We start from the raw sequence: 238,070 nt of genomic DNA, 5'->3' as shown, positions 1-238,070 counted from the left end.
ACCTTGCAAAATATTCAGCGTATACAGTATACAACTGAACATGATATCCTCTCTGTCTACCTTTCCTATGCACACACAACCATAATTTGACATTCATGCTGTTCACTTTTACTGTCAGAATAACGAGATGGACACATGTAAGTCCATTCAAAGAGAATTCTCAGTATTTATTCTTGTAAATCAATCCATTACAAACATGAATGAAACATTCACCTGAGTGAACTACACATTGTACATGTACACTGTATATTCCACTGCTGCTTGCATTGTACACTCACAGGGAACCTGAATGGAACAGAATATCATTGAAACAAAATACAATACCTTTCTTGCTATTCTATCAGGTTAACAAAAAAAAAAAAAAAAAAAAATCAGTTGAGTATTTTTGAGAATTTGATGCTCAAAAATTTTGCAATTATTGAAAATGGGTGGAGTGCTATCCAGATGACAACCACTCCATTTTTGCTGTGTTTTTATTTCTTATTTTGTAATATACTAGTACACTAAATTGTTCCAGTGTATGAGATTGCTTTGTACATATGGAAATTAGTTTGTGTGTGTGTGTGTGCATGTGTGTGTGGGAGAGTGACATTCATGGCATTTGCTCGAGTTATCATGAATGAAAATGCCTATGTTAATTCATACGAGTAACATGTGTATCTGCCATGGCATTATTAACACCTGGTATTTGCTACCATGTGTACTGATGTGGTTTTAAATGCAGTAGCTCAGCAGGAATGGGGAGCTACAACTGAAATGAGAACACAGGGCTAGAATAGCATTCTTGGACTGGTTATCGTTGCCTCAGAAATTATGTGATCATCATAACCTCAACTAGCTCTTTTCCCATGACATTTTGAGAAAAAAAGTGTACTCGCTAGCCTATTATCTGTTTGTATACAGATGATTCCAATATCCAATTCACCATTTGGGCTTGTGACTTAAACATTGCTCACGGTGGATCAAATAATATTACAGCCACTCACTGCTGTTTTTTGAAGACAGATCAATCATGCCACAGTATATGCAAGGCAAACATCATAAATGGGGCTTTGAGCTGGTGGGAAGGGCTGGATTTTCAGGTTTCCCACATACCTGTAATTTTGACATGTATCAAGGAGCCTCAGGTGGACAAAAGAACCTAACGTCTCCATAGTATGCATAGCTACAATGTACCAACTGTTACAAAAAATATGTAATTATTTGAATTCCTGACACAGAACACAAAAATGCAAAAATACAATGGATCCTAAAATCTTACAAATTCACAGTGGGATCATCATCATTTGATACATGGGACACAGGCACATAGATTGAACATAAAAATACAGCATGAAACATTGTCAAAGGAAAGAGATGATCAAATGTGATGCCAGACTGCATTATGTACATGGACATACACATGCTCATGTAGTACTGCTTATTATGGAATGGGTCTCGGAATCCCTGCAATCTGACTGGTTATCAGCCAAATGCAGGCAGACAATTTATTTTACTGATGCATGAACAATGCTATTAAAATGATATCACTATTGCGCAATCAACATTAACATTTTGCAACACACTTTTACAACAAGGCAACTGCGCGAGGAGTTCCCTGATTTTTAGCTGTTAATAGAGAATTGACGCTACTATATTAGCACTAAGAAATCAATAAAATCAAGATTTTCCAAACTTGAGAGCTTTGCAAGAATGAAAAATATTGAACTGATGGACATTATGAACAAAAACTTGATTTGTTGTGAAGATCATTCTATGAATCGCTGTGGAAGTGAGATGGTACCCATTGTATACACTTGCTTTGGGATCAAGCATCACTGCCTCAATTACTGTAACATACTTACACACTTGCAAGAATGCACTTTTCTCGAAAAGTGTTGAGATGTTCCAAGAAGTTTTAGTTATGTTGAAGCAAAAAGGATCCAGGAAATACATTTATCAAGCAAAAGAATGCCACTTCTCAGGCTAGTATGGAAAAGATACAGACTTCTGCCAAGTTGGATTGCCACAGTCCTGCTGGACTACAGAACAAGGTATTTGTTGACATAATGACATACTTTTGTAATAGAGGGAGAGAGAATCTTTGCCACTTCAGAGCTTTTGATTTCTCTGTGTGGATGAAGATGGAATGTGTTATCTTAAAAGATGAAAATGTGATAATCTAAGAGAAACCAAAGAGAAAATGATGAAGCTACTGGAGGTTTTGTGTTTGTGTTCATTTTTCATTGTGTGACTGCTGCATTAATTTACCACATCATCACAGTGATGTCAGGAGTGGGATGCGGCCTGGAATTGCACATCGTTAAGTCGCTAGGTGCAACCAGTGTCATCGACAGACAGGGAGGAACAGCCTTAACCCTCGGCAGAATTTGAGAGACTGTACCTAATTTGTATTATTTTGTTGCAATAATCTTGTATGATTCATGTATATGTACTGTGATCATTGAAAATTTTATTGCCGTGTATGTAAATGTTGATTGTGTATTTGTAGTATTCGCAGTACCAACTAAATTAATTTTGAATTAGATACCAGGGAGACAGAAAATACACGAATTCCAAAAAAGTTGCATCGGCAGACAATAGCGCCTCGACTGGTGCTGATATGATAATGCAGTTCTTCAAACAGATTGTAGGTCTAATAGGAAGTCCCACTGGCTGGCTTTCCAGTTTCAGGGACCTCCTCACCCATCTTGAGAACCCATTCTGGCAGAACAGTTTTTAAGAGTTCGAGGAGGCAACCGGATCATCGAACCTTCCAGATGAGAGAAAAGCTCGCATCCTCATGGACTACCACAAAGGCCCAACTAGGGAAGAGATAAAATGTGTCTAGCAGAGACAGCTAGACTCAAGTAAGACAGAATCAAGGTAGCACTGAAGCTGCGCTTTGGACAAGACGGGACGTTCCAGTCCCTGAGCAGTGCCTTCCATAGTCGGAAGCAGAAGGATGCTGAACCACTGTCAGAATTCAGTCGTTCACTTCTGAGGATGTTCAGCAGGATGGAAGCAGCAGCTAGCAAAACAAGGAGAAGTGGAAGCCCTGCAGAAACTCAAGAGACAATTAAGGCTCTGTGTGACCAGTTTGTTCAAGGGGCGAGAGAACTCCCAGAGCGCAGGAAGCTGCATCAGATCCAGCTTGCTACTGAGTCTAAAGGCTTCGATGCAATGAGGAAGGAGGCCCTCCTCCTAGTCCAGGAGGAAGAACTGGCCGCAATGTGGGCAATTTGAGAATTTTAAAAGCTGCTAAAAAGCACTGCTAGGAACTCCCTCAGCTTAAATAAGATGGTACACGTGTAACACTGCACGCAAGTGACGGCAATGGAACTGAGGTATCAGATAGCGATCGGTATGGCAAATCTTCCTATGAGGTATTAGATGGAACAGAAATGCCCAAAGCAGATGTTTCAGCACCTAACGTTGGTGACATTTGGCTAAGGCATTTGCCAAGTAGGTTGCTAGGCACAGCATTTCCCATTCTGCTCTCCTTGACCTTATGCATGTCCTTTGAAAAGAACATCCCGATGTTATTACAATTTGCGATCCACATGTATACCAATTCAGTACGAAAGCTAAAAAATTGTAAAAATTACTTTTGCAAGAAGCTGGATGACGACTACACCATTGCTGTTCTGATTGTACTTATAGGAAACCAGTCTGACTTCCAAACGGCCAAGAAAGTGCAACTCCGTGATGCAGAGAGCCAGTCAACAGAGAGCAGTTTTGCTGTACCACTTATCCCACCAGATGTCCCTGAAGACCCAGAAGCTCATGATGCTGATTTTGATAATGATGATTTTGAGGAACCAGATGACAAGTTGCAAGATCCAACATACACACCGAGCCCAGAGGAAGACAGGCCACAAACACAGTAAGTTTTGACTCTCATCAGGCTTGCTCTCTTGCAACCCAAATTAATTGTAAGGTATATAAAGTGTAGTATTTGACATGATTCACAACATTGTGTGGTTGAACACAGGTAAATTGGCGAGTCTAAATTTCCATGATATGTATTGCGGTGTGAGTGAACACAAGTGATCTGGTCATGGTCAGTCTACATTTCTATGATAATTATGTTGTGGCATCATCAGTTGTATACTAACACTCTCTTTAGCTTTCAGCTAAGACAATCAAATTTGAATCATGGATGTGTAACCTAAAGATGTAGGTCAAGATCAAGTATGGGCCAGGACTGACAAGGGTCAAAAGTCAAAAGGTCAACAGCCTTGTCATAAATTGCTCTGTTCTCACCACATTTTTAGCTACAGCAACCAAATTTAGTTTGCATATGGGTTGGTTAAGCAAAGGTTAAACCATAACTAAAAGTTAAAAGATGAACATGTTTTACAAATTGTAAGGTGCAGGCAAAACATTCCACACTTGCCTTGTTTTTCTATGTTTTCAGCAGTGAAGGTGGTTAGAATTGGAAAAATGTAAAGAGATACATGTATAAAGTCTTATAAATTTATATGACAATCTTCCATGCAGGTCACCACCTACACGTATCATTGAAGAGGAAAAATTCATTGTGTTCGAGAGCAACCTTATTTCCCTCTTTTCAGTGTGTGTGTCATGCCAGTCCAAGGACATTTTGATCGAAACGTTTAGTAGGAAATGTGGGCATGTACTGGAATGGCAGAGCCAGCCGAAGATCAGGAAGGCCTTCAAGCACATGAACTTAAATGCCGTTTCTATGAGTGCCTTCCCAGAGCACCAGAGGGATTACCTGCAGCCAGCCATCATTCAAGTTCATGCTGCAGAGGAGGCAGAATCTTGGCCCAGGTGAAGGAGATGAAACTGGTACTTGGAAGAGATGGCCGGGCAGATTCTCCCTGCCACGGTTCTTATACCCTCATGGACATGAGCACAAAGAAGATTGTGGATGTACAGCTAGTTTCCATTAATGTCGATGGCTTACCATTGTTCAAAGCATCTGATATTCAATTCTGGCCAATTTTGGGACTCATTGAACAGAAAACTAAGAAACCATTCATAATTGGTCTATTCTATGGCAAAGGCAAGCCACTGTCTGTCAAACAATTCTTCCAGGGGTTCATTGATGAGATCAGCCACATAAAGCACCAATTGGTTTACCTTGATGGCCATAAGAATTACGTGGAGATTACAGCTTGTGTATGTGACACACCAGCCAGAGCTTTCGTGAAAGGTGTCAAGGGTCATGCTTGTGGTACTCAGGATGTGACAAATGTACACGAGGTGTATGTGAATGAAGAGGAGGATGTGGCATGTCACAATGGACCATCACCGTTATCTACCATAGGGATGGAATGGTCAACCAGTTCCCAGTAGATTACATGCACCTCGTTTCCCTAGGAGTCACACAAAAATTGATGTGGATGTGGGTGAAAGGTCCAATGAAGACAGGGCTTGGGCAGCAAAATATTGCTGACATCTCAAACAGCCTGTCAGCAATGAAAAATCAAGTACCAGTGGACTTTGCACGGAATCATAGATCCTTACAAGAGTTTGACAGTTGGAGAGCTACAGAATTCTGTCAGTTCCTACTCTATTCTGGACCTCTAGTTCTCAAAGATATTGTAGTGGGGAGTGACTTCGGACTGACTAGGACTGAATCAGACCGACCAGACGACCAACGGACTGTCATCGGCACCCGAGGGGAGAGAAAACTTTTGAGAACGAACCAGCAACCAAACATCCAGAAGTTCCTGTTGGTTTCCAGAGCCATATTCCTCTAGGAAGCGGAAACACCTGAATACAAATAGCAGTAAGTATTCCGGTATTAGTTCTCTCCCTTATAGGCAGTTATGGAATATCAACACCGTCTATAAAATTCTGGCAGATGTCCTGTACACAAATTTCATACTCCTTTCAGCAGTATGTCCATTTTGTTGAATCCTTCCCTGTGTTCAGTGTACACAGAGTATGCTGAAGATCAGTTGCCACTAATTTCAGTTGATTGTATGGCAAAAAGTGAGTGTCGCACAATGTTTATGGCATCTTTCATTTCACAGATGTACGTCTACATGGTCCACTGGATGAGGTTTTAGCATTCCTATTTGAGAATTTTTTGGGAAAAATCAAAAGATTATTGATTTTGTCTATAAAGATTGGTACCTATGACCACCTAAACTTTCAAAAAGACAAAAGACAAAGGCCTCAGATATGGACATAGCAAGGATTTCTACAAGCTATCAGTACACACCATTGAGAACAAGAATCATGTCACAGGCAAACCATAGTTTGAATGACTTCAAACTGCAACCAGGTGAAGCTTCAGGAAAGAAATCTCCAAGAGATGAGATGTCATCACTAATCTTTGATAGAATAGTTGGACTTCTATTAACACTTCCATGATAAAAGCATTCTCACCTGGTGAACCTCCCGAGACATCAAATGCTGTGCACCTAGGGGTCTTGAATGAACATGCAGATAACATTGAAGCAGCCCTGCATACCCTCGCAAAACCACATATCGAAATGGAAGTTGGAACATAATGGAGGCACTTGATTGTTGTTGGAGATGCCAAGACATATGCACATCTGTGCAAAATAAAGCAAGACTATATGAAAAAGAAATGGAGTGAATAGTGGATAGAGCCATTTCCTGGAGATTGGCACATCTTAAAGAACCTTCAGCCATTGATCATATCAAAAGTAACTGGCATGCACTTTTTTTTTTTGGTAAGTTAAGTATATTAATGGATACAGTTTATGCAGTGTGTTGCAGGATTACACCTATTTTTATTATTTTGAATGTAATTTGTTAAATTATGTAATGATATTGTAAAATGGGAAGAGTTATTGAAAGCACAACTAGATAACATTGATTTTTATATGCGCTATAAAAGCTTTTTTATTACTTATTACTAATATCATTGTCATTATTACTATTATTATAATCATTATTATTATTACGCAGGCCTTTAAGATCTGGCAAAGGAGCATCACAAGAGTGCAACACTCTCCTCATTACCTCTCTGTTCAAATTTTCACTGGGCTCACCGCTTTCTCATGAATGCCTGGGAAGCAATCTTCCAGCGTCAATTACAGTGTAAATACTCTTTGTCAAGTCAATCCCTCTTCAGATGAACCAGCTTCTTGCACACAAAAGATGCAGGCCTCAGCTAGCTTCCAAGCTGGGATCAGAAGATGAGACCTACAAATTTCTGGTGGGAATTCACCAACAGAGACATGATGGCCTACAATCAACTCTATCTTGCCATACGTACAGGGAACTGGAATTTAAGGGTTGCAGCACTCAAGAATATAGCACCACTATTTCACGCCTTTGATCGTCCAATGTATCTGAAGTTGAGTCACATGCATCTCCACGGCTTTCTCAACATGCCCACTTCACTCATCAGCCATCTCAAAGAAGCTAATTTCACTGTCAGCCTACATTCAACTCTTGCCATACGAACAGGGAACTGGAATCTAAGGGTTGCAGCACTCAAGAATATAGCACCACTATTTCATGCCTTTGATCATCCAATGTATCTGAAGTTGAGTCACATGCATCTCCAGGGCCTTCTCAACATGCCCACTTCACTCATCAGCCATCTCAAAGAAGCTGATTTCACTGTCAGCCTACATTCAACTCTTGCCATACGAACAGGGAACTGGAATCTAAGGGTTGCAGCACTTAAGAATATAGCACCACTATTTCACGCCTTTGATCGTCCAATGTATCTGAAGTTGAGTCACATGCATCTCCACGGCCTTCTCAACATGCCCACTTCACTCATCAGCCATCTCAAAGAAGCTGATTTCACTGTCAGCCTACATTCAACTCTTGCCATACGAACAGGGAACTGGAATCTAAGGGTTGCAGCACTCAAGAATATGGCACCACTATTTCATGCCTTTGATCGTCCAATGTATCTGAAGTTGAGTCGCATGCATCTGCACAGCCTTCTCAACATGCCCACTTCACTCATCAGTCATCTTAAAGAAGCTGATTTCACTGTCAGCCTACATTCAACTCTTGCCATACGAACAGGGAACTGGAATTTAAGGGTTGCAGCACTCAAGAATATGGCACCACTATTTCATGCTTTTGATCGTCCAATGTATCTGAAGTTGAGTCGCGTGCATCTGCACAAACCCTCTCAACATGCCCACTTCACTCATCAGTCATCTTAAAGAAGCTGATTTCACTGTCAGCCTACATTCAACTCTTGCCATACGAACAGGGAACTGGAATCTAAGGGTTGCAGCACTAAAGAATATGGCACCACTATTTCATGCCTTTGACCGTCCAATGTATCTGAAGTTGAGTCGCGTGCATCTGCACAAACCCTCTCAACATGCCCACTTCACTCATCAGTCATCTTAAAGAAGCTGATTTCACTGTCAGCCTACATTCAACTCTTGCCATACGAACAGGGAACTGGAATTTAAGGGTTGCAGCACTCAAGAATATGGCACCACTATTTCATGCTTTTGATCGTCCAATGTATCTGAAGTTGAGTCGCGTGCATCTGCACAAACCCTCTCAACATGCCCACTTCACTCATCAGTCATCTTAAAGAAGCTGATTTCACTGTCAGCCTACATTCAACTCTTGCCATACGAACAGGGAACTGGAATCTAAGGGTTGCAGCACTAAAGAATATGGCACCACTATTTCATGCCTTTGACCGTCCAATGTATCTGAAGTTGAGTCGCGTGCATCTGCACAAACCCTCTCAACATGCCCACTTCACTCATCAGCCATCTCAAAGAAGCTGATTTCACTGTCAGCATCAATGGTAGAGCAGGAAAAATCTTGGGAGCTGACGAAGGCCATGAAATCCTCATCAATCATAATGCTATAATGGCATTACATGTGGCAGATCCAAGACTGACAGACCAGCTAGCTCTGTACTTGACGTATCGTGCCACGGGACAGCAAAATCTCTGAACTCAACGGTTTCTCCCATCCCCATAGACAAGCAGTAATCAAATAATGTGATGTTATCAATGTCATAATTATGTCAACACTTTATTGGGCCCATTTAATATAGATACAGAATATACTTTACACCATGACAATGAAGTTGCCCATCCATCTAGCATACATCCATCTAGCATGTCTTCTATACCCTTCTGTTGAGAGAAAGATGCCTATGCCTTGAACAGGGAAATCCTGTACAACTACCTCATGCATGGACATGCCAAGTGCGTAAGCCACACTTACTGTGAGACATAAATACTGTGGAGCTACTATTCCCTGCTACAGTAACTCTATGGCAACTCATCGTATCTCACTTCTATTATCGGGAGATATCAGTTCCAACTGATAGACCGGCTAGTTCTGTACTTGCGGTACTGCACCACGGGACAGCAAAACCTCTGAACTCAACAGTTTCTGCCATCCGCAAGTACACACAATACACAACACTCCAGAAGACAAGCAAAAATGGAATTGCACACTGACACCCTGCAGGACACTGTTGTAGCAATGAAAGAAACAAAAATTGCAAGTTTACACATCCTTGTTGATCTCCATCCTGCAGACAGGGTGTACAGAAGAGATATCAGTTTGTAACTAATGATAATCACTGTTCTTTATACAAACCTATTACGATATTTCACATGCTGTTTCTACAAAGTTTTTATGTGTATAATATATTGGTAATAAATTAACATGGCGTGAACACATTGGTGCTGTCTGCAACCGCTTAGCGAAATGTGTTGGTGTGCTGTATCGTCTTAGACATTTTCCAAAATGCGTATTGATTATAATATATAATGCTTTGATATTTTCTCATATCAATTACTGTAATGTAGTGGGTCTAATTTTTCCAATTGTTTTATGAAAAGTTTATTTATACTACAGAAAAAAGCAGTCTGATTAATTTCAAATGCCCCTTTTTATGCCCATACATTGCCAATTTTCTGTGAATTACAATTATTGAACATATATGAAATTAATATGTGGAACACAGCCATGTATCTATGTACCACAGGTTTGCTGCCTGTAGTTATGTTAAGAAAATTTAAGTAAAATAATAGTATTCATGATTATCATATGCGAAACTATGGTCATTTTCACCTTCCTTTGGTCCAAACAAATGCTTATAGAAACACAATCTTTTTTTAAAGGTCCAATCCTTTGGAAGAGTTTATCGCTCCTTCTTCAAAATATCCCATTCCTTAATGGTTTTAAACATGCATAAAGATCATCTTAAGAGTTTGTATTCTACCTGTTACTGATTTGTTTGAAGGCTACTTTGGTAACTTTATCTACTTCTTTTATGATCGTACAGTTGTGTTTGTGTTTTGTGTCCTTTTTAATGTAGTATTTTATATTTACGGGGTTAACGTGTCAGAAGACTTTTGAAGTTTTTTTTTTTTTGTTGATCCCCAGTTTCACATGAAACAAGTTTTTTGTAAGTTTGTAGTTGTATGTGTCTTTGTTTTTTCATGTATTTTATGATGAATGAAAATAAATTGAACTAACTGTACTACGTAGGCCCGCTTTTGCAGGGGGAAGGCGAAGTTTGTCAGAGTACTTTGATGAGCTTCATCGGGTCATGGAAAAGTATAGTCCACTCAACAAGCCTCAAAACGTGTTCCAACGTTGACGAGACAAACATCAATGTGGAACACAAACCTCCAAAGGTTGCCAGTGCAGCCCACAAATCACCCCGTTAGGCAAGCTCTATCACATCAAAGAGAATAGCCACTACAACAGTTCTAGCTTGTGGAAACGCTGTAGGAAGGGCTTTGCCGCCACACACTGTCTATTCAAAGGCAAGAATAACAAGCCAGAGCTCCTTAATGGATTGCTACTTGGTTTTAAGACAATGATGTCTGAAACTGGTTAGAGCAATGGAGAAGTCTTTTGAAATTTTCTCAAAGACCACTTCCTGCCTTCACTTTCCCGAAGAGAAGCCGATGAATACGTCATGCTCCTGTACGATGGCCATGCATCCCACACCAGTACTCCAGTGATCGACTTTGCGACGGCCAATTGAATTGTTCTCTTTGTGCTCCCGGCACATACCTCACACATCACTCAGCCACTTGATGTCTTGTTCAAAAAGCTGAGTTATTTGTGGTTACGATGGTCTTTGTTTTAGCCCAATTTAGCCACATAACAGATTGGGGGCATGTCTGGAGAGTTCAGCAGAGATTCTGCAGACTTTTGATAGGTGATTCAGTCATAGATTGTAAGTATGGTGTCAGTGTTGGACATTTTGACATTACAAAACACATGAGAATGGTCCTTGATGTACAGGAGGGTGATGTAGACAGATACTTTCTACATTTTGAGCAGGTAGCAGAGAGCAGCGAGTGGCAAAAGAAAAAAAAAGCCTCTGAGAGGAAAGGCATGCCATGGTAATGCTGCTTTGGTGTGTGAAGAAGCTCAACAGTGTGAAACAGTGAACAAGGCAATTTTAAATGCATACTCATTGGTTCCTGAAGCACAGACACATAAAAAAAATCATGTCAAAAAACAACCATTCAGGAAACGAAAAGTGAATTTAAAGAAATTGCATTTGATGGTTGGCTGCAATCAGCTGGCACGGTAAGCGTTGAGGATTTGTGTGAACTCATGCTGTTGGAAGAGTTCAAGAGGTTGCTGCCTCATGAGGTGTGTTCACATTTTGTGGAGCAAAAAGTGAGTCTTTTTTTCGGTACATATTGTAGTGAAATCAGACAATCACATACGTTGGCATAGGGACCAGGTAATTGGGCAAGCACATGAAGCCTCAGTTATCCAGCCCCCCAATAGTGATATGTCAGACAATATGCAGGTCCATCAAGTTAACGTTACCGAGGACAACATCCCCCCTCATTTGCAAGGCTTGTGGGAAAGGTCTTCGGTACAACTTGAACCTGAAGAACAAAAGGTACTTGGGGATTTACTTCTTGAATTTGAATGCGTTTTTGCCAAAGACGAATTTGACCTAGGGAACTTCACCGAGGTTACCCACTCTATCGATACGGGTAGTGCAACCCCCATCAAGCAGAAGATGAGGCGCACACCCATGAATTTCATTCAAGAGGAACGAGCACTTCTAAACAAGATGTTGTCGGCCGGAGTGATCAAGCCCTCAGTGTCCGAATGGGCATCCCCCCCAGTGCTGATAAGGAAGCGAGATGGTGGCGTCTGATGGTGTATCGCCTATCGTAGACTTAACAAAGTCACAAAAAAGGACGTATACCCCCTTCCTTGCATTGATGAGTGTTTGGAAACTCTGGCTGAAAACTCTTGGTTCTCCAAACTCGACGCCAATTCTGTGTATTGGCAGGTAAGTGTCCGAAAAGAAGACCGGGAGAAAACAGCCTTTCTCACAAAGCATGGGCTAAACGAGTTTGTGCGCATGGGCTTTGGCTTATGCAATGCTCCCGCGACCTTCTCCAGGGCAATGAGCCTCGTCCTCAGAGGGCTGAATTGGGACATCGCTTTGGCATTTCTGGATGACGTAGTGGTGCTCGGTAACTCTTTTGAGAACCATGTCAACAATCTCAGACTGGTCCTAGAACGATTCAGGGACTTTAAGCTCAAACTAAAGCCCAAGAAGTGTTCCTTTTTCCAACGTCGTGTGGAGTTTCTTGGCAGGGAGGTGGACGCTAACGGCCTGTACCTCAAAGACGAGCACATCCAGGCCGTCTTGGACTGGCCAACACCTAAATGCAGTAAAGAGGTGGAACAGTTCCTCGGTTTGGTCAACTATCACCGCGTCTTCCTGAAAAACTATGCCGAGGTAGTAGGGCCGCTGTATGGCCTCACCGGCAAACGGGAGTTTCGCTGGGGAGCTGACCACCAGGCCGCCTTTGATCAGGTAAAAGAATTACTGACCACTGCCCCTGTCCTTGCACTGCCCAAGTCTGTAGACCCCTTCATCCTGGATACAGATGCATCTGGCACAGCTATAGGTGCTGAACTCATTAAAGTCCAGGAGGGACAAGAGAGAGTGATTGCTTATGGCAGTTGCTCCCTGTCCCCGGAGCACCTCCGAGGTGTGGAAGATCAAACGGGCGTCCATGTCATCAGCCGGCACCTTATCCAACGAAGCTGCCCTGGGGATCAACGGATTCACCTCCACTCTTTTAGTGGAGATAGTCTCCAGGTCAGGGCCTGGACAGCCCGATTTCCCCACTGCTATTTTGGGGTGTCGGGGCTTGTCCGGTCCCTGGCAGATCCCCAGCGGACGGCAGTGAGGGAGATCCCCCTAGACCGTCTCCTGTTGGAAACCGATGCGCCCCACCTCGCCCCTCACCCCGGCATGCGTTACAACATGCCACGCTTCCTGGGTGACGTGGGCAGGCTGGTGGCAGACATCCGGGGGCTCCCTCTGGCCCGGCTGATGGCGGTGACAACCGTCAATGCACAGCGCCTGAACGGGTATTAATAGTATAGCGTTAGTTTGTAATGATCTATAATGTAAGGTACAAGGGAAAATCACCCGTGAAAACTGTAGAGTGAGATTTGAATAGGATAATGTTCTAAGGAAAAGGGAAAGTTCCCCCTTTTGTATGATAAGGCTAAGAAAAGGAAAAGTTATCTTTCAGAGATAATGATTATTCGCTGTGTTGTTTTTTTTTAGCTAATGTTTAATAATAGGTAATTTATATATTTCTCTGGAGGTGGGATGGTAATATTTACACGGGTACCCGTCATGGTCGGTTGGAGGCTTAGGCTAACACCATATATAATTTTCAGAACATACCTCCCAAAGGTCTCTGGGTTGTGGGCTTCGTGTGGGCTTAGCCGGAAGCCCTTTCATGTATTTGAGGGGACTAGGCCTGTTTTCAGGCTGAGAAGTCTGCTCGACGTACCGAGCCGGACTGTCCAGAGAATACGCTCCAAAGTGGAAGGTCACTTCACGGTCGGCCCTGTGGACGCCCCCCTAGATGACTAAGGGCAGACATGGAAAATGTTAGCCTTTACGGTTGGGACATTGAATTATAAATTTGGTTACAGTATGTGTTATTAGTGAAAGTCATTAGTGACAGAGTTGGATTTTGTCCTAAATGTTGATAAGCCATTGGCTTTGGGTGAACGCCGCTTAGAATATATATTATATAAACCCGGCAATTTGAATTTAAGAATTATACTGCATGTAAATGCAGGTTAGGTTGGGGTATAGGTTAAATACACCAATGGGGAAATTGAAATTTGTAATGAGTGTTATGGAACTCATGTGGATATATGTTTATATGGGTTTCTTTATAAAGAAATCGGATGATAACATAGTTATATTGAAAGATTTTTGAGTAAATGATATTGTTAAGATATTGGAGATCAAGAATAGAAGGATCTCTCTGAAATGACGCACGTGGGTACGTTATTTCACATATTGATCAGTAAGTGGAAAGTTGATGGGAAAATTTTGGAGATTATATTAAATAACTTGGAGGATTTTTTAAAGAAAACAGCAGCTGGATTTTAGAGCTGGAAAAAGTGGGTCTTAGCTTTGTTGGCCGGGGGGTGTGTAGTGAAATATAATAATGTATCCCCACGCGCGGGCGCGTGTACGTGCCCGTATATTAGCAGACGATCCACGGATGAACGACCCCGAGGTGTCAAGGGACGCCCGGACAGATTGACCAGACAGACCGACGGATGACACTAGGAAAGAGAGACGACCCCCAATTGCAGCTAGACTACTGACCGCCAACTCGCCACCAGGCTGATACCTGACAAGCCAAGACAAGAGGTGAGTCGGCAATACCGGCTATTTCACAACAATATGAACTGCTTTCTGGGCAAGAGTTTTGATTGTCTCTAGTTGCTGTAGGTTTCAAGGATGTTAGAAGCAATTTAGAGCATTCCTTGAGTTTATGGCAGATGCTGACTTGATTACTTGTATTTTTTCAGGTTTTTTTAGGTACTGAAATCTCAGTTTTGTCCTGTTGAGTCTCTTCAGTCTTTGAGTGCAAACTTTCACTCTTGTGTGCCGAGAGAGGGTGAATCTTTAGCCGATTTCAGCAGGAATCTTATGAGATACTATGCTCGTATGGAGCAAGTAGCACCCACTGAGGAGGAAAGGAAGGCTCTTCACGCATTGCGTGACACCTCTTTGAAGGAAGGTTTTGTAAGAGGGGCTAGGAAAGCAGGAGTAAGAAGAGAGCTTTGTCAGTGATAGCGTCGGTGGCGTCCTTATGAATAGGGACGCATCACCGCAATATTTTTACAGTACGTGAAGTAGTTCTGTCTGGTAACAGTGACGTAGCTGGTTTTATGTTTTTTCAACAGATCAAGAGCCGGAGGTGTATGAAAATTAGTTCAGTCGTATATCGTAAACAGTAATTTTGGGAAGACTGTAGAAGACGAAGATTGAAAGTCTTAGCGATGCAATGCGCATTGATTTGTCAGTGTTGCGGCCTAGCTGGTGGCGTGGTACAGAGCACATGCCCTTGTATTGGTCGGGCTGGGGCTTGGGGATCCATTCCAACTCGTGCTTGTCTACAGAGTAACAATATATCAGACAGTTCTGCAGTGTAGAGTTCGTAGTCAGCATTTGGTGCTTCGACACTTTAATTCTTCAGAATTGTGGTATGTATTTTTGATTTAAGATATTATAATTTGTTCTCTAATATTGATGATGAATCTGAAGTTAAATGAAAGTGTTACGATGGATTTATTTTATGACAAAATTCATTGTTGTTTAATTAATGTAACCATAAATTTGTGTGTGTGATATATGCATAGCGACATGTTAGACTCGGAAAGGTTGATGGTATGAGATAAGCCAAAATTATGAAAGATTAATTGAAGATATTGTGATTTGTCTCTGTTGATTTTAAAGTCTTAGTATGAGACAGCTTCAATCAAAATGATACAGAAATTGTTAATTGTAAGTCTAAATATGTACGGAGGAGTAATTGAAATGTTAAGTTTTTACATTTTTGCAGTCTTTAATTTATGATGCACATGAAGTTGATGTAACAGTTGTCGTACTTTTTGTCGAGGAAACCGTGATATGTTAATTTTGGTTTTGTTGATTTGAAAATATGAAATTAGAGTAAGTAATTTTGAATTTGTCTCTTATTTAACAGTAATTCCTTCATTGGAATTGATTCCAGTGATTTGTCGGTCCACGTGACGAGTTGGTGTTGTGCCTGGGTAAGCTGTAGTTCTGTTTTGAACTAAGTGTGGTTTAAGTTGAAGACCCTTGCATTTGTAATGTTCATTATATTATTTAAGGATGAAATGTATTACTTTGATTGAGATTTTGACTGAGGCTTATCGTTCTTCAGGCAATAACGATGATGACCTCTATTGTCTGCCATCCTTTAGGTTTGACTGTGATGCAAACATTAGGGGATAAGGGTGGTAAGACAGGCCGACTACGAGGGATGTTGAGCATCAGTACTTAAATTTCAACTTAATTCTAAATCTGGTATCCATCTTACTTATTTTGTAATTATAATTTGATAGATTTATTTTGAGATACATAATGCCCATTTGTAACAATTTGATTTGTTTATTCTGTACTTATGAACTGATATTAGATTTATTTTAACATATGTAATGTTTATTTTGTAGCATATTGCCTGAAAAGTATACTTAATTTGCTTTATTTATTTACATGAATTCTCTATACGACTGAACAGTGTAATGCTTATTACAGGATATAGGCATTTTGATGACAGTGTCATTCATTGTAACTTCCGGCATTTAATTTGATTTAATTGTAATAAGAAAGAAGTTAAATATGATGAATTAATGTCATTATTTGATTGTATATTCATGATTGTCCTTATTGTATCTTGCAGGTTTTTTTCCGTTCCTCGTTTACACTAAATAAAAAACATGGAACGTACTTCTGTGTGTCCACTGCTCATTATTTGAGTGACCACCAACAACCTACGACAATACTGTATATTTTTTTTTTTTGTTGCAACTGATTGACAAATTGCCCTACATCGACGTAAATAAGCACTGAATTGATCAGTGTTTTAGTAGTAGCCATGATAAAAAATCATGGGCGTACATACTCGAGCAGGATTCGAACCTACGACCTCCTGATCACCGGACAGGCGTCATCTCCACTAGACCACCGAGCTTTCGCCCGACAGCAAGTGTATTTTTTATCATGGCTACTACTAAAACACTGATCAATTCAGTGCTTATTTACGTCGATGTAGGGCAATTTGTCAATCAGTTGCAATGAAAACTTCTCGACGGAAGAATTTCATGAATTTGAATACTGTATATTGTTCTGACTGTCGGACATTAATAGCAGTCAGTTTTCATTGGTTTCAGGGCCACATAACAGAATATAAAATTTGTTTTTTCTTGCTCTGGATGCTCTGGATATATACAGTTCCAGAGGGCAACCACCGTGGATGACTCCGGGTGGATCGTGTGTCTGCAGGAGTACCTCCTAGACCATGTAGCTTGTGAGGAGTTGATCCTCAGATTTCCAGCCCCGGAGGGAGTGAGAAATGTGGAGGCTCTGGGACAGTTCATTCCGGAGAAGCTGTACTTCGACCTACACGTGTACCAACACCTTGGTGGGACGCATCATCTGCTCCACATCTACCTGGAGTGTTAGCGCTCCATCCCTCTTTTCGGATGCGTGCATCTCGGAGGTCCCCCGCCCAAGACCCATCTGGTGCTGTCCAACATGTGTCAAACCAGGTCGAGGGCAAACTGAGGTAAAAGTTCAGGAGGAGGTTCCAGCTCCTCATGAGAGGGATGTCACAACTGATGGGTTGGGGGACTTATCAGACATTTCTGTTGAGGAAAAGGAAACACTGATGGAAGAGGATCCCCAGGCAGAGGGGTAGACACTCCCTACTGGGGAGACACTCATCCGGGCAAGGGGGGGGGGGGGAAACAGGAAGCCTCCCATTGCATTGGACATACCAACGCCAACGGTGCATCCACGTCCCTTATCTCCCCTCCCACAGCGTAAGCCTTGGGAACGAAAAGTGAGGGAACAGGGATAATCACCTGTTCGGGGGTCTGGAAAGGAATTTCCTTGAAGAATACCACAGCCCTCCTGACCAGTCAAGAAGGGGGCATCCTCAATCATATAAGCGTTACGGTCCCCCGTACACTGCGTCCATTTACCTGCTCTCGTGTGTGCTCACAAAGATCAGCCACCGGAGAGCTGGAGACGGTGTATGAAATGTCGCTTGAACTGAAGCAGCCATCGCATTCATTTCAGTTAGTTCCATTGTCAATCCAGGGAAACAACCACGATAAGGCATTGAGTGTATCGGTTTTGACCCGTTTGTCCTTGTATTTGTAAAGGATAGTTGAGTTTATTTTCCTTATACGTGTTTCGGATCTTAGTTAGGCCATAATTTTGTCATAATTTAGGTTTATCAACACTTTTCTTTCTTGCCTTCATGGCAGATGAAGGTGAACAGTTTGAAGTTAAAGTAGGCCTAGTGGGAAAACTGAATTTTTTGCTTTAATTGATTGAAGCCTTATAAGGCCGATATCATTTCCCTACCTGAACTGGTGAATATCTTAGTCGACTTTTTATACTGGGATTAATTGTTAGGTATTTTTTGGACGGCATAGGGTAGTATGATTTTTTTAATCTTCAAACAACACATATGAGTTTTTAGTTTCCACTAACATTTTTTTTTTTTTTTTTTCGGTTCCCTAGTATTCTAGGAGAACTGGTTGGCTAGGAGTAGTTAGAAATGAATAGGGTTATTTTATGTTTGATAGTGTTTTGTAGTCACTAGTTTTTTTTACTTGTTTTCCTTCTGTCTGTTCCTCCTTTGTTATCTTATAACAGGGTGGAGCAGGTGGGAGGCATCCGTTTTTGTTTTTGTCTTTTGTTTTTAAGCGACAGGAAAGAAATTCTTTTTTTTTCTTTTTTTTATAGTTTTAGTGTGGGTTAGCTTCAATTGCACCTCTCTATCACGTCCAGGGGGTGTATTTTAGATATATTTAGTGTTCTGTCTGTCCTGGTTTTGTGACCCACAGACTGTCTTTTATTTGAGTGGCATTATAGGATTAGGTTAGAATAGTTTATTTAGGGATAACCACTCTTTTATTGTGGACCTTTTACTTTTCTAGGTGAGGACTGAAAGTGGATAAGTGCATTTTTATTTCTGTTTTCACATTCTATTTTTTCCTCTGGATAAACTTTTTCACATTTTCTGTCGTAGGCCTTGAATAATGATAATATTCAACTCCGTACCATGATAAAGTAAATGCCGGATGTTTGCTTTTACGTTCGAAAGTAAATAACAATAACATTCAGCTCTGGAAGATGCTAAAGTCAGGCATGTGAAATTTCCGCGTTTTCACGATTTTCCACGTTTTTAAAATCATTTTCACACATTTTTTTTCACTTTCCGCGTTTTTTACTCTCTTGGAAACGAAAAGCACAGTCTAGTCTCGTGCCATGCTTTTTGAGCTGCTCATTGCGTGAGCGATTATTATTCATATGTTAAAAGTCTGGCGATGTGTAAAAACGTCTGGCAATAGAGACTATCCGATCCGGTATGATCTGGTTTTACGTCACGCTGCAGCGCAGTGCAACGTGGTGGGGCTGCAGTGCGTGTATAGCGGCCCAGCGGGCTAGCAATCCAGTGGCGCGGGGAAGCTCTGTTCTGGGGGCGATAGCCCTGGCTAGCTAAACGGTTGTTGTTCGAATGTATCGCGCGGCGTTGTTCAAGTTACCTCAGCTCAGCTCTGTGTCTTCAACTCCGAGTTCGTTTGGATATAACTTATTTTTTTTGCGCGTTTCCAACACAGTTATGAATTGTTTCTTTACTGATGTGAACTTCACAAGAGGAACTAAAGTTGAATCATGGCTTCTACTTCAAAGGACACAAATTATGTGGAGCGGGGATTGCGTGACGATAAGGCATCAATTGATAAGAAAGACTCTCTCGTGAAAAACTCCTGGAAGTGGGAATGGCTCGACTTTGTTCACAAGGAAACTGGACAAAAATTGTCGGATTGTATCAGAGTGATAAAGAAACCTGGCTTTTGTGTCTGTATATTGTGTGACAAGGAAATAAAATATGCAGCACGGGGTCGTGTCGCACTAGTGGATCATGTTGGACATCGCTCACACACAGATATTCTGAAGCTGAGAAAATCGAACACATTGTTCCCAGGTAAGTTTAGCGGAATTAATTTAGATTTTAACTTAAAATCAAGCAAAACAAAACTTAGAATAATCAGCATGTACACATATGTTTGTGTCGGCTTATAATAATCAATATTACAAGCCTCACAATACTACTTACTCATGTACTAGTAACAGTTAGGCCTGCCCCTGTACTTAAAATTTTTTGTGTGTACTCTGTGCTGTGGCTTTTTACGCTACGTTAGGATCAATTGCAAATTTCAAGTACAGGCCAGCCTAGTAAGACTTGAACTGATGTACATTCAAATGACATGTTTTACATGTCATGTGAATGTCCTCAGTGATTTTGCTGGCCAGCGCCGAGAGGGGGGCTATGCTGCCCAAATCTTAATTTAGTAAAGACACACATGGGTGTGTGTGGATGTGTGTGTGTGTGTGTGCCTGTGTACCTTAAATTAACATTGTTTGAAAACTTTTTTTTCTTAAATCCACGTCTCTGGTAAAAATACAACTTGAAGGAAGAAAAATTAATACAATTTTCAGGTTTACAAAATACAGTTTTTAAATCCTAGACTAGAGGTTGGCAGGTCTGCTTAGGGTAGGCTATATCCCCATAAACAACTGGGCATTCTCAACTGACATACATGTAGTCTACAGAGATCATAGATTTCCAAATGCTCATTACTGCATGTATGTTTTTTGTTTTGTTTTCTTTTCTTTTTTCCAGGGAGTTGAGTTTGATTTTCTTTCTTTCTTTTTCTCTTTCAGGTGCAAAGCCTCCATTGTCAAGCCAGAATACCATATATGTGACAGTGCACCTCAAAACGAACATAAAGTCGCACACACTGATTTTGCGTGAGGACTGAAAATAAGTGAAATAGGTCAACCTAGCTGAACTTGACTTTTTCATATTTTCTGAAAGAGCGGGTCTTCATTTGCATTATGCTAAAATTTGGTATCATAAAACGGGCAGGAAAGTGTTTTTTTTAGCAGTTTATCTCGAACATTTTTGGTAGAATAGTGTGATTAGGTGTGTCTTTAGAATCCCTTTTTCATTTCTGAAAAACCTTGTCCACACTCTTCACTTTCAACTCTAATAACTTTTGAAAGGATAGTGCTACGGCTTTGAAAGTTGGCACTAATTATGTACAGAATGTGTTAATGAGGCATGCTTAATTTCAGTTTAATCTGATAATCCCTTGATTGTTGTTACCCTGGTAGCTTACTTCCTGTTTTTTGTCCCATTCATCGCACAGCCAGCACGGTTTGGTAAAGATTAAGCGCTTGAATAGACACTGTACTTCAGAGCCTCTTTTCTCAGTTCGCACTTTTCCTGAGTTTGTGCTTTCTTTCCAATATTTAGATAGGTTAGGAGAGTCCATTTGATTTGAGTTATACATCATTTTAAAGCTTAAAGTCTGCTCTTTCAGAATATAGTCTTAACTAAAAATTCATGTCTGGCGACTTTTTGTTTGTTTTGAGGTGCAGGGTCACATATGGAATACATCCCTTTTTTAAGGCAAAAGTACCAGAAGAATCAGCACCAAAAAGTTCTATCCCTGACCCATTAGTTTCTGTTTCAGACAGAGTTTCAACAGCTGAAGCAACAGTTTTGGGATTTGCTGCTGAAAACTCCCTTCCCTTCACGATGGTGCCGAGAATTGTGGAATTGTCCAAGCAATTGTCAAAAGATAGAGCAGCACTAGATGCATTATCTGTGGATCGCACCTCGGCTTCCTACAAAACAAATTACGGTGTAGCTAAAACATTTATGGAGGAATTGGTTGAAGATCTTCAATCAACACACTTCTCGCTAAACATTGATGAAGCCACCAGTCAAATGAACAAAAGGGTTGTTTCGGTTTTAGTGTGCTATTTCAATCCCAGGGGTAAGGGTAGAGGTAATACAGTGTAGTTGTGAGGCACCTTGCATCATTCTCGGTTATCAAAGTGAATGGTGAAACATTGTATGATGAAATTGTTGATCTGTTTGAAAAATTCCAAATTCCTTGGGAAATCTCCTTTCAATTCTGATGGATTCATGCAATGTCATAAGGGGATCGAAAAGTGGGTTGGAAACACGTATCCGGCAAAACAAAGCCCCACATCTCTTGGATGTGGATGGAGACAGCTGTCACCATGCACACAACTCAGCCAAGGAATTCTGTGCGCATTTTGATAACTATCTGGAACAGATGGCAACAGATTTGTTTACAGACTTCAAATGGTCAGCGGATCTGTGTGAAAACTTACAGTGGATATGCCAGGCATTAGATATCAAATACACCAAGCCAGAGAGGTATGTGAGCCACAGATGGTTATCTATCTACGATGTAACCTGTGACATTATTCGTATGTGGGATGCTTTACCGTTATTTTACTATTCCTTTCTACCAACTTCAGAAAAAGACACATACAAGAATGTAGTCGATGAGATATACCAGCAATATGAAATTGACAGTGCATCAAGAAATGGAATAAAAAAACTACAGAAACAAATGGTAGTCAAAAACATGACCACAGATGGAAAAAACCGAAAGAAGAGGATATATCAGAAACTATTCTTCTTCAGGGAGAAGACCCGAATAATGATGAAGATTTATGGAAGATTTATGAATCAGTCCTACCAATGCTGAAAAAGTATGTTATGCTCTTCCAAACAAGCCAACCGTTGATCCATAAACTGAATGACAAGCAACAAGAATTGTTACTTGATTTCCTTTCATGCTTCATAAGACCTGAAGTTCTCAAGGATATTACCAGTGCTTCACTAGTTACTCTGAACTTGGATGATACAAGTAATCACTTGCCTGACAAGAATGTTCATCTTGTAAGCAGCATAACAGAAGGATTACCATCTGATCTAGCAAATAGACTGATAGGTCAGCTCAAGGAAGCATACATAAAATGTGGGAAAAAGTTGCAAACCAAAATGCCAGTTAACAATAGGCTGCTAAAGTGTATCTCTGCTATTGACCCCATGTCTATCGGTCACACAATAACACTGCAACACCTTATGCGATTGCCAGAACTAGTGAACAATGTGTTTGTTGATGAGGACCAGATCACACAGTATGAAAACAAGGTTAGCAAAATCCAACATCAAGCTCAGCTTATTCCAAAGGAGGAAATAAGGGCAGATACATTCTGGGCAAACCTCCTACAAGGAGGGGACTATCCCAATCTAAGCAAGATGGCACTAGTTCTCCTATCATGTTTCCATGGCCCAGAAGTGGAAAGTTCATTCAGTGTAATGGGAACAGTCCTTGACAAGACTAAGGGGCAGATGTATGTATCAACATTCTCCTCTGTACAAACAATAAAATACCACCTGAAGAGTGAGAAGAAAACAGCCTGCAGCTACTTCAATAGGAAAGATCATCTGCATGACCTTGTTAAACAAAGACTGTGTAAAAATATGAAGCATGCTTACAAGGAATATCAACAGGAGAAGGACAGGGAAAAGGAAGCAATGGAAAAAAGAAGAAAACATGTTGGGATTGCCAGACCCTCTGCATGTGCCCCAACTTCAAAGATCCAGTCCAAGAAAAAAACTGCTTGAAGCTGCAACAAAGTTGAAGGAGAAACACAACAAGAAGGTGTTAAAGAGATTAGCTGACAAGAAAAGCAAGAGGGGCAAGTAGTCTGTGAGTACGAAAATTAAAAACTGAATTAAATTGGAACTATGAGCGTGAGTGTTTGATACGTAATACAAAAATATTTGTGTGTATTTGTGTTGGGGTGAAAATTTATGGGTGTGTCAATTATTTGTGTTTTTCAAGAAAACTAGAAATGTCGCTACAGCGACTGGTTATACCCCCGCCAAACAACATTTCATAAGCTTTGGTCAAAAAACTGAGGAAGTAGTTAAATCTGCAAGATCTTTCCTTGATCTTCTGCCATTAATATGCCGTTACCATGGCAACGTACTTTTGGGTACTGTCGAAAAATGCGTCTTGCACATCTACAACCAAAGGCACACATCTGTACCAAGTTTCATGGAAATTGGGCAAAAACTGAGGAAGTAGTTTGCAACACAAAATTTTCCATCATTTTGGCTCATAATATGTGAGCTGTTACCATGGCAACATACTTTTTGTCACTGTCAAGAAATGTGTCATGCTGACCTATATCCTCAGACAAACATTCAATATGAATTCCATGAGAATTGGAAGAACACTGATGAAGCAGTTTTGCCATGAAGCATTTTGCCCTATATTTTACCAATAACATGCCGTTACCATGGCAACGCACTTTTTGCCACTGCGGAAATATGTGTCTTGCACATTAACATATTCAGATGAACATCTGTACCTAATTTCATAAAAATTGATCAAAAACTGTGGGAGGAGTTCGCGACGCAAGATTTGTACCCATTTTTGCCCATAATATGCCGTTACCATGGCAACGTACTTTTGGGTACTGTCAAAAAATACGTCTTGCACATCTACAACCCAGGGCACACATCTGTGCCAAGTTTTATGGGAATCGGTTGAAAACTGAGGAAGTAGTTCGCGACGCAAGATTTGCAACGGACCGACCGCCCGCCCGACCGCCCGCTGATTCCTATATACCCCCTTCAAACTTCGTTTGGCGGGGGTATAATTATACAAAATGTAATTATTATAATTCATTATCTATCAAATTATAACACACCTACCCAGATACAATTAATCCCAAGCCTGAATTTCCTCTCTTGGTATGCACCAAATTGCACGATTTCAAGTTAAAAACTGCAAAGCTCCCTACCACGGGAGGGGGTCACACCCCCCCCCCCAACGATTTCAAGTTAAAAAACTGCAAAGCTCCCTACCGTGGGAGGGGTACCCCCCCGCTTGGTCGCTCCGCTCCCTCGCAATGTTGATAACTTACCTCTTTTTTTTTTTACCTCACTCACATGCCTGAAGAAGTAACTTTTACAGAAAAATATATTTAATTAGATCACATTTCTCTTTTCTCTTTTTTGTGGTCGTACGGGTGTCAAGGATACGAATCAAACAGGTGGAGAAAAGATTATCCGAGGAGTAGTGTTGAGTGCTGTCCTGTACATGCCAGCTCGATCAATGTTTCAGGAATTCACACAGTTCAATGGTGTGAGGAGTTGTTCCTTTTGCAAAGCTCCTGGAGAAACTGTGAAAACTGATGGTGGTGGCCATACTCGTATTTACCCATATAATACCCAATCACAGTCTGGCCATCACAGTCTTCGAACTCATGAAGAAACCAAGGAATCTGAAGTTTTGGAAGGCATCAGAGTACCGTTCGTTTCTACTTTTTTTATGCAATTCCTTGTCTTTATGGTATTCTTTCAGAAGAGTATTTTCAACATTTTTTGCTTCTGAATGAAGCTAGCTTCATACTTCTTTCCCAATCTAATATCTGATGAATGTCTTCAAAAGGCAGGTAGATTATTGAAGCATTTTTGCTTACGAGCTTTGTATGGAAAACGGTATCAAACAGCAAATGTGCATGGCCTATTACATTATGCTCATACCATCAAAAGTGTATGCTCTTGGGCCATTATGGGCAAACTCTTGTTTTAACTACGAAGATTTTATCTGGGATTTCAGTTTTTTATTTCATGGCACCAGAAACATAGCTTCAAAGATGATTTCAACTGTGTGTCTGCAGCAGATCATTCCAACATTTGAAAGTTATCTTGTGAGTGGATCTACTATCCATGAATACTACCTGAAGTTTACACAGCGTGACTGAGTTGGAAAAATTGTTGAAAATTGTTGATCTGCCGATCCATATTTGACTGCGGTGAAAGGTTGGAGGGTACAGAAGTTATATAAATTTATTAAACCTATTTCATTGGAAGAGTTCTACAGATGGAAAGCTACAGAGTTCTGTCAGTTCCTACTCTATTCTGAACCTCTAGTTCTCAAAGATATTGTAGTGGGGACCGACTTCGGACTGACTCAAACTGAATCAGATCGACCTGACGACCAACGTACTGTCTTCACCATCCGAGGGAAGAGAAAACTTTTGAGAACGAACCAGCAACTAAACATCCAGAAGTTCCTCTTGGTTTCTGGAGCCATATTTCTCTAAAAAGCTGAGACACATGAAAACGAATAGCAGTAAGTATTCCGGTATTAATTCTCTCCCTGGATAGGCGGTCATGGAATATCAACAATGTCTATAAAATTCTGACTGATGTCCTGTACAAAAATTTCATACTCCTTTCAGCAATATGTCCATTTTGTTGAATCCTTCCCCGTGTTCAGAGTACATGTACACAGAGTATGCTGAAGATCTGTTGCCACTAATTTCAGATGATTGTATGGCTAATGGGTGTCGCACAATGTTTATGGCATCTTTTATTTAACAAATGTTGTATGTCTGCATTGTCCACTGGATGAGGTTTTAGCATTCCTATATGAGAATTTTCTAGGGAAAAGCAAAAGATTCTTTGTTTTTGTCTTTAAAGATTGGTATCTCTAACCATCTAAACTTTCAAAAAGACAAAGGCGTCAGATATGGACATAGCAAGGACTTCTACAGGCTACCAGTATGCACCATTAAGGAAAAATAATCATGGCACAGATAAACCATAGTTTGAATAACTTCAAACTGCAACCAGGTGAAGCTTTGGGAAAGAAATCTCCAAGAGATGAGATGACCTCACTAATCTTCGATGGAATAGTAGGAACGTCTACGAACACTTCAACGAAAGAAGAATTCTCACCTGGTGAACCTCCTGAGACATCAAATGCTGTGCACCTAGGGGTCTTGAATGAACATGCAGACAATATTGAAACAGTCCTGCATACTCTTGAAAAACCCACAAATTGAAATGGAAGTCGGAACATAATGGAGGCACTTGATTGTTGTTGGAGATGCCAAGACATGTATGCACATCTGTGCAAAGATTATGGGAAAGAAATGGAGTGGATACAGCCATTTCCTGGAGACTGGCACATCTTAAAGAACCTTCAGCCAGTGATCATAAAAGTATACTGGCATGCACTTCTTTTTGGTAAGTTAAGTATATTAACATATACAGTTTATCCAGTGTGTTGCAGGATTACACCTATTTGTATTATTTTGAATGTAATTTGTTAAACTATGTGACAATATTGTACAATGGTAAGACTTACTGTAAAGAGCATCTAGGGAACACTGATTTGTTATATGTTATACGTGCTATAAAAGCTTTATTATTATTGTCATGAAAGGTCGTGGTGTACCCGAGAGATCATACATGGCAGCCATATTGGTGACATGAAATTTGCAGCAGCCATTTTGTTGTCGGGGAACAACTTTGCCAAGATCAGGCTTCTTGGCAAGTTTGCAAGCATCAAAGTGCCATCAAGAAGTACATTTCATGCAATGCAGCGGAAGTACTTTGCACCTGCGATAGAAGACCATTGGGAGAAGGTGCAGGCAGCAAGCGTGAACAAACACAGTGCATCCCCAATTGTTGTGTGTGGTAAGCTGTACTCCACATACTTATTTGTATGAGTGCATTTCAGTGTATTGTAGTCATTACGTACAATTTTAGGCTTGTCTACAATAACATGGAATTGACTGTACATGTATTCTTTTATTCCCATTAATCAAAGTCTTGATTACACCATATTTTTGTTCACACAGTGCCACTTACTCGTATTATGCCTATTTGAAGATTCTTTCTCTTCTTAGACACTAGTAATGCATGCAGTCATCTTGTGTACGACCAAATTTCAAATCTTGACTACATTGTACATGTGAGCTGGTATGAATTGGTTACCCATACTCACTAAGCCAGTTTCGGGGTTAGCTCATTGGCACATATGGATACAAATGACCTTTATTCTTTCTCAGTTTATTAGGCATTCCACTACTTCCAAGTGACAGAAAGCATGAGATTTCCCAACGTATCAATTTATGGAATTCACCACTCATACATGTTCAAACAAAGGATTAACTTGTGTGAACCAGGTTACCAGAATGATCCTTCCACTGGCATTTTGGAAAGCATCCATTTCACTATTTTGCATCGAATGTATTTACAATCTCTTTCTACCGGTATTCATATTGTCAGATACCACTTTTGTTGTCAGGTGAATGTGCTGACAATCATCACTTATACGGGTTGTTCAAATAGTCATTACATCACAGATGCTTATCTCAGTGAATGTAACAACCAACATGCTCTGCTGGTACATATAACCTTTTTCTGCTTATGCTCATAGTGAAACCCTGAACTGGCTTATTCGTGGACCATAAAGCTTTTGTACGTGTGCTGCGTTGTTGGCCAAAAATCAAATAGAAAATAATTGCATTGAATTTCCATTTCTTTTTATAACTATGCCATGAGAAAATTACCTAGGGACCACAGTGGACCTCAGGTTAAAAAAAGAAAAGAAAAAAAGCTAAGAAGCACAGGCTAAAGTAGATTAAACATGATAAGTTGACTTCGGGAGATTAAACATGATAAGTTGACTGTGGGGAGTGCTGCACCTCAAAAATAATGCCAGTTGAAATTATTTCAACAGATTAATGTAATAATGACTGGATTTGTATCTTTCAGTATCAATATGGTGTATCTGATGCAATATTTTCTTGACTTTACTTGCATTTTCTAGGAGATGCCTGTAATGACTCCCTAGGGCATAGTGCCCAATACTGCACATATACGTTTATCGAACACAACAGTCACAATGTACTGCATGTTGGCTTTGTCGAAAAGAGGGAGGTGGATATGAAAAGTCCGAACATGGAGGCAACTGCCTTCAAGGCTGGGCTGGCCAAAATGGAGAAGGATGGGCTGGCAGTTTCTGAGGTGGTGACTGATGCACATCCATCGATCAGCAAGTATATGAGTATGCTTGTTTGTTTCTTTTTTTTCTTTTTCTGTAACTGTTCGGTTCAACACGCTCTGTCTCATTACTCATTGATATCAATACGCACTTTTAACACCGACTAATTTGTTCAGAAATATGTCACGGAAATGACGAAGATGTCTGTAACATGCTGATATGTGTCAGTACAAACCTCTGCCATTCATTCAGTGATGTAGACTGTATAGATTATAGCATGCTGACTAAAGCACTTTGATGTAAATCTGGCCCCTCAGTATTTCAACCTCTATATTTTGTATGCATTTCGTTTTAGTTAGAACGGCCTGAAATAATAGTAAGAAAAACTTCTCAAGTATACTTTGATAACATTATATTATTTGATTTACGTTATAATCATGGCACAGATAAACCATAGTTTGAATGACTTCAAACTGCAACCAGGTGAAGCTTTGGGAAAGAAATCTCCAAGAGATGAGATGACCTCACTAATCTTCGATAGAATAGTGGGAACGTCTACTAACACTTCCACGAAAGAAGAATTCTCACCTGGTGAACCTCCTGAGACATCAACTGCTGTGCACCTAGGGGTCTTGAATGAACATGCAGACAATATTGAAACAGTCCTGCATACTCTTGAAAAACCCACAAATTGAAATGGAAGTCGGAACATAATGGAGGCACTTGATTGTTGTTGGAGATGCCAAGACATGTATGCACATCTGTGCAAAGATTATGGGAAAGAAATGGAGTGGATACAGCCATTTCCTGGAGACTGGCACATCTTAAAGAACCTTCAGCATTGATCATAAAAGTATACTGGCATGCACTTCTTTTTGGTAAGTTAAGTATATGAACATATACAGTTTATCCAGTGTGTTGCAGGATTACACCTATTTGTATTATTTTGAATGTAATTTGTTAAATTATGTGACAATATTGTACAATGGTAAGACTTATTGTAAAGAGCATCAAGGGAACACTAATTTGTTATATGTTATACGTGCTATAAAAGCTTTATTATTATTGTCATAAAAGGTCGTGGTGTACCCGAGAGATCATACATGGCAGCCATATTGGTGACATGAAATTTGCAGCAGCCATTTTGTTGTCGGGGAACAACTTTGCCAAGATCAAGCTTCTTGGCCAGTTTGCAAGCATCAAAGTGCCATCAAGAAGTACATTTCATGCAATGCAGCGGAAGTACTTCGCACCTGCGATAGAAGACCATTGGGAGAAGGTGCAGGCAGCAAGCGTGAACAAACACAGTGCATCCCCAATTGTTGTGTGTGGTAAGCTGTACTCCACATACTTATTTGTATGAGTGCATTTCAGTGTATTGTAGTCATTATGTACAATTTTAGGCTTGTCTACAAGAACATGGAATTGACTGTACATGTATTCTTTTATTCCCATTAATCAAAGTCTTGATTATACCATATTTTTGTTCACACAGTATGCCTATTTGAAGTTTCTTTCTCTTCTTAGACACTAGTAATGCATGCAGTCATCCTGTGTACGACCAAATTTCAAATCTTGACTACATTGTACATGTGAGCTGGTATAAATTGGTTACCCATACTCACTAAGCCAGTTTCGGGGTTAGCTCATTGGCACATATGGATACAAATGACCTTTATTCTTTCTCAGTTTATTAGGCATTCCACTACTTTCAAGTGACAGAAAGCATGAGCTTTCCCAACGTAACAATTTATGGAATTCACCACTCATACATGTTCAAACAAAGGATTAACTTGTGTGAACCAGGTTACCAGAATGATCCTTCCACTGGCATTTTGGAAAGCATCCATTTCACTATTTTGCATCGAATGTATTTACAATCTCTTTCTACCGGTATTCATATTGTCAGATACCACTTTTGTTGTCAAGTGAATGTGCTGACAATCATCACTTATACGGGTTGTTCAAATAGTCATTATATCACAGATGCTTATCTCAGTGAATGTAAAAACCAACATGCTCTGCTGGTACATATAACCTTTTTCTGCTTATGCTCATAGTGAAACCCTGAACTGGCTTATTCGTGGACCATAAAGCTTTTGTAGGTGTGCTGCGTTGTCGGTCAAAAATCAAATAGAAAATAATTGCATTGAATTTCCATTTCTTTTTATAACTATGCCTTGAGAAAATTACCTAGGGACCACAGTGGACCTCAGGTTAAAAAAAGAAAAGAAAAAAAAAGCTAAGAAGCACAGGCTAAAGTAGATTAAACATGATAAGTTGACTTCGGGAGATTAAACATGATAAGTTGACTTTGGGGAGTGCTGCACTTCAAAAATAACGCCAGTTGAAATTATTTCAACAGATTAATGTAATAATGACTGGATTTGTATCTTTCAGTATCAATATGGTGTATCTGTTCCAATATTTTCTTGACTTTACTTGCATTTTCTAGGAGATGCCTGTAATGACTCTCCAGGGCATAGTGCCCAATATTGCACATACGTTTATCGAACACAACAGTCACGACGTACTGCATGTTGGCTTTGTCGACAAGAGGGAGGTGGATATGAAAAGTCCGAACATGGAGGCAACTGCCTTCAAGGCTGGGCTGGCCAAAATGGAGAAGGATGGGCTGACAGTTTCTGAGGTGGTGACTGATGCACATCCATCGATCAGCAAGTATATGAGTATGCTTGTTTGTTTCTTTTTTTTTTCTTTTTCCGTAACTGTGTGGTTCAACACGCTCTGTCTCATTACTCCTTGATATCAATACGCACTTTTAACACCGACTAATTTGTTCAGAAATATGTCACGGAAATGACGAAGATGTCTGTAACATGCTGATATGTGTCCGTACAAATCTCTGCCATTCATTCAGTGATGTAGACTGTATAGATTATAGCATGCTGACTAAAGAACTTTGATGTAAATCTGGCCCCTCAGTATTTCAACCTCTATATTTTGTATGCATTTCGTTTTAGTTAGAACGGCCTGAAATAATAGTAAGAAAAACTTCTCAAGTATATTTTGATAACATTATATTATTTGATTTACGTTATAATCATGGCACAGATAAACCATAGTTTGAATGACTTCAAACTGCAACCAGGTGAAGCTTTGGGAAAGAAATCTCCAAGAGATGAGATGACCTCACTAATCTTCGATAGAATAGTGGGAACGTCTACGAACACTTCCACGAAAGAAGAATTCTCACCTGGTGAACCTCCTGAGACATCAACTGCTGTGCACCTAGGGGTCTTGAATGAACATGCAGACAATATTGAAACAGTCCTGCATACTCTTGAAAAACCCACAAATTGAAATGGAAGTCGGAACATAATGGAGGCACTTGATTGTTGTTGGAGATGCCAAGACATGTATGCACATCTGTGCAAAGATTATGGGAAAGAAATGGAGTGGATACAGCCATTTCCTGGAGACTGGCACATCTTAAAGAACCTTCAGCCATTGATCATAAAAGTATACTGGCATGCACTTCTTTTTGGTAAGTTAAGTATATGAACATATACAGTTTATCCAGTGTGTTGCAGGATTACACCTATTTGTATTATTTTGAATGTAATTTGTTAAATTATGTGACAATATTGTACAATGGTAAGACTTATTGTAAAGATCATCTAGGGAACACTAATTTGTTATATGTTATACGTGCTATAAAAGCTTTATTATTATTGTCATAAAAGGTCGTGGTGTACCCAAGAGATCATACATGGCAGCCATATTGGTGACGTGAAATTTGCAGCAGCCATTTTGTTGTCGGGGAACAACTTTGCCAAGATCAAGCTTCTTGGCCAGTTTGCAAGCATCAAAGTGCCATCAAGAAGTACATTTCATGCAATGCAGCGGAAGTACTTCGCACCTGCGATAGAAGACCATTGGGAGAAGGTGCAGGCAGCAAGCGTGAACAAACACAGTGCATCCCCAATTGTTGTGTGTGGTAAGCTGTACTCCACATACTTATTTGTATGAGTGCATTTCAGTGTATTGTAGTCATTATGTACAATTTTAGGCTTGTCTACAAGAACATGGAATTGACTGTACATGTATTCTTTTATTCCCATTAATCAAAGTCTTGATTATACCATATTTTTGTTCACACAGTATGCCTATTTGAAGTTTCTTTCTCTTCTTAGACACTAGTAATGCATGCAGTCATCCTGTGTACGACCAAATTTCAAATCTTGACTACATTGTACATGTGAGCTGGTATAAATTGGTTACCCATACTCACTAAGCCAGTTTCGGGGTTAGCTCATTGGCACATATGGATACAAATGACCTTTATTCTTTCTCAGTTTATTAGGCATTCCACTACTTTCAAGTGACAGAAAGCATGAGCTTTCCCAACGTAACAATTTATGGAATTCACCACTCATACATGTTCAAACAAAGGATTAACTTGTGTGAACCAGGTTACCAGAATGATCCTTCCACTGGCATTTTGGAAAGCATCCATTTCACTATTTTGCATCGAATGTATTTACAATCTCTTTCTACCGGTATTCATATTGTCAGATACCACTTTTGTTGTCAAGTGAATGTGCTGACAATCATCACTTATACGGGTTGTTCAAATAGTCATTATATCACAGATGCTTATCTCAGTGAATGTAAAAACCAACATGCTCTGCTGGTACATATAACCTTTTTCTGCTTATGCTCATAGTGAAACCCTGAACTGGCTTATTCGTGGACCATAAAGCTTTTGTAGGTGTGCTGCGTTGTCGGTCAAAAATCAAATAGAAAATAATTGCATTGAATTTCCATTTCTTTTTATAACTATGCCTTGAGAAAATTACCTAGGGACCACAGTGGACCTCAGGTTAAAAAAAGAAAAGAAAAAAAAAGCTAAGAAGCACAGGCTAAAGTAGATTAAACATGATAAGTTGACTTCGGGAGATTAAACATGATAAGTTGACTTTGGGGAGTGCTGCACTTCAAAAATAATGCCAGTTGAAATTATTTCAACAGATTAATGTAATAATGACTGGATTTGTATCTTTCAGTATCAATATGGTGTATCTGTTCCAATATTTTCTTGACTTTACTTGCATTTTCTAGGAGATGCCTGTAATGACTCTCCAGGGCATAGTGCCCAATATTGCACATATACGTTTATCGAACACAACAGTCACGACGTACTGCATGTTGGCTTTGTCGACAAGAGGGAGGTGGATATGAAAAGTCCGAACATGGAGGCAACTGCCTTCAAGGCTGGGCTGGCCAAAATGGAGAAGGATGGGCTGACAGTTTCTGAGGTGGTGACTGATGCACATCCATCGATCAGCAAGTATATGAGTATACTTGTTTGTTTCTTTTTTTTCTTTTTCCGTAACTGTTTGGTTCAACACACTCTGTCTCATTACTCCTTGATATCAATACGCACTTTTAACACCGACTAATTTGTTCAGAAATATGTCATGGAAATGACGAAGATGTCTGTACAAATCTCTGCCATTCATTCAGTGATGTAGACTGTATAGATTATAGCATGATGACTAAAGCACTTTGATGTAAATCTGGCCCCTCAGTATTTTAACCTCTATATTTTGTATGCATTTCGTTTTAGAACGGCCTGAAATAATAGTAAGAAAAACTTCTCAAGTATATTTTGATAACATTATATTATTTGATTTACGTTATAATCATGGCACAGATAAACCATAGTTTGAATGACTTCAAACTGCAACCAGGTGAAGCTTTCAGAAAGAAATCTCCAAAAGATAAGATGTCCTCATTAATCTTCGACAGAATAGTGGGTACTTCTATTAACACTTCCACGAAAAAAGCATTCTCACACGGTGAATCTCTTGAGACATCAAATGCTGTGCACCTAGGGGTCTTGAATGAACATGCAGACAATATATTGAAACAGTCCTGCATACCCTCGAAAAACCACAAATCGAAATGGAAGTTGGAACATAATGGAGGCACTTGATTGCTGTTGGAGATGCCAAGACATATGCACATCTGTGCAAAATAAAACAAGATTATGGAAAAGAAATGGAGTGGATACAGCCATTTCCTGGAGACTGGCACATCTTAAAGAACCTTCAGCCAGTGATCATGACAGCATACTGGCATGCACTTTTTTGGTAACTTAAGTATAATGTATACAGTTTATGCAGTGTGTTGCAGGATTACACCTATTTTTATTATTTTGAATGTAATTTGTTAAATCATGTGATGATATTGCAAAATGGTAAGAGTTATTGTAAAGCGCATCTAGGGAACATTGATTTGTTATATGCACTACAAAAGCTTTAAAAAGCTTTTATTATTATCATTATTATTATTACTATTATCATCATTATTATTATTACTATTATTATTATTATAATCATTATTATTACTAATACTAGTATTATTATCATTGTTATTATCATTATCATTATTATCATTCTTACTACTATCATTATCATGCAGGCCTTCAAGATCTGGCAAAGAAGCATCACCAGGGTGCAACACTCTCCTCATTACCTCTCTGTTCAAATTTTCACCGGACTTATCGCTTTCTCATGAATGCCTGGGAAGCAATCTTCCAGCGTCAACTAAATACTCTTTGTCAAGTCAATCCCTCTTCAGCTGAACCAGCTTCTTGCACACAAAAGATGCAGGCCTTAGCTTCCAAGCTGGGGTCAGAAGATGAGACCTACAAATTCTGGTGGGACTTCACCAACAGAGATATGATGGCCTACATTAAACTCTAGGTCGGCATACGAACAGGGAACTGGAATTTAAGGGTTGTAGCACTCAAGAATATGGCACCACTCCAACCACGCACTGGGTGCAGAACTCCTCCAAGTGCAGGAAGGGATAGAGAAGGCGGTAGCTTATGGAAGTGTGTCCTTATCAAAGGAGCAGTGCCGGTACTGCGTGACCAGGAGGGAACTCTTGGCCGTGGTGAAATTCACAAGACAGTACAGGCAATATCTATTTCATGCTTTTCATCGTCCGATGTATCTGAAGTTGAGTCGCGTGCACCTGTACAACCTTCTCAACATGCCCACTTCACTCACTGGTCATCTCGCAGAAGCTGATTTCACTGTCAGCATCAATGGTAGAGCAGGAAAAATCTTTGGAGCTGACGAAGGCCATGAAATCCTCATCAATCATAATGTTATAATGGCATTACATGTGGCAGATCCAAGACTGACAGACCAGCTAGCTCTGTACTTGACGTATCGTGCCACGGGACAGCAAAATCTCTGAACTCAACGGTTTCTCCCATCCCCATAGACAAGCAGTAATCAAATAATGTGATGTTACCAATATCATAACGATGTCGACACTTCATCGAGCCCATTTGATATAGACACAGCGCCAGTTAATGACGTTGTGTAGGTATATCCCACTGGTGGTTAAAGTGCAACGGTGCCATCTGGTGTCTGATACAATATACACCTGATTGAAACCACTGCTGGATGAACACAAATAAACCTGTTACTATATGAATAAAGATCATCCCTTGTCCCTTTCATTATTGTGTGGTGGCTGTTGACGAGACAAACCTCAATGTGGAACACAAACCTCCAAAGGTTGCCAGTGCAGCCCACAAATCCAAGGCAAGCTCAATCACATCCCAGAGAATGGCCACCACAACAGTTCTAGCGTGTGGAAACATTGTAGGAAGGGCTTTGCCACCACACACTTGTTTTCAAAAGCAAGAATAGCAAGCCAGAACTCCTTAATGGATCGCTACCAGGTTCTAAGATAATGATGTCTGAAACTGGCTGGAGCAATGGAGAAGTTTTTCGAAATTTTCTCAAAGACCACTTCCTGCCTTCACTTTCCCGAAGAGAAGCCGATGAATACGTCATGCTCCTGTATGATGGCCATGCATCCCACACCAGTACTCCAGTGATCGACTTTGTGAGGACAAACCAAATTGTTCTCTTTGTGCTCCTGGCGCATACATTGTGCCTCACACATCACTTAGCCCCTCGATGTCTTGTTCAAAAAGCTGGGTTATTTGTGATTATGATGGTCTTGTTTTTACCCCAATTTAGCCACATAATACAGATTGGGGGCATGTCTTGAGAATTCAGCAGAGTTTTTGTAGACTTTTAAAAGGTGATTCAGTCATAGATTGTAAGTAGTGTAAATGTTGGACATTTTGACATTACAAAACATGTGAGAATGGTCCCTAATTTACATGAGGGTGATGTTTGTAGATTGATACTTTCTACATTTTGAGCAGGTAGCAGAGAGCAGCGAGTGGCAAAAGAAAAATAGCCTCTGAAAGGAAAGGCATGCCATACTAATGCTGCTTTGGTGTGTGAAGAAGCTCAACAGTATGAAACAGTGAACAAGGCAATTTTAATTGCATACTCACTGGTTCCTGAAGCACAAACACATACAAAAAAAATCATGTCAGAAAGCAAGAAAGCCCAACCATTCGGGGAATGAAAAGTGAATTTCAAGAAATAACATTTGATAGTTGGTTGCAACCAGTTGGCACGGTAAGAGTTGAGGATTTGCGTGAACACATGCTCTTGGAAGAGTTCAAGAGGTTGCTGATGGTAGAGTGTGATGGACTCCCTTATTCTATTGTACGGAACATCATAGACAATGTAAATAAATGCCCTGAGTGTAAACTATCTTTTTATGGTGTAGATGCCTTTGCCGACTCTGCCAAGCATTTCTGTTGTCTAGTGAAGGTCCGCAACCCTATCGTGAGTTTGGTTGGGTAGTACCAATCATCGGACTCTTTCATTTGGAACTTAATGCGGCGCGAAGCTTCCTTAAGTTGATTTGGGACATTTTCCTGTCCGATATAGCCTTTGTATTGGGCTTTAAGTCACATAGAGCTCAAAAGTATTGTGAGAAAGGTTCTGACCAGCACAAAACATGGAATCTGCTAGAAATCGTATATGGCGCATTTTCATTGGAACTTGTGATGCCATATGTGCGTTGGTGTAAAGCGGAAGAAAAGAACCCAACAGTTGAAAGATACTAGGAGTGGTCAGAAGAAGTGAAAAGTTCCAATTACCTGTATATACAGCAAATCACATTCACATTCCTACACGCATTCGGACAGGAGTCCATAGAAACAATGGGAAAGCCATCAATGGAGTGAAGAACAAATTTGTCCCCTTGTTCTACACACAACACCACCTCTCCCTTCACTCAAACTATGCTCCTCATTTTTTTTTCTTCCTGTTGCTTTATAGTGTGCGTCATGGGGATGGTCACGTGATAATTCAAAATTAATTTGTTTTCAAATCTGTTTTACTTATAATGTGGCAGAGTATGTCAAGTTTTAGGAATTTGGTGTAGTATGGATCATTTGATATAATACCACACACACAGTTTGACACCGTTAATTTTACCAAATGGTATGATTAAAGCCATATCTGCTGTGCTTTGCTGAACAAGTTGAGGTTTCAGCTAATTTTATGCTTATGATGTCAGGTTAACCGATGGCTGTGATAAAGTAGGATTTAACGGTGCCCCCACTTGGCATCGAACTACAAAGAAAGTGACAGTTGGGTTCGGTTTCATGCTTGCTAAACAACATGCAAGAGAATTTGGATTCAACCGATATGAAAACATACCATGTTGGCATGCCTCTGCTCACAAAGCAGCTCAAAGACGAAGAGATTATTGTACAACTGTCTATGCACAAATGTGATCACATGTATTGTAACTTGAATGACTTGCAAGAAAAGCAATAATCAGACCTTGACTAACAAGTGTGTGTATGGGGTGCCAGAAACTCTGGTTCCATGCTTGCTAAACAGCATGCAAGAGAATTTGTTCACACAAATATTCACCTGATATGAATATGTACATACCATGTCAGCATGCCTATGCTCACACTACGGAACATCATAGACAATGTAAATAAATGCCCCGAGTGTAATGAAAAGTGGAATGAAAAGTGAATTTCAAGAAATCACATTTGATAGTTGGCTGCAACCAGTTGGCACGGTAGCCTAAGCGTTGAGGCTTTGCGTGAACTCATGCTCTTGGAAGAGTTCAACAGGTTGCTGATGGTAGAGTGTGATGGACTCCCTTATTCTATTGTACGGAACATCATAGACAATGTAAATAAATGCCCCGAGTGTAAACTATCTTTTTATGGTGTAGACGCCTTTGCCGACTCTGCCAAGCATTTCTGTTGTCTAGTGAAGGCCCCGCAACCCTATCGTGAGTTTGGTTGGGTAGTACCAATCATCGGACTCTTTCATTTGGAACTTCATGCGGCGCGAGGCTTCCTTAAGTTGAATTGGGACATTTTCCTGTCCGATATAGCCTTTGTATTGGGCTTTATGTCACATAGAGCTCAAAAGTATTGTGAGAAAGGTTCTGACCAGCACACAACATGGAATTTGCTAGAAATTGTATATGGCGCATTTTCATTGGAACTTGTAATGCCATATGTGCGTTGGCGTAAAGCAGAAGAAAAGAACTCAACAGTTGAAAGATACTAGGAGTGGTCGGAAGAAGTGAAAAGTTCCAATTACCTGTATATACAGCAAATCACATTCACATTTCTACACGCATTGATGATGTTTCGGACAGGAGTCCGTAGAAACAATGGAAAAGCCATCAATGGAGCGAAGAACAAATTTGTCCCCTTGTTCTACACACAACACCACCTCTCCCTTCACTCAAAATCTGCTAGAAATTGTATATGGCGCATTTTCATGGGAACTTGTGATGCCATATGTGCGTTGGCGTAAAGCAGAAGAAAAGAACCCAACAGTTGAAAGATACTAGGAGTGGTCGGAAGAAGTGAAAAGTTCCAGTTTCCTGTATATACAGCAAATCACATTCACATTTCTACACGCATTGATGATGTTTCGGACAGGAGTCCGTAGAAACGATGGGAAAGCCATCAATGGAGTGAAGAACAAATTTGTCCCCTTGTTCTACACACAACACCACCTCTCCCTTCACTCAAACTATGCTCCTCATTTTTTTCTTTCTTCCTGTTGCTTTATAGTGTGCGTCATGGCGATGGTCACATGATAATTCAAAATTAATTGTTTTCAAATCTGTTTTACTTATAATGTGGCAGAGTATGTCAAGTTTTAGGAATTTGGTGTAGTATGGATCATTTGATATAATACCACACACACAGTTTGACACCGTTAATTTTACCAAATGGTATGATTAAAGCCATATCTGCTGTGCTTTGCTGAACAAGTTGAGGTTTCAGCTAATTTTATGCTTATGATGTCGGGTTAACCGATGGCTGTGATAAAGTAGGATTTAACGGTGCCCCCACTTGGCATCGAACTACAAAGAAAGTGACAGTTGGGTTCGGTTTCATGCTTGCTAAACAACATGCAAGAGAATTTGGATTCAACCGATATGAAAACATACCATGTTGGCATGCCTCTGCTCACAAAGCAGCTCAAAGACAAAGAGATTATTGTACAACTGTCTATGCACAAATGTGATCACATGTATTGTAACTTGAATGACTTGCAAGAAAAGCAATAATCAGACCTTGACTAACAAGTGTGTGTATGGGGTGCCAGAAACTCTGGTTCCATGCTTGCTAAACAGCATGCAAGAGAATTTGTTCACACAAATATTCACCTGATATGGATATGTACATACCATGTCAGCATGCCTATGCTCACACTACAGAACATCATAGACAATGTAAATAAATGCCCCGAGTGTAATGAAAAGTGGAATGAAAAGTGAATTTCAAGAAATCACATTTGATAGTTGGCTGCAACCAGTTGGCACGGTAGCATAAGCGTTGAGGCTTTGCGTGAACTCATGCTCTTGGAAGAGTTCAACAGGTTGCTGATGGTAGAGTGTGATGGACTCCCTTATTCTATTGTACGGAACATCATAGACAATGTAAATAAATGCCCCGAGTGTAAACTATCTTTTTATGGTGTAGACGCCTTTGCCGACTCTGCCAAGCATTTCTGTTGTCTAGTGAAGGTCCCGCAACCCTATCGTGAGTTTGGTTGGGTAGTACCAATCATCGGACTCTTTCATTTGGAACTTCATGCGGCGCGAGGCTTCCTTAAGTTGAATTGGGACATTTTCCTGTCCGATATAGCCTTTGTATTGGGCTTTATGTCACATAGAGCTCAAAAGTATTGTGAGAAAGGTTCTGACCAGCACACAACATGGAATCTGCTAGAAATTGTATATGGCGCATTTTCATTGGAACTTGTGATGCCATATGTGCGTTGGCGTAAAGCAGAAGAAAAGAACTCAACAGTTGAAAGATACTAGGAGTGGTCGGAAGAAGTGAAAAGTTCCAATTACCTGTATATACAGCAAATCACATTCACATTTCTACACGCATTGATGATGTTTCGGACAGGAGTCCGTAGAAACAATGGAAAAGCCATCAATGGAGCGAAGAACAAATTTGTCCCCTTGTTCTACACACAACACCACCTCTCCCTTCACTCAAAATCTGCTAGAAATTGTATATGGCGCATTTTCATGGGAACTTGTGATGCCATATGTGCGTTGGCGTAAAGCAGAAGAAAAGAACCCAACAGTTGAAAGATACTAGGAGTGGTCGGAAGAAGTGAAAAGTTCCAGTTACCTGTATATACAGCAAATCACATTCACATTTCTACACGCATTGATGATGTTTCGGACAGGAGTCCGTAGAAACGATGGGAAAGCCATCAATGGAGTGAAGAACAAATTTGTCCCCTTGTTCTACACACAACACCACCTCTCCCTTCACTCAAACTATGCTCCTCATTTTTTTTTTTCTTCCTGTTGCTTTATAGTGTGCGTCATGGCGATGGTCACATGATAATTCAAAATTAATTGTTTTCAAATCTGTTTTACTTATAATGTGGCAGAGTATGTCAAGTTTTAGGAATCTGGTGTAGTATGGATCATTTGATATAATACCACACACACAGTTTGACACCGTTAATTTTACCAAATGGTATGATTAAAGCCATATCTGCTGTGCTTTGCTGAACAAGTTGAGGGGTCAGCTAATTTTATGCTTATGATGTCAGGTTAACTGATCACTGTGATAAAGTAGGATTTAACGGTGCCCCCACTTGGCAGCGAACTACAAAGAAAGTGACAGTCGGGTTTGGTTTCATGCTTGCTAAACAACATGCAAGAGAATTTGGATTCAACCGATATGAAAACATACACATGTACCATGTTGGCATGCCTCTGCTCACAAAGCAGCTCAAAGACAAAGAGATTATTGTACAACTGTCTATGCACAAAGGTGATCACATGTATTGTAACTTGACTGACTTGCAAGAAAAGCAATAATCAGACCTTGACTAACAAGTGTGTGTATGCGGTGCCAGAAACTCTGGTTCCATGCTTGCTAAACAGCATGCAAGAGAATTTGTTCACACAAATATTCACCTGATATGAATATGTACATACCATGTCAGCATGCCTATGCTCACACAGAGGCTCAAAGACAAAGAGAAAATTGTACAGCTGTTGATGCACAAAAGCAATCACATGTATTGTAACTTGAATGACTCGCAAGAAAAGCTGAAATCAGACCCCGACTTACACAAGGTGCCAGAAATTAGGTATACTGAAGAGCAGGCAGTGTAGATCGTATCCGGGCAATTACCCCGAGAGGGCAATTACCCCCCGGCCAATTACTGGTTGGTGGTAAAGTTAGAGTAAAGATTAGAGTTAGGGTTAGGTTTAGGGTTAGGAGTTTGGGTTAGGGTTAGGGTTAGGTTCATCATTAGGATTACGATTAGGGGCAGGGGAAGGGTGCGGGGTAATTGCCCTGGGGGTAATTGCCCTAGACCCGTGTAGATCTGTAGTGGATGTGACTAAACACCATTTCTTTTGCTGGATGTGGGAAGACTAGCTTACTGCCTTTCTTGTAGTAAGTGAATTAGTGACAAGCAGTATGCCAGCCCCAGGTCTCCTGAATGTATGCACTTCTTACTTTATTACAGGATTGCAGGAGCTGTCTACTTCAAAAAATACTTCTCAGCATTCAGACCGACGAGATCTCCACTTGAGGTGTACAAATCTATCAGTGAAACAGACTAGAGCAAAAGACATCAACTATTTCTTGACAAAATCGGAAAGGCAACTATGGGAAAGGTGGATTTCAAGGATCGTGCTCTGCCATTATTTAAATGAGGCGCATCATCTTCTTTGGCTGCGATCATGTCGGGAAGATAACCTCCATTGCCTTTGTTGTAGACCAGATAACGGCACCTCCATGATACAATGTGATTGGTGCAATGGATGGTACCACAGTTCCTGTGCAGGAGTGACTCTACGGAGAGGCTGTGAACAAATACAGCTGTCCCCTGTGTCAACCTAGGAACTCGGGTGAATAGGTTTTCCATGGGTTAAGTACGGGAAGTATTAACTGTTTGAACACCTCCAAGAATCACACAACATTGGTACTCCCAAGAATTACCTATGCAGGAGGTGCCCCTATCAGACCAACCGGTCTAACAATCTCCACCGCCATATTCGGCTGAAACAAGAAGGAGATCAATGAGACTTCCGAGCTTGGTCGCGGCCCAGGTCTAGATCTCCAGTACGCCAGGCCGCAGGAAAGCCTGCGACAGAAGCAAGGCAGGTGATCCGGAAGACGGAAAGTCCAACTAGAATATACCCAAAGGAAGTAAAGAAAGAGGCAATGAGCCCAGCAATATCAATTACATGTTCCCCCACATTTACTCCACCAAGGCCAAGTGGAAAGCTGCTGACGCCAAATGCCACAGGAGTGCGACACGTCAGACTCAGATTCAGACTACTACGATGAGGAAGCATTTGGAAAACCCCCCAACACCTGCCTAGTCCCCAGCTCCATCCCCTCCCCCTTCCCCCATTCAAAATGACCGACAGACTGCTGAAGAGAACTCATCCCACATCCCCAAGGAGGTGGAGATTTCTTCCGGAAGGGACGTTAGAAATATTCCACCTGGAAAGATCCTGGCCACCATGCAGGGGAGGAAAACAATCCAGTACTTCTACAAAGGAAAAATCATTCGACGGGCGGAAATCCTGGAGACGTTCCCAGTTCTGCTGCCTGCCTCTTGGGACCAAGATGTGAATTGCCAACATGGATTGGAGAAACACAATTCCACGTAATAACTTTGTTTTGTTTTTGTATTATTTGCACAGGTAAAATTATCTATGGACATAATGTAAGTTTGTTCATGTAATTCCGGTTTACATAGGCCCACTTTATTATTTTTTTTTTTTTTTACTCTTCTAGTATTAAAGAGTGCTGCCAGATAGTAATTACTCTCAGGATTAGATTAATAAAATTCTTCTGAATTTGAAGAGGTCTGCTTACAAATCATTCATGTGTGATATTGTATAGAATTATATGCAATGGGAAGGGTTATTTCAGATAAGTATAATATTATATGAAATTATTGATCTATTTCTACCTTTAATCCTGACTTCAATTCTAACTAATTTTTGTATATATTTTATCCATGTGACACTTTTTGCCATTTTTGTTTTCTTAATATATCTTTCCTTTACCTACTGTTTGTTTCATTATACATCCTCTCTCTTACTATTTTCACTTGGTCCTTTCCTTTTTTTCTGTTCCTATGCGTGATAGAAATACTTAAAGTTTAATACAGAGTTATTGCGTTGGCGCATTGGTTTGTTATTGAAATATCAACTCAGGTAATATAGTGTAAGGTGCTGAAGGATTTACAGGTACGGAAAATTTGACCATATGGTATGATTAAAGCCATGTTTCTGCTGTGTTTTGCTGAACAAGTTGAGGTTTCAGCTAATTTATGCTTATGTCAGGTTAACCAAAGATATGAATTGTTTTAATGTTCGCTTCATTATTGAACATTGTTTTGTTTTTCTTCAATGTATACAAATGCAAGGTGATATGACATTTAGGCTTTTGACATGACTGAACAAGAAGGCTGAGAAGGATGAATACATTTAGTGGATTTATATTTTGAAATGGGTTAAGTTACCAAAGTGCCATTAGTTGCCACTTACATTGTATATAGAGATACTCAGTTTGCCATTCCATGAATACAACTCGTGTGTGAAAGCAAGTATTGTCTACATTTAATGAAATACTGGTACTTGACAGTGTGTAATGCCAAATGTAAATATGTTGGTTAGATGCATGCATTTGCGTAGATTTAATAGTTGGTTTTTTGTCGAATTTACGAGTTCAACTGTTCAATTTTGTTATACTAGGGAAATTGTGTTAAACAAGGACGTTTTAATCTTGGAAGGGGGGCTGTGTAACAAAATTGAGCTGCCTCAAGTCGATGCTCAACAGAGGGCATTTGATACACACCCTCAAATGTGTCTAATGTACACAAGTTCATTTAACACAAGTTTACCCAACTCAAGTTCACCTGCTCAAGTGCATGCATCCCCAGCTTTTGTCCGAATGCACTGGGGTATGTCTAGTGGAGATTGGCTGTTGTGACCAGGCCCCAAGGGGATATAAAAGGGGGTGCATGCGCTGGGAAGGGGCAACTGGATACCAAGCCACATCGGAATACCAGGAAATGAGGAAGCAGACGCAGCAGCCAAGACAGGAACTCAGAAACCAGTACCAGACGTCGTCATCAGGATTAGCAAACGCCAAACCAAGACACACTTCCGACAGATAGCAGAGGCCAGATGGAGGAACATCATCCGGCACAGCCAGAGCGACTCACTGAAGTGGAACACAGGCCTACACAATACCAGAGAATCGAAGGAAACACTCAACAGGCTACCAAGGAGAACTCAGTACTACATCAATAGGATCAGGACGAAAGCCAAGACCATCCGACAGATCATAGAGAAATCAACAGACTGCGCCTACTGCAATCAAGAAATCAGATGTCAACACACGCACGATCTCACCGAGTGTCCGCGAACTTCATCTCTACGCCAACGTCTTCTACAGCAACTACCAATCCAGGACCACGTCATCGAGAAGGAACAGCTTGCAATCAACATCATCAGGAATCAGACGATCAGGAACTATCAAGAACTTCAAGACTACAAGCCAAGATAAACACCTAAGGATCATCATAGTACTCCAGGGGACAAGATCTTCATCAGTGTCCCATCCTACAAGGGAAACCTACATCTGTCTGGGAAGGGGCAGATATAGTGCAGAGAGATAAAGTTCAGTTTTTGGAGTGCAGCTCAGTCTCCGAGTTAGAGTTTTAGCGTTCAGATCAAGCTCAGTTGTTTTATCAGTTGCTTTTAGCCTGTTCAACCCAGTTTTTTAGTTGTGGAACCGACATGAGTCTGTGTCATTAGTGATCCGTCGGGAAGTTGTCAGAGTGTTGTAAACTAGTTGACTTGTTCTTCGTGAATAAAAGACATTTTGAACGGTATGTATCCTCTTGGATAAATTGCATTTTTGTACCATTGTACATCGTATGCACTAGTTTGTGATGATGTTATCATGCTCGTGTGTGTAGTGTGATGTTGGTGGACGGATGCGGGATGCGGTGAGAAATTGAGCACTGAGCCTAGTGGTCTGTCTACTGAGGCTGGGACAGATATTAATCCTACATTAATGACACGTATTAATTAGCATATTAGTAGGGAATTTACAGAAGACAAAGTGTTGAAACTTATTATTAATCTGCATAATAAAAAGGCATGTGCAATTGATAATATCTTGAATGAGTATTTGAAAAAATGTCAAAATGAGTTAGTTTTATCAATGGTTAAGATGTTTAATACTATTTTAATGTCTGGTGTGGTTCATTCTGTCAAAAACAAACAAATCAACAAACAAGCAAATCAACTAAAAAACCTGACCAAACAAACAAATCAAAAAGTCAGCACAACAGATTATGAGACACCAGTGTAGTAAGTAATTGTTTGTGAATTTCCTTCGTTGTGAAATACCTCAGCTGAAAAAGGACTTTTTTTTCTGCTGGTCAGACTGTGATTGTTGCTGGTGTTTTTGACAAGGAGGATGCAGACTCTTCGGCTAATGGCTGTGATAAAGTAGAATTCACCAGTGCCCACTTGGTATCGAACCACAAAGAAAGTGACAGTCAGGTTTGGTTTCATGCTTGCTAAACACCATGCAAGAGAATTTGGATTCAACCGATACGAAAACATACCATGTTGGCATGCCTCTGCTAACACAGCAGCTCAAAGGCAAAGAGATTATTGTACAGCTATCAAAGCAAAGGGTAGTCAATAATGAACAAGATAAAATGACAGTGTCATGTGATGGAACCTGGCAATGCAGGGGGGTTTGTAGTAAGAACAGTATCGGCACTACCCTTTCAGGTAGAAAGTATTGAGGTCCTTAGCAACCACTGCGCTGCTTGCAAATCAGCAGCTAAGAGGATTCCCGAGGACAAACTGGATGAGTGGAACAAATTGCATGAACAGATTTGTGACAGGAATCACTCAGGATCTTCTGGAGCTATGTAACTGTGATATCTATGACTATCAAAGCCATGAGGCTTTGGATATTCATCTACTCAAAGACAAAGAGATTACTGTACAGCTGTCGATGCACAAATGCAATCACATTTATTGTAACTTGAATGACTCGCAAGAAAAGCTGACATCAAACCCTGACTTACACAAGGTGCCAGAAGCTAGGCATACTGAAGAGCAGGCAGTATCTGTAGTGGATGTGACTATACACACTTTTTCTTTTTTCTTTTTTTTTTGCTAGATGTGGGAAGACTAGCTTGTTCTCTGCCTTTCTTCTAGTATGTGAATTAGTGACAAGCAGTATGCCAGCCCCAGGTCTCCTGAATGTATGCACTTCTTACAGGCTTGCAGGGGCTGGCTACTTCAATAAATACTTCTCTGCATTCAGATCGACAAGATCTCTACTTGTGGTGTACAAATCTATCAGTGAAACAGACCAGAGCAAAAAAACATCAGCTTTTCCTGGACAAAATCAGAGAAGCAACTTTGGAAAAGGCAGATTTCAAGGATGGCGTTCTGCCATTAAATGAGACAAGTCATCTCCATTGGCTGCGATCATGTTGGGTTTCAGAACTGTGGGCACAGGCATCACATTCAACTACACCTGATCTATCCTAAAGTAGCCGTGGCTATGTTTTAAGGCATAGTGCATTGAAAGCTGCATGCAATTATCGGCACAGTCACAGATTTTAGGATGCAACTGAAGAGGGCAAAAAGAAACGCATGAACAAAATGTGGACAGACGAATAGAATTTTGGGCTTTTTCCAAAGCCATGCGCATGGAGGACAAGTCATCCGTGCCGGTCGCAAGAGAGGTTATTAAAAGATCCATTAAAAGATGATTTCTGATGGAATGATCACGTACAATGTCACGGACCTGCTCGTCATGGAGCCAAAAACAAGAGTAAATGGAGAATTTTAAGGACAAGAAATTATAAATGGCCCGTTTGCACCTACATTCAACAAAACAGAAGGGACTGATAAGCTCTCCGACAGAACAGCTAATCCGATGTTAATGCAAGTTGGGGAGACCTGCCATACGGCAAAGGTGACCCAGGAATTGCGTTCCCAGGTATTTCCGGGCTATTAGGACAAAAACTTTTTGCCAGGAAATAGTCCAGGCTTAAACCCAATAGAAAATTTGTGATCCATTATGGAGTCAAAAGTCCATTGCCCACCCTTGACAACCAAGAAGAACATGTTAAATCAAAAGATTCAAGTTGCTTGGGATTATGTGAGAGTCCAGAGACATGAGATTCTGCCTAATCTTCTGGAAGGGGACAATGTCCATGGAGAAGACGTTGTATGAAGTGCATCCAGAATCATGGTGGTGACAGTTCATAAGCAGGTTGAGTTCATTTTTTACTGAAAATCTAACAGATTGTAATTTGTTATTGTTATTATTGTTTATCCATCATTATCATTGTATAAAATTTATCCATCCGGTCGTCTTTCAATGCACGACCCTACAGATGGCATGTGGGGAAGTCTCCAAAACTTGAGCATGGAACAAACGTAGAAAATGCATAGTTTTTGCAAATTTCTAGACATATCTGGATGCATCACTTCTCTGATACATCATCAATGACTTAGAAATACATACTGGAAAACACACTAGTAAGGTTTTTGTTGTTCACACAAGAAAAATGTGCCATTGTAGCCACTATTTCTGACAACTGTTTTGTTTTGAACGTGCCACTTTTAAATCATTGTTTTATATCTAACAACAGTGATATAATGGTAAGTCAGAATAAGGTTTTTCCTCTTCAAAACCATGAAAATGATCACAAGTTATGAATTACTAGTTACGACAGTTTTGCTGCAACACTTTCCCAGCACTGTCTTGTAAGAAACATGTTCATTCGGTCGGAAAGCGAAGTCACGGCAGAATGAAAACAGGGTGTCAATTCTACCCATCTGCTGCGAGTGAAGAGCATTCCTCTGATCTTTACTACCTTCTTTTCACAGTCTGAATCCCTGTCACCTGTTTACATCCAGCTCCTGCAAAGTATATGTAGGTGGGGAGGAAGTGGCAAAGATGCAAAATGAAGTGTGAGGCAATTCCAAAACATCAGAAAAATAAAACTTGCATGAACACTCAGACACTCTTCTGACATAATATCATCAATTCTTGAATGTAGGAAAACCCTGTCTTTTCAATACACAGTCATTTTCCCTATCATTTCCTATAAAATCATGAAAATGAAACCACTGCACAGCAATTTAATTACACAGTAATATCATCACTCTACTTGATGTTGAATACAAAACCAACACACCTAGTAGAAAACAATGAAAGGCATGCAACAGTTTTCAAGATATATTTACTGTATACTAGTAAGTTTTCGTACCCCCTGAGGGCAATTACCCTTCACCTAAATACTGGTTAATGGTAAAGTTAGAGTAAAGATTAGGATAAGGGTTAGGTTTAGGGTTAGGAGTTTGGGTTAGGGTTACAATTACGTTCAGGATTAGGATTAGGATTCGGGCCACGCCCAGGGGAGGGTCAGGGGTAATTGCCCAGAGGGTAATTGCCCTAGACCCGTAATTTTTCTGTGGTGACACATGCCAATTATTGTATAGTTGGGCCCTCTAGTTTTATAGCATACAGTAATTCTATGTGCAAGCAGCATTGTAAAAGTTTCTGCGGAAAATCATGTTAAGTCCCACGGAGGGCGATGAAGAGGGGGAGGGGAGGGGAGGGGAGGGGTGGGGAGGGAGAATAATACTGACCTTCCTGATGGTAGAGTCTATCACTAAAAGGGTCTGGGCAGCAAGTGCCTTGCACTGAGGCTCAGGGTCCTTCTCAACAATGTCTGGGGGAAGATAAACAACAAACATGGATACAAACTACATGCTACTGTAGTGGTACCATACAAATACAGCTTACACAATGGTTTTGGCAAAAGGGCTACAATCAATTAGATACATAAACACCAAGAATAGATAAAATATGAAACACATATCTTTGCTGCATGCTAGTGATACTATAGAGATATAAATTTGAAACAACACATATCTTTGTCACAAAGAAATAAAACTAGTCTTGTTAAAGAGGAAAGTTTTTTTTTTAATTCAAACTGGAGAATCAGAAAGGAATTATAATCGATGGGCATGCACGATGGAAAAAAAAAAAATCTTACCTTGCAGCCAACATCGGCATTCCATGATCTCACCCTGGAAGTCTGTTGTCAGGAGATGGGAGGGGACACTCAGGGTTACCATGGAAACAGCAAACATCAGCGACTGCCTCACATATCTGATATCAAATAAATATACAAACAGTTCATTTTCAATAAAAAAAAAGACAGCGAGCACGTAATCAAAATTTGTTCAAATTGTGCATTGAGTGAATGGAACACAACAAATATCATGTGTGAATACAGTATATACAGAGAGAGATGGGAGGTCGCTGTTGAACAAAAAAATCTTAAAATGAGTGATATGATTTTCCTTACGTCCTAATTCTGATTGAGGTTTGTAGATATGACAAAGTATAAAAAAAAAAAACATGCACTCTGAGACCAGATAACCAGTCTGTTTGAGAATATCCAGTCCACAAGATAGGCATTACTTACGAGAGTCCAGTGTATCTGACAAAAAGTCCTCAATACAGAAACAAGAAGTGAAAGTCCAAGGACAAAAAAGTCACTAGCCCTATGATTTCTAGCACACATTACTCTTCCTGTTGTGACAGACAGTTACTGTCATGGCATTAAAAAACTGCCATGCTGGGAGGCCATGCTCTGGCTCTGTGAATGAAACATACTTACTGTTCTGTATGATATCTCAGAGACCAGATCACATCAAGCAGGCTGCTTGCCATCTGACGGCAAACCTGGCAAAGAAAGAAAAGATTGAAGCAATGAATATCTCCACACAGCTCAGACTCAAATCTAAACACAACTCTTGTTGCCATGGCAGCACTTCTTGCAAAGGAAACTGTTATCAAAAATATGAAAAGGAGCTGTAGTACCTTCCTCTATGAAAACAACAAACAATCCAAGAGAGAAAGAAAAACATCAATAACTTCAAAGAGAGAGGGAATATGTGACCCTGCATTACAAAACCAATAAAAATTCCCCAGACATAGATTTTTAGTTAACGAAAGATTCTGAAAAAGCAGACTCTAAGCTTTAAAATGATGTATAACTTAATTCAAATGGACTTCTCTAACCTACCTAAATACTGGAAAGAAAACACACACTCTGGAAAAGTGTAAATTGAGAAAAGAGGCTCTAAGTACAGGGTCTATTCAAGCGCTTAATCTTTCACCAAGCTGCACTAGCTGTGAGATAAAAGGGACAAAACACAGGATGTCAACCACTGGAGCAACAACAATGAAGGGAATATCAGATTAAGCTCAAATTGAGCGTGTTCTATCAACATATTCTGTCCATGATTATCGCCAACTTTCAAAGCAGTAGCATTATTCTGTCTAAAGTTATTAGACTTGAAAGTGAAGAGTGTACAAAGGATTTCAAGGAATGAAAGGGGGCCTCTAATACAAACATGATCATCCGACTCTCCCCCTAAAAAGGGTTGTACAAAAACTGCTGAAAACACACTTTCCCAGTCGTGTTATGATCCCAAACTAAAGAATAATGTAGAAGAAAGATAGCTCTTTCAGAAAATATGAAAAACTCAAGATTGATTTGGTTGACCCATTTCACCTGTTTTGAGTCCTCATGTAAAATCAAGGGGTGCGACTTTTTGTTTGTTTTGTGATGCACGGTCACATATCGAGGAACGGCCCAAGTTAGACTGACTGGGACACTAGGGTGATGACATGTTTGAACCACTGGGTTTCTTGTTCTTTGTTGTTCTTGCAATCACGCCTTCTTGTACATTTGTATTGATACTATGTTGCTTCTGTTGGTACAGTCACACACATTTTAAGATAAATTATGAAATGTATCAGAGTACTTCAGAGCACAAGAGCAAAAAAGAAAAGAACAAAAAATAAGTAACAGACAAATTAAATTACAGGTATCTTCTTGCATACAATCCTGTATTTACCGGCGCATGCTGTGCAGCGTACATGATGACTCCAAGGGTGTACATCAGCCGTCCCAACAATAGGAAATCATTGCCAAGGAGATCCATGGTGTTCAGTTTCCTGCAATAAGGAGAAACCAAGACAAACCCATCTACCCTTGCTCTTACTCCTACATCTTGTACATTCTCCATCCACATATCAAAATTGACCTTTTTTTTTTCTTTACAAGAGTGAGTTTTTGTTTATCAACACTTGCAAGCAGATCGCAATGTTCAATGTTGTATTCTTTCTATCTGATGTTGATAAACACATTTTTTTTTAATGCAAAAACAAAGTAGTAAGTTGCTTTGGCTAACATGCTCGCGAGTAGTGTACCTCCAGAAGATAGACTTCAGAACGAAATTGTGGTGCTTACCTATCATATGCCTTCATGAGTGGGAAAAAGAAATGGCCAGCAACTGGTGCAAATCTGTTGACAACGGGGCTTGCTGCTGGTTTACTTGGACCCTGGACAGAGAGAGGCGGAGTGAAAGAGACAACGTTTTCACCTTAGGCCCTTATGATAACAATGCTGAAAGCTAAGCAGTCACAAATACTGGAATCAGATTAGAGGTGTACTGTTGTCACCACTCTTGCATCTCTTTACAACTCTTCACAACATTAATTCTCTTTCATTATTTTCTCGCTTACAGACTGCTTTGGTAAGTCTCTTAAAGAGAAAGCTTGGCTCTTTAATATGTGATTGTAAGTTTCTTGTAAAACCGTAACTTGATTATGACTTTCTAGTCGAACTGTAACTTAACACATTGTAGGGCATGTAGAGGAGGTACATGCTTGTTTAATTGCATAAAACACGAGGATAAATTATGAATTTCTGACATACAATAACAAGGCATGTAACAGATACTTACTCAGCTCTTCAATCAATAATTCTATCTAAATCTTAACTAAATCTAAATCCTAACCTGCCTAGACCTGTGAAACCAGAAATCTGCTAAGGAAAAACACAAACACAACTTTATATACACTGCATAGGTCTTTTTGTAAGAGATGAGATGGTTTCCCATTCATCCCTATGTCCTTGGATCCATCACAGGCAACCTCTTGAGATCACTTGTGTGAGAAAAACATGACATGCAAGACTGCCTCATCTAATCTCAGTATCTTGAAGACTTGTGACAACGGTATTAACCCGTTGAAGACTAGTCTGAAGTATACTCGGGCAGGTGTCGATGGGAAATGCGTGTTGTAGCAAAATCAGCCCGTCCTCAACGGGTTAAAGCAGATTGCTTACCAAACTTGTCTCAAAGTGACTAATCAAGGGAAAGAAAATTGTATAACTTTTCACAATACTCTGCTCCATCATGATCACCTTTGCGAATCTCCTGGTCTTGCTCTCAATCCTCCGCTGGACGATGTTCCTCCAGTTTTCCGCATCTCCCTCCCGGTCTCCCCCTCCTCCTCCCATCGGCTCCAGGAGCTCCACCCTCCTCTCTTTGGCTGGTGGTGGGGCGGGATCCTCCGCTGGCCGGGAGAGCTCCTGTGCAGCGGCCGCCAGTACCTGGATTTGAATTGATCGAAATGTGAAAATGACCCAGACCCAGTGGTGGCTACATCACGTAGCACAGGAATACTACGAAGCCAACTTCTGCCGGGGCCTTCTCAGTCTAAGTGTAATCCAGTATTCCATGTGATGTGTATACTAAGTGGCATCAGTTTTTAATCTATAATTTCACAGAATAATCCATCTATTTTGTTCCCCAGCATTGAGATATCTCAGTATCTCTTTGAAAGAAGTGCTATCAACAGCTACAACTTACATAACATCAAAGAAATCTACCCAGTACTCCATCCCCCCTCCCTACATGAAAACCAAACAAATGAACAGCAGCAGCAACAACAGCAAACAACAACAGCAAACAACCCCCCAACTATTATGCTAACCTCAAGTATATCCATCCTCTGCCGGATGTTGTAATTTCTGTCATAGAACTCCCGGGTGAGATACTCTGTAGCCTGGTGTAAAAAACACAGAGGGTCGAGAGCAATATTGAGAACTACAGTATGTCAGTCAACAAATCAAACAAAATCACAGGTGAGAACATACATGTGTATGCTTGCATGGGTGCAACATCTTCAGTCCAGTGTCTGATACATGAACCTGGTGAGTTCTAAGCAAAATCATTAAGGACTATAAAATCTCAAAATCAAAATACCCTGGATAAAAAACATCAGGATTTAAACAGATGGCACTAGGTGTATCTGGGAACTCTCTTAAAACACACAATTTCTTTTTTAATCTAAGCATTTAGAAATGACCAGACAGTGTTACTCCTGTTAACCCTATTCATCATTAAGTCTGTTCTCATTCCTATACAATAGATCACTTCACATTTCTAAGTGATAGTGCAAATACTTTACCAACAATTGGCCTTGTATCTAGTTTTTTCAAACACAAATACAAAAAGGCAGAAGCTAGCAAACTTGCATGAATTAACAACATTTGTAAAACAAGCAAAAACATATTAATCCTTCAAGAATTAAGTACACATATGATCACCATAACTACTGATTTCCAAGTACATGAAACATGTGCACAAATTCTGGTTCTTTTCAATTTTAAGAAATGAATATGAACACATATTTCATGCCTGTTTTGAACAATGTGCTTGATCAAGTAGCAAAGTGTTTCTCCGACTGTAAGTCTACCACCCACCTCCACAGGACAGTTGACTGTTAAAGCTACCATAGCAGAATGCCTCAGGAATCTAAAGTTCTCTGTGCTGTACTGGTCTTCCAGGTGGAGCAGAATCGCCACAAACTGGCTGCACACCTGGGAAATGACAGATAAAAAATCTTGTAGCACTGTACAATTGAGAAGCTGTAGTAGCTCAGTGGATAGGACTGTGAATTATCAATCACAGTATCCATGGTTCAAGTCCCCTGGCTGCATCAGTTGTGACTCCAAGCAAAGCACTTTATCCCTAATTGTCTAGTCCTTTGGAGGGGCCTCATAGCGGTTGGTCCCACTGCTGCTTCTATATTTGCATTCAGTGCTCCCTTTGCAGTCAATAATAAAACTCAATTCTAATCTTACCTAATTGAACAATGGCATTTAGCGAAAGGAGCAACTACAGGTGTAGTAATTCTTAACTAAGAGAAGGTGAAAACAGCACCGAGTTCAGTCACCTTGAACAAAGTTCTTACCTCTGTCCTCTGTGACTCCCAGGTGGATACTGTTAAGATGAGTTACAATTGTATATTCTACATCTAAGATATCTTCAGATGGATGTTCAGATGGAGATTTATAAATATGCCTTGCATTGTGTTAGTTGAATTAATTCCAGATTCTATTTCTGGATGGCAGTTTAAAATTTACTTTCCTTAACCTGTTGAGGATGAGTCCCAGTATACTCGAGCAGGTGTCTATGGGAAATGTGTGTTGTAGCAAAATCAACCTGGTTAAACTACAGCTGTGCAAAGGATGTTGTTATGTACATCTCTGGCACAAGGAATGCTACAGAGGTTCACTGCATTTTTCAATATTATCACAGTTGAAATTCTAATACTGATTATAGCTTTGAAGCTGGTTAATTTCTTACATGCTATCCAAGTCAACAACTATTGCATCCAAACCTTACAAGTGATGAGAGTCCAATTATGAGGCAGGAGGTTATATTTTCTAATTTCTACCAAGATGACAGATTTCAGGGGGACATGGTGAGGGGTTGACTCAAACTTCTCATATCAGACTCACATTCTTCAGGTCGTCTGGCTTAGCCCTGATTAGTTTCTCTGCAACCTTCAAGCTGGCCTCAGTGAGTTCTGAATTATCCCGTGCAACCAATCCTTTCATTAAAAAAGAAGAAAAAGAAGAAATATTGATAGAAATTGTGCTAAAGAACCATTTAATTTTGGGACATACATTGTATCACACAGTTCATAAGGCACACAGCACTATGCAATAATAAAGATACACTGTGAATGAAATGTCACAGTTAACACTCTTTCATGTTGCTTTAATATCATGATGTGGAAAGACAGAAAATATTTCCATACACTAAGCATGTAAACATTTCTGAAAATTGCAAGATCCTGAGACGATACAATTTGTGACATCTATTGGCATATACAGATATAGCAATCATGGCTCTCTAAATGCACAGAAGGCATTTTGCTAGTACAAAAGAAGTCTAATGTTCATTTGATCAATACATCTTTCTGAGGTACAGTAGCATTACTGGTCACATGATGAAGGGTACTTTGCACATAATAGAACAAATGTGGACACTAGCCGGGGGGTGTTTCATAAAGCTGTTCGTAAGTGACCAACTTGATCATAAATGCACCCAGTTGTTTGTAAAGTTGTTCGTAGAGTTGTTCGTAAAGTTACGATCAACTAGGGCCATTTCATAAAGATCCGAGTTGTTCGTAAGTTCAACAAGTTGCTCGTAACTTTACGACAGGTTTGGGCTGCTCTTAAAAATAAAAAATCATAATGCCCTAGTAACCAATGACCATATTCACTCATACGCTACCCGTCGTTCCCATGATTTTCATTTAAGTAATCCAAAGCTTTTACTTGCTCAAAAGTCGATCAGACGTCACGGTCCGGATACATGGAACACTCTTCCTGAGGAGTTGAAACAGTGTGCCTCCTTGTTTTCATTCAAAGCAAACTTAAAGAAGCACATTTTATTACAGTATACTTCAAATACGAATTAAAAACAAATAACTTATATGACTAATGTTAGCAACATCGCATATCGTTCCCTCTTCCAGCAAACCAATTCTATTATTCTAGATTCAAGCCCATCTGCCCTTGTGCACTTTCAAGCACCTGCACGCACATTCACCACCATCACACATCAGAGTTTATTTTCCCCTGCTAACTTCGCAGCAGAATTTGTATTGTTACGAATCTAGTACGTCCCTACCTTTTCCTCGGGCCAGCCATTTTTCCAAGCAATGCTTATAATGGCGGCACTCTGCATAATCGCTTAACTACAATTGTTATTGTAATCCCTGCTGCATAGACATGCATACTGTATATTATATCATTGATTTCCTGTTATATCGTTGTTTATGCAAGTCAAACGACTCTGTGTTAAATTTACTTTGTATATTTCCTACATGTTCATGATTATATAACTTATGTATATTGATTTGCAGAAAATAAAAGTATGTATCAAAAAAAAAAAAAAAAAGGTTGTTCATAAGTCATTCGTAAGTGCATCATAGCAACAAAATGGTGGCTAGGAGTAGGAGGGTCTTCCTCCCCAGAGAAGATCCATTCTGGGGACTAGACGACACAAAGATCTAGAAAGCCTACAGATTTACACGACAGGGAATTAACTTTCTAGTGAACTTGCTGAGAGGCGATATTCAGCCAAGAACGAACAGGAATAGATCATTGCCAGTTCTGGTACATGTGTGCATAGCATTAATGTATTACGCTGGAGGCACTCTGCTCAGTCAAATAGCTAGATCACACAGAGTGAGCATCGCGACAGTGTCGCGATGTATCAGTAAAGTGACACTGGCCCTGGTTCAACGGAGAAGTGAGGTAGGCGGTGTCTCTTGCATCTTCTTTAATTCTAATGTTCCGTATAGAACTCTCTCCCTCTCTAATATATATAGATATATGTATGAAATTGTAGTTAACCTTTATGGGACACAGTCATTCACTGAACTGGAAAAAATGCACTACCAGTTAGTCAAATCATTCAGTCTTACTGAGTCACCGACTCTTTCTCTGAGTCTATTCTAACCACAGATGTGTATAACATAAGTAATAACCTACTAGATTTTCTAGTCTGTTGACATCCAAGGCAATAGGAGCACACATTGTGACTCTGTGCCTATTACCTATAAACTTTTTTTTTTTGGGGGGGGGGGGACTAGTGGACATGGGCAGCCATTTAAAAAAAAAAAAGGCACATTTTGTACAACAAAAATTGATGCCAAGTGCAGGAGCTGTCATTGGTTTAACATGCAGATGCCTCATCTGCACGCGATTTACACCTTTTTTTTCCCCAGTGCCTACAACGGCCACCAGCCGCCATCCCCCCCCCCCCCAAATGCAGGCACAGTAGCTCGTCCTCTACAACATACTACTGTAGTACTATTTTTGCTAAGCTGAATACCAGTAGAATCATCATGACTACGGTCTATTTGAACTTCTGTTCTTTGAGTATTGAAAGCATAAATCTAGACTCTGTCTATGTATCTTGGTTTAATACAGTCTTCTTCAGTTTTTGCAAACTTAGGCCCCAGCCCAGGCCAGGCCATGCGTAGAGTCTACTTAATTTCAATTATTAATCTATTTCAATGCCTAGTACACTGTTCAAATTATACAGCCGAATAAATGTGAACAAATGCAGCTATTACCAATTCGGTCGCGATCGCTCAGGTCTAGATGAGCGTGGCTATCTTCCTCACAGATCATACTCGTCCTGGCTGCTACCTACGCCGGCTAGCACCGGCGCGCCGCTAGGCCTCGCCTCGGGGTTTACAGCTAGCTACAGTGGACCAGTACTACACTGTCCCACCCACAAGAATTTAAGTTAGCACATTGATTTGAAGTAAGAGTGAAAAAAGCCAAAACTTAAGATAAACTCAACTTCAATTTCTATTTCCAATGCAGTTCATCAAATTCCCAACGGGAGCTGAGGCAGTGAGGAGTGTAGTTAGTGAGGCTATACAAGTTTAGGGGTTTTGTATGTCGTTCTATACAAGTTTAGGGGTTTTGTATGTCGTTCTTTAGGGGATAACGACGATGACCTCTATTGTCTGCCATCCTTTAGGTTTGACTGTGATGCAAACATTAGGGGATAAGGGTGGTAAGACAGACTGACTACAAGGGATGTTGAGCATCAGTACTTGAATTTCAATTTAATTTTGGATTCGAAATCCAATGGGGTTTCCCCGCACAGGTTCGAATCCTTGACAGGTTTATTTTGAGATACATAATGTCCATTTATAACAATTCGAGTTGCTTATTCTGTACGTATGAACTGATATTAGATTTATTTTAACATATGTAATGCCCATTTTGTAGTATATTGCCTGAAAAGTATACTTAATTTGCTTTAATTATTCACACGAATTCTTTATACAACTGAACAGTGTAATGCTTATTTTGATGACAATGTCATTCATTGTAACTTCCGGCATGTAATGTGATTTAATTGTACATGTAATAAGAAAGAAGTCAAATATGATGAATTAATGTCATTATTTGATTGTATATTCATGATGTTCCCTTCCAAGACAGCTCTCCCTTCATAGAACAACTCCCTTGATACCCAAGATAACTCCATTAGGGTCATTGATCGTTTTCTTCCATGGTAGATTAAAATGTACAGTGTATTTAGCAATTTACATTTAACTGTCTTATTTTCTAATTTTCGGTGAAAATTCATTCCAGTGACATATCTGATGAAAATGGGGAAGGACAGTCAATGTCTTCTTTCCCTAAAAGCCTTACCTAAATCCACCATTAATATGCATTTTATGACATATCATTTTTAATTTTTCAAAAATTATTTCAAATTCCTTTAAATGCAGAGCCCATGCACGGACCCGATGTTTGATTGAGATGACCTTTGGCCAGCTGAAGAACAAATTTTGCTGTTTGAAGGGCCAAGGCATGCAGATGGCTCCCAGAAGGGTCTGCGATGTTGTTGTCGCATGTGATGTGTTACACAACATTTCTAAATTCCTGAACGAACCCGAAGATGAAGTAGATGAGGAGGAGGCAGTCGCAGAAGACGATGAACAGGAAGGGGGCAATGTCGAAGAAGACGATGATGATCACGAGTACCAAGTTGGACAGATGGTCCGACTGGACATTGTCAATGACTTCTTCTCTTAATATCACTTTCTTCATCAAGAATGTTTTGAGATCTATGTACTATGGTAATTAATGGAAATCTAAGTTTCATTCAAGGGGAGGAAGGGGGGGGGGGTGTGGTGGAAAAGTACACGTCTTCCAAACACATGTAGAAATAGAAATAAACAATTTCATTATGCTCTCTCTTCTCTCTTAGCAATACTGTACTGATTTGATTGCCAACATCACTAATTTGTTTGATTTTTCTGATTTACAAGCATGTGTGATATTTCAAATGATTACTGAAATACTTTTTTAAGAGTCGTATATGGTCAATGACACCAGAACCGCCACGTGACCTTAAATATTCACATTTAAGGGAGAATTTACAAAGATATCATAATGGAGATTGAAGAGATTGAAGAATGGAGAGATTTGAATGAAGATTTTCGGACCATAATCGACAACCTTTACAAGGAAAACGACGAGCTCAGCAGCAGGGACATTCAGCATATCCTTTCCAGAGACTACCATCTAGACGTGTCTTCATCTACCATAAGGCGGTGCAAGCAAAGCCTTGGCTGGGTTCCCTGCCGAGCTAAATCATCGCAGATCATCTGTCGCAACAATCAAACAAAAAGGGAAGCGCACTGTAAGAAGCTAATGGTAGACCAGGAGTTGTTTGACGATGTTATTTTTTACGGACGAGAGTAGTGTACAGCTGCACCCAAATTCTCAGTTGTGCTTCAGAAAGAGGGGGCAGGAGAGGAAACTGAAGGGAAGGCCAAAACATCAGGGCAAATTACATGTTTGGGCCGGAATTTCGCGGAGGGGAGCAACGGACATCCTCGTATTCTCAGGCATAATGGACTCCAATTTCTACTGTGAGGAAATTCTTCGCAAGACCCTGCTCCCCTTTATAGAGGCGACGTATCCCGAACATCATCGGTTTCAACAGGATAATGATCCTAAAAACTGCTCTAAATTTACGAAGGCCTTCATGAAGGCGAACCGGATCAACTGGTGGGTCACCCCTCCGGAGAAACCTGACCTTAACCCTATTGAACTCGTGTGGCACCAGCTCAAGTTGTGGCTTCAACGAACCGCCAAGCCGCAGACTCTGCCAGAACGCAAGGAAGCAATATACGAGTTTTGGAGAACGAAGATGACTCCAGATCTATGTGGCAGGTACATCAACCACCTGTGCAGGGTCATACCTGTAGTGGTTGAAAACATGGAAAGGCATCAGGCTTTTAAGCCTTGAAACAACAGCTCTTTTTAGAATTCAAATTCTAAATTCTCAAATTCTATTTTCTCAACATGACCGTGAGTTTATAAATGCTTGATGAAGACACATGGAATGCTCAGTCCTCTCTCAGCTTTCACAGCGAATACAGTACACGTAGGCCCTATATCGCGTAGATTCATCAAGAAGAAAGGGGCGCATGTCTCCTACCACGAGGCAGAGAGTCCTTAGTCTCTCTCGAGATGATCACATCGGTGTAACTTCTATCCAACTTAAAACTAGCGGAGCAAGGCATCACCGTAAGCTGGCAGGCAATATCTGCCTTCCTGAAGCAATACTAGTTAACAGGCTCCACAGGAGTGAAGAAGCGAAATCCCCGCCGTTCGAGGCTAGAAGATTTCCGGACCATAATCGACAACCTTTACAAGGAAAACGACGAGCTCAGCAGCAGGGACATTCAGCATATCCTTTCCAGAGACTACCATCTAGACGTGTCTTCATCTACCATAAGGCGGTGCAAGCAAAGCCTTGGCTGGGTCCCCTGCCGAGCTAAATCGTCACAGATCGTCTGTCGCGACAATCAAATAAAAAGGGAAGCGCACTGTAAGAAGCTAATGGCAGACCAGGAGTCGTTTGACGATGTTATTTTTTACGGACGAGAGTAGTGTACAGCTGCACCCAAATTCTCAGTTGTGCTTCAGAAAGAGGGGGCAGGAGAGGAAACTGAAGGGAAGGCCAAAACATCGGGGCAAATTACATGTTTGGGCCGGAATTTCGCGGAGGGGAGCAACGGACATCCTCGTATTCTCAGGCATAATGGACTCCAATTTCTACTGTGAGGAAATTCTTCGCAAGACCCTGCTCCCCTTTATAGAGGCGACATATCCCGAACATCATCGGTTTCAACAGGATAATGATCCTAAAAACTGCTCGAAATTTACGAAGGCCTTCATGAAGGCGAACCGGATCAACTGGTGGGTCACCCCTCCGGAGAAACCTGACCTTAACCCTATTGAACTCGTGTGGCACCAGCTCAAGTTGTGGCTTCAACGAACCGCCAAGCCGCAGACTCTGCCAGAACGCAAGGAAGCAATATACGAGTTTTGGAGAACGAAGATGACTCCAGATCTATGTGGCAGGTACATCAACCACCTGTGCAGGGTCATACCTGTAGTGGTTGAAAAACATGGAAAGGCATCAGGCTTTTAAGCCTTGAAACAACAGCTCTTTTTAGAATTCAAATTCTAAATTCTCAAATTCTATTTTCTCAACACGACCGTGAGTTTATAAATGCTTGATGAAGACACATGGAATGCTCAGTCCTCTCTAAGCTTTCACAGCAAATACAGTACACGTAGGCCCTATATCGCGTAGATTCATCAAGAAGAAAGGGGCGCATGTCTCCTACCACGAGGCAGAGAGTCCTTAGTCTCTCTCGAGATGATCACATTGGTGTAACTTCTATCCAACTTAAAACTAGCGGAGCAAGGCATCACCGTAAGCTGGCAGGCAATATCTGCCTTCCTGAAGCAATACGAGTTAACAGGCTCCACAGGAGTGAAGAAGCGAAATCCCCGCCGTTCGAGGCTAGAAGATTTCCGGACCATAATCGACAACCTTTACAAGGAAAACGACGAGCTCAGCAGCAGGGACATTCAGCATATCCTTTCCAGAGACTACCATCTAGACGTGTCTTCATCTACCATAAGGCGGTGCAAGCAAAGCCTTGGCTGGGTCCCCTGCCGAGCTAAATCGTCACAGATCGTCTGTCGCGACAATCAAATAAAAAGGGAAGCGCACCATAATCGACAACCTTTACAAGGAAAACGACGAGCTCAGCAGCAGGGACATTCAGCATATCCTTTCCAGAGACTACCATCTAGACGTGTCTTCATCTACCGTAAGGCGGTGCAAGCAAAGCCTTGGCTGGGTAACCTGCCGAGCTAAATCGTCACAGATCGTCTGTCGCGACAATCAAATAAAAAGGGAAGCGCACTGTAAGAAGCTAATGGCAGACCAGGAGTCGTTTGACGATGTTATTTTTTACGGACGAGAGTAGTGTACAGCTGCACCCAAATTCTCAGTTGTGCTTCAGAAAGAGGGGGCAGGAGAGGAAACTGAAGGGAAGGCCAAAACATCGGGGCAAATTACATGTTTGGGCCGGAATTTCACGGAGGGGAGCAACGGACATCCTCGTATTCTCAGGCATAATGGACTCCAATTTCTACTGTGAGGAAATTCTTCGCAAGACCCTGCTCCCCTTTATAGAGGTGACGTATCCCGAACATCATCGGTTTCAACAGGATAATGATCCTAAAAACTGCTCGAAATTTACGAAGGCCTTCATGAAGGCGAACCGGATCAACTGGTGGGTCACCCCTCCGGAGAAACCTGACCTTAACCCTATTGAACTCGTGTGGCACCAGCTCAAGTTGTGGCTTCAACGAACCGCCAAGCCGCAGACTCTGCCAGAACGCAAGGAAGCAATATACGAGTTTTGGAGAACGAAGATGACTCCAGATCTATGTGGCAGGTACATCAACCACCTGTGCAGGGTCATACCTGTAGTGGTTGAAAAACATGGAAAGGCATCAGGCTTTTAAGCCTTGAAACAACAGCTCTTTTTAGAATTCAAATTCTAAATTCTCAAATTCTATTTTCTCAACACGACCGTGAGTTTATAAATGCTTGATGAAGACACATGGAATGCTCAGTCCTCTCTAAGCTTTCACAGCAAATACAGTACACGTAGGCCCTATATCGCGTAGATTCATCAAGAAGAAAGGGGCGCATGTCTCCTACCACGAGGCAGAGAGTCCTTAGTCTCTCTCGAGATGATCACATTGGTGTAACTTCTATCCAACTTAAAACTAGCGGAGCAAGGCATCACCGTAAGCTGGCAGGCAATATCTGCCTTCCTGAAGCAATACGAGTTAACAGGCTCCACAGGAGTGAAGAAGCGAAATCCCCGCCGTTCGAGGCTAGAAGATTTCCGGACCATAATCGACAACCTTTACAAGGAAAACGACGAGCTCAGCAGCAGGGACATTCAGCATATCCTTTCCAGAGACTACCATCTAGACGTGTCTTCATCTACCATAAGGCGGTGCAAGCAAAGCCTTGGCTGGGTCCCCTGCCGAGCTAAATCGTCACAGATCGTCTGTCGCGACAATCAAATAAAAAGGGAAGCGCACCATAATCGACAACCTTTACAAGGAAAACGACGAGCTCAGCAGCAGGGACATTCAGCATATCCTTTCCAGAGACTACCATCTAGACGTGTCTTCATCTACCGTAAGGCGGTGCAAGCAAAGCCTTGGCTGGGTAACCTGCCGAGCTAAATCGTCACAGATCGTCTGTCGCGACAATCAAATAAAAAGGGAAGCGCACTGTAAGAAGCTAATGGCAGACCAGGAGTCGTTTGACGATGTTATTTTTTACGGACGAGAGTAGTGTACAGCTGCACCCAAATTCTCAGTTGTGCTTCAGAAAGAGGGGGCAGGAGAGGAAACTGAAGGGAAGGCCAAAACATCGGGGCAAATTACATGTTTGGGCCGGAATTTCACGGAGGGGAGCAACGGACATCCTCGTATTCTCAGGCATAATGGACTCCAATTTCTACTGTGAGGAAATTCTTCGCAAGACCCTGCTCCCCTTTATAGAGGTGACGTATCCCGAACATCATCGGTTTCAACAGGATAATGATCCTAAAAACTGCTCGAAATTTACGAAGGCCTTCATGAAGGCGAACCGGATCAACTGGTGGGTCACCCCTCCGGAGAAACCTGACCTTAACCCTATTGAACTCGTGTGGCACCAGCTCAAGTTGTGGCTTCAACGAACCGCCAAGCCGCAGACTCTGCCAGAACGCAAGGAAGCAATATACGAGTTTTGGAGAACGAAGATGACTCCAGATCTATGTGGCAGGTACATCAACCACCTGTGCAGGGTCATACCTGTAGTGGTTGAAAACATGGAAAGGCATCAGGCTTTTAAGCCTTGAAACAACAGCTCTTTTTAGAATTCAAATTCTAAATTCTCAAATTCTATTTTCTCAACACGACCGTGAGTTTATAAATGCTTGATGAAGACACATGGAATGCTCAGTCCTCTCTAAGCTTTCACAGCGAATACAGTACACGTAGGCCCTATATCGCGTAGATTCATCAAGAAGAAAGGGGCGCATGTCTCCTACCACGAGGCAGAGAGTCCTTAGTCTCTCTCGAGATGATCACATTGGTGTAACTTCTATCCAACTTAAAACTAGCGGAGCAAGGCATCACCGTAAGCTGGCAGGCAATATCTGCCTTCCTGAAGCAATACGAGTTAACAGGCTCCACAGGAGTGAAGAAGCGAAATCCCCGCCGTTCGAGGCTAGAAGATTTCCGGACCATAATCGACAACCTTTACAAGGAAAACGACGAGCTCAGCAGCAGGGACATTCAGCATATCCTTTCCAGAGACTACCATCTAGACCTGTCTTCATCTACCGTAAGGCGGTGCAAGCAAAGCCTTGGCTGGGTCCCCTGCCGAGCTAAATCGTCGCAGATCGTCTGTCGCGACAATCAAATAAAAAGGGAAGCGCACTGTAAGAAGCTAATGGCAGACCAGGAGTCGTTTGACGATGTTATTTTTTACGGACGAGAGTAGTGTACAGCTGCACCCAAATTCTCAGTTGTGCTTCAGAAAGAGGGGACAGGAGAGGAAACTGAAGGGAAGGCCAAAACATCGGGGCAAATTACATGTTTGGGCCGGAATTTCACGGAGGGGAGCAACGGACATCCTCGTATTCTCAGGCATAATGGACTCCAATTTCTACTGTGAGGAAATTCTTCGCAAGACCCTGCTCCCCTTTATAGAGGCGACATATCCCGAACATCATCGGTTTCAACAGGATAATGATCCTAAAAACTGCTCGAAATTTACGAAGGCGTTCATGAAGGCGAACCGGATCAACTGGTGGGTCACCCCTCCGGAGAAACCTGACCTTAATCCTATTGAACTCATGTGGCACCAGCTCAAGTTGTGGCTTCAACGAACCACCAAGCCGCAGACTCTGCCAGAACGCAAGGAAGCAATATACGAGTTTTGGAGAACGAAGATGACTCCAGATCTATGTGGCAGGTACATCAACCACCTGTGCAGGGTCATACCTGTAGTGGTTGAAAAACATGGAAAGGCATCAGGCCCTTAAGCCATGAAACGACGGCTCTTTTTAGAATTCAAATTCTAAATTCTCAAATTCTATTTTCTCAACACGACCGTGAGTTTATAAATGCTTGATGAAGACACATGGAATGCTCAGTCCTCTCTAAGCTTTCACAGCGAATACAGTACACGTAGGCCTTATATCGAGTAGATTCATCAAGAAGAAAGGGGTGCATGTCTCCTACCACGAGGCAGAGAGTCCTTAGTCTCTCTCGAGATGATTACATTGGTGTAACTTCTATCCAACTTAAAACTAGCAGAGCAAGGCATCACCGTAAGCCAGCAGGCAATATCTCCCTTCCTGAAGCAAAACGAGTTAACAGGCTCCACAGGAGTGAAGAAGCGAAATCCCCGCTGTTCGAGGCTAGAAGATTTCCGGACCATAATCGACAACCTTTACAAGGAAAACGACGAGCTCAGCAGCAGGGACATTCAGCATATCCTTCCAGAGATTACCATCTAGACCTGTCTTCATCTACCATAAGGCGGTGCAAGCAAAGCCTTGGCTGGGTCCCCTGCCGAGCTAAATCGTCGCAGATCGTCTGTCGCGACAATCAAACAAAAAGGGAAGTGCACTGTAAGAAGCTAATGGCAGACCAGGAGTCGTTTAGACGATGTTATTTTTTACAGACGAGAGTAGTGTACAGCTGCACCCAAATTCTCAGCTGTGCTTCAGAAAGAGGGGGCAGGAGAGGAAACTGAAGGGAAGGCCAAAACATCGGGGCAAATTACATGTTTGGGCCGGAATTTCGCGGAGGGGAGCAATGGACATCCTCGTATTCTCAGGCATAATGGACTCCAACTTCTACTGTGAGGAAATTCTTCGCAAGACCCTGCTTCCCTTTATAGAGGCGACGTATCCCGACGTATCATCGGTTTCAACAGGATAATGATCCTAAAAACTGCTCGAAATTTACGAAGGCCTTCATGAAGGCAAACCGGATCAACTGGTGGGTCACCCCTGCGGAGAAACCTGACCTTAACCCTATTGAACTCGTGTGGCACCATGTGGCTTCAACGAACCGCCAAGCCCGAACTCTGCCAGAACGCAAGGAAGCAATATACGAGTTATTGGAGAACGAAGATGACTCCAGATATATGTGGCAGATAAATCAACCATCTGTGCAGGGTCATACCTGTAGTGATTGAAAAACATGGAAAGGCATCAGGCTTTTAAGCCTTGAAACAATGGCTCTCTTTAGAATTCAAATTCTAAATTCTCAAATTCTATTTTCTCAACACGACCGTGAGTTTATAAATGCTTAATGAAGACACATGGAATGCTCAGCCCTCTCTAAGCTTTCACAGCAAATACAGTACACGTAGGCCTTATACTGAGTATATTCTTCAAGAACAATGGGACGCATGTCTCCTACCACAGTAGAAATTGGAGTCCATTATGCCTGAGAATACGAGGATGTCCGTTGCTCCCCTCTGCGAAATTCCTGCCCAAACATGTAATTTGCCCAGATGTTTTGGCCTTCCCTTCAGTTTCCTCTCCTGCCTGCTCTTTCTGAAGCACAACTGACAATTTGGGTGCAGCTGTACACTACACTTGTCCGTAAAAATAACATCGTCAAACGACTCCTGGTCTGCCATTAGCTTCTTACAGTGCGCTTCCCTTTTTATTTGATTGTCGCGACAGACGATCTGCGACGATTTAGCTCGGCAGGGGACCCAGCCAAGGCTTTGCTTGCACCGCCTTATGGTAGATGAAGACACGTCTAGATGGTAGTCTCTGGAAAGGATATGCTGAATGTCCCTGCTGCTGAGCTCGTCGTTTTCCTTGTAAAGGTTGTCGATTATGGTACGGAAATCTTCTAGCTTTGAATGGCGGGGATTTTGCTTCTTCACTCCTGTGGAGCCCGTTAACTCGTATTGCTTCAGGAAGGCAGATATTGCCTGCCAGCTCACGGTGATGCCTTTCTCCGCTAGTTTAAGTTGGATAGAAGTTACACCAATGTGATCATCTCGGGAGAGACTAAGGACTCTCTGCCTCGTGGTAGGAGACATGCACCCCATTCTTCTTGAAGAATATACTCGATATAAGGCCTACGTGTACTGTATTCGCAGTGAAAGCTTAGAGAGGACTGAGCATTCGATGTGTCTTCATAAAGCATTTATAAACTCACGGTCGTGTTGAGAAAATAGAATTTGAGAATTTAGAATTTGAATTCTAACAAAAGACCCGCGAGTCTAGCGCTCACCTGAGTATCGCAAGTTCACCTTTCATGCAGTCACTAATCTAAATTATTCACAGCTCTACTAAAATTTGACCAGGCTTCTCAAGTAGAAGATGAAAATGTACAATAAGGGCCGAAATTTTTAAAGATTCCTTAATTTGGGGGGATTGGGGGCCCCCTGGGGCCCTCTGGGTGGGGCATGGTGCCCATTTTGATAAATTGAGATCCTGACCCCCTAGGGATGCTACCTGCCACGTTTGACGAAAATCCATCATGAGGTTTTCAGGAAGAAGATGAAAATGTACAATTCAGGCCCCCATTTGGACCTTCCCCCCCCCCCCCCCCCCCCTGCCCCCAAGAGGGGCACCCCTGGATTTGCTATGAACAAACTTGAAACTACAGTCATTAATGTACTCACTCATAGTATTATCTTAGCTCTATAACTTCTGATTCTAGAGAAGATTTTTAAAGATTCCTTCATTTTGGGGGGGTTTGGCCCCCCCCCCCCCCTGGGCTAACCCTCTAGGGATGCTACCTGCCAAGTTTGGTGAAAATTGGTCATGGGGTTCTCAAGAAGAAGATGAAAATGTATAATTTAGGCCCCATTAGGACCCCTCCCCACCCCCCTCCCCTGGGTCCCAAGGGGGGCACCCCTGATTCTGCCATGAACAAACTTGAAACTACAGTCATCAATGTACTAATTCATAGTATTAACTTAGCTCTATCACTTCTGGTTCTAGAGAAGAAGATTTTTACAGATTCCTTAATTTTGGGGGGTTTGGGCCCCCCTGGGGGCCCCCTGGGTGGGGCATGGTGCCCATTTTAACAAATTGAGTTCCTAACCCCCTAGGGATGCTACCTGCCAAGTTTGATGAAAATCGGTCTTGGGGTTTTCAAGAAGAAGATAAAAATGTGAAAAGTTTACGCACGACGGACGACGCACGACGGACGCCGGACGAAGGGCGATCGCAATAGCTCACTTGAGCTAAAAAGAGCCGTTGTTTCAAGGCTTAAAAGCCTGATGCCTTTCCATGTTTTTCAACCACTACAGGTATGTCCCTGCACAGGTGGTTGATGTATCTGCCACATATATCTGGAGTCATCTTCGTTCTCCAAAACTCGTATATTGCTTCCTTGAGTTCTGGCAGAGTCTGCGGCTTGGCGGTTCGTTGAAGCCACAACTTGAGCTGGTGCCATACGAGTTCAATAGGGTTAAGGTCGGGACTCTCCGGAGGGGTGACCCACCAGTTGATCCGGTTCGCCTTCATGAAGACCTTCGTAAATTTCGAGCAGTGTTTATTACCATTATCCTGTTGAAACCGATGATGATCGGGATACGTCGCCTCTATCAAGAGGAGCAGGGTCTTGCGAAAAATTTCCTCACAGTAGAAATTGGAGTCCATTATGCCTCAGAATACGAGGATGTCCATTGCTCCCCTCCGTGAAATTCCGGCCCAAACATGTAATTTGCCCCGATGTTTTGGCCTTCCCTTCAGTTTCCTCTCCTGCCCCCTCTTTCTGAAGCACAACTGGAATTTCGGTGCAGCTGTACACTACTCTCGTCCGTAAATACAACATCGTCAAACGACTCCTGGTCTGCCATTACCTTCTTACAGTGCGCTTCAGTTTTTGTTTGATTGTCGCGACAGACGATCTGCGACGATTTAGATCGGCAGGGGACCCAGCCAAGGCTTTGCCTGCACCGCCTTATGGTAGATGAAGACACGTCTAGATGGTAGTCTCTGGAAAGGATATGCTGAATGTCCCTGCTGCTGAGCTCGTCGTTTTCCTTGTAAAGGTTGTCGATTATGGTTGGAAATCTTCTAGCTTTGAACGGCCGGGATTTCGCTTCTTCACTCCTGTGGAGCCCGTTAACTCGTATTGCTTCAGGAAGGCAGATATTGCCTGACAGCTTATGGTGATGCCTTTCTCCACTAGTTTAAGTTGGATAGAATTTACACCAATGTGATCATCTTCAAGAAGAAAGGGGCGCATGTCTCCTACCACGAGGCAGAGAGTCCTTAGTCTCTCTCGAGATGATCACATTGGTGTAAATTCTGCCGATATAAGGCCTTCGTGTACTGTATTCGCTGTGTATTAGCCGGCAGGCAATATCTGTCTTCCTGAAGCAATACCAGTTAACGGGCTCCACAGGAGTGAAGAAGCGAAATCCCCGCCATTCGAGGCTAGAAGATTTCCGGACCATAATCGACAACCTTTACAAGGAAAACGACGAGCTCAGCAGCAGGGACATTCAGCATATCCTTTCCAGAGACTACCATCTAGACGTGTCTTCATCTACCATAAGGCGGTGCAGGCAAAGCCTTGGCTGGGTCCCCTGCCGAGCTAAATCGTCGCAGATCGTCTGTCACGACAATCAAACAAAAAGGGAAGCGCTTTGTAAAAAGCTAATGGCAGACCAGGAGTCGTTTGACGATGTTATTTTTTACAGACGAGAGTAGTGTACAGCTGCACCCAAATTCTCAGTTGTGCTTCAGAAAGAGGGGGCAGGAGAGGAAACTGAAGGGAAGGCCAAAACATTGGGGCAACTTACATGTTTGGGCCGGAACTTCGCGGAGGGGAGCAACGGACATCCTCGTATTCTCAGGCATAATGGACTCCAATTTCTACTGTGAGGAAATTCTTTGCAAGACCCTGCTCCCCTTTATAGAGGCGACGTATCCCGAACATCATCGGTTTCAACAGGATAATGATCCTAAAAACTGCTCGAAATTTATGAAGGCCTTCATGAAGGCGAATCGGATCAACTGGTGGGTCACCCCTCCGGAGAAACCCGACCTTAACCCTATTGAACTCGTGTGGCACCAGCTCCAGTTGTGGCTTCAACGAACCACCAAGCCGCAGACTCTGCCAGAACGCAAGGAAGCAATATACGAGTTTTGGACAACGAAGATGACTCTAGATCTATGTGGCAGATACATCAACCACCTGTGCAGGGTCATACCTGTAGTGGTTGAAAAACATGGAAAGGCATCAGGCCCTTAAGCCTTGAAACAATGGCTCTTTTTAGAATTCAAATTCTAAATTCTCAAATTCTATTTTCTCAACACGACCGTGAGTTTATAAATGCTTGATGAAGACACATGGAATGCTCAGTCCTCTCTAAGCTTTCACAGCGAATACAGTACACGTAGGCCTTATATCGAGTAGATTCATCAAGAAGAAAGGGGTGCATGTCTCCTACCACGAGGCAGAGAGTCCTTAGTCTCTCTCGAGATGATCACATTGGTGTAACTTCTATCCAACTTAAAACTAGCGGAGCAAGGCATCACCGTAAGCTGGCAGGCAATATCTGCCTTCCTGAAGCAATACGAGTTAACGGGCTCCACAGGAGTGAAGAAGCGAAATCCCCGCCGTTCGAGGCTAGAAGATTTCCGGACCATAATCGACAACCTTTACAAGAAAAACGACGAGCTCAGCAGCAGGGACATTCAGCATATCCTTTCCAGAGATTACCATCTAGACGTGTCTTCATCTACCATAAGGCGGTGCAAGCAAAGCCTTGGCTGGGTCCCCTGCCGAGCTAAATCGTCGCAGATTGTCTGTCGCGACAATCAAACAAAAAGGGAAGCGCACTGTAAGAAGCTAAGGGCAGACCAGGAGTCGTTTGACGATGTTATTTTTTACAGATGAGAGTAGTGTACAGCTGCACCCAAATTCTCAGCTGTGCTTCAGAAAGAGGGGGCAGGAGAGGAAACTGAAGGGAAGGCCAAAACATCTAGGCAAATTACATGTTTGGGCCGGAATTTCGGGGAGGGGAGCAATGGACATCCTCGTATTCTCAGGCATAATGGACTCCAACTTCTACTGTGAGGAAATTCTTCGCAAGACCCTGCTTCCCTTTATAGAGGCGACGTATCCCGATCATCATCGGTTTCAACAGGATAATGATCCTAAAAACTGCTCGAAATTTACGAAGGCGTTCATGAAGGGGAACCGGATCAACTGGTGGGTCACCCCTGCGGAGAAACCTGACCTTAACCCTATTGAACTCGTGTGGCACCATTTCAAGTTGTGGCTTCAACGAACAGCCAAGCCGCAGACTCTGCCAGAACGCAAGGAAGCAATATACGAGTTTTGGAGAACGAAGATGACTCCAGATCTATGTGGCAGATTCATCAACCACCTGTGCAAGGTCATACCTGTAGTGATTGAAAAACATGGAAAGGCATCAGGCTTTTAAGCCTTGAAAAAACAGCTCTTTTTAGAATTCAAATTCTAAATTCTCAAATTCTGTTTTCTCAACAAGACTGTGAGTTTATATATGCTTGATGAAGACACATGGAATGCTCAGTCCTCTCTAAGCTTTCACAGCGAATACAGTACACGTAGGCCTTATATCGAGTGTATTCCTCAAGAAGAATGGGACGAATGTCTCCTACCACGAGGCAGAGAGTCCTTAGTCTCTCTCGAGATGATCACATTGGTGTAACTTCTATACAACTTAAACTAGAGGAGCAAGGCATCACCGTAAGCTGGCAGGCAATATCTGCCTTCCTGAAGCAATACGAGTTAACGGGCTCCACAGGAGTGAAGAAGCAAAATCCCCGCCGTTCGAAGCTAGAAGATTTTGGTACCATAATCAACAACCTTTACAAGGAAAACGACGAGCTCAGCAGCAGGGACATTCAGCATATCCTTTACAGAGACTACCATCTAGACGTGTCTTCATCTACCATAAGGCGGTGAAGGCAAAGCCTTGGCTGGGTCCCCTGCTAGTTTTTCCACTAGTTTAAGTTGTATAGAAGTTACACGAATGTGATCATCTTCAAGAAGAATGGGGCGCATGTCTCCTACCACGAGGCAGAGAGTCCTTGGACTCTCTCGAGATGATCACATTGGTGTAAATTCTATCCAACTTAAACTAGCAGAGCAAGGCATCACCGTAAGCGGGCAGGCAATATCTGCCTTCTGGAAGCAATACGAGTTAACGGGCGTCTCAGGAGTGAAGAAGCGAAATCCCCGCCGTTCGAGGCTAGAAGATTTCCGTACCATAATTGACAACCTTTACAAGGAAAACGACGAGCTCAGCAGCAGGGACATTCAGCATATCCTTTCCAGAGACTACCATCTAGACGTGTCTTCATCTACCATAAGGCGGTGCAAGCAAAGCCTTGGCTGGGTCCCCTGCCGAGCTAAATCGTCGCAGATCGTCTGTCACGACAATCAAACAAAAAGGGGAGCGCACTGTAAGAAGCTAAGGGCAGACCAGGAGTTGTTTGAGGATGTTATTTTTACGGAAGAGTGTAGTGTACAGCTGCACCCAAATTCTCAGTTGTGCTTCAGAAAGAGGGGGCAGGAGAGGAAACTGAAGGGAAGGCCAAAACATCCGGGCAAATTACATGTTTGGGCAAGAATTTCGCGGAGGGGAGCAACAGACATCCTCGCATTCTCAGGCATAATGGACTCCAATTTCTACTGTGAGGAAATTCTTCGCAAGACCCTGCTCCCCTTTATATAGGCGACGTATCCCGATCATCATCGGTTTCAACAGGATAATGATCCTAAACACTGCTCGAAATTTACGAAGGCCTTCATGAAGGTGAACCGGATCAACTGGTGGGTCACCCCTCCGGAGAAACCCGACCTTAACCCTATTGAACTCGAGTGGCACCAGCTCCAGTTGTGGCTTCAACGAACCGCCAAGCCGCAGACTCTGCCAGAACTCAAGGAAGCAATATACAAGTTTTGGAGAACGAAGATGACTCCAGATCTATGTGGCAGATACATCAACCACCTGTGCAGGGTCATACCTGTAGTGGTTGAAAAACATGGAAAGGCATCAGGCTTTTAAGCCTTGAAACAACTGCTCTTTTTAGAATTCAAATTCTAAATTCTCAAATTCTATTTTCTCAACACGACCGTGAGTTTATAAATGCTTGATGAAGACACATGGAATGCTCAGTCCTCTCTAAGCTTTCACAGCGAATACAGTACACGTAGGCCTTATATCGAGTGTATTCTTCAAGAAGAATGGGACGAATGTCTCCTACCACGAGGCAGAGAGTCCTTAGTCTCTCTCAAGATGATCACATTGGTGTAACTTCTATATAACTTAAACTAGAGGAGCAATGCATCACCGTAAGCTGGCAGGCAATATCTGCCTTCCTGAAGCAATACGTGTTAACAGGCTCCACAGGAGTGAAGAAGCAAAATCCCCGCCGTTCGAAGCTAGAAGATTTCGGTACCATAATCGACAACCTTTACAAGGAAAACGACGAGCTCAGCAGCAGGGACATTCGGCATATCCTTTACAGAGACTACCATCTAGACGTGTCTTCATCTACCATAAGGCGGTGCAGGCAAAGCCTTGGCTGGGTCCCCTGCTAGTTTCTCCGCTAGTTTAAGTTGTATAGAAGTTACACGAATGTGATCATCTTCAAGGAGAATGGGGCGCATGTCTCCTACCACGAGGCAGAGAGTCCTTAGTCTCTCTCGAGATGATCATATTGGTGTAAATTCTATCCAACTTAAACTAGCAGAGCAAGGCATCACCGTAAGCCGGCAGGGAATATCTGCCTTCCTGAAGCAATACGAGTTAACGACCTTAACCCTATTGAACTCGTGTGGCACCGGCTCAAGTTGTGGCATCAACGAACCGCCAAGCCGCAGACTCTGCCAGAACTCAAGGAAGCAATATACAAGTTTTGGAAAACGAAGATGACTCCAAATCTATGTGGCAGATACATCAACCACCTGCGCAGAGTCATACTGGACTCCAATTTCTACTGTGAGGAAATTCTTCGCAAGACCCTGCTCCCCTTTATAGAGGCGACGTATCCCGATCATCATCAGTTTCAACAGGAAACACTGCTCGAAATTTACGAAGGCGTTCATGAAGGCGAACCGGATGAACTGGTGGGTCACCCCTCTGGAGAGTCCGGACCTTAACCCTATTGAACTCGTGTGGCACCAGCTCAAGTTGTGGCTTCAATGAACCGCCAAGCCGCAGACTCTGCCAGATCTCAAGGAAGCAATATACAAGTTTTGGAGAACGAAGATGACTCCAGATCTATGTGGTAGACACATCAACCACCTGCGCAGAGTCATACTGGACTCCAATTTCTACTGTGAGGAAATTCTTTGCAAGACCCTGCTCCCCTTTATAGAGGCGACGTATCCCAATCATCATCAGTTTCAACAGGGTAATGATCTGAAACACTTCTCTAAATTTACGAAGGCGTTCATGAAGGCGAACCGGATCAACTGGTGGGTCACCCCTCCATAGAGTCCCGACCTTAACCCTATTGAACTCGTGTGGCACCAGCTCAAGTTGTGGCTTCAACGAACCGCCAAGCCGCAGACTCTGCCAGAACTCAAGGAAGCAATATATGAGTTTTGGAGAACGAAGATGACTCCAGATCTATGTGGCAGATACATCAACCACCTGAGCAGAGTCATACCTGTAGTGACTGAAAAACATGGAAAGGCATCAGGCTTTTAAGCCTTGAAACGGCTCTTTTTAGAGCCACCAGAGATTCAAGAAAGAACAAAGAAATACTCTCATGATTCAACATAACATAACTTTTTTTTTTCTACTTTCTTCCCTATCTTTCCTATTCTACATTTATACAAATGGCATACTCCCTACTGCATTCATACGAAACTGTTTTTCGTATCCAAGACTAGCATGATATCATATGGATCAAGACATCTACATGTCCCTAACTACTGTACATACAATGTACATCTTGTACCCTGCCATACCACTACCAGTAGCCCTATATGGTCGAAACCCTACATAACAGCAAATTCAGCTTTATCTTTGATATTATAATTGCAAAATCTAGTTAGAAATCTATTGGGCTTATAAGTCAACATCACATCTAATGTTAGAAGCAAGCTATAAAGAGAAACAAAAACTTGAATTCACACAAGTGTAAATTTCGTTCTTCAAGTAGCTCGTTCTCTGCGTCGTGAATTGAGCGGACGCATAAATGGCCCAAGAATTGAATCGACTGTGAAAATCAAGCGATGTTTTATTGTAAGAATATTAGGCCCTGTGTACCGAGTTAAGTTTGACAAGCGACGTTGCGCATGCACAGAAATTTCTTTATGATGTTTTACGTTCATTCGATTTTATTGAGGTCTAGGCCTACTCTACTTGTAAATCAACTTTGCCACGTGTGATGCTGTCATGTTGATGGCATGCTCTTTGACGGCCACACATGATGCGTGCGCAGCATCCCATCATGAAAACACCACTCACATATATGCACTCGCGCGTCGCGAGCTGATAGATGGAGATTGCAGAGGTGCAGGCCATGCCGGGCCCATACACATCCTGCTGGTTATGCAACACGTGCCCGTGTTGAACTGAGCTGCCGCCAGCTAGCAACGGACCTCTTTTTCATAGATCTCCGATGATCCTATGATTATGTCAAGTGCTCCTTACAGATTGATTACATTTGAGATAACGCACATGCATTAAATGGGATGATAAAGAATTACAAATAGATCATTTCAAAGGATACTTTCATGACTTCACAACATTTTTGTTTCACAGCTGCACAAGCATTGCATGCCAATTTACAGTTCATAAAACAAATATCACAGCTTTAGTCTCCTGCATTTGTCGAAAGGGAATGAAAAGCTTTTTCACGATTAATCCTTCGATGATGCAATCTCAGAATGTAAATTTTATTTTATTGCCCGAAACTGAACATATTTCTTGTACTCTGTTATCACTTCGATTAATTTCTGTAAAAAGAACATACTCCCATGATATACATGTAGTCTTATTCCTTTTTTTCCCTTTTTTTTTGCAATGACGAAGTAATCACAAATTCTTCTCTTCCAGCTAATATACATGGATATGGACTGAAACATATTCATACATTCTGGAAGTGAAGGGTCATGTCCGACAGTGTACGCTTCTCGACTTCAGCAGTAGGCCTACAGATATGCAAGAAAGGTAGAGAACACAAGTCAGTGGTTTACTGTCAAAGTGTTCTTTAAATGACTTAAGAATTTAATATCATACAGGTGTAAAGAAACGCAGGAAACAACAAAAATTTGCAGGATTTTTTTTTTTCTTCAGAAAATTGAAAGTTGACGGCAAAAGTTTTAGTTCAGCATATCAAATCTCAGCATCGAAATGGTTACTGAGATTCGAACAAAATTGTGAACACATCAGAGAATAAATGGATGGTGAAATAGCGTTACATGTTAAGATGCGTACATTCTGTCTGAAACTGGCTGCGGTGAAGAAGAACACACTCGTACCGCCATGCACCGTATCCAAATTCCGTTACGAGCATATGATATTCCGCTACGTCGCATGTCCCCGAGTTCCAATGTGTTCCAGACGCTCTGTAGCGTCCGGAACAATAGAAATTAAAACTAAATAGGTCACCTCTCACGAAAAAAAAAAAAAAAAAAATCACCAACCCCCAAGGAATGACAGAAACATCAACATGAAGAACATGCATGCCAGAAAAATGAAACTCAAGCTAAAGAAATTCAGCACCGACAGGCAAAAATGACCAAGTCAGCGCCGCGAATATGTGTTTATTCATTACGTTTATGTGATTTTACGCAATTGTATGCGTTCGGAACGTTGGAAATTAAAACTAAATAGGTCACCTCACACGAAAAAAAAAAAAAAAATCACCAACCCCCAAGGAATGAAAGAAACATCAACATGAAGAACAAGCATGCCAAAAAAATGAAACTCAAGCTAAAGAAATTCAGCACCGACAGGCAGAAATGAGCAAGTCAGCGCCGTTAATACGTGTTTATTCATAACATTTTTGCGATTTAACACGGTTGTATGCATTCAGAACGATGGAAATTAAAACAAAATAGGTAACCTCACACGAAAAAAAAAAAAATCACTAACCCCCAAGGAATAAAAGAAACATCAACATGAACAAGCATGCCAAAAAAATGAAACTCAAGCTAAAGAAAATCAGCACCGACAGGCAAAAATGAGCAAGTCAGCACCGTGAATATGTGTTTATTCATTACGTTTTTGCGATTTAACGCTGTTGTATGCGTTTGAAAAATATAATTCACCTATTCACCTGAGCATAACCTCTTTTCATTATTTAATCGAAAACAACACACCCAACACATCACAAATAACACTTGTTTTCTTCTTTATGGCCACATCACATGCTCTTTCAGTCGACATTTATGCAATTATAAATAAGGTCATTATTATGCAACAAAATTGTTTTGTGGTATCAGACTATCCCTACTGCAAATATCACAGGGCTAGGGCTTTGCATCTTGAAAGCGTGGACATTTGAAATATCCTCTAAACCCAATATGTGATATTACATGGGGATTTTTATGACCATTTTTGGTGGCGTAAATTTGCCATTGAACATTTTGGGAGCAAAATTTCTTTGGTAGTGCAAGATAATATAGGTAAATGTCTATCAATACACAAAAATTGATGCCATTTCTAGGTGGGACGAAGGGTGATCCATGACCTTGAAGTTGGCACATTTTTTATTTTTGTTAACTTTGAGGGCGCCCTCCGTAAAAACGGCTGGCACGAATGCGTTGATTTTTTTCAAAATTACTGAGCAAGTCAAAGCCTTCAACAGCATAATATTGTAGTATAAAGGTGATGAAATGTGGAAGATATCAGTCTCTAAATATGCATTAAAATTGACATTAAACACCATTTTCGGAGACCTCGTGCACGTTAACAAAGTCAATTTTGCGTCACAGTCAGTTTTTCTTTCAAAGACTATGAAGTTCTCTCAATTTCCAGATAACCAGCACTGTTGCATAAAAATCCATGCTACAACAGTCAATCAAAAATGTCTAATTTTCTTTTAACTAATATTTTGGAATGCGCATTGGTTGCTATGTGAGGCTGTATCTTAGCAACCAATTGACCCTGGGGCAAAATATTTTGAGATTTTCCGTCAGACACTCTGGGGAACATTTGGTGCGATTTTAAAGAAAATCGGAGGGGGTCGGGTGACAACGTCTCTGAAAATTGGATGATTTGATGTGGATTGACCCATATTAAGAATTTAGAGAAGGTGAAAACAGCTACTCTTATTGCTCCTTCCCTCCTTTCACACTCATCCTCAGGAGCTCAATGATGGTGTTGAGCTGGCCACTGATTCTGAGCAGGTCACTGTGAATAAGGTTGGGAGAGCAGGAAACAATTTCTGTAATTGCGATTCTCAACGACCACTTCTTCTGGATTATTCACATCCATTTCTTCATCGCTGAGGTTCATCATCCTCTTGAGCATCCTCCGAATTCTGGGAATTTGTGCACTCCTGATGAGATGAGAATTTTTTGGAAAAAGAAATGAAAGACGCTTTAGCCAACATAAGAAAGTAATTCATCTTGAGAAATGTGACATTATTTCTATACCAACTCGATGAAACCTACACCACATGTGGTCAAAATTTATGCCTCTGCCAACAACCAATCAGTAACATTTACCATGTTCCTGCTCATTTATATTCTATGCCCTTTTATCAAAATACAGTCATTTCCTAATTTTTGGCAACTGATGAGACAAGCTTTGCGTAAGGATGACCTTTCATAATACAATGATTGTGGGATACCCATTCATGCAGGTCAGCAACAAAACATTCTACAAATGAGATAAGAAAGGCCATTCATGAAACAGTTCTGATCTACACCGTTGGTAAAAACAAGATAAACGAAAAAAAGAAGAGTGTATTTTCAGAAATGGGCACGGAATTGAAATTACTTCAACAAATTTAATGATATGGGTGTCCTTTTCTTTGTTGCAAGATATACTTTACCTATTGAAGCATTCTGAGTTTGATCAAAATTTCAACCTAATAAGAACCTGATATGTTGATGTCTCCAACAGAACACCAAATATTATTGTAATGTTGGATAAGGTTATTCAGTGAAAATGCCCCCCCCCCCAAAAAAAAAAAATAATAATAGTAAAGCAAATAACTAAGAACAGAATTTATATAAACATAACCAACCCCAAGTCCAGCTTCATTTTGTGAGCTTGAAAGCCCCTCTGGGGGCAATGTCTCGAGGATTTTCTCGCTCACAAAGTCGATGGGCATGGGCGGTCCTCCTCCTAAATTTGGAAGTAAGGAAATAGAATTAATACACATCACATAGTTGTCAATAGTAAAAGAAAGAAATATAAACGTGAAGTAATACAGGCAATAGCACTGCAATTGATAGCATTACATGTTCTTATCAAAGTGCATTTGCAAACATGACTAACGTAAAACATGATATTTTCGCTGCATGAAATTTTTGCAAATTGTAGCCGACGGCCTTCTGCGCAGCATGAAATTTTCGCGAATTGCCACTGGCATTGAATGCATACAGTGTAGACAAGAATTTTTGCGTGCATTTTAATTTCGCGAATCTTGGCTCTCACGAAATTTGTGAAATTAAAATGCACCCGAATATTCGTTTTACAGTATTTGAATGACGCAGGACAGTACTGTAATCAACATGTATGGCAACATCATTGTGCTTCGTATAAAAAGCTGATACAGGTAAGCCCATACCATATTTGAAGTTCACATCATCAAAAAAGTTGAAGACATGTTGATAATCACAGCATATTACATCACTGACCTTACATCTCGACGGAAGAATTTCACTAATTTGAATAATATCACATCCAGATACCTATTTTTCCACAAAAAAAATAGAAGAAATAAGAGAATGACAGATGCAACTATTATAGGAGTGAATGTCACATTACCTAGAGAAATCAATTTTTCATAAAAGAATAAGATCACAGATGCAATTGCAATACGTCTTTGTTTATTTGCATTAAAACTATTCAAATATCATACTTTTTTAATAGATAATCAATATTTTTATTTACAAATTCATAACCTGGAGTAAATAAAGTTTGACGCAACAGACATTTTTGATATATCGTGACATCCATGTATACTGCAAACCGCTACATTTTTTAAAAGCAGTCAAAAAATTATTCAACAATTTTTTTTTTTCTGAAACGACAGGGAAACTACAGCAGTGCAGGACTACCACACTCCCATATGTTGATGATGATGATGTTGTTGACAATAAAAGTTATAAATCTAATTTTCAATTTCCATCAAATCAAAGACTGAGGGATAACAAAAAACATTGATTTCAAGCTTCCACATGAAGCAAAGGACAAGGTCCTTGTGCTACGCAAATAATTACGATACATGACGTAAACAAAAAATGCAGCTAAAAAAGCCCTAAAGCCAAACAAAGGGGTATTTCAGCCTCACTAAATCAACACTATAGTGGAATATCTAGACCTGCACTATACATATGGCTGGTTTTCCCATTCAATTAATTAATCCAAAAAATTCTTGTTTTTTTTTTTATGCAAAAGGATAGATCTCGCAGCGGCATTCCAAAAAACAGTGTCGCAGCAACGTATTTCAAAACAACAAGTACAAGTGCGCGTGAGCATCGCGCACAGCACACCTAGTCATGCTCACTCGCTGATCAAAACAGCGCTGTGTTTCCGACGAGAAGAAACAGTCATCATCGGTCGGGTGACTCAACAGTAGTGACAATACGACAGCTCTATCTAGACTCTTTAGAATTAACGTCAGATTTCTAGATCTATATCTAGACTTTAGTTTAACAACAAGTTAGACATGCCATAGCCTGCCTATCTACCCCCAGGCCCAGGCTACCCCCAAACTCATAAGCTTCAAAAGACAATTATCAAAACTGGGTTTTTTATCCAATTTTAAATGGGTCCTATGCATGGGACTCCCTTAACCCTGCCACACCACACTATCTACAGTAATGACTAATGCAGGGGCGGATCTATTCTGTAAGGGGGGGGGGGTGCAACTAATGTTTCTGGTGCCACTTCCGGGTTTCATTTCATTTTTTCTTTTTATTTCTTTTGTTTTGAACAATAAATAAAGGGGGGGCGTGCACCTCTTGCGCCCCCCCCCCCCCTGGATCCACCACTGCTAATGTACAACCATGACCTACTGTAGTAGCGAGGTGTGACCTTCAAAGTAAATTCAAGGTAAATAAATTAACCCCCGGGCCTGGGGCGCGGGCGCTGGGTGGTGTATGAGGTTACTGATGTTTCGTTAGATCTAGGGTAAGGGCCAGGCCCCTACTTAAGTTATGTATTTCTAGGTGTCTATCCCCCAGATCTTACTATGTACAGTAGTCAGGACAGGTCAGGATGTGATAGCGTTGCGGGGCTATATCTTATATATCTTTTTCTTCTTCTTCTCTTTCTTTGCATCCCATATCAGAGTAAGATCTGCACAAAAAGCGACCGCGAAAAACACGAGCACGATAAATTCATCTTTAAAGAAAAACACAGCAAAAACTTGGGCATGTGGGACTAACATGATCGGCTGCCAAAGCAAACGCTGCGCTGCGTATACACAGCTCACATCACACGCACAGTGAGTCAGTCAATCGCCCCAAACTCATTACAGGGCTTCAGATTTCAGGATAACATATCTCACTACGCAACAAAAATGTCATAATTCACACAAGGAAATGAAAATAAAGCTACCTTACCTTCGAAGGGTAAGGGGTGTCTCCTTTCCCCCAGCATCTTCAACTTGTTTCTTGAATTTGTTATGAAAGACGTCCAAAATTTAGACAGTGGAATCCGGATGGGTGACATGTGCATTAACAACATCCGATATGCAGATGACACCACACTGATGGACCTTGTCTTTGAGAAACTACAAGTTTTAACAAACGAACTGGAAAAAGCCTGCAGCAGATGGGGTATGAAAATCAACCCCAGCAAATGCAAAGTCATGTCACAAGACAAACGTCACATATCCTTGAATGGAGTAAACATCGACAAAGTTGATGATTTTGTATTCTTGGGTAGCAACATTCCTACAGTGGCAAATGATGTGAATCGTCATACCAGATTAGCAGCCTGGGCATTTGGCAAACTGAGAAGTACCATATGGACAAACCAGATATCCCCAGATCACTTAAAGTGAGAATTTATAAAGCACTCATCCTCCCTATTGCCATCTATGGTGCTGAGTCGTGGACACTACGCCAAGCCGACCAGCGTCGATTGGACACCTTTGAAATGAGATGCCTACGAGTAATCCTTGGTGTGAGGCTCATTGACAAGATACGGAATGAGGAAATTAGGCAGAGGCTTCGTCTCACCAACACCATCTGTGATGAAGTAACCAAAAGGAGATTGAAGTGGTTTGGGCATGTAATTCGTATGCCGTCACATAGGATCCCATTCCAAGCCTTCAAGAATAACTTTCTCGGGAAAAGACCACCAGGACGCCCTCCTGCCCGCTGGAGAGACCAAATTGAAAGAGACTTGGGCATTCCCCTGAAAGAGGCTGAACATCAAGTCCAGGGAAGACCAAACTGGAGAAGGATCACTCGTAGGAAAGCAAAGGGACACACCGTCCTATGCAATTAAGTCAAGTACCTTCGAAGGAGACAATAAACTACAAAGTATCTCAGCGAGCTGGACTGGGAGCAGCCAGCAGACGTGCAGACATCGACAGCGAAAAATCAAGCTCACCCAGAAAAAAAATCTTGATTGATTGTCTGATTTACATATAATTTGCATATAATTTGCTTAAGAGCAGGCTCGTTCATGAACATTGAATACTTCTTTGTTAAATCAAGTCGCACTCAGCTTACGAGCAGCTTTATGAAACACAATTTGCAAGTCGCACGTAGCTTAACAGCGACTACACCAATTTAACAGCGACTGCATGAACTTACGAACAACTCTTTATGAAACACCCCCCTAGTTAGTTAACCCTTTGTGTGCTATGAGTATTAATTGGCATAGGTAACTGTAGTATTGTGCACACTGGCCACAGTCCATGATCATTTTAGCACTGTTCTGCATGGAATTTTTTTCTCTTTCCTATGAAATTGATAAAATTTTGGAATGGATTCCTTCTTCAAGCATCATACAAGAATCAACAACCTACTGTTGACACAATGCATCATGTTTTATTTATGTCAACCTCCGAGGTCTGTACAACAAAGAATGATATCTCACCATCCATGCAGTCCCTGACATAGACCGGAATCTTGACTTTCAAAATCTTGGTGTCATGTGTCATGTCGTATGGTTCAAACTCATCATCACTGCACAAAAAAAGTGAACATACGGAACAAACTTTGACTCTTCAGTGCCTACTTGGCCGACAAACTGGAAGAATGCACAAGCTTTTAACTAAAACATCTCTAAATCCCGAGGAAGCAAAAATTCTCAGAGAGGTCCTGACAAAATTTGATCATGCAAAACAGAATGTATCATGCTATCTGACCTGGCTGTGTTTGAAAGATGGGATCTGGGGGCTGTAGTAACATATATGGCATTGCATTGCACAAACTTGATGGAAATGTTGGAAGTTATGTACATGTACAATGATTATGAAATGAAGATCAGAACTTGGGACTTACATCGTGGAGGATTACTGTTATGTATTTGTTATGTACTTTTTTTTTTTTTTGGGGGGGGGGGGTGAGGGATGAAGATATTACATTCTTGAGGGCAGAATTTGATCACAAGTTGGCAAAACATCTTTTACATTGCCAAAAGACCATCATCCCTGAGTCCACACACCTTCAACTTTTCCTTTCCTTGCTGATCAAATTTACTATCTTTCTTCTTTTCTTTTTTTTGTTTTCAGATCTTGTACACTCAATTCAGTTTTTTTTTTCTGGAATCATGGCCAAATGGAAAATATCCATTACTCTGCTTGATATTCTAAAGGGTTTGAAACATGACACACATGTATGTTCATATCCTTTTATTATACCTGTCCAACTCCTCATCTTCCTCTGCAGTAACAGGAGACTGCTGTGGTCCAGATTTACCATTCACTGCATTCCCTCTGGCACTGGGGGTGTCACTTCCTTCCTTGAGTGTCACTCCGTTGATATCTCTGAAGAATAAGAGGCAAATGTCGACACAGTTAGCCCTTTGTGCACTTTAAAGTGATTTGCACAGAAAATCACCTAGTGATCTCACACTGTCAAAAGTCCCTGACAAAGAAAGGGTTGAAGTGCAATTCAACGCATTGTTCATTTTGAATTTAATAGACCATAATCAGATGATAATGATGATGATGACGATCATCATCATAATAATAACATGATAATAACTGTGAATTATACAGTGCGTAATGATCATCTACAATAATTCTCTATGCACTTCACATCAACATAACACTGTCATAAATAGCTGCATGTACCATTACATACATATGCCGCTAAATCATCCTACTCATGAATAAAGACAAACCATTACATTTCATGAAAAGAGACAAGCAATTAATGCTATGAACAGAATGGCAGATGTTTACCAAATATAGATCTGAAATAAACATGTTAAGACAAAAAATATTAAATGTATGTTTCTAAAACTATTTTCACACACTGAAAGACACACTGAAAGTCTGCAAGTCTTTGTACAATGGAACACTTCAAAAAAAGATGCAATTGAGGCTCACTCTGCTATGCCATCCAGTCCTGGATCTTCGGGAGGCTTTACGAGGGACCAGAGATGCCTGCTCTCTTCGTCTTCCTGAAACTCAAACTTCAGCTTTGGTCCATCGGGGTCCAGGGTCTTGGCCATGATCTCTGCTGCCACCATGCCCAGATGTCTGGTCCTGGGAAGGGGGCTTTCAAGGTGGGCCTGGACTCCACCCATCAGGTGAGATGTCAGATCTGGTAGAGAAAAAAAAATGAAGAAAAAAAAATACACACACATTGAAATCTGCTATAACACCATTAAAGATGAATCTTAATCAATTAAATGAAAATCAACAATTTACAAGAGAATTCTTCATAATGTAATTTTTCTAGCATAATGAAAGAGCAGTTGACCTAAATCTTTGAGGCAGCAGAGGAAATATGTGACCCGCCACAACACAGGATCGAAAAGTCACTGACGGCTGAGCAGAGAAAGTCAAGTTTGAAGTCAGATCATCAAAATCGGTCAAAACCGTCAAATTTTGAATTTCTCTTGTCGGCATAATGTTGTAGTCTCATGTTTCGTCTATCATCTGCCAAAATTCCTAAGATAAATGATCAAAGGAAAGGCAAGAAATTAGCATTTTTCTAGGCCATGATTTTCCAACTTTCAATGGAACAAACATGTGTCTGAAGATTTGGATTTAGCATCGCAGAGAAAGCACCGCAGAGAAACTCTGCCCCAAGCTACGAGGGAGTGGTCTTATTGGTTAGTGCGTGACATCCTGGTTACTGATCGGTTGTGCGTAGACCGCTGGTGCTAAGCTTGAATGAATATCGTTGAGGTTGCTATGAGCGGACCTTCCATCGTGAGGAGGTGAAAACTGTCTTACCTCCCCTTGATCACGCTTGCGTCAGAAAGAAAATTTGAAGGCACTTTTTTCGAAACGCTGATATCCTAGACCAATCAACATAGTCTGATGAAATCATTGATATCCCCGCACCCGAGTGCGTTTACGAGTCATGTCATACAATGTATATGATATTAAAGTGGAAAAGCAAGGGAATAATGTCAGGTAATTTTCAGAAAATTGACCTCCCGCGACTTTCGGATCCTTTTGTTGTAGCGGGTCACATATTATCCTAAACATAAGCCAGTAACAAGTCAAAGGAATGTGTACTTTTCATCAGAAATGAAATTTTGTGGAATTCCCTTTATATTTTCTATATACTGTTTTTCTGCAGTAACATCTTCACTATTGCAGGCTTCTCATCAAGTTAAGGCAGCTACAAAACTTTAAAAGTTCTTAACTTTTGAAAGGATTGTCCAAATTTCCTCAAATTCACTGATGTGTTCAACTGCTGCATTCACTGACAACATACCTGTCAACATTTCAAGATGAAATATCTTACTCGTGGATTGCAAAAATCTTAATTTAAATGCAAACTGAAGTTAAAAATCTTACTTTCGGTCAAATCTTCAGAAAATACACATGAAAGGTATATCTAAATATTTTTTAAAAATCTGATTTTTCTGACAGAAAATCTGATTTTGCTATTTTTAACATAAAAAATCTTACTGAATCTGATAAAATCTTACTAGTTGGAAAGTATGTGACAACTGACATCATATGCATATTTGGGAAAATTCCCCATCCCATTACAGACAGGGTACAAAGATCTTCACCTCCTTTGTTCTTCTTTCGCTCCTCTTCGCTGAGATGTCCGACACAGATGATGATGATCTTGGTCAGGTAGAGATGCTGGGCGTGTGATGTGTGCTTCACCGCTGACCGGTCTCCCCAAGTGTCCAGGACAGTCTTTAGCACCTACAGTACATCAACATCATATTTGGAACACATGACATGACCTTCCAGCTACTATATGCTTCCATACATCTAAAACTATTGTTGGATAAACCAAATTTGCAGTGGCAACACTTACTGGACTTTCACTATATCTTCAAATTAGAATTTCCAGTGCTGCACTTGTTCTAGATCTTCTTCAAGGAAAGTCAGTATCAGTTCCTGAATCTAATATTAATCATGAAGTTGGTATTTGCTACTTGAATTTCTGTGTAAGCTGAATGTAGACTAAATGAAATAAAGTAGGTAAACCATTTTTTAAAAATGAATACTTTCATTATTCCAAACTCACAGATGTACTTGTACCTTTTACATTCAAACATTTACCATATCAAAATCTTACTTTCTTAACCCTAATCAGGCTGGGCTTTTTTGGCTATGCTATATCTGGGGGGGGGGGGGGGGCGGATTCCGCCCCCCCTTCAGATCTCGCCTATGGAACGCGTGATCGCGCCGAAAATCGGCACACGCGACGCCCGCGACGTATACTATCAAAATGTATGGTTGCTTTCTCCAAAAAATTTTTCTTATATTTTATATTAATTAATTATTGTAATTTATGTATAAAATCAGTTTTGGGCTCTAAATCACTTATTAATGCTCTAATTAAGCTGATTTCTTTTTTTAAATGTTTCTTGTATCATTCTCCTGAGACATAGGATAAAAAAAAATCTGTATCGAAATTAATTTCTTATGTATTTGATTGTTTTTTGAATTTCTTATGTATTTCTTTGTTTTTCGACCTTTTGTTTTTGTTTGTTTTTTGGCCAAAATTTGTCACAGACATTTTTCGAAGCTTTATTATGCTAAAATAAATCAATTTCGTCCATTCTAAGTCAAGATATGAATTTTTATGTGAATTAATTGAAAAAACACAATTTGCATTGGATTTGTACACAAATTCACGTTTTGGAACAATTTTGGGGTTGACAAATTTTTTTCGAACGGGCGTTGCGTCAAAACGGTACGCGCGGGCGCAACAATTTTGGTCTCAAAAGTTGCGCGATACTTGAAAGAAAAAGTCATGAAACATCGCGGCGGGAGCTTATCACGCTGCAAAGATATTGCGCGAAACGTCGAGGGGGGGCGGATTCCGCCCCCCCAGCCTGATTAGGGTTAACAGGTTGAAAATATCATGAAAATTTTCTCATGCACCTCCCAGAGAGATATCACAATAATTTGGATGATAATACCTCTATATCTAGTGTATACATTTAACTACTACTTCACCTATAGATTTGGAGTTTGTACATCTCACAAGAAGAGGGAATTACAGCATTGTTTAAACAAGGAAAAGTAGAAAATACGCGGTGCGTAATATATGTCCCCGCCGGAAGTAGCATTTTGTAACAAAATGTGCAATATAGGTAAAAAATCAAGGTCAAAGGTCAAAGAAGTCAAAGGTCAAAATTCTGTGTAGAAGTTTTGAAGCCCTCACAAAGTGCCATCACATAAAGCAAATGGAATCGAAATTGGGTTAGAAATGGCGTAGGAGTAGCATTTTGTAGCCAATGTACAATATAGGTCAAAAATCAAGGTCAAAGGTCAAAGAAGACAAAGGTAAAAACTCTGTGTAAAAGTTTTGAAGCCCCCACCTAGTGCTATCACATAAAGCAAACGGAATCGAAATCTGGTTAGAAATGGCGAAGGAGTAGCATTTTGTAGCAAAATGCACAATATAGGTCAAAAATCAAGGTCAAAGGTCAAAGAAGTCAAAGGTCAAATTCTGTGTAGAAGTTTTGAAGCCCTCACCTAGTGCCATCGCATAAAGCAAACGGAATCGAAATCGGGTTAGAAATGGCGAAGGAGTAGCATTTTGTAGCAAAATGTACAATATAGGTCAAAGGTCACAACTGAAATTCTGTGTAGAAGTTTTAAAGCTCCCATGTAGTGCTATCATATAAAGCAAACAGAATCAAAATTGGCTCATAAATGACAGAGAAGTAGCAAATTGAACATTTTGATCACACACGGACGCACAAACGGACGGACGGACGCACGGACGGACGCACGGACACACACACGTACGGAGCCCGTTTCATAGTCCCCTGCTCGAACTCGTTCGGCGGGGACAACAAAAAACAAAACACTAACAATTGGCTCTAATATCTGACTTGTACATCTCACATTTCGTCAGACTACTTTAACCACTTAATTTGAAAGTGACTTGAAATCCAATCATTATACACAAAAATATCATGCGCATGTCAAGCCCAAAATTCTAAACAGTGTCCCTCTGCAAACCTCAAGTGACTCCTCTGTTTGTCAGTTTTACTACTGCTATTTAGGCTAGTTTACGTTACCTTGACAACAAGATGTCGTCTGGTAGGCGAGGAGGCGAGGTAGCCAATCAGGTTCTGCGGGACAGCATCAGCATCGTAGTGTCTTAGCAGGAGGAACTTGTTGGTGAGGAGGAAATTGATCTTCGGCTTGGTCAGGACTGCATCCCCAAGCAGCCTAGAGAGGGCGCCATACCTGAACGTTTTTCAAAAGGAATTCCAGAAATGGAGACCAACAGATGTTAGAGATCACTTGAGTCTTGTATAAGTGCAGTAACACTTTCAAAATAACTGCATCCGAGCAGGTGATCCACATCAAAGAAGTATCGCCTTTCTCACATACTCTTCAAATTGACAGAAATGATTCCTTGAGTCAAAATGGGTGTGAGCTTTCGATCCTAGCAGAATCTTCATCAGACGCAAAGTGACAAACATGTAGGGAAAGCTATCACATACAAGGACTACACATGGCAAGCACAGCCGTGGGAGGGCTAGGGACACAGAACAAAGAAAACAACAGGGGTAGGTTACAAGTCAAAGGCAGGGGCCCAACAGTCAAGGGAGGGGGATTAAAGCAAGGGGGTGAAGAGACAAAAGGCAGAGTTGGGCAAGTGATGATCCCAAGGATTATGGGGGCAACTTGTGAAGGATAAAGATGAATAGGGAGGCAACATCAAACAAGATAAGGAACAACAGAAGGATTAAAGACTAGGAAAAGAGTGAAATAGCAACAGCATGAGTTGGGGGGGGGGGGGGTGATCAAGCAGTGAGCAATAACCTGGTGTAGAAAGATGTGGCAACAAAATGACAATGAGAGTCGACCAACAAATGCAAAGTACAAAAACATATCAAGGTATACATAAAAGCAATACAAATATACAGGAGTAGACTGATATATAAACAAGCACAAAAGCAACAGGGAGAAATATATGTTTTGGATATGTATACTGTACATACATGTATGTAAATATATAGTACACCAGGTTCCCATAAGGGAATTGGCACCTCGTCTACACCCACCCTGTCCACTATCCACCTAGTCTAATGCCATCTCGTCTAAACCCACTTTGTCTACTACCAACTCGTCTACCAACCATTTTGTCTATATGCCAATTAGTCTAATTGTCATTTCGTCTACAAGCCATTTTATCTAATGTCCAATTTGTCTAAGTCACATTTCGTCTAACACCCATTATGTCTATTGACCATTTCGTCTAGTAATCATAAGGTCTATGACTAGAATAGTCTACAGCTCATTTTGTCTAATACCCAATTGGTCTACAACTCATTGTCTAATAGTCAATTAGTCTAATAACCAGTCAGTCTACTGCCAACTAGTCTACTGCCAACTGGTCTACTCCCAACTCGTCTACTCCCAATTGGTCTACACCCAATTGGTCTACTCCCAACTCGTCTACTCCCAATTGGTCTACTCCCAACTCGTCTACACCCAAGTGGTCTACTCCCAACTCGTCTACTCCCAACTAGTCTACACCCAACTTGTCTACTGCCAACTCGTCTACTCCCAACTCGTCTACTCCCAATTGGTCTACACCCAACTCGTCTACTGCCAACCCATATCTACTGCCAACTAGTCTACTGCCAACTGGTCTACTACTAGTTATATATATATATATATATATATATATATATTTTTTTTTTTTTTTTTTTTTTTTTTTTTGTTATTTAAGTTTACTTCATCCATTTTCTTTTTTCCCAATTAAATAGGTTGAACACTCTTGGTGCCCCATTTGGTTTAAATTTTTATGTTCTAATTATGACAATTTTTTAGGAAAAAAAGATAATGTCACAGTGTGAAAAACTTGCTGTGTTATTTTTGTGTTGGATGTGTAATTTATATCAGAAGCAATCATGCAGCATTTATATGTCCAAACTTCAACACTCCATCCATTCAACTTTGATACACAATCATAAGTATGGTAAAAATGAAAAGGAACACATTAGAAGTACATTATCAGTATTCTTTATTCTGTGTGCCACATACTGATGTATGTAAACGGTTAAATGCACAAAAAAGGTTGAAACATATACACAAAAATATGATTCATGCCAATATATAGCTACTACTAAGATGAATAATTTACTTGCCTGCAATGTACTCAATACACGTTTCGCGAGGAACCCTAAATAAGCATATATATGTCCAAACTTCAACACTCCATCCATTCAACTTTGATACACAATCATAAGAATAATAATCCATCCAACTACACGCCCACATCGTAACAACTAGAATAGTCTAATATTCCTCGCGAAACGTGTATTGAGTACATTGCAGGCAAGTAAATTATTCATCTTAGGAGTAGCTATATATTGGCATGAATCATATTTTTGTGTATATGTTTCAACCTTTTTTGGTGCATTTAACCGTTTACATACATCAGTACGTGCCAGACAATAAACAAGGAAAAGTAGAAATTACGCGGTGCGTAATATATGTCCCCGCCGGAAGTAGCATTTAGTAGCAAAATGTACAATATAGGTAAAAAGATCAAGGTCAAAGGTCAAAGAAGTCAAAGGTCAAAATTCTATGTAGAAGTTTTGAAGCCCTCACCTAGTGCCATCACATAAAGCAAACGGAATCGAAATCGGGTTAGAAATGGCGAAGAAGTAGCATTTTGTAGCCAATGTACAATATAGGTAAAAAATCAAGGTCAAAGGTCAAAGAAGTCAAAGGACAAAATTCTGTGTAGAAGTTTTGAAGCCCTCACCTAGTGTCATCACATAAAGCAAACGGAATCGAAATCGGGTTAGAAATGGCGAAGGAGTAGCATTTAATAGCAAAATGTACAATACAGGTCAAAAATCAAGGTCAGAGGTCAAAGAAGTCAAAGGTCAAAATTCTGTGTAGAAGTTTTGAAGCCCTCACCAAGTGCCATCACTTAAAGCAAACGGAATTGAAATCGGGTTACAAATGGCGAAGGAGTAGCATTTTGTAGCAAAATGTACAATTTAGGTCAAAAATCAAGGTCAAAGGTCAAAGAAGTCAAAGGTCAAAATTCTGTGTAGAAGTTTTGAAGCCCTCACCTAGTGCCATCATATAAAGCAAACGGAATCGAAATCGGGTTAGAAATGGCGAAGGAGTAGCATTTTGTAGCCAATGTACAATATAGGCAAAAAATCAAGGTCAAAGGTCAAAGAAGTCAAAGGTCAAAATTCTGTGTAGAAGTTTTGAAGCCCTCACCTAGTGCCATCATATAAAGCAAACGGAATCAAAATCGGGTTAGAAATGGCGAAGGAGTAGCATTTTGAAGCAAAATGTACAATATAGGTCAAAGGTCAAGGTCAAAGGTCACAACTGAAATTCTTTATAGAAGTTTCAAAGCTCCCATGTAGTGCTATCATATAAAGCAAACAGAATCAAAATCGGGTTAGAAATGGCGAAGGAGTAGCATTTTGAACATTTTGATCACACACGGACGCACGGACGGACGCACGGACGGACACACGGACGCACGGACGGACACACGGACACACACACGTACGGAGCCCGTTTCATAGTCCCCTGCTCGAACTCGTTCGGCGGGGACAAAAATACTGATAATGTACTTATAAAGTGTTCCTTTTCATTTTTACCATTCTTATGATTGTGTATCAAAGTTGAATGGATGGAGTGTTGAAGTTTGGACATATAAATGCTTATTTAGGGTTGGAGTTGGGAGTAGACCAATTGGGAGTAGACCAATTGGGAGTAGACGAGTTGGGAGTAGACCAGTTGGGAGTAGACCAGTTGGTAGTAGACCAGTTAGGAGTAGACCAATTGGGAGTAGACCAATTGGGAGTAGACCAATTGGGAGTAGACCAATTGGGAGTAGACCAATTGGGAGTAGACCAATTGGGAGTAGACCAATTAGGAGTAGACGAGTTGGGAGTAGACCAGTTGGTAGTAGACCAGTTGGGAGTAGACGAGTTGGGAGTAGACCAGATGGGTATAGACCATATTGGGTATGGACAAACTAAGGGTTGGACGATATGACAACTAGACAAAGTGAATGTAGACTGAATGACTTGTAGATGAGGTGGGAGTAGACTAACTAGTAGTAGACAAAATAGATATTAGACGACATGGCAAATAGACATTGTGAGTGTAGACGATTTGGCTATTAGATCAATTGTTTTGTAGACGAAATGCTCCTTAGACGAGTTGGGTATTAGACAATACGGGTAGTGGGCAAAGTGACTATTAGACAATATGGGTACTGGACAAAACGAGTTGTAGACCAAATGGGTATTAGACTAATCGGTAATAGACGATATGCCAGTAGACCAATTGGAAAATAGACATAGTGGCTGTAGACGAGGTTACTATAAACCCCCATAAGGAACGGTTTAAGAGATCAACTTTGCTGGTGTATAAGACAAGTATTAATGAAGCTCCATTACCAGAGTATTTGGAGGAGGGAGGTTTTATATCAATAAATATTATTTGATGGTTGTTGCTTGTTACTGATTCATATCATTACCATATCACAATAATTTGTTCACAGGAAATATGTTGTGTTTAGCTCAGAATCACGTTTTGGTCTAACTAGAATCAGGAAGCCTTCAGCATCATAGAAAAAGAACAGAAACTTACTTTCTGTGACTTTTTGTTGGTTTTGTGATGCAAGGTCACATTTTATGTCCTTCACACTGATATTCATCATTGAACTTATTCATCATTTCTTTAAATAACTAATATGTGTTGCATGTTCATTCTGATATCAAAAGCCAGCCATGAATCAAATACCGTGTAGGTTGACAGGTTTCCAAAAGAAGACTACTATGTATGCACTGAGATTCACACAACTGACATCACCAGAATCTCAACTCCAATCCTTCAAATGTTGTCTATAGTTACCATGGCAATTTCTTGAGCAATGTTTCCAGAATCACTTCTAAGCTCCGGTCCGGTGCTCCAGCCAGCAGTCTGTTGGCAATGCGGGTCCAGATGTAGTCTGACATGCTCAGTTTGACGAGATGCGGCAGCAGCACATCGAAGAGCCTCTCTGCAACCACAATCAATAAACGACAAGTTCTGAATTAATATATAAAACATATAGTCTGAGATGTAAGTGTGAATATTCCCTGTGATTATTTGTATTGTTACCAAACATTGGGTAGACAAACTGCCATCTGCTTCATTAGTCCAGGCATTGGTGAAGCTGACGTGTTACAGACAGCAGTCGCATGGGGTATGCAAAGCAAACACTTTTCAGTCTGCATCACACCATGAACTCTACATTCCAACACCAGCTACCATGGGTGCTCATGACACTGAATTCCTGCTCTATATGCAACTGGAACTTTAATACTGTGAATGCAATATATTACTGTATGCAAATCAGGAGTAATGAGACAATTTTACCTGAGGTTATACTTGCAATCAAGAAGCAAATTTACAGTGCAAGAGAAATAAAAATCATCCCTTTTTAAGCAAAAAAAAAATAGTTATTTCCCTACATTAGAGCTGCTATATACAATATATTGTACTTGAGTCATGGAAGGAAATTATTTTGCCGAGTTGTTGATTATGCGAATGTTAGTGTACTGGCAAAATTTGCAAGAATAAAAATGATGTGTGGTACATGGTGTATACAAAAGCTGGTTGTGCATTACAAGACAATCTTGCGCAAAACCTCTAGGATTACTACCCTGAGGGAACGTGGCCTATATAAAAAGCATCAATCACCTGTGTGTCCATGCAGACAGAGGCGACCTATCAGCTGGCTCACAAACTGTAGAGAACAATCGGTCGACCCTACATGAGAAGATGATGAGCAAAGAATAAACAAGTGAACATTGGCTTCGACAACAGACCGAGTCAGGGATTAGCATCACTGAAGAACACAAATTAAAGGACAAGTCCACCTTCATTAACAAAGGATTGAGAGAATGTAGCAATATTTGTAGAACACATCATTGAAAGTTTGAGGAAAATCGGACAATCCGTTCAAAAGTTATGAATTTTTGAAGTCTTTGTGCAGTCACCGCTGGATGAGAAGACTACTGCAGTGTATGATGTCACATGCGTACAACAATATAAGGAAAATATAAAGAGAATTTCACAAAATTTCATCTTTTGAAAAAAGTACACATTCCCTTGGTTTGTTACTGACATATGATATGGGTAATATTATTCCCATTGCCTTTAGAAAGAGGCAAGTCAAGCGCTCTTTTATTAAGCAAAAAAAGTGAAAATATGTTGAATTTCCTTTACATTTTCTTTATACTATTGTACGCATATGACTCACAAGCTGTAGTAGTCTCCTCATCCAGCGGTTCCAACACAAAAATTTTACAGTCGCAGTGGACGGGTGCAATTAACTCACTGTTTTCATTTTGACCTGACCTCGCTTTCCTCTTGAGTGAACACGTTTCGCACGAAAACCGCTAGGAAAGTGTCGTAGCAAAACTGCTGTAACTTTACTATTTATTCATATATTTTGATAATCCAAACGGTTATGAAAAGTAAAAACCTCATTTTAACCTGCCATTATGTTACATTTTTTAAATAACGACGATAAAATATTCCAAAATGGAGCATAACTTCACTCTCAAAACGTAAAATAATTTTGTCAAAAATCATTGCTAAAATTTCACATTTTGACTTCGTAAACAACAAAAAACTTTCAAGTATGTTACTAAGTACAATTGTATGTATTTCTTTACGGAACTCTTAACTATCACATTCGAAAAGTCATGCGTCCAGATATGTCTGGAAATAATCGAAAGAGGTACACTTTCTACCTTCGTTCCGAGCACGAAATTTCATAGTCATTCGCACACGGGAAGACAGGGTACAGTCCCACATACCCACATCTTTGTTGCTCTCACGTCACCTGTGCTTCACTGCCGTACGGCACTGCAGTAAAATTTACTCTGATCGTAACTCGTACCGGGAATTCGTAGTTGTAATGTTACTTACTAGTGCAGTAAAATCTGTGTAAAGTCCGAATAATCCAATGTCATGAATTTGCAACTGGTATCATAGCTGATCTGGAGTATATTCACATTTTGGCTACTTTCTTTTTAGTAGGCCAGTAACGTAAGTACTTGTTTTTGAGGTGGCGAAGTCTCCTGCAGCACATTGCTACATGTACTGTAATATCAACACCACCCAGCCCACGTTTATGCAGCGTAGCATGCATGTGCAGTGTACTAGGCACCCACAGCATGCAGCCACCTCGCATCTCGCGCACTGACAGTACACTGCACTGCATCGACCAATCAGCTCGCTGGATCGAAGCAGCATGGGAAAGTCCATTCATTGCGCAAGCGCAAATCAGTTTTTCTTAGAATATGACGTCATCATTCTCGTTTGCTGCTCCCGTACAATTTGAGATTTCTGACAACATACCTCATTTATTTTCACTTGTAACTTCAAAAATAGGTCTTCGGCAAAGCGAACACCACCCTGCTAACGTCCGCCCATGTCTAATGAATATGTATGTCAAGTTTCATGAATATTAAGCGGTGCGACCAGATGTGTCTGGAAATAATCGGAGGGTAGTTTTCCGAGACAGCGAAACATGAAATGTTGAATATCTTAAAAAGTTCTCAATCGTTTCTCATGATTTTTCGTATGTAGATAGAAATCATGATTTTGCATTGATGCTGAAAGTTTGAGCGATTTTGGTCAATGTATAGCGGAGATATGAGAAGGTGAAATTTTGGTGAAAATGAGAACGCCCGATTCGTACTGCCTCGATGATGGTTGAAAATTCAAAACGTTTCGTGGGTTTCGGGGGAGTTAATTATAGTCGTCCGCAGTGACTGTTTAAAAATTCATAACTTTTGCATCGATTGTCCAATTTTCCTCAAACTTTCACTAATGTGTTCTACTAATATTGCTGCATTCTCTCAATCCTTATGTTTATGAAGGTGAACTTATCCTTTAAGTGAAGTGAGAACAGCATTTGTTACTTTGATGACTAAATTACAACAAAGAGTAGCATGATACTTTCAACTACATAATGGTCCGGGTTAACTTCCCTGATCTTTCCTCTGCAGGTGGAATAATTCAAATATTTTTCCATATCATAATTTAGAAATATATATGTCTTTGAAGACAGGTTACTAGGCAATAAGACTCCTTGCTAAAAATAATGATAACTACATTACAACAATATATTATTAAAGTTCACCTAGCTGGCATCGCCGAGTATCAGCATAAATAGGTACAGTGTGTTGACCTTGCCATCTGCAGGCATTCAAAATAACAGAAAGCTCTAAGTGACGTATTGCCACAGAAATAAGTAAGAGTCTTCTATCTAATGGACATAAAGACCCCAGACAGACATCACAGTTCGTCTCATTTAATATTTTCTGTTACTGTACATAGTCATCACAGATCACAGAAAAACCAGGCCATTTCAAATCAAACCATATGTCCATTACATGTTGAACCTGAATGTAAGAAGATATTCTGTCAACTGTAGTGTTGTAGACCACTAATGTGGTCTAGCGCCCCCTGTTGTTGAAATGTACTGTGAGCACCAGAAAATGGCAGAATAAACAGCCAGAAGTGAAACGCCAGATTCGCCATGATATTTCTCTTTATTGAGTCGTCCAAGCTGGTAGTCAGTAGATTGGTTCGCCACTAACACGAATCACACAACTCTACATCAACCTTGAGATAAATCAGAGAATATGCTGCCAGTTGGAATGGGAAAAAATAAAATCTCACCTGATAAGCAATTGTGAACGTGATGCAGTGTCTGAAGGACCTCCATGGCAACCATTTGAATATACTGGTCTGGATGAAAATAGGCACTGCACACAAGGAGGAAGAAAGTCAGAATCCCCACTGTAAACACACTGAACTCAACTGCACTGGATTGATTTGGTTTAATTACACAAACATGGGGGCACGCTCACATTGGTGACCGAGTTCTTTGAGAAGCTATATCTACAGTCTACATCATGTGATTAGATCATACTATCAAGGTGCAAGTAACTGGTCATCATGATTACGTGCCATGCAACCTCTAACCAGCAATATCTCTATAAAATTTCTAGTGGCTTACATATATGATAAACACTGTTTTGGTGGTGGTGTTGTAACTGTTTTGTTTGCATAAACATATTATATATTTCTAACAAAACTTAAAACTGGGCACTGAAGCTGTACACCAAGTTTTCTTTACCTACAGACCTGCTGATGTGCACACCGAGATGCAGGGGTACAAACAGCCAAGATAGTGTCTTGTACTACAACATTATTGCTGTTCTATCATGCCAGAACATTCGGGATCTCACCAAACATGCACTCTTACAATATGATTTATTCCATATGTTGTAGTACTAGCTCAACTGAGCAAGTAGGGGAAAAAATCATACTGTGAGTAGCACCACAGAGATGCAAGAACTACGGCTAGATTCAGTAGACCACATCTGAGCAGTCTAATAAGCATTGACACTCTAAAGTTTAAATGTCCATTGAAGAGAAAATAGTTTGAATATACAGTATGTACCAGTAATGCACTTGTCAATGTAATGATGCATCCCACTACCCCCGGACATGGGTGCGTCATGGTCATTTTTTGACTGACCACACGGGGTTTTTGACGGACACCACAGTCACTTTTTTGACGGACAAAACGCTGCCAGTGACGAACACCACAGTCACTTTTTTGACGGACAACACGTTGAAAGTGACGCACACCTCGGTCACTTTTTTGACGGACATCCTCGGTACATTTGACGCACCCCCGTAAATACTGAAACGATTTTTGCATACGTTTTATTCAAGCAATTTCATTTTCTTTTGGTTGGTAAACATAATTAGTAAAAGTTTCGGCAAGTTTCCCTTACCATGGCCCTGTAAGAACCGTACCGTCATTCACCGTACATCACGCTGCTGCTACGATATTCCGTACAGTAGTATGTATTCTGTGCATGCAATCCATACATGACAATCACATGTGTGCAGATGCGCTGTGTGTGCGCGGCCATGCTAGTCCGGTGGATGCATACTGCTGCAGCTGCAGCGCAGGTACACACCATGCCACGGCATTCCCGCGAGTAACTACAGCCCAGTCGCTGTACGTAGAGATTCGCACAGTTAACAGCGTCGCGCGTCTGCTGGTCGGGCTATCCCGCGAGCAGAAAATGGCATGCGGCAGGCAGTTTCTTCTGCTGCCGCTTCTTTTACTGTCAAAAATTCGCCTTTGTCACCACAGAACATCATTTAGACGCACATTGTATTGGAATGTAAACGAACTTTCTTCGATAGCAATGTGTGTTGGTGTTGCATCGCAATATGCAATAGGCACTAAGTGTTCGACAGTAAAGGTTGAACTAAAGGCGGCCTCACACTGTGCGATTTTTACTGCGATTTACCCTTTACGATGTCGCACGACGAGAAATCGCACAGTGTGACGATGTCTGCGATACGACAACCGGCGATTTGGGGGCTATCGCAGCCATCGCAGCCCATCGCAGAACTTTGAACACGTTCAAAATTCTATGACAATCGCTTGCGACGATGATCGAAAACTTTCAGCGAAACAAGGCAGTAGAAGAAATGCTAATCAAGATTTGGCTGGATATGCTTCCTTTATTCCACAATTGCTTACTGATCTCTCTCAACATCATGACGCAGATGACTGCAATCGTGAGTAATTCTACCATGAATATGGGCTTCTCGCGTCCATCGCAGCTGTTTTGTCCATACGTAGTCCCATGTATAGAGTTTGAACGAGGGCAGATTAAACAGTCTGTGGGTCGGTTAAAATTTTGTTTGCGTACCGCCGGACCGGTACTGTATGCATAGCCTTGGACTAACTTGTTAAGTGTTAGACTTATCTAGATCTAATATTTAAATTATACTAAGCCTAGGCCCTACTGAGTATACTAGACCCATATCTAGCTCACGTATGTGGGGTCGTCATAGGCGCTTCATCGCCGTACGTAGAGCGCGGCCATTGTGCAATCCGTCGAGAGAGGGCTCACTTCAGCATTTACATTGAAAATACTTTGATTCGGTCTCCGTTCGAAACTACTCACTAACGGAAGATGATGACTCAATATCTGACGTCATTAAAAAAGTTCAGAGTGGTTATCAAACATATTAAAACTAAATTCCAGAGGAGCAACACATACACGATCTCTCACAACAAATCAGAACGTTCCTAGCTGAACATTCACTTCACAATGCTCGATATTTTAACCATGTGTCGCTAACATGCAGGAGTCGGTCCCATGGGACACACAGACAGGATCGTAATTAGCATCAGATTTCAACACATTTTCTTGACTTTTTCATATCTTAAGTTGCAATTTTTTGTGAAATGCGATCGTCTTTTTGACATCATTTAGGACATTTCTGACAATTATCTGTGGTTTCTGTTCATCCTACAGTTTTTTTGTTAATCATTTATGCCCCTTGCATTTGACCTTGTGTTACTGCTCAGGGCTATCGATTCACGCTTACGGCAAATCAAATAGATGGTCACCGCGCGCGGGCTCTGCTTCACACGCCCGACACGGGTTGTGCAGATATCATGCGGGCCCGCGGGGTAGCGGAGCGGGGCTGGGCGCGGCCGGGCCGGGCCGGGCCGGGCCGGGCGCGGGCAGGCAGAGGGAGGATGGATCAAAGGAGTGTGTCAATATTCGTTACACTACTTCCTATATTGTGCTACTGCCGTCACAAGCTTACAATCAATCAAACTTCCTTCAATTAAAAAAGACTGGATTGCACATGACACTATACAAGACTGCACAACTCTGTATGCAAGTGAAATCTACTTTGAAATAATAACTTCATTATTGCCATGCTGTTATCATTGTCATCACAATACAAGTGATATGTAGGTACCACTACCATCACTATCAAATTGAGACTGCAGAAAATTTACAGGAAAGCAGAAAATACTGGTAGCTGTCATTTGATTAATTTGTTTATCAATAGATACAGTGCAATACAATTTCATCTGGCAAAGGAGTATACCTAGTTCAAATTATTTGTTTGTTGCTGCACATTATATTGTACATACATCTCAAGAACTATGAACAGTTGAGTATGCTACAGATGTCATGTCATTTGATCCCATTGATTCTATGATTGTGTGGCAGAAGTATCTCAACAACGTATGAACAGTTGACTATGCTACAAATATCATGAATGTCATTTGAACCCATTGATTCTGTGATTGTTTGTGTGGTATAGTATCTCAACAACTTTTTACAGTTGGCTATGCTACAAATATCATGAATATGTCATTTTAACCAATTGATTCCGTGATTGTTTGTGTGTGGTAGTAGTATCTCAACAACTTATGAACAGTTGACTATGCTACAAATATCATTTGAACCCATTGACTGTGATTGTTTGTGTGGTAGTAGCTTGCTAGAAGCAACTTTTGTTCAACACTGGGTACCCCACTATTTTCCTACCCCTATATAATATAGTGAACACCATCACCTTTCATTACTTTGGTCGCTGAATAAAAAGAAAAAAAAAACTTGACCAACTTTCATTGCATTAACTGCATGGTTTTGCAGCGCGAAAATCTGTACTTTCAACAAAGAACCAGGAAATTACATCTCTCTGTGCAACACTGATAAAAAAAGTATCTTTGATGAGCATGCACTGGATGGAAAGTCAATACATCACTATAGCAGTAGCTAATACCAGTACTTTTTCAGGTCACGTCACATTATTATTGTGCATTTTGTCAAATTCATCAACAAAGATACAAAGTAAACAACCGCCGCATGCACTGTCACTTTAGACACAGATTATCACGTAACGTATCATGTCTATTTGATATAGAAATTATGTACCAGGTACTTTTTGTTTTTATTTCATTTTTGGCACATGGTATGCACCATGTATGGCAAGTATATTATTAGACATGTGTTGCAAATTGCCCGTAGCAACCTACACGTAGATCTATCAGCGTTGTTAGGGTCTAGTAGATATATTATTATCAAAATAAATACTATTACTAGTTTATATACAGGCTACACTCAATATAAGACAAGATATTGCAAAGCCAATGTGTAAATGCACGAATTAAAACCATAGGTTTGATATGTAGGCCGACTATTTTATTACTGATGATCCGATTTAAATTACGTCTAGACCTATAACAACGACAGACTGCTGTCTGACTAATGTAGCGATTGTTAGCACTCTAGCTGGCTACACATAGGAACATAGTCCTTTCTGGTCTATTTTTAATAATAAAAACTTATTGACCAATGAACCATGCAGTACAACATGCATTCTGCATGCAAACTAGCCTATAAACCAGCAAAATAGCACGACATAATGCAGCGGCCACAGGCATGCGCCAACTCCCAAAATGCACGTTCACGCATCGAACAATGGACGACGTGGGACCAAATCGCTGCGCCTACGCACAAGGGGGAATCGCGAGCGCCACACCGATAGAAATAAAATTCTGCGGCTATTTTGTCAGGAAAGAATGTAATATTTTTTCCGCTAAAGAGAAAAAATGCAATACCAAGGGCAGTCTACTTGATCGTTATAACAGAAACAATAACTTGACACGAGATCATGAATATATCACCTCAATATAATAAAAATCTGACGCTGGCAACGTAACAGGTCATATTTCAGTAGCCTACAGGGTTCACGAAACCTTATTATACCCCTAAATCGGGAGGATGGGTCAATGAGCAAAAAACTGTAGGATGGAAGCCGACTGCATGAAACAGGTAGACATGACCTCTTTCATTCAAATTTAAAAGGAATAGATACAAAAAATTGTCAAAAAATTATTATTGACATGTTATTGATAGGCTATAAATAATTTGCATAAAGTCATATTTAATGCATAAAATTAGGGTTACAAAAATGTACACTTATATGGAAATTTTATTAAGATCTTGCAACTACGAATGTAGTGTTTTGAACATATGAATATGCATGAAGTGAGGAGACCTATACTTTCCACCCTCATTCTGTTTTTATTTTTCCAGTGGCCATTCAAAAAACAGGGGTAATTAAAAATGCAGAGCTCATCAGCGACGAATTGTTCATGTTGTCAAGTTCGATTACGTCATAATCAATATGGCGACGTACGTATATGCGCGCACCCTGAATACGTGAGCTTGGCCTAAATACGTGTGTGGGCCTAGAAGTGGTTCTAGGCCTAGTCCTAGTCTGCCCTAGATCTACATTGTACATACGTGTTCCAGTCGAATTTTATAAATCGACATAAGGACCTACACGTTGTATAAACTACTAGGGCTAGGCCCCTGCTGGTCTGGACAGGCCCTAGATTTAAATCTAGACCATAATGGCTTAGTATTGCACTGCCACTGGATCGACTGACGTGGACGTGAACACTAACAGTAACAGTAAACACTTAGACTTAACGTTAGGGCCTAACGTTAGACGTGGTTTCTGTCTAACGACATAACGTTGAAAAAGAGTAACATAACTAAAAGTTAGAGATCCTAACGATTAGAGGCTTCAAATGTGAAGAGGCTTCAAATGTGAAACATTCTTCCTGCCCTGCACACACGACCATACTAACACACGGTTACAAAACGGTGGTGGAGTACAGTTAATTCTGAGTATGCCGACGGAACCGGAACAGAAACAGATCCAGCTAATTTTTTACACATTGATAGGAAAGGATATTGATAATTGAAAGTCTAGCCCATCAAGATGTAACTGATATTTAATATTAGGCCAAGTAAAAAAAGAAAGCAGTTTCTCGTCCGGGTTTTTTGAGCAAGGCGATGAGGGAGGTCCTTACTATTTGATATCTTACTATTTTTTCGAGGATTGTCAAAATGGAAGTAATATGTGTTTCTCGTCCGGTAATTTTGAGAAAGGTAATGAGAGAGGGCTTTACTATTTTCTATATCCAATTTATGAAATGACTATCACTCTGGTAGCTGTGTTATGAGAGACCAGGTACCAAGTGTATGTCTTGCCTGCACTCTGTGCTTTTTCAAACAAATAGATATATGTACCATACTTGAAATGAAACTTCATGCATGCAGAAATACATGTGCTTTTTCTTTCCACTACAGATGTCAAGGGAAAATGACCATCTTAATACTGGTATCTAGGCCTAGTGTTGTAATGGCATTTCTGATACCCGGTACCAGTGTAAGCTTGCAATTCTGATGTATTGTGCTATTAATTGAAACAGGTATAAAATATGTCTTTCAACAAAATACCAATGTACGACTGAAATAATTTCCATGATATTCAAAACACTGATTTGTTTATCATTGGTAGTGTGACTTTTTGTGTCCACACAGCTGGTATGTATATATCTGCATCTCTTCATAGTACAAATATATTGTAGAACATTCAACTGGAAACTGGCTTGTACAATTGCAGATGGATGTCAAAATGATACTTGCTGATATGGCATTATAGCATTAAACCTTTAAAGATGTTTCTTCATGTTCGACATTTTGATGAATGATTGTATACTACACTACAGGGGATACGACTCACGCCTTAGTCACGGCCGTGTCCTTGAATTTACATCGTAAAGAAAAGTACATGTATCCCGCAGAAATACGAGACAAACCAGAATCCATGGAAAAGTAATTTATTTTGTGGATACACCCATTTAATAATTCTACATTTGCTGGAAAAGCGCATTCATTTTCTCTTCAAAATAGAACAAATCCGTCATCGCCGTCAAATGCAACGTTACAGAGCAGAGTGTACGGGGGTGCCTGGTACATAGACAGTGCAGTGCAGACACGCATGCCATACGCGACCGGCCACGGTGCACTGGCACCGTACCTCGACACTGCACACACATGCACATAGTCACAATGACATGAACATGTATACAAACTCGATACAATCCTCACAAGCATTTGTACAGTACAATTCATCCGCTTAAAATATGAGAAACGGGGAAAATACGAACAATGCGCGAAATATGCGTGGAATATCAGCGATTGTTCGAAGAAAATGTTGCCGCTATCGCGTTCACGACGTACCGAGTGCGCTGTATCCATCACAGCCCAGGCCCGCGCCCGTGCGGCCGCCCGCGCCCTTCCAACTACAGTTCGACTGCTTTGTGGGTCATTCCTTCTTCTTGCCGAGCTCGCAGTATGAAATGCATGCGTTATTACATACGCACTACGGAAGCTACAGCTATACTACAGCTAAATAGAGGACGCAAGGCGTAATTAGAAATGAGACATCACGATTGGTACTGGTAGGTGAACTGTCAATTTTTTTTCGGCGGCCGAAAAATAGTAAATATCAAAAAAGTCGATGCGGCAACTGAAAATCGATGCGGGCGGGGAGCGGGCTGGGACGAAAATTATGAATTTCTTGGTATTTTCAGCGCCATTTTGAAAATAGTAAATAGTAAAAAAATCGATGCGGCGGCCAAAATCGATGCGCGCGAGGACGAGAAACTGGTTTCTTTTTTTACTTGGCCTTAGTGATAAGATCTGTAGAAATCTACATCCTTATTAAAGTCTTATACAGATTAACTAGTCTGTCTAGACCCTAAGCACTAGATCTAACAGTTAAACTAACCTGTCTAGCACTAGCAGTCGTAGCATGCACTAACGTTAGCACTACTCACAGTCAGCAGACTTCTTCTTAGTTTTAGACCCGTTCTACAACATTAAATGATAGTAATATGTTAGTCCCTTACGGTGATCTAACGTAAGGGTACTAACGTTAGATGGGTCTACATTTTTTTTTTTTTTTTTTTGCCAAAATGTGCTCATGGATTTCAAAATCATATGGTAGGCCTACTTTGGTTAAGCTAGTGATGGCTACAGAAATACAGTGTCGATTATTACTTAGGCCTAGGCACCTACTGGATCTAGATTGTCAGTAGCTGTGCTAGCCTTTCCTGCCCTTGGCTGTGGTCTAACGCTAGAACCGTAGGCTTAGACCTATTTTGTATTAAACGTTAGAGGAATTAGAACTCTAACCGTTGGCGTTTAATAGACCTACACTGTAATTGAGATCCATTGCTATAGTTACAAGCAGTATGAATCCAGATCCTAGACAAAAAATAAAGAAACTGTTCCCAAACTTCTTCTTTTTTTTTTTTTTTTTTTAAGTAGACGTAGTGTCTAGTCTCATAGAAATTAACTAAGCCAGGAGTATAGCACTCTAGATTTTTAACAGTAAGGCCAAAGTGGAGCTGAGGTAATTTAGATTGATCAGTTGTTCTTGGAGATTTGTACAGAAATTGTAGTCTAGAAACACACACACACACACACACAAAACAACTGCAATGCAGTGAAGTGACCCTCTCTACATGTAGGTTACTAGGTGATTAACATTTTATCCATGTTTGTCCGAGTTTTTATGTGATGATCGATCATGCACTCAAAACTGAAAGTTGTTACCGGTACTGTATGAGGCTGTAACATGTTCATGCTCAGGTCTGCAGACTAGTGCTACAAAGTATTTGATTATCCGGCAGTGCGTCATTTGTTAATCTGTGTCAGCCTTGTCGTTGCTGCCTCAGCAAGTCACAAACGTGCTGTGCACAGCACTTGGTAAGGCTATATAGTATACAGTACAGTACCAGTGTACATGTCATACTCTCTGTTAACTTTAATTGCCCTTTAATTTCATAACAAAGTATATCAAAATGCACTCTCAGTCTGAAATCATCAAAGACCCTGCCCCAATCTGTAGGGTGTACAAACTGTACTTGCAGTTTGATTGCAGAATGTAAAACATCATTCAAGGGCAATCATGAATTATCCAAAATTGCAGACTGTAGGAAACAATGCTGTGTGCGTCATGTGTTACACATGTATGTATATTGACATGTTGTTGTTGTTGTTGTTGTTGTTCTGTAGGGTGTAGAAACTGTACTTGCAGTTTGATTGCAGAATGTAAAACATCATTCAAGGGCAATCATGAATTATCCAAAATTGCAGACTATAGGAAACAATGCTGTGTGTGTCATGTGTTACACATGTATGTATATTGACATGTTGTTGTTGTTGACATATTGACAACAATATATTGACATACTTGTACTAAACGTACACTACATGTAATGCATAGTGTAATTTAGTTAAGCTTTCGAGCCCTTAGACCTTAGTAAATGACTGAAATGATTATGATTATGATATGGTCAGTTTTACAGTAAAGGGTGTAACTTTGATGTGGCAAGGGTCAAAAATTAAAGTTGTGTTTCCATTTTTATCTTTGCCTTTATTTTATACAGGAATGTCTATATTTTCAATATTTTGTCATTCCAGAGCTTAATTCTTAGGCTAAATATGAAAAATGAAGTGACTATTATGGAATTTTAGATAAATTTAGGTAAAAACAACAAGAATGTTTTGGTCACCCACAGCAACCAAATGAAGATAAATGGTGGAGGTAATGCAACTTTTCATTTGCTGTGAACATATATTTGAGATATCAAAACACTTTTCCCCCAACAGATATTCGCTCTTGCAATTATTTGGATGTGAACTTCAAATTTCAAGGTAAAAATGGTACCTGACAAACTATTTTTAAGTTAAAAGAATGTTCTAGAAGCAAGAGCCACTCTAAACATAGCCCTAAATTATCTCTTGGTAACAAACATTTATCAACCCAAATCCCAAAGAAATTTGATTATTTTTGACAAAGTTGAAATTTTCAGACTTGTGAGTTTCGGAGGCTTCAGTTAACAAACTAGTGTGTTTCGGAGGCTTCAAAACTGCTAACACAAAGTTCTAGTCCTGTATTCACTTAAAATAATAAAACTACAGTAAGCAACTATCACTACATGCTAGAATAAGAACAAGGCATCAATAAAATGTGAATAACAGTATACAGATGTACATTTTATGGCAGTGCATAATGTTTACCCTTCATACAAAATGTACTTATTATTACAAGGAAATTGGCTTCCACAAAAGTGAATAACAAACCGTGTACACTTTGAGCAATGCTCAGTTCGAATTTATGACATTACATGAGGCAATATGATTCTAAAGGAAACTGCAGGTTTAGCAATAAAAGTACACTGATTAGGAACATCTTTTTTTTTTGCGGCTTAAAGTTAGCAGCAACGCATGTTTCGGAGGCTTCATCATGACTGTTAACATGCAAAAATGGTCCATTTTAAGGTGATATGAAGTACATTAATGCAGCAGATTGTTTCCAAATAACTAACAATGTTGTAACATGTAAAATAGTATTTATTTGTATGCAGAAAAAAGACTTTCTAACATATATGTTAAGAGACAAAGAAAAATATTTTAAATCTTTATGCTCAGTTGTATACATACACTGTATTTGCATATCCATGACTTTGGCAATGCAGAACATGATTAGGCTACACACATGAACAGCTGTATGCATTTGTCAAACTTTTCATCATAATGCAGTAAGAATTACTTTCAATGAGTTAGAACTGTAGCTATAGACTTAATGCAAAGATTATGTTTGCTTGTTTTATAAGTGCAGTTTGTGGGATGTATATTGACATAAACCACCCATCATAATTGTTTTATATACATATGTACACAGTGTATGTGAAATCAATTTCAACTGTTGATGAGAAAGGGATAGAAAATAGACTATGTGATGGCATGACGGTTAGATTACAACATAGCATTGTAAAATATAGAAAGGGGAAAAAAGGTTTAACATTCTTTTTCATATGACCATGCCTGATATCCCCTACTATAGCTATCAAATGCAGTGATCATGGTCATAGAACAGCAATCTTAAACACCAATCAGCCATTCCATGTAAGGGTCATCATCAAACTGTCATCATCAAAATGGAGTTGGAATAATCAATATATTGGTGATATTATCATGGAGCTCAATAGAAATTGAAATGGTCAAGATCCCAGTCATCTTTTTGAATCGCCTGTTGAAAAGATAAATATACATACCCTACCCATGACTGTGTACGAATTTGAATTAAAAAAAAAAAAATGTTGACCAAATGTATAGTTCCCTATAATATATGATAGTTAGAATTTTACTTTCTTTTTCTGTGGTATACAAGTCACCCCTGTTTCATATCATTTTATTTTTCTTTTTTTTTTAATTCTTCAAAGGCTTTTTTTTTTATAGTTATTTTATAAAATTCCAGTTTGTGTGACTCCTGTGACAGCTAGGAGGCCTGTTTTTGAAGGTACGCATTGAGAAATTGCTAACAGAACTTTTACTGTTTCTAAAAATGACAACCTTTTTAGCAAAAAATTAAAAAGCAGCAAATGTGTTTAAATATCTAAGTTTTTTAGAAACCCACAAGTTTGTTTTAAATAGTATATAAACCCACAGACTACAGTTTAAACCTTTGAATTTCAAAATAGTTAGGGGCTTGTAACTTTTTCCAGAAAAGCCAGGACTAAACAGATTATAAAGATTTCAATCATTTCAATATTGTTCTTCATGAACATAACTTCTCCAGTCACCCACCCATGTAAACTACATGTACCCCATGGCAACAGGCTATTTATAAGTAGAAGTCTAGATGTCATTTATAAACAATCCTATCCCAACCATTACTGTCCATTTACTGCACTGAGAACTACATCCGCAAACATGTCATAGAGTCTCACACATGTATGCGAAGAGATGTTTCGTAACACAAGTTACATTTTGTTTAATCAAAAATAGTCAAGTGGTCACTGCCAGCATGATAAAGTATGGAAAATAGGGTATAGTATCAAGATTGTGTTGCACCTTGCATGCCTCAGATCTGACATACAGATTGATATGAAAACCTGTCTGAATGAAGTAATCAAATGTCAAAATTCCAAAACAGTACCCTGTGATCCAAGTCACACCACAGAAATGATAATCTGCAAGATGTTAGCTATTTTCAAATCCAATCACAAATTTATTGATTAATTATTTTCCTCCAAATAAGTATCGGAAATGAAAGCCAAAGAACTGTTAAGAAATGGAAAGCTGAAAAAGTCAAGATTTTAGTATGGCAAAAACAAATGCCATGTGAGTAACAATGGAATGGATATGTCAATGGGTTATAAATGGACATGTAAAAGATTGTGTTTCGAAACTATTACACTCAGATGATAGTGAGTCGAAAGTGTAAAAATCCAAAAAGTATTTTCCACCATTTGCTCTGGATCATGCATAAAAGATACAACCTTAAATTCAAAAGTAATATATTTCTTAGTTAAGTGTATGCTTCCCTCTTGAATAACCATCTATTAAAGTCCTTGAATCTTCAGGACAGGAATAGTGTTCAGTTCTTTAAAAAAAAAAGAAAAAAGTGTATTTAACACTAAATAATCAAGTAATTGTTTGGTCTTCATTATCAAAGTCTAACCAGTCAAAAGAGTGATACAAATATGGTCACAACACTTCAACTTCTCTCAAGAGTAAAAATGAGTTATCCAACTTAAGAACATTGATGTATCCACAACTACTTGCTTTGTTGCACTACTGTTGCATGATGTGGGCATGCACGCAAGCTGGAAGTCACTTTCATTACTCACAATATCTAGCCTGTTCCATTGTTTCAAAAGGAAACCTACAAAATAAATGCTTTTCATACATTTAAACAACTATCTACACCTTGCTTGAGGAATCATTAAATCTCATTCAGTCCAAACAGTTATTTGATAGACTTAGAATTACAAAATTGTAATCAAAACATTCCATTTACATGCTGTTAACATAAAATGAAGCCTCCGAAACATCTGGAAAATTAATCTGGTATGCCTTATGTTTTTATGAAAATCATGTATGTTATGTAGAAAGTGATGGGTAAATTGTGTCTTTTTTAGTTGATATACACTGTTTAAACATATTTGTGGGGCAACATCCTCATCTGCTAATATTTTATTGCTGAATGAAAAGGTGAGTTATGTGTGACACGTCTGCACTGTTTAAGAAAAATAGGTAAATCGTATAGTAAATCTATATTGGTGAGTCAACAAAGCAGCCAGAAAACTGAATGTGATTAAATATCTTTAGATATGTCATAAGCGATCATTGGGTGGGTGAACAATAAATCTAATTTGATTTTGTCCAGAGAAAATCACAAAAATGCAGTGTTAACATCCTTTTGAAGCCTCCGAAACCACTTTTTCTCTATAAAGTGTATTAGCTCAAAAAATTATTGCAGTATCATAATGTTTTTATTATTTTTGTTGTCTGTCCATGTCTGTTGATGATTTCATGGCATAATTTGGGGCAGACACTCAAAGAATTTATCAGAAATGTCAAATTAGATGTTTTTGCTGTTTCGGAGGCTTCATGCGTCTCGGAGGCTTCACGTGTTAACGGAAAATTTGTATTGTCTCCTATTTTCAGAGAGTTTGGCGGATCTTAACTATTTTTGGTCTATTAGGTTAGGGCCCCACATCCTACATTTTGACATATAGATTAGGTCGCTTCTCTTATCTATATTCATATTATTTGACTAAACACTTTGTTTCGGAGGCTTCAAAACTGCTAACGGAAATTTCACTTGATGGAATAAAATTATCACAAAATTTCAAATAGCCCTAGAATCAAGTAAACTTTGATGTAAGTCTAAAGTTTAGCTGTACCTTACTATTTTCAGCATAAAAGAAAGTAACCAAAACACATCCACTGATCATTACTGTCCATCAAAGTTTGTAAACAATTGTTAACGGAAAATGAAGCCTCCGAAACCTCAAATTTGAAGTCATAGTATTCTAAAATAAAGGGCCAGATACAAACCAAACTAATTTGGTCATTTCAATTGACCATACAACTATGCTTTTAACATAAAAAATTAGATCTCTGCAGTTGCTGTAGAAAATTATTAACATTTCAAAAATGTTATATAAATTTCAATGCAACAAAATAGTCATTTTTAGGGTACATATGTGACTGTCAAAACAAAACGCATCAATACCTGGACCTGATTATGCTACCCAAGGTGGCTACTCATAAGGTGACTCACATGGGAAAAAATCTTTGAGATCTGTAAATCTATGTGTTCAGGGTGGGCCAAAAGGCTAAAAATTGAAAGTTACACCCTTTACCGTAAAACTGACCATATATGAATTTATGAAGCACTTATGTACAGGCCTCTATGATGTTATTCTTGTCTCGCCTCCCTGGTTACATGCAAGTGCTTCTCCTATGTCCAATGATCAACAATGGTGAATAGTTGAATAAATTTGTTTATCACTATATATGTGTTTGTTAACTCTAGATTCATTCCCAAATGTTGTCCTTTTTACCCAAATGGTAAATTTAGAGTCTACTGTAATTATCATAAATGTCTAAAAACAGTTGTCCCTTTGTGTCACCCTAAACAGGTCTGAATAAAAATGAAATCTCTAAGGAATTCATACTGGAGGCTTGTCTCAATGTTGAAAAGGAAGAGCAGAAAAGGAGCAGCTGGCAACTGGTTGTCCTGCAGAAGTACATGAATCCCTCTCTTACCTGCAATTTCTGAGGACAAACATGCCAAGAGGATCACTAACCAATTTTGGAGACTGAGGTACAGTATATACAAGATAAAATAAACACTTTTTCATACTTTCCAAAATGTTTATGTGACTGCATGTGTGAGTACATCAGTTTCTTTTTCTTTTTATGGTGGCTTGACAGTTAAAAAAAAAAAAAACATTAAGTTGAGAGCAAGAAAGAAATTATTTCAAAAAGTGTAATTTAATTGTCTCTTACAGTATTTTGAAGAAAATAAAACTTTCATTCATGCTAGCCTAAAAGTGATGAATACTTTATTCATAGAATTTCAAATAAAATCATTGTAAGCAATTTCTAGAAATAAATGAAAACATCATTTCTTTGAAAGAATGAATCCATTGTAAGACATAGGGGGAATACATCCCTCTTCATCATTCTAATCCAATGTAATATGTAATCATGTTTGTGTGGGTTTTTTTTCTTTTTCTTTTTCTCCTATTTACTAGGAATTACAAGATGATAAAGACTCTACCAGCAAGAGGTCAAAGGCTGAAATGCTACACATAAGAAGCAGGAGAAGGAGAAGCAGGACCTGTCAAAGCAAAACCTAAGAAGATAAGGAGTCAAGAAGCAAAGGAAACCAAAATTTTATCAGCAGTAGGTACCCTGCTGATGCACTAATGGAAAATGTTTGCTTTACCTCTAAAATAGAGAGAGAAAGAAAAACAAAAACATGCTTGTTGCTTTTTTTATCTCTACAGACAAGTGCAACATATTTATGTACGTATTTGGGGTGTACCTGAAAATCTCAAATTTGATTTACATACTTCAAAGAACATTGTTGAGTAGACTTTATTCAAAGAATTATCATCCAGGGATACTTCTTTTTGTCAGGGGGTTCAAATCTATGATCACTGTCGAAAGGATTATTCAGGCGTAAGTTCTCCAAGTATAAAATAAAAACATGCCACGTTGTTCTTTTACTTTTTCAAGAAAATAAAATTCCACAGTCAATTCCATGGCCGAGGAACTTCATAAAAACTCAACTCGATAACTCAACTGTGGTTGTCAGTTGCTAATGTGTGTAGTTCAAGTGCTGTAAACACTGTAAGCAAATGGGCGGAAAGTTGGAGGCATCCTAAACTACAAACATTTGCTTCACAGGGAACCTTATGCATTTTTGTAACAATTAATATTTCCCCTATTTTCTCCCTTTTGCTCTCTTTTTGTGTTTGTTTAGCCCTTGTCATGTAGTTCACCTCAACACTTACACCTTGTAACTGCAAGATCGGTGTGGGATGACATTGCTGTCTCTCTGGGACTTACTGGAAACAAAATGTGACTTTTCAAAGCAGGAAAGTGGTAGCTACTACAGCAGGCAGTCCGGAAGGTGGAACATGAAGAAACTGACATATTGACTTGTTTCTTTCCTTTATGTTGGACCAGTGCAAGTTTCCATGAATTTTACATGCATTTGATGTTAACTTACAATGTTTTGATTTCTTTTTTCCCACCAAATATAAACACAGCTACTCTCGAAAAATTCAAATTTACATGCAATCACCGTGAGTCATTTTTTTTTCTGAAATACCAACAAACAGCTGAAGAATTTCAATGTGCAAGGTTTTGTCATGATTTTAAGGCGATTATGCACTGTTACTCCGACAATGCACTTTCCCTTTCTCTTTAAAATGTATCCCGCAATTTTAAATCATGTACAACAAATGTACCATGTTTTGTTTGTATCACTGAAAAACTGGAGAGGGAAAAATTCCACAAGCTTTTGTTTGATTTATGAGGACCATTACAATGTTCAGAGACAATAGCAACACTCTTTCCACTACTGTTTAGAAATGTATGTTTTGCGCAACTTTACATTAAACTCAACATGTGTGCCAAACATTGTTTTAATGGCTCGAAAACTGGGGAAGAAAGCTGTTCTTAAAGCCGTTACATAACTTTGAGGGCAATTAGTGCTGTTACCACGGCAACACACTTTGCAGTGAGCTGAACATGTAAGCAAAACTTCTTTTGAATCGATGGAAAACTTCAGAAGTTCAAGAGATGTTTTACCTTGAAGTTGTTGTATATGACTTGCACTGTTGCAAAAGTGGTAGTGACATGACATCATATTTCTTCGTCACTCACAGGACTGCGCAGAGTAAAAACACCTTAGGCCTTTGTGGAAGTGAGAGCTTATTGCAAGTTTTCTAATATTAGTTTAACTTGACCATTGAACAACTAAGTTTTGTAAACTTATTAATCACCCTAATATTTAGTAATGCCAGTCTACATCAACAAGGCTTAAATCATTGCACAATGATGGAATTGCACAGTGTGTTTTCATCGCCCTTGTCTAAGCATATTGAAATGTGAGTCTGACAATGATACATGTATTGCCAGAAATGTTTGAGCTAGAAAAATGGAGAATGGCACATGTATCATTGCAATAAGTTGTACTAGAGCTGCAAACAAGAAATCATGTTACTGAGCAATTCTGAATTTAGAGCAATGTGAATGCAGCAGCCAGCGTTCTGAGATAGCTATTTTTTCCTATGCAGTCATATATATGCTACTGCATAAATGCTGCATGGTATTTTAATCATACATATTTTAACTGCTGATCTCCCCCTCTGCACAAAATTAGGTTTGTTTGTTTGCTTGTTTTTTTTTATCATACCTCTATCTGTATCGATGGATAACATTTATTACTGGACTCAACATCTGAGAGTTTCAGTCAGCAAATTGTTATAGTTGTATTTGCTACATTGTAGGCTACAATTTGCCACTTACCCTTATCAGTCTAAGCAATTCAATGTCCATTCATTTGTATCTTCCTGATTTATTGGTAACACAATTGTATATTTCTTGCTTATAAGTCAATTCTGGAAAGTGAAATGTGTAACCAAAATTACATACGTATGTACTCTAGCCTTGAACCTTTTTTTGTTTTTCTTCCGCACATTTTAACCAGCACATCTTCTTCTTGTAAAGAATGCCTAAGGTAGGCACCAACATAATCTGGGATGGACAGAAAATGGACAATGTTGAAGATAAAATCTCCTGTAATGATATTACATTATTAAGGTATACAATTGACAAGGTTCACACACAGTTGGAATTTCAATTCAAATGACTGCTTTGTCACAGTATTTTGCAGTGTATGCAGTGTCTGATTAATCTGGATTAGGACCAGTAGCACATTTAGTGCGTCTCAAAGCAACCCTTCGGATGCTGGTATGATCATTTCAATTTGACATTTTTCAAAATACACTGTATGTTTACAGTAAGTGTTTATGTACCTTTGTACACAAACTCTAACTGTAAACATTGCTTGTAGAGTATGTTAGATTGCAGCAATTTCCTCCCTGAGGTTTGTTTGTTTGTTTGTTTGTTTTTGCAACATGATTTGGGAAATTGTAGTGGCATAGGTAGTTGTCTCATGCAAATTGTAATGGTAACTCGTTGAGCTGAACTTCTTTTAGATGTTCAAGTTGACTGAATTTATTCATTGTTTATGTGAAAAAGAAATGGAAGTTGATGTTTTTTGTCACTATGACATCCACACTGCAGTATGTATTTGAATTGTACAGCACAATTATGATATTGATTTTCCTACTAGTTTTGCATTTTTTTGCCTTTTTTTGACAGTACAATTGTATTGAACTAATTGAAGCATACAGCTGTAGTCATGATAGAGAAAGACAAATCGACAACTTGTACCATCTTATCTTTTTCTTTTTTGATGGTGGAAATAAACACTATTGAATTGACTTTAATTGTGATCAACGTGTCTATATTTTAGATTTAATTTAATGACTTGAATACATCATCATCTTTATTCTTGTCACGTTTTTATTTGTGAATCAATATATATTGTAAATAAGTGTGATTCCCTTACATCTGGATGGTAATTACCGTACATACACAAAACAAGAGTGAATTTTTCAAGGGCCAACCAGAAAAATATGTTAGCACAATATTTTATGTGTTTGAGAAACCACAATGTTAGAATTCCACTATCAAAGCCTTAGAAAAGCACTCAGAGAATACAGACCTCCACCAAGCAGTACTTTTTCACCCTTACTGTGATTTCTACGTGTACACCCATATGCCAACAAGAAGAATTTCCTAAATGGACAATAAATTAATCTGAATCTGAATCTGACTCTGAATCTGATCTACCCATTGTAATAATTACATAAATATGCATAATATGCTGTAAATGACTATTTCCAATGATCAAGAATCCTACAACCACATAACCACCTCCCCCCCCCCCCAAAAAAAAGGGGGGGGGGGGACTTTGATCCAGGCAGTGATCCAAATTAATACCAAAATATGGCATTTCTTTTTTCTATCATCATTAACTTTATTTCTTAGAATATACAGTGTTATTCGATTCATATCTAGTAATTTCTGTAGTTACTTTAGAATATAAAAAAAAGCAAGCTTGAACATACATGTACAATGTACTTTTCAAACCAACGTCGCAAAAAAAAAAAAAAAAAACAGTCACGAGTGACTTTATTCATGGTGACCGTTCTTTATGATGAACAGGTGCCATAATGTACGATGTACGCATGCGCGAGGTGTAAATCGTAGGCCACAAATCGCACAGTGTGCGGTATACATCGCAGCAACTGCGACAGATTGCAACAGGCTGCGATATCGCACATTATCGCAGCGCAGCGCAGTAAAAATCGCACAGTGTGAGTCCGCCTTTAGTTGTTACATCGCTGAACAGTCCCTGGTTTGAGATTGAGTATGCATGATTTCATGGGTTTGTTGGAGGGAAAATGTGAGGAGAAAGGGTGGCTTTTAAATTATTTGCTTGCCAGATTCTGGCAAGCATTTTTCCCTCTTATTCCAAAACGCTTCCCGACTTTGATTTTCACTTGCCGTGGGAAAGCGCTCACTGTAATTTCACTCGCGGTACGTGTATCCGCTACTGGTAGCGTGCAAAAATGCGTGCAAATTTCCATAGCCAAGTGACATACCATGACGCACCCCTCGGTTCAAAATAATGCGTGTTATTTTCCATAGCCAAGTGACGTACCATGACGCACCCCTCGGTCAAAAATTTGACGGACAAAGCTGGTAAAATGACGAACACCTGGGTCACAAATTTGACGGACCAAACGAGGAAATGACACACCCATGTCCGGGGGTAGTGGGGTGAGTCATTACATTGACAAGTGCATAACCACTGAACATTACAGCAATGACGAATAAGCAATATGTTCACAAAACAAACACAGCAGGAAATCGCTGTCTTGTATGATCAACTTAATGTGGTACTCTTTGCTATCTCGGCTTCAGATGTCTATTTGGTGAAATGGAATTTATAAGCAAATGAAATATCAGGAAAGCTCTTGGGCATAACCTTGAAAATCATATTTCTTTTAAAAAATTACGAGCAATTACAAACATCACATGAGTCCCATGAGGTTTAATGCTCACCTTTGCCCTCTTATATACCACTGCAATCTTTAAAGGACAAGTTCACCTTCATTAACATAAGGATTGAGAGAATGTAGCAATATTTGTAGAACACATCACTCAAAGTTTGAGGAAAATCGGACAATCCGTTCAAAAGTTATGAATTTTTGAAGTCTTTGTGCAGTCACCGCTGGATGAGAAGACTACTGCAGTGTATGATGTCACATGCGTACAACAATATAAGGAAAATATAAAGAGAATTTCACAACATTTCATCTTTTGAAAAAAGTACACATTCCCTTGACTCGTTACTGACATATGTTATGGGTAATATTATTTCCATTGCCTTTAGAAAGAGGCAAGTCAAGTGCTCTTTTATTATGCGAAAAAAGTGAAAATATGTTGAATTTTCTTTAAGTTTTCTTTATACTGTTGTACTCATAATCATATGACATCACAAGCCTTAGTAGTCTCCTCATCCAGCGGTTCCAACACAAAAATTTTAAAAATTCATAACTTTTGCATCGATTGTCCAATTTTCCTCAAACTTTCACTAAGGCCAAGTAAAAAAAGAAACCAGTTTCTCGTCCTCGCGCGCATCGATTTTGGCCGCCACATCGATTTTTTTACTATTTACTATTTTCAAAATGGCGCTGAAAATACCAAGAAATTCATAATTTTCGTCCCAGCCCGCTCCCCACCCGCATCGATTTTCAGTTGCCGCATCGACTTTTTTGATATTTACTATTTTTCGGCCGCCGAAAAAAAAATCGACAGTTCACCTACCAGTACCAATCGTGATGTACTAGTATACGCCTTGCGTCCTCTACTTAGCTGTAGTATAGCTGTAGCTTCCGTAGTGCGTACATGTAATAACGCATGCATTTCATACTGCGAGCTCGGCAAGAAGGAATGACGCACAAAGCAGTCGAACTGTAGTTGGAAGGGCGCGGGCGGGCGCGGGCCTGGGCTGTGATGGATACAGCGCACTGGGTACGTCGTGAACGCGATAGCAGCAACATTTCTTCGAACAATTGCTGATATTCCACGCATATTTCGCGCATTGTTCGTATTTTCCCCGTTTCTCATATTTTAAGCGGATGAATTGTACTGTACAAATGCTTGTGAGGATTGTATCGAGTTTGATGTTCATGTCATTGTGACTATGTGCATGTGTGTGCAGTGTCGAGGTACGGTGCCAGTGCACCGTGGCCGTGCCGGTCGCGTATGGCATGCGTGTCTGCACTGTCTATAGGCCATCCCCTGGCCTGTCAGCTGTCTGCACGCACGCATGAACACAGCATGCGAATGTGTAGAAGCCCGTACACTCAGCTCTGTAACGTTACATCTGACGGCGATGACGGATTTGTTCTATTTTGAAGAGAAAATGAATGCGCTTTTCCAGCAAATGTAGAATTATTAAATGGGTGTATCCACAAAATAAATAACTTTTCCACGGATTCTGGTTTGTCTCGTATTTCTGCGGGATACATGTACTTTTCTTTACGATGTAAATTCAAGGACACGGCCGTGAGTCGTATCCCCTGTCGTGTGGTATACAATATCATTCATCAAAATGTCTAGAACATGAAGAAACATCTTTAAAGGTTTAATTCTATAATGCCATATCAGCAAGTATCATTTTGACATCCATCTGCAATATTGTACAAGCCAGTTTCCAGTTGAATGTGCTACAATATATTTGTACTGTGAAGAGATGCAGATATATACATACCAGCTGTGTGGACACAAAAAGTCACAAATACCAATGATAGATAAATCAGTGTTTTGAATATCATGGAATTTATTTCAGTCGTACATTGGTATTTTGTTGAAAGACATACAGTGCACTCCCGTTATAACGAACACGGTTAAAACGAAATTTCGTTATAACGAAGTAAATCTTCTGGTCCCAAAATTATCACCATTAAAGTCTATGGTAAAAAATTCGCTTATAACGAACACGGTTATAGCGAAATTTCCGTTATAACGAAGTCTTTTCCGAGCGCCACAGACAAAGAAAAACAAAAGAAATGTGCTCCGTTATAACGAAATGCGAATTGCTTTCGAAAATTCGTAGCGGAACAAGCATTTATAGCTTCTCTGCATGGGTGAACGCTTCACACCACTGTGTGTTCGCTCTTTGTGTCATGCACAGTTTCTGAGGGGAACTTGCGTTTATTATTGTGATACAGTTATCCCATCACATTTCACATAGCTCTCCAGTGTATGATGAGTATTCAGCAAACAAAATATATGTGGTTTTCTTGTTTTCGTTATATATTGCATTTGTTCGGTTATAACGAAATTTCGTTATAACGAAAGAAAACTGCCGGTCCCGAGCATTTCGTTATAACGGGAGTGCACTGTATTTTATACCTGTTTAAATTAATAGCACAACACATCAGAATTGCAAGCTTACACTGGTACCGGGTATCAGAAATGCCATTACAACACTAGGCCTAGATACCAGTATTAAGATGGTCATTTTCCCTTGACATCTGTTGTGGAAAGAAAAAGCACATGTAATTCTGCATGCATGAAGTTTCATTTCAAGTATGGTAGTATCGATCTATTTGTTTGAAAATGCACAGAGTGCAGGCAAGACATACACTTGGGACCCGGTCTCTCATAACACAGATACCAGAGTGATAGTCATTTCATAAATTGGATATAGAAAATAGTAAAGCCCTCTCTCATTACCTTTCTCAAAATTACCGGACAAGAAACACATATTACTTCCATTTTGACAATCCTCGAAAAAATAGTAAGATATCAAATAGTAAGGACCTCCCTCATCGCCTTGCTCAAAAAACCCGGACGAGAAACTGCTTTCTTTTTTTACTTGGCCTAATGTGTTCTACTAATATAGCTGCATTCTCTCAATCCTTATGTTTATGAAGGTGAACTTGTCCTTTAAGATTGTGCTTGACTTAACCTCCATAAAAGTGTGGAGTCCTGAGGGGAGCTTAAATAGATGTTCTACTTTTCAGCTGATTAATTTCAATATCATTATTAAAGCTTGTTGGTAAATATCAGCAAGTACAATTACATCTGATAGAGCAAAAAATGTTAACCTGCATTCTGTCTTGCATTTATTGGCCATCCTGTCGGGCAAGGTGACTAGCAGGGTCATGACCTGGTCCCACTGTGTCTGAAGGGTCACCGACTTGGAGTCTCTTGAACCAGGCAGCGGCAAGACACCGCAGAGTTCAATCAGCATTTCCCGCAGCTGGTGGTGTTTGAAGAATTCCTCCAGGAGCAGGGCACATTTCTTCTGCTTGAAACTGGGACTGGAATAAGGAAATTACAGACAGGATGTAAAAGAAGACAACATGTGAGTGGAGATGTCCAATCACTAGCTGCCCTTGCCATGACTGTTTTAGGTTTGGGATGAGTACAGCACAGAACTGCTGCATCACACATTAAAAAAAAAAAAAAAAAAAAAGTGAAAGTAATCTTTCTTCAACCAGTAAGATGTTTTGTTGGTTTTTTTTCCCCAAATGAAACAATAACCAAGCAAAAGCGATTGAGAGAGAGAGAGAAAAAAAAAAAGAAAATTATCTGTACCACGAACTCCCCTTCAAATAATTTTGTGACATTCAAAACACAGCTTGAATCAGTTGAATACTTGAACAAATGTGTTACTCGACATGCTTGAGAAAGAAATTTAAAATCAACAATTGAAATCATAGACTAGTCTATTTAACGTTAGATTTCAGAGCTGAGCAATGACTTAATCATCGTTCTGACTTAAGGCAAATAAAACACTAATCTCATAGTCTCATGTTTGTACCAACTAGTACCAACCTGCTACTCTGTAATGTGGCACACAAGACAAGTAGGGCATCCTGAGGGATACCTGTCAAGAAAAACCTGTTGAACAAATCGTTGCCTTCCTGGCTTCTGCCAAATCTGCCATACCACTCCAAGCTCAGTTCATGGCACAGATATTCCAGATATTGCACGTAGTGATGCTTGCAAAACTGCTGTCTTGCGAGAGCCAATTTATCTGCAGACAGATTTAAATGGTCAAGCGGAAGAGTGCTCGAGGCGCAGCCTTCTTCATCATCGCTTCGTGTTGATGATGGAAGCAATGCTCCCACTTTGGTCAAAGCTCGACATATTTCTGTGCCATCCTTTGAAGAAGATATCACATTCTTGCTTTCTGAAACAAGGACATGCACTGTGCTTTTGATCCGAGGAATAGCTTCCATCTCTTAATATTGGTAGCCTTTTCGGCAATCGCAGTTTTCTAGTGTCTAAATTACCAACGTGTAATAAATTTCTCGGTGCACACTGTCACTGTTGCTGTAGATAGACAATTCACGAGTGCACGTGGCGTGGCAGCCAACGCTACATTGTACGTGCAGTCGTATGTGGGAACCGTACCACACCGACTGGTCGTGCCCGCGCCCCCAGACTTTACGGGGACGTGTGCGATGAAATTCTGGTGATACTGCTGGTCAATCTACGCAGAGATGTCAGTTCATCGATGAAATCTATACATCTACCAACAAATGTAGGCACATGTCATGAAGGTGAAGATGAATCTGCGCCCATGAATCCTCCAGCACAGAAGATACGACCTGAATTTTGCCCGTAGTTGACACGTTGAAAGGAAAATAAAAAATCTTAGGCAAAAACGCGAGCGAACACAGAGTTTGAAGTTGTTCTTCGCGCAGTCAATAATAATTAGCCTACTTTCAAGGCGCTGCCGCGCCCGCTGCCATCGTACGTGTGTATTTAAAAACCTGTACGTTATTTCAAAACCTGGGGCCGTACACCGAATTGGTATTCTGAGAGCTGCTATAACTACCACGACAACAAGCGTTTTGGCGGGAAAGTCTTACTTGGTGACCGGGGTGTTACGGCACATTTTGGTAAATAGTACATTTTGGTAAATTTACCAAAATGTGCAGAACATTGACGGCACATTTTGGTAGATTTCTGCTCCTCCACAATCATCATAAAAACAAATTGTAAGTGCAGTTGGTTTTTTGTCCCCACGCCACCGGATGAGTTCGGTAGCCTAAAGGCCGTGTAGTAGGCTTGCTAAGGGCGAAAAAAGGGGCGATCGCTGCATTTTATAGTACAAATGTCTTACTTGGAACAGATGTTCCCTAGGGCAAATGAAAAATTTTCATCTAAAGAGACAATCTGTATCTATGCAAATAAGCCTTAATTTGCATAATTTATGCAACATACATATAACAATTATTAAAAAATATATGTGCATCCAGCAGAAATACCTAATTTGGTAGAAGTATTCTATAGAGTATGTGGAAACAATTCCTGCAAAAATTGATTTCATACCTATGTAAATAAACATAAAATTTGCATAATTATGCAAGTTAAATGCAAATTGATTTGCAAACAATTAACACCCCCTTAAATTTCTTCCTATAGTGGATAAGACTCCCGACTCCCGAACGGAGGACCGCGAGTTCGAATCCCGCCCAGTGCTTACATCCTTGGACAAGATGTTTTTACCCACAATGTCCCTCTCGACCCAGGTGTATAAATGGGTACCTGGCAACGCTAGGGTAATAATAATAGCAGGGCCCTCTGGTAGAGCAGTGGCAACACTGAAGAGGCTACCCTGGGTAAATAAGACCTTATTATTATTATTATTATCTTACCCGTTGTAAACACTTATTTATGAAACAAAATGAGAAAGGAATTTGAATAACTGAACTATCATTACCACCTAATTTACATAATTACTAAAGAAAGTAAAGTAAAAACATTATTTTTAAAGTTTTTCTCACAGTCTAAGAACTGCATTTTATGATAAAACTACCAAAGTAGTATGCATATCCTTTAGTCAAAAGGAAATGGTTTGTAATATCAAAACACTATTTCTCTATGCAAATACCACCTTATTAGCATAATATTGCGCATATTAATACCTGAATGTACCAGATGTCAGTGGTCAAGGTCGACTTAACAAATCAGTTTATGAGATAACTCAGTCATTTAGATATCAGAATTGTAGATTCCCCAAATGTTACAACATTTGAAATGATTCAGATGACTCTGAATTATATGCAGAAATCGTTGCATTTCATCAATGTATATCGTCCACCCAGTTCAGTACAGTTTCAGATTTTCTTGGATGAGTTTTCTAATGTTCTCGATAGACAGCTTCTCTGCTCGTCTGACTTGTTGATTGCAGGTGATTTCAATATACCTGTGGACTCATCAACTTCGAATTCGAAGTTGTTCTCTGAATTATTGTCAGCCTTTAATATGATTCAACATATTAATGAGCCAACTCATAATCGAGGCCATGTATTAGATCTGCTTATAACTCATAAAGGTAACACTGTACAACTTTGTAATACCGGTGTTGTGGAAGGTATATCAGATCATTCAGCAATAATGTGTGAATTGAACCTTCCTAAACGTTGTATCAAAAAAACATTTGTTGTGACACGGAATTTGAAATCTGTAAACCCACAAGAGTTTGTTGCTGATACTCATGTTAAGTCTCTTTTATCAGCTGAACCTCAAGTTAATAATGTTGATGATGAAGTGAATTTGTATAACACCTTACTCACTGCCACCCTTGATAAGTTGGCACCTGAGAAACGAATCAAGGTCACAATACACCCCAATACGGAATGGTATACCCCAGAAATAGCTCAAGCAAAACTGCTTCGTAGACAGTTAGAAAGGAAGTCAAGGTCCACAAAACTGGAGATTCACAAGCAGATGTATCATGCACAAAGGCGATGTGTAAATGCCTTGATTAAAGATGCTAAGTTACAATATCATTCAAAAAAGGTTACGGATTGTGGGAAAGATACAAAGAAGTTGTACAAAGTTGCTAATGCTTTACTTTACCGAAAACAGCGATCTCCTTTACCAGAACACCTCACTCATGGTGATCAGGTTGAGTTAGCCAATTGTTTTAATCAATATTTCATTGATAAAATTGTGGCAATCCAACGGAGTTTCCCAACTCGTTGTGAACAGCCAAATGACATTGTATGTGAAGTCAAATCAGAATTGAGAGAGTTACAGTCTGTCACTATTAATGAGATAGAAAAGCTTATTAAGAACTCACCTAACAAATCATGTGAACTCGATCCAATCCCAACAGATTTGGTTAAGAAGTGTGGCAGAGTTTTAGCACCCGTTATCACAAGAATCATAAATGCTAGCCTGAGATTAGGTGTAGTTCCACAGGTGTGTAAAAAAGCAGTTATTCATCCAACTTTGAAAAAAGCAGGCTTAGATCAGGAGTGTTTAAAAAATTACCGTCCAATTTCAAATTTACCTTATTTAAGTAAATTGCTTGAAAAGGTTGTTTTCTCACAACTGACAATGTATCTGCAAGATAATGAATTGCTTGATTCATTTCAATCTGCGTACAAGCCTGGTCATAGTGTAGAAACACTGTTAGTCAACTTATCAGATATTGTGTTCAGAGAATTAGATAGTGGTAACATCACTGCTCTTATCATGCTTGATATGAGCTCAGCTTTTGACACAGTCGACCATGCTATTCTGATTCAACGATTGAGATATTTGGGCATCAAAGGAACTGTTCTTGATTGGTTTATATCCTACTTATGTGATCGATCTCATTATGTCAGAATTGGTGATTCTACCTCTTGTAAAACTATGACAAAGTTTGGTGTACCTCAAGGTTCTGTTGGAGGCCCGCTGCTTTTTTCTCTGTATATGCAACCAATTAGTGAAGTATTTCGCAAGCATTGTATGCTATAGTTATCATTGTTATGCGGATGATATACAACTTTATTTGTCTTTTAAACCCACTGTGTCTTCATTGTCATCCGCCATTGTAAAACTCGAAGCATGTTTGCAAGACCTGAAAATTTGGCTTACATCCAATGGCCTTAAACTAAATGATGATAAATCTGAGTTTCTGTTATTGGGATCAAAGCATATGTTAAGCAAAGTTGATTATCAGTCATGTCATGTCAACATCGGTAGCACTTGCATTACTCCGTCGAAAACAGCCCGTAATTTAGGTGTCATATTTGATCAGGAAATGTCATTTCGAAGTCATGTAACTCATATTCAGCGGAATGTTCGATATCAGTTGCGTAATTTAAGTTTCATAAGGAAATATTTGTCTAAATCTGCAGCTAAGATACTTATTCATGCTTTGATTTCTTCTCGGTTGGATTTTTCGAATTCATTGTTGTGTAATCTTTCAAAAAAAGATGTCACAAAACTTCAACGGTTGCAAAATTCTGCTGCCCGACTGTTAACTTTTACTAATAAGTTTGATTCCATGTCACCAGTTACCTCTTCAGTTAAGGGAACTGTCATCTACAGAGTCATTCAAATCCAAACTTAAAACTTATCTGTTCCTTTCATACTGAGGACTGTAATTGCTGTATGTCATTAATATTGGATTAATATTGTATTTTTAATTGATATATGTTGTATTCTTTATTTGGTATATATTTGCTTTTGTTTACCATTTTTTTTTCTTTGTTGAAATGTTTGAATATGTATATGCATGTAAATATATGATATTTTTTTCATTTTTGAAGCGCCATGAGCACTGAAAAGTGGACCTGTGCGCTATACAAGTAGCCACTATTATTATTATTATTATTATTATTATTATTATTATTTTCTTGGTATTGTTGTCCACTCATACGTCATAACCTCTAGTAGTCTCCTCGTCCAGCGGTTCCAACACCAAAACTTTAAAAATTCATAACTTTTGCATCGATTGTCCGATTTTCTTCAAACTTCCACTGATGTGTTCTACTAATGTTGCTGCTTTCACTCAATCCACATTGCTCTTGGGGTTTATCTTCCCTTTAAACATTGCGAAAATGATGCACATAGTGGATAGGTTCCTTGATTTTGTTGTAGTGGTTACTCCCCTTACGGCTCAACATCTCTCCCTTCACTTGCGTACAGTGCACTATCGTTATAACGAACACGGCTATATCGAAATTCAGGTAACAACGAAGTAAAAATTCAGGCGGCAACATTATGCACTCTATGTATCTTTATTGTTTTTGTTCGGTTATAACGGAATTTCGATAAAACGAAAGAAATCTGCCGGTCCCGAGGACTTCGTTATAACGGGAGTCCACTGTATCATCAGGTTTTTCCGTTGGCGAAACATCGTATAAACGACTTCCATTTGATTCCATCTCCGTGCATTCCTGATAAAATGGGTTTGGTGCTTGTCATGGTGATGACAAAGTTTACTATTATTACATTTATTTCTCTTTATTGCTATTCTTGCTTTAAGCATAAATCTCTAAGTCATCGCTAAAAAGTTAGACAAGGAGGAAGGAAAACTATTTGTATTTCCATTTGCAAGACTGCATTTTTCGTTGTTAAGTCTTTGACAATACATGGGATTGATGTAGAGGTCACTAACCATATAACAGTTATGAGAAAATGATTTATGTAACAATATCAGCTTCCCATTTCTTCCATTGTCAGATATTTCAACAGAATCTCACTGGTATAATGGCGAGATATTTTGTCGAAGTTTCAGTGTACCCCGGCGGGTCAGGACAGGGGTCTTTTGGCCATCTCGTGTCCATCCATTCACGAGAGGAACAGAATTTCGTCTACCAGCTCTTTATAACGAGCTCGAAGTATCAGGTAAATGCACACATTATTGATACATTACTATACTGTCGGCAATTACCAAGGAATGAATAGGGCCAGGCGGATATAGTTATGTGGTGGATATATGCAGGGCGTCTGCTAGATAAGTTTTTTTTTTTTTTTTTTTTTTTTCGGCGTTTGCCAAGTAACTCGTTTGTTTGTTCCTTATACTTTCAGTGTACATGTATTACCACAGCAATAATATAATTGTAGACATTGATCATCATTATCAAGAATAGATAGCATCTACGAAGAGCCCCAACTCAATTTGGTGTTATGAAAAATGGGCAAAAATCAAAAGTCCGAATTAAACATAATTGATATTGATGAACCTGAAATGTGTAATGGTTCTTTGTATAAGGGATCATTTCCAACAAGCCTCATTGTGTGCTTTCAATTTTATGACCTCTCCATTCAAGATATTAGGCCCTATACATTGTAACATGACAATTGTATTTTGAATTTTGTAAGTATTATGATTTGAAATGGAAATAAATGAATGAATGAAGAAATGGAAATGAATGAACCTATGACCGCAGTTCAAACTGGCATTATAGGGAACCCGTTACGACTAGTTTATTCATATCAAGTATCGATGTACATTCCGTCATGGTCAGTATAGGTCTTTGCCAGTTTTGATCCCCGTTAAATGAACACATGCGCATAAATCATGCGATAAAGAACCCCCCTCTATTTTTCTTTTGGTGACATGCCATTATGAATCCCGTTCTCTCCATAACTGACACAGCTCCTTTTTAAAACCACATTGTACCACAGGTAGACAAAAAGATGTGGATAGGGTTAAGCGACTTTCTCGAGGAAGGCAACTTCACCTGGGCCGACGGCACGAAATTTGATTACACAAACTGGTCAAATGCCGGCAGCTTCAACGGGGCCAATGCTGGGGGCCAGGACTGCGTGGTTATGAAGCTTGCAACTCTCGAGAGAAATTGGGATGACTTTCGTTGCGGGGACAACGAAAATGTCAAACACATTGTCTGCAAGTTACCTATGTGGTAGATTGCTCAAACAAATCAAAATAGTCGAGACACTGTCTGACATTGTGGTGGCTTAACCTTCACATTACGTCACTTTGCTGTCTGGTGTCCAAATGGCTGGAAAAATGTCCAATAATCTCTATGCATCGGATATGATTATGACTATGAGAAATTCTGGATGGAAATCCCGTCATTGACTGGTTTTACTTTCTCTATTTTGAATGACTTAATAATCATTTTAAACTTTGCATAGCTTTTTATTTTTTTCTTCACACAAACTCAGATACTCTATTACCATTTTTGTTTATATATGTTTTATTCAATTATCTATCTATTTATTATGACTATCATCATTACTATTATTTCTGTTTTGATAAGCTGGAAACAGTGTGAAACAGTGCCTCCAACCCTCTATACTGGACACCGGAACAGGAACGATTTCAATTCTTTGAATTTTAGTTAAGTCCGTCTTGTTTTTGTGAGTATTGGTCTTTGTTGGTATCAGACTTCAATACTGCATTGTTATAGCTTTAGATTGCATGTTAGTTTCTGAGATTAGTGGATAGATATCATGCTTGAAAACTGAAGTAGTAGCCGATGCCTTTACGAAAGAGACTCGGCGTTTTACTTGAACAGATTGACATGATGTCGCAATATTCAACGACGTCCATTCATTAAAGGTCCTGTTTACCTTTGGGAGCAGTAATTTCAAGAATGTTCAAGGTATCTCTTTTGATGCAAATGTGTATGTCAGTTGCACCACAAAATATCCTACCATATAAAATGTTTGCATTAAAGCCTAAAATATAAGGAGATATCACTATTTTTTTCTTTCATTAAACCATAACTGTATACGGTTTAATCTGGAAACATTTTTATTGTAGCTATTGTTCACATTTTGTATAATTAGCAATACTTATCATCGATTACACTGGTTCAAATTTTTACATTGAGTGTTTCTATCCCTAACTCACATTTTAGAACTATTTTGAAGCACTAATGTTCGGCTTTTCTTTCATTTTCTTCAAATGGTAAATTATGCCTTTGAAAATTACTTGGACTGATTCTGAACGAAAGTAGATAGGTAAGCTCCCAACTTGGTATTACTCTGTTGTATTTCACTGACAACGTATACATCTTGTCACAATGAATAAACAGATGCATGGAAACATGAATGACGCAAAAACAATGACTCGCGGACCAATTTTTATTTTTCATCATGTTTGCGCGATGTTTCATCTCCACACGAGATGAATGTTTTTCAGCACGGATGTTTTGAATTGATTTCATTTGATGTATTATTTCTTCGTGGTGATATGATGCAAAAACCGTAGGAAGGAGAAGAAAGAGAGGAAAGATTGGGAGCTGTGACGAAAAGATAGTGGAAAGAAGACAAAGCAAGAAAGATTGATGGGAGAGAAGAAGATATAAGAGTATAGAAGATAGAATAGGAGAGCAATGAGAAGGGATGATGAGAAAAGAAGAAGCAAGAGACACGAAGCAGCTCGAAGCAATTTTATCTTTACAGTTGTGAACTCCTTCCTATCCGGGTTCTCATACATTCAAAGATACCAGTTCTATAGTGGGCAGTGGGTATCGCAAGCTATCCCCCTTTTTTTTCATCAGCATTAATAATCAATGTTTAATCCATATGATGCAGCATGATTAAAACAGTAAAACGCACGAACACGTTCACCTTGTACTTTGACAAGGGAGGAGTAAAATGCATTAGTCGAATGTGATTCTTGTCGCTAATGCGTATAGTTTGTAATGATTTCAGCAACTATATATACACTCCGTATATCCATAACCCTGAAACTTCCATACAGTCTGTATTCATCAAAGTTATCCATTGGCTTTAAATCATGTCGCGAGGCTGCATGATATTAGACATTTAAGTAACATGTGCGTGTGTGTGTGTGTGTGTGTGTGTGTGTGTGTGTGTGTGTTATGTTGAAGAGAGATGATTGGCAGTATAAGTATACCATAGTCAAAGATATATATATTTTTTTTGTACATGTCAATACTTTCTCGTGAAGAAATGGTCAGTAAGATTGATTTATAATCGAGTTGTTTTATGTTGAAGGGAGATGACTGGCAGTATAAGTTGGTAATGGATTTGTCTTTTGAATGGCATTTGTACCGTTTTTATGTTCATGTTACACCCAGAATGGGTTGATTTATGAATGATTTGAATGAAATCAATAAAATATCATTGAAAAACAGAAAAAAGTATTAATGCTTGTGCAGGTATATCCGCAAACTCGTTAAAAATCAAAGAATAGAATACAATTATATAGATGAGACGGTGTATTTCATATTTAGCGAGATCAGAAGGGGAGGTATCAAAGTTGAATGAGTTGAATGATGTTATGAAGTATTTTAAGATGTGTAAAGAAGGAGAAAATAGGATAGCGATTTAAAGAGGAACAGTCGGAAGGCATTTGTTAAAGTGGGAAGGTTGCATGCCGAAGATGAGATGTGATTTTCTTTTTCTGTCTTGATTTTGCCGTATCTGCGAGTTATTGTTACATCGTTGTCGTTTTTTCCCTTGCTTCTACCACTTCCACATCACTTTCACATATGATTAGGATGTATTTTATTGTATGAGAAAAAAAAAAAGATGGCACTTTACAAGTCAGTCAGAGTTACTCAAGCAGGAAGGTGGGAATCTCTTCCCACCTACAGTGATTCAAGTGTGAATTATACATGAAACCTGAGGGCTGAAGGCATAGGGGGGGGGGGGGGGGGGGTGGGGGCAGGGGTGCGTGTTCAAATTGTGTGGTGTGTGTGTGTGTGTGTGTGTGTGTGTGTATTTTGTTACGACCAAAATCACTCCGAGAACGATCGCACAAAAGAAACAATCAACTAATGTTCAGGCGGTTTATTAACAGTGATATTGTGGGTACAGACTCGTAATCGGTTTTCACATCAGTACAATAATGATCAATAGAAACAATTACAAATCGGTCATGGAATCACTTACATGCATCCAAATCTTAAAGAACAAAGTCCTTACAGTTCCCTGGTAGTGTCCAGATACGATGTTCGATGCACAGATGAATGATCCGCGACGCACCGATGAATGATTCCTCCGACGTAAATCCAGAGGCGCTGGTTGCAATAACCCACGTTATAAATCCGGGGTAAAGTCCACGATAATATGTCCACGGTGAAATGTGCAAAATCCAAACGTTATGACGACCACGTCCAGTTGATGCGTTGAATGATGATTCACTTTATAATGTCCAGCAAGGAATCCAGCCCATCACAGCTTTGCCGTAATAATGTCCGTTGACACTAAGAGTCTATCTCCAATGTAGGCAAATTAATCCTCTGCAGGCAAAATGTCTCCCAGGCCTTATCTCCACAAACACAGTTTGTATAGCAGGTCAACAGGTAACACATGACTGACTATAACAAGTCGCCCTTACGAAAAAGTCCTGTGGTACTCCTGTGGTAATTACCACAGGACGGTACCACAGGACGGTACCACAGGACAGTACCACAGGAATTGTCCTGTGGTATTTTGGGACATACCACAGGACAGTACCACAGGAATTCCTGTGGTATTTTGGGACGTACCACAGGGCAGTACCACAGGAAAGTACCACAGGACCGGTACCACAGAACAGTACCACAGGACAGTACCACAGGAATTCCTGTGGTATTTTGGGACGTACCACATCGCAGTACCACAGGACTAGTACCACAGAACAGTACCACAGGAAGTGTCCTATGGTATTTTGGGACAGTACCACAGGACAGTACCACAGGTCGTTCAGAGCCAGAAGTGGCGTAACTCTCAAAGCAGAGGTGTTGGGTACTCTGCCTACCTCAGAATTTCTCCGGCTTACATACTATCTATTCACCCCTTTCTAGTACATTCTGTAATTTTCTCTAACCTGGGGCTACACACTTGACTATTCTAGCAAGTCCAAGTTCCAGGAATCCTGGATGACTCACTGCCTAACTATGTGCATAACATCATTGCCAAAATTAACTACCAATCACATTGGGCTACAGGGACAGTGCCTCACTCAGCCAAATATGTAAGCATTTCCTAGAATTTTCTGGAATGGGTTAAATCATTCTAGATTGAGTGAGCTATCTTCTAGACGTCTAATGTATTTCCTGTCACATGCATACATGTACTGTAGCTACATTTTATACCACGTAGAAAATTCTCCACTGATCTGGTCAGCCTGTATGTACTATATCTATATCATATAGAATGTTCTCCATTAATCTGGTCCACCTGTGTACATACACATTAAAACAACCAGGCATACAGCCTTGATACATGTACATAACTACTTGTGTGTACATTTGTGACAGTGTGTGTGCATATGTGCGTATGTGTTTCTCGCAAATGGCCTCGATTTCTTTTTTCTTTTGAGAAGCAGTTGAATATGCCCCGTTTGTTTTGAGCAAACTATCATGTCCCCGTTTTTCGGGCTTTTTGCGAGAACTTATAAAAAGCGGATTTCCTTTCTTTGGTTGAAAGAGTTACACTGTAAGTTTGACATTATTTTGCACAATGTTTGTGTCACTGCATTTTGTCTTTTATTAGAGTGTAAGATTGACTTTATTTTGTACAATGTTTGTGGATAATGCAATTCATCTTTGCATAATGTTTTGTTTTTGTTTCTGTGAAAGTGAATTTTGTGATACAAAATTGAACGAAATTCGAATAAAGAATTAAAAAAAAAGGTGTAAGACTACACATACAAGAATATGCTAAAACATCCACGGATGGCGAGATATGTTGTGGGCACACAAAATACAAAACATGCAAAAGAAAAAGAAATAGGCTCCTACGATATCGAACATTATTACACCCATTACACCATGGAGGTATAGGCCTACCCCCTTGATTACATGAATGATCATACATTCACATGAATTCCGTAGTTGAATTCAGCCTAACCTTGTTACGGCACATTTTGGTAAATTGCACATTTTGGTAAATTACCAAAATGTGCAGTTACCAAAATGTGCTGTAACATGTTACGGCACATTTTGGTAACTGCACATTTTGGTAACTAATTTACCAAAATGTGCCGATTTACCAAAATGTGCCGTAACAACCCCCGCCTCCGCGGGCTGTCAACTGAAAATGTGGGTATGCACAGAAAAACGCTATAACGATTTGTCGCTAGAATAGGTAGGCCTCCGGCTCTAAGACTTATTATTATTATTATTATTTTTTTTTTTGCTTTGTCAGCAGTTTTCGGGAGAGCACACTGATTAGTGCAGTAGTCGCAGTCAAAAAAAGACAAAAAAAAGTGACGTTTCTAAATATATATATATATATATATATATATATATATATATATATATATATATATATTGCGAATTCACGTATTGGCTCCAATATAGCGAAGAATCAAGAAATAAACTAGTAATGCATTATTTCGCCAATAAGAATGAGTTTATTGAACAACTCAAATTTTCGGTGGCTCTTCATGTTCAATTTATGTTTTGGTATTGACATTCCGCGTCGAGACTCCTGAAGAAGGTGGAGGCCACCGAAAATTTGAGTTGTTCAATAAACTCATTCTTATTGGCGAAATAATGCATTACTAGTTTATTTCTTGATTCTTCGCTATATATATATATATATATATATATATATATATTGTAGTTGCTCCGCGTATTGGCAGTACTAGAAATAGCATTTAATGCTAGATTGGCATTTAATGCATTTCTCTGTTGTGACATTATTATTATTGCTAATATATATATATATATAAATAATATAACAAAACTGGAACCAAGTTCATGCTGTATTCACCAACAGTTTATTTCTGTACACAAATTTTCGAGCTACTCGCTCTTTCTTAAGTGTTGATACTCTCACTTCTCAGTATCAACACTTGAGAAAGAGCGAGTAGCTCGAAAATTTGTGTACAGAAATTAATTGTTGGTGAATACAGCAAGAACTTTGTTCCAGTTTTGTTTTATATCTTTTTATCTTGCCAACACGTGGACAACCTACTCAATATATATATGTATGCATGTATATATATATATACATGTATATGTAGATTGAGTGAGTACAGCAGTATGTTAGAACATCATTAAAGTTTTAGGAGAATCAAACCATTAAAAAAGAGAATTCAACAAATTTCCTTTGTTTATGAAATGGACACATTTCTTTGGGGTGACTTGCTGCTGGGCATTAATTCCCTCTGCTTTCTGAAATAAAGGTAAGCCAATTTCTCTTTGATTAGGCCTATGTTGGATTAAAACGATAGATGTGTTCAATTGTTTTTTTTTTCTTTTGATATTCTAGTGATGTCACAAACTGTTGTAGTTTTCTCATTCAGTGATGGTAGCAACAAAACTTTAAAAAAAAATCAGAACTTTTGAATGGATTGTCAAATTTGATGGTAAGTGGTAGACTTGTTTCTCATTGGTCCATTTTTGTGGTGATATGTTTAGTAACTTGCCTTCATTTACATTGTACTAGTGCAGTGAATGCGTCTTTGAAGTTGTTTCATTTAACATACTTATGAACAGTACATTCATTGACATTTACTTGAGTTTCCAGTGTACTGTTAACTGAAATGTCAAAGTTGTAATAAATTTGTTTTTGACAAGTTAAATAAATGAACATCTGCAATCCAATTCGTAGGTGTTCGTTCTAATTTGGGAAATCCTTTGGCAAGGTTTCTGATAGTCGGAAACAATATTTGTCATAAATATACACACATATACCTGGGTATATGCCTTGGTACTAATCTATTTGATAGACTGTATTATGTATGTGAGCACACACAATAAATAGTAATAAGCTGCAACACATGGTTATATAATAGCTCCATTGAAGCATATTTATTATGTGACATATATTAATATATGCTTAAAATATAGTACACAAAGAGTAGTGACTGTGTGATATAAACAGGTATCATGTACCAGTATGTAGGTTTGATGCATCACACATTTAAAAGCACTGTCAAAGAGCATGTTTCAAACACACACAAGGCATAATGTGCCATAAACTGTTGTATATCATTCACATAGCAAGCGACTGGTGCAATATACTTTTTATACATGTACAGTGTACCACACATATCAGGTATTTGCCTTGCAACGTAGCCACACAAGCTTGCTTTGTTAGCTTATAACGTAGGTCAATCAGACAATGCTGCACTAGTGGTAACATCATTCACTGACACTTCGCTGCCACATAGGGGGAAGGGGGGGGTGACAACATTATCAACTGCTACCCGCATCTCTTGTTAGAACAAGATATTACCTCCCACAAGTGGTGTATGTTACAATATCTACAGGCCATGGTTGTTTTGCAGTTGCTGCACAAAATACATACCTACGGATAGATTATGCAATGTTTTCAGTCTACAGATATGTTACCTCTACAACACAGTTATCTAGTAAGTAGGAAGTTGGTTAATGCTCACCTCTCTATTAAGTTGTATAGCACCTTTACTTGCTTTGACCATTACAAGGCTGAGCAAGCCTCTTTCTCTCAAGCTTCAGAAATTAATTTGGTTACGATACAGTCATGGAAGCAGGCATGAATTCAACCGAGTCAAAACTGTGACCAATCACAGACCGCACAATAGGAGTGACAAAGGAACACTGCACATGATGGTCCCACTCAATTACAGCAAATCTCAGCACAAAGTGTCACAACTGCAAACGACAACTCTGAACACATGCGACATGATTCTTGATTGGAAAAAAAATTATAATTCCATCCTCACTTCCATACGGTATTTGTTCATTAGTCCATGATATCATTTGTTTATAAAAGTAGAAAATACCATCACAAGTTTTCTTAGACTTTGTATAGTTTGTCACTGACATTGCAGTTCTATCACATCTATAGATACAACCAAAATCTGTGTACCTGGCTGTATGTTATGTTAGCCACATGTCAGATTCTTGATACCGATACTTGCTGCCTTTACGGCACTGTCGTTCCCCATACAGTCAATACATGGCACGCCTGGCTCCCATACATAATGGTCGATTGACATCATGAATATCAAGCCGTGTGTGAACGATGCTAACCATAATCACTTTACAAAGGTATTTTACATAAAGGCATCATTATGCATTCTTGTTAAGTGTATATATATCTACATTGTTGGCACATGATATCATCAAGGGTTATTTCCCTACGCAGACTGTCAATTTGGCGGATGAGTACATGAGAAAAATTGTCCATGTAGTTTGGAGTCGAATCAACAATCTACAATGTCCATATATTTCACTCCAGTTCACCTTCGTATGAAAAAAAAAGGAATAAAACATATATCTTCAACTTCATTAGGAGAAATTGTTAAAAAAGAGATCATGTTTGCTCTAACACATTCACAATATGTGTGGAGAATATTAGAGCTGGTTTATGTACAGAAATAGCACTGCATCCTCGTGCTTGTCACATGGATGATTTGGCATTTTGATTAAAAACTGTCTCTTCATAAACAACCTCACATTACAAACATCCTACCATTGCAACCAATCACTTGCATGCAACAGCTAACAAGTTCTGCCCGTAGTTCAAACTTTTTTTTCAAATATCATCGATCATCTTGCGTAGATATATTTAGCCCACAGTCATCTTTAAACACTCAACTTGTCATCCTGTTGCTCTACCACGCTAATCATTTTCTGAACACCTTTCAGATAAACCTGACATGGTTTCACACTTCACTTATTCAGGGCTCAATATCAGCAGTGGCATGCTCAGAGACTCCAACTCTCCTGTTTTCGACGGGAGATCTCCCGCCGAAAACCCATTTTTGCAAAATCTCCCGTTCTCCCATTTGAGATCTAATTTCTCCCGCCCTGGCTCTTTGTCTCCCGTTGGAAGGGATTTCTTACTTATTTCTATCGTATGTTGAAAAAATAAGCCTTAGATAGCACAAGAGAGCATCTAGAACCCTAGGAACTTCGCGCTTCGCACACATCAAGTTCGAGTCTCCCGTTTGCTAGGGGTTTCAGGCGGGAGAATCTCCAGATCAGAAGGTGCTTTGGGTTGGAGTCTCTGCATGCTGGCCTGGTGGCCCGGTGGCACAGGGCCTCTATGGGCCACTAAAAATTGAATTCAGGCCACCAAATTTTCATAAAGGTTATCTCTTGGTGGCCTTATTGGGTGACTGAGACTCAGAATGGATCTTTATGTCTCCTATCATTTCAGGCCACATAAACTTATAATTCAAAGATTTTATTAGAACGATTGGGCCACCCAAGAAAAATGTTAGTGTTGAGCCCAGCTTAACTCCTTTTCATTCACCTTTACCAGGTAATCCAATGTTGCCACATACATCAATCACAATTAACTTGCACACAGAAAATATGCAGTGGAGTTTGAATGTACCACTGTATCACTGCCACAAATCCACAAAGACAGTACTCAAAGCAACCTCAGTAAATGAAATATGGCAGCAAGCCACAATATACAGTACATCAGTGGACTTGTATCTTTTCTTAATCCACACTGCATGTTTTTCACCTGTGAAATGCTTTCACTTCTACACGGATAAGGCATGTCAAGAAATCACTGCCACCAATTTGTGGATTGAATGTCACATCTGCTACCGAATAAAACTGACTGTGATTGCACTTTTCCCTCAGTATCTTACCTTAGACATACATTTTTAAGTGAAAGTCTACAGCTTTTGAAATTGAAGCTAAGGATGCCTTTAGGCACACAGAGACAGATACATATCAGAAGGGAAATTACCAACTAAACATTCATGGTTACTAAAAAAATAAAGCGATTAGCACAAATGACCAGAAATGTATGTTATTCATATGTGAAAATAGAATTCCTGGAATCCCATTTTCTTCACTCAATTTTTCACATATGAATTACAAATAAAAGTAAAAAAAAAAAAGCAACAAACAAAATAGCAATAAACTAATTGGGTATGATGTAATCTGTGATTTCCTGTACTCAATGAGACAAGTATGATGTTACACAAACACAATGAGTTGCATGCTGACAAGATACAAGTTACAAACATACAATTTTTTAAAGAGAAGAAAGATAGAAATATTTCTTTGGGTTTTTATGAGAAAGCTCTCCGAAAACTGCAATGGGTTGCTAAAGTACTCATTAATACCCCAAAGCATATTTCTGATTTTCAACATAAGCAACTTCAGCAAGCATCCATTACCACAGCAAAAGGATTTCTGATTGTTGCCATGGTGATGGTCATTGCTGTTGGACACTCAGAAAGTTTCTTCTCTACATGCCCCCTCCATTCCCCCCCCCCCCAAAAAAAAATGAATATCGGCAAGGCCTTGTATCTCAAATTTTAATGAAAATTACTCTTTGGGGATTAATTGTCAGATAATCAGCTAACTGACGTTCTGTCCAAATCCAGGGTGTCCTATCCCCCAAATGAAGCCACCACGGCACGCCAAAGTAGAGACAATCCCATTTGTTATTGTGTTTTGGCTACTTTTGTTTTTTTCGCTCTCCTGAACATGTGACATTTTTTTAGATACAAGCTTTTGTTGCCCCTACAGCAATATGCAGTTTCACGAGGTACAAACAGAACATGAAACATTTAGACATACATAATGTGCAATTGTGCACCCTGGACCAACAAAACAGTGATTTCACATCTACTGTAGTTTCCACAGCACACATTTACAACCAATTTATACCAATTTGAAAAAAAACCAAAATTCTTCCTATTCATTGCTACGCAGAAAATATTCTTTTGCATACCACACCACGGCAACACAACATAAAGTAAGGCAAGATTGTCTATGAATGAAAAATAAATCTACATATCATTTGATGTTGCATGCATGCAATATAATTGGAAGAAACACATGTAGACTGATTTTCCAAAATGAAAATAAGAGGATCTAGAGCAGCATGTTTGGTTGTTTTGTCTTGTTTCCATATACATTGCAGCTCTCCACTATTCCAAACAAATGATGAAAGAATGTTACAGCTAGGCATACAGAATACTATTGAGAGTGGGAAGGCAAGTGACTCAATGGAAGCTTGAATTAACGGATTTGCTAATTTTTCAGAACTTTACTTAATAAGTGCATTTAGTACCCCCTTCCAGTTATACAACACGTACCAAGAAAAATATTAATATACATCATAGGCCTACAGCAAGTGTTCTTATTTGTGCATATTTGTGTGCTTGTAGTACTTGTCAAATGGAACAGAGTCAGATTTACCCAAATTCAAATCAAATATGCTATGTCATCATAGCATCAAGAGATCACTGAGTTGTTCTTGCAAGCCACTAATTTTGGTTAATTTCACCACAACCAAGCTGACTTTAATATTCGAAACTTTGTATCAAAGAGGAGATACGGTTTACAAAACATTAGTATTTGTGCGTGTTCAACATCTTTTTCTTTCGTACAGAGACTACTGCAATATTCACAGCTTTCAGCCAGCATCAAATGATGAGTTCTGCTTGATTCATAAACATATTCTGGCTACTCAAATCACTGAGTTCACAATAACAGTACAGTCTGAGGAAAGTGCAGAGTATGAAACTAGTTATCACCCTGACTCTCATAAAATACCATTCTCATGAAATATGAACTTCATATCAACGTTAGGAATACAACATCACCCACAACTGAACAAGAAAGCTTTGACAGCAATGAGATTTGCAACTCTGGGGAACAGAGAGTTCTGGTGGCATAAATTACCCCCCCCCCCCCCTTTCAGATGGCACAACAATTTCTCTTGTACTCATGATTATGATCTCTATTCAAAGAACTGTGATTGAAATCGATATATAAAATTTCTTGCGTCTGAAAGCAAATAATTGTAATCCCAATATCTAGATAACAAATTGAGGTCTGGAGATTTTTTCCGATCTTGATTTGCTTGATTCGTGGTGTCCATTTCCAATCTGAAAGGCTTGACCTTCAAAACATGATTGAGGTGGATCTTAGCTTGACCCTACATTTACACATGTACAGGTTGTACTTCAGCTCATAGATTATGCAAAATGTAATGTGATCTTCCTGTATTTCATTAGCTAGCACATGCTTTGCAAGTTTGATTGACAGGTCAAAAACTCAAATCAAGATCACAATCACAAGTCATAGACATGATTATACAGGAGAGATTTTTCTATCATCTGAAAGAACTCAATTTTTAACATTCGGATGCCTGAAAGGTCCAAAACTCATAACACAAATACAATCACCATTCATATTTAATAAAGATGGGTACAAGAGAAATTTTTCTATCGTCTGAATGAGCTCTGTCTTCTTTGTTAGTAACAACACTCCTTACATTGTCACCTAACAATACAAACTCAACACAGAACAGAAACTCAGTCATGTTTGAATTACAATCGTACTTGTAGTGCTGTAGTGTTTGGACATTGTCACTTCTAAAAGATGACCAGCCTTCAGTCATTCACAAATCTCATATATTTTGATCTAACGACAAAGCCTAACTTACTTGTAGCAAAGCCACACCAGAATAGACAATGCGTGTCTTAAACTTCACAGGCTATTGGAGTAAAAGCTCTGTCTACAGAATAAATGTATGGTAAATAGTCAGGTCTGTAGCTACTAATAAAGAAACCTTTTCTGTTTATTGACTTCACAGGTCATTTGTGTGGTCACAGTCAGTAATGAGTCAAAGACGACTGTATGGGAACATAAAAAAGATGCCTGACAGAACTTGCACAATGTTACATGCTACAGAAATTGGCAAATGTGGCATGATTCCATGTCAAATGTTTAATACTGAAAAATTGCAAGAGCATGATGCCATAATTATCTCATAATGTAGATGAAACTCCAATCCACTCTTTTGCCTCCCAAACACAGGAATATTGAAAGCTTGCATGATGACATCCATATAAGCATTGGAGAACAATGCCATCACCACAGTTTACACCATAGCTTGATTCAAGTAATAAGGAATAACAAATTTGCAACTCTCTTAACACAGGAAGATGAAAGGGAGTTGAAAAATAATATGGCATACCCATCAGTATTTGTAATGAAGTTTTCCCCACTAATGTGTCCACGTTTGCATAATTCGGACATGGCTTTCCCCAGATGGCTTTGTTATCAGTGTAGACAGCTTTGCAAAACAAGCTCACTGAAAGATCTAGAAAGCTCAAGACTTTGCCATACAACAAAGATGATATGTCTTTTTTCTGCAAATGAAAACTTAGATGCAAACATAACATCTATTGTGGAAATTTGATCTCTCACTTTGAAAGCCTAACAGAGTTGCAAAAAAATAATTTCTGATTTGAATACTATCCAATCATCCAGGATGACAAGTCTCTTAAAAACTTAATTTCCCAATTGAAACCTAATGGAATTGCAAGGCATGCAGTACTAAGTGACCTGCGAGTAGGAGTTCTTTACTTGTAATAGTGACAAGGAACACTGCAGTAGACTATGATGCTACTGGTAAATACATGAACGGGAAACCCTGTCCTCTGGCCGAACCCACTTTCTGAGTCAGTGCTGGCAATCTTTTACATGTTTCAGTCTAAGGATGCATTTATAAGATTTTTTTTTTTTTTTTTCCTGGCCAGAAACAGTGTTTAGAAACACTGTTTCTGGCCAAACAGTGTTTCTAGCAAGAAAAAAATATCTTATAAATGCTAGCCGTAACTTGATACAGTGTTTTGAAACACTGTTTTGAAACGCACAAAATAGTGCGTTTCAAAACAGTGTTTCTGTAGAAACAGTGTTTTTTAAATCTTATAAACGCTACCGCGATCTCAAACACTGTATAAATGACGTCAGAATGCCTTGCGCACACCCTATTTGACCTTTTGCTGAGGAACAAACTGCGCAGATTGAGCTGCGCAGTGGCACAGTCCGAGAGAGCCCCGACACGCTCGGGAGAAAAATCTTATAAACGCTGTTCTGACAAACAGTTTCAAAACAGTGTTTCAAAACAGTGATTCTCAGCATGCAAAATCTTATAAACGCGGCCTATGATTTATGTGTGAAGTCAAGAGCAATTTGGTGGATTCAGTTGTAGTCAGCAGAGTAGCACAGAAGGCAAATACAATATAGCGCATTTCTTGGAAAAAACCCCCAAAACAAAACATATACCACAGTCTGGTGGTACTGTACATCCCATACATTGGTCCCTATTTGAAGTTATGTAATGAAACACAGAGAAAACTTCATGACCAACCTGTGAAAGATATTGAGAAAGTCCACATTTTAAGTATATTTATCCAGTCTGCTAGATGTATTGTCCATTCCTGTATAATGTTTGTAATGGTAACTTTTATTTCAATCCTTCCTACCACCAAAACCAACTTGTCACTAATTTTTCCAACCCACATTACAATGATTTTCATCCCCAACACTTCTTTCAGCCCAAAGCTTCTTGTCACATTTATTGGTCGTGTAGTACATGTGAAACAGGTCGAAGGAAAAACAAATATGCTGATCTAACTTGCAAATTCCTGACCTGCACTATGCAGAGATCACGAGAGTGCAATAAATATTTGAGAGTCATTCAGGACACAGCAAGGTGTTTGTCTAACAGTCACTACACTCTTCAACCTGGTCAGAAATGTGGGGAAATGTACATTCACATATTGTGCTTTATGACCATGTGTTTTGTTTCCTGTTTTCAATGGCATGTTTAGCCCTACCTTTCATTGTAAAGAATTGATACTGCAGTGCTAACAATACCAAATCATAGTGCTACACGGTCTTGAACCAATATTGGTGTAAGGTCAACCTCTTTCCAGGAAGCCAGTAAGGACACAAACAGGTATAAATATAACCCACAAAATCTTCTTCAGGGATAGAGGCAGCCTCAGCCCCAGAAAGATTTGGTGGGCTACGGCAAAATTTCGCCTCTGAGTATAAAGGTTTAAAGCCTACTTGTACATGTAGCTTTGTGCAGTGTGCATGAGACTACATTAGACTTGTTAATCAGTACAGTCATAATGCCATGGTCTGCACCTATTTTCTTTTTCTTTCCTATTTTTTATTCTTTTCTTTTTTTTTGATGGAGGTGGCAAACTTTTTCCTTCTTACCTTTCCAGAAATCTGTATCCAACAATGATTTCACAATGACTTCACATCACACTGTACAAATTGTAAAAGATATCCATACTGCAGAGAGCACGGCGGAATTGTGCATTAGTCATTTTGACACAAAGCAGCCAATGAATTTCTCCCTTATAGTTGCTGGTGGTGCACAAAATATTGAAAATCTGACGATCCGCAAATCATTAAAGCTTAATATCGTTGGTCTGTATGCAATTAAAAAAAGAAACATTCCTGCATTGTGGAAACACTCATTGCTTGGTCCAGTCAGGCAAAGTCACGGTCCCTTATGTACTTGTGAGTTTGTGTATGCAATGAACAGTAAAGTCTTACAGATTCAAGTTAACAGAGAATACAAATACTCATTTTAGCACTTCGGTCTCTCAGACTGTGTAGAGGAGCAAAAAGCACCTTTAAGAGTCTCTTTGTGCAAGTTGTCGCTATCTTGTAACGAATTGTCCCAGTGCCCAAGGCGGCTCGGCTTCCTACATCCATTGCATCAGCAGCGATGGCCGTGACATCTGGGAGCCACTCGAGTGGCAATGTGTAGTCTCTTGTCAAGTCAGAGACCTTCGTAAGTGGGTGTCTCATTGCCTCTCCTCCCAGCCATCAAACGTGGCTTGCTCCCGCTGCCTTTACTCGATTTCCTTCCCATGCTGTCTCTGCAGATGAAGAACAAACATGTCACGATAAAATAATATTGCACAAACAGGTATGGAATCAAATGAATCAGTGTCAAATACCAGGCAAGGTTTGATTTTTTTGATTCGTGGATCCTAATGAACCCAAATTTTTGAGCTCTGATCTAAAAGAGACTTTGAAGCACTGAGAACTGAAAGACGACCAGAGCCAGAGTATTGGTCTGAAAGGGGATGGCTAGTAACTGATCAGTGGGAATCAGTGGGAATGCTGGGGGATGATTGTTCCAATTCTTGTGGGATTCATTTAAGAGTACATTATGTATCTATTGTTGTGTGAAAATTATTTGCTTCAGAATGGTCTCATATTCAAGTAATGTGCAGTTTAATGGTTCGAGGCTTGCATGCCTGTACAGTGACAGGGCATTAAACTGCACGTTGCTTGAATATAAGACCGTTCTGAAGCAAATAATTTTCACACAACAATAGATATATAATGTCCCCCGGCATTCCCACTGATTCCCACTGATCAGATACTAGCCATCCCCTTTAAAAAGGACCCACTCATTCTATGAACAATATGAAACATGACGGACTGCAAACAGGCACCTAAACTGGTCACCATGGAAACGTTAAGTGAACACACAATATGGTCTCAATGTCAGAATGAATCAGATGCTAGAAATGGTTAACCACACATCCTTCACACATCCTGAATACGTCATACTTCTCATACCGTGAAAGTGAAAATTTTTGCGGTGTTGAAATTTTTGCACATTTCGCGCAACCAAAAACTAGCACGAAAATAAAACCACGCTACTATTTTTTGCATGCCATATGTTTGTGGAGGTGATGTTTTGATTCCGTGGAATTATAAACACACGATACTCATCTTACCCAGCCAAGTGCGAAAAATTACTCATGTATAAATATCCACTTTTACAGTACTCCATGGATGGAATTGAGGGCTTCTTTGCTGAGGGCTTCTGTGAATTCCAGCTGCTTGTACATACTAGAAATACTTGATAAAATGTGTCACGTTAACATGTCTTTGATTTGTCACTCACCCGAAGAACGGAATCAGCGAAATGAGAGTCTCTTTGCTGGGCGTTTCTGTCAGCTCAAGTGAATTCTGCACACAAAAATTGATCACCAGCCTCAGATAGTGCTGCAGCTTTTTCCGCCTCTCCTCGACAAATTTTACATCCTACAAAACAAGGAAAGAGACAAATATGATAGGATTCAGTGATAGCAAGGACACTTGAGTAAGAATGTGGACTCTATTACACATGAAAGAGAACTGAATGAAAAAAAAAAAACTAATAATGATGTTGATACAATTTCATGATTGAATTTTAATCCTTAAACAGGAAACGTAACTCTCCTCTTAACATGAGCAAAGATTAGAAAAATAGATTTGTGAAAGTATTAGCACAAATCATCCACGCATCATACAGATAAATATTCTTTTTTCTTTTCATGTCACAATAATACATGTGTTTTCAAATAAGACACTGCTGCCTTTTTACCTTGCTGAGAGTTATATTCATTATCACATTATTGACAGCCTTCCATGAAAGAACTTAAAATATTCTGAATAAAGTGTGAGGTTTCTTGATGAATTTCGCACTAGAATTTTTGAACCCTTTCAGAAAATGGTGTATATATTTCTCTCCTAAAAAACACAGATCCATGCATCTACAAATATAATCAATCTAGAAGTGGAAGCATCACTTGAACAGACATATTGTACCTGGGTTGACGAGACCTTGTATCTCAAAATCATGAATTTTCAGCTGGGCAAAAAAACTTTTTCAACTTATGGAAAATGATATCAATGTTGACATCAAATAACATAGAATTATTGTTAAGGATTACATTAAAATTTGTTCTGTTGTAAAACTCAAATCGGTATTTTTGAAAACTAAAAATGGAGTTAGGAGGACTTTTAAAGGACAAGTTCACCTTCATATACATGCGGATTGAGTGAAGGCAACAATGTTATAGAACACATCAGTGAAAGTTTGGGGAAAATCCGACAATCTGTTCAAAAGTTATGAATTTTTAAAATATCTGTGCAATCACTGTTGCATACCTGCCAACATTTCAAGATGAAATATCTTACTCGTGGATTGCAAAAATCTTATCTTATATGCGAACTGAAGTTAAAAATCTTACTTTCAGTCAAATCTTCAGAAAATACACATGATAGGTATATCTAAATACTTTTCAAAAATCTGATTTCTCTGACAGAAAATCTGATTTTGCTATTTTTAACGTAAAAAATCTTACTGAATCTGATAAAATCTTACTAGTTGGCAAGCATGCTGTTGGAGGAGAAGACTACTACAGTGTATGATGTCACATGCGTACAAGGATACAAGGAAAATAAAAAGAGAATTTCACAAAACTTGACTTTTTGAATAAAGTGCACATTTCCTCGACTTGTTACTGACTTATGTTAGGGGTAATATTATTCCCCCTGACTTCTGAAAGAGAGAAGTCGAGTGTTCTTTTATTATTTGAGAAAAGTGAGAATATCTTGAATTTTCTTTAAACTTTCTTTATATAGTTGTACTCATATGACATCACAAGCTATAGTAGTCTTCTCATCCAGCCGTGACTGAGCAGAAACTTCAAAAATTCATAACTTTTGAACGGATTGTCCGATTTTCCTCAAACTCTCATTGATGTGTTCTACTAATATTGCTGCATTCACTCAACCCACATGTCTATGAAGGTGAACTTGTCCTTTAATATATGACAATTGAGATATGCGGTCTTGACATCCCAGGGATGATAATGGCTGGCAGCCAGCTGGAGTACCTTACCTTGTTGCCGACTGCCTTCTTTGGGGGGAACTCAAATGTGTTGATGACAGCGTGGGCTTTCTTCATCTTCTGGTGCAGCTCGCGGAACTGGGAGTAACGGCGGTAGACGTTCCACTCCTCGTCTCGAATCCTCACGTAAATCTAAAAAACAAATTATTCCCATACAGATGAGTTTCTTCTTTTGAATATGTTCTATGAGTCGACATTTGGTTTTTCATAATACTTTTCCCATAATTTACAGTTCTCCCCCTTGTTTTGGCATGTATAGGTGTATATACAAGGGTGTTTGCAAAGAGTCATGCAGCTCAGACCTGTTTGGAACGCACTTCTGATAAAGATGCCAGCTGGTTGCTTTATTTTTTAGCACTGTCATACGAAGGCTGTTGTACAAACATATTTTTCTGTGATTTTTTTTGGTTTGCTTGTTTTTGTACAGCAATTGTATTCAAAACTGGATTCATTCCACAATAAAACATCCATGTTTGATAGATCTTTGTCCATGATTTATCTCACAGTGAGGTGATATCAAGGAAGGAAACCATGCTTTCTGACATTTCCAAAGCTGGAGATCACTCTGATCAGATAATGGCCGATTCTATCAATAACTTTCCCAGACTTACATTGTATGCGGTGCTTTAAAACACTCTGCCATTTGTCATGTCCTGATTGACAGTAAAAGCATAATTTCATATCTATCTGCCCACAAACAGGAAAAGAAGTGAAACTAGAAATGTCGCTATGTGACTTGTATGCCTCCGGTATAATGCATGATTCTCCTACTAGGTCTATAGTACATGTGGACAATGTGTGATTACATTTTCACAAAAGTGGCAAAATATTGAAATGACATGTTTGTCACAAATGTGTTGAATGTTCACCTTCCTTGACCTAGGTTTAATTTGATGAATAGGAGAGCATGTATTTGGGGATTTAAGGACTTTAACTTGACTTTGGCCCTTTCATAAGTTTATGCAATGAGTAATTTTCAAGGTATGTAGAAAAGTTCAATTTCTGTATTGAATAGTTAATTGTTATCATTTTCATCCAGCCTTTGACCCTTAAATTCATAAGAGAATCACTGTCAGGCAGAACATGCATAGATATGTACTAGGTTTCAAGATAACTTGTGCCACTTCCGAGATATGGAGGAAGAAGTAAGCTCAGCACTTTCACTTGGTCTTTGACCCTTTGACCTTTGACCTTTTTGGCAAAAAAAAAATCTTCCCAGAGAATCTCTATTCGGTTATGCATGCATACACCAAGTTTTAAAAAAGTAATCCTGCTGGCATTGCATAAATATGAGGGAAATAGTAAAATTTTGAAGTGTTGCCCTTGACCTTTGACCCCTGACCTTTGACCCCATGAACCCCAAATTGCCTAGATAATCACTGCCAATCAGTGCATGCATATATACTATGTTCAATGAAGATACCTTGAACAATTTCCAAGATATGGAGAAAAAAGTGAAATTTTATCATTTCTACTTGACCTTTTGACCTTTGTCCTTTAAACTCATGACCCCAAACTTTCACCAGAGAATCCTAATTGGGTAATACATGTATACACTACGTTTCAAGAAAATATCTTCAGGCATTGCATAGATATGGAGGAAACAGTGAAATTTTAAGCATTTGACCTTGACCTTTTGACCTTTGACCTTGAGCATGTGCACCCAAAAGTTGATAGGCACAACTTCACCCCCTAATACACACACATGCCAAGTTTCATTAGGATACCTCAAAAGGTTTTTTAGTTACGCTGTCCACAAAATTAATTACGGACGGAAGGACGGACGGACAGACGGACAACCCGAAAACATAATGCTTCCGGCACCACTTCGTGGCGGAGGCATAAAAATATATCAAACGCAAATTTCTCCTGAGATGTCTCTCACAGCATGTGCTCCTCTCACATACCAACGGAGACGGGATGTTGCTCCCTTACCTGGTAGACGTGGAAGGCATCTTTTCCTTTCCCCCTCAGGAAGGCTGATGGGATCCACAGGTTAATGAGGGCCCTTGTGGCAGGGGCTAATGATGCTCTGTGTGCCAGAAAGTAATGACGGTGAGACTGAGAAACTCTTTCACAGCACATGTCATAGGTGAACTTAAATTCTTACTTCCACTTGTGAAAAAGCAAAACTCATGCCTGTTACATGTATTTGATGGATGAAATGCAATCTTTTCTCAAAACGAAAAAGGCATTAAACTTTTTATGAACTTGAACACTATTGTTACAGCACTCAAAGAAATAATGGGTTTAGATTTAATGTTTTGTCAGATGTTATTGCACATGGTGTTATTACTACACGAAAACAAAATATTCACAGACAGACCTCTGGATGACATAAATCAAATTTTGTAACCTCTTTGGTTCAAAGCATCAAATCAATCAGATCAGTAAATTGCAAGAATTTGGCTCAACCTAAAATCGTAAAATGTGTTTACAGATGGAACAGCAGTATCCTTCATTGATGTGAGTAAAAATTGGCTGTTGTGCCCTGTTCACTTAATCATCTATGTGCCATGCTAATTACCAGTCTATAGGTTTGTGTGTTTAATTTGTGCACGCTCGACTCATTGGACACAGAAAGAGTTACACTTCATTAATTGAGACAAAGTGACCACCATCAGAGACCCAGCATCAAATCAAGGGGTGCGTTCGAGCGCAAAGCAAAGTGAACTAAAGCATACCTTATTGAACTGTGCCAGATTTGGAGCGTTCAAGCGCTCTGCTGAGAAAGCGTACCTCATGAGTTTTTTTTTAGAAGAGGTCACACATTTTGTAGCAACAGGGTGACTCACCTGGTGCGCCTGAACTACTTACATATGCCTCAAACAAAGAGAATGAGCTCTTTGCATTATGACGTATGTTCATGTTACGCACATTATCACATGCAAACTTTTGGTACGCTTTTGGCACCCTTCTGGAGCACTTCGGGAAGTGATCCACTTTTGGCTCAGTTCAGTTCTGTATGGTACACTTTAGGAGCGTTCGAGCGCTCCTCTGGCATGGGTCCGGTATGGCTCAGTTCGCTTCAGGAGAGCGTTGGAACACACCCATAGAAACACTGGGGATATTAAAATGACTCACGTCTCTGAATCTGGTGAATTGACCTCGGAGTCGGACCGGTCCTCCGGCAGCGGTCCTCGCAGGTCGATGAGCTCCTCCCGCATCAGCTTGATGAGGGCGTCCTTCGCCTTGAGCTGACGACTGAGGTAGTCATTGAACTCCATGAGCTCGCCGTGCATCTCTGCCACCTGGATCAGCTTGTGCTCGTATTGGGAGGCCTGCTCACTGCATATGTTAGAAAGGATAGAAAGGTTTATAATTTTATGTATATATCATAATATACAAATAGTGAATGGTCATGAGTGCAATGGTACAAGATTTTGCACGAGGTGAAAGATAGAGGCGCTCTATTCAACGAGGCAAAGCCGAGTTGAATAGTGCGCTTCATCTTTCACCGAGTGCGAAATCTTGTTCCATTGCAAGAGTAAAGACCAAACACTATTTGTTTCATAAAACACCTTGAACGTCAACAGATGTGGTCCACAGAGATTCTTGAATTTAGCACAGAAATGGCAACTATTTTCTGTGAAAGACGAATGAGTAGCCGCACAGTCACAGTCACTGTGTATGTACGTACGCAAAGCCGATAGATTGGTCAAGTCGTTTACAAAAATGAGTGACAAAAGTACGTGCTTGTAAGCGCGTGTGTAATTCTTGAGTGTGCGTGGCAAACGTCTGTTTATTGTGACATCAGTGCAGTGCAATGGAACAAAAACTTCCAGTCAGTCGTGAGTTTAACATGGGAGTCAATGGAAATGGGTGACGTCAGCCATGTGTTATCCATTTTTGCTCAAACAAAAATGCACGGCTGACATGCGTTATCCATTTTTGCTCAAACAAAAATGCACGGCTGACAGCCACAGCGTGCGATGGAACTTTAAACTAAATGTCACGTGATGGACAATCGACCGATCGGATAGCAACATTCTATTTAGGTGTTGTATAAATATGTATTGTCCTGTGTCTTTGCCTTTTGTCTTCTGTTTAATCAAGGAGGGAACCTATGCCTTTAATGTCACATTGTTTATTTATATAATAAAGAATGTTGAACAACAATGGAGAGGGAGGGAGAGTGGGAGACTATGACCCCATTTACAGCCCGGCCTCAATTGCGCGGCCGAGCCTCGCAATTTTGTCCGTTTACACTGCTGGGCTCAGCAGCGCTTTTATTCAAACCTTTCAATATTTTGTTGTAGTGGCGCTCTGCTTGTAAACAAACTGGTTTTCAGACCCTTTGCCAACTGGATTCCGTGGCGACGAAGTCGCCGTTCGGGAAAAGGCCTTTGCCGAAGGAAAAATCCTTTGCAGGACAAAACCACCTTAAACTATACTAGTTTTCCACGTTGAGGGGGTTAATATCGTGAATAGCGAAATAGTACGGGCAGAGGGTCTGGAAGCCAGACTAAAATTGGCCGCGCATTTGGCCCAGTTTGCGTTTACACCAAGAAGAGGCCGTTTTGCGCGTTTACACTGAAGCGGGGCTGGGCTCGGCCGCGGCCGAGCCGCGGCTGAGCCTCGCACTGTAAACGGGGTCAAAGACAGGAAAAAAGATAGAAAAACAGGGAGAGACAGAGAGAACGAGAGCACAAGAAATGAAGAGACATTGAGGAAGAGAGAGGAGAAGAAGGAGGGGAGAGATGGAGACAGAGAGGGATAGAGGGAGGGAGGAAAAGACAAGGAGGGGAGAAAGGGAGGGAGGAGGGTAAAAATCAGATTAAAGAAGATAAAAGAAGTAGAAAGGACAAAAAGGGAAGAAGAATGTAGTGAAGAGTAGGGAGAGTCAGAAAAATCCCAACTTATTTATTTTTTATTTTTTGTCACATACTACTAAAAAGTGCAGAGTTGTTATCATGAAAGTGTAGAGCTCATGCAGAAGAATCTACCTACAGACGTGAAAATGTCGTAAACTATCATCTTTTGTAGAAAAAGAAGTTAATAAGCCTGACAACATTCTAACTTTTTGCACTGACCTGTTGCTTTTGATGAATGGCCTTTACCCAACATTTTTGCATTTGAGATTCATTCTCCTTCAACCCTTTGAGAATGAGCTGATTTTGCTTTAGCACATACTTTCCACAGACACCTGCCTGAGCATACTGAGGACTGGTCTTCAACAGGTTAAAAGCAATCCTGATTCCAAGTCTTCTGAAACTGCTGTTATCCTAATTTGGCGAGTGTCACAGATAAAACGGTGTGTGAGTGTGTGTGCATTTGTGGGTGTGGGTGTGGGTGTGTGTGCGTTTGTGGGTGTGGCTGTGGATTCCTCGTAACACCACCGTTTGAGAGCATTTAGACACACACAGACTGATGCATACTAAAAATCATGTGATTATATGCTGTTCTTGAGGCTCCTATGTGTACCTGTAGTCAATTTGTCTGGAAGTTGGCTCTGGGATAGCAGGTTCTAGGTCCTCTGGCCTTGGGCCTGGTAAACCTGAAACAAATAGGAGCATATACACTTTCACACACAAATGCTACACCTGTATCCATAATTTTTTAATCATTTATATATATATATATATATACATATATATATATATATATTTTTTTTTTTTTTCTTTTTTTTAAAGTAATGAAACAATTATATAGCTGCACAATAAAACATATCCACACATCGGCTCACCTAACATATTTTGGTATAAATGTAATTGTGGACACGAACATTTTCACCTATTACATATTATTGATCACAATATCTTAGGCTTACATGTATGTTCCCTTTGTTGAACACTAATAATGCATAATTATAACAGGAGTATCATGGTCTATTTTCTTCAGTGACATATCAATCTTCTAGTGGGCCATGTCATTATCATAAGCCCAGCATTGACAATCACTTGGAACACAAGGAACTTTGAAGGCAAAAGACCATGTCAATGAATATGTACAATAGGCCAGAAACAAACACTGGACCTCTCATTTCAGAGTCCACAGAACTATGCTACTGTGCTCCTGCATTGTGCATTAAAGCAAGGGCTATAGTCTGCTCTAGATATCATAATCCTGAAGGAAACACATTGCTACCTTGAAACACCACTGCAATATAAGAGTTCGTGATTAACTCTAATTTTGTTGAGTATTATGATGCCACTAAAGCACTGAAAAATAACTCGCGTATATGGGAACTAACTTCTGCATGCTCACATTCTGCACTTAAAACAAGGAAAAGTAGAAATTACGCGGTGCATAATATATGTCCCCGCCGGAAGTAGCATTTAGTAGCAAAATATACAATATAGGTAAAAAGATGAAGGTCAAAGGTCAAAGAAGTCAAAGGTCAAAATTCTATGTAGAAGTTTTGAAGCCCTCACCTAGTGCCATCACATAAAGCAAACGGAATCGAAATCGGGTTAGAAATGGCGAAGCAGTAGCATTTTGTAGCCAATGTACAATATAGGTAAAAAAATCAAGGTCAAAGGTCAAAGAAGTCAAAGGTCAAAATTCTGTGTAGAAGTTTTGAAGCCCTCACCTAGTGCCATCACATAAAGCAAACGGAATCGAAATCGGGTTAGAAATGGCGAAGGAGTAGCATTTGGTAGCAAAATGTACAATACAGGTCAAAAATCAAGGTCAAAGGTCAAAGAAGTCAAAGGTCAAAATTCTGTGTAGAAGTTTTGAAGCCGTCACCTAGTGCCATCACATAAAGCAAACAGAATCAAAATCGGGTTAGAAATGGCGAAGGAGTAGCATTTTGTAGGCAATGTACAATATGGGTCAAAAATCAAGGTCAAAGGTCAAAGAAGTCAAAGGTCAAAATTCTGTGTAGAAGTTTTGAAGCCCTCACCTAGTGCCATCATATAAAGCAAACGGAATCAAAATCGGGTTAGAAATGGCGAAGGAGTAGCATTTTGAAGCAAAATGTACAATATAGGTCAAAGGTCAAGGTCAAAGGTCACAACTGAAATTCTGTATAGAAGTTTCAAAGTTCCCATGTAGTGCTATCATATAAAGCAAACAGAATCAAAATCGGGTTAGAAATGGCGAAGGAGTAGCATTTTGAACATTTTGATCACACACGGACGCACACACAGACGGACGGACGGACGGACACACGGACACACACACGTACGGAGCCCGTTTCATAGTCCCCTGCTCGAACTCGTTCGGCGGGGACAATTACAACCTATCGATGTCAACCCTGAACTCTGACCTTCTATGACCCCTGCTGATCCCTCTCTCCTCAGCATCTGGACGGCAGCTACGTACTTCTTCAGCTGATTTTTCAGTAGCTCATTCTCTCTGAAATAAAACAAAAACAACAATTAAAAATATAGCGATAAAAAGAACTGTCTTTGCAAAAGCTACTGGTACGAGAGTTGTAATTAAGTTAGAATATTCTAGCAGGGCCTTTAACATTTTGAAACGTACATTGTGAATACATTCAGGTTGATTTCCTCAATGACAATGAGGAAAAAGCCTTAAAACTTCATGCATACAGCTTGTTTGACAGTTATCTGAATATGAAAATAGATGATTTTTTAAAAAGAATACTATGGTACAAAATATGGATTCAAATCTGTAACATGATCTTTTGAAGATAACAGCTGGATATGTGTGGTTATATCACCACAACTCAGGGAGGTGAAACAAGAGGAAATACCATAGAGCATTCTGGTTTTTGACAGCTTTAGGCTACTTTCTGGTCTGTTGCTTGACAAGAAGACTGTACCAAAATGTCACATAAGATGAATACCTGGTAAGAGCCTGGACCTGGGAGTCTAGCTTCTCCTCGCTCTCTTGTGTCTTGGAGTGGAGTTCTTCTAGCTGGCCCCTCAGAGAGGCAGAGTGTTCCATCTCACTGTCCAGTAGGGCACGCAGAGATCTGGGGGAATATATACACAGGGATATGAGCCAGAGAATTCTTGTGTTATCAATATCATGTAACATCTGAATACATTATCAAGCCTGAACTTGTACACACTTAATGTTACTGTCCAAATAGGAGAAAATGTTGGCAATCATGAGAATGATATAATGATAAAAGAAAGCTAAAGACAATAATGCTAATACTATTGCAAAGTCAACATATGATGATAACAATGATGACACTTGAAATGATGATGACAATTATCATCATCATTTGAACTGTCAACGAGAATATAAACCAGACAAACAGTTACATATATCAATATGTAGAAACCTGCCTGGTCAGACAGAGAAATTTTATCATTATCATATTACTTTAATATTTGGCCATACATACAAAATTGCAGTATAGCATAGTTGAACAGACAATGTATCAATACATGTACATATAATCAAAATGTAAAGGAATGACATATGGGCCAGGGCTCACAAAGAGTAGAATATAATACACTGAGTGATTAATGATACTGTATATGGCATATTGATCTCGCAAGTTATGCAAACCTTGCAAGTTGAGTGATATATGTGAAATACAGATGTATGGACAGCACTTCAAAATATTGCCCCTTGAACATGAATTAAATGTATATTGTCTCCAAGCTGGGAAAAAAAAATATAACTTCGCTTCTTGATAACCAGGTTTATGCTTTATGTCTCATCATGTTGCTTCGGTTTTTGAAGGAAAGTTAACCACTCTGGAAAAAAATTTCTAAGAAGTCCTGATACTTGTTGATCTTGTGCTTAAGAAATGATATGCTGTTTGCAGTATGCCATGGACAGACTCCATGATTTTATGGCTGGAAGACAGCATTGCAACTCACCTGTTTTTCTCCAGGAGATCATCGCTACGATTCATGGCAGCCAGGAGGGCTTGTCTGAGGTCATCTGTAGCAGACAGTGAGTAGGGATACATCCCAAATTGAGTCTATACACAATACACGCCTGTATCATCCCTTGATGGTATATTACTATACATAAAGATGTTTGGGCAGCATTTCCTTGTCTCAGGGCTGTAACTTGATATAGCAATCATATGATTCCAGCTGGGATCATTATAAACTACACACTACACAGATGACACTCTATATGTCTGCTAAGCTATCAGAAGACATAGAGAGCAGTATACAAATAATGACTGCTATGAGGGGCACAGTTAAAATTATGGGTCCAAGGTGATGTGAAAACCGTAACTATGCCCGAAGCGAAGCTGAGGGCATGGTTATGGTTTTCACATCACCGAAGGCCTACGTAATTTTAACTGTGCCCCGAATATCAAGCAGTCATTATTTGTTTTATATACCGAAAATATAGATTCTGAAATATAGATACCAAAAATATAGATTCTAGCCTCTTTTACAGCACTCGTAATCAATGCTGATCGACAGCGCGGCGGCGCGGTCGTATCATTGGTGCGTACATAAAGTGATCATCTATGTGTACACAGTGTACGGGGTTGCGACTGTCTCCATATTATTTACAGGGCACATTGACCGCTAGTCTCTTTTACAGCACGCTGATCGAATGCGCGGCAGTCGTATCATATTGGTGCGTACATATGAGCGATCTATGTGTACGGGGTTGCGACTGTCTCCAAACCTCTTTAACATGTTACAGGGCACAGTTAATCAACTGTGCCCCGGGCACAGTAAATCATGACGTCATTTTGATCAACAATGGGGCACAGCTATTTTCATGATGCCCCTTTTAACCAATCAGATGAGAGGATTCTATATATGAGGTATATAATAGAACATACCACTTAAACAGTAGAACTCTTTGTCCATTTCATTTCTATCATAGCATGTACATCCTAATTAACCCATATTTTACCACACTTATATTCAGTAGCTCATTATCTGCCCATGCTCAAATGATCTGTTCCAGGAAAATACACCTGTATGCCAGTTGACTCAGATGAAAATACATTGTATGATAAATTGTTCGTGATGAAGTTGTTATTTTACAAAAGTATGGTATCCTTATTCAAATTCATCCTCTAACCCACAATGAGTCCACGCAATCTGCTGTAACTTGCTATACCATAGTGTTATTTGTTTCATAACCCCTAGAGAAGAAAAAGGAGGAGAAGAAAAAGGAGGAGGAGGTGGTGGAAAGGAGAAAGATGGGAAAGAAAAGAAAGAAAGGAGGAGGGAAGGCAGAGAAGGAGGAAAAGGAGGACGAGTAGGAAGAGGAAGGAAGGAAGGAGATGGAAAAGAAAGAGAAGGAGAAGATGATCTACCAGTTCTTCAATACAGGCCATTATGACACAACAGGGACTACATGGGCTGGATGACTCTATTAACTGGCATTCTAGTTTTGGGACATCTGTGCTGAGTGGAGGTAAAAAATTCATATCATAAAATTACTACTGTCCCATGGGCACGCAAGAACACCATGAGTTATTCTGTTACTATGCTTTCTTTGGCGTAGATGTTCTAAAAGTGAATGCCAAGAGAACAGGGATTACACAATTCGTGCGATCTCTTTTGTATCAACATGATATCAGTTTAGGGCCATGACACTGATCTGTCTGAGCGGTATATCTAACTTACATTTCTATGTTAACCTATTGAGGATGAGTCCCGAATATACTCGAGCAAGTGTCTATTTATGTGAAATGCGTGTTGTAGCAAAATCAACCCGTCCTCAACGGGTTAAGGGTTTCATAGGAAAATCTGCCAAATGTCTATGCAACCAAATAGCTCGGAAATTTATAGCGGGGTGCATGGGCACACAAAGAATTGTAATAAATGATAGTGTCAAAGTTTTACCTGATGACATCGACTGGTATTGTGCTGTCAGACTCTCGGTTTCTTCCGTCCTGCTCAGCTCCCCCAGAGAGCTGCCAAAGAATGGGGATAATAACTGCTTCATACATATATGTGTGTGCCCTCTACTATTGATGCCATTGCATGTAGTTTAGAACTGCACATGAGGTTATTAGCAACATTACAAGATAATGTAGGATGATAGGACTATATTAATTGCAGTGGGTTTGAAAGAACCTCTCGAAGTTGTACCCAATTATGTCTTCACTAAGCTTCGTTTCACTTTCTGTTCAAATAATAATGGGTCACAGTCTACAATGCAGACCTGTTTTGTTGCTCTCATTACAGGCCAGCCAAACAAACTTGCATTGTATTGCATCGTATCTCTCACTTACACCTGTTTTTCTTTTCCTTAAAGAAGAAATCCACTCCAGAATTTTGTAAAGAGAGAAAAAAAATCCCCACAGAACAGTGCAAAAATGAACAAAACTGCATAAGAAATAAGGAAGTTTTGACATTGTGAAATTTCACGATTTTTCAGAAAACAATTCTTGACCAGTCGTTGTGAATTACACGTAGTATTTAAAAAAGCTTAATTTTTGCCTCTTGAAAGATTCTCCTAGGTTTGAAAACTCAAACCCCTTTTGGCTCAATTTTACTCTACTGGCTTGTAATGAACAAATATTGACTGCTACAGAGGGAGATGGTTAAACTATTTGAACCGAGGTGATTTCTCAACAGTGCTATGTCCCGAGACGAAGTCGAGGGACATGGCACTGTTGAGGGCAAATAGTTTTACCATGGCCCAAAAGAAAGCAGTCGATATTTGTTTTATATCCCTCTCAAGCAATTTACTAGAGTGATGACAAGGTTCCCTTTTGGAAATGTGCAGGCTTAACGTTAAATCTATGCCGTGGCAGTGCAGCAGCAGTGCGTGCAGCGCGAAGTGAACGACACCGCTGCGCTGTATGTATAGACCGATTCAAGTGACTGTTCATGGAAGTGCGCCCTCTTATGGCGACGCCATAACTGGGGGCCATCCAGGCCGGGTCGGCAAGCGCCCTGCGTGCGTGGCAAGGGTGCCAGCGGCAGCCAGTGCTTTTACCACCCGGCGCCAGCCGGCCAGCTAGCTATCTCTGGCGCTGGCAGCGATCGACGCATCTGGATTTGTGACAACTAGAGTCTACATTTTTTTTTTTCGCTAGCTAATTAAAAAAAACAAAAAATTTAAACAACTTCTACCGACTATGAGCAAATGGGTAGATGACATACGGCTGTAGCCAAAACTTGAATTTCAAGGTAAATATCGGTACGATCCGTGAGTGTTTGTAGACTTTATTTCTTTGGCGATGACTTGGTTACTCGCGTGTAAGCCCCATATATTCACATTTGTGTAAGAGAATAAAAACCGCTGGGGAGAACTATGGCTAGGCGCAGGCAGACGTCTTGCTAGTAAGCATAGACTGTTGAGAAGTTAACTGGTATAATTAAATACAAATACATGTAATGAATAAGAACCTTGAGCTAGAGATGGCGCTATAAATTGCAACCTATCAGTTAACTAGAACCTTTTTAGGCTTTTGCCTTTACTCGGGAGTCTCGGGCCAGCGGGGTAGAATCTGTCTAGATCTACGTTAGATCTTGTCTAGAATTCTAGGCAAGAGTCCAGACTAGATCTAGACCTATTGACTTCTAGAACCCTACATCCTATATCATTTTCGGTTGTCGATAACTTCAGGCAAGCCTAACTAAGTAAACCAAAAGGAATACAAATCTAGGCGTTTCTAAGCCGTATAAACTTAAATTACGTTGCCTGATGTCAACAGCCAAAACTACTTGGGTCTAAGTAACCTTGCATAACATCACCCTAACGCCTAAGATCTGCAAAAGAGATTTTCAAATCATACTTTCTTAATACTATGATTATGAAACGGATGTTTGCCACCATCCATGGTTTAATATTTAAAAGTATCACTTTATCAAAAATCAAATTCAGAGTTTCAGGCCAAAATTGAATATGGTCAATTCAGTGCTGAACATTGAAGAAGTGAAATCAATAGGCCCCTATAAGAATTAAACGCATCTTGAAACATTTATTTAGCTGTAGTGTAGGCTGTAAAATGTGTGGCATAATAATATAGTATAGCCAGGAAGTGTATTCTAACTTTGGCAAGTAGTGCACAAAAGCATTAAAAAAAATAATAAATCGGTGAATTATCAAAATCTTTGATCTGAACTTGTCTTCTAAAATGAACAACATATTTTACGAATATGCAGTGAAAGCCTAATCAAATAGAGAATCTAGTAGGCATAGTTTGTTTCGATATCTATGCATTTTTTATACCGTTGTATTTCACTTAATTGTCTCTAATTGTATAATTTATCATGCGTCAGTGGTGTCTGAATTGCACACACTGCCGTGAAGCTTCCATTTCCATTGTTTTTTTTTTTCCTGTTATTTGTGCACCCAACAACTGCACAATATCTTTTCCTGATCCTTCCTCTGAAGCTTTCATTGTAGATCAATATGTCTGAATCACTCAATTTGTCCAAAAGAAAAGCATTAAAAGCCGCTGAACGACATTTCCCACAGTGAGTAAACAATCACAATATTAGCGCGGCGCAGCGGCCAGGCCCGGCTAACTATGCGCGACGGGTACGCTATGCTGTTGAGCTGCAAGTGCAACTCGCTGGGTAGCTAGCTCGCTGGAAGCCCCCGTTGGCCCCCAGTTATGGCGGCCGTTATAGCGCCGCTAGCGGCGGTAGGTGAATAGGTCATCGAAATTGAATCGGTCTATAAGGCCACCATGTAAACCGTTGTCGATTCCTACGCACGAGCTACACTACAGCGTGTAGAACTCCGAAAGATCGAGGAGGTCCAGGACTAGAAGTAGGCCTAAAGCGGCTTTGTTACCCAGATCATCTTCAAAATCGGTTTTAGTTTATTCCTAAACAGTACCTGATATATTGTACTTCTGCTGCACTTTACGAAATTTCTCCATTACTTGAAGCAGTCACTTTGTCAATTGAGCTGAACTGCATTGATCACACTACACACACATGCCGTCGCACCACACATTTCTGTAATGCCGTCGGTAAGATCTGCACTGCGCTAGCTAGCTAGCCACTGTCGCTGCTCTAGTATCGCTATTACTACGCGCACTGCGTACATTCTAATGTGAGAAATTTAGATATTAATCACAGGATCATGATTGGGTGCAGATCGTGGATTCCCAAAAGTACTATATCACGCTATCTCGTAACTCATTGCACCGCATCCAGCTGCTCGTAGCTAGCTAGTAAAACTACACCATTTTCGTGCTCTGTATAATCATATGGCAAGAAACTTTACATGAGGGATACAATATACATTATTGGATTGAAGCAGTTTTAAACAGCTTTACATTTTTTAACAGCAAGTTACCAACCTCTCAGTGAGTCCCTTTTGGGCCAGGACCAGTCCCATGGTAGCATTCTCAGTTTCTGCTCCAAACGCTAGCACACTGGAGTCATTGGACTGGATCTCATCTAGTGTGAAATAGAATCAAAAAGATTGCTAGAAAATGGAACCACATATAAATTTCAGATGGCAGCACAAAAATCATTTTACTGCCATTGTGTGCACACTAAATACTGAGAGTTAAAGAAAATCAGCATATCAGAATGAAGATCGTCCGCAAACAAAGATATTAAAGCACACGAAATACGACTATGAAAATCAATATGACATAAAGCAGGGGTTGTGTCTCCATACTGATCTAGCTGTGGAAAATGACCCCCCCCCCCTTTTTTTTTATTTCCACAAGACTTTGGGTCAAGATTTCAACATGAGCTTTGTGACATCATGCATATATGCAATTTCTCCAGATGTCCAAGAATAGCAAGTAGTGCCTGACTTACACATGTACCCTTCTAAAAATCATCTCAGAATGATCTATTAAAGGGTGCAGTGTATCATTAACCTGTTGAGGAAGGACTGATTTATTGATATAACACAAGTTTCCCATAGACGCCTGCCTGAGAATTCTCGGGACTTGTGTTCAATGGGTTAAACATCTGTAAAGATGGTCTGTCAATATGTGAATGCCGTCCAGGAATGACTGATAATACTCGAGATATCCAATCTTTGTAAAACCTGGCTTGGGACTGACTTCCATAGAATCTTCACTATCAAAAGAGTAACCCATACCCTCAATATCCAAACAACCTTCTCTACTTACACTAGACAGCAGTAAATACTGTGAGCAGGTTAGCAACAAAATAAAACTGAAAAAAAAAAAGCTACTGAAATGGAAATACAAATAAACAAACAACTTTTAAAGCCAAGATATCAAAGGGGTTCACACATTGGCCTATGACTTAAATCTTGGCACGAGTTCTTGTGGGGTGTATCAAGCTCATCATCGATTACAAGACAGTTAACGGCGACTGTAAAGTGACATGCAAAATCCTTGGAACAGTCCCAAAAGTCAATTAGACTTGTTACTCCATTTCCTCCCTTTCTACAGTTCACCAAGCCTACTAGACTTGTACAGCTGTATAACATGTCAATCTCTTCACTCTTGAAGGGGGAAGTGATTACATGCTGTCTGCCCTTTGTGGATTGTATACTTTAAAGGTATTGTTTACCATTTGCAGCAGTGATTTAAAAAATGTTCAATTATATTTGATGCATATGTGTAAGTCAGTTGTGTCACAAAACATCCTACAATATAAGAATTCACAATAAAGCCAAAAATGTAAGGAGATATCACCATTTTTCTTACTTAACCATAACTGTAGACGGTTTAGTCGCGAAACAATTTCATCGTAACTATTGTTTGCATTTTGTAAATTTAACAATACTTCAACTTTGATTATACGGACTCAAATTTTTACATTGGTTGTTTCTATCCCTTATTCACACTTTTGAACTACATGTATTTTGAAGCACTAAAGCAGGGTTTCTGTTTCATCTGCAAATGGTAAACAATGCCTTTAACTCATCCATTGGCTTTTTTCTTTTCTTTGTCTCTTATTACATGGAATATGATTGATAAAAACAAATGGTAAAGAAAGAAAGAGTAAAAAATAACCCAAAACATTTAACTACCACATAAAGCAAGACGCTCATGCTTATATCAATGTCATGGCAACAATTTGTGCAGTTATATGAAAACAGTTCTGTACTTGTTTGTTTATTTGTCTTCTTCTGAGTCATCATGATGAAGTCTAGTCGGTATGACGTAAAATCTGAGTGATTCTTGACAAGCAGCCAAAATACTCTTGACACACAATGGGACCTATTCTATAGTGATGAGTGTTGAAATGAACAGAGCTGCCAAATTTTTTTGTCCCACATGCTGAGAAAAAAAAAGGAAAACACCGATGCTTAGCAAAAACAACACATTGCGAAGGAAAAACAAACCCAAAACTAAAATATATGTATATATGTATGTATATATATATATATATATATATATATATATATATATATATATATATATATATATATATATATATATATATATATATATATATATATATATAATATATTGTTGAGTCAAATATTGGGCAATTGCACATATTGCCCATGCTAAATGACATTTCACAAAAGACACAAACAGCATTTCTGATTTCAAAAACATAGAATGCGCTAATTTAGGAAAAAGGACACAGATGATTGATTATAATAGTACAAATGGCACAAACATCTTACTGGAAACTGAGGTATGCCAAAGCTTAATACTTTAGGTGAAAACAAGTTATATCCTGTGGCATTCCTGCACAAAGTCGGGCAGACATATTCGTGAGAGCTATGTACAGCTTGCCAGACAGACAAGGAAATTGGTTTACTGTTTTGTTGTTTTTTTTTTGTTTTTTTGCTAACTTGACTTTTTTTTTACAAGAACGTACTTCAACTCTTTCAGACATGGTCTGAAAGTCTGAGATAAAATTAACATCACATCAGACATTGACATGCTCTTTGTAAAAAAAATAAAATAAAATAAATAAATCAAACAAACAGACCGCCTTGTTTAAGACGCTCTCTGTTTACTATGCAGATCTTTTCTCCATCAATCAAGTACTTCATTGACTTTAAACTCTGGAATAAAAGTGAGGAGACAGAAATTCAGGGGTTTCTTTTTTTTTTTCCTACAAATTGTACCGACAATCTACTGACTATCCAGCTGCCCAGCAAAGCTTGAACTCAAGTGCTCTAACATTCACACTTGAAAAGCTACTATTATATCAATACTCCCATCTATACAAAACATGATGCAAAAGAAAGACCTTTTTAAAATTTCTGTTTAGAATTTAATTTGATTTGATTTGGTTTTGAGTTCATTGGTTTTTCTTTTAACAACAAAGATATCATGATATTAACAAAAAGCATTTCATTCTGTGTGTGAAAAATGTTTGAGATGAAATGCACAATGAAACACATTCACAATTGAAAACCCGCAAGATCAGTCATGCCACCTGTATACAAAAGAACAGCAAAGGCCTTATTTGATCTGATCTAATATGTGAATGAATTTGATTTGATTAGACCTAAATTTATTCAATTTTGCTTTTTTGTATCTTCGAGGCAATAAAGACATATGATGTTTGACATGACAGGCCTCTGATTTCTGCTTGTGTGTGTTTTCAGTACTGAAATGCAAAAGACATTATGGAGCTGAGGCATAAACTAATGACATTAACATTCGAGGGTCATTCCCTTTCCAGGAAGTCGTTGTGACACTAACCTTGGGCAACAGGAAACATCGCTTCGTCTGACTCCTCTCCCAGGAGATGAAAGCTCCCTCTGCTCAGGGCTGGACTCATCCTATCACCAGACTCCAAACTCTCCCTCTTGGTCGTCGACATCGCTGCCTCCTCTACATTGATCTCCGCATCGTCCCCGTTCGACATCGACTCCCTTGTGGCGGCGGCGCCGTAGGTGTCGTAGATGCTCCTCGTTGTCGTCCCCTCTGGCGTGGAGATGGTAATGTCCTGCCGGAGCTGGTCGCTGACTTCGGTGGCGTCCACCGAGTTCCTCAGCCGCTCGTACTGGGCCAGGGTGGAGGTCTCCAGGGGAGTGGATGGAGGAGTCTTGGCGGGGAAGGCGGAGTAGAGTTCCCGCGATTGGATGGGCGGGTCCGAGTTGGCTGCGTTGGGCGTGTCCATGCCGTTGACGAGAGCCATCTGCTGGCGAGTGATCTCCATCTCGTGGTTCTTCATTGAGTTGCGTATTCGCTCATACTGGTCCAAGAGGGACACTTCCTGGGGCGTGGAAGGGGGTGTGGTTGCCGGGAAGGACACCGGTAGATCCTCCGAGGCCGAGGAGGAATCTCTACCTATATGGACACCATTTGCTCCTAGTGCACCGCTCCTGGCATCTGGAGATAGTTCCTCTGAATGTGATGCCCAAGAGTTTGATGCACTGAGGGCTTCGTGTCTTTCAACCCCCGGCTGCACAGAGTCTGTCGGTTCTAGACTAGTCATTTCATCTCCCACCAGTGGTAATTGTCCATTGCTAAAGCCACCAGCCGCCTCGCTGAGTCTCCCAATCTCACTACTCGGAGCAAACTCCTGTAAACTGTCGTAGGAGTCTACGGACTCATTGCGGCCCGTTTCGCCAAGATTGATCTTAAGAGCCGGCGAACTGGAGAGTACTGAAGTGGTGGAGGATCCCTCGGCATCATTGAAGGAGACAATAGATACAGCTGCCTTCTTTTTGCCTTTCTTCTTCTTTTTTTCTTTATGCCCTGCAAAAAAAAGTAGAGTGTCCACGATGGAATCCATGACAGAGTTATGCGCATGCACACATGTACTTCAAGTATAGATATCATTTGAATGAATAGGCAAACATAAAACCAACAACTCAAGCACCTTCTAACTTTAACAATGACACTGACAAGCCTTTTGGACCTACGTACATGCACACTATAAGTGTATCACCTAGTCCAAGGAACTAATTGTCATTTAATTCACCACTGTAAAAGTAAAGGAACTATGAAGAACTATGAGGAACTAAGAGGATGTGATGAAAAACACTCAAAATTGGGAAGAATTTATCATTCAGAAGAGAGAGAGAAATATCAGATAGAAAAGAAATGAAAAATAAAAGGCAATATAAAGCAAAGAAAGCAAAGAAACAAAAAAAAATAAGGCAAGAAGGAAACAGAGGAAGAAGAAAAAAGAGGAAGAAATAGAATTACATGTAAAGAAGGAAGGAAAAGATGATGAAGAAGAAGAATAAGAATAAGAAGAAAAATAATAATAATAAGAAGAAGAGATAAGAAGAAGGAAAGGAGAGAGAGCTACCATGTGAAGTTGTCGAGGCTAGAATGACAGGCTCAGGGTCCTGGTCTTGGAGATGTTCAGCCTGCACTGTCTCTGGGGCTTGGATGAATGATGAGAATGATGTGAGGGCAGATGGCTGCAAGGTTTGAAAGATAATACATAAAATGAAGTAAATATTTAAATATTGCAAAAAAACAACAACAACAAAGCAATAATAAGAACAACAACCAAACAAACAAACTCATAGACTTTACAATGACATGCCAAATCTTAAAGGCAATATATAAATAACATTGTAGAGTAAAATCTGTATGTGTCTGCCACCAAAAGAAAACATAAAATATGACATGACCTTTCCTAACAGGTGACCACTTTACAGCTTCTAACCTATTGGACTCTATCACCTAATATCTGTTCCAAACACTACATGCATGTCTTCTATTCAAAGTGAATGCAAAGGACCAAAGGATGTTACTACTTATCATAACTCAGAATAAGTGCACAGAAAAGACATCAGCAACACTACATAATGCATTGTTTCTCAATTTCTTTCATTTTCAGATGTTAACCATTTAGTTGTCAATACAATCCACTGAATTCACAACCCCCTCAAAAAAAAAAAAAAGAAAGAAAGAAGGAGAAGAGTTGTTTGTCTTTTTGTTTCCACTGTAAGTTGGAAATAATTTTTGTTATTTGTACTCTGTGTAGGATAGTATGCCTACAACAAAGTCCACACTTTGTTCTGAAAATCAATGTGACTTAATCACTGCAAACCTCATGTTGAAATGCAGAAAATGGCACAAGTGTAATATCATGTAAAGATGGACATTATCAATAATGTGTGCAGATCTATCATAAGGTGCTCACAATAGAAAAAGGAAGAAAAGAGAACATATCTATCCCAGTTAAGCAAAGCAGTTAATAATACTCCCATTATTTTTTTTTTAACCAGGCAAAACTGGGAATAAAGAGATACAAACACAAACACCAGTACTTCTCTTGAAATCTAAGTCACCACAACCTCTCAGCGTTCACATTCCAAGCGGTGTTTCGCACTGAGAGCAGTTCAAATATTGGGTAGATATGTTTACAATCACTCCAAATTTTTCTCACAGTGAAGCGTACGGATGGCTATTATCAAATCAAACAATTTACAACAGGAGGAACATCCAACCGATGCTGTATTTTATCTACATCACACAATATAGCCACTGAATACCTCAATGGTCCATAGACATGACTGACTGGGCAGATGTCGTTGCTGTTTGCAAAGCATATAAAACAACTAAATGTATGATTCAGATTGCCTTCGAAACCGTCCCTTAGATATTTGAACTGTTTGATGTTGTGAGAATAGCATGGCAGAAAAGTGTAAAAAAAGTTTATTTAACACTTCTAGTTATTCAAATTTAATTGGGATACAGGTATCATATTCAAAAGTGTAATGAGAGAAATAATGCTTGGAGAAATTATTATTACTAAATTACTATCATTATTTTCATATACTGGAGTATTATGATGCACACTCCACTTTGAAACGAAATTACAGTGCATCAAAAGAATCTTTGTGCAAAGTATGCATATTGTACAGTTGGAAAACATCTTTTATACTGCTTGCATGTACTTTGTTTTGCAAAATCATACCTGACTTTATATAGAATATTTCACATCACACCATTGCGCCTTTGACACTGTATACACTGAGATACATGTATACATTGTATATTTAAGATGTGATGGTAATTTGAGGGTGCAACAAGGCTGAAAAAAAACCAACACCAAATGACCTGAGTAGGTTGTACATGTAGTAGTGATTATGCAGTGAAAATAACATATAAACTTTTGTTTGTTTGTTTTTTGCTACAGACAGTGAATGTTGTTAACTTTAGAGTTAGGTTCATACTATTAAAGCAATTCCCCATTATCAAGTGAGCAGTGTTCTAGCATCTCATGATTTTTGCGCAAATCAGCTGTGTTTAAATTATCCCCAGAATACAAATGAATGGAAGCCCGTCTTGCACAAAGTGGGAATATCTACATAAAACTTCATTTAAATAACTGGGTATTCCCTTGGTCTATTGTAATTAGTGTAAATCAATGTGAGAAGTACAAAACACTGATATAAAAATGAGTTGTTTTTTTTTTAACTAACCCATGAAAAACACAAAATGCTAACTTACCATGATGTCACAATAAATCAATATTCATGACAAAAAGACAAAATATTACGTAAGGTTCACTCATAAGATTGCATTTTTCTGTGACAAAACTTAGGACCAATACTAGTGTATGATTTGGCTTGTTTTGGGAAATGTGAAATTCACGCAGCCATCAAATCACCCCCTATATTCTGCACCATTTCTTCCTACAGTGTACGTAAAGTGATGTAAAAGATAGCATGCAATCAATATCAATGAAAATGGTAGAGAAGTTTGAAGCAACATACTGTGCACCTATACAATGTGTTTTTTTTTTTTAATTGGTCGAGATATGTGTCTGAACGATCCATAGGCTTTGCGATGGAAATTTTAAACATTTCTTCAATGAGTTTTGGTATAAATGTTTTGTGTCTTCACAGGGCTATGTTGGCAACAGGAATGTCCAGTGGTAACAATCCCATATTGTTTACACCTGTATGTGCTTGACATGGACAAGGCTTGCATACTCTTGTACGGTAGACAAGTAATGCACGTGTGTGCAAGTGTGCATGTGTGTGTGTGTCTGTCTGTGTGTCTGTGTTGTGTGTGTATGAATATGGGTTCCCTGGGAGGTGGTGTAGTTAAGTCATAACTAAACTGAGAATGGCTATCATTTGACAAATAAGACAAACAGCAAGGGATTATTTGGAGTACAAAGTCTACTTGTTACAACTGATAAACTCAAGCCAACGAAAGACACCCAGAGTGAGAATAAAACTATAATTTGGGTACGGAAACATGCTGTAAGGCTGCTTTATTTCAGAAATCACAAGTTCAATGAGAAACAAAGAAAAAAAAAAGGAAAAAAATCTATGAAATTTCATTACATTGTACTACAAAGGAAAGCCTCTTTACTCAAACCAATAACTAATTAAAAAAAAAAAGAATTATACTTCTAATAAACACTATTTTGTATGAAATAAAGTGAAACACATTCTATGTGACACACAAGTCCACTTTGATATTACTTTAAAGAGGATGGCTAGTAACTGATCAGTGGGAATGCTGGGGAATGATTGTTCCCATCCTTTTGGGATTTATTTAAGAGTACATTATATATCTATTGTTCTGTGAAAATCATTTGCTTCAGAATGGTCTCATATTCAAGTAATGTGCAGTTTAATGTCTCCAGGTTAGCATGCGATGTCTGCACAGTGACAGGGCATTAAACTGCACATTACTAATTTTCACACAACAATAGATATATAATGTACTCTTAAATGAATCCCACAAGAATTGAAACAATCATCCCCCAGCATTCCCACTGATTCTCACTGATCAGTTACTAGCCATCCCCTTTAATAAATCCTCGGATTTACATTAAGTGGCCAAAGTTTATAAAAAGGGATTGTAACTTATGTTAAACTGTCAGCCATTAGTTATTTACACATAGCTGAAAATGCCTCCAAACAATTCAGATTACGGGAGACTTTTCTAGAATTAATGCTAAACTTGCCCATTGGGGCAAGATGTAACAATTTTATGAAGCACTTTCAACTGATATATTGTCATATTTTTGATAACATTATTGTTTGCATCTTGTTTGCACTGGTAGCACTGCACTGTGAAATAAACTTAATTTGTTTTTTAAAACAGATGCATCAAAACATATGGGTAAATGCCAACTCAGGGATGAGAGGTAAGATGCTTGATAGTTCATAGCATATATGCCTGGCAATTGAGATGCTTGGGGTCTGTTGCGAGGTTGAATCCAAGTGAGTCCAACTGAGCAATGTTGTGTGCCGTGCCATCATACCGTCCCCTCTAGGAGAGGTGAAACACTCTGTCCCTTGGATGGGACCAAGGGGGGGGGGGGGGGGCAATGGAAGTCTCATGTGTGACAGTCACAACTACGGTGAAGTATTCTGCCCCAAGTACATACAACACTGTACAACTAGACCCCTCGGAAAACCAGCACTTTAACTGTAGTGCAGGTAGGTATGACCTATCCAGCCATCTTGTCAGAAAATAGAGGAAAACCAAACAATCAACGGACAAGACTATTATTTCATATTGTCTCGATTGCCAAGGTTTCACCGCCAAACAGGCAGGGCTAGTTTGTGTCTGCTCAGATTTGTTTTGATACACAAAAATATGCGAAGTTGTTTGACTGACTGGCAGCTCTGCAGCATGAAATCAAAGGCTGATGGCATTTGATGTCACGAGCACCTTTATGACAAATTCAATTTATGGCTCCATAAACCAAGAGATGGGATGATTTCCCCCCATTGATCAAAATGGGCATAAAATACAGTGGGCGGTTGGCCATGTAATTGTTCACAATGTTTATCTACATTCTCATGTGATGAATGACACAAGATATTACAAGGGGGGGGGGGAGATGTTAATGCTTTATAACTTCTTGTCACCTGTACTATGAACAACAAACCAAGAACTTTGTACCCTAGAGAAATGACAGTGACAATAATAAAAATGAGTATCATCACTATGAAGAGACTACATGTATATACTAAACTCATTTAAGAAATTCACAAAGACATTAAAATTTTGAGTAGGAAGATGACTACATGTAGGGCTATGCGAATTCCATTCATAATTATATAAGGCAAGCCTGGCAGTAAGCGCATCAATATCATAAATCTTAATCAAACACAATTCTTGGACGTACAAGTATAATGTAGATGAAATGTATCTGTTTCCAAGCTTATTTGCTTTGTGCAGTTGCAAAGACAGTCAACTTTCTAAATCTACAGCACGAAACTCCCTCAATACCCATGTACATAAAATGTTCTCAGGCTCATGACTCACATAAACTTTGAAACAGTTTATGACATCACAAACCTGGGCAAGTTTGTGGATGACAGGGCTCACAAAAGATGACTAGGTCAGAGTAAATCAATTGGACTATTCACCTCCCTGACATACTTCTGTGATGCACAAAGTGTGACGTCTATCTGAACAATGGATAGTTAATATATGTAAATATGAAAAAGTTGGTTAATGACCTCAAAGTGTCTCCAAAGTCATATACATGTATGATGTTAGGTCCCTTTGTTGCACCTGTCATTACTTTTGTCGACTGTAGACAGGTGTGAAATATGTAGCACATGAACTTGCTAACATGTGGGTACCTGGTATGTATGATTCTGTCTTGTGTAAATTTACTTGATACTTATAAGTAAATTCACAAACTACGAGTACATTAGAATAGTTATGTAATTAATCAAATCAATAATGTGTATATTTAAGTGTGTTTGTGTGCATTGTTTACAACCTTACATACAGCGTCCATGTATCAAGATACTATATACAGGGTGCATAGCTCAGAGGAAGGCACTACAGCACACGTATGAGGAACTTTTATAACACATTTTTCTTAACTCTTTATGTGCCACGTTCGCACGTCTGACTCGGTCGACGGCGTGCCAACTTCGCATATTCTGCTCAACAAACAAAGCCGCCAAAACCGATCGATAAATCACCGCTAATCCCGCAGCACAATGAAAGCGTCTCTCGTGCTTTTGTTCCTCTCATATACGGCTTGCATTCTATGTGGTGATTGACTATCAAGCGGCGTTCCCAACTAGATTTGCTTGTACATTCTAAGTTTTTGTCACGGTTTTACGAGCAAAAGTCATGCCTTTACAGTAATGTAGCAAAAGTCATGCCTTTACAGTAATGTAGCAAAAGTCATGCCTTTACAGTAATGTAGCAAAAGTCATGCCTTTACAGTAATGTAGCAACTGGTCATTCAAAAGAAAAATTTAAAATAGATTCGTCATACAATTTATATCGAAACAAAGCTTGGCATATAATTCCTCTTTAACTTTGCCTATACTATTATGCCCATCTTAACAGAAATTTGGAAAAACAGAATTCTTTCTCAGAGCATGACTACCTTCCTGTCTCAGAATAACGTGGCACACAGGGGGTTTCCACCATGGCACATAAAGAGTTAAAAGAAAAAAGATGCACATATAGCTGGAACTATACAATTCAGAGAATTCCCATTCAACAGGTGCTGTAGACACAGCCAAACTGCTGGAAAAATCATCTGGCAAATTGATGGATGAAGTCAGTCAGAACTGCTAGGCCTCCTGTGTAATCTACCACCAGGGATCCAATCATTACATGGTTTCAGGTCTCATGAAGAAACCAGGGCCTTACCCTGTGACCTTTGACCTCATAACCCCAGACAGTGCCCAGTGTTTGGTTTACATACAGTCACACCAATGCATTCCCTATGATAGTCATTATGCCACATTCTTTTGCAATCATGTTTCGAGGAATCAATTTTCGATGGACAGACGAATAGAATGAACAACAACCTAAGAATAAAATGCCACCCACGTACAGCAACATCACAAATAACATGACAAGTTTTATTAGCAACACCGTTAGAGAAACACAAATTCCTTCACTGCTTTGCACCAACACCCACATCATCCACTGATTTTATTTGTAGCACTCATACAGCACTCGTATTACCAGTACCTGTTTAGCACCGTTGAGTTCCGGGTTGTCAATGTTGATGGCGAAGAGAATAGAGCCAAGGCCTCGTGCCATTGTCGGTAGCATCGTTGAACGCTCCTCATCCAATAGGAAGGCCCATGGCTCGTAGTACTGCCTGTGGGGGGGGGGGGGGGGAACATGTTGAATTATCTTCCCTCCAAGTAACATTCAGTCACTCAGCTGCATGGTAAGGAATCCTCAATCCACATCAACTCTTTTCTATACCAGGGACTTTGGATCGTGTGTTCAACACTCTGAAGTTTTCAAGGCCAATCGGCACTCAACGCACACAAAAGGCGCGGTCAGACTGGCAAAAGATTGAGAAGTTTAAGATCGCAAAGTTTGGGCCATTCGTACGCGCGCAAGAAAGAGTGCGCTGTCTGATGGCTAGTGATTGTGATGTAACAATACACATCTGTACATGACAATGGCCTCGCGCTTCCGAGACACCGCCCGCAAACAGATCGAGAAGTTTCGCGAGAAGTTTCGCAGGAAGTTTGCGGTCACACTGGCAAAACTTCGAGATCTTAAAGATCGCGATCTTAAACTTCGCGATCTTTTGCCAGTCTGACCGCACCTAAAGTGTTAAACTTTTAGACATCTTTTCCAAGCAAAAGCTTTCTGGATAAAACTCTTCATTTTCATATGGCTGTATCTCACTGTGCCAGGCTCATGTATCCTCCCACCATATGGCAGTGAAGTGCCAAGTACATATTTCACAAACAGCAGTGATCACTATTATAAATGTGCTCTACTACAGAAGTCCTCATGTAATGGTCTATACTGCCTATTGTCTTGTGAAAACTCCTATCAACTTAAAAATGAAATTTACACGGGGGGGGGGGGGGGTGATGACTCCTTTGCTGGAAATTTGTATCCTAAAAAACCCCACAAACAACCAAATGAGTTTATGCATACATGAATAATCTACATGTAAATGCTTATAGGTTCTATGACTAACTTGCTTGTGTAAACAAAAGCATCAGATCTAAATACAACTAGAAATGTCGCTTTGGCGACTGGTATGCCTCCGCCATAATGCATGATTTTCCCAATAGGTCTAGATAGTACATGTGGACAATGTGTGATTACATTTTCACAAAATTGGCAAAATATTGAAATGACAAGTTTGTCACAAACGTGTTGAATATTCACCTTCCTTGACCTAGGTTTAATTGGATGAATAGGAGAGCATGTATCTAGGGATTTAAGGACTTTAACTTGACTTTGACCCATTCATACATTTAGGCATTGAGTAATTTTCAAGGTACAGGTGTGGAGAAAAAGTGCAATTTCTGAATTGAATAGTAAATTGTTACCATTTTCATCTGGCCCTTGACCCTAAAATTCATAAGATAATCACTTTCAGGTAGAACATGCATAATATGTACTAAGTTTCAAGATAACTTGAGCCGCTTCGAGATATGGAGGAAAAAGTTAGTTCAGCACTTTCACCTGATCTTTGACCTTTTGACCTTTGAGGCTAAAAAAGAAGAAAAAAAAAACTTTCCAGAGAATTTCTATTAGGTTACACATGCATACACCAAGTGTAAAAAAATAATAACCCTGCTGGCATTGCATAAATATGAGGGAAATAGTAAAATTTTGAAGTGTTGCACTTGACCTTTGACCCCTGACCTTTGACCCCATGAACTCTACATTCTCTAGATAATCACTTCCAGTCAGTACATGTATATACTATGTTCCATGAAGATACCTTGAACAATTTTCCAAGGCACGGAGAAAAAAAAAAGTTTTGATATTTTTACTTGACCTTTTGACCTTTGACCTTTGACCTCATGACCCAAACTTTCACCAGAGAATCTTAATTGGGTAATACATGTATACACTAAGTTTCAAGAAAATATCTTCAGGCATTCAATAGATATGGCGAAAATAGTGAAATTTCATGTATTTGACCCTGACCTTTTGACCTTTGACCTTTGACCTCATGACGCAAACTTTCACCAGAGAATCTTAATTGGGTAATACATGTATACACTAAGTTTCAAGAAAATATCTTCAGGCATTCAATAGATATGGTGGAAATAGTGAAATTTTATGTATTTGACCTTGACCTTTTGACCTTTGACCTTGAGCATGTGCACCCAAAAGTTGATAGGCACAACTTCACCCCCTAATACACATACATGCCAAGTTTCATTAGGATACCTCAACAGGTTTTGATAGTTACCTTGTCCACAAAATTTATTACGGACGGACGGAAGGACGGACGGACGGACGGACGGACGGACAACCCGAAAACATAATGCCTCCGGCACCACTTCGTGGCGGAGGAATAAAAAGCACTTATATTTTATACGAATAAAAGAAAATTAAACTTGAAATTCAAATAAACCTATTACCTTTATTATTGTCATTGCTGTCATCATCAAAATCACTGTCTTTATTGAACCTCATTTTGTACTTGTTGGTACAAAGCAAAGGAAGGTTTGACTTGCAATGATGTATAAATCCATCACGACTGACATTATTGTTGGCATACCAGTGTGCAGCTAATAGCTAAAATTCCCCTTTATCAAAATTAAGAGCTTCCTTCCTTCTTTAATATGTCGCAATGTTTGCATTCATGACTTATTGAGGCCAAACTTTGAGTAAACACAAATTGTACCAAAAAATGTTAATTCATACTTTGCAAAGGAAATGCCATCCCATGCCAAGTTTCTACCCAGTCTTTGCAATCTTGTTCTGGGACATTTGAGTAAAGCATGCCATACTTAAACAAAAACAGAATGCATCTGTGGGGACTACTGGTATTCGAGCTTTGCCAGTACGCATTCATTGACTTTATTTTCCCCTTCCATTTCATTTGATATTCATCACACGTTGCATTCATCAGGTGCCGCTGAAAGCAGGTCAGAGGAAATATCAATGATGAGACTAACTTGAGTACTCAGAAAATGCCAGGAGCAAGCTGTAAACTGAACAACACAAGCAGTGGGTCTCCGGAATCAGTCAATCAAAATGCAAATCAAGCTGCACGAGCAACACAAATGTTCTGTCAGCATTATGCATCGTACAATGATGTGTTCTTATTTTAGGCTCACAAATGAATTGAATACTTGTGGCAAGTCCCTATTCCCAGTTGACAATGAACTCAATAATTCTGCCTTTCTGGGCCGTATCTTTTCAAATGTATTGTGACACATCAACATCCCCAATATCTCACAGCCACTAAGTGTGTACACACCCAGAGGCGCAGAGGAGGGACTGCATTGGTGTACATGACACAGATGTGTGATGCTACGAACTGCAGTAAGCATCAGAATGTAATTTTGTTCAATTCCATAATCTGTTTCTCAGCGGGCTCCATATAGCATGCACCATATTTACGATACAAGTAACAACAGAAAGATAGTGCTTCAATTTCATGAGGCAGAAAATTGACTTGTTTATACTGGTAGTACATAATGTGCATTCAGTTAAAAACTTTAAAACTGGAAAGGGGTACTAGTAAATGTGAGACTTGCTTAAAGTGCTATTGATATACACTTGGATTTAAAAAAAAGAAAGAATAATAATAAAAATAATAAAAATTTAACAGCTTTGCAACTTGCATATTGTTGCCTGTTTCTTCTTTTTGCAAATCTGCTGCCAACTTACTCTGCAAAGACTGAATGGACTCAATTCATTTCCCAGTGAACTAAATAATCTTTACTGATATCATATAATATGGTTCCATGACAATTGCTGCGACAATCACTCCCATACTACAGATAACTGCATTCTAAGCCAAACATAATTTCTACCCTAACCCTAATCCTAATCCTTACATCAAACTACAATGTTAATCTAAAACCCTATCACAGCCCTAACCCGAAGTCCTTGGAGAAAAGATGGGAGCACTGGCTGCAGGAGCAAACGTCATGTTACCAGAAGAGATCCATCTCAATATCATCTGATACCAGTGATCATATCAACATAAAAAGGTAGAGTTATGAGAGCATTTCATCATAATCTTCATGAGAATGATAATCTGGAATACAGATTTAGTTGACTTTTCACCTACTTTAAGATTTCCGATCCACCCAGGATCATGTGCATGTATCTCTCCAGGGAGTGTTCGTTGAGGGTGCTTCGAAGCCACGCCCGGCCCCGCCCGGCATCAGTGGTAATGTGCTTGAGAGCCGTGTAGCGCTGGTTTTCATGAGCCGTCAGTTTATCCTTCACAATCGGCCAGAAAACTATTGGGTGGTGGTGGTGGGGGCGGGAAGAGGGAGAAGAGAGATTTTGAGAAAAGATTGACATCATGATTAGATATTAGATAAATTTGTAATAGCTTTTGACAACTGAGCACTAGCATCATCTGATATTTGTGATTGCCTGAAAGGGGATGTAGTTATCACATGTCGAAGCATTTACCAGTCAATATCATCATAGACACATCTTGATAGCACTATACTTTTATGAATACTACTGGTATATGACAGACATAAAGTGGCTGCCAATAGATCTGTTTGTTTAGTTTAGTTTTGTTTTTAATCAGACGAATGGTACACTGGCCACTTGCTTGCCATTTCACTTGAGAGACTGATCCACACGGATGGTATTGGTATGATCACAAAAGTGTTATTGATCACAGTACTTAATACCAACGTGGTCCACAACTTGAAATTTGAACATGTTGCAAGCTCTGAATATGAGAATATTGTGGAAATTGTATGTGCATGGAGTGAACATCACGAGGGCTTACAATATTTCGTGACTGATTTCCCACTGTGCTGCTTATGTGTACATTCAATGTTCAGTCTCATGTTTTGCACATAAATATCAATAGGTAGTTTGATGTTTCTCAAGATTTGCAGATATCTATGTCTGTTTTTACACGTTTGATTACAGGTTGAGCAGATAGCCAATTCATGAGGATGTTGCACTTTGAAGAATTTGAGCAGGTTGCAGTGACATGCTCCAACCCTTTTGGACCACCCTGGTCGTTAATGCACTAATGCACACTTTGGAAATGAATGTGGTTAACACCGTAATAGACACCATTAAATGTAATACTTTCAACACAAGCTACTGTGGTATTTCATTTAGCTCACAATACATCATACTATCAAGGCTGATATTAAATATAGTATTATCAAAATATTTTGCACTGGGGCAGGGGAAGAGGGACAGTAATTGTAAATATGCATTCCTCAATTGGAAAAACCAGACATCAACAATATGTACGAGTATGCGCGAGTATACTCTGCAGGTGTTTCTAGGAAATGTGTGTTCAAATACATCACAGGCAGCTCGTCCTCAGTGGGTTAATAACATATCAGTAGTTCTCCCATTACTCTCTTCCATAGGTAAGCAACAACTTGAAAAAAAAATATTGATTTATTCATTTCTTTTTTTATTCATTCCTTTATCCTCCCTTCTTCATTATAGACATATCTAGATTCTTTCATCAATTCTTATTGACTTAGTAAAGGCAGAATCAAATTTTGGGACCCGAGGCAATCCCTTCTTGTGCAGCCAATCAAACCTGACATGAGAGACTTCAGAAAAATCCATATTTGGTATCATCGCAGCACTGTGAATTGTCTCTACTGATTTCATCATAGAGGAAATATCAAAGTTGCCTTCAGAACAGCCCAAAAATAATGTAATCCTTTCTTTGTGGCAGAAAAGGTGGATACAAGTACAGTGTAGATGGTACCAACGAATATGAGGGTGTGAGGGATACACCACTCTGAGTGCAACTGCTGAGTTTAAATATTAAGGTCGTGGGAACACGTTTGTGATTGAGTCATACACTGATGAATCACTGAACCATCTACTCTGCCTATGACTTCATGAAGAATGAGGGTGATGTACTATACTTGATAACATTTGACAAATTGAAAGTTGCATCTTAGCTCCATAGATACTCAATGTAAATAGCATAAATTCCATAGATGCCAATATATGTGCATGCTTGTATTTGGATCTTTAATGCACAATTTGCAGTATCAGACCAAAGAGGTTCAAGAGATGGAGTTACAACTGGCTATAATTATTCAATCAGCTGTCAGTTTTCTATGGATGGACAAAAGAATTCCACAGGTGCATTTGTGCCTTTGATGTTTGCTGCTTGAAGCCGCCATCTTTCTGAGCAATCTGAAGATTCATTTTTAACGCTAACATGATATCGGGTATATGCTGCTCGTTTATATATATCAAATGCAATGAAATTTTACCTAATGATAAAGCATATAAAACAAAAGTCAATTCCTTTCGAAAATATGTGCAAAAGTGTAAATCTGAGCTGTATTTTGTGAAAGTGTTTGGAATATTACCCTCATGGAAAGCCGGTTTTATCACTTTTCTCCTTATTTCCGCCAAATGAAACTAATATGGTATCATCTCCAAGTATAGTTCTTTATAAATTAATATGTCAGATTAGCGTACAGACACGTACAGTTGAGTAATTTTGATATCTATTTCAGCAATATTTGAGCAATTTCTATTTGCGCACCCCCGTGCCTTTACCATTGTCTATCGCCCATCGTTTGTAAGTAGGGATAGCGAAAAGTAATTACCATCACAAAGACATATACTTCCTTGGAAAGTGGCTGGTGATTATGCAATGAGACACGAGTAAATTGTCTTTGCATCTGAGCGGCAGATCCAGTTTGACACATACTTCAAATATTTTTGAGTGGCGGCTTCGAGCATGGGATCAAAGCGAATAAGACTGTTGTGACTCCATTTCTCGAACCTCCTTGATCAGACCTACAACATTGTACCAAGTCTCACGCGGTAGTCATGCCTACGAATGTATGGCGTGAGTCTCACTCCCCAGAAACCCATCTCACTCCACAGTGACCCATCTCATCCACACATGAGGTGTGTCTTCATCAGCCCGAGTTTTCAAAATAGTGCACTATTTTGCGGTTGGGAAAATTTCCCGAAGTCAAATTAGTCCACTATTTGTGCAGTGAAGACGCAAACAGCGCGCTATTTGGTCGGGAAAATATCCCAAGAAATCTTTGGCTAGTTCGTGAATTAGCGCGCTAATTCGTGAACTAACGTGCTATTTTGGGTGCCTCTCCATCAGCCCGAAATTTTCTCGATCCCTCCATGCTTCCAGTTAGCCAGCTGGCTGTGGGGAATTATTGGAAAGCTCATGTACAAGCTAGTGACAGCATACATGCTGCATACACGCACAGTGTATTCAAGGATCACATGTGCGTACTAGGCCTACTGTTCTTGACATCTTCTTAGAACTCCATACCATGCATGGCGGCTGTTTCATCCTTGTTTGTACTTCTTCCTCAGGTCCACTTTACCTAAGCTGAAGATTCTTACGACTCGTTTAAACTCTGCAAATCGTTAATTTCATATTTTCATAAGATGTCTCACTGGACAGAAGAAAGAGTAGCATTATTGATCTCTTTGGAGAGAATATGCTGTACTGCTCACCTCCCTGGTTGTAGTATTGTACATACGTTGATATAGGAGATTTTGCACGGGGAAATCCACTTACAAACTGCGAGCTAAGCAGAGTAATGATGCAAAGTGCACATGCGTCAAATTTCAGGCTAATTTCCCCAAACGGGCTGTTCGAGCTGATGACGATGTACATTCACAGTATCAGGCTATTTTAAAAGACCGCAAAATATACCACTTGTTTGAACTTCCGGCTGATAAAGACACGCCTATGGTGTACCCAGCCATCATTCTCTCACGCCTCCCAGGAAAAAACAAAAACAAAATAAAACGTCTAGATCAATACTGAACATCGATTTGAAAGCCTGCTAAAACAATGGGGTTCCGAGTAAGGTTAACTTCGATTCTTAGTCTCTTTTTGTTTGCTTGGAGTACTACAAATTGCTGTATCTTACAATACTATAGGCTCAGTTATTTATTACTCTAAATAAATAATTCAAGGAGGTCTCTAAAAATTGTGCCATTTATGAAGTCATGTCAGTCATGCATAATAGATTCATTCGCTCTTGTTCAAAACCTGGGTGAAAGAGCTCTGCTCCATATGTCTTTCAGAATATCATCCATATCAAGCAAATAGATGAGAGTTATGCAAGTAAACTTATATGGGATACATGGGATATAAAATTTTATGATTGGTGCACATTTCATCTGTTATACTGTCATAGCAAAAAATAAAGTCTTTGCTCGGCAGTAACCTTAAAAGAGGACCGATTTGGCAATGATTTGATGCCTTCAGACACATCTTCCACTAAAATCACCGACTCTAGGGAAACTAGGCCTGGCGCGTTCGCATCACTATTAAAAACAAGAGTAATGGGCTTTGAATCACGCACATTGCAATAACAAAGAAAAGCGATTGTTCAAGTACTCAACTCATTTACCACTTTATATGTGCTATGCTCAGCTTCAAATGCAAATGAATAGACACCATGACAGCAAATTGAAACAAATTTGCTACAAGCAGGTGTACAACAAATATATCACCGAAAGTCAAACTGCTGAATAGACAGAGTGTTTACATGATTTAAATGACAGCTCGCCAACATCAGGTTTTTGCACTAAGTTCTGTACTTTCTCATGCCACTCTGTATACTGAACATTTTTTTCCCACACATTTCTCTGAGGAACAGAGATACACCGTAAAGGATAACAAACAAGTCAAGACGTGTATGTCGCACACATTCTTACATTTTCTCTCAATAATCACATAACAGAACAAGGATCAAACCCCAAAGGTGTGAACACCAGAATTTCTATTGAACGTGTCCATGCAAGTGAATGTCCACATAAAAAAGGAAGAACTTTTCTGTAACAAATAGAAATCAATGAATTTTCATGGCTAACTATAGTTACAAATAGAATTAATTATCAAGCACTTTCCCAGCTTTCACTGTTGGAAACTCTGGGATATCCTTCTTGCCCATATTCCATCATTTCAAATGAAATGCAGTACGACCAGCGAGTAGCTTGATCTGCAGTCAAAACTGCTATTAATATCCGCACCCAAGATGTGAAATACACCTTTAAAATCATGAATGCAATGTCGTCACTCATACAGCCCTGTACACAAGACATTCATGTGTCTCGGGAGATGCATCGCTGATGGCACAGCCGTGCATCCTTTCCTCCACAACTTGGACTGAGGCATTTATAATCTCAATATTACAATCAGCTTTTCTAACGAGCAAACTTGAGTATTTAATACAGATGATGTGCAGTGCTTCTTGAATGTTAAACAGTCCCTGATCATTGTTTGGTACTTCTTAAAGAACAGGGAGGCTGTACACTATGCATCCTTTTATATGCACTACAGTACATTTATTCAGTGTTTGGTGTTTTTTTTTTTGGGGGGGGGGGCAGTGTCCTCACATCTGAATAGAAACTGTGGATGAGCTACTGCATATATGGCATCTACATAATTCGTAGAAGCACAAAGTGGAAATTGTTCAAGTCAATTTTGCAAACAACTTGATTGAATTTGCAATTCAGAACCACAGGGATAGAATTAAAAAGAGAAAGTGAAAATGGTGAAATATCAAGGGAAAAGTTCAAAAAATATCCTGCCCAGTGGATGATATCTGAATAGCACATGCACACTGCACTTCAGTTTACTGGTAGAAGGTCAATAACCATTGAGTTGTTAATCTTAAGAATGTCTGAAGACTTGCACAATTCATGAGATGACTCTTGGGTGAAGCATGCACATGAGCAGCATACTTTACCTTCATGGCACTTCATCTGCGGCAAACCATTTCCAAAATCTTGAGATATTGGGATTGCTGCAGGCCCCTGGGGCAATACCCTCCTAACTTTGAATAATTCACGCCTTGCCCGAGGGGCTCCACTCTATAAAGTAATCATATTCATCTTTTGAAGCTCAAATATCATTTTACGACCAAAAAATGTAACACTCTCGAACAAAAAATGATACAACAGGTTTTTGAATTTGCTTTGTTTAACCTACTTGAGCACCGTAACAAAAGCAAGATAAGATTGTGGAGGCGGGGAAAGAGGAGGGGAATAACAACAAAGACCCATGGGTTTGTGATGTCTCCAAACTTGTTTATTATCATTTTTAATGTACATTACCAGACATTTTATGTCTATAGTGAATATCAGATTGTTTACCTTACTCATAATGGGTGAAATATAATAGGGAAAGCTAAGGTCTTCTCAAAACCAAAACCTATCGACTCGGACCTCAAGTATCACTTTAATTTGCAGGTTTTGTTATAGTTTGTTTTTGTGCTTTATACAATAACATCACAATGTACATGTATGCGACACACAATAAAACTGCCAATTTGATTGGTGTTTATAGAGGAAGCAGGAACTGTTCCAAAGTGTCATGAGGGCAACCCCCTAAAAAAAACTAATATCAAAACACATGAGCTTCAAAATAATTTTAAAAATCACATTAAACAGAAAAAAACTTCAGGCATAATACTTAAATTTTGTATCCTTTTGTATCCTATCCATCTCAAACAAACCCAACCCAGTCAATTCAAATCTGATTGCAAACCCTATAGGAATATTGCCTCAATCTAAAAATAAGCCAGTTTTATAGTTTATTCATTTTTTTTCCACTGGAAAATTAACAACTTGAAACAAGCTATTCAGACCACCTGTAAATATTCCATACATTTCAATATTTGGAATGCACTTTGTGTGAAATTTACAGTCTATGCCAGAAGAGCTTCACACATGCCACAGGGCAAGCTCCTTTGTCAATACGCCATGGGAAAAATCTCTGTTTAGGTGGGTACAGAATTTGAATATTGCAACAGATTGACATCAGGGCTGCCAACTCTCACGCATTGAGCGTGAGACTCACGCAATTCAACCAATTTTGACTGTCTCACTCTGATAAACGAAATCTCACGCTAAACTCCAAAAATGGAATGTACATGACTACAAAAATAAATATATCTCTAAATTCTCTGATATTCCGAATATCGATATGCCCAAGCCCAAAATTTCAAGATTTTCCCGCGCGGGTGTAAAGCTTAAAGCCCAAACAAAGTTCTGGTACGCCTGCAAAAGTTGTCAAATTTTGCTCCAAAATGTGAACGTATGCCTAGGAAATGTGCGGAATAACGTTGTAATAACAAGATATTCGATGGGTAACGACGAAAATGGGAAATATTAACCAAAAATGTTCAGTCTCAGAACTTAACCGAATGGGGTCAGGCTAGACTCGGACTCGGGGATAACTCGGCCTCGCTTTGCTTGACGGCGGGATGAGTTGTATTGGTTGTCCCTCTGGATTGTGCTACAGCGTTGTACTATGCATATGGGAGCGGCCTGTATAAACTACATTGTAGCGTTCTGGCTACTCGTACCAATGGTCCGAGTTGTTACAACGCGCGCATCAAAAACCTCTTTGGCGTGCATGCAAAATTAGTGTGCGCCTCTCAAGTACCTCTAAAAACAATCAAAGACGCTTGATAAACAACAACAAAAACTTCAAAGACCGCGCGTCTCAGCAACTGAGGTGATGTGCATATACTATATAGGCTTGAGGACCACACGCTGTCCATTTGTTTTATACAGGATTAGCACACACTTTCCTGTCTGCTCATCAAGGCCTCGTTTGGTACCCGTAGTATAGAGTACTGATGAACATGGCGATCACGAACTGTGTGTAAATTGTCTGAAATAGGGTCGAGTTTTCCCTGAGACCGAGTTAGTCTGGAGCCTTCTGGAATAACAGTCGGTCTACCGACTTTTATTATTTTTCTCAAAATACTCCAAAACGACTCATCATTCCGGCAAACCGTGTCAGCCAGGTAAGTAAATATGAAATGGTGCCAGACGGGTTCTCAGGCCCTTACCAGAACTTTGTTTTCACTTTAACCAATAATAATCGTTTTCGGTTCACGCACAAAGACGAGCTATTGGATTACGATTGGTTTCTACCTATACCATGTGAGCGTAGCTTGTACTTTTGGCAAATTACAGTACATGTATGGCTATGACGTGTGCTTTATTTACATCGCTTTACATACACTGACTGTGTACGTAGTACGTACGTACGTACGGCCGCACAGCAGGTCGCCGGGCGCTAGCCAGGAGGTCGCTCCGCTCCCTCGCAGTGTCTCGCGCCAAACTCTCACTCAAGGTTGGCAGCCCTGTGACAGTCAGTTTCTGCATTGTATTCCAATTTATGGATTTTTTCCCTACAGCATATAATGAAGCATTTCATTCACTTGCTCCCTCTCATTAAAGAGGAAATCCACCCCAAAAATGAATAAACTTCAAAAGAAAGAGAAAAATATTCCCTACAGAACGATACAAAAAAAAAGAAAAAATATATATAAGATAAGAAATAAGGAAGATATGACATTTTGAAATCTCATATTTTTTCGGAAAACATTTCTTGACTAATTCTTATAAATATTTATGTCAGCAAGTCAATGTTGTCATGCTCTCACAATTTTTACTTTACATACAGAAATGACAAAAAAAAAACACCCTCCTATTCTAGCTATATAAATATAAAACTTGTCTTCAAACTACCCAAAATAAAGTCTGATATGGGAGCATGATTTTACTTGTCATTAGCTAAAAATTACTATTTTTATGAATTTCATATAGAACATACATGAAAAAATGTGAGAGTATGACATCATCAGTTTGCTCATTTGAATATTCATAAGGACTGATCAAAAAAAGTTTTCCCAAAAAAGTGAAATTTCAAAAAGTCACACACAAGTGTATCTTTCTTATTTCTTAAATTCAATTTTTTTGTAATCTTTATGTCATACAGGAAATATTTTTTCTCTTTCTTTGGAATATTTTTTTTTTTTTTTTTTTTTTTTTTGGGTGGATTTCTTCTTCAAGTTTCATAGGCAGGAATTCACTTTTCACTGTCATTGCTGCTAGGTTGGCCAAGCCTCCCACAAGCTATACGGTTGTTAAGGACAACTTCTGTGAACAAAGCATGCCTAAAATTTGAATACATTACTGAACTGGTCTATTGCCCTTCATCAACAAACAAGCACCGATTAGCATGGGCATGCTAATATACATACAATATACTAACAATCCTCAAGTTGGATTTGAACCGACAATTTCCTGATTGCTATGTACACAGGAGTGGTATCCACTATAGACTACAGAGCTTTCAGCTGACAGCTTGTGTGGTACTTGTCCTTACAGCAGCGGGTACAGCATAATTTATTCAAATTACTGAATGCTTGTACTTGTATCAAGTTGTTAATACAGCAACAGATTGACATGCCCTTCACGAACTGAAATGAGCACTGATTGTTCAGTGTTTCAGCAGCCAGAATACCGAAAAAGTATGAATATGACTAAAAATTATCTGTGATTAACCTCTAAAATGAAAGCTAAATTTAAAAAAGGGGAAAATATGATTTCTCTGTGTTTTTTTTTTTCAAGAAAACATTCCCTGCATTGTGATATCTACTCTATCTCCTATTCACCCATTGACAGATTGACATGCCCTTCACGAACTGAAATGAGCACTGATTGTTCAGTGTTTCAGCAGCCAGAATACCGAAAAAGTATGAATATGACTAAAAATTATCTGTGATTAACCTCTAAAATGAAAGCTAAATTTAAAAAAGGGGAAAATATGATTTCTCTGTGTTTTTTTTTTTTTCAAGAAAACATTCTCTGCATTGTGATATCTACTCTATCTGCTATTCACCCATACGATATTAACCCTTTCTATGCCATGGACTTTTGACAATGTGTACAATACTATGGGGGTTTCCTGTGCCGATCAGCACTCCTTTACACAAAGGGTTAAAGAAATTTGTTCTGCTGGTTGCACTATCCTTACAAATGGTTGGAACCAAGTACAACAAAGGTGTTCTAGTCTACCAGTTTGCAGGAAAAATCAATCATCCTAAATTTTACATTACACAGGCTCTAGTCACAGTCAATAACAAAATCATTTTCCCTTGCAGGTGTGTATACTCCACTGTTTGTATAATTTCAGAAGCTTAAGTAGGCCAGCTTAATACTGCAGTATCTGAATTCATGAATACCTCCCCTCCCTTGAGGGCATGTTGTAATAACAAGCTATTAAACATATTGTCGCTGGGGCGACAAGACCTCGTACCTAACATCCCTAAAAACATACAGCTGTATCTGTTCAATATGTTGTAGGAAACAAAAAAGTGAAGATGTCACATAATTCCTTTTCTTCTTCTTTCTTTTTTTCTCCTCCTAACCCTAAGACTAATAGCGCTATGAGCATCTTTTGATGGACTGTTGCGCTATAAAAGTATACACTATCATTATTATTATTATTATTATTATCTACAAAAAGTCAAATGTTCAGGAGAGCCAAAAAACATGGCGGCCAAAGCATTATAGCAAATGGGATAGCCTTTCATTTGACATGCTGTGGTGGCTTAATTTTTGCAGTAAGACAGTTGGGATTTGGCCAGGACATCACTTAACCCATTATTTGACCATTAATCTAAAAAACCAAATCACCAAAATTTCAGATGCAAGGTCTTATCACCCCAGCGACGATATATACTCCTGTTTCTAATTCTTGCACTTACATATTTGGAATCCAGTTTCCATGAATTAGTTGTTTCTATGTCAGGCAAGCCTTCTAGTTTACTATAAAACCTGAAATGTTTGTGTGCATTTTAATCTTGCAAATTTTGCAAGAGGCAAGATTCGCAAAATCAAAATGCATGTAAAAGTTGTTGTCTACACTATGACATGCCAGTTGAGTAGCAATTTGCAAAAATTTCACGCTGCAAAACAGGCCATTGGCTCCAATTCCCAAAAATTTCATGCCGCCAATACATCTTGCTTCACAGTACTCTAGACACTACATTTGCATATTTTCATGGGGGGGGGGGGTGCTGTAATATGTCTAATAATCTACATGTAGTTAATTCATGCACTGACATAGCAACACACCAGAATCATTGCATATAGGGTCTAAACCTTTGAATTGTCTTACAATCTTCCTTTTGGAAGCTCCCTTGGAAGTTATGGCCAACATAAGTTATTCTGTGTTTAAAAACTGAACAGGCCTATAGTGATAATACATAACAACAGATACAATATGCAAATCAGGGAAAGAGACTAAAGAAACTAGAAATGTCGCTTTGGCGACTGGTATGCCTCCGCCATAATGCATGATTTTCCCAATAGGTCTAGATAGTACATGTGGACAATGTGTGATTACATTTTCACAAAATTGGCAAAATATTGAAATGACAAGTTTGTCACAAATGTGTAGAATGTTCACCTTCCTTGACCTAGGTTTAATTGGATGAATAGGAGAGCATGTATCTAGGGATTTAAGGACTTTAACTTGACTTTGGCCCATTCATACATTTAGGCATTGAGTAATTTTCAAGGTACAGGTGTGGAGAAAAAGTGCAATTTCTGAATGGAATAGTAAATTGTTACCATTTTCATCTGGCCCTTGACCCTAGAATTCATAAGATAATCACTTTCAGGTAGAACATGCATAATATGTACAAAGTTTCAAGATAACTTGAGCCACTTCCGAGATATGGAGGAAAAAGTTAGTTCAGCACGTTCACTAGATCTCTGACCTTTTGACCTTTGATGAAAAAAGAAGAAAAAAAAAAACTTTCCAGAGAATTTCTATTAGGTTACACATGCATACACAACATGTAAAAAAAAATAACCCTGCTGGCATTGCATAAATATGAGGGAAATAGTAAAATTTTGAAGTGTTGCACTTGACCTTTGACCCCTGACCTTTGACCCCATGAACCCTACATTCTCTAGATAATCACTTCCAGTCAGTACATGTACATACTATGTTCCATGAAGATACCTTGAACAATTTTCCAAGGTACGTAGAAAAAAAAGAAGTTTTAATATTTTTACTTGACCTTTTGACCTTTGACCTTTGACCTCATGACCCAAACTTTCACCAGAGAATCTTAATTGGGTAATACATGTATACACTAAGTTTCAAGAAAATATCTTCAGGCATTCAATAGATATGGTGGAAATAGCAAAATTTTATGTATTTGACCCTGACCTTTGACCTTTGACCTTTGACCTCATGACCCAAACTTTCACCAGAGAATCTCAATTGGATAATACATGTATACACTAAGTTTCAAGAAAATATCTTCAGGCATTCAATAGATATGGTGGAAATAGTGAAATTTTATGTATTTGACCTTGACCTTTTGACCTTTGACCTTGAGCATGTGCACCCAAAAGTTGATAGGCACAACTTCACCCCCTAATACACATACATGCCAAGTTTCATTAGGATATCTCAACAGGTTTTGATAGTTACCTTGTCCACAAAATTCATTACAGACGGACGGAAGGACGGACGGACGGACGGACGGACGGACGGACGGACGGACGGAAGGACGGACGGACGGAAGGACGGACGGACGGACGACCCGAAAACATAATGCCTCCGGCACCACTTCGTGGCGGAGGCATAAAAAACTTAGTCAATTTCATGCAGGCCTATACCTGTATATCGAAGGTTGTCCTGAACAATGTTTTCTTGACACTGCAACAAATGATGCATGAAACCTGACTTCCATGCACTGGACTGCATTGAGTATACAGGTTCAGGTATAATGCAATAGCTTGTGACCAGGTCATGAGAAAAGTTATCTCTATGCAGTGTATCTGATTACTACAGTTTAATAAACCTTTGCATACATAGGCTACAGCGGGTTAACAAAGCACACACTGAGCTACCTCCTTTCCATGATGACATATCATGGTTGTCTTGTATCATTATGTATGCCAAATGCTACAACTGAATTACACAACTTAAGAACAAATTACACTGTGGAATTGTAAAATGAGAAAACATGACAAAATTTACCTGGTTCTGGGTCTGACTTCATGAGAGGTAGACTTGGTAAGTTAAGTCCAGTCATCTGTCTGCAATAGAAGACAAGGATGAGGGCATACAATGTATCAGCTGAAGAAGGGCGCAGGTGCACACATATGATATTTCAAATCAAACATGAATATATTCATAATCTTTTTGTACAGCCCATGTGCAGGTTTGGTAATGAAAATACTAGTACTATATCCAGGGCTGCCAACCTTGAGTGAGAGTGAGACACTGACGGAGTGAGTGACCAAATCTGATCGATCAAAGCAATGGTGGTGGTGGTGGGGAGGGGGGGTGTCAATTCCTTTGACAATTTTGCATTTTAAATGCATAGAGAGAGTGTGCATAGACAGAGTGTGCCTGTGGGAAAATCTCGAAAGTTTGGGCTTGGGCATATTGAAAGTTCTGATTATCAGGGATTTGGGGACATTTCTTGCTTAACTCCTGTTTGGGGGGTTCAGCATGAAAATTCTTGCAATCATCAGAGTGAGACAGTTCAAATTTGGTGGATTGCGTGAGTCTCACGCTAACTGCACAAGAGTTGGCAGCCCTGTGTACAGTACATCCATATATACCTGGTGAAGGATCTAATGTGAATGAGAGTTACGAAATACAGTGTACAGGTACATGTAGTTAAACCATTTGGAAATGAAGAGAAGTTAAAGAATAATAAAAAAAAAAGAACAACCCTAATGAATATCTCATGTTGACAGCTGGTAAACAACAATTATGGGTATTTGAATGACAAAGTGATTGTTATTTGCTTGCCAATCCCTCCCTCACACACACACACAACTGATATTAATTAACAAACTCATGAGACCATTAAATGAATAAAAGAGAAAGCAATGAAGACCCTTGTAAAATTTATCTTAAGAAATCATGGTTTCAACCATCTTTAATTGGCAACCATTAATTACTCTGGTTTTCACTCAGTATCAACACACAAACACATTGGTCATTCCTTCCTGGGTGACATACATAGTGTAGCAGCTATGGATGCACCTGTATGACTTGCTACACATTCAATATCAGCAGGTTCCCCCCCCCCCCCCCATCTCTATCCTTCCATATCGTGATAATGAGGAAAAAAGGGTCATGTACAGTAGTACCAACAGGCATGGGGGTCTGTAAATTTACTGAGATAAGCACAGAAATGTGATGATTATTCTGTGATTCTTATAGATAGTGCTGACAGTAAGCCTGGTATTTGGCAGTATCAGCATGAAAAAAAAAAAAAAATCTTAATACAATGTATCAGGGGAAAACAATGGAATATTCTTCCCCACGGCCAGGTGTTAATTAACAGATCATTAGCCGGGTTCACACGTACAAATTAGCGGGATGATGATCGCGATGCTCATCCCGAGTTTTTTTGCGAGCGTCCACACGTACCAAATTAGCAGGATAGCGATCGCGATCGGTATCCCGCTAAGTTGGCGAGCGTCTACACGTACCGAATTATCCCGCTTATTGCCGATAGAGATAACAGCAAAGCCTGCAAACTGGGTCACACAGCGCCCTTCTCTATCACCACCTGTGCGCACTTTCCTTTGTCCATTGTCTTTTACGCGTCATTGGTGTGGTTCGCGCGCTGGTGTTATTGTTCTCCAAAGAGGTGAAGGACCTCCTCGCAGAGGCCTTGCTGTTGTGATGTGCGCATTGCATGATGGGATATAAAAACTCGAGATTCTAATCCCGACCGTTCACACGTACCAGCGCGGGGCCAATTATCCCGCTAATTGACGAACCAGCGCAAGATTTCTTGGGATTAGCATCGCGATGCTTATCCCGCTAATTTTCGGGTTTTTTCTGTCCACACGTGCAAAAAACTCGGGATGACGATCGCGATGCAAATCTCGAGATTTGTATCCCGCTAATTGATGTACGTGTGAACCCGGCTATTGTGGTCACCCACTTTGCACTTGTGAGTTTATTCTTTGTTTGAACATGAATTCTATAAATTGTTGCGTCCAGCAAGCTCATTATGCTGCTTTCAAAACGAGTGAAGTACCTACTGTAGTTAACTGAGAAAAAACAGAAAGGTCATTTGTACCGATGTTCACACAAGCTTCTAGTAAATTACGAACTGGCTTGTCTATAGGGAAGTATACTGATGAAAGGTATCAAAGCAGGGATGTAGAAAGAGTTCTACGGAGATTAAGTAAAGAGAATCTCTCCTTTGTACCCATGCCCTGTGCTGCATAGATGTTATGCGCTCCATTGCATAATGTTAATAAATTGCTTTTACAAAAGACAGCACTTCTGTATGTAGTATGCACCATTTCTTAAAAATCAACATTGGTCTTAATGAGTATTCAAGTTCGCTGTCCCTTTCAATACTTTCGGCAGCAATTATTTAGTGTGCAGAGAACAGAGCACACAAACAAAAACAATTTTAAAGGGATGGTACAGTATTGGTGGAGATGAGAATTGGGCTTTTAACTTTTTGCGAGATAACAAGAAAACACTTATGATAGTAGTGCAGAACATACCATTTTAACAGGAATTCAAAGTTTATTTGATGAAAATTGGGTTTGGAATGACTAAACCATCCAAAAACAAAGTAAAACAAAGCGATCGTAATAAATTGTGGGACCCACACTTTATTAGAATCGCTCTTTTGTGGATATCTCGCCATTGCAAAACCAATTTCCATCAAATAAACGTTGAATTCCTCAATAGAATTACATGCTCTTTCATATTTCATAAGAGGTTTCTCATTATTTCACCAAAAAATGTTAGAAACCTGAAATTAGGCATCAAAACTACACAATCCCTCTAAAGACTGTACTTCTTGAAGTGTATGATGCTACTCAACACACAGAAACATGATTAACCAATCACTTAATCAGAAAGATTTAACAATCAAGTGCTAAACCTAATGAACAAAATTATGTGCAAGATGATTTATTTAAAGCATCATAAACTTTATATAAGACTCTACCGTTCCTTTTTTTCAGTCCTGAGGTATTAATAAAAAGATTTGAAGAAGAACTGGAAGGATTTATTCCATATCATACTGCTACAAACTTCTAAGGGTACTTCAACACTTTCTCTGAAATATTTGTACAGCTTAGAATTTAAGTCAAGAACATTTGCTTTGGTACGTATGACAGTGGACCCATGTTATAACAAAGTCCTCGGGACAAGCAGTTTTCTTTCGTTATACTGAAATTTCGTTATATCTGGACAAGTAAACAACAGAAATACATACAGCCGATAATGTTGCAGTCTGAATTTTTGTTTGGTTGTAACTGGAGTTTCGTTATAACCGTTTTCGTTATAACGGGAGTGCACTGTACATCCATATCAAAACTCTGTGGAAGAGTGGCTAGGAGCATGGAACATCAAAACCAGAGAAATGCTACGCATTCAATTATCATGCTATAGAATATACGCACTATGTATGTAAATTTGCACAAATCTGCAGAGATTCCACCTCCTCTATCTAACACCTCCCTGATGTCATCTGAGAATATACAGTATGCTTGTGTGTGTGTGTGTGTGTGTGTGTGTATGCGTGCATGTAGGGATGTGTGTACTTTTAAATTAGTTTGTTATTACTTATTGTATTGCAATCTATTTTTCTCATGAAATGACTGAACATGTCCTCAATATGGGAATATGGTAGCATCTAAAAGAAGCATTCAATGAGATAACGTCATAATTTACAGTGTTTGTGATGAGAAAATTCACAGCACTAACAAGTTGTAGAAGGCCTTGATGCTTCTTGCGAGCAATTCAGAGACTGCTGTCTTTTCCATAGCAGTATCCTGGGAACAAGATCTAAAGAGACTGGAACTAGATGAGCATATGGCTTAATTGCAAACACAGATCATGAGAATTCTCTTTCAACTTGTCATGGGAGACCCAGAGTCACATTGGTTGTACATACATGATGACATTAATTTATGATATCCCATCCACACAGTCTTATTTTTTTTTTAACAATCTCTATCACCTCATGCCATTATCATTGTTTATAAATGTGATCTTGCATCTCGAAACCAATGAAAAGCAGCATGCCCTGATTTTAAGGGAGGACTCAAAACAGATGAAATGGGTTAACCCACAAGTATTCAATCTTGAGTTTTTTATATTTTCTGAAAGAGCAATTCTTCTCCTATGAGCATGATTCATAAGTTTGGGTTCATAAAAAAAAAAAGAATGAGAAATTGTGATTTTAGCAATTTTTCTAGAACACCTTTTTTTGTAGTATACAGTAGTGTGATTAGGTATGTCTTAGAGGCCCCTTTTCATTCCTTAAATATCCTTTACACACTCTTCACTTTCACCTCTCATCATGTTTGAAATGATGGTGCTGCTGCTTCCGGAAGAGACAGACCCCCATTTACAGTTCCCTGGTCATGTAGCACATGATCAGCGTATGGTTCTATGGAAACCAGTGGTTGCGCGTTTGTCCTCTCGAGAGGTGGGCAGTTTATCATGAGCAGGTATGTGCACTCCCCCACAAACAGCACAGGTCACAAGAAGTGTGTGCTGTGCTACTGTAGACTAACGCTAGGATTATATCTAGCACAAACTTACGCCAGACTACAACAACATGTGGCCCCAGACTCGTGCTTTGTGCCATGACCGTGTAAAGAGGTGACCCATCATCTGAGGTACACACAGCACAACCTCTTGGGGTTGTGCCATGTTTTGTGGGACTCTAAACAGGGTATTAGAGCTGTGGTGCTGAGATGGCTTCACCTGGCAGAGAATCCCATCGTAACTTCAGTGTATATTGAAACTCAGTACATTCTTTCCCAGTACACAATGCAACAATAGTTTCCCATATTTTCTGTGCACTTTTATGATTTCATTTCCAGTCTATTAGAATAGAAAAAAGTTATGGTTGACAAAGCTCTATCTATCTTCATGGATCCTTTGCATGAATCATGCTTCACATAATTATTTGGTAATCTATAGTAGATTTGAAGATGGACAGCAGCCCCCCCCCCCTTAACAAAGCACACTCACAACAAAACCACAAGAGATAATAACATAATTTACCTTGACAGCACTTCACTGAAGCTACTCAGCTATGACAATTTCACATGTGTACATGCTTGTACACACAGGTTTTGTTACCATGGTAACTGCAGTCAGTGTGACTAAACATTGTGACAAACCTTATTATGAGAAAGGACCTTGATGTACTTATACAGCAGAACATATGCCTCCTGTATCTCTCTACTCTTACACCTTATCTGTACAGTAGTGGCAGAATCAAACTATGTCATTTTCAACAACAACAAAAAACTGTCAATAAATAATGCTTCACCTTCAAAGACTGTGATATTCTCACACGGAAACAATGAGATGGTGATGCTCACAATAATCTGGTGATGTGAGTCAAACAAGGTTCAGGAAGTCTAGCTGATTAGATTTTTACAAACTTGAAATCTTGCCAAGGGCACCTGTAAGTCTCATGAGTTCAAGATTTCCTCGGATTGGCAATGGGGATGAGATGTCAAAGAGCATGCAATTTTAAGGGGTATCAAAAGTTTATTTGATGAAAATCGGTTTTTAAATGGCTGAGATTTATCCAAAAACAAGGTGAAACAAAGAGATCCTAATAAAAGGCGTGGCCTGTCGCCTTTTATTATTATCACCTTTTTTTGGATATCTCAGCCATTTGAAAACCAATTTTCATCAAATAAACATTGAATCCTTCTTAAAATTACATGCTCTTTCATATTTCATAAGAGGTTTTTCATTATCTCACTTAAGGAATGTTAAAACCTGAATCCCCACCTCAACCAGTACTGTACAGTCCCTTTAAACAAAATTCAACTGGCATTTCCTCATGTGGAAATGCATTTAAAAACTTGACAAGACAAGATTGTTAATAGCTTTGGTTGTATCACAAGCATTTCACAGTCAAAAGGAGATATTGCCATCACAGATCAAGATTCCCCATCCTGTGCAAAGCCAGGGGGAAACCCCACAACCATTATTACAAAATGAAAGGACTCTCATACAGTTTTGTTTACCTCCGCCAAGTTGTGTGCAAAATAACTAAAAAAGTTGTTAACGGCTTTACATGAAACCTACAGGAAAGGTTGAGAATGACACAGGTAACAGATGATTAAATTTTGGTAGTGAATTTTTTTTGGACTTTATGAAGGATTTTCTATATTTTGGCAGGTAGGGTCAATGAACTTGGGAGTTCAAGCTGCACATTTTTTTAGGTTTGTATACGTACACTAGAGTACCGGTACGTGCTCTAGTTTCTGCAAGGGCGAGGTGCGCCGTGCAACTGAAATTTATGACATCATACACCACAAGGCTTTGAACTATATTGGGAAATCAGGCGATTTTCAGCAGGTATGGGTGGAAATCACTGATCTCTATTGAAGAACAAGATCAGGGGTGGAAATGAGCTGCTTGGTAGAGGTCTGCTCTCTCAGAGTGCTTCTCTAGTTAAAGTATGGTGAACGAGAAAAAAAGGACGATATTCATAAACAAGGCGATTTATACATTCCTGGAAAGCTTAAGTCTCTAGGAATATGAATAATTAACTTTCAGAAGGTAAAAACGTCTCCAGAACGATAGAGAGATGGTGTTTTAAGACTCTTTTTAGACCACCAGAACCCGATCTCACAGCGAAAATTTTGTTGACCAAAATTATGACGTCATGAAATGTGCGCTGTGCTACCACTCCATCCACACAGTGGGCTCCGTCTATGGAGGGCCGTTGCGGACGTGGTTCGTTTGGGGCATATGTATGGACAGGCAGTGTGCCCGTTTCCATGTATGTCCCAAATGAGTTGTGTTATCGGCGGCCATCCATATCTGTCGCCTCTCAATCGCTTCTTCTACCGCTCCAACTTTGCCACTGTCACTATCAGTGTCATTGTCACTGTCATCACTCAATTCACTCTCGATGTCAAACTCAAAGTCTTTCCGTACACTATAAGGGAAATTTGGACGTTTTAATGTCTCAGCCGAGAAAGCAGAGGCGACTAAAGACAGGCCAGATACTGCATCCGCCCACCAAGAAATACGTGCTTTATGAATGGTGGCCTCGATGTCCCGCTGCACTCGTAAAGGGTTTTGTTCATTTCGTGACGTCATATTTTAGGGCTCGAAAGAGACAGCTGTTCCGGAGCTAATATCGGTGAAGCAAATCAGTCAGTTTTAACTCGCGATTTCTCAGTGGCGCGAATATCTTTTAATAAGTCACATTAATTATCTGTTTTAGGAGACATTTCCCTCTGCTTTGACACCTTTTTTAATATGATTTTCTTGATTTTGATGTCTCGTTCACCATACTTTAAGAAATGAAAGCCTTTGTATAGGACTCTCATTCAGTTTTGTTTACTGAGTGTGAGTTTCGACTTTAAAACTTGGCATTGTCTCCTCTGTCACATAAAACTCATGAAATTCATGAGCTTTAACATACAATAAATGTAAGAAGGTAAATACATTGTACAACATCCCTAACACCAAAGAGACTTACAATTGTATAATATTTAAACTATGATAAGTGCTTTCTACAACATGTATATCCATTTACTGGGCAGTGGAGTTGTAACAGTTTTTATTGTACCTCTTCTCCATTTCCAAAATGTGATGATTTTATCAATAAAACCTTCATAAAAACAAGAAAAAATAACCTTTGATTTCTGCATAGTTTACACAAACATTTTCACCACTAGGATGGCTCTAGATCCTTCAAGTGCATAAGTGAGTTGATGAATTTTTGTACATGAAGGAGAAATACACGTAGATTATTTTTTTCTAAGTCCACTTGGCATGTGTAGGAACTGATGTTACTGATGCACTCATGTTCAGAAGTTTTACATTCACTGTCAATAAGAATTCTAACATCTAAGATGTAAAATCCTTTTAACACATGATATTCAACATATTTGGGAATGATTGTTTCCAGTACTTGGTGAATCATTCTGCTGGTATTTTAAATCAACCTGCTTATGTCTGTATTCCTTGCAGCTTAGTTGGTATTCTTAAAACCTGGATGTACTACAATGAAAGAGAGATTTTCATGAGGGTTATATCTTGAATTGTGTTACTGCAAAACCTCTTATCCTTACATCTTGAATTACATGCTTAGAGAGCATTCATACTCAACTGGTCATATAATACTTTACAGAAAAGGTCATGACTAGTTTAGATGAATTCAACCATTTCAATGGCACAATATTTTGCAACTTACTGTAGAGCACTGAGTGGGTTGGACATGGGCTTCTTGAGTCCGTGCTGCAGCACTGCCTCAAACTGGGCGCAAAGGCACGACACTCTGCTGTCGGCATCGGTGGCGAGCTCCGACTTCCCTCCGAATCGCACCTGGCACTGCTTGACCGCATCCAGCAGGCGGTCAAGCAAGTTCTGCCGCTCTGCTGACACGGGTTGAGCCATTTCTTTCCTAGTGTCAAAATGAATTCAAAGTGATATCAGATATATTCTATAACATTAACGTTAAAAAGCCTGACCACTCATTACGCAAACAAATTTGCCAACTCATATATCATGAAGGGTATGGTATGCAATTACAGATGTATGTGAGATTAAAGGTGAAGTCCAGCTGATTTTCATGACTTCACATCATGTTGCAGGCTGCTACATAATTCTTTTTTCTTTTTTTACCACTTGCCCAGGCGGGTTAGCAGATTTTCAGAGACGCACTTGTGGCCTACAACAAAGTCACGGAGACATCTTCATGACTGAGAAGATGTCTCGCAGACAACTCAGAGACCATGACACATCCACAATATAGTAGGCATCTTGAAGACATCTCGGAGATGTTGCAGTGGCATTTCCGTGACTTTTTGGACGAATAAGTTATCTTGTTTGGGAACATCTCCAAAGTCACCCTTTTACAATAGTCACCTTCTTGCGGTGAGATCTAGAGTGCAAGCCATTTGTCTTTGGAGTCGCAAGAGTCACAGAGACTGATTAGTCCCAGCAGTCACTGCGATATCTCCTCCAGTGATACAGGCCCTTAGCATACTGTAAAACGAGAAATGTTCGCGTGCATTTTAATTTCATGAATTTTGCAATAGCCAAGATTCGGGGAATCAAAATGCCTGCGAAAGTTCTCATCTTCACTGTATGCATTGGATGTTAGAGGCAACTCGCGAAAATTTCATGTCACGAAAAAGGCCGTCGGCTCCAAGTAGCGAAAATTTCATGCTGCAAATTTATTGTGTTTTACAGTAGCCTACCCAGGTAGATCCTTTGACATCTGTATAATTAGCACAGCATAGCCCTATAATGTCTGATGATACCGGTAAATGTAAAACTGCAATTGTGTACTTACAACATCTCATGCTAGCACAAAGATAGAACAATATAGGTTCTACTAAAATCACTGGTCAAATGTTTGTTTCAATGTCGACAGTAGACCGTTTCCGTATTGTATAAATTCTGTCCATGCTTTAAGCCTTTATTCACAACACGAAGTTGCCTTAAATCAACAACCACAAAGCTTGCTGGAGGCTTGCCCTATCCAGCAACAACTTATTGAATTCCTGCCTGATAAAGGAACTCAAAGAAAGGGAAAGGTTAATGGTTCATTACTTGGCTGTAGGAAAAGAAACATTCATCATAAATTGTAATATTAAAAGCAAGACAGAAAAATACCCATGATTCGACCATGACGCCATCCAAAATTTGACCACCTGCTACTTGTGAGTAGGGTAACATCCCCAGTATTCGGTCACTTAAGCTTTTTTGCAATATTTTTCAAACTAAAATAATACATACATACATACATCATATCTACAGCAATGTATGTGAAATATATCAAATTTCTTTAATCTCAACTTTCATTTTTTAAATATCTCACAGAATTGCACAAAATCGCGAAATATTTGACCTTGAAAATTCCCCAGTATTCGGTCACGCGATGTGCGCGTTCAAAGTCAATGTGTGTTCAATGCAGCTGAAAAACGCGCGCGCGCGCTACCTTGTTGGCGCAAAATTGCATCGGGGAAGTTGCGGCGACCGTTGGTGACCGAATACTGGTGCCTCGGCACTTGCATTCAACCCATGTACATTGGGACACTGTAACGGCACGTACGGACATTTTGTTTTTCTTTTGCGTTTTTGAGGATACCATTACACTCCAAGCTTGCGATAAACGAAAAATCCCGCGAGAGAACGGCGTATTTCTCGATTTTTAGCGCTTTTTCGGCGACCCGTACTCTTAAAACTGGGCCTTATCCGCGCGCGCTTTTGGAAAGTAGCGCCGATTCTGCACTTTTGACGGTAAAATTTGGGATTTTGGATGGATTTTTGGAGGGGGCTAAGGGAGTTTCCTGTTGTGAATGAGTGTGCAAGTATGTGAATTAGTGTGATTTGCGTGTGTTGTGACAGTTGAACTTACTGGCTGGTGACTAGTGATAAGTGACCGAATACCGGTGCCTGACCGAATACTGGTGCCCTTACCCTACAGTTGTAGACAAACTAAGTTGTAAAACCTAACGTGTTATGCGTTTGTGTGCGGTTTGGCACGGGGAGGTCGAATCTTGGAATTTTTGATTGACAGTTTCTAATATAGGGTCTAAAGGAACGTGAAGGGAGTTCCAATGGATTGGCTTACACAATGTCCACAAATACACAATGACAATACAATGCTCACAACTTCAAAAGTCAGTGACAGTGTGTTGATGTTGTCTGTATCTGTATCATGTGTACGTAGGTAGACACGGCTTTAAAATGTCCCTTGCTGCTACAGTGCACTATCACCTGTATTCAAAATTGTTATGTTACAACTCACGACTGAGCAAAAGCAATCCCGTTCTAGCAATACAAAACGATGTGAGAGATCTGCTCCGGATGTAAACAACCTGGTGGGCAGCCGGCGGCCCGCTACTGATACTGTAATGACAATGTGTAAGTTGTACGCCGGGCCCGGGGCGGTGCGTACAAGATCAAACACATTACAAGACCATAGTCACGAATAAGTATTGTCATTTGAATCTCACACTGCACAGCAGCACAGACTCGAAAATTCACTTGCAATGTGATGGAACGATTTAAAATTTCGAGGCTTAGCGCCTCCTAGGTGTCACGGATCACATCCAATATGCCTCTCCAATCCAACCTTTTTATGTAAAATCAACGGAAATAGCCTCACACTTACCAGAGTCACTAATTCGCAAAATTTTGTTACTCCTTTCTCCACTACTCCACTCTGATAAACGTGTGCTCTCCGGATCCATCCATCCACCCAACACACGTCCACACACATACACACATAATAATATACATAGGCACATCACACAACCCGAAAGCAGAGTTGATACACCCCCATTCAACAATTTGTCCGGAACGAGCACCACCTACGGCGACTAGATAGACAGCTGTTCAGACATTGCGGTCGATTTTCCACGCATCACAGAAAAAAGAACAGTTCATTGCAGTTCAGTTCAATTAAAACAATCTTATTCAGTTCAGTTCAATTCAATTCAATTCAGTTCAATTCAATTCAATTCAATTCAATTCAATTCAATTCAATTCAATTCAATTCAATTCAACAATTCGATATTCAATTCAATTCAATTCAATAACATTCACATATCAGCATTATCTCATATGAACGTTATTTGCAATATTGTAGATTACTCATACTGTGTATCAATCACAAAACTGAAACAGATTTATGTACCCTGGTATACATAGAAATGTGGGCCTTACCAACACGAAAGCTTGCTCAACAATGTCCCAGAAAAAAAAAAAAATGCGACACGTAGGTATAAAGTGTATACATTTTTTAGAAGGAAGGAAGGAAGGAAGGGCTGTGAGACTCATGAGAAACCAGAGGAAAGTGGGGAGAGAAGAAAAACAGAGAGAGAGAGGGGGGGGGGGGGAGATGTTAATTAGGATATTAAATATTCGGAGGACGGTGTGCAAGTTTGGCGTTATTGAAATGATACACAATTGGCTGTAGAAGAAAAAACTACATTTGTGAGTTAAAATGGTACAGAGATGAGAATTGGGCTTTTAACTTTTTGCGAGATACCAAGAAAACACCGTATAGTACAGAGTATACCATTTTAAGAGGAATTCAAAGTTTATTTGTTGAAAATCGGGTTTGGAATGACAGACACATCCAAAAACAAAGTAAAACAAAGCGATCGTAATAAAGTGTGGTTCCCACACTTTAGAATTGCTCGTTTTTGGATATCTCAGCCATTTCAAAACTAATTTTCATCAATGTGAGTATAAACGCTGAATTCCTCATAGAATTACATGCTCTTTCATATTTCATAAGAGGTTTCTCATTATCTCACCAAAAATTTTAGAAACTGAAATTAGGTCTCAACCAAAACTATACGATCCCTTTAAAGGGATTTTCAGTTTCTAAAATTCGCAAAGTCACTAATTGCTTATAGTGACACTTAATCAATTCACTCCTGCTCCGTGTGATAGACAACATCTTTATTGAACATTGTATCTATATACAGGTCCTATTTCAATAACAACTTCAATTTCAAGTCTCATTTTTAGTCATTGGGAGACTCAGAGTTGATGACTTCAAAATTGAATGTGTGATGGGACTAACGTAACTGTTTCGTGTAAAGGGATGCTAAGATTCCCTTAACATCTTAATTATATTGGTTTAATTTTTGATGAAAAACTATTCCATTCTGCTGTCACGAGAAAAGTGGAATCTCTCTTTATAATCCACAATAAAGCCATTATGAGCAAGGGTCCTATGTAATACAATCATGAAAAGTTTTATCGCAATTGTAGGCCGGGCTGTATTAAAGTCCATTATCAGATAGAGTGAAAGAAAGAAAGGAAGAAGAAAAAAAAAAAAACCTTTCCAGACTCACTTATAACAATCATACAAATTAACGATAGATTCTTTAGGTTCTACTTAGAAATATCCTGTATTTTCTAATTCTCTTTGTTTCTTCAGCAGCTTTACAATCGCAAATATCTCAACTTCATGAGTGGAGTCGAGCCTAGCTCTTTTTACATTTAAAGTCTGAACATTCATATTAAGTTTAGTTTTCACATAGAGCTATGGTGAACAGCCTATCACAACCCAAGACTAAAAGTGTCTGGTATGCATGTGCATGAGTGTGGTGTGTGTGAACTTGTGTATATCAATATTGATGATTGCTTGTGCTTTCGGACTTTACGATGTGAAACAGAGTGGGGGTTCTCATGAGAAGCAATCAATACAGAAACTAAATGATTTTCATCATAACACTTTAAAGCAACGATTTTCCCCGGTATATAATCATAATTATAAAGTTTTCCTCATTTTAACTATACAGTATAACATTAGAAGCCCGAAGTCTTGGTATGCACTGTTGCTACATTTTCTTCCACATGCGGTATTTTCATTTATTCATTTATTTATTTATTTATTATTTATTTATTTATTTCTTTCTTTCTTTATTTATTCATTTATTTATGTATTTTTTAACGAGGTGTTGTTAACGTTATGTATAGGAAGTAACAATTTTTATGTTGGAATATCTTCAATGTTGATGTGTAATTTGATTGTATGATTTCATGCACTGGATTTTGTATTTATTGAACCACGTCGAAAACATTAAGTGCATGGGCGTCACGAGGGGGGGGGGGGTGCGTTATAGTGCGAACGCACCCTTCAGACCCTTTTTATAAAAGAATTTTACTTATCAACTATCATGATAATGCACGCACAGTTTACATCTCCATCGGGTCTCGGAGGGAGGTGGGGCACCCCCTCTCAGACCCCCCCCCCCACGCTCTCTCATGCGGGCTCGGTCCTAGCATGCGCGGGTACTTAAGAAGCTCCCCCCCCCCCTTTGTGTTTTGCTTGTTAGCTGATGAAACCCGGAAGTGGAACCAGAAAAATAAACGCACCCTTTTGAAAAAAGATGGTGACACCCCTGAAATAGCATATAGAATAGAGTCGAAAAAAAAAAATGAAAGCAGTTGATCGTTGTTCTTGTCGGCACAAAATAAACGACTTCCACCACACCCCCCCCCCCCAAAAAAAAAAAGAAAAAAAAGAAAAAAAGAGAGAACAAATGAGATGAGGAAGTAGCAGTGGCGGATCCAGAGGGGCATGCACCGGGCGCGCGCCTCTTGTATTTTTTGTTAAAACAACAAAGAAAAAGAAAAAAAAATGGAGGGGATGGGGCGTGCTCCCCTTCTTTATATTGTAGAGGCCACTCGGAATCACTGGATCCGCCCCTGCATGAATGCCAGTATTGTAAAGTGATGATGAAAGAACACTAATTATTTGCCGTGAGTAAGCTGAGGCCGAGACAGCGACGGACGAGATGGAGGGAGAGGAGAAAGAGAACTATAATTGAGGGTGAAAACATCATGGATGAGGAGGAAAAAAATGAGAGAATCTTTGAATTAAAAAGCAGAAGATGAGGAGGAGGGAAGAGAAATATCACTTGCGATAGATTTTGAGGAGAAGGAGCGAAAGGAGAAGAAGGATGAGAGGCTGAAAATGGGGAAAGCAGAAGTGTGCTGAAACTACTCCCGGTTTGTTATTCTGATAAAGTGCCCACTTGAACATTGTGCATGGAGTGTTAATACTATGGTCGACCTCTAACTAGCGTATGCTTAGGAACTGTCAATTTTTCCTGCTGCTGGACTATTTTTTTTTTATTTTTTTTTAAATTTAGCACTTAGACAAACATCATCTATACATTTAACAGAAAACAAACTACAGTTGGTATGTTGTGTATATGGGCTACTCCAATCCAAACAGCAGAATATAACAAATGAATGACTTTTTTTTTTTACAAGCAAATTAAATCCGCATTGCCTGAAAAGAGGCTATTAGTACAATACACTCTGCATTACGAAGGCGTTTCGTAATACGTACACCGTACTCTACTCTAACAATCGCATTCGCACGATAGCCGTATCTAATTATTCTAAATGTCGACACGAAGTACTGGAGGAGGAAGCTTGTCGTAATCAGGTAAGAAATCACTGCTGTATGTCTCCAAAATCACTTAAACTTGTCAGTGTTTGGGGTAAAGAGTCGGCATAAAATTTCCCAGTTTAACAGAACGATATCGGTAGTGGAGTGAAAGGTAAACAGCAGCGTACGGTTGCATAGCCTCGAGCTCGACATAGATAGCTCCATAGCCTGCCTGCCTGCCTAGCTAGCCTGGGTGCGTGTAGCCCGAGTCTAGCCCCGTGCTACACGGCGGACTCTATGCTTATGCCATGGTGTTTGGTGGGTTCTTTGCCTTTAACCTGATAGTAAATTTACATAATATTACCCCGAATATGCAGCCATAATGAATGGAAATGTAATCATGTAGAAATTCAGCAGATCGACTTATAATGCCGAAATAATAACAAAATGCACTCTCTTTACCACTAAAATTTATTGTTGAGTGAGCATGCCATAATGTAATTAATGGCCATGTTCCACATGGTATATTTACCAATAATCTTCGACTTCAGATGAGAAGTGGTGTAGGTAATAATTTGTTTGTTTTTGTATGTCTTTTTAAAGATGCAAAGATGGTATGAGTAGTTGAGCCATGCAACAAAGCTTCAATGAACATTTTACAGGTTGTCAATTTGCTGGTCACTGCTGCAGCTGGTCATCAGATGGTCATTTTGTCCAAATTGAGTTGATTTGGCTGTTCGCTGAATGGTGGATTTTTTTTTAGGTCACTTGTTACCATTTCATTTTAACCTTCAAGTTTGTGTTTCAGGGGTATTTTTCTTCTAAGAGTATGTGTCAAACTGATACCGCAGGTGAATTGGAACAGTCCCACTTCTTGGCATGTATATGGATACAGTTCAGCTGTCACATCCTATGTCAGATTTTAGTATTGAAGTTACCAAATGCACTTGTTGAATCTACCTCTGCAGACTGGTATTGTAGGAGATCTACAAGTGTGTATCGCCATGGATACAGGTCACGACAGGGATGACTCTCAAGGAGTGTCTATCAGGCAGTCTGAACTTTTGCCAAGTACCTCCGGCATACTTGAGGTAAGATTGATCGATAAGAAATTTGATCAAAAGAGAGAAAGAAAGAAAAAAAAACCCAACAACTTTATTTTGTTCTAATTCTAATTGAACACCTTATACTAGGTCTTTGGTTTATATAATATTCTGAGTGTTTATATAGAAACCAAACAGAAGTCTAAGCAGTTTCTCCAGGTTATCACCAACCAAACAATCATTCATGATGCTTCCCTGTTTTCTTTCTGTGGATGTTTTGCTGCGCCTCTCTCACTATTTATTTTGTTAAATTCTATTAATGAATTGAGATTGAGATTGAATGAGAAATTGAGATGTATTGGCTTTGAACTGGAAAAAAAAAATGCTCTGTGTAGGAAGTAGTGTCAAGAAACTGATGAAAAATTTTGGTCAACCAAACGGGTTGCAGCCCATTATTTGGAATTCTGACAAACCTGCATGGATTTTAAATGAGTGCCTAGTGTGCAAGTACACGTACTACTACTAGTAGTCATGCATCACTCCCTAAAGAGTCATCAAGAGCTTAGCGTTTGATTAAAACAAAATAATGATTGATAACAGAACTAAAAACTGCCCATGTTTAGGCATCATTCCATCCTGTAAGCACACTTGAAGAAAGTACCGGAACACAAGCTGTACTGGTAGTTGAAAATCTTGTCCAGTCCATGTCCACTTTATTAGCGAGAAAATGACTGGCAAAATTTCTGGTGACCGGGTTGAATAGAAAGATGTCCATCCGTGAAATACAGATGAGTAAACTTAACTGAAATTGGTACAGCGTAAAATCATGTACCGGTATTGCATGAAATTTTCTTGTTTCATAAGGAAGCTAACTTGACGTGTGATATATGTAGTAGTGCTACACTTATTGTTAATTCTGGTTTGGTCCATAAATGGCATGCTGCAATATCATCTTGCCACAAATAACACTGTGATAGCTGAGCCAAGAAACTTATTAACCCTTAATGTGCTGTGAGTGTTGATAGGCACTGAAAACCCCATAGCCTTGTACACAGTGTTCAAAGTTCCTGACACAGAAAGAGTTGTCTGGTTGCATTCTACATTGCGATCTTGAATTTCAGAATGAATCTGTGGCTAATGACTCTTCCACAAATGGCGGCGCGAATGACACCGAGACACAAGGTGCCACAGAGACCGTCAACAAGAAGGCAAAAGGTGCCAGTATCTTCCACGTCGACACCAGTAGGATCCACGCGGTGCCGGTCTCGGAGCAGGCCAGCGAGCTGCAGGACTTGGGAGTGAGCGTCTTCAACCAGGATGAGTTTGAGCAGGGTGTCCTGGCCCAGGTGGACCAGGCCATTTGTGCCGAGGAGGCACAGCTCACCCGGCGGAGGGATGAGAAGGAGCTCCAAACGGTACAGGAAAGCATCAGGTAAGGAAAAGTCAGCCCTGTGCACTGGTATTTGATTCTCCAAGACTACCTATCACAGAAGCAATGATGAATCTACAACTACTGCAAATAGCATTCTGCTGTGTTCTTGTTTTACTAAACAGTTTTGAATGAGATCAGTGATTCTTAATTTTTTATGAAGCAAAGCAGATCAATGCATGTGAATTACAGTTATATTTTTGTTTTATCACTGCTTGAAATATGAGTGTGTAACAAGTTTATAAGGATTAGTGCCAAGCCTGTATACATTAGTTATATGTGTCACAGTTGCACAGTCACCTTCCATGCTGAGAGGCGCGGCCCTTTTTTGATAAATATTGTACCTGCAATAGAATCTGTTAATCAATGCAAATATATAAATTAGTCAATCATTCTTTGTTCATGTTTTCTTCCTGCTAGTGTGGGGGAGGTTGGAAGGGTCCGTAGACTACCTAAGGATTGGTCATAATGATTTTCCATGTTTCAGAGTCGTGTTGTCATGCATATCATGTTTAAAAGTGAGTATGATTTGATTTGACAGAACTTGCCAGCAAGAGTTGAAACAGCTGCAGAAGGCTCAAGCCAACATCCGCATCCCGGCAGGATCGTCTGGCAGCAGCCGGGAGGTGCAACGCAAGCTGCAGACCATCAAGAAACAGACAGAAAACAAGGTGACTGTCCTGTAGATTTTCCGTGATGCTCATCTGAGCCATGCTGCACAATGGCTTTCCAATGTGATGAGATCAAGAAAAGTGAATGCAAGATAATATATTTGAAGAGTACCCGTGGCAGAAATACTCCTCTATCAGCATGTATGTGTTGTAGTGTCTTTCATAGTGTTCCTTCTTTTTTTGTTTGCTACAGATGTACTTAAAAAAGCAGTACCTTGATACTGATGAATGGCTTGAATTTGGTGCTTTTTATTGTTCTATCACCGAAGTATAATTGTTCTCGCTCTTTAATGTGTGTAATCTTTGTTTCTCTCCATTTTGCAGACCAAACAATTAAAACGTTTGAAGGCCAAACGTAAATATCTGGCAAAACCTCTGCTGGGTGATATTGAAGGTGCTGACTTTGGAGACCTATCTGATGAAGGTAATCGATTACATCTGTTTGTGGAAGGGGAATTTTCTCTGATGAGTTGCATAGTTATTTCCTACTTGTCTTGCAAAATGTAAATCTGTCATGTAGAACCTCTAAGACACACAATAAGAAGTTTACAACTGCAGCTTATTGTGTTAATGGCAACAATTAATTCAGTGCTTATTTACGTCGATGCATTTGTCAATCAGTTGCAATGAAAGCATCTCGACGAAAGAATTTCGTGAATGTGAACAATTCAGTGTGTTGTATTGGCATACAAATGTAGTTACGGACAAAATATGTTGATTCCCAGTGACTGCAATATGTGTCACTGTTTGAAAATTTGTGGTCAGTGTTTTTTCAGTTATCTTCTGAAATGTATTTTTATGTCAATGTGTGTGCATTGTGTATTTATGTACAATTAATTTGTGTATTGTACATGTCCAAATGTGTTTGTGTGTTTGTCTTTTTGTTATGAGAGACAGCTGTGAAAATGTTTGTGCAAATATAGCCTTTATGAGTAATCATCATGACCATAATCATACATAATTTGCTCTCTCTAGGAGGAGCCGAAGGAGGCTCAGCTTCAGTGTATGAGAAACTTCTCAGTGGAGGCGCGTCAAGTGATGCCACCCCTGGCCCAAGCCGCGCCAGGGAGACGGAGCACGAACGCCTCGTCCGACTCGGAGAAATGACCCCATTTGGGACCTCCCTCACCCTCAGTGAATCATCCGAGAAACCAAAGTCCAAGACAATAAAGCCGACAATAATCACCGACTTCGAGAAGTTTCTCGGGGAGAAGAACGTGGAGCTTTACAAGAAGCATAAGATGGCATCCAAGTGGAAAGGGTCGTCCAAGTCCAAGTCGAAGGGTTCATCATCGGGCAATAACAATGGAAGCCTGCTTCACAGTCTACTGACCCCCAAGGTGGAACCGCCAAGCGGAGAAGTGGTGCAAGGTTCGAGTGAGAGCAAAAGGAGGGATGTGGATCGCTCCGGGGACGGAGTGACCAAGGATGCGAAGAAGACCGAGAGGAAGCGGTTGGAGTTTGAACCCAAGCACTACAAGAAGGTGAAGAAGAAGTGGGACAGAGGGGCGTCAGCCTCGCAGAGGAAAGCAGCAATGGCCAGGGACCTGACGGAGAACTGGGACAGCGATGCGGAAATGTTCGACGATGGAGATGAGGAGTACATCCCTGACAGAGACTCTGAGGATGAGGCTTACTTTGACGACGATGTCGACTCAGGTTAGACATTTCAGTTGCTTTTTTTTTTCTCTGATGGTAAATCAGTTTGTTCTTTCATTAGGTGTTGAAAAAAAAAAGAAGAAGCAGGATGCAGTGTTCTGGTTTACAAAGTTTTACCTGGAGGAAATTGAAAGTAAACATCTGTAGATATTGCAGTCTGACATCAGATACTTGTGCTGAGATGAAGTCATCGGTAAGTTTTGAGAGATGGGAATCAAAGGATGGTACAATATTTGCTGGAGAGTTGCATGGTAAGGGAATCATGTGTTTAAAGTTTTTGGAGAATCAAGCTGCCAAAAAAAAAGGATGCCTTTATACCAATCACAATAATGATAGTGAATCATGTGCCATTCTGTGACACCGTTAGTGGCATACTACTTGCCATTCCATGACAAAGGGAAGCAACTCTGAATTTGATCAAAACCATTTTTTTCTTGATTGAGGGTATTTTTGTATGCTCTACATGATGGTGAAGAAATTGAGGTCACATGACCCATAATTTCCAACGTATAGACATCAGAAGGTAGCAACACTACACATTTTATTCATTCATTCATTCATTTATTTGCATATCAAAACATAACATTTACAAATATCAAAACACAATTGCCTTGGTACATTTATACATTTTGAATGGAGGGATCATAGAAAGCACACATGAGGCTTGTTGGAAATGATCCCCTACAAACAATTATTAATACATTTCAACTAAACAATCATCATACAAATTCAATTGATAAAACAGAGGTTGAAGATACAATGAAAAGAGAAGAAAAGAGGCAGAGGTGGAAACAATGCATACTTATACTTATACTTACAGTTTCAGATACATTTCGTCAAAAATATATATTTTTTAATAAAGCCTTTTAAATTGACGTAAAGTCTTACTACTCTTGACTGTTGGAGGAAGAGTATTCCAAAGAATAGGGCCATGGTAAAATATGGAGGTAAATCCGGTTTAATGGTGTGTGTATATTTTGGGCATTCCTGGTATTATGATTGTGAATGGAAAAATTCAAAGTGAACTGGTTGTGAAATACTTCAGAAAGAACATTGTTGGAAACTTTAAACATAAATCATAAAAACTTATCATAAAACAATAATATTTTTCTTCATTTACCAAGAAACTCATTCCACAGAGGTGCTTCCTTTTGTCATGGAATGACACTATGAACTTATCTGGACTCTAGAAAACAGTTGTCTTTCTGTAATCTCTGTGATGCAGAGGAGGAGCAAGCACCAGGCAGACGATTTGCCCGACCCAAGAAGAGGAAGCTAGTAGAAGCAGTCCAGGACGGAACCATCACCAGTCTCAGCGATCTGAAGAGGCGGGCTCGGATACGGTCCAAAAGAGCCTGGGAGTCAAGACAGGGCAAGGTCCAAGATGATTCCTCGCAAGTAAGAATCACGGAAAAGACGAGATTGCAAGTGAAAAGTGAAGTTGTGGACTTCTCTGAGAAACACTTCATAAATAATATGTCTCAGAACCACACACAGGATGGCATCGTGCAGTTGCTTTACGTATAATTTTGACACCAATTGCTATGATATGAAACGACATTTCATTTAATGCGGGTGTAAGTGTTTGTTTCTCTGTGTGTGCTTGACGTGTACTATTATGTCTGTTTGTGTAAGTATTAATTCATGGATGTATATTTATATGTATCTACCAATATGCCATGGACATCTGGGCCCCATTTCATAAAAGATGTTAGGATGGCAACTCTTGGTGGAATGACAACTTCCAATAGCAACAGCCAATCAGTAAGCTAGATTCTTGTCATTACTATGACAATTGTCATTCCAGCTAGAGTTGCTATCATATCAACTTTTTATGAAATGGGCCCCAGGATACCTGTTTTTAGAAAATTTGCCAAAACCATTGCCCCATGTAGTATGACTGCAGGGAAAGAGATGGCACGTACTTTACGTTGCATCACGCGGAGCAGCTCACAATGGTTGCTTGGACCTGCATTCTGATTCCAATAATCCCTTGGTTTGCCTCTGTACACAGGAGCAGTATGCCAGACGGCTGAAGGAACACAAGAGGAGAGAGCTGAGAGAGAAGGAAGCCAAGATGGTGAAGAGAGAGAGACTGGGAGATGGTGAAGGGGATGGAGACTCTGGCAGCATGTCAGACTCCGACGAGGAGGATGTCGACCTTGACGGAGGATTCAAGATCCCTGCCAGAATCTGGAAGCGGTTGTACAGGTTTGACGTTACACATATTTCTCCCCATTCCCTTAAGTTGAGTCTAGTTTGTTATGTTTGTTTCCCATGTGAGCTGCTGCTACATGAGAGCTTGAGTACTCTTTGTAAGTCTGATGAGCTAGGCAATGACAAATTAATGTTTATTGTGTTATGAAACAATATATTACATGTCCACATTGCAATGAAATATGTAATGTTTATTGTGTTATGGAACAATATATTGCATGTCCACACTGCAAAGAAGTATAAGCACATGGTATACATGCATATAGCATACTGAAATGCTGTGCATGAAACTGATTTGTTAGAGTCATTCATGATGTACAGTAGTTTCTTGTTTGAAAGTTAAAAACCCTGTTTATGACATCGTGTTTCAAATTATAGTTACATGGAAGTGGTTTCCACTCTAAAAGACACTATGCTAATAGTTAAAAATTAGGTATGTGCAAGCTGAAGGTTGTAGTTCAAATGTATGTTGCTGTGTGATGACAGGTACCAGAAGATTGGAGTGAAGTGGCTGTGGGAGCTACATCGCCAGAAGGCAGGAGGCATCATCGGAGACGAGATGGGCCTGGGAAAAACCATCCAAATGATCGCCTTCTTGGCTGGACTGAGGACCAGCCGTCTTCTCAACAAGGGCTTCAGGTACGCTCTCCCCTTCTCCTATGTGTATATGGTTCATTAAATAATGTCATATTCTTAATTTGTGCTTCCCTCCTTCAGAAGTTCTGTAATATGTAGTAACCATGCAAGTCACAGCTTCGTATCTGATATCTTTCTTAATTTCATCGTTTCTACATCATCTTCCTGATAGGGTATAGAATTGTTTGGCAATTGATGTGATATACTTTTGTACCATAATTTCATCAGTATTATAATGACTGTGTTACAGTTTACAAACAGAGGGCTGAAAGTCAGTCAGCCACGCCAGAGTGACACCTGGGCTCGGACGAGATGTGTGTGACTTTTGTGTGATTCTCCCTATGCCTCATGGTGGCATGCACCCACCAATACATGAGAATGAAGGAGTTGTAAGAGCTGCATGACTACATTTTTATTAAAGTTCCCCCCCCCATAACATATTCCTCGTGTGCCTATATTTTAAACTTGCCATAGTAATGCTTGGCAAAAGAAATAAAAATGAAGAAGAAGAATGGAGAGAAACACTCATGAAGGTTATATCTGTGAAAGAGGAGTAATCATTAATGCTGGGAAAAGACACCCAAATACTGAGGAACATAGGTGGGTAGAATATAAATAGATGGATGGATAGATAATTGATAGGTACGTGTAGACGGAGAATAAGAGATAGACAGAGTCAGTGGTAGAGATAAGGTCAAGGTGTAAAAAGAGTGAAATAATGTGTATTTCCTGTGCTTGCAGCTATCGAGGTCTTGGTCCAGTCCTGATAGTCTGTCCAGCTACCGTCCTCCACCAGTGGGTGAAGGAGTTCCATACCTGGTATCCTGAGATGAGGGTGGCAGTGCTCCATGAGTCAGGGTCCTTCTCGGGCAAGAAGAAGGTGAGTTTATACTGGTGGCAGTCTCGCTCCATTACTGTATACACTATAATTTTCGCGTACATAAATTTTCGCGAATTGCTGCAGTCACACATTTTCGCGAGTGGTTAAATTCGCGATTGGGGGACCAGAGAAAATATGAAGTGGCAAAGTGTGAATTTTCAACTTGTTACTAGGCCACTAGCAAATAAGAATGATACTAGTTATACACTGCATGAAAAAAAACTTACCAAACTCTGCGAACTAGTAAGTTAGAATTCAACATTTATGATTTTTGAAGTGGTCAAGTCCATCGTGCTAGATTTCTGACGAGTGGTACGAGGGGTACGAGTAAATTCAGCGGCAACCAGCTGCTGGAACATACGAAGCCCCGGCCCCTAAAGTTGTAAAGACGTAGCGGCATGCAAACGCAAGAGCTAGTACTAGTACATGTAATCAAGGGTGACACGCCGCGCGTTTATAACTTTGTGGCTCAATGGATTGGCTCTCTACAGTATTCGTAAGTAGACGTGGACGTGCTATATGTACGTAAACAAGCTTAGCCAGTATGGTCTGTTCGGTGAGCCGTGACATGGTACACTAGTACTGAAATGTTCGTATCATCAAGGAAATGGATTCATTTTGGAAGGTAATATTTTCGCATGTTGTTACGCGAATAGCTCCCGACTCGCGAAATTCGCAAAAATAAAACCCCCGCGAAATATATAGCGTATACAGTAACATGTGGGCTATATGCTCTAGTCATAATCATGCAAACCTTTCCAGTATCTTAATCCTAATCATTTGTCATGCACCAGGACAAGACTGAACAGCTATTGAAATGCAGTAGTCTATGGTATGTTTAGTTAAAATAAAGAGTTTGGGTGTTTCGTAAGAAGGATGCAGATTCTGCTGTATTGGGTAACACTTACGTACTGTACTTAAAATGACTTGTTCATATAAGCTGGATCTTAAAGGTTATTTTGCACTTGCCAGAACAGTTTTGTCAACAATGCTTTCCTCCTTGTGTTTTTCCCGATCTCCCTCCTATTCCTCCTTCTCTTCTGTATTTTCTTTCTTCAGTGGAGAAATGGTTTTGTATTTTTCTTGTTGTTGACATTTAGTAAATTAGCCAGAACAGTAGGGTACTGAAGGAGACCAGTGCACGTTCTTAATACTTTGTACGACCTCTGTCATCCCTGCACCAGGAATATCTTGTTCGTGACATGGTCAAAGGTCACGGTGTCCTGATCACCTCCTTCTCCAACGTGCGTCTTCGCCAGGAGCTCCTGCTCCACTTCAACTGGCACTACGTCATCCTGGACGAGGGCCATAAGATCCGTAACCCTGATGCTGAGATCACCCTGGCTTGCAAACAGGTCTGTTGTCAATGTATTTTTTTTTTTTTGTAATACCTAGTAGCGTAAGGTGTTGTGATGATGATGTGGATCTATTACAGGAGTTGACTTTCATTCTGACTGATGCCTGTGGACGTAGAAGAAGATGCATTGCAGTGAAGATACCTTGAGGAGAATGACTGCAATCATTTGTCTTCATTGTGCTTCCAAGTAGCACAGTACCCACACTGATAGGTTAACGTGGGACTACGTTCACATTATGTGCCACAAACAGCTTTTGAAATCACAGTGTGGTAATCTATACAGTTTAAACATTTGTGATAAAATTTGATGGGTGCTGTTTTCAAATACAAAGGAAAACGCTGTTATTCGTCTGTAGATGGTCTTATTCGTTGACCAGTGATACTGAAACCATTGAAGATTTTGCTTCAATTGTAGAGGTATGTATACCTAGGTATGCAGAGTCTTTTCATGGTCAGAATCACTTAAATAATGCTGGAAGCTCTAAAGTGATCTTGCAAACATTTTAGCTCATTCAAAAACAATAATGATAATGGATCTGTCTTTGTATTTAGAACCATAGAAACTGATGGATTTAGTCTCTTTGTGAATCTTCTGTGCTCACACAGTTCCGCACCCCACACCGCCTCATCCTGACTGGGTCCCCAATGCAGAACAACCTGCGAGAGCTATGGTCCCTGATCGACTTTGTCTTCCCAGGCAAGTTGGGCACGTTGCCGGTGTTCATGCAGCAATTCTCTGTTCCCATCATCCAGGGGGGCTATGCCAATGCTTCCAAGGTTCAGGTGAGATAATTGATCCTGGGACCGATAGTAACGACATCATCTGCTGAGAGATGATGGCAGAACACTCTGTGAGATGAGCGACATATGATGACATAAATGGTATCCCAGGGTACCAAATAAAAATCAGCCATTTTGTTGAATTATTTATTTTTTTTAAAAAGGTTGTACCCTGGGTGCCAAAAAGAGGAAATTATTTTGGTGCTGGAGCTAGCGCGCGCTACCCACTGCACTGCACTGCACTAATTAAGCACACGCTAGTGGTATCGCAGCTTCCATGCACGCATAGTATAACATGCAGTGGCATGGGAATGCTATGTACACGCACACACAGTGCATGCATTTTTCTCTGGCTGTCCTCGAGTGGACGTGAGGTGGCGCTACACAACGCGGTTACCCGGGGTAACGCGTGATGCATCATATATATTTATGTGTTAGTGCCACAGACTTTATGCAGAACTGTGCCATTCTGTGACATCTCGATTTATGTGATTTTATTATTTTGTTTTGTTTCCTTCCTTTATCTTAATGCTCAGAAATTGTCTTTAGCTGAGAACCAGGAAGGCATTTTAAGATTTCTGTAGTGTATTTATATTTCTGGATGTTTTCATTTTTGCAAATTTCATGAGATGACTGATATTCTGAAAATTAGATACCGGGTATGTGTAGAAACAAAACACAGTGAAGCCTAGCTGCCACTCAAGGGAGATGAAGAAATAGTCATTATAGATAGGTGGTCGCTGTAGACAGGGTCTGTAACATGGCTTTCCTCTGGGGATTTTGCTAGAGACAGATGGCCGCTAAGGCAGGTTTTACTGTATTGTCTCCCATAACACAAATACAAATGCCGTATATTGCTTCCCTGGTGGGAATTCACTAACTTTTCTCCTGAAAAGGGATAATACATATTTTCACTTATTCCCATTGCTTCTTGATTGTGAATTCAAACACTTATGTCCACAATCATCTTACCACAATCATTGCAATTTGTGAAATATACTGGCAAAAAACACAAACAATAATAATAATAATGATGATGATGATGATGATGATGATGATGATGATAATATCATTATCATCATCATCATCATCATCATCATCATCATCATCATCATTATTATTATTATTATTATCATTATTATTATTCTAATTTTGTGTACTGTGTTGTCATGACATGATCTCCAGGTGCAAACAGCCTACAAGTGTGCCTGCATCCTGCGTGACACCATCAGCCCCTACCTGCTGCGCCGGCTGAAGGCTGACGTGCGCCAGTCCCTCCAGCTGCCCTCCAAGAACGAGCAGGTGCTGTTCTGCCACCTGACAGAGGACCAAACCCAGGTCTATGAGGACTATCTTGCCTCCAAGGAGTGCAACCTCATCCTGAGGGGCGAGTACCAGGTGAGAATCCCTAGATAGAGTTCCAAGACCTGTGGATTGTGTAGTGTGCTCTCAATGCTGATATACAAGGTTCAAGCCCCGACAATGTTGTCTTCCAAGTGAGCAAGACATCTGGGTCTTGATTTGTAAAACTTGTTTTCAGTAACAACTGCCACATTTCTATGACAAATTTGCTGTCAGCCAATCAGATGCAAGAGTTTCAGTAGCTTATAACAACTATCGTAACTTGTTATTGGTAACAAGTTTTATGAAACGGGGGCCCTGGTCCATAGTGCTTCTCTGTGCCCAGGTGTATAGATTGGTACTTAGTAGGAATCTGTATGCAATTGTGGATGGATTAAGTGTGTGTGCCTCTATGTCTCAAATACCAGAGCATACTCAAAATTTGTGGCTATCTGCTGTTGTGTACTTGCAGGTCTTTGCTGGCCTCATCACCTTGCGTAAGATCTGCAACCACCCCGACCTTGTCTCGGGTGGACCCAAGATATATTCCCATCAGAATCTCGCTGACGATGATCTGACGGAAGACCAGCGGTTTGGTTACTGGAAGCGGTCCGGCAAAATGATTGTGGTGGAGTCGCTCCTCAAACTCTGGAAGAAACAGAATCATAGAGTGCTCCTCTTCTCTCAGAGCAAGCAGGTACAGCAGCTAGTCTCATTTCAGACCTCAAGATACACCTGAAATCCTGCATGGACAGTGAAAGAGATATCATAGTAGATGCTTTCTTTTTTATACCCTTTTATGTGTCCAAGCAATTGGCTGTATTACATGCCACACTTGTTTATCAGCATTATGTTAATTCCTCCAAGCTTGACCTAAGTGCCAGTTAGCCAGCCAGCCCATTCTTGTGTAACAATTTGCATCAGTCAAACAACAAGGCCATATGAAACAATAGGGATAAAGGGGCTCAGGTAAGCTCTTTTCCCCAGCTCAGACATCCTTGTGAATGAAAAAACTTCAGTGGGTATGCCATTGGCAAATAATGCACAGTAAGGATTGAATACATATTGTTGTATAAATATATAACATATTGTTGGAGGTATATAGCTAAGAATTATGTACACATGACCTTGTAACATCCAGCTTTCCCATATACTGTTTAAATTGCAAATTTCAAATGTATACATGCATGTTCAAAAGGGAAAATTACAGTCCCTTTATTGTTGTCACTTGTCGTGTGTGATTCCTACTTTGTCCAACAGAAATCAAGACCATGTTCAATTCTGACAGTAGTGTTTGTTTTACCAAAATGATTCTTTGCCCGATAATATTGAGGTATCATATGTATTTGTGATAATTTTTGATATTTTGTAATTTCATTTGTATAAGTGATTGATTTGTCTTCCTTGTGAGAAGAGAAAGAGGAAAGGAATGAAAACAGTGAGATTGCCCCTTGATATAGACCGTTAACAACTTTTAACAACTTTTCTGCCAACATTTTGACTATACATTAGCCTCGGAGAGTGAAGGGTCCATTATTTGCACATGTGATTTGTCCCTAGTCTGTAAAAAAAAGTACTGAAGTAGTTATTTACCAATTGTTTTCGAAGGATCTGGTCCACATTTACTGTATACAAAGCTGTTTTCGTATTTGTTGCTGTCAGTTATATGCAATATTTTCATTTGAAAAAGAAGAAAGAAATTGTGTTATGAGAATTACCTTGTATACGTCTTTGATCTCTGAGAGTGCATGATGACAAAGTGTGTGTGCGTGCATGGTATTATTTTATAAAATATGTGGCTTCTTTGCTATTGATATAATGCCTCTGTATCAGATTATTTTCAGACCTATGGGTTGACAAGTTCCCTATCATCATGTTATAATTGCATTTTTTTTTTCTTTTGCAATAGATGCTGGACATTATGGAAGACTATGTCAAGGACTACTATACATACATGAGAATGGATGGGACCACATCAATAGGGTCCAGACAGCCATTAATCAACAAGTTCAACTCAGTAAGTGTGGTTTCCTACCAATACTTTCCTGCTAATACTAAGGAACAAACATAATCATTGCGTGAGTTTTCGTTAAGATGTGTGCAGTTCACAACTTTTGCCATACGTATGATATGATCCAATATTATAGTCTTGGAATTTATTTTGTATGCTTTCTTCTTCTTTTAGGAGGCTGTGTAGAGTGTGTTGTAACTTTCTTTGAACTACTTGTGACAACTTGTTAAAAGCATAATTTACCATTTTTCAGATGAAATAAAAACCCAGCATTAGTGTTTTAAAATTGTTCTAAAATGTGAGTTAGGGATAGAGACAACCACTGTAAAAATTTGAATCAGTAAAATCGATGTTAAATATTGTTAGATATACAAAATATGAACAATAGTTGTAATAAAAATGTTTCCAGACTAAACCATCTACAATTATGGTTTATTGAGAAAAATACTGATATCTCCTTATATTTTAGGCTTTATTGCGAAGATTTTGTATGGTAGGATGTTTTGTGGTACAACAGACCTACACATATGCATCATATGTGATATCTTGAACATCTTTTAAATCACTGCTCCCAAAGGTCAACAGGACCTTTTACTGTTTCTATTGTTGACTGAATAACTTACGCTGTACTGGAATAAAAACAGAAATTTCAATGCACAACTGCAGAGTCACATCAAAGGTAGGAATATTTTAATCGCACACTGAAATGACAGCATTGTAATGGGGACTGTGTGCTCTTGTGTGGTGGTATTGTAAGATTTCTCTATGAATGCTTTATAGGGCTCTGTAAACATTGCCATTGATGTGGACATACATTATTGTAACACAGAATAGTGTGAGTTGAGGGTATGTTAAGAGGAGCTCGTAGACTCGCCACAGCCAAATCAGATGTGCTTTATTAATCAATTTGGAGTGGAAATTTGAATTCAAACCCCACCCCCCCCAAAAAAAAAAAATAAATAAATAAAAAAGTGTAGTGAGGTTTATGGCAACAAACTAAAGACAATGAGTAAATCAAAGGACTTAAACCTTGTCACCTAGGACCCCAACATCTTCCTGTTCTTGCTGACGACTCGAGTCGGGGGACTCGGGGTCAACCTGACCGGAGCCAACAGGGTGGTCATATTTGATCCAGACTGGAATCCCAGCACGGACACCCAGGCGCGGGAGCGGTCGTGGAGGATCGGCCAGAAGAGACAGGTCACGATCTACAGGCTGCTGACGGCCGGCACCATCGAGGAGAAAATCTACCACAGGTACGGAGCAGAAGGCATTGGGTCGTAGATATAGAATGCCAAAAACACCTCTATTGTCTATAAAAGGAAATTTCAGCTTTGAAGGAATGCTGTTTTATAGACACATTCAATTCCATTGGAATAGCATCAACCACACAGACTGCTGCTAGTCTGAACTGCTTCCTCCAGAGTAGAGAGCTTCAGATTTTCGCGACGCTGATGTTCAGAGGAAAATATCTGTTCTTCACATGCACAAGATCACTTATCAAAATCAATCTCATGTCTGAGTTTTCACTGTGTTCTGGGCCAGTTTTCTATCCGCTCAGTTCATGATGCAGAGAGCTACTCAATGCACTGATGATATGGGAGTGCCATATTACTTCTTGTAGGTTGCATCTTCATGTAATCTAAAGCTACTTTGTAACATGGCACAGGGAGAGAGGAGAACAACAAACGGAGTCGTTGTCTTAAACGTCCACGTTGCAAATCTAAAGTTCCCTATTTACTTTAGTTCACACTTCCTACACTAGTAACATATATATTTTTCAAACCTATGAAATCAGACAATTGAAGGAGGCAGTTTTCGTGAATTCAAAAAAAAGAAAAGCTTCAGTGATGTGCCTGCTCTGTAACATTGTATGTGTGAACAGGATCTGACAGCACCACTGTTTCCTTATCAATTGTCTTCCAGGCAAATCTTCAAACAGTTCCTGACCAATAGAGTCCTGAAGGATCCACGGCAGCGTCGCTTCTTCAAGTCCAACGACCTCTTTGAGCTCTTCACCCTCGGCACCGCCGACAAGGGCAAGAGCACAGAGACCAGCGCCATCTTCGCGGGCACGGGCTCCGAGGTGCGACCGGACGCGCCCCGGTCCAAGACCAGCATCGGCCCCCTGACGAAGCTGGGCCGGAGCAAAGGAGCGGCGGAGGAGGCGGCGGAGAGGCGACGGAAGAGGGCGGAAGTCATACAGCGAGAGATGCTACAGAGGAAGCAGGCGCGCAAAGAGAGACAAGGTATCATAGTTGAAGGGGACGGAGGAAGTGGATATGCAAATGGTGCAGTCTCATCATCGGTCTCAGCATCTCACAGTTTCCATAGCAACTCAACATCCTATCTTGCCAGTCAGGGAGACAGGACCGCAGACCCAGAGACACAATCACTGAATCAAGCTTCTGAGGAGAGGGACACAGTTTCGCCCACGAAGAGACCGAGATTAAACTCTGCAGATCGTGAACATTCCCGTCCGGAGGATCCTCATTCCTCAAACTCACTGTCAGAGGTGAAAAAGAAGAAGTTGAAGTCAAGTGCAGAGAAACGAAGGAGAAAAAAAGATGCCAGTGAGTATTCCCTGAGCTTTCCATGCAGTGGTGTAAAGATATTCATTGCAGATTTCTGTATGAATTAAACTATGTGTAATATCAGCAACTTCATTCTAGGGCATTCTTGGATATTATTTTACAGTGTTATTGTACCAAAGTCTTTTCAGGAATCCAAATAAGGACCCACTCACACTTGGTAGTTGTGACAGATCATTCAGCTCATTGTCAAAAGGAAAATTTTACACTTTTTGAAAAATAAAGTATGCAACTCCTTTTAAGAAAACAAGAATGATGACGACATGTACATATAAGTTTACGTTGGAGATTGTTAGCCACTTTTATGGACATTTTCTTTTTTCAGTTCATGGCAAATACGCAGTGATATTTGAGCAAGTTCCCCCCCCCCCCCAAAGAAAAAGAAAAACAGCAAAACATACAAACAACAAACATGAAACAAATAAACAAACAAACAAACAGAACCCACAACATTTTCCCGTCATTCCTATATTTTGCTGTACTGGAGGCTAATTGAATTTTGAATAAGATTAACCCTAACTAGGCCGGGCTATTCAGGTAGATGATAGAGCCGGGGGGGGGGGGGGGGGGGGGGGGGAGGGGGGGCCTCCCAGGCCCCCCCTCCGGATCTCGGCCGTCGACCGCGCGATCGCGACGAAAATTGGCACACGCATTGCCTATGATGTAATCTAAAGTACCATGAAGTTAATTTTTTCAAAAATTATCATTTACACTAAATTATGCTAATTTATGCATAATGATGCATGAAATCAGACAATTTGGTATAAATCACTAAATAAAGCTCAAAACAGGCACATTTTTTGTGTAAATATTCTTTTTAGTGTCCTTAGCAAATGTAAGAGAAAAAAATTGCGCAATCAGAAACAATTTCCTAAGTATTTTATTGTTTTTTGAATTTCTTATGTATTTCTTTGTTTTTTCGACTTTATGTTTTCCATTGTTTTTTCGATGAAATTTGTACATGACATTGTTTCGAACAAGAAAATGCATTTTTAATTGATTTTAATCAATAAAACCCCAAAATAATAATGCTTTTATGAAGTTTGCCTGTAAACACAGTTTGCATTGAAATTGTACACAAATTCACGTTTTTGAGCAATTTTTGGTCTGACATGCACGTGCATATTTATGCGCAACTTCGGAACCGCGCACCCGGGCATCGCAAATTTGGTGTCAAAAGATGCGGGAGACTCGAAAGAAAAAAGTCATGAAACGTCGCGGCGATAGCTTCTCGCGATAGCGATACATCGCGCGAAACGTCGAGGGGGGGGGGCCTCGGAGGCCCCCCCCCGGCCTAGTTAGGGTTAAGAGAGAAGGGAAAAGAGGTGAGGCATTGGGTATTTGCTCAAATATCATCGTGTTACTATTATGAACTGGCTTCAGCTTAGTGGTAGTGCTGCTGTCGGGTAAGCAGTAGGTGGTGCAGGTTCAAATCCCCGGCTAGTTCCTACATTTTCATTTAGTGTTTATTATGATAGAGATTGAACATACCATCTTATTTGTTGAGAATAACAGCAAAAAAGAAAACGTCTGCAACTACAATCTTTCGGCAAAAACAAATTCCCTTCAATCTTATACCTCTCTTTTACAAGCTTTCTAGATGTCATGCAGGGTTTGTCTGTGGATGACACTTTCTGGTAACAATTGCTAATGTCAAGCTGTAATTGCCCCAGCTGTAGTAGGTGAAGATTAAATCGCTTTGTGAATTCCTCCAATTTCTAAATTTCTGTCGGTGTCGGCATTGTGTCATGAGGTGTATAGGATAGATAAGGAGATAGAGCATATACATGTACCATTGCATATGTCACATACTTGAGCTATGGTTGTCATTAATTTGTTTTGGACAGGCTGATTTTGCTGTTACATGCATCTCCCATGGACACCTGCCCGAGTATACTCGGGACCAGTCTTCAACAGGTTCAAAACTCTTCAATGCAGCCATTTCTGTTCAGGTTTTCTGCAGGATTCTTGCATACACTCAAGCCTTTCTTTCATTTCATTTAAAGGGATCCCACAGTTTTGGTTGAGACCTAATTTCAGGTTTCTAACATTTTTTGGTGAGATAATGAGAAACCTCTTATGAAAAATGAAAGCGCATGTGATTCTATAAGGAATTCAACGTTTATTTGATAAAAATTGGTTTTGAAATGGCTGAGATATCCAAAAAAGAGCAATTCTAACAAAGTGTGGGACCCACACTTCATTACGATCGCTTTGTTTTACTTTGTTTTTGGATGTTTCAGTCATTCCAAACCCGATTTTCATCAAATAAACTTTGAATTCCTTTTAAAATGGTATGCTCTGTACTATATGACAATTGTTTTCTTGGTATTTCACAAAAAGTTAAAAGCCCAATTCTCATCTCCACCAATACTGTACCATCCCTTTAAGCAATACAATTTGTAAGCAGTATCCTGCCTCAAAGCAATCAACTTTTACTCCCCTGCAGAAATTGATGGCCAAAGGATACCCCATCTTGCCAAGCACAGAACGTTCATCCCAAAGAAGGAGGAAGAGGAGGAGGAGACTGCCAAAAATGCAGACCAGGACAACTATGTCTTGCAGAAACTTTTCAGGAAGAGTGGTACGAACCCGAACAGTGGCAGTGACTCATAGTAGACTTTCATATGTAGCAATAGTTCTAGTATCAGCTAAGTGCATCTTTTGACTTTTTCTGTATCTTTAGTGTTCTATGTGGCTGTTGTTTGAGCTTCAATCCAATGTGCATCGTGCATACTGTAGAGATACCACATGTTTCTTGTTTCTCTTCTGAAAGAATAAAAAGTATCACATTGAAGCATGATTTTGTGGGCATTTATTTTGTTCTTGTTGTCTTCCACTTCCTTGAAGTGAAAGTCAAATTGCTTCAGAGCCCACTCCTACTTTGTATGTTGTACTTTTCCCAGTATTAAGTGGTCATGACTTCAAGCATGCAGCACACCCACAGTGTAATGGAAAATTCGCTGTGTTCAGATGAGCAAATAAGCAAATCATGGTATGACAATGCATTTCCTGTAAATATGAAAGCTTATTTTCTACCTCAAAGTTTGTATAAAAACATTTTCTTTTGTGGGTTCAAAGTTGCTTTGGGGGCTAGTTCTTTTATCAAACACAGAAATTCATTGAAATTGAATTGAAAAAAATAAGAGAGAAAAAGCAAACATCAGGTTGATCAGCAAGATAACTTATGTAGAGTGTGTACCGAGACAGGATAAGTAAATTAATTGGCACTTTTTCTGTTTCTCCATGTTATCATTCGTGTTCTGTGTATTGTGTACGGCAGGGGTGCACAGTGCCTTGCAACACGACAACATCATGCAATCGGCCAACCCCGACTTTGTCCTGGTGGAGAACGAGGCGGATCGCGTCGCCAAGGAAGCGGCCAATGCGGTTCGCCTCTCCAGGAGGCACTGCCACCGGGCGAGCTCTGGGATCCCGACGTGGACCGGAGCGGCTGGAGGAGCACAGGGAGCCAAGTGAGTAGAAGAGAAGAAATTTGCATGCCTTGGACTTAAATTTAAATTATCTTGGTAACTTCTGGTCTTAAAGTCAATATGACCAAACTCTGCCCCTCATGGGTATGGTACAGTATGGCACGCTTTAGGAGAGTGCTCGATAACACCCAAAGTTAAAAGTTTCAGGTCAGTTTAGTTTTAGTAAATACTGTGTTGCTCTTTCTGTTCATCTTTTGTCTTCTGGGAGTGAACAGCTGTTGAATTTCTTATGTTTATAAGCACACATTCTTCATTTGTAATTGCATATTAAGATACTTTTATTTCGATCTGAACTCGGTAGCTTATCTGCAATCAAGCTTATCACGGCATGTTTTTGAAGGACGTCAGTGGTTTTTGTAAACCAGGTATTTGACAACATTCATTGACACTCTACATGGTTTAATGATTTGTTTTAATCATATAGGCCTCGATTTGGAGTGAAGAAGAATAGCAAGCTTGTTGACAGTACTGTCAAGCAGAACTCAACCGAGGCATCTCCTGCCAAAAAGAAGGTAAGTCAACACTTTTCATTCATTGTGGTAGTAAAGTTTGTTTAAACTTTTCCACAGCTGCCAGTAGCAAAAACAACAACAAACAATAAAAAAGGTCCTCCCTAATGGAGATACAACAAAATTACTGTATAAGCTGTTATTTTCATGTTTTTTATTTTATTTTATTTTTTATTTTTTTAATTTAATTTTGCCAGATGTTGTTTACGCGAATTGACACAGACGCAATCGTAATGGCACTATTAACCTAGCACATTGTGACATTTTCGTGTGTTGTTAAATTTGCGAAAGTTAAACCCTCGCGAAAATACTGTAAAACATGATATATTCACGGCATGAAATTTTCGCGAATTGCAACTGGTACCCAATTCATATTGTGTGGGCAAGAACTTTCGTGTGCATTTTAATTTAGTGAATGTCGGCGCTCGCGAAATTCTAAAAATTAAAATGCACACGAACATTCCTCGTTTTACAGTAACAACTTATGCAGTAAGCATGAGGACAAGGCAAGACACATGCATGTTTGTTCCTCAAGTCTCTGGACTTGACTGAACTCAGCTTGTAAATTTACCAGATTTGTACTTTGCCACATGTTTGGCATACCAGATAAAGCAGGTCATTCATTTAGTGGTACATGCTACTTTCAATTCAGATCTACCAAGCATCAGTTAAGCATGGGGGTGTAAATACAAGAATATCGCAGGCCAAAGTTGAATACTTTTTCTTTCTTTTTAGAGGAAAAATTACTACTGGCTTCGAGTGTATGAGTTTCCTACACAAACTGATGAACATTGAGAGTAAACTTCATGCGTGCAGAACATTGGTTTCAAAAGAAATATAGCTAAGTTTTCATCTGGGGTTTTATAGAAAACAGCAGGACAGTGTCTGAAAATGTTGAGGCTTGTCACTTATTCATTCCAGAAGCTGTTTGGGAGCAAGAAGATGTTCAGTGGGGACATGACAACTGCCTCGGATTTAAATGCCGATACTGATGAGCCCGCCGACATGCCGTCCTCCTCAAGTCTCCTGGCCAGGATGCGTGCTCGTAATCACCTCCAGAACAATCGGGACGATGGCGACAACGACAGCGACGATGACGACGATGTTAGAGTCAGAAGTAGGGGCATGCCCGTGGGAACCGAACACGACGACCTCATGATGCAGATGGTAGATTTCGTCAGCAATCAGTCCCGCATCCCGGGCCAGGCGTCCACCGACGAGCTGTTGGAGGCATTTGTCGGTAAAATTGAGAAGTCCAACTCGGCGCTCTTCCGCTCCATGCTGCGACAGGTGTGCACATTCCATCGGAGTGCGTCCAAGGAAGGTGTGTGGAGACTCAAAGCAGACTTCCTGTAGACACCTTGAATTTACCTCACCTCTACTCCAAAGACCTACTTCAAACCTTTGAATATTTATCAAGTGGTTAAAAAAAAGTGGTGATCAGTCCATGTGTTTCTCTTTTTCATAAGGATGGAAGTTTCCTGTGTAGTTGCCCTCGTGCCTGCTGCACCGAGTATGTGGAGATAATACTGAGATGCAAAAGGGTGTAAGTACAGTTTGTTAGGAGTAAGGGTGTTACAGCTTACTGTCATGATCATGGACAGAATGCTCATCAGTCGGTGAATCCGTAGCATTGCAATCATATGGACTACAACTTTCTGAGCTGTTGGTGAACTTTATGCCAGGTTGCTACTTACTACATTTTGTAACTGTGGCTTCTGTATGGCTGAACTTGTGTGAGCGAGGGCGCCAAACACCACCAGAGCATGCATTATTTAAAACTCTTTACTCGTTATATCCAGCACTGATTCCACTGGTAATTAATTCCATTATTTCTACTGACACATTCAGTGGCTTATAAAATTCGCTGAGGCAGTTGAAATCTAGTCCACGGACCATGAAAAGTTTGAGTGTGTGTACAATAAATGCTTGCAATACATTACGTATGCTGGCAGACATCCATTAGCGAAGACATGTGGACATGGGCATATGCAAGGCACAAACAAGTGTTTTGTGCTTGTTGTATACCATGGGATGAATTAAAAGACAAGATTTAATGCGAAGTATTTTTATGAATTGTGGCCAGTGAGCATTAAATCCTATTTTGCTCATACAAAATATTTGTTTTCTTCAATTTTTTCATCCATTTAAAGTTTTTTTTTTTTTTTTTGTCAGCTCATTGCAAGTAGAATTGTTGGTCATATGTACATGTATTCAGAGTAAGTGCTTCTCCTCTGCTAGCCATGCTATTCATGCTTTATCTTTTTATTTGTATTTTCGACAGCTGTGTTGAGCACACAAAACCTCTACACAGATTTCTAAAATTGTTGCCTCATAAATGTGGTACGTGGTGTGTATAGTTTTGTTATGGTGACAATGCATGGTTCATGATCATTTGATGGATTTTGATTCCTTCAGATTCAGTGAGCACAGTTAGAGGTGCAAACTTGCACCTTTAAAGGTGCTCACTGGTCTGAAAGGTGCATGCTGAAATTGTGTCACATGTTATGGTGCATATTTGAACCCATTTTTCTTTGAGTGTACTTTTCAAAAATACTCCAAATTTGACACAAACTGAAGACTCACTAACCTGCAAGTGGGGCTTTACAACGTGTGTGTAGGCCCTATGTATGTAGCAACCTACATGTATAGGCGGGCGTTAATTTTAATGAGATTCATATGACATGTACTTGGAACTCTGCATTAACACTCTGTTCAATAATTTCTTTTTGAGCTGGAGAGGATATTGACATTTTCTGCTAAAGTGTTGTCTGATTCCATTGGACCAATCAGGAGAAAACTATTTGTCACCTTTTGGTTTTGTGAGCAGGAGTGGTGCACCCGTCTGCATCGTCCCAAATAATCAATTTTCTGTGAGATTGTTCCCCTTGAAGAAAACATGCAGCTGGCCTGGTTCCTAGAAGAAATGCTTTATATGGAGGGCACTGCCAAACACATGCTGTTGTAAAGTCATTTAATAACCATTTAGTACAATGTAGGCATATATGTGCATGTCTCTTGAAACATGCCCCTTTTTGCTTCGTTTTGCTATCAGTTTCTAGGTATCTTTTTCCCCCACTTGACCTTTTCATGATTATGCAAGTCTTGTGATGTCACATCTTATACGTATGAATTCATTGAAGTGGAACAGGTTTGAATGCTGGTCTTTTTTTTTTTTTTATGGGAATGAAAATATAGGGATTATAAAACAAGTTCTAGAGGAAGTTCCAGTTAGAGTTGAAACCAGAACACCACTTGTTGATAACTTGATTAAAGAGTGGGATATCACAAAAATTAAAGAAAAAAACACCTAAATGTAACTTTACAGTATTGAGAATACATTCATGCCCAGTGATTGGTATCTGTGCATGTCTACCCACTGTTTACATTGTACATGCACTAGCATGTGTGGAATATTTGGACACGCCAAGTGGTTATCAAGCAAACCGTGTAAACACTAAGCCATTCATTTCTGAACAATAAAGGCAGTTTAATTCAACATTTGCATGGATGGAATGCGTATCCGGGCAATTACCCCCAGAGGGCAATTACCCCCCGGCCAAATACTGGCTAGTGGTAAGGTTAGAGTAAAGATTAGGGTTAGGGTTAGGTTTAGGGTTAGGAGTTTGGGTTAGGGTTAGGGTTAGGTTCAGGATTAGGATTAGGATTAGGGCCAGGGGAAGGGTGCGGGGTAATTGCCCAGGGGGTAATTGCCCTAGACCCGGAATTCCATGATGCATAAGCACCGCCTTAAAAATCATTCACACATTACAATCTGCACTCTTTTGATGTAGTATCATCAAACAGTACCTCTTACATATATGTACAACACAACAGATGCAGTGCATGTATTGTCTAGCTCCAATCATCTCTACATTGACCTTGATGCCAATGTGTTACCCATGTACTATTATCAGTACTTCACAGAAGACTAGTAGAGGTGATCGAACCCCATTGAAAAGAACAGCAAAGATAAAGTCATTCTTCCCTTACAGTCTTTTGTTAATTGAATGAATTTAGTGAATGGGGGGGGGGGGGGGGTGATAGCCTTTCTATTATGTACATGCTTGAAAGATGTACAACCAGGTACACATTCAGTACAAATTACGCACACAAACAGACAACATCTTGTCGCGCATGGAGCAGTAAAGTAACACCACCTGTGCAGTGTACTGAAGTGTTGCATACAGTATGTAGGATGTTATGTACAGTACACATAACACGGTGTACTCTTGCCAATATGAAAGGGTGTGACTAATTTCTTTGGCTATGACAAGCAGACACTCTTGTATGGATGGTCAGAATCCATAGAAAGTTTCTCATAATGAGTGGAACATTCTCCCCTGCCCTTTCTCTTTTTACCTGATGTTTACACTCACAGGCTTGAAAATAAGATGAATATTTGCGTACAATGTATGTAGGCCCCTACTAAATACATGTAGGTGGTTTTCATGCAAGTGTGGAAATATGTTTTGATAACCTCACAATTCACATGCTCTGCATTTGACAAAAACATACTATGCCAACAACTCTCTCACCCGCAAATGGTGCCTAATGTGTAATGACAGTCTGTAGTCCTTGGTGTGTTCATGCATGTAGTAACCTACAGACGTCTTCTTTAAAGGACAAGTTCACCTTCATAAACAGGGATTGAGAGAATGCAGTAATATTAGTAGAGCACATCAGTGAAAGTTTGAGGAAAATAGGACAATTGATGCAAAAGTTATGAATTTTTAAAATTTTTGTGTTGGAACTGCTGGATGAGGAGACTAACACAGCTTGTGATGTCATATGCATACAACAGTATAAAGAAAATGTAAAGAAAATTCAACATATTTTCACCTTTTTTGCATAATAAAAGAGTACTTGACTTGCCTCTTTCTAAAGGCAGGGGAAATAATATTACCCATAACATATGTCAGTAACGAGTCAAGGGAATGTGTACTTTTTTTAAAAGATGACATTTTCGTTATATTTTCCTTATATTGTTGTACTCATGTGACATCATACGCTGCAGTAGTCTTCTCATCCAGCGGTGACTGCACAAAATCTTCAAAAATGCATAATTTTTGAACGGATTGTCTGATTTTCCTCAAACTTTCAATGATGTGTTCTACTTTAATATTGCTACATTCTCTCAATCCTTATGTTTATGAAGGTGAACTTGTCCTTTAAAGAGCGGGATATCACCACCCCCCCCCCCAAAAAAAAGAACCCCAAAACACCTAAATGTGACTTTACAGTAATGAGAATATAATTATTCATGCCCAGTGATGGGTATCTGTGCATATCTACCCTCTGTTTACATTGTACATGCACCAGCATGTGTGGAATATTTGGACACGCCAAGTGGTCATCAAGCAAACCGTGTAAACACTAAGCCATTCATTTCTGAAGAATAAAGGCAGTTTAATTCAACATTTGCATGGATGGAATGCGTATCCGGGCAATTACCCCCAGAGGGCAATTACCCCCCGGCCAAATACTGGTTAGTGGTAAGGTTAGAGTAAAGATTAGGGTTAGGGTTAGGTTTAGGGTTAGGAGTTTGGGTTAGGGTTAGGGTTAGGTTCAGGATTAGGATTAGGATTAGGGCCAGGGGAAGGGTGCGGGGTAATTGCCCAGGGGGTAATTGCCCTAGACCCGGAATTCCATGATGCATAAGCACCGCCTTAAAAATCATTCACACATTACAATCTGCACTCTTTTGATGTAGTATCATCAAACAGTACCTCTTACATATATGTACAACACAACAGATGCAGTGCATGTATTGTCTAGCTCCAATCATCTCTACATTGACCTTGATGCCAATGTGTTACCCATGTACTATTATCAGTACTTCACAGAAGACTAGTAGAGGTGATCGAACCCCATTGAAAAGAACAGCAAAGATAAAGTCATTCTTCCCTTACAGTCTTTTGTTAATTGAATGAATTTAGTGAATGGGGGGGGGGGGGGGGGTGATAGCCTTTCTATTATGTACATGCTTGAAAGATGTACAACCAGGTACACATTCAGTACAAATTACGCACACAAACAGACAACATCTTGTCGCGCATGGAGCAGTAAAGTAACACCACCTGTGCAGTGTACTGAAGTGTTGCATACAGTATGTAGGATGTTATGTACAGTACACATAACACGGTGTACTCTTGCCAATATGAAAGGGTGTGACTAATTTCTTTGGCTATGACAAGCAGACACTCTTGTATGGATGGTCAGAATCCATAGAAAGTTTCTCATAATGAGTGGAACATTCTCCCCTGCCCTTTCTCTTTTTACCTGATGTTTACACTCACAGGCTTGAAAATAAGATGAATATTTGCGTACAATGTATGTAGGCCCCTACTAAATACATGTAGGTGGTTTTCATGCAAGTGTGGAAATATGTTTTGATAACCTCACAATTCACATGCTCTGCATTTGACAAAAACATACTATGCCAACAACTCTCTCACCCGCAAATGGTGCCTAATGTGTAATGACAGTCTGTAGTCCTTGGTGTGTTCATGCATGTAGTAACCTACAGACTTCTTCTTTAAAGGACAAGTTCACCTTCATAAACATAGGGATTGAGAGAATGCAGTAATATTAGTAGAGCACATCAGTGAAAGTTTGAGGAAAATAGGACAATTGATGCAAAAGTTATGAATTTTTAAAATTTTTGTGTTGGAACTGCTGGATGAGGAGACTAACACAGCTTGTGATGTCATATGCATACAACAGTATAAAGAAAATGTAAAGAAAATTCAACATATTTTCACCTTTTTTGCATAATAAAAGAGTACTTGACTTGCCTCTTTCTAAAGGCAGGGGAAATAATATTACCCATAACATATGTCAGTAACGAGTCAAGGGAATGTGTACTTTTTTTAAAAGATGACATTTTCGTTATATTTTCCTTATATTGTTGTACTCATGTGACATCATACGCTGCAGTAGTCTTCTCATCCAGTGGTGACTGCACAAAATCTTCAAAAATGCATAATTTTTGAACGGATTGTCTGATTTTCCTCAAACTTTCAATGATGTGTTCTACTAATATTGCTACATTCTCTCAATCCTTATGTTTATGAAGGTGAACATGTCCTTTAAAGAGCGGGATATCACCAACCCCCCCCCCCCCCAAAAAAAAGAACCCCAAAACACCTAAATGTGACTTTACAGTAATGAGAATATAATTATTCATGCCCAGTGATGGGTATCTGTGCATATCTACCCTCTGTTTACATTGTACATGCACCAGCATGTGTGGAATATTGGACACGCCAAGTGGTCATCAAGCAAACCGTGTAAACACTAAGCCATTCATTTCTGAACAATAAAGGCAGTTTAATCAGGGAGGTGGACCTCCCTGGTTTAATTCAACATTTGCATGGATGGAATTCCATGATGCATAAGCACCGCCTTAAAAATCATTCACACATTACAGTCGGCACTCTTTTGATGTAGTATCATCAAACAGTACCTCTTACATACATGTACAACACAACAGATGCAGTGCATGTATTGTCTAGCTCCCATCATCTCTACATTGACCTTGATGCCAATGTGTTACCCATGTACTATTATCAGTACTTCACAGAAGACTAGTAGAGGTGATCGAACCCCATTGAAAAGAACAGCAAAGATAAAGTCATTACTTCCCTTACAGTCTTTTGTTCATTGAATGAATTTAGTGAATGGGGGGGGGGGGGGGGGGGGTGATAGCCTTTCTATTATGTACATGCTTGAAAGATGTACAACCAGGTACACATTCAGTACAAATTACGCACACAAACAGACAACATCTTGTCGCGCATGGAGCAGTAAAGTAACACCACCTGTGCAGTGTACTGAAGTGTTGCATATGTATATAGGATGTTATGTACAGTACATATAACACAGTGTGCTCTTGCCAATATGAAAGGGTGTGACTAATTTCTTTGGCTATGACAAGCAGACACTCTTGTATGGATGGTAGGAATCCATGGAATGTTTGTCAAAATGAGTGGAACATTCTCCCCTGCCCTTTCTCTCTGTACCTGATGTTTACACTCACAGGCTTGAAAATAAGATGAATATTTGTGTACAATGTATGTAGGCCCCTACTAAATACATGTAGGTGGTTTTCATGCAAGTGTGGAAATATGTTTTGATAACTTCACAATTCACATGCTCTGCATTTGACAAAAACGTACTATGCCAACAACTCTCTCACCCGCAAATGGTGCCTAATGTGTAATGACAGTCTGTAGTCCTTGGTGTGTTTATGCATGTAGTAACCTATAGACGTCTTCTTTAACATGATTACACTAAGTCATAATGGGAAAATTCTTGTAGTCTCGAGTATCTCATTATAATGGGGTTAGCCTGTATACATTATTGTTGTGTAACAAATATTGTTATGTATTAGGCTTGTCAATGCCAATAAGCAACTGAATAAACATGTCCAAGCTTTGTCAAACATTTTACTTTCTTTCTTGGGAAAGCATTCCTTTTTTGTTCCCAAATGGCAAACAATAGTCAAACAATAGAATAACGTTATTCTGTAGCAAGTGCCATTGATGAAGTAAATATGCATATTCATTATGTAAAGTATGTACATATGAAAGTGCAAGTGACAAATGCTGTGTAATGTACAATTGGAGTCTTTGGAGTGCCTGGAGATGTGACTTCTAGGATCAACAGTTTTCTTGACAGACTTAAGTCATGTGTTCTTAGGGCACTTTGGTAAGCCAGTACCACCGTTATAGCAGATGACGACTTTAATAGTGCGGAATGTACAGAATGTTCTAACCATACCTTTTGAGATGCCACCTCATAGAGTTAAAAGACCAAGACAAAAGTGAAGAGACTTGTAAACCCGTAAGATGAAATCGTCTTCTTTTTCTGTGTATTTTCTTTCCCATCAGTTGTCACATACAGTGAACTCCCATTATAACATAGCTTGTTGGATTGGCAGTTTTCTTTCCTCGTATCAAAATTTTGTTACTACTGAACAAATAAACAATAGAAATACATACAGTGGATAATGTTGCGGCCTGATTTTTTACTTCGTCTTAACTGGAATTTCATTATAACCCTGCTCGTTATAACGGGAGTGCACTGTACACACGTTTTTGCTTTTTTGCCAAGGCATGCATGTCTATTTGTAGGAACCCAGATAGACTTGTGAAAATAAGAAAAAGCAAAACTGACAATCATATGCAGCATTCTGCACTACAAATGTATGTGCAACATGCAAATTTATGTAGTGTTTCCACCCAAATTCAGTTACTGGTAGCTATTTTATTGTTGTTGTTTTCTGGAAAGTCAATGAGAATGTAGGCCTTTGAAGGTCTAGCTTTGAAATTTTTGTATTGAGTGATGTCCTTTGAAGGTAATGAGGAAACTTTAGCAACCTTGAATACGTCTTCTTCAACTTTCTTTATTGAGGAAGAATCATGATGCCATGTTATGATCAGATTTTGTCCATGTGTAGAAAAGTGCAATTATTGGACATGATTTCACAGTAACTTTAATTACCAGTGTCTGTGTCCAGAGCAGTGAATGCAATAAAACAGACCTGTCAAGACTGTAAATGTAGCCTGTGGTTGTGTGTCATGCCCAAAGTCGTTGTGTCTTGAATATGTGGCCCTGTTGCATACAACAATGGCAACTTTACAATGATAACTATGTAATCAATGGTAATGTCGACGATTTCTTTGCCTTGATGATTGGCTATGGAATAGTTTTGTGATGGAAGTTATCATTGGTTGCTGGGTTACCAGCACTTGTAAAGTTACGGTAGTTTTATGCAATTTGGCCCTAATCTTGTGTTTGAATTGGAATGGTATTACAAACAAAAATCCTTGAAAACCAAGAATGTTTGCATGCATTTTAATTTCATGAGAGCAAAGATTCACGAAATTAAAAAACATGAAAATTCTTATATACACTCTGCATTGAATGCCAGCACAGGGCACTCCCGTTGTAACGAACACAGCTATAACAGAATTCTGGTTACATTGAAGTAAAACTTCAGGTCCTAACATTATCTGCTCTGTATTTTTTATTGTTTATTTGTTCAGTTAGAATGAAATTTTGATACAATGGAAGAAAACTGCTAGTGCCGAGGACTTCGTTATAACAGGAGTGGACTGTAGCAATTCGCAAAAATTTCACGCCGCAATAACATCTTGCTTTACAGTAACAGAACTCTATGATCACCTTCTTTGCAGTATCCTCACAACTTCTCACAGATACTACTGGCAACTGCACAGAACAAAGCTAAGCAGTAGTGCCATTGATCAGACATCGTGTGTTTAATGTTTTTCGTGCATGCAGTACATGCCAGCTTTCTCTGGACACAGACTATGTACAATGGAAATGACAAATCCAAATTACAGCTTGGCCCCCACCGAGAAATCAGTGTTGGACACTGGCGGACATATTCATCCAAAATCAAGATTACACTGCTTTTAGGAAAGACAACTGCCATTCTCATCCATGAGGCCAGTGTATTCCTCGAGCATACACAGTAGGATACATGCAGGACTGTAGTGTAATATCTCTTTTTTAAAGATTGGTGAAGAGATATTAGTCCATTGGTACAACTGAATTTTGTTATAAAACAGTCAATATATCCATAACAAAACCCTTTTACATGCCAAAGTGATTTTGCAGGTCCCAGTTCTTGTACTTCATATTTTTTGTACTCTATAAAAATGAAAGTGGCATGGGTTTTAGGTCCTCACAACAAGGTTCTCCTGTGCATTAAATTCATATTTGACATTTCTGCATGTACTGTACATACAACTCTAAACATATTAACTAAAGCCCTATTTTAACAGACCTTAGTCTGAAAACATCCAAGACAACATCTGGAGAACAAAATTCCTGGGCTCGGGGAATAAAACTGCAGGAGAGAGCGAGGGTTATCATTTTAACAGACACACACCGAAAACCTCCGGGTAGTTTTCCATAACAACCTACCTGTTCATGTATAAAGGGGATGTGGTTACAGTTCATGCATGTAATCAGTGAGCGATGTGCCATTCTGTTCTGACTATGGTGCATGCGTGTTTAGTGTATCAAAGGTCTGGAATGTTACCACAAGAGCAGTTTAACAGAAGGGTTGAATAATGTCGGGTAAATGTTGGGGTAATTACCCTTGCTTTGGCTAGGGTAGAATTTGGCCAGAATTACCATGTCGTCTGAGCAACGTCTTGCTGGGCAAGAAAAGACTGACTGCATGTGTCATGGTAATTATGGTTTGAAAGGCTATGTTAAAATGGGGTTTTACTTACTTTACAAAGCAGATTATTTCATATGACAATACATACAGACTTTCCATTAAAAAAAAAAAAAAAAAACAACTTTGCAATCTGAGTAGGAAACAAACTTAAATAAACCTCACATTCTTCATTAAAAACAAAACAAAACAAAACATGGCAGCCCAAGCACTATATCAAATGGGATAGCCTTTCCTTTGACATACTGTAACAGCTAGGATTTGGACATGACAACACTTAACTGATTTTTTGATCATTAATACAAAAAAAGTAATTTTGAGATATAAGGTCTTGTCGCCCAAGCGATGATATGTGCATATGCAGAAATGCTGTATCTTCTTCCACTTCTGTGTCTGGGTCTCTTGGCTATTTATAGGTGACATGGTGATATCATATGATTCTGTGTTATGGCAGGATACAAGGAAACCATTTTCCTTCGTAGCTAGGGTATGATGATGACTGTGCCACTGTCATGTTATCAGCTTTGGGTCGATGAGCGAGGAGAGTGTCACAGAAACCTGGAAAAGAAAAGAAAAATTATGTATTAAAGAGGATGTCTACCCTGAAAAATGCATCTGTGCTAATAGAAGAAAAAAACCTACACATTCTGGAACATGACAGTAAAAGGAAAGCAAAGACAGTTTTGATTTTGAAAGTTGTGATCAATTAAAAACAAATTTGCATTTCTCCGATGTCACACTTGAGCTGATCAGAAAATTGCTCTGTACTATGAAATAAATAGTTTTCATTTTCCCACCAAATAAACTTCAAACTGTACATTAACAGGCACAATACATGGTGTTTTCAGATTCATTGTGTGAGCATTAAGATTACATCTTATATT

At 39.6% G+C, this 238,070-nt stretch overlaps 4 protein-coding genes across 4 annotated transcripts in view; 1 reads left to right on the top strand and 3 right to left on the bottom strand.

Moving 5' to 3' along the window:
* Nucleotides 1-49,101: 49,101 nt before the first annotated feature.
* Nucleotides 49,102-123,146, bottom strand: LOC140231820 (telomere length regulation protein TEL2 homolog). The gene is made up of 20 exons (XM_072311972.1): nucleotides 122,740-123,146; nucleotides 122,007-122,222; nucleotides 98,846-98,931; nucleotides 95,849-95,917; nucleotides 95,018-95,165; nucleotides 90,181-90,352; nucleotides 87,700-87,841; nucleotides 86,051-86,267; nucleotides 85,358-85,483; nucleotides 84,592-84,680; nucleotides 55,878-55,969; nucleotides 54,837-54,953; nucleotides 54,065-54,136; nucleotides 53,493-53,681; nucleotides 52,536-52,627; nucleotides 52,141-52,240; nucleotides 50,895-50,959; nucleotides 50,265-50,380; nucleotides 49,855-49,937; nucleotides 49,102-49,122 (listed from the first exon to the last, which is right to left on the bottom strand). Exons 1-20 carry the CDS (start codon nucleotides 123,144-123,146, stop codon nucleotides 49,102-49,104), a joined length of 2,619 nt encoding a protein of 872 aa, XP_072168073.1.
* A 20,972-nt stretch (nucleotides 123,147-144,118) lies between these two features.
* Nucleotides 144,119-198,879, bottom strand: LOC140232295 (sorting nexin-29-like). Its single transcript, XM_072312425.1, has 17 exons — nucleotides 198,676-198,879; nucleotides 190,473-190,531; nucleotides 177,723-177,897; nucleotides 173,675-173,807; nucleotides 167,043-167,157; nucleotides 165,482-166,483; nucleotides 162,179-162,278; nucleotides 158,754-158,824; nucleotides 156,804-156,867; nucleotides 155,810-155,938; nucleotides 155,267-155,355; nucleotides 153,478-153,550; nucleotides 151,138-151,341; nucleotides 149,989-150,085; nucleotides 148,045-148,185; nucleotides 146,281-146,420; nucleotides 144,119-145,237 (listed from the first exon to the last, which is right to left on the bottom strand). Exons 1-17 carry the CDS (start codon nucleotides 198,876-198,878, stop codon nucleotides 145,138-145,140), a joined length of 2,895 nt encoding a protein of 964 aa, XP_072168526.1. The 5' UTR covers nucleotide 198,879; the 3' UTR covers nucleotides 144,119-145,137.
* Nucleotides 198,880-206,357: 7,478 nt separating this feature from the next.
* Nucleotides 206,358-228,964, top strand: LOC140231818 (DNA excision repair protein ERCC-6-like). Its single transcript, XM_072311971.1, has 20 exons — nucleotides 206,358-206,444; nucleotides 207,518-207,828; nucleotides 208,367-208,496; nucleotides 208,821-208,920; nucleotides 209,472-210,155; nucleotides 211,381-211,553; nucleotides 212,170-212,366; nucleotides 212,859-213,011; nucleotides 213,750-213,888; nucleotides 215,073-215,243; nucleotides 215,852-216,028; nucleotides 217,211-217,423; nucleotides 217,839-218,063; nucleotides 219,276-219,383; nucleotides 220,419-220,633; nucleotides 221,304-221,950; nucleotides 224,418-224,552; nucleotides 225,252-225,444; nucleotides 225,887-225,974; nucleotides 226,893-228,964. The coding sequence occupies exons 1-20, from the start codon at nucleotides 206,358-206,360 to the stop codon at nucleotides 227,325-227,327; spliced, it is 4,581 nt and encodes a 1,526-aa protein (XP_072168072.1). The 3' UTR covers nucleotides 227,328-228,964.
* A 7,274-nt stretch (nucleotides 228,965-236,238) lies between these two features.
* Nucleotides 236,239-238,070, bottom strand: part of LOC140231456 (uncharacterized) — an 8,663-nt gene continuing 6,831 nt past the window's right edge. Inside the window, exon 6 of the mRNA XM_072311586.1 lies at nucleotides 236,239-237,744. Coding sequence (XP_072167687.1) covers nucleotides 237,697-237,744 — 48 coding nt within the window. The 3' untranslated portion in view covers nucleotides 236,239-237,696. The remainder of the gene's footprint in view (nucleotides 237,745-238,070) is intronic.

Source organism: Diadema setosum, chromosome 8 (genome assembly GCF_964275005.1).
Source record: "Diadema setosum chromosome 8, eeDiaSeto1, whole genome shotgun sequence".
Taxonomy (NCBI): domain Eukaryota; kingdom Metazoa; phylum Echinodermata; class Echinoidea; order Diadematoida; family Diadematidae; genus Diadema; species Diadema setosum.
Note: the sequence above shows the minus strand (reverse complement) of the source record. Positions and strands in the feature narration are given on the sequence as shown.

What these genes read in the sequence shown, in the direction of transcription:
- LOC140231818 (XM_072311971.1), top strand. Translation starts at nt 206,358, where the DNA reads ATGGATACAGGTCACGACAGGGATGACTCTCAAGGAGTGTCTATCAGG. An exon ending in CCAATGCTTCCAAGGTTCAG is followed by an intron (nt 216,029 to 217,210) that starts GTGAGATAATTG and finishes CATGATCTCCAG; the next exon opens with GTGCAAACAGCCTACAAGTG. An exon ending in TAATCAACAAGTTCAACTCA is followed by an intron (nt 219,384 to 220,418) that starts GTAAGTGTGGTT and finishes CTTGTCACCTAG; the next exon opens with GACCCCAACATCTTCCTGTT.
- LOC140231820 (XM_072311972.1), bottom strand. Translation starts at nt 123,146, where the DNA reads ATGGAAGCTATTCCTCGGATCAAAAGCACAGTGCATGTCCTTGTTTCA. An exon ending in GAAGATGAGGAGTTGGACAG is followed by an intron (nt 84,681 to 85,357) that starts GTATAATAAAAG and finishes TTTTTTGTGCAG; the next exon opens with TGATGATGAGTTTGAACCAT. An exon ending in CAGTCAACTGTCCTGTGGAG is followed by an intron (nt 54,137 to 54,836) that starts GTGGGTGGTAGA and finishes TTTTTACACCAG; the next exon opens with GCTACAGAGTATCTCACCCG.
- LOC140232295 (XM_072312425.1), bottom strand. Translation starts at nt 198,878, where the DNA reads ATGGCTCAACCCGTGTCAGCAGAGCGGCAGAACTTGCTTGACCGCCTG. An exon ending in ATACCAGTCGATGTCATCAG is followed by an intron (nt 156,868 to 158,753) that starts GTAAAACTTTGA and finishes TGTCTGCTACAG; the next exon opens with ATGACCTCAGACAAGCCCTC. An exon ending in AATTCACCAGATTCAGAGAC is followed by an intron (nt 150,086 to 151,137) that starts GTGAGTCATTTT and finishes TCTGGCACACAG; the next exon opens with AGCATCATTAGCCCCTGCCA.